The sequence below is a fragment of the Mauremys reevesii genome, linkage group 2 (genome assembly GCF_016161935.1).
Source record: "Mauremys reevesii isolate NIE-2019 linkage group 2, ASM1616193v1, whole genome shotgun sequence".
NCBI classification, from domain to species: Eukaryota; Metazoa; Chordata; order Testudines; family Geoemydidae; genus Mauremys; species Mauremys reevesii.
Genome location: NC_052624.1, coordinates 123,356,748 through 123,599,184, shown reverse-complemented (window position 1 = coordinate 123,599,184; position 242,437 = coordinate 123,356,748). Strand labels below are relative to the sequence as shown.

The following is a 242,437-nucleotide window of genomic DNA, read 5'->3' as shown; positions in this document are numbered from 1 at the left end:
TGAATTCAATCCTTTAGGGGACCATTTAGGGATCTGGGGCAAAAATCTGTCTGGTCAATCCCACACCAGTGTAGACCAGGCCTAGATCTCTCATGCCACTATTTTTGGCATGCTAATTTGATCAGAGTTAACACAATTTCCTCAAATTGGAAATTACACCTCCAGGTCAAACTATAGACATACCCAAAATCTTTGATTCATCAGGCAAGATTCCCCGTAAGGTCAGTCTCTCTTCCAACTATGTTATTTCTGTTTGAAATTGACATTTGACCTTATTGAGTTCAAGGCCTGGTCTACACTGGGGGTGGGGGTGAGATCAACCTAAGATACGCAACTTCAGCTATGAGAATAGCGTAGCTGAAGTTGACGTATCTTAGTTCGACTTACCTCACGTCCTCATGGCACGAGGTCGATTGCCACAGCTCCCCTGTCGACTTTGCTTCTGCCGCTCGCCAAGCTCGAGTTCAGCAGTTGACACAAGAGCGATCAGGGATCGACGGGAGAGTGCTCGGGGATCGATTTATCGCAGCTAGATATGATCCGGCTGGTAGTGAAGATCCGGTCAGTACCCTTAGTTCTGCTGTTTCTCTTTGAAGTCTGTTTCTGAAGTATTTTTGTTCAAGTATGGCTATTTTTAAATCTGTTATAGAATGTCCAGGGAGATTGAAGTGTTCTCCTACTGGCTTTTGTGTGTTACCATTCCTGATGTCCTATTTGTGTCCTTTTATTCTTTTACGTAGGGACTGTCCGGTTTGGCCAATGTACATGGCAGAGGGGCATTGTTGGCACAAGATGGCATATGTAACTTTAGTAGACGTGCCGGTGAATGAGCCCTTGATGGTGTGGCTGATGTGGTTGGGTCCTCTGATGGTGTCGCTAAAGTAGGAGACAGAGTAGGCAACAAGGTTTGCAACAGGGATTGGTTCCTGGGTTAGTGTTTCTGTGGTGTGGTGTGTAGTTGCTCGTGAGTATTTGCTTCAGGTTGGGGGGCTGTCTGTAAGCGAGGACTGGCCTGCCTCCCAAGGCCTGTGAGAGTGAGGGATCGTTTTCCAGGATAGGTTGTAGATCATTGATAATGCGCTGGAGAGGTTTTAGCTGGGGGCTGTACGTGATGGCCAATGGTGTTCTGTTACTTTCCTTGTTGGGCCTGTCCTGTAGTAGGTGATTTCTGGGTACCTGTCTCGCTCTGTCAATCTGTTTCCTCACTTCCCCAGGTGGGTATTGTAGTTTTAAGAATGCTTGATAAAGATCTTCTAGGTGTTTGTCTCTGTCTGAGGGATTGGAGAAAGCATTCTTAAAACTACACAGACTTGTACTAGTGGGGCTTGTGCTGGCATTCTAAAAATATCTGTGTAACTATTGTGACTAAGGCTGAAGCTCAGACTCTGAAGCTGGAGCAGGGCTTAAGAGCCTGAGCTGCACTATAAAAGCAATGTCTACACTGCTATTTTTAGAGCACTAGCACAAATCTGTGGACCCAAGCTATGAGGCTCACTCCCAGATGCAGTATAGAAATGCCAGTAGGCAGGGTTCCAGGGGCCACACACACTAAAATGCTTTAGCCGTACATTACTATTTCATGGGGTCACTACACTGCATACACATGGACAAATTGAACAGGATGAGAGTGGGAAAACTACTTATGTGCCTAATTTGCATGTAAATGAACATGAGCTAAAAAAACTTGTTTTCACATCATCTACAGTGCAAATAGGAACAAGATTTGTACTGCATTCCCTATCACATTGCCCCATGCTAGTCTGCACAAGGGTGAATTTCACTGAGCGAGTACAAGAAAAGGAATACTCTGTTTCCTATCAGATCTAACCAACAACTCCAATTTGTGGAGTGGGGGTTTACATATAAAACTACCTTATTTTTTGCTCTATATATCTGATTATTTCAGCAGGTGCTCAGCACCACGGAAAAAATCAGGCCACCTCTTTATTATTTGTATCACCATCATGGCTAGGAGCCCCGTCATCAGCCAGGACCCCACTGTACTAAGCAATGCACAAACAGAACAAAAAGATGGTCTCTGGCCCAAAGAGCTTAAGTACCAAAACATGGTCATGGTCTCAATTTTGAAACTTCTGGCCTACATTTATAGTACTCTCCTAGGTATGAGACTGATATTTCTTTACGGGACATCATACCAATCAAATACACTTGCTCTGTGTACCTGGACATAGAATGTTCATTTTAGGACAAGATACCATAAGGTACATGTCCATCCATAAGATCACAGCAGTAGCAACATAACGTTGCAGATTATTGTAGAATTAAATACCAGAAAAAACAAACAAACATTTTGTAATTACCCACCAGTTTAATTATTACTACTGCAATATGAAATACAAAGAGATAGAGAAGAGTTTTATAGAAAGGATGGACTTAGAGGAGAAAGCTGTGGCCATATAAGTAAAGCTTATAAATAAATGTAATCTTCATCATGAAGATGGGAATCCCTATGGTCAGAAAGTCTTTGATTGGATACAGCTATTAGAAGTGGGCAGGAAATATGTAACAGAAATAGAAAAGAAATCTAATATATTCTTCTGCCTGTCTTGTTAAACCACTGCCAGCTGAGAAACAGCTAGGGGAAATTTCGGACATAAAAGTTGTTGTGGGCAGATCATTTGCAAAATATCAAAATAAAAACTGGTCAGTAATTCTTAACACGCAGCAATTATCATCAAACCTATAAAGGTTATAAAATAACTTGATTAGGTCAATTAATCCATGATGGCTTTGAAGTCTTTACAAAGAGCTGGCTCTGTCACTGTCTTCAGCAGCTGCATAGTAGCCTTTGGGATTTTCTTGAATAGCTGCAATTGACCTACAAAGACATTGCAAAAATAAATCATTGTTCAGAGAAATTAACAATCAAAGTATTTGCCAAAATGCTAATATGGTAGAATAAAGTTAACAGTTGATTTTCAGGAAACAAACGTTTCTGTTATTACATTGAAAAGTTATCAGCAAACCTCCACGATACTGGCAAGAAATGCTGTTCTCATTCATTTTACTTTGGGAAAACATTATTGAATAAATATATTAGAAGTTCTCTTTCCATACACTTGTGAAAACCACCTACACTGTGTCTCAGAATGTCAGCCTGTGAGGCCATGTATTGAATAACTTAGGTACACCAGGGAAAGTGAAAGAGACACTGACAACTTGAAAAACTTTATTTTAAATAACGTTTAGAATCTTTCCCTTTACTAATTTATTTGCTTATGCTTTTTATTTTGTCCCTAATGCTGGTTTTTGGCAGGCAAATTTTCCCAGGCTGGAGTTTGAGACCCACACAAATGCCATCCTAGTAGTATGTATGAGCAGCTTGCCCCATGAAATTGTGCCTAAAGAATGCTGTGGCCTAGACAGCTGTTTCTGCTGCTGTGCTTCCTTGGCAGAAGAGATGCTGCTACCTGGAAAGTCACACCTGGTGTTGAAACCCACTGGAAGTAAGTTAGGTTCTTATCTCCCTTAGGAAAGGAGGAAAACTATATAATGCAATAAGCAGTTTGGAAATGAAGATAATTGATAAGGGAAGGGAAAGTATCAATGAACAGTTTACTGTCAATAGGGGTAAGGACAATATGAAGAAAGATTTAAAATATAGCAGGAATAAATTAAATCCTAGCAATAGTCAATGTCTATTACTAGACAGAGATGGTAACGCTGTCAATAGTGATTCAGGAAGGTAGAAGTGTTCCACAAATATTTGTTTTGTATTTGGAAAGAAGATGGATGATATATTTATATCTTACAGAGACAAGAAGTATTTTTTCCAATGGTAAGTGTAGGCAGGATGTTAAACAGCAACTACTAAGGTTAGATATTTTTAACTCTGCAGGTTAACTGGATAACTCGCACCCAAAAGGTGTTTTTCTCCCTTTCTTCTTTAAATTGTCTGAAAATCTCTCAGTGCCATTGATGTTGACATTTAAAAAATTTTGGAATATTGGGAAAGTTCCAGATGACTGGGAAAAAAACTGGTTTTGGGCTAATATTTAAAAATAGCAAATGGGCAACTAAAGGCCAGTTGGCTTGATACTGAGCCCAGGGGAAATCATGGAAAGGATGATAACATAATTAATGTCTGTCAACATGACTTTATTGAAAGAAGCATTTATCAAACTAAAGTATCTGTGTTTATATATATACACTTAGACTTCTGTCAGGCCTTTGATATAGTACTACACGACATTTTGAATAAAATATTGGCACTACATAAAATCAATGTAGTAAATTTAAATGGATTAAAACTTGGTAACTGATCTCAAAAAAGTAATTGTATATGTGAAATCATCATTAAATAGGGTATTTAAAGTGGGGTTCTGCAAGGATCAGTTGTTGATCCAGTGCTATTGAAATATCTTTATCAACTATCTGGACAAAAAATATGATGGTAAAGTTTACAGATGATATATACATTAGATTAATAAATTCCAAGGCCAGAAGGGACCACTGTGATAATCTACTCTGACCTCCTGTATAACATGCCATAGAACTTCCCCAAAATAATTCCTTTTGTACTAGGCATACATAAAAAATGTCCAATCTTGATTTAAAAATTTCCCGTGATGTAGCATCCACCATGACCCTTGGTAAATTGGTCTAATGGTTAATTACCCTCACTGTATTCAATTTCAGTCAATGTGTCTAGACACATTTAATTTCAAGCCACTGGATCTTGTTATACCCTTGCCCGCTAGGCTGAAGGGCCCATTATCAAATATTTCTTCCCGTGTAGGTACTTATTGATTGTGATCAAGTAACTCCTTGGTCTTCTTTTCGTTAAGCTAAAAGGATTGAATTCCTTGAGTCTATCACTGTAAGGAGTTTCTAATCCTTTAATTATTCTCGTGGCTGTTCTCTGAACTCTCTCCAATTTATCAACATCTTTCCTGAATTGTGAATACCAGAAATGGACACATTATTCCAGCAGCAGTCATACTAGTGCCAGATACAGAGGTAAAATAATGTCTTTATTTGTATTTGAGACTCCCCTGTTTATGCTCCCAAGGATTTCATTAGCTCTTTCAGCCATAGCGTCACACTGGGAACTCATGTTCAGCTGATTATCCACTATGACCCCCAAATCTTTTGAAGAAGCACTGCTTCCCAGGCTAGAACTCTCATCTTTTAATTATGTCCTACTGTTCTTTGTTCCTAGATTTATACACTTACATTTAGCCATATTAAAGCCTATATTGCTTCTTGTGCCCAGCCTTCCAAGCGATCCAGATTGCTCTGAATCAGTGACCTGTCCTCTTCATTGTTTACCAATCCCCCAGTCTTTGTATAGTTTGGAAACTTTATCAGTGATGATTTTATGTTCTCTTCCAGATTACCAATGAAAGTGTTACATAGTGTAGGGCCAACAAGGACTGATCTCTGCAGGACCCCACTAGCAACACATACACTTAGTGATGATTCCCTATTTATGATTACATTTTGAGACCTATCAGGTAGCCAGCTTTTAATCCATTTAATGTGTGCCACATTAATTTTACATCGTTCTAGTTTTTTAATCAAAATGTCATGTGGTACAAAGTTAAATACTTTACAGAAGTCTAAGTATATTGCTTCAACACTATCATCATTATCAAACTTGTAATCTCATGAAAAAATATATATCAAGTTAGTTTGACAGGCTGTTTCCCATTAACCCACTTGAACTGGAGTTAACTATATTACCCTCCTTTAATTCTTTACTAATAGAGTCCCTTATCAGCTGCTCCACTATCTGTCTCAGAATTGATGTCAGACCGCCAGGCCCACTCCCTGGTTATCCCATTTTCCATTTTTAAAGTAATGGAGTAGTAAATAATGGCAGGTCAGTTCTACAGCCCTATCTGAATCACTTAGCATGGCGGGTCATTTGAAATAACATACATTTTAATAAACCCAAATGTATTCATCTTCGAACAAATAATGTAGGCCCCACAAGATGAGGGACTGTAGCTTGGAAAGCAGCAAGTCTGAAAAAGACTTACTGATAGTGAGTGATGACAAACTGAATATGAGCTCCCAGTGAGATTAAGTGTCTAAGGACTTGTGTACATGAGAAAGTCACAAGTTTAACTCAGGCTGTGATTTTAAGCTCATTTAATTAAACCAGTACAAACTCTTGTGTGGATATTCTTGTTTCAGTTCCAACCAGGATTATTTCTGTTTAGTTTAAGACTATAAGAAATCTGTTCAAATTAAACTGAAATAAGTCACACAGATTGAAAAAAGAGCATTCACTCAGGCGTTTGTACCAGTTTAACCAAACTAGTTTAAAAACTGATCAGTGAAATCAGCATACTTTTCTCATGCAGACAAGGCTTGAGATGGTAAATGCAATCCTTGGGAACAGGATCCAGAGGAATAAGAAATATAAGTTGTGAGGTGGCATTATCATTGATTACAACATTAGTGAGACTATTTCTAAAATACTATGCCCAGCTTCAGTGTCCAAAATGGATGTTGATACATGGAAAAAGGTTCTAGAAGAGCTACAAAAGTGATTTGAGGTCTGGAAAATCTGCCTTACAGTGAGAGATTTAGGAAGGTCCAGCTATCTAGTTTAACCAACAGAAATTTTATAAGTGACTTGATCGCAGTCTAAGGGTATGTCTACACTACGAAATTAGGTGATTTTTTAGAAGTCGACTTTTACAAATCGATTTTATATCGTCGATTGCATATGGCCACACTAAGCGCATTAAGTCGGCAGAGTGCGTCCTCACTACTGTGACTAGCATTAACTTACGGAGCGGTGCACTGTGGGTAGCTATCCCACAGTTCCTGCAGTCTCTGATGCCCATTGAAATTCTGGGTTAAGCTCCCAATGCCTGATGGGGCAAAAACATTGTTGCGGGTGGTTTTGGGTACATGTCGTCAGTCTCCCCTCCCTCCGTGAAAGCAACAGCAGACAATCATTTTGCACCTTTTTTCTGCGCAGACACCATACCACGGCAAACGTGCAGCATGCTCAGCTCACCGACACTGCCGCTGTTGTGTCCTGGGTGCTGCAGGCAGCAGATGATGCAGTAGGTCTGCAAACCACTGTCATACACCGCTTCTGCTGCAACTCTGCTCTGCTATTATTGCCTTGATAACGAATTTCTCCATGTTGTCTGTCATGGGCTCCCGGATACGTGTGTTCTTCCTTGGGAAATGTGCACGGTGCTAACCGCTGTCCTCCACCGCTTCTGCTGCAACTCTGCTCTCCTGCAGATGCCATTCCACGGCAAGTATGGAGACCGCTCAGCTCACCGCTGCTGCTGTGAGTATTGTAAACATCTCGCGCATTACTCTGCAGTATGTGCAGAACCTGCAAAAGCAGGTGACGAGAGCGCGATCACGATCGTGATGAAGACATGGACACAAACTTCTCGCAAAGCACAGGCCCTGGCAATTTGGATATCATGGTGGTAATGGGGCAGGTTCATGTCACGGAACGCCGATTCTGGGCCTGGGAAACAAGCACAGACTGGTGGGACCGTATAGTGTTGCAGGTCTGGGATGATTCCCAGTGGCTGCGAAACTTTCATGGAACTTTGTGACTTGCTTTCCCCTGCCCAGAAGCACAAGAATACCAAGATGAGAGCAGCCCTTACAGTTGAGAAGTGAGTGGTGATAGCCCTCTGGAAGCTTGCAATGCCAGACAGCTACTGGTCAGTCAGGAATCAATTTGGAGTGGGTAAATCTACCATGGGGGCTGCTGTGATCCAAATAGCCAATGCAATCAGTTTGCTGCTGCTATCAAGGGTAGTGACTCTTGGAAATGTGCACCTGCACATAGTGGATGGCTTTGCTGTAATGGGGTTCCCTAACTATGGTGGGGCAATAGATGGAACCCATATCCCTATCTTGGGACCGGTGCTGCAAGCACTGGTGGATCATGAAGGACGTTTCACCGACATCAATGTGAGATGACCAGGAAAGGTACATGACGCTCACATCTTCAGGAACTCTGGTCTGTTTGAACAGCTGCAGGAAGGAACTTACTTCCTAGACCAGAAAATTACCATTGGGGATGTTGAAATGCCTGTAGTTATCCTTGGGCACTCAGCCTACCCCTTAATGCCATGGCTCATGAAGCCATACATAGGCAGCCTGGACAATAGCAAGGAGCAGTTCAAGTATAGACTGAGCAAGTGCAGAATGGTGGTAGAATGTGCATTTGGACATTTAAAAGCTCAATGGTGCAGTTTACTGACTCTCTTAGGTCTCAGCAAAACCAATATTCCAATTGTTATTGTTGCTTGCTGTGTGCTCCACAATATCTGTGAGAGTAAGAGGAAGACATTTATGGTGGGGTGGGAGGTTGAGGTAAATCGCCTGGCGGCCGATTACACACAGCCAGACACCAGGGTGGTTAGAAGAGCACAGCTGGGCGTCCTGCGCATCAGAGAAGCTTTGAAAACCAGTTTCATGACTGGCAGGCAACGGTGTGACAGTTCTCTTTGTTTCTCCTTGAAGAAAACCCGCCCCTTTGGTTGACTCTACTTCCCTGTAAGCCAACTGACCTCCCCTCTTCAATCACCGCTTTCAGAGGCAATAAAGTCATTATTGTTTCAAAATCATGCATTCTTTATTAATTCGACACACAAATAAGGGGGCAAATAGCAAGGTAGTCCAGGAGGGGTGGGTGAGGAGGGAAGCACTGGGTGGGGTGCTGGATGAGGGGAGGAGGGAAGGACAAGGCCACACTGCAGTTCAAAACTTACTGAATGCCAGCCTTCTGTTGCTTGGGCAGTACTCTGGGGTGGAATGGCTGGGTGCCCATAGCCTCCCCCCACCGCGTTCTTGGGCATCTGGGTGAGGAGGATGTGGAACTTGAGGAGAAGGGAAGGCGGCTACACAGGGGCTGCAGTGGTGGTCTGTGCTCCTGCCACCTTTCCTGCAGCTCCAACAGATACAGTTTGCTCCCCCATTAGCCTCAGCATTGCATCCTGCCTCCTCTCAGCGTGCTCTTCCCTCCTCTCATCATGTTCATTTAATGCTTTCCTGGAATCTGCCATTGTTTTCCTCCATGCATTCTGCTAAGCTCTTTTGGTGTGGGAGGACTGCATGAGCTCTGAGAACATCTTGTCGCGAGTGCGTTTTTTTCACCTTCTAATCTGCACTAGCCTCTGGGACGGAGATGATAGGGGGAGCGTAGAAACATTTGCAGCTGTGGGAGGGAAAAAAGGGAGAGTAGTATTTAAAAAGATACATTTTAGAGAACAAAGGGAAGACTATTTCACACTGAATCAAATGATTCACATTACATAGCACAAGTGCTTTTGGTACAAGGTCAGATTTTGCCTCTTATATTGAGTGCCTGCCTGTTTGGTGTGAGACATCACACATGCTCGGCTGGGCAACAGAATTCGGCTTGCAGGCAGCCATGGTAAGGCAAAGGGTTTTGGCTTCTTCAACCTTCATAACATGTGGGAATGGTTTCAAACAGCAGCGCTCTCCTTTCCCATACCAAGAAAAGCCCGTTGGGTTGGCCATTTAAAAGGAGGGACTGTGGTTTTAGGGTGAATGTGCAGTACAATCCAAATCTCTCCACTCAATTCTCTGGGATGACTGCCTCACCCCCCCACACACACACCATGTGGCTAGTATCAGGGAAGATCCGTGTCAGCCACGAATGGGCCTCCCCGCACCGCATGCAAGGTTTTGTTCTGCAATGATTCCAGACTACTTCCTACTGCCTTGGCATGGTAAATTAATTATTAAACATGCTTGCTTTAAAACCCTGTATTATATTTACAAAGATACACTCACCAGAGGTTCCTTCTCCGGCTTCATGGTCCAGGAGCCCGCCTTGGGAGGGTTGGGACGGTATTGGCTCTAGGGTGATGAACAGTTCCTGGCAGCTGGGGAGAAGAGATTCTCCGCTCACCTGCTGTGCACTATCCACAACCTCCTCCTCATCTTCCAACTCCTCATCCGTGTTGCATGAGACTCCATCCTTTCAGGTGTCCACAGACAGTGGTGGGATAGTGGTAGGGGCCACCCCCAGAATGCATGCAACTCATCATAAAACCGGCATGTATGTGGCTCTGACCTGGAGAGACTGTTTGCATCCTTTGTTTTTTGGTTGGCTTGCCTCAGCTCCTTAACTTTCATGCAGCACTGCAGTGTGTCCCTGTTGTAGCCTCTGTCCATCATGCCATTGGAGATTTTGGCAAATATACTGGCATTTCGTCTTTTGGAACAGAGAGTTCTGGCTGCACAGATTCTTCTCCCCATACAGCGATCAGATCCAGTACCTCCTGTTTGGTTCATGCTGGAGCTCTTTTGAGATTCTGGGATTCCATGGTCACCTGTGCTGATCAGCTCGCCACGCTGGCCACACAGGAAATGAAATTCAAAAGTTCCCAGGGCTTTTCCTGTCTACCTAGCCAGTGCATCTGAGTTGAGAGTGCTGTCCAGAGCGGTCTCAATGGAGCACTCTGGGATAGCTCCTGGAGGCCAATACCATTGAATTGCATCCACACTACCCTAAATTCAACCCAGCAAGATAGATTTTAGCGCTAACCCCGTTGCCAGGGAAGAGTACAGAAATCGATTTTAAGAGCCCTTTAAGTTGACAAAACAGGCTTGGTCGTGCAGGGTTAATTTGACCTAACACTGCTAAATTCGACCTAAACTCATAGTGTAGACCAGGGCTAAGATGGGGAGACGATTTCTAGTAGCACAGGGCTCTTATCTATCAGATAAAAGGTGTAAGTAAAAATGGCTGGAAGTTGAAGATAGACAAATTCTGACTGGAAATAAGGCACACATTTTTAATAGTGATGGTAATTAACCATTGAAACACCTTACCTTCAGATGTGGTGGATTCTGTATGTCTTGAAGACTTTAAAATCAAATCTGGATGTCTTGTTAAAAGATATGCTCTAGTTAAAACAGATATTATGGACTTGATGCAGGAATTACTGAGTGAAATTCTATGGCCTGTGTTATAAGGAAGGTCAGACTAGATCATAATGGTTCCTTCCGGCCTCGAAATTTACAATTCAATGAAAAATAAGTGTCTGGAGTATGAAGTGTGTTTCTTTTCCCTTCCCTCTAAGGCTATGTGGAGGTATGGAGCCAGATATGGTGTCAAGATACCCCTGACCCATTGGGTGCAGGAGAGCAGATCCACCTATCTGAGCATGGGTTGAAACACTGCTGTGTACAGTGATGTGTTTATGTGGGAGATATGGTAATTATGTAGGGAGAGGGGGAATACAGTGATGTGTGTTGCGTGTCTGGGGGAACAAAACAGGTGGGGGGGAGTGATGTGGTTGTGGGGGCAAGATTGTGTAAGGATGAAGCAAGATTGAGTTGTGTATATGTTAATTGTCGTTGTGTGTGGGGAAAGTCACAAAATTGGGATATATATAGGAACATTTTTGGAGGTTGGTTTCAAATGGGGTTGAGGGGGAAAAAAATCAGTCTGTTAGGAAGTACCCAGGACATACAAAAGGATGGGACAAAGGATGAAAACTGACTGGTACCTTGTTTTATTGGAAGAACTATAGCCTGTAGACAGAGGTCACAGTGTTGTGCAAATAAAACCAGAGAACACACATACCTGTAAAAACATGTTTATGTTAACCTGCTCATGTTATTGTGGAATAGTATTTACTCAGACACATGCTGTTCCTTTAATGTGAATGAGGAAAATGCATGAGAAAGTTGTCAGTAACCTCAAGCACATGAACAGGAAGTAGGAAGACATGTGAACAAACCCTCTCCACCTTCACAGGAACGTGTGAAAACGACCAGCAAAACTGGGAATTAAAATTCTGACAGGAAAACAAATCTCACTTTGAGGTTTCTAGTGTGTTAAAGAGAGAATGTATTCCTAAATTTATGTATTACTCTCTCCCCCCAGGTTGACAGTGCCCCTTTCAAGACAGAGTAACAAGCCTAATTTTACAAAAAGAACATGCATCCGAAGAAGTGGGCTGTAGCCCACAAAAGCTTATGCTCAAATAAATGTGTTAGTCTCTAAGGTGCCACAAGTACTCCTGTTCTTTTTGCAGATACAGACTAACACGGCTGCTACTCTGAAGCCTAATTTTAAATTTCTCTGCTTTTGTGAGGTCTGAAATACAGTAGTAGTCAGATAAATGACTATATTAATATGTCTCCTTCTTGCTGGGAAATGTGCTTCCTATAGATAACCGACTTCACAATTGCTTATTTAAAAGTAGTAACAATTTTTTATTTTATTTTAGTCCTATTATCATTGCCAAGTCCATAGCAGCAAGGGAGAGTAATATGGATTTTTTTTTTCTGTCTTGTGCATTATCCACAGAATTAGTAGGGTTACCTACGTTGTGCTGCAGTGCAGACTACACAAGTACGAATTACAGAATGCCCCTAAGCATTGTGCTGTAACTGTCTTGTGTGGACACTTCTGGCATGAACTAAAAGGTACTTAGTTCACATTAATGTAGTCCTGTTTGAAAGACTATGGTAACGTTAACTACGTACCTTTTAGTGCACACCAGCAGTGTCCATGTGGACAGTTACAGAGCAGCACTTCGGTGCACTCTGAAATTCACACCTGTTGTCTGCACTGAGGCACAATGTAGACATAGCCTAAATTCTTATTGCATAAAACTTACCTAGATGCATTCAGGTTTACACACCCTAATTGCACCTTAACTACACACACAAATTCCTTTGGGGAATAACACTTTCTGGTGATGACGCAGTAACCAGAAAACACAGCTTGACATTCAGACCCCATTTGCTACATTTGCAAGATAGACAACTCTTTAGAAAACATCAAAACCAGAGAACATACATACTTGTAAAGACAGGTTTTACTGCTCATGTTATTGTAGAATAGAATTAACTCAGACACATGAACTGAGCAAACTTGATATAGAATTCATTGAGGGACAATGAATATGGAACACTATAATGCCTTCTTTTTTTTAAAACAGTCACATTTCAGAATAGAACTTTAAATTAATCATTTATTTGGGTTTTCGGGAAATTTACTTTTAGTTTCACCTTTAAATTACGATTAAAAACAAAAATAGAGAAGGAAATATTGCCAACTCCAGAAGTTCACAAATTGTGAGTCAGCCCTCCCCAAAGTCATAAGATTTTTTTTATAAAAAGATTTAATTACATTTTTTGTTTGTCACCTGGCTTTTGAATTCTTCTTGCCCACTCCCAGTGTGTGTGATGCAATTATGTTGTCAGCTCTCACAAATGTTTAGTGAGTAAGGTGATTCTGGCCCCTCTGTAGAAGTTCTTTCTGGAGGACCCTATTAAGATCAGCTCAGCAGTCCCTACTGTGCTAGGAATTGTTCAAACACATAGTTAGGCCTGGTTCACACACAGAGATTTTGTACCAGTTTAACTATTGTGAAAAAGCTCCAAGCCATACATGGTGGGTCCCACGCTTTCGGGCGGATTCAGTGGCCTCAGGAGGTCGCTAAGGCCCTCAATGTGACCTCGCTTTCTCATAGTAATGGCAAGGGTCGCAGCCTACCGAGCTACCTTCATCATAGGCTATTATGGGAGGGGGAATATCCCACAGTCTCTATTGCTCCTTTGAGCTTAATAGGCGCAGTTTGGCCTCCTGCCTGGACCAAGGCCTGCCTCCCCTCTCAAGGGGGTCTCTATAGAATGCGGGGAGGGAGGGACCTGGGCCCACCCTCTATTCTGGGTTCCAGCCCAGGGACCCTAATAGTAGCAGTTGTTTGCGGCTTCCCCTTCACCCCTGGAGCTGCTTTGATTCCCTGTGCCACTTCCCTGTGATCCCCTTTTTCTGGCTTCACCCTTACCTCAGCTCTTTTCACCTAGGGGCCTTTTTGAGGGAACCGGAAGGAGAGCTTTTAAGCAGTATGAGTGGGACCTTGATTGTTTCCAGCTGTCTCCATTAGCCTGACAGCCTTACCTGGTTAATTGGCATCAGGTGTCTTAATTGGTCTGGGGAAACAGAGACATGCTCACCCTGAGGCTGGTATACCTGCCATCCACCACTCTCTTATATCTTTCTGGTCTGAGTCTGTCACACTATGTTACTCAGGGATTTGATTTTTTTGCCCATAGAGCTATACTAGTACAAAGCCCACAGTAGACTTATTTATACCAGTAAAAAGGTGCCTTGTACCAATATATCTTAATCTCCTTTCACACACAGGAATAGCTATACAGGTATAAGCACACTTAAACCAGTATAACTGCATCCACACTAGGATGTGTTGCTTTAACTGTACCAGTATAGTCAAAATGGCACAGCTTTTGTGTTTAGATAAGACCCAAGATATGGCCCTTGAACAGAAGCACTTACTACCATTCTTTGCAGTAGGTTGTGAGTTTGATGTCAGACTCCCTAAACTCATCTCATATAGGAGCTGCCAAACATTCATTAGATGGGAACAACTTTTAATCCCTGTTGAGCTGGGCAGGATTCAAAACCAGTGACCTATAATTGAGAGGCCCATTAGCAATGCCCTAATATTAATGCTACATCTGTGAGAATGAGGCTTGCTTTCTGGAAATATATAATAAATGTATGTTTACACAAGCAAGTTCTTCCACTCTCTGGATTCACAGGCAACCCCCCCCCACACTTTCCTCTCAGTATCAAACATACTCTATTTGCCACATTCTGTTCTTAAAGAGGGAGTTCTCATTAATCAAAATGCAACAGTTAAACATTAACATTCAAATTAACTTCTACACAGACTGTTTTGCAACATAAAGTCATTTCAACAAATAGTCTAAGGTCTTTACACTAACTTTATAAAAATATACTTTTGTCACCCTGTAACACACTGTACCTCAAAGCAACACCCTGGCACTCCCATATTCACCATGGTGATATAATTTTGATATGTTTTGTACAAAGTAGGCCCTTGTAAGGGATCATTTAAAAAGTCTTGATCTGTTGAATATTAATATCCTGTTGGGTTGTATGTGCTATCGTTTTATTGGAAGTTATGAAGTTTTGCTGCGTGTGTGTTACTGAAATATGTTGTGAGGTTGGAAACACCCACAACCAGCCTTTCAGGTACAACAATGGAGATGCAAGACAGCGTTTGCCCTCCATTAAGGGGAATACCCATTACAAAGGACTACCCCAGGAACTGTATACAATGGAAACCTCTCAGAGATAGCATGTAGACAATGGAGACTGTTTGACTCACGTCATAGCAAAGGATCTTTCCAGCAAGCGGGAAGAAAATATAAAAGGAAGAAGTGACCGTCACTTGGCCTCATTCTCCCCACAACTCAACACCTGGAAACACATTTGGAGGAACAAAACTTTGATCTGGGGAGGTGGTCCCAGGCTGGAAAGGAGAATCTCAGCCTGTGTATTAAGGAACTCCCATCTATCAAGGTGAGACACTGCCTGATTTAAATCCTATCTAATTTATATTACTTAGATTGCAATTTTACTTTTATTTCCTAGGTAACCAACTTTGATCTATACATTTATTACATACAATCAATTAAAATCTATCTTTCTGTCATTAATACATCTGTTTCATAGTTGACCTATAACAGTGGATTTTGCTTGAGGTGCATGGGAAATCTGCTCAGGGACAAGAGCTGGTACATGTCCTCTCCACATTGAGGGAAAGATGAACTGGGTAATAAACACACTGATCAGATTTCTGACAGGGCAAGATGGTACAGGTCTGGGGTCCTAGGCTGGGGAGCTCTGGGGAACTGGCTGGAGCCTCTCTAGTGTTGGTTTATGAGTGGCTAGGAAAGCTTGTGTGTAACGCAGCTGGGTGTGTCCCTGCCTGTGAATGTCCGTGTAAGTGCAGTACCTGGAGAGGTTTGCAGCTTGTCACAGTATCACAGTGTGAGAGGGGGGCCCAGGTTGGTAAGACAGAGTTCAGAGGTACCCCAGTTTCGGTTGCACCCTGGGGAATCCGTCACACACACCCTCAACTAGGCAATCAGAAACTTTCAGAATCAGTGAAACATCTTCCACTTCTGTTATAGGAATGAGGGGGAAAGCATGATATCTATCCTCTGTGTGGACCAACCCACAAAGGGAGAAAAAACATATACATTATGACGGAGTTGCCCAAATGTCTCAAAAATACTTGTGTGTCAGGATTCCTTTTCTATTCCTAGCTTTTGGATGAGATTGCGCTTCAGTGATTACAAACAGCACACAAAAATAACATGACTGTTGTACAGGTGGTAAATGGGGACTGAACCCAGGATCTTTGGATGTAAAAGCATGACATGCTGCCACTTGAGATAAAGAAACATCTGTCTTAGCACAGAAACAGCAGCAGAGTCATATACCTCTATATATGGTGCAGTAACTAAGGCCCCAAAGTTATGAGTTATTACTATTTGAGAACTGCCTGGGCATCAAGGCAACTAAGAAAAGACAGGACAGAGAGATGAAGGGAAAATACTCAAGATCTAAGAGCAAGGTTTCTTCAGACTGTCTGAGGAAACAATGTTTTTGCTGCCTTTCACAAGAATGCACTGTTGGTACAGCTGAAGAAATTTCCTTTTTTCCCTGTCTGTGAATAAATGAATTTAAAAAATTGATATCAAACATTAAGATATTATATGATGTGTCGGATAATAGGGAACTTAATGGAACCTGATACTGTGATTAAATGAAGTTATATGTATAAAATGGAAGTCAACTATATATATAGCTTTGGGCAAAATACTGTATACTTTATTGTCAGAGTTTACCTTATCGGCAATCCTGTTAGGTTGGAAAAGGGGTTGCATTCATATTGATTTAGTTTAGTTTAGTGACCAAGTGAAGAAGTAAGGCTAATATTTGTAGTTATGTATGCTTATGCTATCACCTGTGCCGAAAGAGAAAGCAAATAATAGGAACTGAAATCAAATAGTGTGTTTATAAGGACACTTGAGCACGGAATGAAATAATCAGAAATGTAACTATTTGATTCATAATGCCTGGGGTTAGGGCAGGAGTATTGTAAAATGGGACCTTATCCCACTATACATTATCTCAGTGGGATGAGAAGCAGCCCATCTTTCACTGTCCTGAGCGTTACCCAGAGGGACAGGCTGGGTGTGATTCCCCACCTGTGGGAAGGGGTGGGACACTAGTACCTCCTACAGGACTTCTTTCCCTGATATACCTAGCGAGGCTACACTAGAAAGGCCTTGCCTACTGGGTCCTAAGAACACTCTGGGATTGGGTTTAAGGCTGCAACCCATATACTCTCCCTCTTGAGGGACATCACAGCTGCTTGTGAGACCCAGGGACTGAGCCTGAACACTTGAGGCTATGGTGAAGGAGCTTCCAAATTGCCTCGCTCTCTTGTCATGGTACCTCCTCTCCAATTGCTCCTCTGACCCACATCAGATCCATCTGTGAGGTGGAGTGCTCCCACCTAGTTACTAGATAGATTCCAATAATTAACATACCCCTACGTGAGGTAGTAACTTTATGTCTAACTAGAATGTTAAGAAGGGCACACAGACAAAACACCAAATCAAACAAAACAGATTTATCTTTCTCAGAAAAAGCCTAAAAATAGGAGAAAACTTGTTAGCCAGTTTAAAAAAATACATAGCATAGTCCCATCATTGTTGTTAAAACAACAGAAATGAAAAAATTATATAGTTATTCTGGCCTGCTGGAGGAAGTCTTGAAGTAACTTTGCATTGTATAAAGGAATGTTAAAACAAGTTTAAAGAGCATCAAAAAATATGGAGAGACTTCATATAAATTGTATGAATTTATACAAATGTTGATAGAGGAACTGCCACTTGAGCAAGCATAACTACAAAGTTGGCCAAGGGATAAACTGCAGAAGGGCCCACGCAAAGTGACTTATGGAGTTAAGTTGCTTACTGGAGCAAACCAAGGTATGTCCAAGGTATGTCCGAAGATGATTGTACCAACACCTATGGCTTAATTTGTCTTATACAAGCTGGTTTGACAAGATTTTGTAAACAAAGGATGGTAGCCTGTTGAGTTTAAGTCTCTAGAAAGCCTGTTATACTTTTGTTTCATTTGTAACCATTTCTGTTTCCATTATTCCTACTCAACAAACTTGGATCTATGAATCTCCGTTCTTTGTTAATAAACTTATATTTGTTTTCATCATACAGTGCTATGTTGTTATAAAGGACCTGATCCTAGTTGTAATCTTCCAGTGGTGTGAACACTGTCTCTTTGAGGGCAGCTGACCTGATAATTACTGAGAGTGTCTGGTGACAGGGGCTGCACACTACAGGGGAACACTTCTGGAGAGTTTGGGGACTGAGAAACATCCAGTATTAATCTGCAAGGCAAAGTAAGGGCTGGCAAAGTTCCGAGGAGTTTGTTTGGGCAGCTAACTGACCATGAGTCTCAGAGAACTGACACACAGTTAAGCACCAGCAAGTCTCTCTCTAGCTGAGGCGAGGGGGTGGGGGGGGGTAAGATGGTGACCTATGATTCTGCACACCCAAAGAAAGTGTCACAGTAATACACAAACTCTCTCTTGGGTGACGAACCAAATCAATCAATTGACCACTTCCTGAAACTGGGTACCCAGTAAGTAAAAAAGTGTACATACTTGTGTATACACTTTAAAGATTGTCACAGAGTTGCAGCGTGTGTCCTTGTTTTGTAACAGGCTCCAATCAAGATTGTTGTAAAGTAGCTTTGAAACTGAACAAGTTACTGTTGTTAACTAAGAATGCATGACACTGTACATGTATCTACCATAGTGAATGGTTTCATATAGCCTTTCAAGTACTAGGTGTATACAGACATAAAACAGACCAAGTGTACAAGCCTCTTGAACTGTACTTAAGCTATACAGTTTGTCATAAATGTACGAGTTTCTGTTTGATAGGAGTAATAGACAGACCTTGGGGCTGCTGTAATTTGTGGGGAAGTAGGTCAAAAAGGTACACTATTATAGATCCATTAGGAGGGAGACATTGAATTGGCCTGTAAGTAATTGACCATGTCTTATACTTTAGTTTATGATTGTTTCCCCCCTCTATTGTGTTAGCAACCTCATAATAGATAACCAATTGGCACAAGTGAAGATCTATTCTGAAAGACTCAATCAAAAATCTAAACAATGTCACCCTCTCAAGATAGTGATTGACTATAAGTGTTATTCTCTGTTCTGGTTGTGTTATTTGATTCTAAAACCTGAATGGTTATATCAACTAATTTTCTAGTTAATACCAAATCATATTCCAGTGCTATTTTTGTCTTCTTATAGCTGTGGCAAATGGCCGACACTGTTAGGGTGGGTCCCTCACTATCCCTAGGAATGCTCTGACTTGCTTTTTGTGGACCGGTCGGGGCCAATCCTGTATTGCCTCTACTTTGTTCCATTGGGGTTTCACCAAGCCCTTTTCTACTACATACCTCAGCTAGCCCTCTCGTGCAATTGGGAGGGTTGGCGCTGAGGCTGGCCTGTCTAAGGGCATCTAGTACCACTTCTACTTTTCTTAGGTGCATCTCTCAGTCAGGAGTGGGGTCGTAATAATTTGTCCATTAGTTGTTGGAATGTTGCAGGGGCCCTAAATGTGAGGACAGTATATTGGAAGAGGCTGTCGGGTGTAGAGAAGGTGGTCTTCTCCTTGGTGTCCTCAACCAGGGGGATTTGTCAATAGCCTTTGGTGAAGTCCAGGGTGGTCAAATATCAGGCCTTGCCTAACTGATCAACTAGCTTATCGATGCATGGTATTGGGTAGGCATCGAACTGGGATATTTTCGTTCAATTTCCGGAAGTCGTTACAAAACCTCCTCACTTCCATCCTAATTTCTTCCCTTTTGGCCTCCGGAACTTGGTATGGTTTTATTGTTACCCTTGCTCCGGAGCATGTGACGATATGGTGTTGGACAGTTGTCATACGGCCTGGCTGCACCGAAAACACATCTTGGTTCTGCTGGATCATATCAATGATCTCTGGTCATTGTTCCAGGGTTATTTTGGGGGATATCCTCATCTGCCCTTGTGGGCCATATGCCTGGGGTGGAGCTCCCTGGGTGACCAGGCATGTCTCCCGATCATGCCAGGGTTTCAATAAGTTAGCATGGTAGACCTGCTCGGGCCTTCGGCAGTCTTGGTTGCTTTACCTTATAGTCCACCCCAATGCTCCCCAATGACTTCCACTATCTCATATGGCCATACCAGCACCAGCACCTGTTCTCCTGGCTGAAATCTTCATGCTTTCACCCGGTACCTGTAATAGGTCCGCTGGGCCTCTTGTGCTTTCTCTAAATGCGCTCCTACTATGGGGGTCACTTGGGCTACTCGCTCTCTCATCTGTGCCACATGCTCAATGACATTCTTCCCTGGGTTGGGCTGTTCTTCCCAATTCTCCTTGGTGATATCTAATATGCTGCGTGGGTGGCCTCTGTATAGTAGCTTGAAGGTGGAGAATCCAATAGATGCCTGGGAGACCTCCCATATCACAAACATCAGGTACAGTAGAAGAGTATCCCAGTCATTTCCATCCCGAGCCACCACCTTCCGGATCATGCTTTTGAGGGTACGATTAAATCGCTTGACCAGGCCATCTGTTTGAGGATGATAGACTGAGGTATGTAAGGCCTGAATGCAGAGTAAGGTACATAAGTCCCTCATTAATTTTGACATGAAGGGACTCCCTTGGTAGGTCAGGATCTCCTTAGGGATGCCCACTCTAGCGAAAGCCTGGAGCAGTTCTTTTGCTATTGCCTTGGCCTTGGGGCTTCTTAGGGGAATGGCTTCTGGGCACCATGTGGCATAGTCAAGGATGAAGAGTTTGCTTCAGTGGCCCCAGGCCAATCTTTCTATCAGGCCCACTAGGTCCATGGCTATCCTTTTGAGAGGGACTTCAAAAACAGGCAAGGGCACGAACGAGGCCTGAAAATGAGGTTGAGAGCTGTGCAACTGGCATTCTGGGCAGGAGGCACAATAGCACTGGACTTCCACCTGTAAAACCTCCTTAGGACTTCATCCAGGGTCTTATCTACTCTTAGGGTATCCCCCAAATAAATGGCTCTGAGATAGCTCTAACACTGCCCTTGTGTGCTTCCGTGGTACTAAGAGCTGATCTATCTTTCCCCTCCGTATCTGGACTACAACAGTGCAACAGATTGCATTTGACCACATAGTATGGCTCTGGGCCTTTGGATTTCCTCTCTATGGGCATGCTGTTTACCTCCACTATCTGCTCCCTCATGTTTGCATATAGCGGATCATAGGCTTGGTCATTCCCGAAATTCTCATGTGCGGGACCAATCTGGCCTAATTTTATGGGATGGGTTTCAACTCTGCCCCGTAAGTTGCTCTTACTGGTGCTGGGGACTGCCTCCGGATCCTCACTGGTCCAAGTTGTCTCCTGGCCTCCTGGACGACTTTGCCTACTAACCAGGCTGGCTTTCTGGTTCCCTGCCAAAATCCTGGTTCCTAACCTTTTATTTGCCCTCCTTTCCTGCCTAGATTTCCAGGGCTTCTGGATGGTGAAAATAATTCTGGGGCAAGTCTGGCAAAAATTAGGGCATGGTTATCCATGGGTGCCTTGATCTCAGCCCAGGGATTGCTACCCTCCCCTAGCTCTATGGGAGCGGGTGGGTGGGGGGGGGGTTTGAGGTTCTCAAACCCTGGAAGTCCCTCTCGATTAAGACCAGGTAGAGGAGTCTGGGGACCACCCCTGCGGTCACCTTGGTAGTATTCTCCTGGATCTCAATCCGCACTGGAATCGTGATGTAGAAATTTACAGTGCCATGGACACATGTTACTCCTGTGTTTTTGGCCCAGGTCAGTTGGTCTTGCCCCACTAACTTCTCTGAGACCAGAATGACAGCACTCCCAGAATCCACCAAATCTGTGGTCTCAATGCCATTCATTTTTACCAATCACAGGTGTACCCATGTGGGGTCACTGCAACCCCCACCAGGCCCATCAGGCTACATTGCTCCCTGTGATCCCCCAGATTGCACTGCATGGGCTCGTCCCTGCGGGGGTACTGGGCTGCTATGTGCCCCAATTCTCCCACACTGATAACACCGATACCTTACCCTGGTTGTCATCCTCTGCCTTGGGCTATTCAGCCCACTCCCCCTCCCCCGCAAGTCCTCAGGTCCCTTCATGGTTTCAGGCCATTCCTCGGCGCCCCTCCTTCCAGTTACAGTTCTCCTGGAGTTCTCAATAGTCTGGGGCCTCAGGGTTGGGACTGGCTTCCTGGTCCATTGTGCCTCATCTCCTGACCACTGATCTCAGGGCCAGCCCTCCCACAGGGCTGCCCTCCGAAGGCCAAGAGGTATGCCTCCACATCTTCCTCCCGCATCATTTTCTGCAGGCAATTGTTGGCCCATACAGTCCATGTCCCATCGCACTCATGGCTCAGCTCCATAAGGGCCTTCACCTGGTTCACCACTTCATGCAGCACAGTGCTGTCCTGGCTCATCAGCAGGCGATTGGTCTCCTGCTGCAGCCATACCATGTCCTGTTGGGCAGCTGCTTGGACCAGGGTAGCCTCCTGTTGGGCCGCTGTGGCTTGCACTAGTGCCTTGACCACGCTGACCATCTTGGGGAAGGGATGGTTTTAGCTGACCCAGGATTAAATTCACAGTACGGAATCCCACTCCTCACACCACATGTCGCAAATGGCTGGCACTATTATGGTGGGTCCTGTGCTTTCCTTTCGTGTGATGGGTCAGGGCGCCACCTCTTGCCCCTATTCTTGGGCATCGAAGGCTCCACTAGTGCCCTGGTGGGAGAGAGAAGGAGAGCGGGAAGGGACTCGGGCCTATCCCCTACTCAGGGTCCCAGCCCCTTCAGCTTTGCGGGCTTCCTTCCCTCTCCCTCCTTGGGTAGGGTTTCCCTCAGTCCTCTGTGCCTGGGGAGTCCCTCTGCTCTGCCTTTTCTGGTACTGTGATCCTCTGGTTAACAACAGTACTCCTTCAAACTACAGTCAGCTATCCTTCCCCCCTCCTTGTCTGATGGAATCAGAGGTTTTTATTAGGTCTCTGGCAGGGCCTTAATTGGCTCCGGGTGCTCTAATTAACTTGTAGTAACCTCTCCTCAGTCCACAAGAAATAAGGCTCTGATCATCCTGGGGTTTATGTCTTTCCCATCTATCACTCTCCTGGTGCCCTCTGGCCCTGCTGTATCACATATCCTATACTATTAGTTGCTTTCATTAAGGATATTTAATAAAATTCTACAAAACTATATTTAACTCTGTAGTCCTTTTCTTTAGTTAAGCAATCAAAATTCAAAGAACCCTAAGAAAGGTGGTAGGTGTAATCAGTTAAGCAGTTGTTTAAATTAAGATTTGCTTTAGATCCTATCTTTCTTGCAGTGGTCTAGCTGCTACAGTGTGACAGAGCCACAACGTGGTAGTGTAGGTTACAGAAGCATTTAATTTGCCATGTTTCTTCTGAAAGATTGTGGGAAATGGATGTGCCTTGATCCTGTTATATTAGAGTCCTGGGTTTTATACCTGAACAAATCTTGTGCACCTCTGTATATGCTTGTGTTTAGAACATTACAAAGTTTAAAACAAAAGCAAAAAAAAAAGAAAAATAAGTAAAATAAAACTGAATGGAAGAGCTCTAGAACCTTGACAATAGCAATCATGCTGAGTATATACAATATAAATGGCACAATGATGATTTTCTGTTAAAACTAGTGGTTCCCAATGTCAATCTTTTGCCAAGAGTTTATGTTCTTGGAGGATATTTTAAGCATCAGTTATGTATTTTTGGGGTAATAATTAGAGCATTTAAATCACAACTCATTTAATAGGCAGAGAATTTCTATACCCATATTTGGCTAATACAAGTTAAACAATTAGTTTACATAAACCTTTAATAAGTGTCACATAATAGAAATGACACTTCTTTAACTAGAGCAGGGCTGCAGGCAATGGTGAAAAATTATACCATTTTTGTCTGCATGTGCATAAGCAGATTTGAATACATTATCTATATTTAAAAAGTTTCACTTTCAATGTGACTCTGTACTTACATATTTTTAGGAACCTAAGAAGGCACTTGTAGATAACTTTGTGGTTTGTCAGTTTGATAATGAAAGCACGATAGCAAAGCCATTCTGCTGCTTCAGAAGGAAATAGCCCAGAAGCACCTTTGGTACCTAAAGCAATCCCTGAAGTGAAACAAACACAGTTTTACCTAAAGCTGATTAGCATTCAAGGATGAGCAGCAAATCCCTCTCTGTCCAATCACATGAACATATAAGCACTTCAAACCTGAATGGATTTTTTCTTATAAAACCCATGAGGGTAAGGAAGTTGTGCCCTCATTTAACAGATGAGGAACTGAGGCACAGAGACATTCAGTGATTTGTCCCAAGTCACATAGGACATGTACAGCAAAACTAGGAACTAGTTAATCACAAGATCATTTCCCTCTCCATAACTCATGAATAAAAGCCCTGACTGGTGGGGATGGGAGAGGTTAAAACACAAACGAAAATGTGCATCTTTAGTAAGTGAAAGTTAAAAAAATTATCACATTGTGTGTGATTCTCATCCCTACTCCACATCTTTTATGCCAGGTAAAAGGACCAAAATGGAATCACTTTCGAACTATCTGAGGCCTGGTCTACACTGGGGGGGGTGTCGATGTAAGATACGCAACTTCAGCTAGGGAAATACCGTAGCTGAAGTCGAAGTATCTTATTCCGACTTACCTCCCGTCCTCACGGCGCAGGATCGAAGTCCGCGGCTCCCCTGTCGACTCCACTACTGCCGCTCGCTCCGTTGGCGTTCCGGAGTCGATGGGGAGCGCATTCGGGGATTGATATATCGGCGGGTAGTCTGGACGTACCCTCAGAGATAATTCCTGTGGTACAGATTCTGCAGAAGACAGCTGTAAGGCTGTCTTCCAAGGACCTTCTCACAAGTTCTGGCATGGGGGCGGGAGGGCTGTGGTAGGGCAGAACCACAGCACACACTGTTATCAGAGACAGGACAGTCCAGGGAGGCTTCTATAACTTACATACACTATCTAAGCAGGCTAGCGACCCAGAATCAAGAAGGTGCAAAGACGTCTTAAAGTCATTTTATCCCCCTCGGCCCTGGACTGCAAATTCTATGCTCCACCTCTTAGAAGCACAACACGGAATCTCTCACCCATTGTGTGTGATTATGTTGTGATGTTACATGAGGACAATTAATAGAAAATAATACTTGGTTAAAATGAACATGTAAAGAAATAATTTATGAAAAATGAAAGTGTCAACTCTTTTACTAAATAGGAAAAAACCTGTAGGTGACTATTATGGAATTGACTAGAAAAAATGTCATGCAGGTTTCAAGAATCACTCTGTCTTCTATAGGCCACAGAAACATAGTAAATTAGAGTAAAAGATATATTTGAAAAATGTTCATTCATTTGAAAAATCCAGATTAAGAACTACTACAAGACAAAGGAGGAATGTATGAAAGAGTCAGTAATAGGTTATAGAATCTCTCTATAATTAGTTTCTGGACTTAATTTTCTCTTGTATTTTTCTTCTTTGCACAATTCCTTGTGTATATTATTTCTATAGTGCTACAGATGTGTATTGCCCTTATTTTACACAAGGTTTAAAAAAAAGTCAAGACCTATACCAAACACAAAATGAGGTACTGGAGGATGAGGAACAACAAAGGGCCTGATCAGGAGATATGCTACTTGTTATATATGCAGTCTGTTACTTCCTATATATACACCTTTTAAAATATGCAGATTTAATATATTTAAGTTTGGGCAAAGTAGAATGATGGCCAGAGTAGCAGTCAGCAACAGAAAGCTAATGAGGGAAGGATCTGAAGAGAGAAGCATGAGGATGTTCCAGGCATAGGGGGCTGCATAAGAAAAGGTGCATAGCTGTTTATGGAAAGGAGAAGACAAAAACAGCATTAAAGAGAGCTGAATGGCAGAATATTTGTGTAAGTAACAAGAAGGTAACAACAAAATATAAAATTTCAGTAGAAGCAGTACTGTGCAGCCCGGAATAAGAAGTCTGAATTTAATATTAAGGATGGGAAACCAGTGAAGGGACTAAAGGAGGGAAAATGAAATAGTTGCAGAGGAGGGTAAAAAGTGCTTTTGACTGCATCCTGTCAAAAGGATTTGAGGAGACACATGGTGAGATTTTGGGATGCTAGAAAGGAGAAGTACAGTAGCCAAGGCAAGAGATAATCAAAGCATGGACCAAAGTTTTGAGAATGGGGCTGGAGGTGAAGGGACAGATTTTCACAATATGAGAAAAGAATTAGTAACAGCAGGATTTAGTAACAGCCTAAATGGAAAAGGAAGTGAGAAGAGTTGAATATAACAAAGGTTGTGAGCCTGGATGACCAGAAAGATGGTGGGAAGGATAATAATAATAAAGGAAAGGAAAGGAGAAAGTTTTTTACGGGAGGAGTAGGACAAGAAATTTCATTTTTAATATGTTGGGTTTGAGTTAGTGGCTGAATACCCAGTAACAGAAATGGGAGCAAATGGAAGCTTCTGCCTGAGGCTCCAAGAGGAGCAGCAGAAGACAGGGCCGGCTCCAGGCACTAGCCGACCAAGCACGTGCTTGGGGCAGCACCTTGTAAGGGGTGGCCAATCTTGGGGTGATGGGGCAGCACTGTGGTGGTTATTTTGTTTGTTTGTTTTTGTTTCGGCAGAGCAGTGCTCTTTTTTTTTCCCCCGGGGCGGGGCAGCGCTTGGGGTTTTTTTTGTTTGTTTCGGTGGGGCGCTGCTCGGTGGGGGGTTCTTTCGGCGGGGCGGCGCTTGGGGTTTTATTTTATTTTTTTGGTTTGGCGGAGCGGGGTGGTGCTTGGGGGAGTTGTTTTTGTTTCGGCGGGGCAGCACTCAGGGGGGGTTTGTTACGGCGGGGCGGCACCTTTTTTTTTTTTTTGCTTGGGGTGGCAAAAAAAAGTTAGAGCCAGCCCTGGCAGAGGAGGGTGTCATCAATAAGAAGTTATGAGAGTGTATGAGCTCAACCGCAGAGGGGAGAGCAGTGACCAAGGAATGTGCTCGAAGGGACATCACCAGAGAGTAAATGAGGGGAGGAGAAGCAACAAAATAAGAAAATGAAGGAGTGACAGAAGAAGCGGGAGGAAGACATGTTAAGCAAAGAACAAATAATCAATCTTACCTGGTATCTAATATAAACCAACCCTTCCCCTGCTGCATTCTCTCCTCAAATCCTACTGCCTCTCTCAGATACCTCCTCTTTCCCATCCCATAGTGTCCCAAGATGCCACTGTGCAACTTCACTTCCCACATTTGCAGTCTGCAGTTTCCTCACTCTTCATTCTCTACCTCAAGCAGAAGCTACAGCAGAGACCAGAGTGAGCAATTGATTGGGACTCTATTACTGTGCCTGATCTGAGAGTAGATCAAGTAGAATAAGCTAAGTCACTCAGCCTAGAGCACAAGCTCAGTGTCATCTGCCCTCCCCATGCGGCAGGAAAATAACCCTCTGCCAATAGTCCTTTCCTATGTGAAGAAAGGATAGAAAGACAAATGTACACACAAGGAGGAATGCCTCCAGTGAAAGAGAGTGCTGGGGGGAAAGCGTGTGCATGCTAGCAATGGGAGTATATACCCAAGATTCCTGGCATACAGCCCAGGAATGTACAGCCCAGGCTGAAACCTGTGCCACCTAATCTTCACTGTTATTTTTAGCCTTGCTAGGTAGCTTAATGCTAGTGCAGATATGCCAACCCGTGCTGGAATCACTCCTTTGACTGCAGCAGAGACATACCCTCAAGTCTCAGCCCAGAAAAGGTTGTTGTCAACCACAGGCATGAAAGGGTCTACATAATATGACATACTTTTTAAAAAGTGTATTAGAGGCAGTGACCCCAGTGACTATGGAAATGGGAGTCAGGAAACCCAGATTTGTTCAGCACTCTGACAATAATTTCTGTTGTGATATTAGGCAAGTTCATTAGCATCTCTGTGCTTCAGTTTCCTCATCATTAACTTGAGATAATATTTGTGAACACACTCAAAAACTTGCATTTACTTATTGTAGCCATTTAAGCAGATACCACAATATTTGTAATAATCCTTCATTCTAAGTACATGGACTATTATAAATATAAATAAAGTTAAAGGTGCTAAACACCACATTTGAGTTCACCCACTGTACCCACCCACCTTCACAAAGCAACGAGTTCCTCTGCGGAAATGTACTGTAAGTACCTTTAATTAATATACAGGAGTTCATCATGACTTCATAATAAAGGATGAGAGGACTCAACTGTGACATTCTGTACCTTGGGAGAGCACCCTGTAACCCCCATATTCCTCATTTATATATAATTGTGATCTTGCATACAGAGCAGGCCGTGTGAGATATCTGGGGAAAGGTTATGATCTGATAAAAGTAATTTTTCTATCCATATATATCTATCATTAATGCATATGGAGTTATGAGAATTATATTATATGGTTGTCACTAAAACATGTTGTAAGTTGGGGCATTCGGCCAGATATTAGCTCAGAGACAACAGCAAGGAAAGTAACCAACACCCGGGTGGGGTGTCCAACAACCCATCAACAATCATTGTCCAGTAAGGGAGCTACAATTCAATTACTTGCCTGCATGAGATCACACCAGGGGAATTGCTCAACCTTGCCTGGAGACTCAGCAATGCCCAACAGACATGCCTGGACTTGTGTTCTCCAAGCACATGGGACTGAGAGTATAAAATAGAACACAGGAGCCCCATGCTGAGCCTTTCTCCTGCCCCCACCTATGCTGCAAGCAACAAGGACACTGAGAAGACTTAAGACTCCAACAAAGGAGACTGGTCCAAGTTTCCAGGGTGAAATCTGTGTACTGCAATACCCAATGGGGTGAGAAATACTTCTTAATCTAGATGTTGCCTAGTCTAATAGGGTTGAGAGTTTAGACTGTATGCTTATATTTTATTTCCTTTTGGTAACTAACTCTGACTTTTTGCCTATCACTTATAATCACTTAAAATCTATCTTTTGTAGTCAATAAATTTAACTGTTTATATCTTTACCAGAGAGTTTGCCTGACGTGTTTGGTAATCTGTTCAGGTTTCCAAAGGCTGGTGTATATCCACTTTCCATTGATGAAGTGGTGAACCAATTAATAAATCTGCACTGCTCATCTTGAGCAGTGCAAAACAGTATATTCCTGAGGTACAGTGTTGGGGTGGGATCTGGCTGGTTCCTTTCCCTGTGTGATTCATGAATCACTCTGGGAGCATTCATGCAATCTAGCTAGGTGGGGGCCTCCATATGCTGTTGCGCTGAGTTATAACAGTGCTTGGAGGGGTTTGCTGCTTGTCACTAACAAAGCATTGTGAGAAGCAGCCCAGGCTGGAGAAAGATAAGGGGGCACAATGGTCTCACAGTGCCAGGCTGCACCCCAGGGATTGCATCACACCAACACTTCTTGAATTTATTTTCTGAGAATTTAAAAGTAAAATCTGTTAATTAGTTCCATCCCCAGTGGTTTTATTGGCTGAAGGAAAGAGACTCAATTGTCTATCAATTGTCACTGATCAGTCCCAAAGCTGCAGTTGCCAATGCTTCCAGGGTTTATTAAAATGTGCACTGTGATATCTCCATTATTTTATCCACAAGGGAATACCTCCTCTCTCCATACTATAGGTAAACATTTTGTTCCTGCTAGAACATGCTGCTTGATCGTTCATACTAGTTACCCTGGTATGGGAGAATGATTCACTGCCAGTGAAACAGATAAGCATACCAGTGACTGCATCTATTTTGCCACTGAGGTGCTGTCACGTTCTGGGGTGCAATCCAGACCAGAGAAGAGTTGTGTCACCTCTTACCCCGAGACCGTGAGTGCCTCACAATGCCTTGCTACTGTGGCTCTCTGCCTGGGACAACCATAGTGAGCAACAAGCATGCACTCTCTTTCTGTGGTATTGCAGGCAGGCTACCCAAACCCCATCACAGTGCCACAGTTATGCAGGATTTACACACAGCTTACTAATATTACTGAGGTTTACACTTTAAGCACTAGTGAATTAGTTTTAAGTGATTCTCAAGTGAAAAGGCTGGGAGCAGTCAAAGAAAGGTCTAAACATGAATAAGCACCAGAAAAGGCCAGATGGGCAAAGAGACAGATGCTGAGCTCACCAAGAAACAGTGAGGTCTCGCAGCAGCTGATCAGATTCAGAAGCAAATGGAGCGAGTAGGCGTGCTGCACTCATAAACCATGAGACAGAATGGGATATTTGCTGCAAACCAGGAGCCAGATGAAGGCCCCTTTTTCTCCTACAGGACATGCAGGAGACCAAGCAAATGGTTCCCCAGATGATCCAACAGAAGGAGTATCAATAGCGAGACATACAGAGCTGTGAAGATTGGAGTGGAAAAGGCTGCTAGTGGACGAGAGATGGATAGATCTGGAAATCAGTTCTCTGAGTCAGGAAGCAGAGCTGGAGCAACAGAAGCTTGCTGACAAGGACAAACAGGCAGCTCAGACAGAAGAGGAGGGACAAGTCATGCTCATGGGACCCAGGAGGAAAGACATAATGGTGTACCCGATAGGAGGCTAACAGAGAACCAGATGTGGGTATGATGGACCCTATCACTCTGCCTGTAGCCTTCGACATTATGGGCTCTAAAAGTTATTCCAGGATTCTGACTGTGGGAAGTGTTTTTTCTTGATGTGTTGTTTGTAATGCTGTATTGTGCTGTATTGAGGTAAACGGGTTGAGCCTGAGGGCTCAGATACAAACCCACAATAGCCAGACTCAGTGGTTGAAGCAGTAAACCCTCACCAGGGAAACAGAGTCAGTGCTGAACATGTCTGTGGTACAGCTGAAAAGGTGCTGTGGCCCAAGATCTGCTGATGTGCTAAAGACTCTGACACAGCTAGGAATGCTGTGGGCCAGAACGCCACTGAAATCAGAGAAACTGAGGCAAGGCTAGACAGTGCAGTGGCCCAGAAACTGCTGAGTGCAGAGAGGAGATGGTGGATCAGAATGCAGCTGGGAGCAGGGCAGACTCTGAGGGGGACAAGACCTGGTTTCATGCCCTAAGGGTGACAACTTTTTACTGTTTTGGGTGAGGGAAACGGAGGCACAGCAAGATGGTGTTGTGGCCCATGATCTGCTAGGAGCAGTGGAACTCTGGCACAACTAGGTAAGAGAGCTGAGTAAACACCTTCAGGGATGACAGAACTCTGGACTGGGTGACCCAGGGGGTGTGAAGCAACCACTGGGGGAAATATGGATGCTAAGGAGGGGGAAAGGTGCCCCTTAATCTATAGATTTAGGATGGTCATTTCAGATGTAATTAAACATATTGAGGTGTTGGAGAACAGTGGGTTCTAACCTGCTGCCAATGGGTCAACCAGTGGCTAACCCTCCTGCAGCTTTGTAAGGGGGTTGAGGTGACACTAAGCATCTTGTATTCACATTGTACACACTACTGTAATAATCTTTGTGCAAAATATGCTTTGTGAGGTACTGCTTGAAAATCAACAACTCACTGATCATTAGTAATCTTGTGTGATGTATGTCTGTGGTGGGTATTAAGAGTTATGGACATATTTTTGAAGGATAACTAAAATGAGCTCATGCCAGGCAAATCGGAGAGTTGATAAACAAGCCTGTTAATAAACATTAGACAAAGGAATGTATATTTCCTTCTCTGACCAGCCCAGTCAGGAAAAGACAATGGTCCATTTTTACATATTAGGTAAATAAACTATGAGTGAGTTTGGCTTATCTTGCTGGTTTCAACCAAGGCTGGTAGAACCCAGAGTAGTGCTGTAGACAGGCTACTGAGGTCAGAACAGCTGAACAAGGGTTGTCTAGCATACAGACGCTCAGGGTGTGATCTACATGCTGGTAGGCTGATTGTGAGCTACAACAGCAAAGCATTGTGAGGCACCCAGGATTGTGGGCAAGTGGCAACCCCTCACTGGTCTGGACTGCACTTCTGAACCCCGTCACACGTGTATTTTTAAAACTTTAAAATTCCTCTTTATTTTATGGTATTCATAACCACTTAATATGCCATACCTGTGTTTTTGGTTTTCAAAATAGAATAGCAGCAAGATGCAGTATCAGAAATGATCCTCAGGAAGAAGCCAGGGTTTTTTCTAACTTGCTGGTTAAAGGGAAGCTGGAGAACACATGCATGGAACCTAATAATAGAAGAGTCTATTAAACTTTTAAAATCTCGAGTGACAATCTTAAAAAATTAAAAACATTGATCAGAGACCCTGGGCACTACACAATATTTAGAAGTATAATAATAGCTTCTTTACCAATATCAACATTATTAGACTATTGCAGCTAAACTAGACACTCCCCGTTACTCCAGGCTCTGTTTAAGGCCCTTCTCTTAGGTGTTTGCTGAAGGTCAGACTGATGTACCAAAGGTTGTAGCGTGTGACAGTGAAAAGGGGAAGTGAATTCTCAAGACACCCTACTCAGTATCACAGTCTTGTGAAAATGACTCTTCTCCTGGCTCAAACATGTTCCAGCCTTGAGACTGTCAGAACAAGCAACCCAGTTGACTCAAACTGCCATGAGGGCACAGAGAGAAAGATACTGTTCCTCCAGTACCCAGGACCCCAAGCCAGGCAGTACCAGATCTAGAGTGGCAGTTGGAAGAGCGTGGTCTGGCTCTCCTGTATACCTTTCTCGGAAAGGCAGTGGGAATCTTGAGCCCCATTTAGTTCCTTGGGTGAAGGGAAGAATGAACAGCTGGCACCAGATGCTGGGTCTGAGGGTCACAGTGGGGGGAAGAGAGGAGAAAACAGACATACATTTACAGGGTAGGGGGAAAAAGAAGAAGAGGTTGCCCAGTTCCTGCTCCACATGGTGCTCCTTAAAGGATGGTGGTGAGGAACTCAGGCCAAATCTCTTCTCCATTCCCAGCAACAGCTGTTCTGGCAGCTTTCAGGTGGTCCCAGTGTAGCATCTGCTACAGCAGGATAGAATCCCTCATCCTGAAAGTTTGGCCTACATTCTTTGTTCCTAGAGGTATAAATTTATATTCAGTTGTATTAAAATGCACAATTGTTTGCTTATACTTAGGCAGTCCACGTTGCTCTGTATCAGTGACCTGTCCTCTTTATTATTTAGAGCTATACAATATTCCTACTCAATATTTCCCCATTTCTACATCCAAGGAGCACATTAACCTTTTTGGCCACAGTGTCGCATTGAGAACTCATGTTCAGCTGATTATCCATCATGACCCACAAGTCTTTTTCAGTTACCACTCCCCAATTTTTTTTATGTTTTTTTTCCAGGTCATTAGTAAAAATGTTAAAAGCATAGTTAAACTAGGCTGCAGGATCACAGTAGAAATATTTCCACTTGATGATTCCCCGTTTACAATTACATTTTGAGATCTGCCAGTTTGAATTCATTTAATGTGTGCCATGTTCATTCTGATTCGTTCAATTTTTTTTTTATGAGATTACAAGTTGGGTTGATAAAGGCAATAGTATTGATGCAATACACTTGTAGTGAGGCATTTGGCTTGGTACCGCATGACATGGACAAAAGAGTTGGACAAGATCTGTTTTCCATAAACCCATGGTGATTGGCATTAACTGTATTCCCCTTCTTTAATTCTTTGTTAATTGAGTCCCATATATCAGCTGTACCATTATTTTGCCTGGGATCAAAGTCAAGCTGACAGACAGTGGCGGTGCATGGCTTGTTAAGGGTATGGCCTCCCCAAATTATCCCTTAGCACCCCTCCGTCATAGCTAGTCCTCCCAGTGCAAAGACCAAACTTTATGCAGAAGTTAGGGTGGCCTGGTATGCATTGCCACCCTTACTTCTCCACTGCTGCTGCCTTCAGAGCTGGATGGCTGGAGAGTGGCGGCTGCTGGCTAGGTGCCCAGCTCTGAAGGCAGCAGCACCACCACCAACAGGGCAGAGGAAGACTGACCAGTGGCTAGGGGAAGCCCAAAAGCAGTCCCCAGCCTGTGTCCCTGCCCACCGGGGCATGCTGCCCAGGGAAGATGGAGGGTCTGGGGTTCCCCATAATGGCCTGGACTGACCCGCTCTGGCCCAGGCTCCTGTGCCCGGCCCCCCGCGGTCGCTGCTCCCCAAGGAAACCCCCCCGCCCAGGTGGTTCTTACTGGCTGCAAGTAACCAAAGAGCGGCGGGGAGCTGAAGAGCAGCTGTAGCCCCATAGCCCTGGGCACCAGCAGCAGGAGAAGACGGGGGAGCACCTTGGCTGCCTGCACCATGGCACCAGCCAGAGCAGCAGCCACCCTGCACTGCCCAGCTCCGGCTTCTGGCCTCCAACCTGGCCAGGGGACAGGGCCTCAGGGGTGGGGCGAGGAGGAGGTGGGACCAGTACTTACCTGAGGAGCAGGAGAGTAATAAAGGTAATAAAAGGTAATAATTGGAGATATACCAATCTCCTAGAACTGGAAGGGACCTCAAAAGGTCATCGAGTCCAGCCCCCTGCCTTCACTAGCAGGACCAATTTTTGCCCCAGATCCTTAAGTGGCCTCCTCAAGGATTGAACTCACAACCCTGGGTTTAGCAGGCCAATGCTCAACCCACTGAGAAGCAGAGCCTTGTGGCAAGGGGGGGCCAGCATCTATCTGAGGAGCAGGGAGAGGGGCAGGGCAATGGGAAGGAGGCAGAGCCTCTTGGCAAAGGGTGGGACCAGAATTTACTAGAGAGGGAAGCGGCACAGCCCACCCCTAGTTTTCTGTCTAGCCCACCTCAGCCCCTCCACTAGGAAGAGGCTGGTATTACCCCTGCTGGCAGAACTATAATTACCAGGGTCACCCCATTTAGCCTTTTTAAATATTGGCATAACATTAGCTTTCTTCCACTCTTCTGAAACTTCCCCAGTGTTTCAAGAGTTATTGAAAATCACATTAATGGTTCAGTGAGCTCTTCAGCCAGTTCTTTTAAATTTTTTGGATTCAAGTTATCCATCCAGACCTGCTGATTTTAAAACGTCTAATTCTAGTAGCCACTGTTACTCAATATCCTCTTGAGTTACTCTTGGAATGGAGAGTATATATATATATATATCAGTATATATCATAATCATCATATGATATAACTACAGAACAGAAATATTTATTGAACACTTACAACTTAGGCCATTCAAGTAGGCAGACTGGATTTTCCTCTTACCCATTCTCCCTTGTTATGAAATATAGCTTAGGGAGGGACCCCAGACCCTGTGTCACAGTATGAGTTTCACACCTTTGATGTTAATGGATCCATTGTAAGTAATCTTCTAGCTCAAACCACAGCCACAGAGATAGGCCACATAAAACATATAGGAAGTTGAAATGGTGTTGGAAAGATGGCTTACTTAAGGGAGAACCTGTGCAAGTTCTTTTGAAAGGTGGGCTGTGCCCTTTGAGCTCTGCCCAAACCAGCTGCTTCCCAAAGTGAAACAATAGTTAGAATGGAATAGAATGAGGTATTAGAATTATTGAAACAGAATGGTGTCTTCCTATGGAGTTGTATGAAAAACGTAGGTATGGTGATATCTGTAGACTTAAACAAGTTTAATGAGTCAATACTGGGGGAAAGGTATACTGCTTTTGTCATGGAAAATAAAAGGCCACATCCCTCATGTAGCACAGAAGTAGTAGTATTCAATAGAGCTAGAAAAATTTACACCAGCAGAAGATAGTTGGTTAGTTGGTGCAGTAGTCCCCCTTACTAGATGTAGCTAGTAAATACTGGTATCACCACTGCCCCATATAACTTTTAGCACAGTGGTTACAGAATTGGTTTTTAAGGTCAGGCTTGACAAAGCCCTGGCTGGGATGATTTAGTTGGGTTTGGTCCTGCTTTGAGCAGGGGGTTGGACTAGATGACCTCCTGAGGTCCCTTCCAACCCTGATATTCTATGATTGACCTGGGGATATGGGAGCCCCAGATTCAATTCCCCCTTTTGCCTGATGTGGGGAAGGGATTTGAATGTGGGTTTCCTACCTATCAGGTAAATGCCCTAGCTACTGCACTGTGGGTTATTAAATAATCTTTGGGCCAACAAAAGAGAGAATAACTCTACAGCCCAGGTGTTAGAGCACTCACCTGGAATATGAGACCCATGTTCTAGTCCCACTGCTCCAATGCATAGTTACCATTTATAAAAAGTGGAACAACTTCAACAGGAAAGATTGAGAGAAACTCGCCCTGGAATAGCCCATAGCCCAGTGGTTAGGGCATTCTCCTGGGAGAAGGAAGACCCTAAGTTCAAATTCCTTTTCAACATGAGGGGGAGGAGGGGAATGAACCTGGGTCTCCCATATCATGCGGGAGTGCTCGAGACACTGGACAAAAGATTATAACAGGAGCACCTCCTGTTTTGAGTGGGGTTATGCATGCTCTGAGCATGCCCAGTGGACACAGGCAAGACAAGTTGGGGAACACCTAGTTTGAGGATCCCATTGTGGCTTAGCATGGGGTAGGCATCCAAACACCTAGTCTGAGATGGCTGTGCACATGCTCACTGGGAGAAACTTAGGTACCTACAGAGTTGGTGACAGCTGAGTGAGGGTTATGAGGATTGCAGTGGTGCATATATGTAGGACTTTGACATCTAAAGTGGCAATTATCATTATTAATAATTATTTGTAGTCAAGTGTCTAAGTCTTTTGTGGGTTTAGCCCACAGACCTTATAGGATGACATATTGGAATTGTTATGTGAGGGACATCTGGGCCTCAATAAATGGTGGAAGCAAGCATAAATGTCAGTGTAGTGGGCCAACAAACTCACCTAAAATGCAGAGTAAATCATGCAAGTCTGGTGTCAGAAAGATAAAACTAGAAGAACTGTTCAGCCACAGCATTACATGGTAGTTAGGGCCCTACCAAATTCAGAGTCCATTTTGGTCAATTTCACAGTCATAGGATTTTAAAAATAGTCAGTATAATGGTTTTAGATATTTACATCTGAAATTGGATTGCCACTCTTGCTTCTGTGCTGCTGCTGGCAGGGGCACTAAAGTCAGTGCTGCCACCAGTAGCAGTGAGGGTCACACGATATGAGGGGTCATCTCTTTGGGGGGAGGGCAGGGCCAACCTTACAGGTGAGCCCTGAAGGCAGTGCAGCTGCACAGCTTCCTGCAGCTGGGGGAGGTTCCTGGAGGTGGGTCTGACCTGGCCCTGGGAGCGGCCTATGCAGGGGAAGAGGAAGTCCCATCCCTCCCGAGCTCAGCTGGGACTAGCCACTGGAGCCAGCACACGGCAAGAGCCTCTGGCTGAGGCGCATCAAGCCCTGCCCCTCCCCTACAGTAGCCAGATATCATAGGGTAGATCAGATTTCACGGTCTGTGATGCATTTTTCACAGCTGTGAATTTGGTAGGGCCCTAATGATAGCCCTTGGAAAAGAAAAGCACTAGATCAGTGTAAATAGGGGAGACCTATCTATATGATCGCCACTGAATATTTTTCTAAATTTGTAGAAAATCTACTCAATAGATTTAGATCCACAAGTCAAAAAGTCAAAGAAAAGTTTAAAAAGACATTTTTTTGGCATTCAAGAAGAAACAGTCATTGACAACAGGCCATGGTTTATCAGCTCTGAATTGCAAGCTTGGGGAATACAGTACAATTGCAAGCATATTACTTCCAGCTCCCCTCTTAAACAAGGAATGGTCCAGTGGCGAGAACAATACAGACTGACAAGAGAATTTTACAAACAGGACACATTAGCTCATCTGAATTATAGGGCAACATCATCATGGCCCATCATGGATGCTTTGCATGGAGAGGCTCCTACAATCTTATGGGTAGCAAGCTACTTAGTTTTTACCCTGTCCCCCATTCCTATGGTTTTGCATATTTCCATCCCTTTGTGTTCTACTTTGCTCTCCCCCACATGCAATTGCAGATGAGCAGCAAGTGAAGCACAAAGATTAAAATCTCTCTTTTTTGGCTGGTTGTTAATACCGATCATTTTCATTTGTCCTTGACCAAAATATAAACTTTATCTGAAGATCAGCAAACGTTCACTGAGAACAGCTACACTTGTTCAGCTATAAAGTCATTAAAAATTATCAGCAGTTAAGAAACTGCAGTTAACTTGGGAAAATTATACCTTAATCAGGACCAGAAGAATACAGGTCAAAGTCCTGACAGTTTTGCACCAGACACGCAGTTCTCAGTATAATCTGGTTAATGAATGATGTTTTCTGGTCATCCTAATGGAGCAGAACAGTATTTCATCCCAGACTTCTTCTTCCTTATGTCACTTGTGCATGCTTAAAATTTTTTAAAAACAAAACTGCTTCCTGATCAACTTAGTAAAATGCAGCGTAGCCTAAACACACACTTCATATACCGGCACATCCTGAATCTTTCAACATTACATGGGCTGATATATTTTAATACCTGTAGAAAGAATGCTACAACTTGATACAAAAACTATTGGGCAAACTGTTATGGTATTACTTTTCTCTAATCCACAGCTCCTTCACATGGCATGTAACAGTACTGAAATTTTCTGAGTTATTGAAGAAGACATTGACATACCTGTAGGCCTGCAGCAAAAATATCTTATAAATGTTAATGAAAACTGTTCTAAGACTGTTAACCTAGAATAAAAGACACAAAAAAGAAGATAAATCTACACAAATGTATATTAGAGTGCTTCTAAAAATGTATGTTTTGTTCAAATCCAACAGCCTGGGATTGGACCACAGGGAAATAAGATATTATACCACCCTTGAAAAATTCCTATAATCACATATTCACACAATTCTGCAAGGGTCTGATTCTGCAAAGTGCTGAGCATCCTCAATTTTCAGTAACTTCAGCACCTCCAGGATATGCTCAGCATTTTGTACAATCAGACTAAGTGTCAGAACTAAGGACATTTAAAATTACTTTGGAAACACTAAATTAAAAAAAAAAGTAAAATATTTAGTTTTCAATTTTCACCTGTAAATTGAGAAATAAACTATGACATTTCAGCTTCAGGACTGTGAGAAGTTTGTATTTCATGTTTTTCCCTGCTGTGTTGCTTGAATTGAAGGCGAGACTTGACCTGATAGAAGTACAGGCATAACTACAAAGACAAGAGGAAAAACAATACAGTTTTAACATGATTATTTCTGTAAACTTTATAAACGGTAGAAAAAGATTAAAATAGATGTACAATCATCTTATTGCTACTCGAATTTTTTCCTTTGATATACTTATAACTGCCCTTCCTATTTCCGCTTTCCTCTTTCAGCCTAATTAGAAATCTATCCAGGTAGAGCTTGAGCTGCAAAGAGGCTACATCCCTTTGGGATTTGCTATGACGACTCATTTTGCCTTTTTGCTCCCCATATTTTCTTCCTTAAATTATCCTGAATATTTGTGTTCACAATCCTCTCTTGCCCCCATTTCCATTTCCAATATAGGTTCTTTTATCCTCAGGACTTTCAGCAGCCCCTCCTGAAGCCATTTCTTACACTCTGACTAGCTCTTCCCTTTTTATTCTATACAGATTGTATTATTTACTATTATTAAAGGAGTGGTCAGAGGTGCCAAAAAGTAAATGGGAAATGATCATCCAATGGAGATGTTTGCAATGGGTCCTGCAAGGATCTGTTTTGGGGAAGTAATATTCACTATTGTCATAAGCAATGAATTTACTTTTTTTTCTAGTTAATTGTTTGCTGACAACACAAGAATTAGTGGTAAATAAAAAGGACAACAGGTCACTTATACAGACTATGCATTTTAATATGACCTAAGATATATATCTAGGAACAAAGAACGTAGGCCATACTTACAATATGCACTCCCATGGATGTATAAGGAAGGGAATATCAAGTAGAAAAAGGGAGGTTATTTTAATCTCTGTGTAAGGCATTAGTGCAGTGAAACTATTACTGGAATTCTGTGACCAGTTCAGGTGTCCATACTTAAAAAGGTATTGAAAAATTGGAGAGGGTTTAGACAATAACTTGAATGATCTTGAATTCAAGATCTGGAAAGCTGCCTGTCAGCGGGAGACTTTAAAAGCTCCATCTACATAGCTTATCAAAAAAAAAGTTAAGAGGTTACTTGATCACTGTCTACAGTACCAAAGGCGGCTCTAGGGATTTTGCCGCCCCAAGCACGGCAGGCAGGCTGCCTCCGGCGGTTTGCCTGCGGAGGGTCCTCCGAAGCCACGGGACCAGCGGACCCTCCGCAGGCACGCCTGCAAGAGGTCCACCGAAGCCGCGGGACCAGCGGACCCTCCGCAGGCAAGCCGCCGAAGGCAGCCTGCCTGCCACCCTTGCGGTGCCGGCAGAGCGCCCCCTGCGGCTTGCCGCCCCAAGCACACGCTTGGCATGCTGGGGCCTGGAGCCGCCCCTGTACAGTACCTACATGAGGATAAGATTTCTGGTAGGAGAGGGCTCTTTAATCTAGCAGACAAAGGCACAACAGGTCCAATGGTGAAAGATGAAACAAATTCATACTAGAAATAAGGTTCAGGTTTTTGGGTTTTTTTTAAAACAGTGAGTGAGGGTAATTAATCATTGGAATGGGATAATTCTCCATTCATTGAAATCTTTTAGAAAGACATCTGTTTTTGATTTAAAGATGTACTTTATCTCAACCAACTTTGAATTTGCTGCAGTAATTACTGGGTGAAATTCCATGCCTAAATTAGGTAGGATTCAGACTAGATGATTATAGTGGTCCCTGATGGCCCTTAAAAATAAAAGATTAGCAACCTAAGTGAAGCCCATCTGACTCAAAGACGTTCTCAGCAGGTATTCCAAAGTTCTATAAGTTCCTCTACCCCATCCCTTCTCCCCACCACCAATACTCCCACAGCACGTGGGTCCATAGTGTCAAGAGTTTCTTTGTTTGCATTGTGTTAAGAGCACCATGTAAAGAGTTGCACAGAAGAAGCCATTTGCTGAGCCTATCAACAAGCTTTGCTTATCCTACAAAATCCAGGAATAATTTTTCATCTTCTTGAGTGCCATCTACTGGCACCTTATTTATTTACATACAGATATAGAGCACTCTTATAACAGACATAGCAAGGAAGGGACCTCCAAGAAAATGCCCTGCATCAGTCCTATTTTAAAGTTCTCTTCCCAAGCCACTTAAGCAATTCTCTCTCTATCACAGATGACAATTCCACTATCCTACCAGTCACTCTAGTTAGCAACCTTGATGTTATCTTTGATTACCCTCCATTTTTCTCTCCTTGAAACTAGGCTTTCACCAAACCTTTCACTTCGCCATCTATAAATATTTCTGAAGTCCACCATTCTTCCTCCACGCCTAATGTTAAAATACTGGTTCACATCTTGTGACTGCCTCCTTTTTCACAAGATACAGTTTCCATGGGCGTATATTCTCTTCTTAAAGAAAAAAAAATTTAGAGTGCCAACCATGAACAAAAAAATATATACACGCAGTGTGTGTGTACATAATACATCCACAAAAATGGTAGAGTAGAAACAGAACCATAATCTTTTTCATATGATTTTTGGTGATGAAAAGTGCCTGACTGACAAGCTTAGAAACCAAAGTTTATCCAGACATCAGGTACACACATGGGAGCTACCACTATAATTTTCCATGATACAGTTCAATCAATTTGACTTAGCCCCACTAAGGGAATATCACTGGAGTGTAGCACGTTTAGTCCCCAATAATCCACAGGAAATTAATCAAGTTCCATAGCCCATTCAATCCTTAGTTCTTCCATTCAGAATGTCAGCAAGATGTCCAGTAATACCACCTGAGGCTATGAGGTTGTGTTGTTATAGACATCTGTTCACTTGAAACTGAACTACAGACCATCAGATGCATTTCTTAGAAACCACTACGGGTTGGATGTGAAATGTTAAGCTAGAGTGGAGTGATGATGAAGGCCTCTTACTGCACGACAGAATGTTCTCATTCATTGTATGGGAGGCAGAGCTGATCAGACTCATTTTGTAGTGGACTCACCTATATCATTAGCAAAAACAATATTCTTGTGCATCTCAGTACATATTAATTTATACTAGGAAGTTTAACCAGTGTCCATATTTACCTGGAGTAGTCACAGTAAACCTCAAGTGTCTGTATATCTAGTAACAACCCACACCACGGGATCACAGCGCAATATGGTAACTGTTTAAATTTGGAACATCCTGGGATATCCTCATCAACAGGAAAATTCATCATGGTCTTCTTGGGGTTTATTAAAAAGCCATACTCAGGAATGCCTGTTGCCAGAGTCCTAAATTAAATATAAATGGTTAGCAAAAATATAATGTGTGATGCGTAATATAAGTGACATTAACCTATTAGCCTGCCACTTATCGAAAGCAAGTCCAAAATTGTTATGGCTATCTTCCAGGAAAAAGAATCCTAATTACTGTCCATTATATTAAACTACTGCAAATGTTGAGAAATAATTTGAACACAAGTGAAGAAATCTCTGAAAATAAATATAGAAGAGGTGTTACAAAAGCAAAGGGTCACCAACTCTTTAGCTGCTCCCAGAGATCCAAAAATTGAAGGCACTTAAGGCAAAATAAACCAATAAAAGGGTTAAGGAAATGATTAATGAAATGAAGAGTTTAATTCTTAGAGCAGAAAATGAGGTAAAAACATTACAGATTATAAAAAAAAAAATCACAAATAAGATTACATAAATGATAAAAAATCTTAACTCTATCCCTGTTCACACCATAGATTTCATTGTAGCAGAAATATCAAGCTAATATATCTATTGCTAACAGTTTAGAGGCAGATATTGGGTAGGGTATGGTGGGGTAAACATATACTGTCAAATTTAAATTCACTTCCGCCGTTCCCCAGAATGGAAAGAGAAAGAGTAAATGTAACCCCTTGACAGTATCAACGGACATAAATGGCTTCCTACTCTCCTGCTGTCAAAATCTACAACTTCTCCCCAACAGCTACAATGCAGTTATACATGCAATACTAACATCTGACGGACACTGCAAGTTTTGAGTCAGAGTAAAATAAATTGAATTTAATATCAGATTAAACCCCATAAGGGACATTACATTGATTGAAGTATACTAGGCTTGAAAGAGTAATGAAGAGGAGAAGTCTTGGGATGTGCCAATGTGCCACACAATTACAAGGTCCAGATACATAATTTCGGCCTAATGTGCCATAGGAGGTAGGTCTTGAATGTGTTATTGTGTATGTATACACAGACAAGGGATATTGAGTGGTTCTTTTCCTCTTTGGTTCCCACTGTACACTCAGCTCTCACCTGTGGCTCCAAGTAGCTGTAAGTATGTGGCAGGCAGGCTAAACCTGGTGAGCGTAACTGGAAGTGTGAAAACTGACGGTGATTTAAGGATTGCCCTCCCAAGCATACAAAGACTGTTCTGGTAGCCAAGGCAAAAGAGACCATATATTGGTCCAACAGCTTGAAAAGCAATGCAACAACACATTGTGGAAGGCGAAAGGCACGACGGGGCACTATAGAAGTCATGACTATCCACTGCAGCTAAAGAACTCTCCAGTTGTAACCGCCTTTGTGCCCCTGTGCCAAGCTTCAGCAGCTAAGAGAATGGGATTGTCCCAGTGCAATGATTCCCATTTTAATCAACCTCCCGCACACGTCATTCGTGCACATCTCTCTTCAAAAGTCCTGTAGCAATGGGGGAGTGGCAAAGCAACAGGTGAAGATGATTACTGCACACAGGTGGCCTGGGACACTGGCCGCCCATTACTGACTCAAGGGCAGTAAGGAAACTCGGCAACACCCCAGGCGACAGGGCAGCCCTTTTTAGGATTGCACTGTGTTGTACCATGGGTACTGTGCTATATAATTGATTGTGTTTTGACTATATACATTGTATGCATTATAGTAAGAATTAAGGTATTAGAATAAATAAATAGGATAGTGAATACTAGTATTAGCCATTTTCTTTTTGTTCATGTCTTGTAAATCACAGACAGGATCTTGTCTGTGTCTATATTAATTAGATTAGAGGAATTTCGGAAGCCCAGGCCCCAGTGTGGGAAAAGACAGTTACAAGATTTAGTAAGGTCTATTACAATGCCTTTCTTGTTCAACATAAAACACTGCTTTTGTTACCTTTGGAAAGTCTCTGCAAAGAACTGTTTGTGTGAATGAGGAATGTATGCATCAGGAAAAGATAAGGTGCGAAGGCCATTGCTGAAGACAGATGGTCAAGGGAGGAGAGACTTAACAAGACTTATCAACACCAGAGAACCATCAATGCGCATCCATGATTGAGAAAGGGCAGATTGACGGCCCTGAGGTGGAGGCTAACACAAGATAATGAATTAAATTGAAACCAGGATAGGATGACCCTCCTGGAGGTGTTTTGGAATGAAAGAAGCCATGAAAACATAACACCAATTACGGAGTAACTGATCATAAAATGACACAGCAAAATCCATAGACTTCAATGAAAAGAAAGAACTATAAGAACAGGGTGCTTTGCCATGGAAATTCGGGTTCGTCTTGCCAACAACTCCAGGAGCATCGGATCGCGACCGACAGAGCCCGGCTCCCCTCTGGGACCAATCTGGCTGGCCATTAGATTGATCCAGACTCTGGACTGGTAACTATAATATCAACTGGCAGGACTGTGTGCATGGTGTGTGTGTGTGACTGAAAAGCATATGCTAACTGCTGTATTCTCAATAAATGTGGCGCATTGCCTTCTCCCCTATAAAAGATTTCAAGTGCTTTGTATAAGCATAACATTTTTGGTGGAGAATGCAAAGGGGAAGAATATGCACTGTAATTGTTGAAAATACTGCTAAAAAGGTATACCATACACTTAAAAGTGATCGATCATTCAGGTGTGCACATCCCATCATAGAGATACCGGGCAGTAAAGAGGGAACCATTTGTGGTTAATATTGTCTTCACTGTTGATATTCTATGAATTGAAATTTTTGATGGTTAAAAGATATCGTAGCAGGGCTGAGAAATAGGAGAAAGGTTTAGCATTCTTCTCTCCACCCCAGGTTGCAGGGGGAAAACAATTGGAGGTGGGTATGCCCCTGATCGTAGTAGGGTCAGGCAGTAGGAGGAGGACTTAGAGATCCTCACTCTAACCCAAAATATCCTTGGTGCATACACCCTCAGCCATAGCAAGACTGAGCACAAGAGGAGAACTTAGTGTTTCTCGCTCCGATTCTGGGAGGGATTTTTATGCTTGGTGTATGAACCCTCAGTGTTAGTAGGCTGAGTGATACAGAGGGAGGCTTAGCGTCTCTCCCTCTGGCCTGGAACGGGTTAAATTTGCAAGCCCTGGCACTGGCACGGGCAACAGAGGTGAAAAAAAGAGAAGGGTTGTTGTAAGCCCCGAACCAAGCACAGGCACACGGAATCTTAGAACGATTAGAAATATAAACCAACCAAAGACCTTAAATACAAAATGTTCAGATGAAAGGAGTCCCCTAAGGACGATGCTTAGGCGGAGCTGAAAAAGCTGTTGTGGGTACAAGAGATTACCTGTGTTACAAATTTTGCAGAAATTTGGCCATAGCCCATGGATGGAACAAGCAATAGCTGATGTCCACACCATAGCCAATTTGGAAGACAAATTGGCAAAATATTTGTTGATTTATAAACCTTCAACCCCAATAAAAAAGGATTTGGCTGCACTCTGGCTATTGTGGAAAGCCTGTAATCAGGCGTTCCTCTGGCTGGCAAATTGCCAAGCAGAAAATACTACACTGCATGAAAAGTTCAGCGTGAGTGAACAAGAAGCAGATAAATGGAAAGTATTAACTACAGGGGTCCACGGACAATTGGACAGGCTTAAAGATACTGTATGGGAACTAAAAAGCAAGGGAGAAGAATTACTGGAACAGGTAGAGGGAAAAAATAAAATATTAAAAGAAAACCAAGACCTACAGGGCCTGGTGTAGAAATTAACGTTAGAACAAGGCAGAGCTCCTGCAAACCATAACCACTGTGAATCCATTATTAAGCAGCTTAATCAGAAGCTAGGCTTTGAAACTTGCCAAATTGCAGCAGTCACAGCAGGAGAATGGGATCAAAACTTGCCCAAAGAAAGCCTGGCCTGGGAGGAAAAAATATGGGACCCCAGGGAAACTCGGGAGGAAGATATATGGGATAGTCTGCAAGAATGTAGATATGATGGGCACGCTCCCATAGCCCTGGTAGCAGCGATTCAACACACCATGGTAACAACTCCCAGAGCGGGTGGGTGTAGCACAACCATTACCACAGTTCCAGTATCGGCCACTGATTTAAAGGCAATTGCTGAACATTTGGGGACCCTGAAGCGAGACACCTTGCAGCAAGAGAGAGGCTAACTACCTTGGAAGTCCACCGACTCATGGGGGTATGTGTGGCCTTGGAAATTAGAGGTCAGTGTCCTGGGTCTAATGGCAACATTTGGGGAACAGATAGGCAGGCATAACTTTATAGCACAAGTTGTGGCCTCCGTCCAGGAGCCTAATGAGGACCCCAAGAATTATTTAACCCGATGGGCTCTGATGCAAGTAATGGCTGGTCTGGTAGCAGTTGACGGTGCCACCCCAATAGATGAGCTAGCATTCAGTGTCCAGTCCTTAAGGGATGGCGCTGCCTCTTTGGCCCCCTATTACTCTGGTAAACTTGCAATTTGGCAGGATAACCACCCAGCTAACCTAGGGGAGCTAAGGGGATTGGTCCAACAAATAACTACTCACTCTGGACCACACCCACCATAAAAAAAGAAAGAAAGGGTCTCTTATGTGGCGGCAAGAGAACCAGCAGTTACATATACGAACGAAAGTGATGCAAAAGGGATTACTGGGTCCCGGGGAGGATATGCTAGGGGTCATTCCGAGGACAAGGGAATAGGGGTCGGCAGGGGGGTTGGGTATACCCAGATCTTCGGCAATATCAGGCTGACACCTCTAGGCAGAAGGATGAGGGGGAAGAGAGAGTGCTAACTGATTTTGCCAACTAGCCTGGTGAACCCTGATGCAGTACAGAGCCAACCGAGCACAGTGGGATGGGGCACCCACACCTGACTTGGTTAGGAAGCTACAAGATTACAAAATACCCACAAGGAAATAGCCTCCATAACCGCCAGTGCACCCCCACCATCAACACCACTATAGCTTCTCCTCGATGCATACCCCTGTCCCACAGACAAATAGAAGGGCCTGCTGAACAACAAACTTCCACTATCTGCAGGGGCACAAAAGTGGAAGTTCATAGAAAAGGTCCACTGGGACCCTGGAGGAAGGCCACACGTGTATGTTCAGCAGGGTAAGCATACCCCTACATTGTAACGTAAGGGATGTCAGGATCACCAGAGCCATGCGAGGAGCAGAAAGCTGGACAGATGATAGAATGATTAGGTCAATACTGAATTTACATATTGTACCCACATGTCTGAAATGCCCCAAAACCATCAAGATGTCCCCTGATATTGCTAGATTAAACCATGCATCCTACAGAGACAAACCACGACTGGTTTGATGAAAATGATAAGGAAATCATAGTACTCTTGAATGAAAAAGTGAGGCTTTCGAAAACTGGCAAAATGATACTCAGTCCACCTGAAAGACAGATTCAAACATCTGCAAAGCAAGACACTAAGACAACTACGCTCAACACAAAATAAATGGTGGGAGAAGTTAGCAGAAGACATTCAAATGTATGCGGAAACAAATGAAACAAAGAAGTTCTTTGATTCCTTGAAGCTAGCCTATGGACCTTCAAAGATGGGCACAGGTTCGCTCATGAAGGCTGATGGCAGGAGAATCATCAAAGACAAACATGGCATGGAACAGAGATGGGTTGAACACTTCAGACAACTACTGAACAGGCCATCCTCAATTGAAACAAGTGTTATTACCCAGATACCTGAAGATGCCTGAAGATCGACTGAGAAAAATTTTCTATGGAGAATTGGCACAAAGACACTGGAATCAAGACTGCCCCAGAAAGCGCTACAAGGACAGCATCAAGAACAGCATACACTTTGGTGCAATAAAACCGGATGATCTTGAGAAAGGTGTGTCAAATAGATCAGCATGGCAACATACAACACTCAGAGCTTTCCAAGCCTTTGAAGAGGACAGAAGTAATCGACTGTTAGCTGCAAGGGAATACTCTGCTGTTGTATCCAGCAAGCCAAACACCTCAAGCATGGTCCTTGCAGAGACCTATTGTGTCTGACAAAACCTCTCTGCCAAATCCAGGAGGTCTGAAACCAGCCAATACTAAGAGAGCACCATGTATTACAATTATCTCTGGGAAAACAAGTTAGAACTTTATGTTACCCAAACTCCAGAACCATGATGATGACAAAGACAGACACTGACATACTTTCCAAATTGCTGCACTTTATCATCAAGATCATTAATCACACTGAGGGTATGTCTACACTATGAAATTAGGTTGATTTTATAGAAGTCGATTTTTAGAAATTGATTTTATACAGTCGATTGTGTATGTCCCCACTAAGCACATTAAGTTGGTGGAGTGCATCATCACTACCGTGGCTAGCATCGACTTATGGAGCGGTACACTGTGGCTAGCTATCCCACAGTTCCCGCAGTCTCTGACGCCCATTGGAATTCTGGGTTAAGCTCCCAATGCCTGATGAGGCAAAAACATTATTGCGGGTGGTTATTGACATGTCGTCAGTCGCCCCTCCCTCTGTGAAAGCAACGGCAGACAATCGTTTCATGCCTTTTTTCTGTGCAGACGCCATACCACAGCAAGCATGGAGCCCGCTCAGCTCAGCTCACTGTCAATACTGCTGTTGTGTCCTGGGTGCTGCTGTCAGCAGATGGTGCAGTAGGACTGCTAACCGTTATCACCCACCGCTTTCCTGGTGCCATGAATCCACCTCACAGGTCCTCTCGTCGTTCTGTATCAATATCTATTCTCGTGGCATCCGTTGTCAGCCTCCGCTTCTGCTGCAACTCTGCTCTCCTGGTGCCATGAATCCACCTCACAGGTCCTCTCGTCATTCTGTATAAATATCTATTCTCATGGCATCCATCATCATCCACTGCTTCTGCTGCAACTCTACTCTCCTGCTGCAACTCTACTCTCACGGCAAGCATGGAGCCCGCTCACCTCACCGCTGCTGCTGCGAGCATTGAAAACAGCTCATGCATTATCCTGCAGTATGTGCAGAACCTGCAAAAGCAGGCAAGGAGGCGACGCCAGCACGATCACGATAGTGATGAGGACATGGACACAGACTTCTCTCAAAGCACAGGCCCTGGCAATTTGGACATCATGGTAGTAATGGGGCAGATTCATGCTGTGGAATGCTGAATACGGGCCTGGGAAACAAGCACAGATTGGTGGGACTGTACAGTGTTGCAGGTCTGGGATGATTCCCGTGGCTGTGAAACTTTCACATGCATAATGGCACTTTCATGGAACTTTGTGACTTGCTTTCCCCTGCTCTGAAGTGCAAGATGAGAGAGGCCCTCACAGTTGAGAAGCGAGTGGCGATAGCCCTCTGCAAGCTTGCAGTGCCAGGCAGCTACTGGTCAGTCAGGAATCAATTTGGAGTGGGTAAATCTACCGTGGGGGCTGCTGTGATCCAAGTAGCCAATGCAATCACTGAGCTGCTGCTATCAAAGGTACTGACTCTGGGAAACGTGCAGGTCATAGCAGATGGTTTTGCTGCAATGGGATTCCCTAACTGTGGTGGGGCGATTGACGAAACCCATATCCCTGTCTTTGTACCGGACCATCTTGGCAGCCAGTACGTAAAACACAAGGGGTACTTTTCCATGGTGCTGCAAGCACTGGTGGATCATGAAGGACGTTTCACCGACAACGTGGGATGACCAGGAAAGGTACATGACGCTCACATCTTCAGGAACTCTGGTCTGTTTGAACAGCTGCAGGAAGGAACTTACTTCCTAGACCAGAAAATTACCATTGGGGATGTTGAAATGCCTGTAGTTATCCTTGGGCACTCAGCCTACCCCTTAATGCCATGGCTCATGAAGCCATACATAGGCAGCCTGGACAATAGCAAGGAGCAGTTCAAGTATAGACTGAGCAAGTGCAGAATGGTGGTAGAATGTGCATTTGGACATTTAAAAGCTCAATGGTGCAGTTTACTGATTCTCTTAGGTCTCAGCAAAACCAATATTCCCATTGTTATTGCTGCTTGTTGTGTACTCCACAATATCTGTGAGAGTAAGGGGGAGGAGTTTATGGTGGGGTGGGAGGTTGAGGCAAATCGCCTGGCGGCCGATTACAGACAGCCAGACACGAGGGCGATTAGAAGCGCACAGCTGGGCGCCCTGCGCATCAGAGAAGCTTTGAAAACCAGTTTCATGACTGGCCAGGCTACGGTGTGACAGTTCTCTTTGTTTCTTCTTGATGAAAACCCACCCCCTTGGTTGACTCTACTTCCCTGTAAGCCAACTGACCTCCCCCCTTCGATCACCGCTTTCAGAGGCAATAAAGTCATTATTGTTTCAAAATCATGCATTCATTATTAATTCGACACACAAATAGGGGGAAAACTAGCAAGGTAGTCCGGGGGGTGGGGAGGGAAGCACTGGGTGGAGTGGTGGATTAGGGGAGGAGGGAAGGACAAGGCCACACTGCAGTTCAAAACTTACTGAATGCCAGCCTTCTGTTGCTTGGGCAATCCTCTGGGATGGAATGGCTGGGTGCCCATAGCCTCCCCCCACCTCCCCCCACGTTCTTGGGCATCTGGGTGAGGAGGATATGGAACTTGGGGAGGAGGGTAGGCGGTTATACAGAGGCTGCAGTGGTGGCCTGTGCTCCTGCTGCCTTTCCTGCAGCTCCACCAGACGTCTGAGCATGTCAGTTTGCTCCCCCATTAGTCTCAGCATTGCGTCCTGCCACCTCTCATCATGCTCCTCCCTCCTTTCATCACGTTCATTTAAGGCTTTCCAAGACTCTACCATTATTTTCCTCCACGCATTCTGCTGAGCTCTTTCAGTGCAGAAGGACTGCATGAGCTCTGAGAACATGTTGTTGCGAGTGCGTTTTTTTCACCCTCTAATCTGCGCTAGCCTCTGGGACGGAGATGATAGGGGGAGCGCAGAAACGTTTGCAGCTGCGGGAGGAAAAAAAGGGAGAATAGTATTTAAAAAGATCCCTTTGTTCTCTAAAATGTAAGATTATTTCACACTGAATCAAGTGATTCACATTACACAGCACATGTGCTTTTGGTACAAGGTCGGATTTTGCCTCTTATATTGAGTGCCTGCTGGATTGATGTGAGACATCACACATGCTCAGCTGGGCAACAAAATTTGGCTTGCAAGCAGCTATGGTAAGGCAAAAGGTTTTGGCTTCTTCAACCTTCATAACATGTGGGAATGGTTTCAAACAGCAGTGCTCTCCTTTCCCATACCAAGCAAAGCCTGTTGAGTTGGCCATTTAAAAGGAGGGGCTTCGGTTTTAGGGTGAATGTGCAGCACATCCCAACTCCTCTCTCCCCCCCGCCCACCACCCAATTCTCTGGGATGATCGCTTCACACATACTCGCACCGTGTGGCTAGTATCAGGGAAGATCCCTGTCAGCCAAACGCGAACAGCTCAGCATGAATGGGCCTCCCTGCACCACATGGCTAATAGCGGGGATAATTTTTTTTCAGCCAAAGGCAAACAGCCCAGCAGAAACGGGCACCCCTGAATGTCCCTGTCCTAGGTTTTCTCCCCCACTTGGAGCTGTTGGGTTCCAAGATGGGGACCTGCATGGACTCCTCTAAACTAAAATCCTAGTTTAGATTTGGTTTTTGCTGCCACCAGTTACGTTTAAAGTGGATAACACACTGCCTGTCCCTCAAGCTTTCCCTGGGGAACCCAGATTCAAACCCCTTGAATCTCACCAGAGAGAGAGAGAGAAACAGCCAGTTCCCCTCCCCTCCCTTCCCTCTCTCCAGCCTGCTCCGGAGAGATTACACACCGAGTCGAATCCTTGACTCAACACAAAGAGGGACTCACCTCCCCCTCCCCTTCCCTAGTCCTGGAGAGAGATACCTTGATTCAAACTCCTTGAATCAAACAAAGAGGGATTCACTTTTCCCCCTCCCCTTCCCTTAAAATCCAAACAAGGGAAGAAATCAATCAAGTTCTAAAAAGAAAATATTTTATTAAAGAAAGAAAAAAAGTACACTCTCTCTGTATTACCAGGATGCAAAAATACAGGGTCTAACTTATAAAAACTGGAGAGACTTCCCCTCCCTCCTCCTCAGCATAATCAAAGTAACAGCAAACAGGAATAAAGAATTTCTCCAGCAAACACACAATTGCAAATATAGAAATCAAATTATAAGACTAATCCGCCTTTCTAATTAATACTCACTATTGGATAGTAGGAACTACTCCAGGAGAACTTGGAGACATGTCTGGTCTCTCTTAGATCCAAAGAGAGAACACAGAGCAAACAAGGAACACAGACAAAGCCTTCCCTCCACAGAGATTTGAAATTATCCTGTCCCTTGATTGGTCCTTTGGTCAGGTGTTTCTCAGGTTACTGAGCTTGTTAACCCTTTCCAGGTAAAAGAGACCTTAACCCTGATCTGTTTATTTATGACAGTCCCCTTAAACAAATTTCCCATATTTGAACCAGGTGACCATGAATGATATCACTCTCCTGAAGCTAACACAGAGAGATGAAGAACAGATGTTGCTTGAATGCCACCAAATCATTCGTTCATGCCCGTCACCCCAACCGGGGTATGGGCCGCCAACAACAGATCTCCATAGTCTTCTATCCTGGGCCATTCGCTCTAGCTGGTTCCAGGTATAGCCCATTTTTTTGCTATCAACCTGAAGGTCGCGTCGCCAGGTATTTCTTGGGCGGCCTCTTTTCCGCTTGCCTTGGGGGTTCCACTGCAGTGCCTGTCTGGTGATGTTGGTTGGCTGCTTGCGTAGTGTATGTCCTATCCAGCCCCACCTTCTCCTTCTAATTTCTTCCTCTGCTGGGAGTTGATGGGTCCTCTCCAAGAGGTGGATGTTACTGATGGTGTCTGGCCAGCGGATCTGGAGAATCCTTCTGAGGCAGCTATTAATGAAGGTCTGGATCTTCCTGGTGGTTGTTTTGGTTGTCCTCCAGGTTTCAGCTCCATACAGTAAGACTGATTTCACGTTGGAGTTGAACAGTCGAATCTTTATTGCCAAAGACAGCTCTCTGGAGTTCCAGATGTTCTTGAGCTGTAAGAAGGCTGCTCTTGCCTTACCAATCCTTACTTTGATGTCTGCGTCTGTGCCACCCTGCTGGTCGATGATGCTACCTAGGTAGGTGAAGGACTGCACTTCTTCCAGGGGGCTTCCATTCAGTGTGACTGGGTCGTTGCTGATGGAATTGATCCTAAGGATCTTGGTCTTGTCCTTGTGGATGTTGAGGCCAACCTGTGATGACATGGCTGCCACTACGTTGGTCTTCTCTTGCATCTGCTGTTTACTGTGCGAAAGGAGTGCAAGGTCATCGGCAAAGTCCAGGTCATCAAGCTGGGTCCACAATGACCATTGGATTCCATTCCTACGCTTGTAAGTGGATGTCTTCATAATCCAATCGATGACGAGAAGAAAGAGAAGTGGTGACAACAAGCATCCTTGTCTGACTCCGGTTCGCACCTGGAAGCTGTTTGTGAGCTGCCCTCCATGGATCACTCTACAGTGTATGCCGTCGTATGAATTCTTGATCAGGTTGACCACCTTTGCTGGGATGCCATAGTGCCGAAGGAGCTTCCAGAGGGTCTCTCGATCCATGCTATCGAATGCTTTCTCATAGTCAACAAAGTTGATGTACAACGAGGAGTTCCACTCCATAGACTGCTCGACTATGATGCGGAGCGTTGCTATCTGGTCCGTGCATGATCTGTTCTGCCGGAAACCTGCCTGTTCATCTCGTAGCTGTGGATCGACGGCATCCTTCATTCTCTCTAAGAGGACTCGGTTGAAGACCTTCCCTGGCACCGACAGGAGTGTGATTCCTCTATAGTTGGCACAGTTGCTGAGGTCTCCTTTCTTGGGGATTTTGATGAGATATCCCTCTTTCCAGTCAGCCGGAATCACTTCTTCTTCCCATATTTTCTCAAAGAGGGGGTACAGCATTTCCACTGAGGCATCCAGGTCTGCTTTCAGGGCCTCTGCTGGGATATCGTCAGGTCCAGCCGCCTTCCTGTTCTTCATCATGGTGATGGCTTTTCTGATCTCGTCTCTGGTTGGTTTATCGCAATTGATTGGGAGGTCCTCGTTGGCTGGGTCGATGTCTGGTGGATTTGGTGGTGCTGGTCTGTTCAGGAGTTCCTCAAAGTGCTCCGCCCATCTGTTCATCTGTAGTTCTATTCCTGTTATAGACTTTCCCTGCTTGTCTTTAACGGACGTTCTGGCTTGCTGAACTTTCCAGACAGTCGCTTGGTAGTATCGTACAGCTGTTTCATGTTACCGCTGTATGCTGCCTGCTCTGCTTCTGCTGCCAGTCCATCCACATAATCTCTCTTGTCCTTCCTAATATTCCTCTTCACTGCTCTGTGGGCTTCAGCATACTCTTTTTGAGCTTTGGCCTTTGCTGCTCTAGTCCTGCTGTTGTTGACTGCTGCCTTCTTCTTTCTGTCTTCTATCTTTGTCAAGGACTCTGCTGTGATCCACTCTTTCTGCTGGTGTTTCTTAATTCCAAGCACTTCCTGGCATGCTGACCTAAGTGTGTCTCTCACTTTCTGCCATCTGTTGAGTACACTGTCTTCCTCTTCCTCAGACCGATCCTGTAGTACTGAAAACTTATTCTTCAGCGTCAATCCAAAATCTTCCTTGGTCTTATGGTCCTTCAGAAGGTTGACGTTGTACTTCGCTCTTCTGTCTGACGCGTCTATCCAGTTCTTCTTCAGCTTCAGCTTCAATCTGGCCACCACTAAGTGATGGTCGGACGCCACGTCTGCTCCTCTTCTAACTCTAACGTCCTGCAAGGATCTTCTGAACTTCTTGCTAATGCAGACATGGTCGATCTGGTTTTCTGTCATGCCTGCTGGCGATACCCAGGTACTCTTGTGGATCCGCTTGTGAGGAAAGATGCTGCCTCCTATGACCAGATTGTTAAGTGCACACAGATCCACAAATCTCTCTCCATTCTCACTCATCTCTCCCAGAGCATGGGTCCCCATGACTTGTTCGTATCCTGTGTTATCAGGTCCAATTTTGGCATTAAAGTCTCCCATAAGGATAGTAATGTCTTTGTCTGGGAGAGTCTCTAATATTTTCTGGAGTCTGTTGTAAAAGTAGTCTTTGTCCTCCTCTTCACTGTCATTGGTTGGAGCATAGCACTGAACAACATTCATCTTAATCCTCTTCATTTTAGTTCTGAAGGATGCTGTGATGATCCTGGGACCATGTGCCTCCCAACCAATCAGTGCTCTCTGTGCCTGCTTGGACAACATGAAGCCTACTCCCTGTGTGTGGTGTGCGTCGCTCTCTTCATGTCCTGAATACAGCAACAGCTCTCCTGTCAACAGTCGTCTCTGTCCAGCTTGCGTCCATCTTGTCTCGCTAATGCCTAGTAGGGTCAGGTTGTTGCTCCTCATCTCTGCTGCAACCTGCGCCGTCTTTCCTGACTCGTACATGGTCCTCACATTCCATGTGCCGATGGTAATCCTCCTGGCTGCAAGAAGGGTGATCGGCTTAGTGGCTTCCTCGCGGCTTTCACCACCCAGCGTCATGCATCTTCGAGTTGAAGACCCTTCTTTTTCCAGGCTAAAAGTCTCTGTTAACTCTATTGCTGGCGTTTCTGTAGCAAGCTGATTTTTACAGGGTGGAGTTGCTAGCCCCACGCCCAACCCTCCTCCTTTACCCTGACTTGGGACAGGCAGATGGCCCCAAAGGACCTCTCTGGTGGAGTTAATGCCACCAAAGCCTGGGCCCATTTGCTGCAATGCTTTGTTCTGCAATGATTCCAGACTACTTGCTACTGGCTTGTGTCCTACCATGGAGGACAGAATAAGGCTGCCCTCCCCAGAAACCTTCTGTAAAGGCTTTTAGAATACCTCCAGGAGAGCTTCATGGAGATGTCCCTGGAGGATTTTGGCTCCATCCCCAGACACGTTAACAGACTTTTATAGTAGCTATACTGGCTGCAAATGCATCCCAATCTTCAGGGCAAATTAATCATTAAACATGCTTGCTTTTAAACCCTGTATTATATTTACAAATGTACACTCACCAGAGGTGCCTTCTCTGGCTTCATGGTCCGGAAGCCCGCCTTGGGAGGGTATTGGCTCCAGGGTGATGAACAGTTCCTGGCTGCTGGGAAGAAGGGATTCTCCGCTTGCCTGCTGTGCGCTATCCTCAACCTCCTCCTCCCTTTTATCTTCCTCATCTACAAAATCCTCATCCCTGTTGCATGAGACTCCCCCCTTGCAGGTGTCCGTGTACAGTGATGGGGGAGTGGTAGGGGTCCCCCCCTAGAATTGCATGCAGCTCATCATAGAAGTGGCATGTGTGGGGCTCTGACCTGGAGTGACCGTTTGCCTCCTTTGTTTTTTTAAACGCTTGCTTGAGCTCCTTAACTTTTCACTGCTGTGTGTCCTTGTTGTAGCCTCTGTCCATCATGCCCTTGGAGATTTTGGCAAATATACTGGCATTTCGTCTTTTGGAATGGAGTTCCATTTCAAATTCCATTCACAATTCTTCTCCCCAAACAGTGATCAGATCCAGTACTTCCCGTTCGGTCCATGCTGGAGCTCTTTTGCGATTCTGGGACTGCATGGTCACCTGTGCTGATCAGCTCACCACGTTGGCCAAACAGGAAATGAAATTCAAAAGTTCCCAGGGCTTTTCCTGTCTACCTGGCCAGTGCATCTGAGTTGAGAGTGCTGTCCAAAGCAGTCACAATGGAGCACTCTGGGATAGCTCCCAGAGGCAAATACCGTCAAATTGCGTCCACACTACCCCATATTCGACCCAGTGAGGTCGATTTTAGCCTAAACCCCTCACCGAGGAGGAGTACAGAAATTAATTTTAAGAGCCCTTTAAGTTGACAAAACAGGCTTGGTCGTGTGGACAAGTGCAGGGTTAAATCAACCTAATGCTGCTAAATTCGACCTAAACTCCTAGCGTAGACCAGGGCTAAGAGAGACTCTGTCCCACTCGCTATTACAGTGTGCCCAGCATGGAGGTGAAGGGTTTTGGGGGTGTTTGGAGGTAGGCACGAGGCAGGCTCTGTTCCCTCACACAGAGCATAATATAGAAGCCTGCCTGCTTAGTTGTTCCCACTGGTGTTAGTGAATTGTTCCCATTCTTAACAGAATTCCCACAGAAGCATAAAGCAGGTGTAAAAGTTTTAAAACTCATTTACATTGTCAGAGTGGTGTAAAGGAGCCTTATTGCAAATAACAGTATGGGCTTCTAAATGCTTATGGTGCTTTAATGTTTAGAACTTCTCTGAATTTTTGGTCTGAAATGTGCTCCATGAACTGTTTGCTACTGACCTTTCTGGAGATGGTCAGTAGCCAGTATAAATTGTAAGCTTGGTTCCCCAGCCCTCACTTTATCTTCATTGCCCATAATGTAACACTGAGCACATGGCTGCATATATTTTTTTTACTAATAACTAGAAATAAAGGATCAAAGCTACATTATTATTAGACAAAGGGTGTTTGGGGATTTCCTCCAATGCTCCCCACTCCCATTCTCCATCCACAGTATTGTAGTTTAAATAAACAACCAAAATAATCACAACTAGTGTGATTATATTGCATTATTTTGACATATAAAATATGCAGAATTTTGCAGAATTTTAAAGTACTGTATGCAATTTTTTAAATTTTTTGGTGCAGAATTCCCCCTTCCACATCCCACCCCACTTCCATCCCCCTGCGGAGTAAAACAAAGGGTGTTCACAGCACATTAGTGGTATGACTTATTTCACTAGTGCCTCAACCTGCACTTAGAGAGGCTCGAGTTATCTCTTCTAATTGATACTGGACACCACCAGGTTTCAAACCCCTCAAAATGTCTAACTGGCCACAAAGACCAAGATACAGCTGATTGCATTAAGAACATTAAAATACACCTTCAAGACTTTTCCCATTGATGCCAAATGCCTTTTTGCAAGTCCAATGTAAGCCCTTCTCCCCCTCAGCCATTTATGCTGCTTTCATCTCCATGGTATCTGGGAGCCTCTCTTGGCACCCAACAGAAGAATACAACTTTGAAGAATTTTAAAGAATTGTTCTTTGAGTCCTTTCAAGGAAGTTTCATATTGGACATCCTTGTTGCCACCAGGGAGACCAGGAGTATCTTCAGATACTCACCCAAGATCATTCAGATCAGAGATTGTTTAGTGCTGATAGACCATCTAAGGGTACGTCCATACTACCCGCCCGGATCGGCGGGTAGCAATCGACTTCTCGGAGTTTGATATATCGCGTCTCATCTAGACGTGATATATCGAACTCTGAACGCGCTCCCGTCGACTCCGGAACTCCACCACCGCGAACGGCGGTGGTGGAGTCGACGGGGGAGCCGCGGACGTTGATCCCGTGCCGTGAGGACAGTTAAGTAGTTCGAACTAAGGTAGTTCGACTTCAGCTACGCGAATAGCGTAGCTGAAATTGCGTACCTTAGTTCGACCCCCCTCCCCCCCGCAGTGTAGACCAGGCCTAAGAGTCAAAGCCTTTTCCCAAGAATTGAAGATAGCAGTCATGACTGCTTAGTATGGACTTTTTATTAATGTATCCAGAACAGCTTTTAAAGACTGAGAGAAAATCATCAAATAGACAATGGTCAGCTGCTCCAGCCCAGTTCACCTGAACAACTGCAGCACGAAGCCCCATCAACGTCAGCAGGTAGAAAGGGGCTTTAAACTAGGGACAGTAGGGGTCACCAGAGATCTTAGCAGGGGCAGACATATACTATTTTGATACTGGCTGGTGTCCAAGTACTTAACTATAGGATTGTTGCCAGTCAAATGTAACAGAGTATAGACTCCGAAACAGTGGTCTACCATGACACTCACCTTTCCAGAACAGGAAGTTTAAACATTTTCTTGAAAAAAAAACAAACAAACAAACTTCAAATTTATTTTATTTTATCAGTATCTAAATATTAATCAGTGAACAAAATATATATGCTTCTATACAGGAGGTAATGCAAACAAAATGTACTAATGCTTATTATTTTAAACTTGGGTCTTTGAAAGCATACCTCAGAAAAGTTTTCGCTAGTGTTAAGTGAGGTGTAAGTAGCAAAAAGTCATCAATTAACCGTATCAGCACTCTGGAATTAAAAAAAAAAAGTTAAACAAATTTATATTTAATTTGGAAATATTCTTTTCTTCTATGTTGTTCCTAAAGTGGATGGCTATGGACTAGTGTACTTATTCTGTTTTTATTCACAAAATGAAAGAGAGCAATAAGATCTCCAAATTGCCTATATAAAATTTCAGTGACAATTTCCCCCATTGTTACATTGTTCCCCCAAGTGTTTGTCTACGCTTCAGACACTACAGAGGGACAGATACAGCTCTGCAGTTGTAGTACCACAATGTTGACACTTGCTACAGCAATGGATGTGTTTTTCCATCACTGTAGTAAACCCACTCCCTCAAGAGGCAGTAGCCAAGTCAACGGAAGCATTTCTTTTATCAGTCTAGTGGTGTCTATAATGGGGCTTAGGTCAGCTTAGCTATATCTCTCCGGGATGTGAATTTTTCACTCCCTAGTGCAACATAGCTAGGTTGACCTAAGTTTTAGTTGCAACTAGGCCTAAGTGTACACACACACACACACACACACACTTTTAATTAGCTAATTTTTCCTATAGTGAACTTTAATTAGTGAACTTGGGAACTAAAGCATATCTGTATTGTAGTCTGCCATAATGCAGGGTCACATACAGATAGCTGGAACAAAATTTCATATATGACCATAGCAACTTACTTCTCATGGCCACATAAAAGCACAAATTAAGACTGACTGACCAGTTTAGGCATGTTTGTCTTCTTGCTGCCTGTTCTGTAATTTCCTGCAGACAGAGGATTTCAGATTTCCAAGGCTGTCAATCCAGTAGTAAATTGCATCATCACAAATGCTGAGATTTTCAAATTCAGTGGAAAACTGACACCTAACACTTTCAGATTACTTTGAAAATCTCAGCCAAAGGGCCAGATTTTTAAAGGTATTTATATGCCTAGAGATGCAGATTAGTGCACAGTGGGATCTTGAAAAGCACCTAGGCTCTTAACTCCCAGTTCTCACTCAATCAATACATAAATCTTTAACTACTTATTGGCATTTTCTTAAGAAGGCTTGTGCAGTGGGGTATTGGTGGGTTACTAACACTTGTGGAGAACGGGTATGGGTAGAAGTCTACTACCCTCCTCACTTCTGTGCCACTGAAGTGGGCATCCTAATATTTAACAATGGGCTGGTGCTGTTACCCAGGTGGACTGATACTCCTGCACGTCTCTTAAGGTTCACAGGTTAAAAGAATCCACAGGGAGATTATGGAGGCTAGATGGCAGGGGCAAGCCTAAGGGAGCTGAGATATACCCCAGTGATGACCCATGTCCCTAATTTGGCTCATTAGGGATTCAATGATCCTGTTATGGGTCAGCTGGGCTGAGTAGGTTATTAAGGCTGGGAGTGAAGGGCCCTTAAACAAATAAGACTCCTGAAGTGAGGGATTTCCACCAAAGAGCCTCTCCTAAGGATCACAGGGTAAAATGTGTGTTAGGAGGCCACCCAAAGGGCCTCCTAAGATTCAGGAGAGGGTGGACCATGACCCTGCTATCATGTAGGAACTCACAAGCCTCCTAAGATTCACAGCAAGTTTGTGGCCCTGATAAGCATTTTAAGACTAGCAGGTGTTGGTGTATGTGCATGGGTGTAGGAGGGCAGTAAATCTCTTTATATTCATGGGGGCTAGGATTTCAGGAAGCCCTCAAAGAGCCTCCGAAATCTCACCTGAGGGCGATGGGATGCAAGCCTCCCAGGACTGATCATGCCAGGTACCCATAACGCTTGTGGGAAGAGACTGGGGGACATCTTACAATCCTCCCAAACCTGTAGTGTTGGTGAGTATCTGGCAAATCTCCTAAGGCTCAGAGAGTTGATATACTTACCAAGGCAGAGCCTCCTAAGATCCACAGGAGCTGGGCTCCCTTCATAAGGACCTTGAAGGACGTAATATTGAAGCTCCCTTCCTGCAGACCTCAAGAAGGGAATGGGGGTGTGGAACAACCTTCTCTCCAGCTCCTTTTGCTCTTCATTCCCACGTTACCAGTTAAAGACACTAAGGGAAATTCCTGTACAAACCTTCATTATGGTGGCATTAAGGCTGCAGGCATATTGCAGTGGTTTGAATGGGTACCAATTTCCAAGAATGAGAACACTGATATTAAAAACAACAGTGTTAGAAACCCAGGGAAATTCAGAAATAAGATTAAATTTAGAGAAACCCCAAACTTTGGAAAGTATGGAAATTCAGTTGAGGCAGTCAAACTATCTTCACTCTGTCCCTACAGTGAGGCCCTCAGAAAATCAAACTCATATGATTTTACCTATCCACAATAAACAGTTTCATTTTATCAGTGACCACAAGAACTAAAATGCCTTAGTACTAATGGTATAGTAGTTGGGCCATTTTATGGATTTGGTTCTCCTTATAAATAGTAAACAAAAGAATTTTACAAATTCCTGATTAGACAAATAACATATTTAAGGAAATTAATTTGTAAGGACTTGGTCCTGTGAGAAACCAAGAATACTTAACATGCAGCAAGGTCAGGGTCTAAGATTCCTTGGGGAGGCCAATTATTTAAGTGTCAGAGAAATACCTAGTATATCCCCTATATACTAGTCTCATATCCATAGATAAAGAAATTAGAGCGGTTACAGGAAAACAGCAAAAATTAGCTTGCTCCCAAATCATCTTAATTAGTATCTCAACCATGCATGAAAAATTATGAAACCAAATGTCTGGTGCTCATCTAGAATATTGTATATGCAAATAATGGAAAATGGCAGGGTGGAATCTCAATGGACAGCACAGTGAAAGTAGTTTAGCTAGCTCTAAAGTAAACTGCCAGGCTTTCAAAAGACAGTTTCCTAGAAGTTTAGCTTTTATGGAACTTCCTACATTTCTGCAATTTTATATATTTAAACTCTAATGTTTTTGTAAGGTAAATTCCCAACCCCTTTGTACCATATCATGAAGGTGTGATCAACCTTACTAGTGAAGAACCTGCTATAAACTGGCATGGTATTCGAGTACTCCAATAAAGATTTTAATTACTCTGAATTGGTGTGTTTGAACATCCTTACTGTGTTTTATTCGAAACTATAATTTTATGCAGCTTTTAGGGGAGACAGGTTAGAATTCCGTTTGTGAAACACGCAAGACATTTTGGATAGAGTAACTATATTAAAGATGTGACACACTTTGGGATCTACTGATGAAAACTGCCATATAACAGCTAGGTATTTTTATTATTATTGGCCATTAGATTTCACAATTTCTTGAGAATTGATGATTTTCTCCCAAAACAATGGATCTTTGTTGCTTTGAAATGGGGCTAACACTTAAAGCAGCATCGTAGGTAAAGCACTGGGAGAAGTTCAGAAAAATGAAATTTTTTGTATAGTTAAAAAAAAAGTTTAATTGGCATATCTTATTTTATAATGTACAGTATTTGTTATGCCACTACCGCAAAGATTTCTCAAATCTAACAGAAAGTCTGAAAAGAAATATGCAGTCATAGCACCATAGAAGTAATAAACCAAAGTATAAAAAAGAAAAATTACCCTACCCATCTCGCTGTATTCCACAGAATAATTTGTTTTCCATGTCTCCATAGCATAAACTGCAAAGCAGAGTTGATAAAATGGAGCCCTGCGGAATTCCACAACACTGTAAGTAGTACCTAGTAAATAAACAGTAAATAAACAGAATGTAATTTAGAAGTGGCAACAGGAAACTTCAGTTAGCCATGAGAGGTTTATTTACAATTTTTATAATCATACAAAAAGGTAAGCAATATATCCAAGAAACACATATGCTTAATATTAGATACCTGGAAGACTTATACACTTATCTATTCCTTTAATGTTTAGTTGTGTTTCTTCTAAGAACACAGGCATATGAAGTTCCAGGAATGACATCAGGAATTAGTTATTCTATAACCTTTTTCCTTTGCCTAATTATTACACATTTTGAATCACTGTTTATAACTGACCTCAAAGCACAATTGTCTTCTATTTTAATGTATTTTCAGATCCACACTTCACCTAGTGAAGCCACCTTCTATAGCCACAAAATTTATTTTTTCAGACGAATAAAATGTGACAATATAAATATGTAGAAGATATAGAGGATGATAGAAACCTTTATAACAACTACTGAGTAACTTCTGAACACTATCTAGACTCCTTGGAGCAACTGTTAACTAAAAAGTGAAAGGATTTGAAATCCACACTAACAAGTTACTGGTTATTTTAGGAAATGTAGGGATGTGTGGAGAAGTAATTAACTTTCTTAAAACGTTTTTCATTGCTTAAATATATTTTATAATTATTATTCTCAATGCTTCTCTGAACAAATGCTGCATGTTCAATACTATATTTTTAAAAAGACAGTGATATCTTGGTTAATTAAAACAAATTTTAGAAAAGAAATTTTCATTCCAGTTTAGAAAGAAAACTCAATTCCAAACAAACTCTGTAAGTATTATAAAATTAAAATACATAAAATGTTAAGCTCTTGCTAAAAAGTCTGAAAATTGTAATAGTACCTTTTTAAAAAAAGAAAATATATAACCAAACGTTGCAAATTTCAATTCCCACCACTAAAATCATGATGTATGTCCATACCAATGATAAATTAAACTCATTTAAAATTATATAACTTCAATTATTTATTGAAAAAATTCATGGCCATTCTGTATGAAAACATAAGACAACATTAAATTCACTGACTTCAATCAACTTCTGTCTCACAGTATCACCCTGCATAGTTTCCTTAGGTCTTGTCTACACTACTGGGAAAAAAGTCGATCTAATTTGAGTTACATGAATAGCATAACTCAAGTTGAGGTAGCTTAGCTCTACTTACCAAGGGGTCCACACTACGCGATGTCGACGGAAGATGCTCTCCTGTCAACTCCTCTTACTCTTCTCAATCCGGAGGAGTACAGGAGTCGACAGGAGAGCGATGTCTGTCGATTTAGTGGGTCTTCACTAAACCTACTAAATCGACCGCCGATGCATCAACCGCAGTGCATCAATCCCCCGGTAAGTGTAGATAAGCCCTTGGAAACTCCTTAAGACTCCACAAGTGAGAGGGTCAACATTTGTATCTGTGGAAACCATTTGAGAGAAATGTGTCAAATGGTGATTTTCTAGATTCCCCTCAGTGTAGCATTATCTTGCCAGGTCACATTTTCACCTTTGGACCATTGAAAGCCTTTCTATTATTTTGCCCAGAATAAATATCAATACCTACCCAGCCTAAAGATCCCATGATATCCCATTTATTCTTTGTAAAAACAGTCACAACATTAGCTTCTTTCTAGTCCTCTGGATCTTCCCATGTACTCCAAAATGTGTTAAATATCAGCATCACTGGCGAATGGCAGCTACTCTTTAATCCCAACATAAACCCCCATTTTAACTCTGATCTTTAAACCAAAGACAAAGTAGTAGGTGGCTTGCAAGCACTTCCTTTGTGAACATGGTACACACTTGCTACCTAGTGACTACAAGTAAATTCTGAGAAATTCTGATAACATAATGCAAAATCTACAGTATTACAGCATCTTTATACCTTTGCTATCTAGTTTTATAGTTACCAGTATTTTTAATAATTATTATATTTTCATTTTTCCCCGATCTCACCCTTCTAAACAAGCCCAACTGAAAAAGAAGGAAAGTAATTTTTGCACATCAGAGAACTGAAATAAAATTAGTAAAACTGTATTGATGTTGCCTTCTTCCTAGTAGCCACTGTGAATCTCCAAAACCTTATAAAGCTTTTCTGATCTTTTTCCTTTGCAATTTATTCACTTATTTTTAACTGTAAGTGGTTTCTGACTTACAGGAAACAGCAAGATGTTTTAAAAATGTGTATATTTTCAATTGAAAGAAACAGAATTTATTATGTGAATAAAAAGATTCCACTGCAAGACAATTCATGCTTTTATAGATTCTAACCTAAATTAAATGACAACTGCATTTCAAAGTAAGGTCAAGTACCATATCCCATCTAATGAAAGTTAGTTAAGAAGGTTATATCCTTAGTGCCAATTGAAAGATTTTCGGTTGACAGAGCAGAATGGCAGAGATTGATGTTATTTTTCATAAACTCATTTACCTGCCCTCAATCTCCAAGATGTTGTTATGGATCATTTGCAGAAAAAAAGCAAACAGGCTGGAGCTTGTTTCGTTTAAAGAAAGGCTCTAAAAAATTTAAAAAAGGAAAAAAGATATTATCCTAATTAATAAGGAAGAACAAGTTGAAAAGATGCATTTTTGACTTTAAGCATATTATCAGTCTCGATTTAAAGTATCAAAAACTCAATAAACCAAAAATTTAGATTCTATATTTAAAAATGCACTACACACAAACACATTTGGAAACAGATCAGAATTCACAATTTGTGCAACACTTGCATTTTTAGCAAATAGGCAATTTTCTTAAAATGGTGAGAGGTGGCAAGAAAGCCAGGTAAAAACATCTAATTGATTTTAAAATGCATACAGTGACTTATTACAATAAAATGTGATATATAACATCCTCGTAACTTCACTTTTTTACACATGATCATTTATAATATTCTATAGCATACTACCAGAATCTGTCATGTTCTGCATCTGGGTCTGTCTGCATGTGGCTTTTTTTGTCTTCCAGGAATGCAGCAAAGGGGTGAGCCTGATACTTATGGGCAGTCCTTTTCTTTTAATATAAACAAAACCTTTGTATAGTGATAGCAACAAGTCACACCACACCAACCCAAAACTTCAAAATTATGCAAATTGAAAGTTAAGGGAAAAGCATCCTGAATACACTGACAGTTTCACATAGTCCAGAACACCCCAACACCACATGAGGCTTTCACTTCTATCTATCAAATACAAAAAAGGAATACTGAGAGCATTCCTTAACAGGGGGACCTCAGCAGCATTAAGATAAAATAACTTCCTAAATGCATGGATTGTGTAACAATCAGATGCACTGATCTTTTGATACAAAAGTATACAAGATCACAGTTAACTTTTTGCACGATGATACAGGTCTAATGAAGTTGGGAATACATATGGCTTCTTGGTATGTATAAGATACTCCACTCCTTAAGAAGTTCTGCACCACTGCACAATGTGCAAAATTAACATTGTGCACACAGAATTTCCTTTCCCCCACAGAAATGGGCTACAGTGCTGCTGGCCACCACTAGGGGCCACTGGACCCAGCAGAGCCCAGCTCGCACATAGAAGACACTGATGGGGGAGGGAACTAGTGGGTTCCTGACAGCTGCAGTTCCCAGCATGCCCTGAGGGAAGGAGAGGGTGGTGCACAGGAAACACCATGCAAGCCTGGGATCAAGCATCAGTCTGTTTCTCCCTCTGGATCCCTGGGCTCGGGGCGGTGTCTGGGCTGGAAGGGCCACAACTGGGGTCTGGGAGGGAGGAGGTGCAGGTATTTGGGTAAGGGGGGCCCTGTGGCTGGGCTGGGGATGTGGGTATCTGACCAAGGGAGGGCCCCGCAGCTGGGCTCAGGGGCAGGGGGGGAAGGAGGGGTGCAAGTATCTGGGCCAGGAGGTCCCACAGCTGGGCTCTAGAGGGAGGAAGGGGGCAGAGAAACAGGAACTGGGTTGTCATAGGGGTTTCTTTAACTCTCTACTTCTGGGGGAATTTGTGTGTGTGTCAGTATTTTTACAGACTTAATTGTTGACAGGTATTTTTAAATAAATTACCAAAATAACTGAAACTGGCGTGATTATGTGGTGTTATTTTATTTTAAAATATTGTGTGCAGAATTTTTAGGCGCAGAATGCCTCCAGGAATAATAAGAGATGGAAGCAAAAGCCTGATGAGGTGTGTTGTTAGCAAAGTACAAATGACAAAGAATGCCAGTGACTTTTTCCTTAACTTCTGATTTTCATGCTTTTAAGGTTTTTGGTTGGCAGGGTAGAACTTGATGCAACATTAAATGTCACAAATGAAATTTTTATTTGTATTAATTTACTAATTATTTTTACACAGTATTGGTGTACCTTGGTAGATAGCTCCCCAAGGTTAGGGAGGAGACGGGGGAGTTTGAAAGCAGAAGAGGAGTCCCTGGGAACAAGGAGGGCTGGGAGTGGAGTGTGGAGGATTGGGACTAAAAGGAAGCTGGGGAGAATAGAGGTGGGAAGAACGGAGAAGGATGCATGGGGCTAAAGAGCTGAGGGCAGGAGAGGGAAAGGATTGGGCATCTGGTACAACTGCGGATTGGGAAGCTGGAAAGAGGAAGAGAACTATGGTGTCAAGGAGTGGAGGGGAAAGAGTTTCTCTCTGTTTGTCTCTATTGTGTGTGCCAGAAGTTGTAAATATTGCAGCTGCTGAATTCTACACAGACAATAGTTCATCATGTAAACCCCTACACATAGCACTATGTTGACATGGGTTGCTTCCTAAGCAAAATGAAATCATCATACCTTTAATGCCACACTTTCAAAGAACATTATTCTTAAAAATTACAACAGAGAAGAACATAAAATTGGTATTTTTGTAAACTATAGATATATAGTAATCTACATCAGAGGTTTACTGTAGAATTTCCATGTATATAAAAGCGATACATTAGGGATCCAACATCAAAAAACAACCATGTTTAATTCCAAAATATTTTAAATACATCACATCCCTAAAAATTCCAATTGCACAGAAAATTAAGTCCCTGAACACTCTATTTTGTATGTTTTTTCTGGCATAAAATATTTAGCATATTTCCAATCTTTTCCCGTTATTCTCTGGTATACAACCTGAACTATGGCTTTGCTATCACTCTACCATAATTCTGTGGTTTAATTTATGCGACAGGTAACCAGAGCAGAGGATGACCACCTATACATTTATAAGTCTGAAGGGGGAAAAAATACTTCCCTCCACCACAAAAAATCGCTTTATGTTATCCTTGTGCATGGCAGCCAATTATGAGTTCCATGTTCTATTTGATAGTGATACAATTTTGATAAACAAAGATCAATGGAAGGAGTTGCACAAGACTACATAAAAGAAGAATATGACTCTCTATTTACCTTATAATTTCAAATTATGCTGGAAAGGAACTTTTCAGCTAGTTTCAACCTGTCCTCTAAACTTGCAGGCATAAATCTAAATCAGGTAATTCAGTAACTAGTGGTCTGTAATGTAAGTTTAGAGGCTGCAGCACAAAGTTTGGTTTAGAACAGTCAAGTGTATAGTGTAATTGGTTAAAAACAGTTTTGAATTCATTTAAGGGTGAAAAATATTTAAACTTCGAACAAACTAATATCATAGTTTGGAAAAAACAAAATCAATGAAAAAGTAAAATTAGTTTTTCATTTCTCATAACAAACACATCTCAGGTCTGGCCATCTAAGGATAGGCTATCACACTTGTTTCCACTGATCAAGAGGTAGGTTCCAAGAATTCCTCTTGAAGATGTTTATTCTGTGTTCTGTCAGTTCCCTCTACTGGAACATGGATGGTACAGGCAGAGCAAGCCCTGAAAAAGTTTTGTTCATCAGGGATCTAAACCATTTGCCGAGAGGGCAGGAAGTGTCACGCTGTGTGGAGTGGCTCACGACTGAGAGTGCCAACCTCAGGGCAGACTGTCAAAAAGCAGGGCAGAAACTCTAAATTGGCTGTATATTCTGTAATTAGATTTCACCAACCCAGTAACAAGTGTGAACTCCTAAAGCACTATAACAGTCTTACCGTGGAGTCACAGACAGTCCCCTTGTGTATTAAAGTCTATCTTGACACCCAGGCAAGCTGGCCTATGTGATAGATGGTCACTTTACACCAAAAATCACAACAATATCCAGATTACTCCCAGTGTCAAAGGACCAGTCACTTACCGCAGGTCAATTGTACACAGCTCTCAAACCAAAGACAACACCTGTAGCCAATCCTGTAATAAACTACTTAAAGATTTATTAACTAAGAAAAGAAATGAGAGTTATTTACAAGGTTAAAACAGGAAACACACACACACACAAATGAGTTACAGTCTAAGACTGTGGTCGCCAGCCGAAGGACCACTGCGGCGGTGGAGCACCCGCCGAAATGCCAACGAATTTTGGCGGCATTTCAGCGGCGACGCCTCTCCATAAAGGGTCAGAGTCTGCAATCTTCCCTTCTGAGGTTAGATCTTCACCAGCTATTTCTTTTCCCTCAGGGACCAAATCCAAGATGGGCAATGTAGCTTCCCACAGGCCATATTGGTAATGTGCTAGCTTTCCTTGATAATATGAAGACCCAGAGAAACATGCCATAATGCTGACATGGTTCAGTCTGCATCTTCTCTCAGTCACAGAAGAGGAGTGAGATTTCTCAACAGCTGCTGCAACCATCAGGAACTTAGCATTGGAGTGGTAAGGAAAGAAGGAAAAGTCCTGAGTAGGAACCAGATACAGCCTATTGTATCTACTGAAGGCTGCTGATGATGACGATGAGAGTGTAAAGCCAGACATTTCCAGCTGATTCAAATAGACACAGTAAGCAGGTAGGAAATTTTAACCTTCAGTTTTTGGCCGAAAGATGTGAAATAAAGGACCAAGTTTTCAGCAGAGTGCCTGGTACCAAAAAGGATTGAGCTGCTGATATAGCCATGTCCCCTTCAGTCCAGCGAACTCAGAGCACCTGTGCACATTTTGACATTGGTGACAACTCTCAGTGCCAAGGACAATTCCCAAACTTAAGAAGGTGCTGTTTGAAGATACAGTGTCCAAGCCCTTTCTAGATGTTGGTGCCAAAGACAGTAACAACTTGGAATTCAGCAGGTGAGGTTTTGCCCACTTAGTGGAGGAGGGCTTGGTGCTGACATGGGTCTGTGAGGGCCCACATTATCAGCCTGGTTAACTGTTGCAAAGGCTGTAGGTTTTAGCACGTCCCCAGTCAGGTGCTCTTTCAATTTAATTTGCTGTTACCAGTGTGTTCTAGACAGGCCTTACAGACTGAGTTCTGTAATAGGCTGCAGTCCTCACTCAAAAATACTAAACAGTGCACATGAATGTCCAATTTCAGGTCTGTAGAACAGCAGGTGGTCCAGAAGGGAGCCCTCTTTTTTCTCAGAGGGAAAGGGCGGACACTGACTAAACTAAACTAACCACTAGCGAGGTTCATAACACTCTTTACTACAGAAGAAGAAACTGAAACAGGTGGGGGCCACTATCCTTTATATACACTTAGGTGTTGATCTTAATCATCATTAGAGAGCTTATGCAATCCTAACTAAAATGGTTTTCGTAGAGGCTCTCTGACTCAACACAAGGGGGTGCCATATCCTACAAATGGGAATGCACAAAGGCCCTCCAAGGCCTACCAATTTTACTTTTGGACTCAATTCAGTACTTCTTAAATAAAATGGATTCACTGAGTAGAACTGAAAGCAAAATTAACTACTCCAACACCTAAATGCTGTGTCAGATGATACCAGTTTATCTATCTTGTAAAGAAGCAAATCAAAGATCAAGTTGCAACTCAGTATATTTCATCAGAAGAGGCCCTATACTTCCCCCCAACCTCTGGATGTTGTAGTAGCCTTGGTAGAGCAAGTGACTCAGATCAGCTAAATCACAAGCTCCCTAACAGCCTGGAATATGGCAAGTTTTATTCATCTGAAAGTAAGCATCTTGGCTGCCTTGAAACCCTGTATGCCTCTCCCCCCCACCCTCTCTCTCTCACACACACACACACACACACACCCCTTCCCCACTATTTTGCTCTGTGAGAACAGAATTATAGATAGTTGCTCTCATCAGAGCCAACATATGCAATTTCCTTTTTAGACCATATCTGGACTTAGACCTAAATAAAAGCAATGTAGTTGACTGGTTCCAGTGAAAGTCTATTGCCTTTAGGTATGAAGTGTAGAACTGGCCTGAGGACTATCTTTTCAAGAAAAAGCTGTATGAGTGGTACTTTAATGAAAGAGCTTCCAGCTAATTGACTCCCTCGGTAATTTAATTACCAGAAGAGAGACTGAAGGTTACAAAATAGAGATACTTCTGACAAGGATTAAAATCAAACTTTCATGAGCGCTTCCTACAGAACGTCAAAGTCACCACTGTTTCAATGGCTGTGTGATGACACATGGCTGCTCCAGAACACTGGCTTGAAGGAAGGCTTAATAATGGTTTTAAGGAAATGAGAGATATGAGCATTTAATAAAATAGAATGAGGTTTGTTACAAGATCAAAAAACTTGAACTTTTAAGAAACTAATTTTCTAACCTTTTTAATACCTCCCAAGATATATTCCAAAGTGTCCATTAAGTGGAGATCAACTCTATCAAAAGCATGACATAAAATCTTTCCTAGGTGTTAGCAGAAATACCACAATTTCCCAGGAATAAGGCATGCTTTAGGAGATTCAACTGTTCTGGTTCTAGGTGCACAGCTTCAACCAATGGAAATCATGGACCTTAGAGGAAGAGGTCCTTGAAATTGAAGACAATCCATAGTTAGTCCATTGGCACATGTATTAGCCTGCATAATCAGGGTTACTAATGCTAGTGATGGATACATGATCCTTGCACACTTTTCTGTTTCTCAGCGGGAATAAGGAAAAAAGCATGCAGGGGAATGAGAGTCAAACTATCTTCCATATATGCACACGTGGATATCATGATGGGAAGAGGAGCTTACTTACCTGTAACTGGAGGTTCTTTGAGATGTGTGGTCTCTATCTGTATTCCACTGTGGATTATGCATGCACACTATGCATCCGGATTCTGAGAATTTTAGAGTAATGTCCGATGGTCCACACATGCGCCCTGGCTCACCTTGTGCCTCTCTCTGAGGGGATAAAGGGCAGAGCAGACTAACCACCACTCCAGTTTCTTTTCTGGCATGAATTAGATATGATCCAAAGCCGAGGGGAAGGAGGATGGGTAATGGATACAGATAGAGGCCACACATCTCGAAAATTCTACAGTTACAGGTAAGTAACCTCCTCCCCTTGAGTGACGGTCCCTATTGTATTCCACTGTGGGTGACTGACAAGCAGTACCTAAGTAGGAGGAGGATGCAAGGAAGTAGACAGTAGGGCTGAGTGGAGTACCACTGTCCCAAAGGAGACAATCAGCAGAAGAGTCCTGCACCAGGGCATAATGTCTTGTAAATGTGTGAACAGAGCTCCACGTGACTGCTTTATGGATGTCCAATAGAGGTGCCTCCTGAAGAGATGCCATAATTGTTGCTCGTGCTGTGGTGGAATGAGCTCTTACCCCATGGGCAGAGGGGAAGGTTTGATAGTGAACGGAGTAGAACACAGGGAGAGAGCCAATCGGAGAGTCTTTGGGTGAAGATCATGTGCTCTCTGACTCTTTCTGCTACAGCAACAAACAGTCTCAGGGATTTCCTGTTTGCTTTTGTTCCGTGCAGGTAAAAGATGAAGACCCATCAAACACTAAAGGAGTGGAGTCTTTGTTCATCTGCAGAAGCATGCAGTTTTGGGAAGAACAGAGGTAAATGAACTGATTGGTTACAGTGAAATTCTGAAACTACTTGGGGGTGAATTTGGGGTGCAGACGCAAAGAAACCTTATCCTTACGGAATACAGTGTATGGAGAATCTGCCACCATCACTCCAACTTTGCCAGCCCTTCTAGCTGAGGTGACTGCTACAATGAAAGTGACCTTCATGAAAAGGAGAAATATGGAGCAAGAAGCAAAAGGTGGGGCGGGGGGAGAGCTTCTGAGTACTGAAAGAACAAGGTTTATGTTCTACTGGGGAGTAGGCTTCAGAATAGATGGGAAGGTTTTTATTAGGCCTTTCCAGAATCTATTGGTCAATGGATGTGTGAAGACCGAGTAGCTCTGAGGTGGATGGTATGCAGTGATCACTGCCAAGTGGACTCCCAATGAGTTGATGTACAAACCTGATGTATTCAAAGATAGATATAGTCCAAGATGAGAGGAATATCTGTAGTTTCTGGGAGAAGGCCTCTTTGATGTGCCAAGAAAAAAAGTGCTTCCCTTTAGCTAGGTAACATCTTCTAGAGTCCTTTCTACTATTAAAGAGGATGCCTTTTATGGCTGTGGAGCATGAATGTTCTAAGGATGATATTTGTTGGGAATCATTAGGAAAGGGATAGATAATAAGATAGAAAATATCATATTGCCTCTATATAAATTCATGGTACGCCCATGTCATGAATACTCCATGCAGATCTGGTCACCCCATCTAGAAAAAAATATATACTGGAATTGGAAAAGGTACACAGAGAAAGACAACAAAAATTATTAGGGGCATGGAACAGTGTCGATATGAGGGGAGATTAATAAGACTGGGACTTTTCAGCTTGGAAAAGAGACAGCTAAGTGGGGGATATGATAAAGGTCTATAAAATCATGACTGGTGTGGAGAAAGTAAATAAAGTATTATTTACTCCTTCTCATAACACAAGAACTAGGGGTCACCAAATGAAATTAATAGGCAGCAGGTTTAAAACAAACAAAAGGAAGAATTTCTTCATACAACGCAGTCAACCTGTGGAACTCTTTGCCAGAGGATGTTATGAAGGCCAAGGGTTCAAAAAAAGAACTAGATACGTTCATGGAGAATAGATCTCTCAATGGCCACTAGCCAGGATGGGCAGGGGATGGTGTCCCTAGCCACTGTTTGCCAGAAGCTGGGAATGGGCAACAGGAGATGGGTCACTTGATGATTGACTGTTCTGTTCATTCCCTCTGAAGCACCTGGCATTGGCCACTGTCTGAAGACAGGATAATGGGTTAAATGGACCTTTGGTCTGACCCCATATGGCCATTCTTATGTACCATGCCCTGAGGTGGAGTGAATGTGGATCTTGCTGTTCCACTGGATCAGGAGCTTTCCAAATGGAGAAATGTTGGGAGAATGATTGGTGGTTGGGATGCCATCCACAGGAGGTTTGGAGACCAGAACTGTCTAGGCCAATATGACCCATTCTCTGTCTTGCTGTATTTTGCATAGAACTCATGGCAGGAGTAGTAGTGGAGAGAAGGTATAACTTAGGTGATCCAACCAAATAAAAAGCAGTGTTGCCCTGGGAGTGGCAACCTAGGTCTTCTCTGAAGAACTATGTGGTACATTTCCTGTTAGCTTGAGAGGTAAACAGATCCTTGGTTGGAGTTCCCCATAGTGCAAAAATATTTCACAGCACTGAGTCATGGAGCTCCCACTCATGATCAACTGCAAAACGTCTACTGAGGGAGTCTGCAAGCACATTTTGCTTCTCTGGAAGGTAGTTCTAGAGGCTGCGGATACACCAGTTGCAGAGGCTGGCTGCTTCTGCACAAAGGGAGGCCAATCTAATTTCTGTCTGCTTACTGATGTAGAAAACAGTCTGACATAAGAACATGGTGAGCATGGATGAATGGAAGAAAGCACTTGCAGGCCTTCCAGACTGCTCGCAACTCCAGGATATTTATGTGCATCCTGGACTCTTCAGCCACATGGCACAAGGTACCTGGATGTCTCTTCATGTGGGCTCTCCAACCTAATAGGAATGCATTTGTAATAATGGTCCTGTTCAGAGAGGAAGGGAGAAAGGGGATGCCCATGCATACCTGATGAGGATTTGTCCACCATAGCAGAGAAGACCAAGACATTCATGGAATGGTGGTTTGGAGAGTATATTGACTGCAGCCATGTTTGAAGGCAATGAAGGCAGAGTGACATAGGTGCATGAGGCCATCTGACCTAGGAGAAATGGATATGACTTAACCAGCACTCAAGGACTGTTTATGATGTAAGGTATGATATTATTCAATAACTGGAATCTGTCCTGGGGCAGGTACACTCTTGCAGCGATAGAATTCAAGGTTGCCCTGATGAAGTACAGAGATTGTAGGGGTGAAAACAGATTTATCAGTGTTTATGGTGGCACCTAGTGAAGAAAGGAGATGTAGCATCATGAAAGTTAACACATAGGCTTCCTAGCAGGACTTGGTGACAAGGAGCTAATCGTTGAGGTAGGGGAAGACAATGAGATGATCACATCTGACATGGGCTGCTGCTACAGAGAATATCTTGGAAAAGATTCTAGGGGCAGTCACTATTCTAAAGGGGAGTTTTCTGTACTGAAAATGATTAGAGCCCACCATGAATCTAAGGAAGTCTCTCTGGGTAGGATGAAAGTGTATGTGAAAGTAGGAATCATTCACATCAAGAGCCGTGAACCACATGCTCTTTTCTAAAAGTAGGATTATAGCTGCCAACATGACCATGCAAAATGTGAGTCTGCGAACGAAGCAGTTAAGATGACAGAGGTCAATGACTGGTCTTCAACTGCCCTTTTTGGGTACCAGGAAGTACGGTGAGTAAAACCCACTTTGTTGGTATTGAGAAGAGACGTGTTCTATTGCTCCTTGCTGCAATAAGGGAGTTCACCTATTGTTTGAAAATACTCTTGTGAGAATGGTCCTGAAGGGGCGAGGGGATGGTGAGGGGGATTTTGGAGGAGGCAGGGATGCAAACACTATTGTGTGGCCAGAGTGGATGACATTCAGCACCCACTTGTCTGTTGCTATCGGACTCCAAGTGTTGAAAAAGAGTGCTAGATGACCCTCAAATGGAGTATGAGGGTCAGGAATTTTTGGGCTCAAATGTTTTGTGGCTCTCGAGCTCCCATCGAAAATAATGTCAAGTGGGTGACTGAAATTGAGATGTAGATCCTGTTGCAGATGGTGCAGTGAAGCGGGATTTTTGAACCATCGGTCTCTTCCATGGTAGTTCATAGGGACTCTGATGGAAAAACTGCTAAGTCATATGTCTGAACAATGGGTGGTGAAACTTCCTCTTAGGGCAGCAGTGTATATCCCCAGTGAGCAGAGGGTAGTTCTGGAGTCCTTCAGAGTATGGAGGGACTCGTCCATCTTCTGGTTGAAGAGCTGCAATTCATCAAAGAGGAGGTATTTGATGGCATTCTGGCCTCTTTTAGGGAATCCTGACACATGGAGCCATGATTCCCTGTGCATGACAATGGCAGTAGCCATAGAAGAGCTATCAGCAGCATCGACTGCAGATTGGAGTGCAGTTTTGGCTATCAGTTTGCCTACATCTATCAGAGCTCTGTCCTGCTGCAGAAAACTGTCAGTAAAGTCCAGAAGGAGAGATAGCTCAGTGGTTTGATCATTAGCCTGCTAAACCCAGGGTTGTGAGGTCAATTCTTGAGGGGGCCATTTAGGGATCTGGGGCAAAAATCTGTCTGGGGATTGGTCCTGCTTTGAGCAGAGGGTTGGACTAGATGACCTCCTGAGATCCCTTCCAACCCTGATATTTTATGATTCTATGAAATTTGGTCTAATTCAGGAAATTGTATTTAGCAATAGCTGATAATTAGCTATCCTGAACTGGAGGCTGGATGATGAGATGATCTTTCTCATTAGCAGATCCAGACATTTGCCTTCTGTCAGCAGGAGTAAACTGGGGATGTTGCTATCTGGCCCTTTTAGAAGCGGCACGGACTACCCCTGAGTTGGGAACAGGGTGAGAAAGCAAACATTCCCCTCCTTTGGCTGGCACATAACATTTCTCCGCTCTTCTGGGGGTAGGAGTGCAGGGGGAAAGTGTGTGTCAAACTGTCCTCGCTGCCCCCAGTATGGCTTCGTTAATGTGGAGAGCTATTCTGTTGGGTCCGGATGAGTGGAGAATGTCTAAGAGTTTGTGCTCGGAGTCCTGGAACTCCTCAAGAGGAATCTGAAGCTCTCCAGCAACTCTGGGGAGAAGGTTCTGGAACTACCTGAAGTCTTTTTGGAGGGGAGAGGAGATGAAGGCGCCACCTCTTCATCCAAGGATGAAGATGGCAATCTTTCTGGTTTCCAGCTGAACTTTCTGATCCAGAGTGTAATGTTCCTCCTCCTCCTCCACTGGATCTGGGGGCAGATCTGAGCATCCCACTAGAGGAAAAGCAAGGTGTAACTCCCTGGCAGATTTGATCAAAACTGCAAGGGAATACTGGTCCCAAGGCCCCCAGCACAACCAGTAGGAGAGGGTCAATACATGGTCACAGGGGCCCCCATGGCATGGGTACCAGTGGCTAAGTTAGATGAGGCAGAGGTTGGTCGCAAACTGGTGCAGGTCTTTTGGGCAGTGGAAGACATGTAGGATAGGGGAAGAAAGGTTCATTGCATGGTTCAGAATCTCCCAATGAAGAGAAGGCTGATTCCAGTTCCAGTACCATCAGTGCCATTGGAGGGGAAATGTATTCCACATATGGGACCAGTGATACCTCCGAGGGAATCAACCACTGGAAGGAGTTTGATATCTCCCTGGAGACTGAGGCACCCAATGGAGGAGGGAATTCTGGATTCAGGAGAGCAAAAATGTCCTGTGAGGTGCGGCGGAGAGAAGGAAGTGGAGCGGTGATCCATCTGCTCACCCTTTATCCCTCAGATGCAGACATGAGGTAAGCCAGGACACATGCACGGACCAACAGACAGTGCTTTCAAATTCTCTGGCTCCAGACACATGGTACACATGCGTAACTCAGTGAAATACAACAGGGACCATCACTCGAAGAAGAACAGAGACTAAGGTCTTTTGGAATAGGATACAAACAGACCCTTCACCCCATTCCCTGGGGCAGATACCATCTGTACTTGCTCAAATATTTTCTGATTGAATTTCCATTCTTCTCTTTCCAGTAACCCAGTAAACTTGCATTGCCTTCTACATAAGCAGGCCTGATCAAACGGCCCTGACCAGTACATGACCCAGAATCCATCTGGTTTTGAAACTTAAAATTAACAGGTTAGAACAAAACAAAAGAAGTCTAAGCAGCCATGGCTAATATGGCACATTAGATTTAGTGCATGTTGCAAAGACCTTGGAATTATGTGACACTGCTCACCATGAGTGCTATCCCTCCTCAGAGTCCCCACCAGGCCACTACAATCAGAGCAGCAACCCTCAATTTATTTAAACATGAAATTTAACTTACTCTGGCCTAAAATTTTCAACTTTGGAGTGGAAATGAAGATATTTGAAGATGAAGGAGCTCTTTGAAATGTACTAGGAAGGACCTTCTGGTGGTTGATGTTGAAACCTTGTTGTTCAAGAACCTGACGGTCTGTTGTATATGAAGCACTAAGACGTTGAATGATGAAACTTGCTAAAAGGTCATCCAGTTACATTGTATACTTGCATGCCTGCCTCAGTCTTGCTCCTAGTGCAGAAGAACAAACTAGGGTCATTACTTGGAATAGTGCTGGATAGAAGCATAGGATGTATGGCTATATAAGCATGGTGATAAATGAAGCAGAGAAAGGCTATGTCTACACTACATCAGAGTTTGGACTACGGGGGTGTGAAACGCAGCATGCACAAAAGTGGTGCGCTGTAACTGCCCCATATGGATGCTGCTGCTGCTGCTGCCGCCAACTAAAAGGTGCCTGGTTTGCGTTAACATAGTCCTAAAAGGACTACATTATTGTGAACTAAGCACTTTTTAGTTCACGCCACAGCCTCCACATGGGGCAGTTACAGCGAACCACTTTGGTGTGTACTGCAATTCACAACCCAGCAGAGTAAGAAATGCAGGGTCACGCAGACAAGCCCAAAAGTCAGAGTACTACACTCCTGGAGCAGGACAGCTGACACTTCAATCAAAACTAAAGAGTGTGCCTTACTGACAAATTTAAAGTAGAGATCCAGAAATAGGTGGAAACCTCTGATATACTTGGCAAGCACAAGGAATCTGGAAATAAGAGCCTCTGTCTGTGGTGGTGACGATAATATATACTTTCTAAATAGAAGTTTCTGCAGGAACAGATTACAGATTTTAAAGGAGTTTATAAAAGGGGCATTCTGAAACTCCATGAGCCATCCCTCTTCTTTTTTAGAGCCCATTTGTTGGTTAGATAACTGTCACCGAAAGATAAAAAGGGTTTAACCCTTGGTGAATGGACTCCTGGATTGGCAAGATATCATTATCTAGTGGAAAAGCCTGAATGAGGTTCTGGGTCCCCACTGGAACAAAATTAGGTAAAGAACTGAAGAGTTTACCAAGCCTGAAAATTCCAAGTTGTGGTGCTGTAGCCTTAAGCTTCCCAGTAATTCCCAGAATGTGTGAGGATATTGCCTTATTGAGAGCTGATAATTTCTTTATAATCATAGAATCACAGAATATCAGGCTTGGAAGGAACCTCAGGAAGTCATCTAGTCCAACCCCCTGCTCAAAGCAGGACCAATCCCCAACTAAATCATCCCAGCCAGGGCTTTCTCAAGCCTGACCATAAAAACCTCTAAGGAAGGAGATTCCACCACCTCCCTAGATAACCCATTCCAGTACTTCATCACCCTCCTAGTGAAAAAGTTTTTTCCTAATATCCAACCTAAACCTCCCCCACTGCAACTTGAGACCATTACTCCTTGTTCTGTCATCTGCTACCACTAAGAACAGTCTAGATCCATCCTCTTTGGAACCCCCTTTCAGGTAGTTGAAAGCAGCTATCAAATCCCCCCCCTCATTCTTCTCTTCTGCAGACTAAACAATCCCAGTTCCCTCAGCCTCTCCTCATAAGTCATGTGCTCCAGCCCCCTAATCATTTTTGTTGCCCTCCAGTGGACTCTTTCCAATTTTTCCACATCCTTCTCGTAGTGTGGGGCCCAAAAAAGACAGTTACTCACCTTTGTAACTGTTGTTCTTCAAGATGTGTTGCTCATATCCATTCCAGTTAGCTGTGTGCGCGCCGCGTGCACGTCTGTGGGAAGATTTTTACCCTAGCAACACTCGGTGGGTCAGCTGGGCGCCCCCTGGAGTGGCGCCACTATGACACTGGATATATACCCCAGCCAACCCAACCACCCCTCAGTTCCTTCTTGCCGGCTACTCCGACAGTGGGGAAGGAGGGTGGAATGGATATGAGCAACACATCTCGAAGAACAACAATTACAAAGGTGAGTAACCGTCTTTTCTTCTTCGAGTGATTGCTCATATCCATTCCAGTTAGGTGATTCCCAAGCCTTACCTAGGCGGTGGGGTCGGAGTGAGACATGGCGGAGTGCAGAACCGCCGAGCCAAAGGCTGCATCATCTCTAGATTGTTGGACCAGAGCATAGTGCAAAGCAAAGGTGTGGACCAATGACCAGGTAGCTGCGCGACATATTTCCTGGATTGGTACATGGGCCAGGAAGGCGGCTGATGAAGCCTGAGCTCTGGTAGAATGGGCGGTGAGATGGCCCGAGGGAACATGAACCAAGGCATAGCACGTGCGTATGCACGCCGTTAACCAAGAGGAGATCCTCTGTGAGGAGACGGGCAGGCCTTTCATCTGGTCAGTGACTGCAACGAAGAGTTGGGGGGATTTACGGAAGGGCTTTGTCCGATCAATATAAAAAGCAAGCGCCCTACAGACATCTAAGGAGTGTAGCTGCTGCTCCCGTGGCGATGAATGAGGCTTCGGGAAGAAGACCGGGAGGAAGATGTCCTGATTGGTATGGAAGGCCGACACCACCTTAGGGAGGAATGCCGGATGTGGTCGCAACTGTACCTTGTCCTTGTGAAAGACAGTATAGGGTGGTTCCACCATAAGCGCTCGCAGTTCGGAGACCTGCCTGGCCGATGTAATGGCTACTAGGAAAACTGTCTTCCAGGACAGGTATAGGAGTGAGCAAGTCGCCAAAGGCTCGAACAGCGGAGCCATAAGCCTGTTTAGGACTAGGTTGAGGTCCCAGGTAGGGGCAGGGTGGCGCACTTGGGGGTAGAGGCGCTCCAGGCCCTTACGAAATCGAGTAACTAAGGGGTGGGAAAACACGGAGTGGCCACTCTCTCCTGGATGGAATGTGGAGATGGCCGCCAAGTGCACCCGAAAAGAAGATAGCGCCAGGCCCTGCTGCTTGAGGGACCAGAGGTAGTCCAAGATAGTAGGGATGGAGACCTCCGAGAGCGTAGCATTCTGTGTCTCACACCAGCAGGAGAAACGCTTCCACTTGGCCAGATATGTGGATCGAGTGGAAGGTTTCCTGATACTCAGGAGGATGTGCTGTACCGGAGCAGAGCAGCGTAACTCTGATTCGTCTAGACACGCAGGAGCCACACCGTGAGGTGGAGGGCCCGCAGGTCCAGGTGGCAGAGATTGCCGTGATCCTGGGTTATAAGGTCTGGGTGGAGTGGCAGGGTAATTGGGCTGGCTATGGAGAGGTTGAGCAGTGTGGTGTACCAGTGCTGTCTGGGCCACGCTGGCGCGATCATGATTAGATGTGCTCTGTCCTGGCGGAGTTTTAACAGGACCCTGTGAACCAGCGGGAACGGTGGGAAGGCATAAAGTAGTCGGTGCTTCCATGACATGAGGAATGCGTCCGAGATCGACCCCGGTGAAAGACCCTGGAAGGAGCAGAACACTTGGCATTTCCTGTTCTCGCGAGACACGAATAGGTCTACTTGGGGAAAACCCCACCTCCGGAAGATCGAATGGATAATGTCTGGTCTTATCGACCATTCGTGACACAGGAAGGATCTGCTCAACCGATCCGCCAGAGTGTTCCGAACTCCTGGAAGAAAGGACGCCACCAGATCTATCGAGTGGGCTATGCAGAATTCCCAGAGTCGGATGGTCTCCTGACAGAGGGGGGAAGATCGGGTCCTTACCTGCTTGTTTATGTAATACATGGCCGTCGTGTTGTCTGTAAACACTGCGACACAACGACCATGGAGATGCATCTGGAATGCCTGGCACGCCAGGCGGACCGCTCTCAGCTCTCGGACATTTACGTGAAGCGCCAGTTCCTCCGATGACCAAAGGCCCTGGGTGCAAAGGTGTCCAAGGTAAGCTCCCCATCCGAGAGATGACGCGTCTGTCGTCAGGGACAGGGAGGCTTGTGGCGGATGGAACAGTAACCCTGCACACACCAGGGAGGGGGTTAGCCACCAGTCGAGGGAGTGCAGAGTGCTCAGTGGAATGGAGACTTTTGTGTCTATTGGGTCCCTGCCTGGAAGATACACCGAATTGAGCCACGTTTGGAGGGGTCGAAGGCGGAGCCTGGCATATTTGGTCACATAAGTGCATGCAGCCATGTGACCTAGGAGACCGAGACAGGTGCGAGCCGAGGTTGTAGGAAAGTGCTGCAGACCTCGGATGATTGTTGCCATCGCCTGGAATCGCGGCTGAGGCAGGAAGGCCTTGGCTAAAGTGAAGTCCAGGGTAGCTCCTATAAAGTCTAGCCGTTGAATGGGGACCAGCGTGGATTTCTCCGTATTGAGCATCAGGCCTAAACGTGTAAATAGGTCCCTGACGATGCCTACGTGCTGCATGACTTGTGCCTCGGAGGTCCCTCTGATGAGCCAGTCGTCCAGGTACGGGAACACGTGAATCCCCTGACGGCGGAGGTGCGCGGCAACTATGGCCATACACTTTGTGAACACCCTTGGGGCTGTGGAGAGGCCGAAGGGAAGGACCGCAAATTGGAAATGCCGATGGTCGGCTACAAAACGAAGATACTTCCTGTGCGGAGGAAAAATGGTGATGTGAAAGTACGCGTCCTTCATATCGAGGGCAGCATACCAGTCTCCAGGATCCAAGGACGGGATAATGGTCCCCAAGGAGACCATACAAAACTTCAACTTTATCATGGATTTGTTGAGGCCTCGCAGGTCTAGGATAGGCCTGAGGCCCCCTTTTGACTTGGGGATCAGAAAATAACATGAGTAAAAACCTTTGCCCCTTTCCTCTTTTGGTACCTCCTCTATTGCTCCGATGGCAAGGAGCGTCTGCACCTCTTGTAAGAGGAATTGCTCGTGAGAGGGGTCCCTGAGGAGGGACTGGGAGGGAGGGTGGAAAGGCGGGGACGAAACATATTGGAGGTGAAATCCTAGTTTCACAGTGCATAGGACCCAGATGTCTGAGGTCAGTTGGGACCACGCTGGGAGGAAGTAGGAGAGGCGGTTGGAGAAGGGAGGAAAAGGATCCTGACCAGAAACGGGTACGCCGCCCTCGGGCGAACCTTCAAAAGGCAGACTTTGGTCCCGCCGGTGGTTTGGAAGGACCGCGGTTTTTGGCCCGCTTGGGGTCCTGATTGACGTCTACGTCCACCTTGCCCGCGCCGCCTGCTAAAGTCTTGCCTTTGCCTGGGCACAAAGTACAGGCGGTAAGGTTGGGGACGGAAAGGTCAGCGTTGGGTCACCAGTGTATGCATGCCCAAGGAACGCATGATGACCCTACTGTCTTTTAAGCTTTGAAGCCTGGGGTCAGTCTTCTCGGAGAACAGCCCCTTACCATCAAAGGGTAAGTCTTGGATGGTGTATTGTAACTCCGGAGGGAGGTTGGAGACCTGCAGTCATGAGATGCGTCTCATGGTGATACCGGAGGCCAGGGTTCTGGCTGCCGAGTCTGCCGCATCTAGAGAGGCCTGGAGGGAGGTTCTGGCCACCTTCCTCCAGGAACACAGCGAATTCCTGATGGGAGTCCTGGGAAAGTAGTTCTTGGAACCTGCTCATCTCCACCCAGGTGTTATAGTTATAACAGCTCAGTAGAGCCTGCTGGTTTGCTACCCAGAGCTGCAAGGTGCCCGCCGAGTACACCTTGCGACCAAGTAGGTCCATTTGCCTGGCCTCCTTGGACTTTGAGGCTGGGGCCTGTTGGCCATGGCGCTCCCTCTCATTGACAGATTGGACAACCAAGGAGGAGGGAGGAGGGTGGACATACAGGTATTCGTACCCGCGAGAGGATACCATGTATTTACGCTCGACCACCTTTGCTGTGGGAGGAATGGAGGCCGGGGACTGCCATAAGGTGTTGGCATTGGCTTGGCTTGTCCTGATGAAGAGTAAAGCCACCCTAGTGGGTGTATCTGCTGACAGGATGCTGACCACTGGGTCTTTGACCTCCGGGACCTCCTCTACCTGGAGATTCATATTGAGAGCAACTCTCCTGAGGAGGTCCTGAGGGGCCCTTAGGGCTATTGGTGGTGGCCCCGAGGATGAGGTCCCTGCCACTGCCTCATCTGGCGAGGAAGAGGACGAAATGCCGGGGACGAGCGGGTCCTGTACGACCTCCTGGTCTTGCGCCGGTTCTTGCTCCAGCGGTGCCGGGGAACCCTGTGGATGGACCAGCAGGTCATCTGTCTCAGTTGGAGGGGGACGGCTAACTGCGGCCTCTGGTGCTCGGTGTTCTGACGAAGCAGAGCGTGCCGGAGCTAACGGAGCACCTTGGGCCTGGTGGTACGCCCAAGGTGTCCAAAAGGGCCAATGTTGAGGACCTTGGTCTTGAGGCCGAGCTTCTTGGAAAACTCCAGCGGGCACATCTGAATCGCGGTCTTGGGTATAGTAGCTGTCCGCGTGGGATGACACTGATGGATGTCTGGATGGCCATGGAGGAGCAGAGAAGCCTTGGGCAGATGTCCCGACAGACCTGGTTCCCCTACGCACCGGGGACCGGTGTCGTGAAGCATCCCGGTACCGAGAGCGAGATCGGGACCTGCGACCGGGCCAGTGCCGGGAGGTCGACCGAGATCTCGTGTTTCGGCGTCGTGAGTGGCTACGGGAGATACGGTGCCGGGACCTGGAGCGGTGCCGAGAGTAGCGAGCCGGAGACCTGGATATCGACCGGTGCCGCGAGTCTGACCGGTACCGTGTAGCGGAATGGTGCCGGGATTGCGAGCGGCGTCGAGAGTGGGAGCGCCATCTGGACCTGGAGCGTCTAAGGGACCGCGATCGTGAGCGGTGCCGGTCCGCTGCGCTGACAGAAGGTGGTCTAATCAAGGCTGGCTTGCCAATCGATTGAATTACCCGCACCGGCGGTGCCGGGGGTGGAGGCAATGCCGAGTCTGTCAAGGCGATCAGGTCTCTCGCCGCTGAGAACGCCTCCGGCGTGGACGGCATGGTGAGCTCTACCGCAGCAGGCGCCAGAGAGGTCACAGGTGCCAGACTCGACGGCCCTTGCGGGACCGGAATCGACGGTGCTGGCTTAGTCGGTGCCGCGTCGGGAGTCGGCGCCGGGCGATCCAAGATAGGCGCGCTCTCTGGCCGCAGTGCTGGAGGTGCCGAGGCGGCAGGAGTCTTGGCCTTCCTTACCCTCGGAGAGAGCAAGCGCCGCGGGGCCGACTTCGGTGCCGGCGGCGACCGGTGCAGAGAGGCCTTGGGCATACCGGTATGGTCCGGTGCCGAGGAGGTGCTTCTGCTGTCTGGCTGAGCAGTGCTTGGTGCCAAAGACGGAGGGGTGAGAGCTGCCTCCATGAGGAGATGTTTAAGCCATATGTCCCACTCCTTTTTAGCTCATGGCTTGAAAGCCTTGCAAATGGGGCACTTAGATGTTAAGTGCAATTCCCCTAAGCACTTCAAACAGGAGTCGTGCAGATCTCCTGTCAGCATTGGCCTGTGGCAGGCCGAGCATAGCTTGAAACCCGGTGAGCCGGGCATATGCTCCAGGACCGGGCGTGGGGAAGGGGCTAATCCCCGAACCCTGATAACTATTACTACACTATCTAAATATATATATATTGTGACAAAGTTCCTCTTCTACCTTGGTGGGTCCTGCACTTTTTGGCGGATTTGCTCACCTCAGTGATCTTCCCCTCTGGTGGAACCACCAGTCTGGGTCAACTCCTCCTGTGTCTGATCAGGAGTAGTGAGGTTTGGGGGGAACCCGGGCCCACCCTCTACTCCAGGTTCCAGCCCAGGGCCCTGTGGATTGCAGCTGTCTATAGTGCCTCTTGTAACAGCTGCATGACAGCTACAACTCCCTGGGCTACTTCCCCATGGCCTCCTCCAAACACCTTCTTTATCCTCACCACTGGACCTTCCTGCTGGTGTCTGATAATGCTTGATTGTATGATAATTCTTCAATCCTCCAGTAGCACACCCTCTCAGTCTCAGCTCCTTGTGCCTCTTGCTCCCAGCTCCTCACACACACTTCTTTCCTCTGGCTCCTCCTCCCCTGACTGGAGTGAGCTCCCTTTTTAAACCAGGTGCCCTGATTAGCCTGCCTTGATTGGCTGTAGGTGTTCTAATCAGTGTAGCTATCTCCACTGCCTTCTAGAAAGATCTTAATTGGCCCCAGGTGCCTTGATTAACCTGGAACAACTGCCATTTGGTTACCACAGTGCTAGGGATTTGTTTAGCCTGGGGCTAACATACCTGTTCCTCAGTACTTTACTGTAGCCATCTGGCCTTGCCCCATCACATATTCCCCCCCCCCCCCAGCTCAACACCATAGGGTTGGGCAACTTGGGACGCCAGGCAGTGTGCTCGTGAAAGACCATCAGCATTGCCGTGGTGGCATCCAGCCCTATCCCGTATGCGGAACTGGAAAGGTTGGAGGGATAAGAACCACCTGGTGACCCTTGCATTCTTTTCCTTATTTCTCTGCATCCACTGGAGGGGCGCATGGTCCGTCACAAGAGTAAATCGCCGGCCCAAGAGGTAATAAATAACGCAGTGTCTCCATGGCCCATTTGACAGCAAGGCATTCTCTCTCGACAACTGCATACTTCTGTTCTCATGGGAGCAGCTTTCTGCTTAGGTAGAGAATCGGGTGTTCTTCATCTCCAATCATTTGTGACAGAACTGCCCCCAACTCCACCTCAGAAGCATCTGTCTGTAAAATAAATTCCTTGGTAAAGTCCGGGGCTATGAGTATGGGGTCATTACAGAGGGCTGTCCGAAAGTCTACAAATGCCCCCTCTGCAGCGTCGGTCCACTTCACCATGTCTGGACCTCGAGCCTTCACTAGGTCCGTTAGAGGACTCGCCCTACTGGCGAAGTGAGGAATAAAACGTCGGTAGTAGCCTACCACGCCTAGGAATGCACGGACTGCTTCTTTCGGGTCAGCCGGGGCCAGTTTTGAATCGCCTCTAGCTTATTAGTTTGGGGCTTCACTATACCCCTTCTTACAATATATCCCAGGTACCTAGCCTCTGCTAGTCCTATGGCACATTTAGCAGGATTAGCGGTGAGGCCAGCCCGCCTTAAGGTGCGTAGTACTGCCTCAACTTTTTCCAAGTGGGTTCCCCAGTCTGGCGTATGGATGATGACATCATCTAGGTATGCAGCTGCATAGCTAATATGGGGGCGCAGCAGCTTATCCATGAGTCGCTGGAATGTGGCTGGGGCCCCATGTAATCCAAAAGGGAGAACAGTGTACTGGAATAGCCCATCTGGGGTGGAGAACGCTGTCTTTTCTTTAGCTTCTTTGGTCGGGGGAATCTGCCAATACCCTTTTGTCAGATCCAGTGTAGTCAAGAATCGGGCACTACCCAGTCGGTCAACCAGTTCGTCAATGCGTGGTATGGGGTATGCATCAAATTGGGATACTTCATTCAGTCGGCAAAAGTAATTACAGAATCTCGTGGTACCATCAGGTTTGGGCACTAGAACGATTGGACTGCACCACTGACTGTAGGATTCTTCAATAAAGCCTAATTCTAACATTTTCTTTACTTCGGCCTTGATTTCTTCTCTTTTGGCTGCTGGGATTTGGTAGGGTCTCAGTGTTACCTTGGCTCCAGGGATCGTGCGGATATGGTGATAGGTCTCAGTCGTCCACCCCGGTTTTGTAGAGAACACATCTCGGTTACGATTAATCATGTCGGCTGCCTCGATCTTTTGGATTGGCGTCAAGTCAGGTGATATCTTCACTTGCTCATGTAAGTTATCCTCCTGGGGAAGGGTCTCCCAGGTGACTAAGCATGCCTCTTGATCATGCCAAGGTTTTAGAAGATTGATGTGGTAAATTTGCTCCGGTTTCCTGCGGCCTGGCTGCCGCACCTTATAGTTTACCTCTCCCACGGCTTCAATCACTTCATAGGGTCCCTGCCACTGGGCCAACAGCTTGCTTTCTGCTGTGGGCACCAGGACCATTACTCGATCCCCTGGTTGGAACCGTCAAAGCTTTGCTTGGTGGTTATAATGGGTCCGTTGGGTCTCCTGTGCTTTTTCCAAGTGTTCTCGTACAATGGGTATAACTTGGGCTATCCGATACCTCATCTGTAGTACATGCTCGACTATGTTCCTTCCGGGATTTGGCTCCTCTTCCCAGACTTCTCTGGCTATATCCAATATGTCTCGGGGGTGGCGCCCATATAGTAGTTCGAACGGAGAGAAACCTGTGGAGACTTGTGGAACTTCCCGGATGGCAAACATGAGGTAAGGCAATAGGGTATCCCAGTCTTTCCCATCCCGGCTCACCACTTTCCTGATCATGGCCTTGAGGGTCCTATTGAATCTTTCCACAAGGCCGTCTGTTTGGGGGCGGTATACAGAGGTCCGTAGGGCTTGTACATGGAGCAATGAACAGAGCTCTTTCATCAACTTAGACACGAAAGGTGTCCCTTGATCAGTCAGTATCTCCTTGGGTAGCCCAACCCGGGAAAAGATCTGTACTAGCTCCTTAGCTATTGTCTTGGAAGCTGTGTTGCGTAGGGGGACGGCTTCCGGGTATCGGGTTGCATAGTCTAGTATAACCAGCACATGTTGGTGGCTCCGAGCTGTCTTCTCTAGGGGCCCAATCAGATCCATGGCTATGTGTTCAAATGGTACCTCTATTATTGGAAGAGGTATCAAAGGGGCTCGTAAGTGTGGGCGAGGGCTATGTAGCTGACACTCTGGACAAGAGGTGCAGTATCGCCTGACATCTTCATGTATTCCTGGCCAGAAGAACCTCCACAGGATCCTGGCCTGGGTTTTCTCTACCCCTAAGTGTCCTCCAAACAGGTGACTGTGGGCAAGGCTCAATATGGCTTTTTGATGTTTTCGTGGCACCAGAAGTTGATGCATCTCCTGCTCCTGCATTTGCACCACACGGTACAGGAGATCTTTCTTCACTATAAAGTAGGGTCCTGGACCTCAGACCTTCCCCTCCACTGGTATCCCATCTATCTCAGCCACCTCTTTCCTGACGTTATCATATCTAGGGTCCTCTGCCTGGTCCCGTCTGAAAATCTCTCTCCCAGGACTAACCTGCCTGAGCTCCCAGGGGCCGGCTTCTGCTTCTTCCAATGGCTCATCGCCATCACGGCTGGGGCCAGCCTCCGGCTCACCTTCCGTGTTGGTAGTTTCTCTGTTGGCTGCTCGTGTCCATCTACCTACTTGCGCGGTCTTCTGGCCCTGGGTCAGGATCCGGGTTCCCAAAGCCTTCGCGGCCTTCCTTTCTTTTTTTGTCTTCCGGGCCTTTTGGGGGGCTGAGAATAGATCCTGAGAAAACTCAGAAAACATTGGGGGTTGACATTCCCCCAATGATGAGTCGCTGCCAACAGGGTCTCCATCTCCCTCCAGCCTCTCTGGGGGGAGTAAATTATCAAACCCTGGATAGTCCCTCCCAATAACTACAGGATATGGGAGTTTAGGAACAACGCCCACTGTCACCTCAATGGGGTTCCCCTGAACCTCTATCTCCACTGGGATGGTGGGGTAATGGCTCATGGCCCCATGCACACACGTCACTGCTACACGTTTGGCTTGCAGCAGCTGGCTACTTTTTACCAGCTTACCCGATATAAGGGTGATAGCACTCCCCGAGTCCACAAGTGCTGTAGTCTCTGCTCCATTTATCTTCACTGGTCTGGTGTAGTTATGTGGGGCTAATGCGACGCCCGCAAGGTGGATAAGGGAGCATGGGACCTCCCAATCCCCCAAGTTGCACTGCATAGGCTCCTTGGTGCTGGGACACTGTGCTGCTATGTGTCCCCACTTCCCACATGCATAACATCTATAACTGTTTCTAATCAGTCTCCTATCATGTGGGCTAGGGGGTTTAGTCCCAGGGTTCCCCCCACTCAGGCCAATCCCTTCCTTCTGGAGTCTCTGCTGGTTTTCAGCCCCCCTCTTCCTCCACCTAGGACTCCCCAGGGGTTTGGCTGTCCCACCTTCCAGGGTTGGGGTTGGGTGTTTGCTACGGAAGGGGCTTTCCTTGGGTAGTTGGGTCAATTCCCTGGCTGTCATGCATCTTTCTACCAGCATGATCATCTTGTCATAGGTGTACGGACCGTTCTGGCCTACCCATTTGCGGAGATCTGGTGGCAGTGACCTCATGTACCGGTCAATGACCAGAACCTCTAGTATCTCTTACGGACTCCGGGATTCTGTTTGCAACCACTTTCGTGCGAGATGGATGAGGTCATACAATTAGGACCGTGGGGTTTTGTCTTCCTGGTACCTCCACTCATGATACCGCTGGGCCCACACTGCGGTCGTTACCCCAGATCTGGCCAGGATCTCTGCCTTCAACTGGGAGTAGTCTGCTGCAGCCTCTTCAGGCAGATCATGGTAGGCCTTCTGGGCCTCCCCACACAGGAATGGGGCAAGGATGCCAGACCACTGATCTCGAGGCCAGGCCTCCCGTAGGACTGTCCTCTCAAAGGCCAGAAGGTATGCCTCTACATCATCCTCCCGCGTCATTTTCTGCAGCCAATGGTTAGCCCGTATGAGCCGCGTCCCATCATGGCCACGGTTCAGCTCTGTAAGGGTCTTTACCTGGTTTACCAGTTCCCGCAACATAGCTCGGTCTTGGGAAGCCTGGTCCATCAGCAGGCGATTAGTCTCTTGCTGCAGCCGCACTGCCTCCTGTTGGGCAGCTGCCTGGACACGGGTAGCCTCCTGCTGGGCCGCCGTAGCTTGTATCAATGCCCGTATTAAGTCATCCATTGTGGTGACAAAAAAAAATTAACCCTCTCTCTTTTTTTTTTTTTTAAATCACCCTCCTTCTTCCGCCGCGCTGCGCACACCAAAAGAATCCCACTGCTAACACCAGTTGTGACAAAGTTCCTCTTCTACCTTGGTGGGTCCTGCGCTTCTTGGTGGATTTGCTCACCTCAGTGATCTTCCCCTCTGGTGGAACCCCCAGTCTGGGTCAACTCCTCCTGTGTCCGATCAGGAGTAGAGAGGTTTGGGGGGAACCCAGGCCCACCCTCTACTCCAGGTTCCAGCCCAGGGCCCTGTGGATTGCAGCTGTCTATAGTGCCTCTTGTAACAGCTGCATGACAGCTACAACTCCTGGGCTACTTCCCCATGGCCTCCTCCAAACACCTTCTTTATCCTCACCACTGGACCTTCCTGCTGGTGTCTGATAATGCTTGATTGTATGATAATTCCTCAATCCTCCAGCAGCACACCCTCTCAGTCTCAGCTCCTTGTGCCTCTTGCTCCCAGCTCCTCACACGAACTTCTCTCCTCTGGCTCCTCCTCCTGTGACTGGAGTGAGCTCCCTTTTTAAACCATGTGCCCTGATTAGCCTGCCTTGATTGGCAGCAGGTGTTCTAATCAGTGTAGCTATCTCCACTGCCTTCTAGAAAGATCTTAATTGGCCCCAGGTGCCTTGATTAACCTGGAGCAACTGCCATTTGGTTACCACGGTGCTAGGGATTTGTTTAGCCTGGGGCTAACATACCTGTTCCTCAGTACTTTACTGTAGCCATCCGGCCATGCCCCATCACAATATGTATACAAGGAATTATAACTATGTACACGATACAACGAGAAAACTATGAGTAAGCTAGGGAAGTGGAGGTCAGCTAAGCCGCGCTCCACTGTTCCAACGACCGACATGGGCAGTAAGAAGGAACTGAGGGGTGGTTGGGTCGGCTGGGGTATATAGCCGGTGCCATAGTGGCGCCACTCCAGGGGGCGCCCAGCCAACCCACCGAGTGTTGCTAGGGTAAAAACCTTCTGACGAACGTGCACGCGGCGTGCGCACACCTAACTGGAATGGATATGAGCAATCAGTCGAAGAAGAACTGGACACAGTACTCAAGATGAGGCCACACCAATGTTGAATAGAGGGGAATGATCACATCCCTCGATCTGCTGGCAATGCCCCTACTTATACAGCCCAAAAGGCTGTTAGCCTTCTTGGCAACAAGGGCACACTGTCAACTCATATCCAGCTTCTTGTCCACTGTAACCCCTAGGTCCTTTTCTGCAGAACTGCTGCCTAGCCATTCGGTCCCTAGTCTGTAACAGAGAATGGGATTCTTCCGTCCTAAGTGCAGGACTCTGCACTTGTCCTTGTTGAACCTCATCAGGTTTCTTTTGGCCCAATCCTCTAATTTGTCTAGGTCCCTCTGTATCCTATCCCTACCCTCCAGCATATCTAGCACTCCTCCAAGTTTAGTGTCATCTGCAAACTTGCTAAGAGTGCAGTCCACGCCATCCTCCAGATCATTAATGAAGATATTGAACAAAACCAGCCCCAGGACCAACCCTTGGGGCACTCCGCTTGAAACCGTCTGCCAACTAGACATGGAACCATTGATCACTACCCGTTGAGCCCGACGATCTAGCCAGCTTTCTATCCACCTTATAGTCCATTCATCCAGCCCATACTTCTTTAACTTGCCGGCAAGAATACTGTGGGAGACCATATCAAAAGCTTTGCTAAAGTAAAGGAATAACACATCCACTGCTTTCCCCTCATCCACAGACCCAGTTATCTCCTCATAGAAGGCAATTAGGTTAGTTAGGCATGACTTGCCCTTGGTGAATCCATGCTGACTGTTCCTGATCGCTTTCCTCTCCTCTAAGTGCTTCAGAATTGATTCCTTGAGGACCTGCTCCATGATTTTTCCAGGGACTGAGCTGAGGCTGACTGGCCTGTAGTTCCCCAGATCTTCGTTCTTCCCTTTTTTAAAGATAGGCACTATATTAGCCTTTTTCCAGTCATCCGGGACCTCCCCGGATTGCCATGAGTTTTCAAAGATAATGGCGATAATGGCTAATGGCTCTGCAATCATACCGACCAACTCCTTTAGCACCCTCGGATGCAGCGCATTCAGCCCCATGGACTTGTGCTCGTCCAGCTTTTCTAAATAGTCCCAAAGCACTTCTTACTCCACAGAGGGCTGGTCATCTCCTCCCCATACTGTGCTGCCCAGTGCAGCAGTCTGGGAGCTGACCTTGTTTGTGAAGACAGAGACAAAAAAAAGCATTGAGTACATGAGCTTTTTCCACATCCTCTGTCACTAGGTTGCCTCCCTCATTCAGTAAGGGGCCCACAGTTTCCTTGACTTTTTTCTTGTTGCTAACATACCTGAAGAAACCCTTCTTGTTACTCTTAACATCTCTTGCTAGTTGCAACTCCAACTGTGATTTGGCCTTCCTGATTTCACTCCTGCATCCCTGAGCAATATTTTTATACTCTTCCCTGGTCATTTGTCCAATCTTCCACTTTTTGTAAGCTTCTTTTTTCGTTTAAGATCAGCAAGGATTTCACTGTTAAGCCAAGCTGGTCACCTGCCATATTTACTATTCTTTCTATACATCTACACATTCCAGCCCTCTACACATAACAGATGACCTAATGGTCCCTTCTAGCCTTAAAATATATGGAAGTACAAGGCAGCAGCAGACTCAGAAATCTCTGTGTGTTGTGTAGTCACTCCAGAGAGGCAAAGAGCCAAATAGGGTTAAAATATATATTAACTCCTCACTTAAAGTCGTCCCAGTTAACGTTGTTTCATTGTTACGTTGCTGATCAATTAGAGAACATGCTCATTTAAAGTTGTGCAATGCTCCCTTATAACATCGTTTGGCAGCCACCTGCTTTGTCCACTGCTTGCAGGAGGAGCAGCCCATTGCAGCTAACTGGTGGGGGCTTGGAACCAGGGTGGACCGGCAGCCCCCCATCAGCTCCCCATTCCCTTAAGTTCCCTGTGTGGCAGCCTCCCAGCAGGCTATCAATTGCTGGCAATTTAGCTGTCCCTCCCCCCACTGCCATGGGTTGCTCCTGCCCTCTGCCTTGAAGCTGCTCCCTGGAGCCTCCTTCTTGCTGTGGGGGTATGGAGGAGAGGGGGGCTAATGTCAGTGTGTCCCCCTCCCCCCTGCTCCTTCACTCCGCTTACCCCATCTTCCATAAAGCAGGGGGACACATGACAGGGCTCAGGACGGAGGGAGCTTCCTGGCAGCAGCTGCCATCTCAGCTTGCTGATCTACTTAAAAAGACAGTGTACTTAGAGTGGCATCAACGTACTTAAAGGAGTAATGCACATCTCTCTCTCTCCCCCACATACAAGGTGTGTGTCTCTGTCTGCCATGCGGTCTCCCCTCCCTCCATTCCTGCTGCCTTGTAGAGTGTGAGGCTACATTAACAACGAGTTAACCCTTGAGGGCTCAGCCAATTGCTAGTTCATCATTTAGCAGTAAGGCATTTCCTGGGAAATATCGCACCCTCTGACTTCACCACCTCAACCAAGCTTCAAAATCATCATAGCTGTTTACCAGTATTAAATTGTTTGTTTAAAACTAATACTGTGTGTGTGTGTGTGTATATATATATATATATATATATATATATAGTCTTTTGTCTGGTGAAAAAAATGTCCCTGGAACTTAACCCCCCCCCCCTCCCCATTTACATTAATTCTTATGGGGAAATTGGATTCACTTAACATTGTTTTGCTTAAAGTCGCTTTTTTCAGGAACATAACTACAACATTAAATGAGGAGTTACTGTATTATAGTTACATCTTCTGAAGCCTTCCGTTATTGTGGTAACATGTACCTCTAATACACTGTCAACTTAAGCGTTCTGCCTTTGGATTGATGACTCCAGCAGAAAGAGATTTTATTATAACTTGTGTTATTAGAACTCTTTTGGTTGTGACATTATTAACATGTCTTATCAGTGTCCAAAATGTTAATTTTTAAAACCATAAAAGGGGATCATAAAACATGTTACAACTTCTAACAAACTTTTCTCTAAACTATATATACACATTAAAGAATTACATACATAAGTTTCATGTCTCATATGGTTTTATTATAATTTACAAGGGGTCCAAAGACAATGTTGCCATGTAATGTTTTTTGGAATAAAACTATAACTAAGCTCAAATAGAATTTTCTACAATATTTTGAAGGAAAAGAAAAATCAGATAAGTTCACAAACGACAATTATTAATTCTCTCACTCCAAAACACACACAGGTTTTAGGTAACTGTATCAGCCCCACTAAAATGAAGAAACTGGCACGACCTCTACTGTGGTGTCACTGCTACTTCACTATATTGCACTGGAAATTTTACTAAAATGGCTGACTAAAACAATATTGTATACATTACATACAACAACAAAACTATGTTAGAAGAACATTATTTAAGCGGCAAAGCTGAAGTATTCAAAAATTAAGAAATTCCAACTGAAGGTTACACAAGAAACCTTAAGTTGGCCCCACCACATGTCCATCCTATGTACTGAATGAGGCAGGGGTCCTATGCAAAAAAATAGTATATAATCACATAATTAAAGATTGTATCATAGTGCATGTGCCTTACAGGGTGGGGCAGGGTGTCAAAACAAAAAATTAAGGTTAACTGTAGGCAACTGTAAACCTGGAATTTCCAAGTTATGGAGTGCTTCATTCTGCAATCTAAAATGTTATTTTAATTTCCTATGTTTGGTTTTGCTTTAGAGGAAAAAGCTACAAACAAATTCTACTATGTATAAGTACAAGCTGAGCCCTCCCCACCCCTCCCCCGCAAATCATGCATCATAAGTAGGGTTAATATTCTGTCACGCCCAAGTGGATATTCTCCCACGAAAGCTCATACTCCAAAACGTCTGTTAGTCTATAAGGTGCCACAAGACTCTCTGCTGCTATTTTGTCACGCTTATTTTTAGTAAAAGTCATGGACAGGTCACGGGCAATGAACAAAAATTCATGGAAGACTGTGACCTGTCCAAGACTTTCACTAAAAAGAACCGAGGGTAAGGGCTGACTGCGGAAGGGAGACTGATAGCCTGAGCCCCACCACACAGCGGATTGACAGCTCCTGCCTCTGCCGGAGTGGGGGGGGGAAACAGCTTCAACTCCAGCTCCAGTCGCTGGGGGTGGGAGGACAGCTCCAGCCTCAGCTGCTCACAGATCTGGCCCTGGCCGCAGGAAAGGGACAGCACCAGTCTCTGGTGTGGACAGCTCAGCCATAGCCACTGGGGAGATGGGGACAGTTCCAACCCTTGCAGCTGACAGTTCTAGCTCCAGTCCCGCCCCAGCTGCTGACAGATCCGGCCCCAGCCACTGACAGCTCCTCACCCCCATCAGCAGGACAGTGTGCATTACTGCTGTTGCTCTAGCAGTAGCATCAGCTTGACTTAAAATGCTTATATATTTAGGTTTTTTAAACTATTTATTTATTTATTTGCATACTGCCAAAATTACCCTGAGAAACAAAAACAAACGAACAGAATTTCCAGGGAGAGAGAACAGGCACTCAGTAGGCCCCTTCCCAAATATCAAAGGCCTGCTGCAAGCAATGATCAAAGAAAAGGTCATAAGAATCTCTTGTATCAGAAAGTGTTAGGCAAACTAAATAAAGGGGGCACTATCAGCTCCCGCTCTAACATATGAATTAAGAATTAACTTATTTGATTTTCTTCTTCATTTGAAGAGAAATGTCTCATAACACTTACCTGTTCAACTACTATGGCATTTTGTAGCGATGTACTCTCTTGCAGATGGGATACAAATAATCTCATATGAGACATAAAATCCTTGAAAGTAGAAACCTGTATACCGAGAGTAAAGAAATGATAAAATTCAGCAAAAGATGTTTTAGTTAACAACAATAATCAATTAGTCCTTGCAAGGTGGGGAAAATACCAAAGAAACCCACCACAGTAGCATTTAACTTCAAGAAGGGGAAACTACAAAAAGATAAGGAAGCTAGTTAAACGGAAATTAAATGGAACAGGCACAAGAGTGAAATGCCTGAAAACTGCATGGATATATTTTAAAAACACCGTTATAGTGGCTCAAACTAAATGTATACCTCAAATTAAAAAAAAAATGGTGAAGGACCAAAAGAAAAAAAAGCCATCATAGCTAAACAGATTAAAAGAGGAGATTAGAAACAAAAAAGGCATCCTTTGAAAATTGGAAATCAAATCCAATTGAAGAAAACAGAAAGGTGCATAAATTCTGGCAAGTCAAGTGTAAAAGTACAATTAGGCAGGCTAAAAAAACCTGTGAAGAGCAACTAGCAAAAGAACAGCAATTTTTTTTTTTTTTTTAAATACAAGAGAAGCAGGAAACCTGCCAGTCAGTGGGGCCATGAGACAACTGAGGTTCTAAAGTAGGACTCAAGGAAGACAAGGCCGTTGCAGAAAAGCTAAAGAAATTATTCGCATTGGTCTTCACTGTGAAAGATGTGAGGGAGATTCCCAAACCTGACCCATTTTTTTTAGGTGACAAATTTGAGGAATATTAAAAGACTAAGGTGTTAACAGAGAAGATTTGGAACAAACTGATAAATTAAACAGTAATAAGTCACCAGGACCTGATGGTATTCGTGCAAGAGTTCTGAAGGAACTCAAATATGAAATTGCAGAACTACTAATTCTGTTATGTAACCAGAGAAGAGCTAATGTGATGCCAATTTTTAAAAATGGCTCTAGAGGCAATCCTGGCAATTATAGGCTGGTAAGCCTGACATCAGTACCGGGCAAATTGGTTGAAACTATAGTAAAGAACAGAATTATCAGATACATAGATGAACATGATTTGTTGGGGAAAAGTCAACATGGTTTTTGTAAAGGGAAATGCCTCACCAATCTATTAGAATTCTTTGAGGGGGTCAACAAACCTGTGGACAAGGGTGATCCAGCCGATATATTGTATTTGAAATTTCAGAAAACCTTTGACAAGGTCCCTCACCAAAGGCTCTTAAGCAAAGTAAGCAGTCATGGGATAAGAGGGAAGGTTCTCTTGTGGATCAGTAACTGGTTAAAAGATTAGAAGCAAAAGGGTAGAAATAAATGGTCAGTTTTCACAGTGGAAAGAAGTAAATAGCGGGGTCCCCACAAGGGTCCATACTGGGACCAGTGCTGTTCACCCTATTCATAAACAATCTGGCAAAAAGGGGTAAACAGTGAGGTGGCCAAGTCTGCAGATGATACAAAATTACTCTAGTTAGTCCAAAGCTGACTGCAAAAGGATCTCACAAATCTGAGTCACTGAGCAATAAAATGGCAGATAAAATTCAATACTGATAAATACAAAGTGATGTACATTGGAAAACATAATCCCAACTATACATATAAAATGATGGGGTCTAAATTAGTTGTTAGCAGTCAAGAAAGAGATCTTTAAGTCTTCTTGGATAGTTCTCTGAAAACATCTGCTCAATGTGCAGGAGAAGTAAAAAAAAAAATGCGAGGAACCATTAGAAAATGGACAGATAAGACAGAAAATATCATAATACCACTATATAAATCCATGGTATATTCACACCTTGAATACTACAACTCAAAAAAAAGATGTATTAGAATTGGAAAAGGTATAAAGAACAGCAACAAAAATGATTAGGGGTATGGAACAGCTTCCATCTGAGGAGAGATCAATAAGACTGGGACTGTTCAGCTTGGAAAAGAAATGACTAACAGGAGGGATATGATTGAGGTCTGTACAAGCATGAATGGGATGGAAAAAACGATTAAGGAAGTATTATTTACCCCTTCAAATAACACAAATATACACAAATAACAAAAACACAAAAAAATGGTCACCCAAATTAGTAGGCAACAGGTTTAAAGCAAAGAAAAGGAAGTACTTCACACAATGCACAGTCAACCCCGTGGAACTTGTTGCCAGGGGATGTTGTGAAGGCCAAAAGTATTACTGGGTTCAAAAAAGAATTAAGTACATTCATGGAGGACAGCTCCATCAGTGCTCTGAGTGTCCCTAACACTCTCACAGCCAGAAGCTGGGACTAGATGACAAGTGATGGATCACTTGGTAATTGCCCTGTTCTGTTCATTCCCTCTGCAGCATACAGCATCAGCCACTGTTGGAAGAAAGAATATTGAGCTAGGTGGACCATTGGTATGACCCAGCATGGCCATTCTTATATTCAGTGGGCCTAATTCTGTTGTGCTACATTCCAACCCATTAACTTAACAGTCATTAAAACAATGGAAACTCCCAGTTTTCAAATCACAAAGTGGAGAGTTGTTTAAAACACAGCATAAGTCCTTTGTTACCACAATCTTACATCGTACTGTGACAGGCTGCAGGGGCAACAACAGCTACCTAGTAAAGAGGTAACTCAGACTTTCCTTTACTATTCGCCTTCCACAGGTGGTCAGGGGAAGGAGACAGAAAAATAGCTGTTGGGAAGCTTGCGGGAACGGGCCTTGTCTCCTCCAGCAAGTTTCCCCTATAAAGTGTGGTTGTATGTTTTATTTTTTGTTTTTTCAAGAATGTCCATGTATATGGTGACTAGATAATTCAGCTAAGGCTTGTTAATTAAAAAAGGATTAAACAGCTATGTCCCAATACAGAAAAATGTTAATAGCAAGAATAAGAAATTAACTAGTCATACGTGTCTTCTATAGTATTTTCTGATTTGTCCACTCATGGTAATCTTGATCACTGCATAGCGCCGTATGCAGTAAACTGTTCTTTTCTCGGGATCTAAGATTTGAGAGACCACTTCCACAAGTTTATCATGAGGAATAGCATCATAAGCCCCAGTGACATCAGCCTGAAATAGAAAAAAAAAATCAATCCCATATTATGCTACTGTAAGTACTCTCGTACACATAAGAACAAAGCTAAGGTAAAAGGACAAAATTTCACAGAATGTATTAGGCTGGAGGAGGCCTGCTGGGCCAGTTTAGCCTTTCATTTTTGTCACTGAATTGGACTCTCTGTGTTCTCTCTGTGGAATAATCCATTCCCTTATTCAGACAAGTGCGGACGCCCAAACTATCAGCTTTAACTGAATTTAAGCTGTTATTATAAGGGGAGTGATAGCAGGAGACAAACACACACATTGGGTTACATTTGTAGCAGCCAAGAGACTATGGGGTGAGCTTGGGTGTTGCAGTTCCAGAAGGAAAAGGAGGGTAGGCAGAAGGGGAAGGCTCCAAATTTATCCAAAAGATTTACTAGTTAGAGGCAGACCAAAAAAAAAAAAAAAAAAAAGCAGCCTTTGAAGTAGGGTCAGGTATAGAAGCTGAGGCTAAGCGGGCTGGGCTTCCCACTAGAATGGTGCTCCTGAACTTCGCCCATCTGAAACCTTCACACATCCAGGTCATCTTTCACATCAGCATTTTGTACTCTGCACAGAATTCATATGGCTTGTATTTTTCTGTGCCCCCCGAGCAGAAAAACACACAAAAAAATCTGCCGTGGGGGACACACTGTGACGTTACACTCCATATTCCTCATAGAAACATTATTATGATATGAATATGGCATAACTAAGATATGTTTATGCAAGATGGGTCATGTGAGATATCACTGAAAAGGTTATGATTTGCTGAATGTGGTTATCCAATTTGTATGCATGTATCATTTCTGTATACGGAGTGAGGGATATTAACTATGTAACAATTACAACTGTGTTTTCACCTGGGAAATGCCCACCATAGAGCAAAGAGCCTGGATGAGCCATTAAGGAGAACAATAGAACTTTGAAAATGCTTATCTCACTCCTTCCTGAGAAGTTTCCTGGGATGCTGCATTGGCACTGCAGGGTCAGGTGACCCTGGACAATATCTTAACTTGCTGGTACTTTTCCACCGTACAGGGATAGGGATCAAACAAAGGATTCCTGCCTTAGGTAAATCCTTTTTAAGGCTGGGGAGGGGGTTAATCTTGACTCTCCTCCATTGCCTGCCCAGGAAGGAAGACTGCTAAAAACACCTGGAGGGAAAGGCAGGGTTGAGTCCAGGCTGAGACAGGTGTCCAGTCTAAAGAGAAATAACTGTAACTCTAAGCTACAGAAACTCTGCAACCTGCCTAAAACAACATTTAGGGTGAGAAATTACATTTTGTTTCTTGAGTGTATTAAACTTAGTTTGCGTGTTTTGTTTTATTTGCTCAGTAATTTGCTTTGTTCTGTTTGTTATCCCTTATAATCACTTAAAATTTACTTTTTGTAGTTAATAAACTTATTTCTTGTTCATTTCAAAACCTGGTTTGTGAAATTCATATCCAGGGTGAGAGAGAGGAGGTAAAAAGCTGTGCATCTCTCTCGCCACCTTGAGGGAGGGGGCAATTTTTATGAGCTTGCATTGTGCAGATCTTTCCATATAGCGCAAGACAATATTATTTTAGGTTTACACCCCAAAGGAGTCGTGCACGTGAGTGCTGGATAAATCCTTGAGCTGAATCTTTCCACACAGAACTGATTTCAGTCTGTGTCGCAGCTGGGTGTGGCCTTACCTACCTGTGTGTGTGCTAGAGAAGGCCTGAAGGCCTGGCACAGCAAGGACAGGGTGAGGAAGCCCAGGATGGTGGCACATGCGGATGAAGTGGGACCCCCGTACATCAGGTGGCATCCCCGTACATCAGGCACCAATTCCCCGGCAGCCCATGCAGCACATCTGTTCCAGCGTGCCTGGAGCAGCCTCAGAGACGGGGAGGGAGGCTGGGGATGCGTGCCTGCATGGTTGATCACCATTTGGGAGGCAGGGCTGGGGGGGTATGTGCATGACAACAAGAGAGACTCTGTCCGTCTCATTTGCTACTGCAGCTTGCTGGCGTGGAAGGGTAGGGCTTTTTATTATGCACGAGGCAGGCTAGAGGCAGAAATGCAGCAGCCTGCCTGTTAGTTAAATCATCTCATTCTCTGAGACATAACTGTAGCAGCCTGACTGTGTAATAACGTTGTTAAAGTTGCTGTTGATGGTTAATTGTTCTCATTCTCTGAGGCAGAAATATAGCAGCCTGTCTAAGTAGTAACATTGTTAATGTTCCTATTGTTAGTTAATTATTCCCATTCTCTGTCAATTCCCCCAGGAGCATAAAACCTGTGAAAGTTTTAAGGCCCCTACATTGCCAGAGGGATGTAAAAGTGCCTTATTATAAATGACAGTAAGGGAATAGTTACTTATATTCTTATGTTCTTCTTATGGAATCCTCAGCTAGGAAGATTTATGTTCTTTTTCACTTTTTTCCTGTGCCGAAGTGGCACAATGGGGTTAGATTTCAACTCAGGATTTATTCTATTTGCTCATTAAAAAAAAAAAAAAAAAAAAGACTCTGAAGGCAAATAGAACATTTACCAAGCAGTCAATAAAATGTCAGGACAATCAGAATCAAGCACTTCCCAAAGTACCCCACCAGGTCCAGGACAATGATTAGCAAAACTGTATGACTTTCATGTGTGAAAGTCTGAGCAATTTAAAATGACATTCTACTTTTTTTCCCCCCTTGTTTGGTGTTCTGTAACGTAATTTAAATGAAAATCCAGGATTATAACTGGAATGCAGGGTATTAGTTACCAAGTATTTGTAACTTAACTTTCATGTTTTTAGGAAATGCTGAATAGTTAGTGACATTTTTCTGTATTGTAGTTTAAATAAATTACCAAAACAATTGAAACTGGTGTGATTATACTGCATTATTTTGACAAAGAATTTTGCAAAATGTTGAATTTTTTGGCACAGAATCCCCCCCAGGAGTAATTTTGCTTACAGAGATACTGTTCTGACTCAAAATCCATCTGGCAAGTCTTCCCAAGCCCTGAACTTACATTTTAAAGAAAATAAAATCCCAACCAACACACCCACACCTACTCATATAAACTTATACAAAAAGTGCTAAAAAGCTATTAAACAAGTACATAAATGATCCATAATAGTTTGACTACTACCTGATTCAAATATTCTAGAAAAGAAAAGAAACACTCCACTCACTGGGACAGAATCTGCATTATGGAAACAGAAAAATCCAGTGAAAGCAGCTCCCTGTGCTGCATTAAGAACATCAGATGTTGCTGAAAAACAATTGTACACTCAGCTCATGGCTAGTAGAAAAGCTTACCTTTAAAGAGACAGCTCAAAGAAAAAAGTGGTCCTAAATAATATTTAAAAAATAATAAAAGCCTTCATTATTTCAACAAGATCAGTTTGAACAATGGAGAAAAAAAATAACAGAAACATACCTTCACATAGTAGAAACGAGGTATTTTATCCTTTGATTCAAGAACTTCAGAAACAAACTTCCTCCATATTTTATATATATCATCTTTCCCAAACACTGAGGAGCCTAGGAGACTGGTGTTTTCGGTTCGTTCATAATTCAGAACACTAAATAGATTTTTAAGTTGAGTGTTGAAATAATGAACCTGTGGGTAACCAAAAGCCAAACTTAAAATGTTATATTTCACGTTCAGTATATAGATTTTACTGACAAAAAAATGAGCACCTGGGGCTCTCTAATAATTACTGAAATCACAGAGTGTGTTAAAAAAAGGCAAACAGACAAAATTGACTCATATCTTTACTATATTTTCTCTAGTAAGCTGCAATGATGCTTTAATGGTCATAGTCACAGAAAGCGCCTTAAAGCTTTTATTCCTGTTGCAAACAATTTTACATTACATAACTATCCTGCAGCCAATCAGAGCTGTACACAACTCTCTCTGAAACCAACAAATGAATCCAAGAGTTGTCAGAGCTGGCTGCTCAAGATGCTGAAGACCACAAAATTGCCCCCTCAGGATTCCCATCTCTTGCTTGTCTCAGAGTTTGGGGATTAGGAATCCTCCCAAATTTGTATACATACTGCAGAGTTCTCACCCTCTCAAAGTTATATGTTAATCATGAGAAAGGTGTACAGAAATTTGGAATTTCCGAATTTTTTTGGTGTTTCGGAGCATGTTTTTTTACACTGAAAAATCAATTATAGATTTCAATAAAAAGCTCTGAAAATCAAGCAGATTAGATTTTATTTCTTTAGTATAACAATTCTACTGTACCTGATTTTACTTTAACAGTTTACATAATAAGATTAGTAATTATTTTTAACAAAATTACTGGCTAATTTACTTCTCCAATTTTTTTTTTAAAAAAGTGTCCTTGGTTAATGGTGAAAGTCACACTCTGTCACTAATCACATCCAGACAATGACCACAAAAGCCCCACATTTAAAAAAACAGTTTGCACCTGCAAAATCTGCTCCTTAAGTTGTACTGCTGGTGTAAAACTAGGTACCTGCATCTGAAGTTACCCCATTATAGGTAGAGAAAAGGTACAAATTATACACAGAAAAGGGATACTGGGTCACATACTTCTTGTACAGAATAGGCTGCATGGCTGCTACTAGCAGATCAGGCACCTGTATCAGATACGGACAGACTACAGAGATTACGTCTCAGAGACACTTATCAGATGTGTTCACTATAAGATTCTTTAATGCTCTGCCCAGTATGCTAAGGTTAGTTTAAGTAAGGCATTTTTATGTGGTTGACCACTATAATACAGTTTAGCATTCCATTACCTCCCACTCTTTAAAGTTCTACATTCCTACCATTTACAAATATACACTATCACACTATCTTTGAACTTCAGTAAGTATCAGTCTGTTAAATGTCTCTGAATCATACTGGTTTTCTAATGACATGGCCTGAATGCATAATGGCTTAGTCATCTGACTGTCCATTAGTTGCAACAACTGCCTATGGTCAGTTTGAAATCCTTGAGTCTTCTTATTCTGCATCCACCATCTATAGAGTCTGCTCTGTTGATTATTCCTCCTGAGGAACAAACTGAAGTTGTCAATAGTTTCTCTTGAACTCTCCACTGTCAGTCTTGATCACATATGATCTGGGCCCTGAATTATTTTTCTTTACGAAGCTGGAGTTGTCCAACGTCATTGACCATCCAATTTGTATGGTTCAGCATTATCTGCTAAGCTAATTTTTACAGGATCTCCTTTCAAATGTCCAATAACATCAACTCTGTTGAATTCTTCCACCTTTCTTACTAGGCCCATCATGGCTGCCATGCTGTGGCTGAGAAGGTTGTTAGTCTTTGATCACATGTATTCTGAATGCAAAGCTTTTGTCTTTGTAAGTTGTTTTTGTGGTGAACTGGCCTAGTTCAGAATACCTCCAGGGCTAGTCAGAGCTGCTGCAGGTGACTCTAGCTCTTGAAGGCATTTAAGGCAATTGTAAGACCCTTCTGAGATGACTTCAAGAAATCGATAGTCTTGTCATAAATATTCAATTTCACTCTCCAAGCACGTTTTGTGTAGTCACAAGTGATAGACCCCAGAGTTTTATAATGACTTTTAGCCATCCTGCTGTTTAGAGCTTCTAAGCTAGTTTCAGGTTTTTCAAGTTGCTCCTGCCTTTTCTTCTGCTGTTTGAATAGTTCAACCTCTTTGCTTTCTGTATAGCTGTGGATAGGGTTAAGTATGCCTTCAATAGTAGCTGCTGTGAAAAAAATTTATCTGTTAACCCAGGCCTGCACAGCATGCGGCCCGCGTGTGCTCACTGTGCGGCCCGGAAGTGTGGGGGGTGAGTAGGCAAGAGGCAAGTGAGGGAGGGGGCCTGAGGCGGCGAGCGGGCAGGCACTGGCAGGGAGGCAGATGAGCCGGTGGCAGGGGAGGGGGCCTGAGGAAGCGAGCTGGGGGGCAGGTGAGCCGACAGCTCACAGCCGCTCCGCCTCCTCCCCTTGAACTCTCCACCCCGCTTCTCCCCCTCCCCTCCGCACTTCCCGCAAATCAGCTGTTCGCACAGGAAGCCTGGGAGGGAAGAGAAGTGGTGTGGCAACTTTGCGCTCAGGCCCAGCGAGGCGGGACAGAGCCAAGGTGAGCTGGGGTGGGGCCGCCCACACCGCAGCAGGTAACCGGGGGGGGGGGGGCACAGGGGAACTGCTCCCTGCCCCAGCTCACCTCTGCTCTGCCTCCGCCTCCCTGGACCTGAGCGTGAAGCCGCCGCTTGCTTCTCAGCCCTCCCAGGCTTCCCGCACAAACATCTGATTTGCGGGAAGCAAGGTGGCTGCAAGCTCGGCCTGACCCAGTGCTCCAGGTGCTGCGCTGCGCGGCAGCAGCGTGGCCCAGCTCCAGCCAAGCAGCGCTGCTGTAGCACTGCCAGCCACCTCCAGGCAGCGGTAAGGGGGCAGGGAGCGGGGGTTGGATGGGGGCAGGGAGTTCAGGGGTGGTTGGGGTGGGGAGATGGATAGGGGTCGGGGCAGTCAGAGGGCAGGGAACAGGGGGGTTGAATGGGGGCAAGGGTCCCAAGGGGGCCATCAGGAAGGAGTGGGAGGGTGGATGGGGTGGCAGGGGGCAGTCAGGGGCAGCGGGGGACGGGGGGCTGAGGAGACGAGCTACGAGTCGGTGGCTGACCTGTTCTACTGATCTGGTCTGGCTCCCATCCCCTCTCCAAGGGTTGCAGCTGTCTGGAGGTGCCTGTCTTCCATGCCTTCCTCAGTCACACCTCATTCATTCAACAGGGCAATTGATTACAAAGTGGGGAGAAGATCTTATTCTACTTCTAGCAAAAAGACATTTTTTTAACCTTAATTATACTACCTTAGGGGCCCGCTATAACATATTACCAAGGTTCAATACCGCTGTTTCGGTGGGGTGGGGCTAGGGAAGGAGGGTTTGTTTGTTTCCGGGGAGGGGGGGGGTTGGCCCTCGGCTGTTTTCTTTGGAGTAATATGGCCCTCGTCACTTTACAAGTTGTGCAGGCCTGTGTTAACCCAATAACCAGCCTCTGTCTGATATTTTCATGTTTTCAAGTTCCAAAAATCTCAGTTTTCAGCCATTCAACATTTTCCCCTGGTTCTTGAATTCTCTGTTGAAAACATCGTCTTTCATAAACTACATTTCTCAGAGGTATAATGCATGCACCAAACATAGCCAGAACCATTTCAGAGTCTCTTTTCTGAAAGTATTCAGTAAAGTCAAAGGATTTAAAGAAATGCTCTGCTTCTTGTCCATAGCATAAATTAAAGATGATGACTGTTACCTTGTTTGCAATGCGAAATCTTGCAAAATACTGCTTCCAGTCTACCCCTTGTGAAAGTCTGTCACAGCTGAAGTTCTCTGGGTCACTGAAGAGTGGCATGTTGATGAGATTCTGCAACCTTTGTTGCTTTGTTCCTTCTGTATCTGTTCTCTTCTGGCACTAGTTGACTAGGTTGCAGGTCTGCTAGTAGCAGTTCACGCTTCAGTATCAGATACAGACTGACTACAGAGCTTACTTCTCAGAGAGATTTACACCAGATGTGTTCACTGTAAGATCCTTTAATGCTCTGCTAGGTATGGCTAAGGTTAGCTTAAATAACAATCTTACACATAGCACCACCTAGTGGCTGACCAGCACAATGCAATTTAACATTCCGTTACATACTGTCCTCAATCGGGGGGGGGGGAGGGAGGGGGAGATATCTGCACGCACACACACACACTTACTTCAAAGTTTTTAAATAGGTCTGTTAAAAAAAATTAAGCTGCTTGAAAATTTTCAAAATATTTTTGATCAACTTGAGAGAGCCAAAGGTTTTTGACAATTCAAAATGTTCTCCTGCAATTTGGTCTGTTGCTGCACAAGCCAAGTTCTGTACTGGAGAACCATCAGAAAACAGGGTGGATGACAGATCTAATCCACTTTGGTGAACATACCTGAAAATCTTAAAAGACTCAGATGGGATCTTTGAAAAGACTATCAACTTTCCCAAAGGACTCAGATCTACTAAGAGAGACCTTCACAGAACTTTAAAAATCTGTTTCTTTTCTTACATTGCAATTAGAGTATGCAATTGGGGGGAATGATTCAAATGAAAAGATCACCTTGACCTTTCAAAAGGAGTTAGTATAGTTCCACATGATAAAATTCCTATTTCATTTGTGCCTTTTTAAAAAGAAATTAGGGAAAACGTGGCATAAAAAGCTACGTCAAAAGAAAGCTAAGGTTGCAAAGTTGAGCACTCAAGAGCTAGGAACTGCCTGGCCAATGTTAATTCAACCTGCTTGAACATATGTAATGAGTATTTAATTACATGATCACATACTATTTTTTTCATGGGTCCCCTGACTCTTTCACTGCATAGGATGGACCTGCTGGGGGGATGGATCAGGGCTGCGTAGTGAATAGGGCTGGTATCTGTAGGGCTCTGGCCCCATTTGTTTCTGAAGTTGGAAAGTGTGCAGTAAATAAGACAGGAAATTTGCAAGAAAAGAAATGATGGTCTTGTGGTATAGGAAGTTGAATTCTAACCCTGCTTCTGCCCAAAGAATTCTTGTATGTTGCTGGGCAAGTCACTTAAATCAAATTTTTCATAAATGGCCATTAATTGTATCCCTCATTTCATGGGTGCCCAATCTGAGACACAAAATGCCAGATTTGCAGAAATGCTGAGTATTCACAACAGCAACTGAAGTCAATTGGAGCTGTATTTGGAACATATAAAGTATGATAAAAATGTTAAATATTCTGAAGATTAGGCCCTAGGCACATCAATTTGGGAATCTCAAATTACTTCAACAATTTTGGTCTTGGTATTCTTCTGTGCCTTAGTTCTCCCATCTGTAAACTGGGAGTAGTACCCTCTCATTTTACCCAGGTACTGTGAATATTTGTGACGCACTCTGATTCTATGGTGAGAGCATCTCAGAAAAACCCATAAGGAAATTATTAATTCAGAGTTTTTCACTGCAGGGTTTGGACTGTTTGTCCACTATATGGTCCCATCCTCTATTTACTGCAATATTAAAATAAATGTTGAATAACTGTTCATTTAGTTAACACTAGTAAAACTACACACTGAATGAATCCAGAGTGAGGGAAAGGGGAGGGTGCGTGGGGGGATTTGTATGTGATCTTGTAATTAAAAAGACGGTCATAATGCATATGCATGGGGGGCCTAAAATAGAGTTGCATGGCCAACCTTAGTTTTGGCATTTCCTGACTTTTGAGTGCCTGAGTTTGCAATCTTATTTTTAATTTTATTTTATTTATACATAACAAACAACTATCCACAACCCCCTTGGATATTAGTTACAATGTGACCAAAAAGAACATAGGCAAATTCAGAATACAGTGACCTTCTTGTCTCTGCTTTTCCTGTTCAGTGTTTTTGCTCCAAAAACAGTGTTCACTTTTACTATAGGTCGCAACCCGTTTGGTTTAGGGATGAACCGAAGTTTTGATGCCATAGGAACACATTTCTTCTGCTGTACTTTTTCAATTTCCTCCGCAGATAATGCACGAAGATGCACTTTGGCAAAATGGTTTCTAAAATAAAAATGGACATTAAGTTTAAAGGGACTTAAATGCAATAAATTGCATATATTTTATCTTCCAAGTGAAGTACTCAGTTTCAGGAAATAATCACATATATTCAGTTATCTGTGTGGAAACTATCTTACCAAAGGATAATCCAAGAAAACAGATTATGCTAAAAGCATTATTCAGAATAGAATTAAGGTTCCTGTCCACACAGACTTTGTCTCCTGAACATCAGCTGGAGATGAGTCTTGTGCAAGAGAAACAGTTATAAGTGGAGAGGGCTGATGCCCAAAATCATCTCTCCCTTGCTCTCAACCAACAGCGTCAACAACACTTGAAGAAATGAAATAACATTGGACTGGGAGATCCTGACTGAAGGATTCAACCAGTAAGGCTGTTGGAACTTGTGGTGAGACAGACCTTTGCTGTGAATTCACGAAGCTTGTTAAGTCAGGGCTGGTCTACACTGGGGGGGGGGGGGGAAGAGGGGGGAATCGATCTAAGATACGCAGCTTCGAAGTATCTTAGTTCGACTTACCTGGCCGTCCTCACGGCGGCAAGTCGACTGCCGCGGCTCTCCCGTCGACGCTGCTTACTCCTCCGGGCGTCGATATGCGGCTCGATTTATCGCGTCTAGACGAGACACGATAAATCGATCCCCAATAGATCGATTACTACCCGCCGATCCAGCGGGTAGTATAGACATGCAACTAACACCTAAGGGTGTTTTATCTTTTAGATCTTGGTAACCAGTTCTGACTTTTATGCCTCATGACTTGTAATCACTTGAAATCTCTCCTTCTGTAGTTAATAGATTTGTTTTATTATTTTATCTAAACCAGTATGTTTGGATTGAAGTGTTTGGGAAACTTCATTTGGAATAACAGGATTTGTGCACATCATTTTTTATTAATAAAATGACTGACTTCATATGAGCTTATATTGTCCAGGAGGGTGCTGGGCGGTACAAGATGCACATTTCTGGAGGGAAGTCTGGGAATGGGAATTTGCTCATGTTGGCAGGCTATAGCACTCTTACAATATAGCTGGGAGTGATTTACATGCTGGAGGCTGTGTGTAATCAGACCAGGAGTGGTTGTTCTCACAGCAAAGCAGTGTAAAAGGCACTCCAGCTTGGAGAATTGAGGGGGGACAGTTGTCCATGAGTCCAGATTGGGTAATGTCACACATAGGCATAAGGACCCATCTGCATGGATCAGATTTTAGGATGGGGCCACAAGGTGCAGAGTCCCATTCAAGTAAATGGGTCGGTATACAGGGGTACACTTCCATGGATCACACTGCAGTGTTGCTAGTGTTTTATTTTTATTTTTTTTTTCCGTAAATAAAACTTCCTGGTCTTAACTTTCTGTACAGATTTTCTTTTTTAAACACAAAGATGAAAACATTGTTAGTATTTATTAAGTTCAATATTTCATGTTAGTTACCTTAGATGCTATTAATTAAATATAAAATACATTAATCTTTTGCAATATATTAAGTGTAAAAGCCTATGTGTTTGTGCACATTAAGGTTGCTAGTTTGAACCCAAGATATGATATGCCAAACAATGCTCATTATTATTATATAATATTTATAATGTGTTTTGCCCAGAAGATGCAACAACTGTGGACCTATTGTGATAATTGGGCCTATAAATTTGGCCTAACTGTGAACTCAAGTTGTGAGAAAAGACGGTTACTCACCTGTAATAACTGTTGTTCTTCGAGATGTGTTGCTCCAATCCATTCCAGTTAGGTGTGCGCGCTGCGCGTGCACGGCATCTTGGAACTTTTTTACCCTAGCAACACCGGCGGGCCGGCTGGCGCCCCCTGGAGTGGCGCCGCTATGGCGCTAAATATATACCGCAGCCGGCCCGTCCGCTCCTCAGTTCCTTCTTGCCGGCTACTCCGACAGTGGGGAAGGAGGGCGGGTCTGGAATGGATTGGAGCAACACATCTCGAAGAACAACAGTTACTACAGGTGAGTAACCGTCTTTTCTTCTTCGAGTGATTGCTCCAATGCATTCCAGTTAGGTGATTCCCAAGCCTTACCTAGGCGGTGGGGTCGGAGGTAGATGTCGCAGAATGCAAACTGCGAAGCCAAAGGCTGCATCAGCTCTGGACTGCTGGACCAAAGAAGCACTGGTCCGGATAGAGGACCAGGTAGTAGCATGACACATCCCCTGGAAGGGTATGTGAGCCAGGAAGGCCGCAGAGAAGCCTGAGCCCTGGCGGAATGTGCAGTCAGGTGGCGCTATGGAACATGGGCCAAAACACTGGAGGTGCGTATGCACAACATCATTGAAGATGAAATCCTCTAGGAGGAGACAGGTATGCCCTTCGTCCGGTATGGCGGTACGATGAAGGTTTTGGGGGCGTTACAAGCGGGCTCTGCCTGCTAGATATAGATTGCAGACGCCCTACGGATGTCAAAGGAGGGCAATTGTTGCTCTCCACCGGAAGGAAGATATCCCGGTAGATATAAAAGGCAGACACCTCCGCAAGGAGGCAGGTCGGACGTGGTAATAACTGCCCTTGTCCTTGAGGAACACAGTATTTCAAGGAGCATGTTGACATTGGCTCGAATAGGGCAGTTGTAAAACTGGGCAGAACCAGAATAAAGAGTCAGTTTTATGGCGGGGCCCCACTGGGGAGTTGTATAAACGCTCCAAGCCCTGAGGAACCAGATGGAATGGAGCGGGATCTTGGCAGGAGAAACATCGCGCGTTTCGGAGCAGTATGAGAAATGCTTCCACTTGGCTAGATACTTGAACCGAATGGACGATTGTCTACCACCCCGGAGAATGTCGCAGAACCGAGGCCGAACAACGTAACTCGGATCGGTTTAGCCACGCAGGAGTCCTGCTGTGAGGTGCCGGAATCATACGACCGGGTGGTGAAGGTTGTCGCGATTTCGCGTCATGGGGTCTGTGCCAAGAGGGTTGCTACCAACAGGTGTAGCAACAGGGTGTGTCAGCGCCGCCCAGGTTACACTGGAGCGATCCCGATCAGGGGCGCTCTGTCCCTGCAGAGTTGAAGCAGGACCTCGTGAACCAGCGGGGAGAGTGGACAGCGGACGGCAGATGGCCGACCCACAGCCTCAGGAAATCCTCCAAGACCGAGCCTGGGGAGAGGCCTTGGAACGAGGAGAGTTCCTCTCTCTCTTTCCGTTCTCGCGAGAGCGAGGAAGGCTATGCGGGGGAAGACCCACTTCTGGAAAACGGAAGAGATAAAGACGGGAGGAAACCACCACTTGTGAGACAGGAAGGATCTGCTGAGACGATCCGCCAGCTGAATTGCATGGTACACAAGGCAGACTGCTCTCAGCTCTCGGACATTGATGTGGAAGGCCAGGCCTTGCGCTGACCGAAGGCTGTGAGTGCGAAACTACACCAGGTGCGCACCCAGCCGAGAGATGGGCCGTCTGTCATGAGGGACCCCGAGGAGTGAATGAAACAGCAACCCCGGATACACCGGGGAGGACGCCGACTCCCGGTGGAGGGAGCCTAGGCTGCTCGGGGCAGAGGCGACCACGAGTATGCCACCTCTGCCCAGGTGGCACACCCAGGTGAGCCACGATCGAAGTGAACAGAGGCGAAGCCTGGTATGTTTGGCTGCAAACATGTAGACAGCCATGTGACTCAGGAAACCGAGGCAAGGGCGAGCCCAAGCTGTCGGGAAGGTCCGTCGACCTTGTACAATCGTTACCCCCGCCTGAAACCAAGGGTGATGGAAGCAGGCTCTGGCGAGTCCGGAGTCCGGGGCGGTCCCAACGAATCCCTTTCCCCGTATGGGAATCAGAGTGGATTTTACTAGTGATCATCCGGCCTAGACACAGGAATAGGTTCGTGTCGATGCCCATATGACTGGTACTTTGGGCCTGGGGGTTCTTCGAATGGGCCACTCGTCTAGACACTGAGAACGTGTATCAGACGGTGGTGAAGAAAGGTGGCGACTACAGCCATGCACCTTGAATACCCCTGGGCTGTATAGAGGCCAACCGGGAGGGCCGTATAATGGGAATGACGATGGTAGGCCCCAAACCGAGGGTACCTTCCGAGTGGAAGAGACAGACAACGTGAAAAACACGTGCCCTTCATATCGAGGGCGGCGTACCAGCCTCCGGGATCCCAGGATGGGATGACGGTCGCCCTGGGTACCATGTGGAACTCAACTGCATCGTGACTTGTTGAGTTCCTGCAGGCCTAGGATGGGTCTGAGACCTCCCTTCGCTTAGGGGAATAGGATTCGCCCTTAGGTACCTCCTGTATAGCTCCGATGAGGAGGAGCGTCCGCACCTCTTGCCAGAGGAATCGCTCGTGAGAGGGGTCCTTAGGAGGGGCGAGAATGGGCAGGCTTTTGCCCCATTGGTGGTCAGAAGGACCCTAATTCCGGCTCCTTTGGGGTGCGGAATGGTGGCCATGACCGTGTAAGCCACGGCCGCTGGTCATGTCCCGACTTTGCCCAGGCGTAGGGTAAGAGCGGAGGTTGGGGACGGAAACGTCGGCGCTGAATCACCGGCGTGTGCATGCCGAGAGAGAGCAAAGTGACCCTGCTGCCCTTTAGGTTCAGCAGCCTAGGGCCAGCGTTGTCAGAGAACAGGCCTGTGCCATTGAAGGGCCAGATCTGTATAGCGTGCTGCAGCCGCGAGAGAAGGCTCGATAACTGGAGCCCTGAAACACGCCGCGTGGCAACACCCGAAGTCAGAGTCATGGCAGCGGAGTCAGCTGCGTCCAACGAGGCCTGGAGGGAAGCTCTCTCCAGCTCCGTCTTTTGCTGCAGGAGAGCATCGAACTCGTGACGGGAGTTCCAAAGAACCGACTCTGAAAATTTGCCCACCGCCATCCACAGTAGCGGATAAGCAGGGCTTGCTGGTGCGCTACACGAAGGTGCAGGGCCCCCTCCGGGTACATCGTATGGCCCGGTAAGACCACACGCCCAGGCTCTTGGATTCAGCGGCTGGTTGCGTTTTGATTAGAGGAGGGCCGGAGGGGTATATTCCTGCCCCCGCCTCATGTGGGGAGGAGGAAGAAGAAAGGCCCCGGGACAAGCGGGTCCTGTGTGGGCTCGAACTCCTGGACAACCTCCTGATTCGGCGGGATCTGGGAGCCTGGTGCCGAACCGGGGGTTGCTTTGAACCGGTCGGACGGGGACAACTAATTGTCACCTCTGGCCCCCAGAGCTCGGAGGGAATGGAGCGAGATGGGATCACCGGTACGCCTCTGGCACGGTAGTACACCAACGGCGTCCAGAATGACCACTCATAGGCCTCCTGGAAGACCTTGGAGGGCACATCGGAAAACAGAGTGCCGCGCATATGAAGAGACTGCATGGGACGACACTAATGCGCGGCTGGATGGCCCTGGAGGAGCAGCAAGCTCTTGGGAGAGTCACCGTCTGTAACTGACGTCGCTCGATGCGGCACCGGGGATCGGTACCGGTAGACCGACTGGTACCGAGAACGGGACCTGCCACCGAAGCTGTGCCGGGCGGTCGACCGAGGGAGTGAGGCTCGATAATCAGGAGTGGCCACGAGTGCCCCGGTGCCCGGGGCTCGATCGGTGCTGAGTGTCCCAGACCGGCGAACGGGACGCTGACCGGTGCCGCGAGCACTACTGGTACCAACATGGAGAACGGTGCCGAGACCTAGATCGGTGACGGGACCGAGAACATCTGCGGGACCGCGACCCTGAACGGTGCCGCTGTGTGGTGCCGAGGTAGGGTGGCCTGATGAAGGCAGGCTTGCCCATCGACTATGCAACCCCGGTGCGGGGTGCGGCTGGCGTAGATGCTGCCGTTGCAATCAGCCCCCTCGCCATGGACACTGTCTCCGGCGTGGAGGGAACAGTGAGCTCGACCATAGCTGGCACCCCGGATGCAGCTTCATAGCGAGCTCGACCACGGTCCGTACCGGGGAGTGTTCCAGCACCAGACTCGACGGCCTTCGCCTGGCCGGAGTTAACGGTGCGGGCATTGTCGGTGCCGTGGCAGACATCGGTGCCGGGCGTCCCGATGGAGCATAGCGCTCGGCTACGGAGCAGGCGGCTCAGACGCCGCTTCAGGGCGAGCTCGACCACGGCCCGTACTGGGGAGCTTTCCGGCACCGGACTCGACGGCCCTTGCCTGGCCGGAGTTAATGGTGCAGACATTGATGGTGCCGTGGCAGACATCGGTGCCGGGCAATCCGACGGAGCATCGCGCTCAGCTATGGAGCAGGCGGCTTGGACGCATCGTCAGAGCGAGCTCGACCACGGTCCGTACCGGGGAGCTTTCCAGCACCGGACTTCACGGCCCTTGCCTGGCCGGAGCGAACGGTGTGGATACTGCCGGTGCTGCGGCAGACACCGGTGCCGGGCGATCCGACTGAACATCGTGCTCGACTGCGGAGCAGGCAGCCCGGACGCAGCTTCCAGGCGAGCTTGACCACGGTCTGTACCGGGGAGCTTTCCAGCACCGGACTCAACGGCACTTGCCTGGCCGGAGTGAAAGGTGCGAATATCGTCGGTGCCGCGGCAGACATTGGTGCCGGGCGATCCGACGGAGCATAGCGCTCGGCTGCGGAGCAGGCGGCTCGGTCGCAGCGTCAGAGCGAGCTCGACCACGGTCCGTACCGGGGAGCTTTCCAGCACCGGACTCGACGGCTCTTGCCTGGCTGGAGTGAAAGGTGCGGATATTGTCGCTGCCGCGGCAGACATCGGTGCCGGACGCTCCGACTGAGCGTAGCGCTCGGCTGCGGAGCAAGCGGCTCGGACGCAGCTTCCGGGCGAGCTCGACCACGGTGCATACCGGGGAGCTTTCCAGCACCGGACTCAACAGCTCTTGCCTGGCCGGAGTAACTCTTCATCCTCCAGGAGGGAGGTCCATGCCAAGGGTACGTCGGAGTCAGCGACGGTGGTGCCAGGAGGCCTTGTCGGCACCAGCGGTCCGGTGCCGAGGGAGCGCGCCGTGAAAGTGAACTAGCGGTCGGCGCCGAGAGCGGAGGAGCAGGAGCTGCCTCCCTCAGGAGCTGTTCAAAACGAAAGCCCCGCTTCCCTTTGTTCACGGATTAAGGGCCTCACAAACGCGGCACTTATCTGTGAGGTAAGATCCCTCGAGGCACTTAAGAGAAGATCTCTTGTCGGCAGCGGCTTGTGGCCGGCCGAGCAGTAGAAAAACCCTGTGGACCGGCCCCGGGAGAGGGGAAGGGGATAAACCCCAACCCCTGTAAAATAAATACACTATACTATACTACAACAAACAGATTTAACTACCACTATAAACAGAACGAGAAAAAACTACGAGTAGCTAGGGAAGTGGAGGTCAGCTAAGCTGTGCTCCACAGTTCCAACTGGCCGTCACGGGCGGGAAGAAGGAACTGAGGAGCGGACGGGCCGGCTGCGGTATATATTTAGCGCCATAGCGGTGCCACTCCAGGGGGCGCCAGCCAGCCCGCCGCTGTTGCTAGGGTAAAAAAGTTCCGAGATGCTGTGCACGCGCGGCGCGCACACCTAACTGGAATGCATTGGAGCAATCACTCGAAGAAGAAGTGAAAGTTAATGGAATGTTGCAATAATCTATAACAAGTGTTGATAGGAAAAGGTGTAAAAAAGAAAGACTGAATTAGTCCAAACAAAAAGGCCTACTGCTATATCTCAAGGGCTCTTACAATCATGCCTGGTCAACAAGAAAAGTGTGAAACTGGACCCAAATTGGTGTGTCAAAAACTAAGCCTAACTGGTGGACAAAATTATGATTTAGTTGGGGATTGGTCCTGCTTTGAGCAGGGGGTTGGACTAGATGACCTCCTGAGGTCTCTTCCAACCCTAATATTCTATGATTCTATGAAAATAATACGCAGATGGACTATTATGCCCATCACTTCCTTTTGAGGCTGTTTAAAAAACAAGAAAAAAGACTTTGGGAGGAAAATACAGATGAATGGACAGAGGCTACTGGCAATGCTGGCAGGGAAGGAGAGAACTTCACCATCATGGTTGCCATCTCATCTCTTGGGAACCTGGGCCTCATTATCCTGATCCTGAGAGATATTCTATTAGACCAAGCCAGAGAGAGGGACCCAGCATCACCACCTTTAACTTCTCTAACTGAAGCCCAACCACCACCTGCACCATGAGAGACTCTCGCTTTTTCCTTCCAACATCCTGCCGCCCCCATATCCTTTTCCTTCCCTACCTTATTTAACTGCTTTCCTATCCTCCTTTTTTTCTTCTTCTTTCTAATAAGAATCTGTCTTAGCCAGCCAAGACTGCATATTTTGCAACACTGCAATAAGCCTGTGACTAGAAATAGACCAACTAAAACAATGTCCTAAACAGCAATGCTGGTACAAGTTTGACAGGTCTTAGGGGAGCTGATAAGCCCATGTGCTTTGCCTGTGTTTTTCTAACAGTAAGGCTGCAAGTAAAAAGTCAACATCAGAGACAAACACTGCATTTTCTGTCTTTGCTGTTCTTTTGTCTCGCCTTGTTTGTGTGTTTGTCTTGTTTTGTCTTCTTAGGAAACGGGATCAGACTTTAACAACAACAGCAACAGTGACAGCTCCAGCCCATCTGAACTAACTTCTTTTTTCCCCAAAAAAGAGTTACAACTTTGGATAGGCCATCAAACAAGGGGGTTTCCTTCTAACAACTCTCTTCAGCTAAAGGGAAAGAGAATGGGAACAAGGGATATTGTTAAAATGAAAGCCTTAATATTTTGTATTTCAGATACTACATTGTTTTTTCATTTTTGTATCTTTAATAAAAGGTGTGTGTTTACCATGGTATTAAGCAGACTGAGCTCTCTGTATACCAAACCCCAAACTTTGTTTAAAATTGTTTAATGTTGGACAGTGACTGGATTATGTTAACATATACTCCATATAATCATTGGGTCAGGTATTGTACCAACACATATGAAGATACAGTAGTTGCCACAAAGACCTTATCAGTGTTAATTTGGCCAAATTGTACATACAGTACACTAATCTATTTAGTTAATAGTCTATAAGAACTAAACTGAAGTTACCATATGTATACAATGTATTTGAATGAACACTGTCATTAGATCTTAAACTTTTGCACTTCCTCACCTTAGGGTTCAAAATTGCAAATTTAAATATTGCATTATCAAAGAACTTGAATGTGTGAAACTACTTTTTAAAAGATAAAAACAATATACATTGTTTAAAAGCAAAAGCTATAGCACAGGGATCGGCAACCTTTCAGAAGTGGTTTGCCGAATCTTCATTTAGTCACTTTAATTTAAGGTTTTGCGTGCCAGCAATACATTTTAACATTTTTAGAAGGTCTTTCTATAAGTCTATAATATATAACTAAACTATTGTTGTATATAAAGTAAATAAGGCTTTTAAAGTGTTTAAGAAGCTTCATTTAAAATTAAATTAAAATGCAGAGCCCCCCGGACCAGTGGTCAGGACCCGGGCAGTGTGAGTGCCACTGAAAGTCAGCTCGCGTGCCGGCTTCGGCACCCGTGCCATAGGTTGCCTACCCCTGCTATAGCATTTCCTATTGCATGACATTATCAAAGGTGAAAAACCTAGCTGTGATACTATGTAATGCCACAATCCAGTACTATAGAATTATTATTTTTTTAAACTGAACATTCATTAAAGTGAATTTAGTAGCTTTTAACTTTGTCTTCCCAAATCTTACTATGAGACTTTGCCACTACCCATGTGTAACTTTTTATTTTTTAGTTCTGAAGTTCATTTGTTTGAGTTACCCATGAGAAAGAGACATTTGTTTTAATATAAACAGATTAAATACTTCTCTCATCCCCACATCCCACTTGGAGAACTCAAAAATGGTTGAAGGGATTTTAATCAGTATCCCCACACAACAGTCAATTTTGAGCTGACAAAGCATGAACATTTTAACCTCAAAATGAATTTTAAGAAATTGAGTGAATGAAAATGGGATGGAGGGGCAAAGTTTTAACCTTAACTACTGCAAAATGTAAGGTTTCCATATTTCGTAAATGGTAGACTTTTATGAGAAATACCTCATTCCAATGTTCTGTAGCTTGCTCCAAATTAGTTTTCGGTAGAAGAAAAGCATGTTCTTCTGGAACATGGTCTCGGTGATGTAGAAAAATGATCTGAGCAGCTGTACAATATAGGTATCCATCAGCCAGTATAGGAACTTGGCCAAAATTTCTTCACGGTAACGGTGTTCCAAAGCAGGAACAAAATGATCACCTACAATAAGCAGAATTCAATTATATTCAGAATCTGTCATTCACATTTCTAAAAGCCAACACACACACGATATTTTTTAGGCTGAGGTTAGAAAAGGGAGATAGAGCAACTGCCAAACGATTTTATAATAACTGGTCCCCCAAGTAGCCTAAACCCCCTTTTTTTTTTTTTATTAGGCAGACTTTAAGCATGGCACATGTTAAGTATAAAGATAAAAAAAATAGTTTGTAGATGCAAAATGCTACATGGGAAACCAATATTAAATGTTGAAATGAACCATTCAGATAAACTTAGTGGCCCAGAGGAGAAATTATATCTAACTAACTTTCCCCACTCTCTACCCCTCGGCATGCAGAGAAAACTCTTGCCTGCACAGTGGCAAGATATTGTGAGGGAAAAGATGAAACTGGCCCTAAATTATTACAAAGAAGAGAGATGCAAGCTATTAGTTCATGGACTGTTTTATAAGCAAATGATGAAAATTTTGAACCAGATTCTGAAATTAATGGGGGGGGGCCAGTGGGGCTAACTGAGGAAAAGCGCAATACTTGTGCTTCCTAATAAACTTCTACACAGATTATAATAATAAAATAATAAAATAATAATAATAATTGGAGATATACCAATCTCCTAGAACTGGAAGGGACCTTGAAAGGTCATCGAGTCCAGCCCCCTGCCTTCACTAGCAGGACCAATTTTTGCCCCAGATCCCTAAGTGGCCCCCTCAAGGATTGAACTCACAACCCTGGGTTTAGCAGGCCAATGCTCAAATCACTGATTGATTGCAGAGGTGGATTTTGTTCAAGATGGACATCATAAATAAATTTAAAAAAAAACGTAATGGCTGCAGTCTGGATTTCAGTTGCAGTTATCTTTTTGTTTTGTCAAACATTGTACTAAAATATTCTGATGGCCCAATAAAGTGAGATCACCTCAGATCACTGTCATATTCAAACTGGATGGTATCTTTTTTGGTACTCATGCAATGGAAGCAATAAAAATATTGCCCTACAATGCAGGATTTATGGTGCTCTGCCAGAAATATTTTCAAATTAAATGCAAAATCAATATTAAACACAACATGCTAACAGGACAACAAAAATAAGTCAAGAAGTGAAAAGGATAAGATTCCTATAGAAATGTTAACTCAGCCATATCTCACATGGGTGGTAATTTTGATTCCTGTTAAACATATTTCCAAACAAGACAATTCATAAGAGAGTTACAGCTGAAACTCATTTACGTCATCTGTAAAATGGAGATACAAGTATTTCCTTGTCCCCAACCCTTTATATATCTCGCCTGAAAGGTCTTTAGGGCAGGGACTCTATATAGCACCTAGCACACAAAAGGGCCTCAATCTTGGTGGAAATCTGCCATAATTTAAATAAATAAAATATAGTGTGTTTCAATGGCTGTCAGGTAACATCACCGAAAAAACACATTAAACATTTGAAAAACTCTGAAAAAGAAGTTCTAGCATCCAGGCAATAAAATATACATATGAAAGTAACACATTTGGAAGTTATCTTTGTAACAGATGGTTCATTTTCTACAAATGGGACAACAGATGTAAATCTCTCACCATTATGGAATCAGTCTTTAGAGAAGGGATGGAGGACAGGAAAAAAGATGCTGGTACTCATGGAGAAAAGAGGTTCCGATCCACCAAACTGCAAAGTATGCTTAAATATTAAGCATATACTTAAGAGTTTTGCTGGATCAGGGCCAAAAACCAAGATCCTACTGGAGTTTCTAGGGAGCATATTCTCTGAAATACAGTGAGTCAAAAAGATATTAGCTGAAATTTAAGAATTTGGGACACTAAAAATTTGTATCCAGATATTTTGGAAATGAATTTTCTGATGCACCCAGAATTGCTAACCAAAATACTTGTCTTATGGTTGGACGCAGCACGACAAAGGTAATAATTGGAGATATACCAATCTCCTAGAACTGGAAGGGACCTTGAAAGGTCATTGAGTCCAGCCCCCTGCCTTCACTAGCAGGACCAATTTTTGCCCCAGATCCCTAAGTGGCCCCCTCAAGGATTGAACTCACAACCCTGGGTTTAGCAGGCCAATGCTCAAACCACTGAGCTATCCCTCCCCCCTATCAAGAAGTTTGGTTTTCACCAAGTTGAAAGGGACTGAAAATAAGCTTTACAGTTGGAGGTTTTTTCTTCTCATTTCATACCTGATGACAAATAGAAAAAGCTACTTGGCTTTTAATATTGAATTATAATTGACAAGAAATACCATGTGACCTAAGAATAAGCAATAGATCCTACAAAAGAACTGATTAAATTTTCTATAATCAATGTCAAAAGGCCCAATTCCCCCCTCCCTTAGGTTCTTCCATAGTATGGGGTGTTAAAGGGGCTGAAATCTCAGGCTACATCTACACTATATACCACTGGCAGCAGCATTTACTGTACATATGTGAAAAGCACACAACTACCACTTCACACTGCAGCGTGAAAGCCTCCAGCAGGAGGCAGAAGGACACTACTTGCCCAAGTCATGCTTCCCTGTCTATGCCGCCGTTTTTAGCAGCAGAGAGCCATGTCGGGTATATATATTCGAGTACATACACACACTCTTCAAGCATCTCTTTACTCACCTAAGCTGTGCCTCACAGTCTACACTGCTATTTATACCTATGCTAGGGGTCTACACGTGTATGTACATTACATGCTGCTGAAAGAAGCATGCAGTGTGGATGCACTTTTAATCTTTAATACATTAACCCTCACCTGTGAGGGAGGGAAAGTGCTATTATCCCCATTTTCCAGATGGGGAACAGAGACACAGAAAAACTAAGTAACTTGCTCAAAGTCACACAGGAAATCTGTGGCAGAACAGGGACTTTAACTCCGGTCTCATAAGCTAGTACCCTAACCACTGGACCATGCCATTGCATGCACACAGAACAGACTGTGGAATCCTAGGGAATCACACAGATCCTGGAGTGATCAGCAGATGGTCTTATGCCAGCTCCCAGTGGCTTCCAAGCTTATGACAACTCCCAGACCTAGTGACTGCCCCAGAGGCTCTTCTCCTTAAAGAGGAATGACACCTACAGCAGGGGGATCCATAGTAACATAAAAGAATTTGGGCACCTTCACTCACTGCCCTCTTTGCCTGCCTTCTGCATAGGTCCCAGCATTCACAAAGCACCCACCTTTGTGTTGCGGTGAGGACCATGTTGCTCTGGTGAATGCCAACCCATTCCCCATAAGAGAGACAGACCCATGCGTAGAAGATCCCCTCTGCATGCAAGGAGTACAATCTGGTCCAAAGCTACATATGAGAATTACACATGCCTCTTAAAGTCTTTTATTAATGTCTCACTTTACCTAGTATAATTTCTGAATTCTTAAATTATTCAACACAAAAAGCTTCTGATATGTTTGTCACATGATATAAGACACTTAACTGCATTTAAAACATTGCCTGAGATTTTTGGAGATTTGCTTAAAGCCCCTGCTTCTGATTCATATTATTTCATCAGAATCTCAGCTTTCATTGAAGTAAAGTTCTAGCTCTCGTGGTCATGGAGAAAAGCTTGAAAACATGAAGCAAGTGCACCCTAAAACCACAGAAATCAGAAGGCAAATAACAAACCCAGTCTGTTTTTTTTTTTTTAATTCCTGTAATTTTTAATCCAATATTGTGATTTTTGTGTAGCCTGACTCTTGATTTTTGAATGCTTGGGGTTGATAATACCGCATTTATAAATGTGAGATTTTAAATAAATGTGCATCAATTAAACACATCAGTCCCATTAGTACTTCCGCATTCACATGGAAATGAATAGTTTCTTTAAGATCAAGTACTACAGTAATGTGAGACATAAGGTCCTGATTCAGGAAAATACATAAGCACATGAATAACTTTGAACAAGTACGTAATCTCATTAACTTCAATGCTCAATATACCCATTAACTTCAATACACTCAAAGTTATGAAGGTGCTTAATCAGATAGGCGAGAAAAAGACTGATTTTTCTGTTTTTCCTGTCTTAATCTACCCTATAAATGAAGTTCAAGGTTGTTGTTTTTTTAAATGTGCATTTGTTAGATAATGAATGTCAAAAAATATTAAGTGTTGAAACAGCAATGGACTAGTTTCATCTCATATCTGTAAGACTGCCTTCTTGATTTTCAATAAACGTATCAAAATATGTCCATGAAAGAGATTCTATGAAATTTCAAGCAAAAAATTAGTTTGGGGGTATTTAGAGAAGTGGGGAGGGTGGAAAAAAAAAAGTCAATCTTACAACAGATGGGTAGCTGGAGCTCTAACCTTTGAAGGAACTAGCACTCCTCCCTAATAATTTTACTATTTCAATTTTACAATATTGCCATGATGTGTATTGGGGCTTCATTAACATTTCTGTAGGACCCTTAACTTTTTCATTTCCTTTCTCAAACATGTAAACTTCATAGTGGTGTTAACACAGGTCTTCCATTTAAATTTCCTTTCTTAAATAAAAAGGAAAGGAAAAGGAATTTCCCATACTTAATAATATTAGCCTTTAGTTCCTAGTTGGGCAATGTCTATACTAGGAAGTCTATGCCAGCGCTGCCCCTAGTGTAGACACATTAAGTGATTTTTCAGTTCATAATAAATTTTAGAGCAAACCATTTCTCCCCAGACTTAACAGGGGGTGATCCTTAATGAGGATCTGTATACCATCTTTGAAATTTAAAAGTTCACTCATTCGCTAGTTATCTGTCCTGAAAAAAGCACGACCTGGCAGCAAGAGAGGCCTGTGTCAGTTTGCGTCACATATACACCTCTACCCCGATATAACGCTGACCTCGAGAGCCAAAAAAATCTTACTGCATTATAGGTGAAACCGCGTTATATTGAACTTGCTTTGATCCGCTGGAGCGCGCAGCCTCCCCTCCCCCGCCCTGAGCATTGCTTTACCGTGTTATATCCGAATTTGTGTTATATCGGGTCACGTTATATCGGGGTAGAGGTGTATATGTTTCTAAATTGCGTGCTGCCATACAAGACAGGATATCAAACTAGATAGTCCAATCTCTAATATTGGCTGGTACCTGATGCTTCAGAGAAAGGGACAAAAAAAAAGTCACGAAACAGCATTCACTCCACAAAGGAAGTTTCCCCCAAACCAATGCTCACCCCCAGAACAGCTTAGTATAAGACTTATATCCTGCAGGATAAAGGTCTCTCTCTGAAGTTTTTTTGATAGTCCCAATATCAATAAGCTCAATACTTTTTAAAAGTCCTGCTGAACTCTTGGGAGTCATTTATATCTTTTGCCAGCAAATTCCAGTTTAACTCTGCATTTTGTAGAAGGGTATTTTCTTTTTCCAGTTTTAAATTTGTTACCTTTTAGCTTAATTGGATGCCCTCTCATAATTCATGAGTAAGCATTCCCAGCTGCCCTTCTCTATATCATATGTTATTTTCTATAACTCTATCACGTCCCCTCTCTAAATTAAACAGTGATTTCCCCCCCCCCCCCTCTGGACACCTTCTACATATTTTGAGTTAAAGTGACCAAAACTGAACAAAGTATTCACTGCGAGAGTCATGCCATCCAATAAGCATTATTTCAGATCTAATATATTAAAACACAGTGAAGAAATTTAAGAAACCACCTTCAGGCAGAGACATGGAAAATATGAATTTAAATAGTGAAAGTTTCAAGCATATAGAAACAGAGAGTTGTAAAGGAACCTGCCTAGCTATTAGCTACAGAAAGCACTATCTGGAGCCAGTTGGTATAATTTTTAGTCACGGGTATTTTTGGTAAAAGTCATGGACACGTCACAGGCAATAAACAAAAATTCACAGCCCGTGACCTATCCATGACTTAGACTAAAAATACCTCAGATTAAATCGGAGGGGGGGGAGGGAAAGGGGGAGGAGGCGTTTTGTTGGAGAGGTGTTGGGGGCCGCTGCTGGGGGGGAGGGGGCATGCCTGGGGCCAGCAGACCACCGGCGGGCCACTCGCCCAAGGACTGCGGCCCAGGGCCAGCGGACTGCGGCTGCTCCGGGACCGCTGCTGGGGGCTGCCGGAGCAGTGGTTGGTGTGGCTGTCCTGGGGGGCCACCTAAGCAGCTGGCCCCAGGGTCAGCCACACTGGCCTCTACAGAAGTCACGGAGGTCGCGGAAGTCACAGATTCTGTGACTTTTCGTGACCTCCGTGACAGACACGGAGCCCTAATAATAAGCAACCACACTAGCCTTTCAACACTGAACATTCAGTTCAAGTCCTCACTTGGGTTAAATCTGAACATTGGTCAGCTGCCTCTACTGAATAGTGCCTTATTTTAATATTACAATTAGTACCTTTGATCACACGAAGCCACGTACAGTCATTCACTCTCATCTTCCACATCAATTCCTGCAAAGAAAACCTGGCAAATTTTCCCAAGGAGATGAATGTTTTCACATTTTTTAAAAAACGGCATTTGTTATGGCTAGAACCCCACAGTTCTGCTGGTACCACCAGGTCTAAACATTCCCGCACAAAAACATACACCTGCCAGTGGCTGCTGTGCTGTCTGAGAAGCTCCTTCAAGCCAGGATCACAGAAGTCTTTAGCATTTTGTCTTTCATTTTCTGTTCGCCCCAACACAAATTTATCAGGGCTGCTTAAGATACTTAAATCAATTGAAGTTCTTTTTGAAAGCGAACACGAACGATTTGGAACAGCAGTGTAACTACCTTCTCTGCCACTGCTAGTCAAACATATAGGAGGCTCTTCCCCAAGTTGACCTTCTGCTTCCCTATCAATCTGTACTCCATCACATGAAACTGACTGACACATTCTGTCAGTTTTGCTTGAATTTGTCTCAGAAATCCAGACAGGACAATTCTTTTTTAAAAGTACTAAATAGGGACACTTTGCATGATTCTTTAACAATTTTTGAAATACATCTCTCATCTGCCAGTAGCGTTTGGGCAATCTCTTCTTTCTCCAGTTGTAACTTGGTGCGTTTTCACTGCATTTTTGCACCAGTATTTTGCTGTTTAAGAATATCATTTCTACAAGCCGTTGTCCCCCTGCCTGGCAGCCCTTTAAGCGATTCAATAAAAATGATTTAGGAAAACATTCTCGGAAGCTCCTGGAAGAATATAAGAGACTTTTCCTCCCAATGTACACTCTGGAATGTGAGATTTTATTGGATAGCTTCTTAGATATATTAGTTGGGGGGCACTTAAGCCCTCTGTATTTTAAAAATGTATCTTCTGCTTTTTTCATTTGTACAGAACCAACCTGAAATTTACAGATATCTAGCTCAACTCCCTCTCTGCTGGAATTAGTTTTAGTCTCAGTGGTAGATTTATAAAGTTTATTACACTGAACACGCAGCCTTAACGAATTCTCATCATCTGTCACAGACTTTCCCTTACTATCTTGAGCTTCCTGCACTAAAGAAGGTGCATCAGGAGTCTCTGCTCTACCCTCATTTTCTTGAGAAAGGGACTTTATTTTAATAAAGTTATTTACAGAAAATGATTCTACACATGAAAAAGACTGTGTATCATAAATGATGTCCAGAGTGAACTTATTTTTATTTACATTAGAACCAAGGTTCCAAGCATCTTCTTCTTCTTTTAGATTTATCTTCATCCTTTTAGCTGTAACTTCAAACTGATCCCTATCAAGCTTCCTTTTCGAAGGTGTGGTTGTAGCAACTGGATATAGGTTAGGTCCTCTGTGATTTTCCAGGTGTCCAGTGGCCATTCTGACCTGTTCATTTGTTTTAGAATTTTGCCCAGCAGCTCCCTTAGCTGTGGCAGAATGCTCATTATCAGGCACAGAGCCTTGTGTTCTATTATTCCTTTGACTTTTAGTGTTCAAGATATTAATTTCTGATCTTGGTTTCCATTTCCACCTGTTTGTCTTTGATAACTGAAATTTTTTTTGCATGTAGTCAAACAAAATATTATGTCTACTTTTTGAATACCTTTGTTTAACAAACACTGCGGAAGGTGCTGCATTACTTGAAATAAGCTCATACACAGGCTGCCCACATATTTGATAAGAGCAACTAGGTGGCACTAGCATAAAGATAGCACAGTGTTCCAATAAATACATCATAACATCATCCCCTATCCTGCTCAATAACGTTTCCCATAGGACACTCATCCGAAGAGTTTCTGTTGCAGTATTAGGTAGATAGCTGCATATATTTGAAGTAGACATCACCTGTGAATAGGAACTGTTTTCATCCAATAACGTATACCCAAATGCAAGGACATTCTTCTTCTTTTTTTCACAAAGTCTTTGAATGACTCTTATGACTACTTCACTCTCACTAGATAACTGAAGAGAGAGAGAGAAAAAAAAGAGTTAATTTTACATGTCAGACCTCCTTATAAACAACAGATAAACCTTTTAATAAAAAGGTGTGTGCAAGAGTATGCAAAGCCCCACACTCTGGTTCTAGATTAAGACTTTTAAAAACAAGACTAAGGATTATGCCACATTATGTCACATTTGAAAACTCCTACTCCAGGCTTTGACATATTGAAAGCTACAACTCTGAATTTAGGCAAGTCAATAACCTCTCAGTTCCCCTTATGTAAAATTGGCAAAATTCTTTCTCCTCCCACTCACTATCTATCCTATTTAGATTGTAAATTCCAGAGGCTGTCTCTTACTGCTTGTCTGCACAGCACCTAACACAACAGGGTCCCAGTCTTGGTTGGGGCCTTCAAGTGCTACCGTAAAATTAACAACAATGAAATATCAGCTCATGGTTTTACAAACTGGTCAATAAGCTTATAGCTGGAGTTCCATTTCAATAATTTTATACAGTAGCTTTGAGAGAGAAATTCAGTGTTATTCTTCTACAAGAGGGAAAAAATATTTTGATGTTTACGTAATAGAACAATTGTTTCCCTTCATATTTTCTTAAAATTTGAAAATATTATTCAGCTCTGATTACACAAACCACTGTTTTTAATTTTTAGATGTTAGTGTACAAGGAAAATACAAAGGCAAGGAACCTTACATATGTAATCTTTTATTTAACCCTGATTTGACTCTGATCTAAACGCAGCCTAGGGACCAGGAAACTTGCTCTCATCTATCACCACCAAGGAAACAGGAAAAACCATCCCACTGCAGGGCTTGTGACAGGAGAACCTAAGAGACAGTCCCTGCCCCCAAATCACAGAGATTACCTAGCTCCAAGAATAAAAGTAATCATCTGAGTGGCTGTTGTCTTAAAGAAAAATTGCATGATCTAACTCACACATAAGCCAAGAGTAGAGAAGAAAAGAAGAACAGAGGAGGAAACAGGAGCACCATTGCATGTGGAGGGCAACGAGCAGGGTCCACAGCAGATCCACAAGCCAATTAAAGACCACAGAAAAACAACAAAAAGCTCTATGATCTCCCCCCCCCCCCTTTTGTGAGGGCAGCTGAGCGATCTGGGGCTGGAGGGAGAAACAGAAGTCAGTATTTGCAGCAACCATTAATTGGATGCAAACACTTTTACAGATTCTCGCAGTGCAATGTCCCCAGAAATGCCCACCGCCATGCTGACTGCCGCCCAGGCAGCACTATCACCCCCACGCTGTGCATTTCAGAATCGCTGTTTCGGTGAGAAGAGAAGAAAAGCCAGGCAAGGAAAGCAGAGAGCCTCTTCCTTTCAGACGGGTTACTGTGGTGCTTGCTACAATACAAGGAGCCGAAGATCTGACTAGCCCAGAAGTACAGCCTCTGCTGTTCAAATGCGGATTAATTCCAATGTTTTTCAGTGGAAAAGGCAAGACGTCAGGAACCATTAATTTCGCTCCAGCAAGAGGCGTGCGGTGTAGGCGACAGCCGCCCACCACAGAGTGGGGCACGCCAGCCTCCCGCTGCCCGGCGACCCCCGGCCCGGGTAGTACCTGTTGGAAGGAGAGGGGCTGGGGGATGGCTCGGGCTCCCCGGGGGACGCACACCACGCACTGGGACACAAACGTCTGGTAGAGCTCGGAGTCTCCGCGCTGCAGCAGTTCAGCTTCGCCAGGCCCGCAGGCAGCCGCCTCCCGGAGCCTCTGCACAAACCGTTCAAGCCCCAGCACCTCGGCATAGCAGCCTTCCAGCATGGCCAGCACGGCGCCAAAGGGCCCAGAGCCTGCCATGCTGCTGGAGGCGAGCGGAGCCGCCTCCCTGCTGGGACCGACCCACCTTGCCCGGAAGCACGAACGTCTCCCTCCCAGACCCACAAATCCCGCCTGTGCCGCTGCACCTATTGACTTCCCGGAGCAACAGCACCACAGCAGCCACAGCTCGCTCACCCCCAACCCAGTCCCACTGGCTCCTGCACATGCTCACACTCCTGCCTGCGCAGACCTAGTGCGTGAGCCTGTTTGCAGCCCGGCCGCGGGGGAGCCGCCCTCTCCCTGAGCGGCCTTCACTGGCGCCGCACGCGGCCCGGAGCGCAAAGCAGCAGGCTGGGCACAGGGGAGCGGAGCTTAGCAGGGAGCTGGGCGGCAGGCGGGAGTTGCGGGGGCTGGGCTGGAGGACGCCTGCTGTTTCTGCCGGGAGTGAAATGCGTCCACACCATATTTGTCAGTTCGGATTGCGCAGCGGCCGCTCACGTTCTCTGTGGAGAGAGAATGCACGTAAACAAGGAAGTTCTAAAAGAGATTCATTTAGCTCTTTTTATTTAATTATAGGGCACAATGCTTAATTAGAAAACTTAGGGAGGCTGATCTGTGGGTAGGATGGGGATGCAATCATCCAAGTTCTGTATCTGGTGTTCTCCATGCCATGTGCACACTGCAAAGTTTGCTCGACCCAAAGTTAAGTAAGTGCAGCCACCTACTTCCAGGGGTGAAAGTAATTTACAGGACTTGGAGTCCTGAGGGGGTGTGGCCTCATCCAGAAAGGGTGGGGGCTCTCAAGATTTAAAGGCCCTGGGGCTCCCAGCTGCAGAGGTGGTTGGGAGCCCCTGGCCAATTAAAGGGCCTGGGGCTCTGGCTGCTGCAGAGCTTGGGTAGGATTTGAAGGGCCCAGAGCGCCCCAAGCCCTTTAAATCTGGCCCCAGCTGGGCTGCTGAAGCTGTGGTGAGATTTATAGGGCCAGACTCTGGGGTCCCTGCAGCTGCGGGACCTCTGAGCCCTTTAAATTGGGCCCTAGCCCAGCCGCGGGCAGGATTTAAAGCGCTCTGGGCTGCCCGCAGCCATGGGAGCTCTGAGCCCTTTAAATCCCGGCCCCAGCCCAGCCACCGGAGCTGCGGGCGGGATTCAAAGGGCTCTGGGCTGTCTGCTGCGGTGGGGAGCCCAGAGCCCTTTAAATCCCTGCCGCGGAAGCCGGTGTGGTCCGGCACGGCGTACTGGCTCTTGCCGGTACGCTGTAACGGACTGTACCAGCTTACTTTCACCTCTGCCTACTTCTGTATATTGATTGGGTGTGTGCATACTTGGGTGCTTGTGATGGTTCTCTTTAAGGTGCCACCAGACTTCTGGTTGTATTTGTGATGGGCCTGTGTGTACTCACCATGAGTGATGGCAACAGTGTAAACATGATATACCACAGGTAAGTATGTCAATGTGCCCGATGTTGCTGTCCAGCTCAATGCCTTGTGGTGTGTTTTCACAATGCTTTGTGATATACAAGTGATTTGCCAAGGGATTTCTAAGAGCTGTAGGTCAATTTCCCACAATGCCACTTTCTCCACCCCATAATTTTCATGCCATTTTTTAAAACTCCCACAGTCCTGTGCACCACTTTTTAGTCTCCAACATTGCTCTGGCAGAAGCATGTATCCTGCATAGCTCAATGCAATTCTCATGAGTGTTGCTAATACAGGATGCACTATTCTCCTGTATTTGCAGAACCTGAACAAGTACTATTACAACCTAGAGTTACCATATGTCCAGGTTTTCCCAGATCTGGACATTGTCTCTTTTTTGACGCTCTGCCCTCTTCCTGGGTGCATTTTTTCAATTAAGAGGCAATGTGTGGGATTTTTGCAGCTCAGAAAGCAGAGGCTTCAACTTCCTAATTTTTCCGGGGCTGCTCAATCTCTACTCTTCCCCAGGCCCTGCCCCCACTCCACCCCTTCACCGAAGGCCTCACCCCACCTCTTCCCACCCTGTTCCTTCCCCAAGCGCCCCCCGCCTTCCCCCCAGCGCCTCCTGCAAAACCACTGAACAGTTGATCACCAGCAGGCAGGAGGCGCTGGGGGGAAGGGGAAGGAGCTGATTGGCAGGGCTGCCAAGGGGTGCTGAGCACCCACTATTTTTTTTCTGTGGTTGCTCCAGCCCCGGAGCACCCACAGAGTCAGTGCCCATGTCAGAAAGAGTCCTCTCTGTGCCCTGATTGGTCCCTCTCCTGCACCCGCAGCTGACTGGTCTGTTTCCCTGCAGCCACAGTTTCCAGATCCCACCCATCCAGGCCCCAGCTCCCAGCCCTGGGGTGGAGGGCCTGGATGGATGTGCTGACTGGCAGCTTGCGCTGGGTCCTGACTCCTGGCCTTGCACCAGCCGTTCTGACACTGTGACAGGGAACAACACTGCAGGTACCTTCTCTAGCACCCCCCCAGGTACTCCCTCCAGTGCACACACACACACCAGCTACCCCCTCCCAGTACACACACGTTCTTCCAGTTCCTCCAAATACTCCCTCCAAGTATACACAACCCCATTCAGCATTCCCAAATACCTCCTTCCTGTACACAGCCCTCCAGCACCTCCCAAATACCCATCCCAGTATACACACACACACCTCCAGCACTTTCCAGGATTCTTTGCTGCTTTTACAGATCCAGACTAACACAGCTACCCCTCTGATATTATCAGAATATGGGAACCCTATTGCTGTAAATCCAGCCACGATTTCCTGTGCATTACCAAAGAGTCCTGTGTAGCTGGAGATGGATGCTTAAGTGCATGGATGATAACAGTTCCCACTGTGGATGGTCCAACCCCAGACTGATTGCCTACTGACTGATAGCACTTCAGCACTGCAAGCTTCCAGAGCGTGATCACCACTGAGTTCTCCAGTGTCAATCCAGCTCTCATTCTGCTGGAGTGAGCTCAGCACACTGTGGCATTCTCCTGGTGTTATCTGGACCAGTGATCTGCTAGGTCATTCCAATCCTTGACTCTGTGAGCCAGCCTTACCCCTCTCTGCTGTGAGAACCCCCACTCCTGGGCTGTTCACGCACAGCCTCTGGCATGTAAACTGCTCCTTGGATTGTGCAACCAAATGACATGGTTATGCAAGCATTAGTGGATCACTGGGAACACTTCGCCACTATCAGTGTGGGCTGGTGAGGGAAGATGCCTGATGTGCTTCTCTTTAAGAACTCAGGACTTCTGAAAACGCTGCATGCAGGAACATTCTTCCCTGACCAGTGCATTACCATTGGCAATGTTGAAATGCCAGTAGTGATTCTGGAAACCCAGCCTTCTGTGGAACCTTTGCTGACCATGTGACAGCACCAAAGAAAGAAACTGCAAGATGATTATTGAATGTGCATTTGGTAGATGGAAGGGACACTGGCATTTGTTTACTCACTAGACTGGATCTCAGCAAGGCATCCATCCCCTTTATGATTGCTGCATGTTGTGTACTGCAATAATATCTGTTGAGGCAAAAGGAGAAAAGCTGCCGCTAGGGTGGAAGGTCGAGCTGGTCCATCTATCTGCTGACTTTGAACAGCCAGACACAAGAGCTATTAGAAGAGCCAATCATTGAACTATATAACTGAGGAAGGCCTTAAAAGACTATTTTAATAGACAGCCACAGTAGTGTTGTCCAATGCTTTCATGAAATAGTGTCTCATGTATGGAAAATAAATATGAATGGATTATTGCCTCCTACTGTGAATTCTCTGATGTTTGTTGTAAACTAATAAAGATACTGTATTCTTAGTTTTCAAAATTAGAATTTTATTGTATGCAAAGAATCAGGCAACAAAATTAAAGTGAAAACAAACACACAGGGTAAAACCTTTTATCAAAACTGTAGTAGGGTGACCCATATTTTAAAACCCTAAGTACTGAAACCTGGTGGGATGATTAACACTATTGGAATGTTAAAGTCAATGGTTATAACCTTTTTAGGAAGGATTGAGTGTACAAAAGGGGCGGGGGAGTGGCTCTCTATGTCAAAAATGGCATTTCTGTTTCTGAGTTACTGATACCTCAGAAGAAAATGATGTCTAATGTTTACAGATCAATGTCCTAACAGACAGAGGACAAGATGAGTTGGTGCCTACTACAAACCACCATATCAAACTAGGAAATAGGATGACTGCCTCCTTACACATCTATCTACAATGCGTAGGGAAAAAAGCCATGTGATCATAATGTGAGTGACAGATGCTGGAAGTCTCATGCTGCCAATATCAAAACATCACTGGAATTTCTAAACATTATAAATGACAATTTCCTAACTCAAGAAGTGTTGCAGCCAGTACAGGGGAATTGTCTACTAGACCTATCTTAACATATCACGACAGGTTTCAGAGTAGCAGCTGTGTTAGTCTGTATCCGCAAAAAGAACAGGAGTCCTTGTGGCACCTTAGAGACCAACACATTTTTTTGAGCATAAGCTTTCATGGGCTTCCAGTGAAGTGGGCTGTAGCCCACAAAAGCTTATGCTCAAATAAATTTGTTAGGCTCTGAGGTGCCACAAGTACTCCTGTTCTTTTAACAAAGCATAGAATCATAGAATATCAGGGTTGGAAGGTACCTCAGGAGGTCATCTAGTCCAACCCCCTGCTCAAAGCAGGACCAACACCAACTAAATCATCCCAGCCAGGGCTTTGTCAAGCCTGACCTTAAAAACTTCTAAGGAAGGAGATTCCACCACCTCCCTAGGTAACCCATTCCAGTGCTTCACCACCCTCCTAGTGAAAAAGTTTTTCCTAATAGCCAACCTAAACCTCCCCCACTGCAACTTGAGACCATTACTCCTTGTTCTGTCATCTGCTACCACTGAGAACAGTCTAGATCCATCCTCTTTGGAACCCCCTTTCAGGTAGTTGAAAGCAGCTATCAAATCCCCCCTCATTCTTCTCTTCTGCAGACTAAGGGCTTGGCTACACTTACAAATTTGCAGCGCTGCAGCAGGGTGTGAAAACACACCCTCTGCAGCGCTGCAAATTGCGGCGCTACAAAGCGCCAGTGTAGTCAAAGCCCCAGCGCTGGTAGCCGCGCTCCCAGCGCTGTCCGTTATTCCCCACAGGGAGGTGGAGTACGGACAGCGCTGGGAGAGTTTTCTCCCAGCGCTGGCGCTTTGACTACACTTAGCGCTTCAAAGCGCTGCCGCGGCAGCGCTTTGAAATGCAAGTGTAGCCAAAGCCTAAGTAATCCCAGTCAGATGCTCTAGCCCCCTAATCATTTTTGTTGCTGTCTGCTGGACTCTCTCCAATTTTTACGCATACTTCTTGTAGTGTTGGGCCCAAAACTGGACACAGTACTCAAGATGAGGCCTCAACAATGCCAAATAGAGGGGAATGATCACATCCCTCGATCTGCTGGCAGTGCCCCTACTTATACAGCCCAAAAGGCTGTTAGCCTTCTTGGCAACAAGGGCACACTGTTGACTCATATCCAGCTTCTCGTCACTGTAACCCCTAGGTCCTTTTCTGCAGAACTGCCGCCTAGCCATTCAGTCCCTAGTCTGTAGCAGTGAATGGGATTCTTCCGTCCGAAGTGCAGGACTCTGCACTTGTCCTTGTTGAACCTCATCAGATTTCTTTTGGCCCAATCCTCTAATTTGTCTAGGTACCTCTGTATCTTATCCCTACCCTCCAGCGTATCTACCACTTCTTCCAGTTTAGTGTCATCTGCAAACTTGCTGAGGGTGCAGTCCATGCCATCCTCCAGGACCTGCTCCATGATTTTTCCAGGGACTGAGGTGAGGCTAACTGCACTTGGGGGTGCAGGTGTGGGGGGGAGATCCCAGAACTGGGGCGGCACAGGGGGTGTGTGTGTGGGAGAGAGCCAGGGCTGGGGTGGCATTGGGTGTGTGTGAGGGGGGAGAGTCCAGGGGTGGGAGGGCAGGAGGGTGTGGTTGGGGGTGGGGGGAGGCCCAGAGCTGGGGCGGCAGGGGGTGCAGGAGGGAGCCCAGAGCTGGGGTGGGGGCAGCCAAATTTTTTTTTGCTTGGGGCAGCAAAAAACCTAGAGCCGACTCTGGATATGGAGACAGATTGGCTGGGCAAATAGACTGGGACTGGAGGTGGAAAGGGCGGGGGGCAGACACTGGAACTGGCTGGGCAAAGATACCAGGAGTAGGATCTGTGGAAAGAAATGGAGAGGTACTGGGGCCTCATAGGTGGAGGGAGACTGAGATCAGATAAAAGAACAGGAGTACTTGTGGCACCTTGGAGACTAACACATTTATTTGGGCATAAGCTTTCGTGGGCTAAAATGAGTTGGTGGGGGGACTGGGTCAAAGAGCCAAGAGGCGGGACAGGAGCACTGAGATTGGATGAAGAGCCCAGGGAAGGAAATTGTGACTGGGGACAGGAAATGAGGCAGTGGGGATGGCAAAGTTTGACAGAAACTCAGATTTGATGAGGGTCTGGGGAGTGGGGAACTGGGAGTGGCTAGACAAAGATACTGGAGACGGGGAGCTGAGGGGGAAGGGGAAGATTTGGGAATGGCCGGGCATAGAGACTGGAATGAGAAACCTGAGGAGTTGAGACTGGGACTGGTTCTGTGAGGAGAACAAAACTGGGATGTAGCCAGGGGTAAGAAAAAGGCAAGGACAAGGCATGAGTCCATCCTTTCTCTTCCTATCCCTTGCTTCATTCGCTACACACCTTCAAACTTCTGCAACAACTAAAGAATGGATCCTACAGACAACAGTCTCCTCTACACAACCCCGATTCGTTCCGTGAGCACTGTCCATTCTGTGCACTGAACGATGCAGGGTCCTGTGGAAAAAATTGTACGTGATCATGTCTTAATGCCTACACACGGGGACTGAATTAAGATTGCACAGGCAAAGTTCTTAACTTTTGAATACTTCAGTTTGTTACTTTAACATTCTTTTAATGTAGGAAGTTATACTTAACACTCCCTCTCACACCCGCCAAAGTTTCTGAAAAAGCAAACAGAATTTTCATTTTGTGGCAGCATATTGACATGGATCAACAGAACCAGACTTTTTAGATCCGCAGCATAGACCTCTACCACTTGAGCTATCAGAATAACTGGTAGCAGCAGTAGGTTATCACAGCTTTGTGGATGAGACATACTTTGCTAGTGGATTTCAGATATATTTGCTGACAGCAGCAGGTTCTGGAGGTATATTCTAGTAGTTATAGACCCTTTGTCCCTTTTTTCCCCCTCTGCTCACATCCGCTGCTCTTTCTTTTCCTTCATGCTGGGTGAGCACAAGCAGACAGAGCACTGAGAACAGAGGAAAGAATCTCCCTGTTCTCTCTTCTAGTGCCTTGTACCACAGTGACTTCCAGTTTTTTCTCAGGAGGAGAAAAAACAGGGAAAATCTGGTTCAGCCTCAACAGGCCTAGGATGGACCATGTTCAGTCACTCTATGGGAATGGTGTTTGCGCAATCCAATCAGTACATAGGAGCTGTGAGGGGACGGAGCATGCTCAATGCATACAGGCCTTTAACTTGGCAAAATTTGCACAGTTTTTGACCGATGACAAAAGGTCCATCCCTCAGACTGGGATGATCCTGTTGCCAAATTTCCTATTCCAAAATATAGACTCAGACTTTTAAGTGCAGAAGGGACCTCATGATCATCTAGTCTAACCTCCTGCACGTTGCAGGCTACAGAACCTGACCCACTCACTCCTGCAATAGACCCCTAACCTCTGGCTGAGTTACTGAAGTCCTCAAAGCTTGATTTAAAGACTTCAAGTTACAGACACTCCACCATTTACACTAGTTCAAAATAGCAAATGCCCCATGCGGCGGAGAAAATTGAAAATCCCCCAGGGTCTCTGCCAATCTAACCTGGGGGAAAATTCCTTCCTGACCCCAAATATGGCAATCAGTTAGACCTGAGCATTTGGGCAAGACCCACCAGCCAGACATCTGGGTAAGTATTCTCTGTAGTAACTCAGAGCCCTCCCCATCTAGTGTCCTATTTCTAACCGTTGGAGATATTTTCCAATAGCAGTTGTGGATGAGCCATATACCACTGTAGGCAATCTCATCATACCATCCCCTCCATAAATTTATCAAGCTCACTCTTAAAACAAGTTAGGTTTTTTGCCCGTACTAGTCCCCTTGGAAAGCTGTTCCAGAACTTCACTCCTCTGATGGTTAGAAATCTTTGTCTAAGGTCAAGTATAAACTTATTGATGGCCAGTTTATATCCATTTGTTCTTCTGCCAATATTGGCCCTTAACTTAATTTTTTAACTCCTCTCTCTCCCTGGTATTTATCCCTTTGATGTATTGAGGGAGAGCAATCATATCTCCTCCCAGCCTTCATTTTGTTAGGTTAAACAAGCCAGGCTCCTTAAGTCTCCTCTCTTAAGGTAGGTTCTCTGTTCCTCTGATCATCCTAGTAGCCCATCTCTGCACCTGTTCCAGTTTGAATTCATCTTTCTTAAACATGGGAGACCAGATTGGTCCTGCTTTGAGGTTGGACTAGATGACCTCCTGAGGTCTCTTCCAACCCTAATCTTCTATGATTTGCACACAGTATTCCAGATGAGGGCTCACTAGTGCCTTGTTTAATATTAATAACACTTCCCTATCTCCGCTGGATATACCTTGACTGAAGCATCCTAAGATTGCATTACCTTTTTTCATGGCCACATCACAATTGATTGTAGCTTCCAAGTGATATGTCCCCATCTTCTAGCAAAAATTCATGACCTTGCACTTCGTACTATTAAATTTCATCTCATTTCTATTACTCCTGTTTTCAAGTTCTTCCAGATCTTCGTGTGTCATATTCCAATCCTCCTCTGTATTAGCAACTTTATCTCCCAACTTTGTGCCAGCCACAAATTTTACTAGCACACTCCCACATTGTGTGCCAAAGTCATTCATTAAAATGTTAAATATGACCGGTCCCAATCTTGGAGGAACTCCACTAGTATCCTCCCTCCAGCTTCATGCATGGAGTTAGAAGAGGTTTTCAATGAAACATACATAAGAATGGTCATACTGGGTCAGACCAAAGGTCTATCTAGCCCAGTATCCTGTCTTCCAACAGTGGCCATGTGAGGTGCTTCAGAGGGAATGAACTGAACAGGTATTCATCAAATGATGCATCCCCTGTCACCCATTCCCAGCTTCTGGCAAACAGAGGGTAGAGACCTTATCCCTGCCTATCCCGGCTAATAGCAATTGATCGACCTGTTCTCCATAAATTTATCTAGGTTTTTTTTTTTTGAGCCTTGTTATAGTCTTGGCCTTCACAACATCCTCTAGCAGAGTTCCATATGTTGACTGTGTTGTGTGAAGAAATACTTTCTTTTGTTTTAAACCTGCTGCCTATTAATGTCATTTGGTGACTCCTAATTCTTGTGTTATGAGGAGTAAACAACACTTCCTTATTTACTTTCTCCACACCAGTCATGATTGTATAGACCTCAATCATATCACCCCCTTACTTGTCTCTTTTCTGAACTGAAAAGTCCCAGTCTTATTAATCTCTCCTTATATGGGGAAGCTGTTCCATACTCCTAATCATTTTTGTTGCCCTTCTGTGTACCTTTTCCAATTCCAATATATCTTTTTGAGATGGGGCAACCACATCTCTACACAGTATTCAAGATGTGGGCATACCATGGATTTATACAGAGGCAATATAATATTTTCTGCTTTATCTATCCCTTTTCTAATGATTCCCAATATTCTGTTAGCTTTTTTGACTGTCACTGCACAATGAGTGGGTGTTTGCAGAGTTTTAGGTGTGGGAAGGTAAGATAACATAACATCAATGCAGCAGGAAAAAGAAATCAGGAATAACTCCTTGCAGGTCCACCTTGAACATGCTGGCTGATATTTTCCAATGTTTTAAGCAGGTTTTAAAATCCCACTGTCTATTCCTAATTCTGTGACATTATATAGTTTAATTTCTTGCCACAGTACAAATGACAGAGCATTACTAAGGGAGATTTAAAGATGTGGTGAGCTTGTCTCAAGTTGCACAAGATAGCCTACCTAACTCAAATGTTTTATTTGTGCATTTTTTAAAATAATGCTTGGGATTTAATTATGGAAGTTCTAAATGTAGCCCTTAAAATCTAACAGAGACCATAGGATTTGTCATATACAATCTATACTAAAATGGTGGTTACTTAGCTCATCTTGTGTGTCAGTGTGACAGAAGAACACATGTATTATCATGAATACAATGTACATCTATAATCCTGCATTTAAAAATAAAATATTTTGCATTTAAATAGTATTCTCCTCTGAAAGGCATTGAAGCTCTGTCCAATTATGTTTGAAAAATTCAGGAGGAAAAGATTGACACATTTTAAATCTATTTCAAACCAAGCAGACTATAGCTCAAATCATGCAGTATTTAATGGAACACCACTTCATCATTTTGTAAGACTATTTTATTGCACTGAAAAAAAGCTTTTAAAAAAGAAATGTCAGTTCTTGTTTCATCCATCATTAAGTTATGGAACACGTGCAGTAACTAAGTCTTTCTAATAATAGATCAAAACTCAAACTGTTCATCCCACACATGTTTTATTTGTAAATGGAATACAGGAAACAAATCACTGATTCAAAGCCTGAAAAAGTCTGGTTGCTTTACAACATCAAATGTTCTAACCTTACATTCAGCATGACCATTGTTGTATGGGAAATTATTAATCTTTTATATCACCAGAAGACATGGAAAGTTATGAAGGGTAATAAACTAACAGTACACAAAGATGTAAGAGTGATTTTCAAACAATTACCCACAAAAAAGAAATGTTGAATATAAACGTAAATTACCTGAATGCAGTAATTAGACTTTCAGAGGCCACTTCAGAAAAATTAATGACTCAAATTGATTTTAAAATGGCACAAAAAGGACCAATGTATTGTTACTAAATATCAGGACAAGTTATTTTCAACATACAAAACTAGATGTTTACTACTATGAAATAGGAGTCCTAGAGCAGTGTGCATAAAAATGCAGAGCTGCAGCTGGCAACATGAGAAAAATATTGGTTGTGTCAACTTCAATCCCAATCCTACAAGATCTATGCACATGTGTAACTTTACATTGCTATAGCAGTGTAAAAGGATTTTAGTATAAAATGAGAATCAGGCCCTTGGAACTACTGAATTGTAAAGTGGCCTTAAAGTGGGCATTAAACTAATATCCACTTGATGACAGCTTTACACTACCAGAATGATGTAAAGGGGCCTCAGTGTAAGTGAAGATCCAATGACTTCAGTAGGACTACTCACAGTGTCTCAAATTAGGCACATGCCTTGTCTTTACAGGATGACAGCCTTTGTGCTTTCAAACCATTGCAACACTGGGATTTGACAAAGCCTACTGTATAAAACAAACCATTATTGTTTTCTATTTATGACAAAATTAGAGCAACATTTTCTTCACTTGAACTATTTACATTTTGAGTTAGTGGTGTATTGAAGCAAAAAAACCCAAACAAAAAAAACTGTTCTGACAGCCCAGCAAAAATATGCAGTAAATTAAAAGAAAGACGTAGCTTTGGTCAGCAGTGTTGGTTTTTTCCACATAAAATCTCTAGAAGTTAATCAATTTAACTTTAAAACAAAGCATTTAATTAAAACTAGGCTTTAGCTGCTAATGCTGGTTCTGAGAATCAAATGTTTTGTTTATTAATGTGAGGAAAGCAACATGTATTTTCAGTGTTACTCAATGCAGGTTATTTAACTATAGTGCTCACTAAATGCAAGTTATTTCATAAAACTGCATAATGGGGGTTCTAAATGCATACTGTTCTACCATTTGAATATACTTTATTTTAGCATATTCTAACAATTTGCAAGAAGTGCTGAATTTCAGTGATAAATACAATAAAAACTGATAACATGATAGGAAGTTAGAGTGACACTTCACCCTTTAAACATTGTTGTTACTGGAAATAAAATTAACTTACGGGCACATTTGGAAAGTTGTTTTACTTATGGTTTTTCTATAAATATTCTGAGCAACAATCAGTTCAAGCAATCCCCTTCTAATTAGCTGAATGCTGTATGTTTTCTTTACCTAATTTAAAATACAAATCAAGAGGCCTAGGAAACTTTTGCCTGTGAAAGCATATGAGAGTTGGCACAATAGTTCACAATGGTGTCTATGATGCAAACATGTAAGGCTGCAAGACTGTTTAAGAGAGTTATTTTCCTAGTACATTAAAATGCTTTGTGTCAATCATATAAATACCCATTTGATGGGGAATCAAGGGACCCTTGGCTAGCAATGCAGGAAAGGTTTTATGCAACTTTATATATGTACTAAAAATAGTCACTGACAGTTGCTGCACATGCTCACTAGCTTTTTACAATAAAATCTCTGCCATTTAAAAATAAATTAAGATTTAAAGTCATATCATGGTCTAAAAGTGTGACAATATTTTAAGAAGTTTAACTGTTTGGGTTACTTTCCCCTTCCTTCCAGGAAGGCTATTTTAAGCCACAGGACTCTTATTTCGAAGTTCCATACAGCTTAGGTCAGCCATGAGATTTTAACCCCCCATCAATTTGAGCCCTTCCATGTCCAGTGTCAACCTAGAATGGTGTTGTGTGATGCAGTTTAAAGTGTATATTCCAGAAGTTATACCTTTAAATTCTAACAACCCCTGGTTCAGCAGTGATGCCCTATTCTGCTATAACAATCACAGCCTACTTGTACTCTTCATGGCTTAGTAGCCCTTTACCAATAAAGGTACCACATGACCAGTTAATTGAGCTATCTCAAAACACACACTAAAACAATCATAACAATAAAGACAAATTAATATTTGTTTAAATTTTCATGTAAGAGAAGTTTAAATATGTTTAACTATTGTTTAAGTGACATCTGGCAGAAAGATTGGCAGACTTCTTCATAAAAACATAAAAGGGATCTTGAAACATCAAAGAACCATCAAAAATAGATTTTGGCAACGCAGAAGATGTATTGTCCATGGAGTTCTGTCATAAGCTTTAAAAAATACTCTTATTAAATAATCCAATCTTTTTTTCTTCATAAAGATCAAGCAATACACATAGCCAGCAGCAGTCCAGAAATAGTCTTCTACTGTTAACTAATCTCTGTGGGGTTTTCTTTTCAGCTTTTCTTCATAAGATTCTCCATATTCATTCACTCTGCTCCTATCCACAGGATATAGCCTTACAGATAAAATAACACACATTAGTTACATGATGCAATGATTCCTGGTAAAAGACAGTGTACACCACTGTTTAATCTGCCAAAAATTGATTCCTTGTTCATCAGAAGAATAAAGCTAAAAAATTAAAAGAACCACCATATAATATTTGCTTAAAACATTAGAGTTTAATTTTCTATTTTAAATTTAACTTTGTTTACATAATACAGGACTTGAAAAACATACCAGACCACCTACTAGTTGGAGGACCAAAACCCACTAGTTATTCAAAGCTAGAAAGAAAAGATAGTCATGAAGGGAGAACTTCTACCAACTAGCACTTGAAAGTGCCTTGCTGAGAAGGCCAACAACGGTCACCAGCTGCTTTGTGCTGTCTCTAGACTCTACCTGAAGACTTCATGGTTGAGATAATACTTAGTCAGGGAACTGGACTAGACCTCTCGAGGTCCCTTCCAGCCCTATGATTCATCTTTCAGATCAGTCTTCGCCTTGCAAATCTGAAGCTCTACTCACCTTTAGCTCTTGGAAGGAAGGAGCCTTGAGTCTCCTCTCCCCTGTTGTGAGAGAAAGAGGATCTCCAGTACTCTATCACTCTCCCTGCATACTACAAAAGGCTGTCAACAGAATAGGACATCTCTGTTGCTAGTCTAAATGTCTTTCCCTCTGTCTCCTTTTCTATCCTATTTCCCAGTGAATAACTCCAAAATCTGCTTCTGTTCTTAATATTCCCATCCAACAACAAGAAACTGACATTAATTCTTGACAGCTACCCTGCTGCCACAGAGTTCTGCAAAGCAGCAGCAGTGAAAATTAGGAGTCTTATTAATACCACTCTGCTGCGTGGCAAAACTAAGTAGCAGAAGTGTTGGAGCTGTCTGCAGACTCGGGAAGATTATGCTATTAGTTCACTTTTGGAATGTTAGTTTTAAGAACGCAAGCTTAGATTTTGTTAGAATTGGTGCTGTAGGTTCCTCTCTCACCAAGACTAGCTTCCTCTTGGCCAAGTTGAGGAATTTTTCAAGCCCACACTAAAAGGTAAGAATACATTATGTAAATAAGGGTGAGTAATGAGACTCGTGAGCTACTTATGTTTAATTCTCAAAGCACGAGTAAATAACTCCTAAGAGGCGCTATATGATTGATAAGAGTATAGCTTGGGACTATCAGATTCCAAAACACATTACACTGTACATTAACATACTAAGATAGCGAAATCTTAGGTCAGCCCTAAACTATTTTTGTCTCTTGTATCTGACTAATTACTGTTGACACAGCTGCATGGATCTGTAGTTGACAAACAACAGTGAAAATGGATAAAAAGAGGAGTAAGGATGGAGGGAAAACATACCATCTTTGGTAAAGGTAGACGAGGAATACCACATCATCCCTAAAACATGCCAGCCTATGCGATGTTGGCATAGTGATGATAAAAGCAAAGATATCATCAATGAAGGTGTTGAATGCCTATAAATATAAGAAATATTTTCAGCAACGGTATCAAGTACAGTTCAGTTGGTAGCACATTAACTCTATGGTCAGTTTCAAATATCACACCAGGACTTAGGCTACTACCCAGGTCTGAGAACACAGTGCACTATTTAAGAACTAATAGGCAAACTTCAAAAAACAGCCAGAACTTTGAACAGGAAAAGTTACAGCCAGCTTAAAGACAAAAAATGGATCTGCCTGCACCAGTATCTGCATTTGGCAGTGAGGTGCTAACTTAAGGTCTGCCTGTATTGGCAATGTCACCAGTAAAACAATAGCAAGCTCAGGAATAGTTTTGATTTTTGAGTATTTTAATTAACAACGTTCATTATTAGAATGTATGGATACAATTTCTTGACAGTATATTGTGATACTGGATCACTGTTGAGTGAGGAAGAGAAGAAAGGAAGCAAGATAATAAAATATTCACAGACTATTATGGAATGCACTCCTGTATTCATATCCTACATACTACTGCAAGGGCGCTGGAGCCCTCCCAAAAGTGGGAGGCCCTCAGCCCCCGCACCACTGCACTACTGTAATAATCTTTGTAAAAAATATTCCTTGTTTTCCATTTGAAAACTCAACTTGCCGGTCAATAATGTCATGGTGAAATGTATGTAGCCACATTATATGTAAAGTTACAAACATAAGCTGAAATCATGACTGAAGTGTGTTTACCAGACAAGTCTGGGAAGTGGGTAAACCTGTTTCTCAAAGACAAAGGACAAGCTGACACGCCTAGCCAGATTTCAGCAAAGCTGATGGGCCATCACCTATCAAATGGCCATTCTTTGGCATGGAAGGAGGGAAAGGCAAGAAACAAGGCACATCTGAATTTCTGCATACACAGGTGAAAAGAAACAGCATGGAACTTCCTCCACCAGACTCCATGTCTCCTTGCTCTCAGCCGGAAAAAACTTTATCTAGGGATCACTCTCAGGAAAATGAACAGGAGTACTCCTGTTCTTTTTGCGGATACAGACTAACACGGCTGCTACTCTGAAACTTCTCAGGAAAATGTATTTCACAGGGAGACAATGGGGCAAAAACACTCCCTGTTCTCTCTCCCTCTTTCACCTGAGGACAAAAAACAAACAAAACCCAACAAGACAAAACAAAAAACCCCAACAGCTGTTGGACGTTGGGAGCAGATCCTGGCCTGAGAATTTGCTCAATAATGTTACTGGAATATGTGGTAGGGGACTTCAACTTGAATCAAGTCTAGTTTGTTAGGTTTAGGAAGCATTTTATCTTTGTTTTTCTTGTAACCATTTTTGAATTTGATGCCTCATTACTTGTACTCACTTAAAACCTCTCTCTTTGTAACTAAACTTATTTTATTCTTTAATCAAAACTAATTCAGTGTTGTGAAGTGTGTGTAACTCCATTTGAGGTGGCAAACTGTTGTATCTTGATCCCTTTAGAGGAGCAACAGACCTAATATATCTGTACTGTCCAAGAGAGGGCTGGACGGTGCAGAACACACATTTATTAGGAAAAATCCAGGATTGGGAGTGTGTTGGGGTTACTTTGCATGTAGTAATCAAAGCTGCTGGAAGCCAGAGTATGACAAGCTACTGGAGTTAAAGGTGCTGGACCAGGGCTGTGGCTATCCACCAACACTCAGGATGTAACCTGCATGCTGTTTGTGAGGAGCCCAAGTTGGAAGTTACAGTACAGAGCATTGTGAGGCACCTCAGGTTGCAGGGCAGGTGGTGACACAGCCATTCAGTGGTCTGGACTGCATGCCAGAATGTCATACAGATCTAAAAGGAAACTGTGTAGGGAAACTAAAATTGGGAACACAGAACGTTTTATACTCAGTACACTCAGACTGCGTCAACGTTTCTGCCAATATTCAAGCCTTAAGTTGCAGATCTAATGCAACCTCTAAGATGTAACATGGCTCTTTCTTAATTCACAATGCACTGTCCACTCCAGAATATACAATTATATTAGTAAAAGCAGCCAAGAGTCCTGTGGCACCTTATAGACTAACAGAAGTTTTGGAGCATGAGCTTTCGTGGGTGAATACCCACTTCGTCTACATGCATCCAACGAAGTGGGTATTCACCCACGAAAGCTCATGCTCCAATATGTCTGTTAGTCTATAAGGTGCCACAGGACTCTGCTGCTTTTACAGATCCAGACTAACACGGCTACCCCTCTGATAATTATATTAGTAAGTGTTTTAGCTTGAACCATACTTAGACAGGGCCTTAGATATACAAAAGATGAGGGGGAAAGGGAGGGACAGACGGACGGACAGTATGTCAGGGAAGCAAGTGCAGCATTACCAGTAAGGGAACAGCTGCTACTTTTCTTTGTCCTTCATCGTCAAGGCCGGCTCTAGACACCAGCGCAGCAAGCAGGTGCTTGGGGTGGCCAACGGAAAGGGGTGGCACGTCCGGCTCTTTGGCAGCAATTCAGTGGTGGGTCCTCCAGTCCCTCCCAGAGGGAAGGGCCTGCTGCTGAAGTGCAGCTGATCGTGACTCCCCCTCTCCCCGCCCCGCCGCTTGGGGCGTCAAAAACGGTGGAGCTGGCCCCGTTTGTCATCTAAATATTTTATTTTTTATCATAACTTAAAAAAACACAGGTTTACAATGATGCCACATTCCCGATTCGGTTGAAAATGTGAGGATTCATGAATACCCCATTGATCACTTTCACTTTGTGGCGAACCAGTTACCCATTAATCCTTAAATTACGTATGAACAACATGTAATTTTAAAATCTTTATTAAACTCTCAAACCAAAATGTATTTTCCTTGGTCTGCCAAAAAAAAGTTTGTCCAGCAAAACTATCATCTCTCTGCCAAATGTAAACTGTCTACTTCCTCCCATTTAGGTATTAGCTGCTCAAAAAAAAAAAAAAAAAAAGATTTTTTTAAATGGTTAATGGCAAAAAATTCTCTTTGGTGATTGCTTTTTGCTGCTTTTGTTTAAGAGCCAAAATGTTTTTGCTGATTCATTCCAAATAAAATTCCCCCCTCAAGGAGAAACCAAGCCTGAAAATTTTTAAGCCCATAAGTGAATGTTTGAGAGAGTTGTAAGCAACTGGAAAAGACATTTACTGTGGAAGCAGGAAACCTCTGCTATAGAGGAGTGACATGTCTGACATATGAAAATAGTTTTGTAGTTTTTTCATATTGGTTTTAAAAACTATACTATTGTCACAGACAACCTTCATAGTACATGCATATGTGCACTTTCAGAGCTCCAGTCATAAGGCTCTAACATCGATAACATGACCAGTTACGACAAGTAGCCGGAATATATAAAGTTTATTCTCTGTTTTTGGAAACAAACCCCATTTTTTTCATACCTTAGCAGTTATAATACAAAAGAACTGGTCAGGCAAAATCATCTACTATGTACTGCTCTAGTGGGTATAAGAAACTCAAAGTACACACCCTAAAGAAACCAAAGTGAGTGAAATTCTGCTGGTTTCCTTGTTTGTCTCAAAGAACTAGCAAAAATACATTACTACTATGCAAAACGACAAACCAATCTGTGGGTCAAAATATCCGAAGATCTTCTGCATTTAAACTCTAATATCTACCTCTATGTTCTATACATGTCACCAACCAACTCCCCCTTATGACTAAGACTAGGACCAGATGTTTGGGAAATTACTTAAGCACGAGGAAGAATTATCTGTGAGGACATAATGTGCTCACAGACAGAATGAGTCTTCATCCTCACTGAGGAAACAAGCACACATTCAGACTGCACACACCTACCACAGCATCCCAAAGCGCACGCATTTCACCATGAATAGAAAGAAAAAATAAAGTGGGTGGTAAAGGCTTGGCCTTTACCAGAGGTGGGCAAACTACGGCCTGCGGATCACGTCCAGCCCATCAGAACTTTTAATCTGGCCCTCAAGCTTCCGCAGGGAAGAGGGGTTAGGGGCTTGTCCCGCTCTGGCGCTGCTCCCACCCCAAGTGCCGCCCCCTGCAGCTCCCATTGGCAGTGTCTTCTATGTGCAAGCTGGGCTCTGCCTGGTCCAGCAGCCCCTAGTGGCAGCCACAAGCTCTGCAGCCCATTTCTGTGGGAGAAAGAAAATTCTCTGCACACAACATTAATTTCTGCAAAACTCTGCATTGTGAAGTGGTGCAGAATTCCCCCAGGAGTAAGCCTAAAATGGTAGCCTTTCTGCTGGTTTACAAAAACAAAATAGCTTACTTTACACTGTTTAATAATGTGAACACAGATTTTGGAACACAGTATTGCTGCAATGTGGGGAATTCCTTTGTATTGGAGAGTACATGGTGGGGTCTTGACTTTTCCCCAGAACTGTCTTTCAGTTTGCAACATATTTAGCAATCAATGGAATATTCTATTACTATTTTATTGAATATATGCATTTTAAGTATTTACTAATACGAAAGATTGCTGACAGTCAAAACCAGTCAGCTCCATCAAAACTAGGAAACTAAAATAATTTACATTATAGGAAAGCCACAATGAAAAAAGTGAAGGAGTTATAACTTTCGTAGCTAATAGAAAAAATTACAAAAAAGTAAATATATTTGTGCTGGGTTAAACTGGTAGTTTAATTCTAAAAATTCACATTTAAGCTACACATTATTGCCCCGCTTCTCAAGTAAAAAACAATTGCTGTCTTGGTAGCACAAGTTTTTTAAATTACAGCTTACTTACTTTATATGTGAATGCCTTCCATGGTAAATGTGCAACTGATTTCATCTACAAGAAATGTAAACATAATTTGTAACAAAACTGAGGATAAATTATAGATACTGAAAGCCAAAAATATCCCATTATAAACATTTAGACATACCTTATAATTCACAAACAGCTGTGGCAACATAAATAGGAATCCAAAAGCATATACCCCTGAAGATACAATATGAACATATTTTAAGATAAATACCACAAAGAGCAAGTACTCCATTAAAATGTATACCCTTTCTTTCTGTTTGATAGACATCTGTTTTCCCTTTTCATGTACACAAGTCTCCTTAGCATTAACACTGAAGCATTTACACTGAAGCTGGGAGTGTGCTTCCTAGCTTGGGTAGACAGACATATTAGCTCTGTTCAAGCCAACGTGCTAAAAATAGTACTAGCTCAAGCACAGCTAGTGTGCATCTGTCTACCCTAGCCTGGAAGCACACTTCCAGCTGCAGTGTGAACATATCCTAAAGGGAGGTACACAAGTGCAAGATACAAGTGTAATCATCCTCACTACTCTGTGATTTACTCTAATGCAGCGGTCCTCAAACTGTGGATTGTGACCCCAAGTGGCTCATGAGTTTTTTAATGGGGTCACCAGGGCTGGTGTTAAAACTCCCTGCTGCCAAGGGTGGGGCTGAAGCCAACACATGAGCATCTTAGCTTCGCTTGGCCCCCCGGGGAATGGGGCCATAGGTAATTGCCCTGCTTCCCGCTCCTTAACGCTGACCCTGATTCTAGACTCTAGAGTAATACAGGACACTGGGGTCATGTAGTAATTTTTGTAGTCAGAAGTGGGTCGCAGTGCAATCAAGTTTGAGAACTCCTGTTCTAATGGACTATGTTCTATTATACCACTATTTTAAGGTCTTTTTTTCTCCCCTTTTGCTCCTCTATTTGACTGCTATTGTTTTGGGGGACACAGCCAAATCTTGACAACCCCATATCACACAGTTACAAAATCTGAGATGTCCAAGTTTTATTTTGAAATGTCACCTGTAAAATTAAAAAAAGAAAAGAAATCTAGACCAACATTTAAAAAAAAAAAGGAACAAACTCAGGCTACTAAATCTACACTTAGGCACCTAAATAAGTGATCTTTTTGGTTTTTTTTAAATGTTAAGCACTCAAACACGACCTACTGAAGTCAGACCAACTTTAGGCTACTTTTGACATTCCTGGCCTTAATATAAAAATAAATAGATATACGTATATTATGAGAGGAAAATACATAGATACTTACCATTGACAAAGCTGTTAATCAACCAAGAATACCAGCTAAAAATAAGAGACAGTGTAATTATTTTTTCTTTTCCTCTCCCCAACTAAAATGCAACACTAAACTGACAACTCTCAGAGATCATCATCTTCTAGACAATGTTTAACATGGAAGAGAATGAAGTTAAAAACCTTTAAAAACAAAAATGACACTTCCTTCACATCTCATTAGCCTCTTTAATTTGATAAGATTTCAGAGGGGGTGTTTTGCTGTATTTTGAAGTGTTTTACTGTGACATGAAGTGCCTCAAGTGTCCCAGCACAAGTAGGGAGCTATATCAATGAGTGAATAACTTTTCAAGATTTGAAAAACTCATTGATTCAAATTGGCTTTGAAAGGAATGCTATTGTACAATGAAAACTCAGTAAAGGACCATAAACAATGGGTGAAGGTGTATTCATGGGGAAGAACCAGGAGACACTATAGGGATTGTTATAAATTTGCAGATTATACAAAATTGCAAACATTAATGAAGACAGAAGGAATATAGGATCTTACAGTAGAGATACTGGAAACATGAGAAGTGAATAAAATGAGATTCAACTGGGAAAAATGTAAGCTAACAAACAGGATGTCCAATGGAGTGAGTACATAAAGCTAGAAATAAGTAATGCTACAGGTGATGGAAAGCAAATCAAGACTTGAATTTGCAGTGTAATAGAGCAGTAAAAAGGCCAACGTGAATTTTGAGCTTAATGTAAGAGAACAAAAGTTGCTCTATCACACAGCGTCATTGTACAGATTACATTATGTTCCACTTTGTTAGCAGAAATATATTTACAGTGAAGTTTTGGCCTTAGTGAAATTTGTTCAATTATTCTGTAGCCACAAAATGATTAACAGAATTTGCAATAGCCTACAAATTAAGTTACACCATTATTAAACTATGGTTAATTGTTCTGTGGCACTTCCTTGCTGATGTAGTTTTGATGAGTTATGTCTTTTGTAATTTATTGTTCTAGGAAATGGCAAACATTGTCATTTTTCAACATTTAATAATGATTTAAATAATCTTCTGGTAATTAAGGAGATCCAAAAATTGTTCTTAGAAAACTGTATATTTCTTCTTTATTTTCCCAACTGAGATAGGGGCTTCCCTGTGCTAGGTGTTGTACAAACACATATTAACAGAAAGTCCCAAACACTAAGAAGCTTACAATCTAAATAGAAGAGACAAAGGACATATTATTCCCAACTTTACAGGTGGGGAACTGAGACAGAGATTACGTGACTTGCTCAAGGTGATATAAACAGATTACGACAGAAAACTGAGCTCAGGTCTTCCGAATCCCAGTCCGGTGCCTTAAAATCACAAAACTATCTTTCCTCTTAGGCGCATTCTACATTGTAGATGCATCAGTGCAGATGTCTCTAATCTGCATATTTACTACATGGGGTTTACACTGGTGCAACTTAATGTGATAAAATTACTCTATTGTATTAGAGTAAGACTCACTTGACGTTGGTGCAATATGTCTTTATGTTGTAATCTTAATGGAGCAAATTCTATATGTTGTAACTGCAGTGCAAATTTCTCATGTAGACAGGGCTTAATATTCAAATCAGGAAATGAAATTGCTTTTTCTAAAATAAGTCTTATTTTTAACATCCAGTCAAATATAAGCGGCTAATTCACAAGTTTTTCTAATTAACCAGTTACTAATATTTCTAAAAACTGTAGTGGGTTGAGGCTGGCAGCATAGGCTGGAGCACTCAGAACAAGTTTGGGCATGAGGAAGATCTTTTGGAGTATTTTTAAATGGCTCCTGGATGATTTAATTGGAAAGCAATATGAGTGCACTGACTTGCATTCTCCATTTTTGCATTCTTACATACCCACCTCAATATTTTCCTTTTTAAAAACATGGATTTAATTGTGAAAAATACCCTATTGAAAGCAGTAGAGACATAAGTTCTTTATCTACAGAAAAGGAACTGCTCAGACCGTTATGACAAGCTTCCCTAGACAACCAAGGTAAAACTTCAATCTTCAACATTTAATCCAACATGATTTAGGGAATAGCCAGCCTCTGGAGATAAAGGTAGTTCATTCTCCATGTCCACTCAATCCTTGACCTGTCCATTGAGGTGACTATGGGTGCCTGTGAGCTAGTGGGCAAACTCAGCAGAAATAAAACTGCAGTAATAAGCAGCGGGAAAAAATGAGAATGAGTTAACAAAAGCAAACATAGCAAAAAGTTTCTCTAAACTGGGGTTCATCCAGAACTCAGCATATAAGTGTGGACCCCTGACTTCCCACTGACACTCTCCTGGTCTCTCCAGCAGCTCTTCTTATGGCTCTTCCTATCAGTAAGGAATGAAGTGGAAGTTAACTTCTTGTGTACTGAGAATGAGATAGTACACTTGCACCCAGTATCACAGACCCAATAACAGAGAAGATGGCTGTAATGTGAATATCCCTAAGAATAAAACTAAGACTTCAAACAGGTTGTCAGCCAGCAATTTCCAATCACTACCTACCTGACTGATCAAATATCGCTTAGGACAAAAGACTTCTGCAACCCCATTATCTCACATCAATTAATTAAAAAAAATGGTAATTACAATTTTTAAAAGGGTGATTTAACCTTTTAATTACATATTTTATAAGACTTTGTAGCACCCTACCTTTTATATTTCACATTCAGAAGTGAATAAGCTGCACCTCCAATACACAGTGGATACAGTAAATAGGACAAATATTTCATAGCCTGTTGATAACAAGAGGACAGCTTTTTTCAGTTAGCGTCAGTATTGAGTTTTTCAGTTTATGTTTGAGAGAGATTTTTCATGGGAATTCGTTGAATCCACAATATCTGTAGGTTCTTTATTTGCACACAAAGTAAGTTACATACCTGTATTTCCTGAATTCTAAAGATCTACATCTCAGTTGATTCCCTCACTTGAGTGTGTTCCCAATGCAAGCCAAGGTGTGAACTCCTTTAGTTCTTAGTTTCAGACCATTAGGCACATGGGGGTGGGTGGAAGGCAGCAGGAGGAGGTGAGGAAGACAGACGAGCGAGTCCCAGGCCAGCCATTTACAGCGTGCCTAAGGTGCCATCTCAATGTACCATGGTCAGCCCTTGTCATGCCAGCAAGTGAAGAGCCCCCAAACACATTCCAATTAACAGAACAGTTAAAAATCAGAAATTTTACTGTCCTCAAAGTCTGTGAGGATGAGAGTAAGGAGTAATTCACTGAGATGTATATCTTCAGAAGGTTACTTACTTCTTGAAAAGTGGACTTGGAAGTTAACAGTTTCACCAGATTCCTACTTTTACATTGTGCTCCCATTACAAGACAGATAGGAATTCTCCTAATTCTAAAGGTTTTTGGCCCTTTGCTATATACCAGTGGGTGTATTTCACGTATAGATCAATTGCCAATGCCTTAGTACTCTCTAGAACTAAAGCCCCTTAATTAGCAGGAAGCAAAGTTTCACAACAATATATTTTTTGCCATATATGAAGACTTCAGTCAAGCTTTTAGTCTTAAGACTATAATTTGATTGGGCACTTATTTATTTCCCTGCTGGAAAGTTAAAATTGGTAATTACATATTTTTACCTACCACATTTGAAGAGAAAAGTAGCTGGTGAAAAGGAATCTACTATTTCCAAAGAAGCAGAAATAAAGATAAATACTTTTACTTTCTGTAAAGAAATACCATCTCAATTGGATTCCTAATCTTAGACTAAAATGCTTGAATGAAGTCTCAATTTTTTCAAATTAGAAAGGAACAAAAGTTCTCTAAAACAGTTTCAGATCCAAGAGAATTGCTGGTGACTTCGCAAAATATGTCACTAAAAAAGGAGGCAAACAGCCAGTTTATATGTTTCTCAAGAAGAGGACAATGCAGTTTGCATGACAAGCAAGACAAATGAAAGAATATGGTCCTTTGAATTATCATTAAGTTGAGATGTCAGACCACACATGCACAAGATGCTTCAGAATACATTCATACAGTTCCAGTAATCAAATATAAAGCACCAGCTTAAGAAAGCAAAACCACCTGCCCATCTGTTTTGGGAGAAGACTACCTTCAGATTAAGGCGGTGACCTCCATCCAGAAATCAATGGTATGTCTACTCTGAATCTGGGAGTGAGTCTCTCAGCCTGGGTTGAGAGACTTGTGTTTACAACGCTTATGCTAGTGCGCTGAAAACAGCTGTATAGATCAGGGGTCTCAAACTCAATTTACCTTAGGGCTAGTGCCAGTCCTCAAATCCTCCCAGTGGACCAATGTTACTGAAGATGGTGTTCAGAAAACATTTATATTGTATTTATTTAAAATTTCTTAGAAAGAATAAAACTGTCATACAGCTTTATACAATTCTTTGCCTGCCACAGAGTTTTTAGTGTTTGCCAGACACCTGGCAATGCTTCAGTTCTGTCAGTTTGCTGATGTTTGGCCTCAGTGACTGACCAATTGAAACCTTCAGGATTGCAGCAAGGTGTGCATCAGATAGCTGTGTTCGGTATTTTGATCTGTTTATATTCATTGTGGAAAAAAGTGATGCTGCCTTTATGGCTGACTCTGCCCGGCGACTAGTGATGGTATCTCTGTCCCTCTCCCACAGCCAATGGGAGCTGTGGGGGGTGGAGCCTGCAGCAGACAGAGCCAGCAGCATGGCTACATGCGTCTCTCCTCCACGTCCCGCAGTGGGGAGGTTCTCGGACCGCAGATGGCCCGTGGGCCGGGACTTTGAGACCCCTGGTATAGATGGTGCTTTGTTCTTGGGGCTCGGTTGCAACTCAGGATCTCAAACCTGGGGCAGTGGGGTGGGTTGAGAGACCACACTGATCTTAACACAGCAAGGTTTAACACAGCTATTTTTAGAGCATTAGCATGAGCCCCACCAGGATAAGTCTGTAGACATGAGCTGGGTGGCTTGCTCCCAGATGCAATGTAGACACAGAGACCCAGCCAAGGATTGTCAAATGAACATTGGTTCCAAGGATAAAACAACCCTGGTTACATACTGGGAAAAGAGTTTGGAGGAAAAGAGTCTATTTCCCATACATATTAAGAAACAAAATTTGCACAGGAGTGCCAACATCTGTCTGTATTACTATATGAATGACATAGCAGTGCTGAACAGATTTAGCAAGTTTTCCTGCATGTACCAGTGAGTGTTTTCTCTTTGGAAATAAGATGGATGCTAAAAAACCTCAGAATCAAGGTCTTAGCTTATCTAAAATTCTGACAGCAAGCAAGTCCCAAAGACTTGTTCAGGAAGGGTATGTGACTCAAACTGATTCACAGATTAGATTCATACACAACAGCAGAAGGGACCATTGTGATCCTCTAGTCGGACCTCCAGGATAACACAAGCCATAGGACTTCCCTGAATTAATACCCGTTTGAACTAAACCATATGGTTTTAGAGAACCATCCATTCTCAATTTAAAAACTGCCAGTAACAGAGAATCCGCTACCACCATTGGTAAATTGTTCCAGTGGTTAATTTCCCTCACTGTTAAAAATGCGTGTCTTATTTCCAGTCTGAATTAGGACTGACCAAGACTACAATAAACATCTGTTACACTCTGGTAGCCATTCCTTTCTACATGCAGTTGAGAAAGGTAACATACTGAATGACTGCGATTATCTGAGACTCTCTAGAATTACAACAGACAACTTGGTAGAACTGGTTCTAGAGACCCAGTCACAGTTAATCTATCTCATGAATCCATACATCCATTATGATGCCCCATCTAACAAGACTATTGAAATGTAGTCTAAATGTTGAGAAGGCGGAAAATGTGTTTTATTCAGTAATCAGAAAAGAAGCTGGTACAATATCAGAGTAACTACTGTAGGCCTTGCTGGAGCCCTAGGCCTGGGTAAAAGTATGAATCAAAGGAGACTGAACCAAAGCAGACCTTGGTAGAATAACAGAACTAGGTATCATCTAATCGAGTAAGCACATTCCTGAGAAGATGATACAGGAACACACACACCCAACATAGGAAAAGGAGGGAATAACAGGATAAGGGATGAGGATGTTTTATTTGAACTATCAGGTACAAGGCATAAGAATGGTAACTAATAACATCCACGCAATATATAACTTGTTTTGATCAACGTAAAAAAGAGGAGTAATAGGAGGGGTATATTTGTATTGGCCTAGGGAAAACATTCATTGAGTTGATACCTTGTCACTGGCATATACGTGTTAATGTACCTGTAACCAGCGAGCCGGGGCACTGATATCCTGCTCTGTTGACAATAAACCTGGCCGAGCCTTCAACACTGAATTGAGCTATGGTCTTTCCTTATGATTTACATCAAGATTTGCTGAGTCAACATCCTATAATCTACGCTGATACAGAAACATGGGAGGCTCAGGAACAGCAGCACTAGCAACAACTGCACCTATATTTTCCACTCTGTTGTCCCACTTAAGGTTTTAGGTTCACAGTTGTCACTTCTTGAGCTGAGACCGGCATCTCTCCTCCTCCTGATTTGGGTTTTTAAATCTCAGCAATCCCATCATATACTGTGAAATCCCCAGCAAGCCAGTCTACCTAACGGCCAGCCCCTGTGCATTGTTCTCTCCAAAGACCATGACACTGTTTTTACCAATGATCACACAACTCCTTCTCAGCAGAGTACATTTATTTTAAGGACATAAAAAGTACACAGAGAACACATTTTTAAAAGTCCTGATATGCTCACTCCGTATACCAGGACTCACTAATCAATCTCTTTGGGCCTTAGTTAGACAGTCTTCCAAACTTCCAGGAAGGATTGGGGTCCCCCTACAACCTAAAATCCTGTCTATTGAATCAAAAGGAAGACTAACACGGCTACCCCTCTGATACCTGACACCATGCAAGGCACTGCATTTAGTCATATGGAGTGGAAATCCATCCCCTGGAAATTTCCACTACTTGCATCTGACGAAGTGGGTATTAACCCACGAAAGCTCATGCTACAAAACGTGTTAGTCTATAAGATGCCACAGGATTCTTTGCTGCTTTTACAGATCCAGACTAACACGGCTACCCCTCTGATAAAAGGAAGACAGCATCCCCAAATTCAGCCTTAATATACCAAAAGCCCTTTTCCTAGTATCTGGAAAACCCAGTCTGAACCAGTATATGTAAACCACCATGTAGTTTCGTACTTCTCTGGAGCTGATGACAATTCTCAGGGACTGTAGTAATCACTCCCTATTGTTTTTAGTTCTTGGAGGAGCTGTGGTAACCGTTCCCACATGAAGCCGCATACAATGATAAAATAAAACATTCATAAACTTAATACAATATGGTTCCCAAAGACACTGTGTGGTTGCAGTATCTGTAACAGGAGCCTCAAATGCCAAAGACGAGCCTTGAAAAAGGGTTAGTTCACCAAATACCCTCATCAGAGTACCTGTGAAGAATAAACATGAAGAGGACATTAAGTACCACCAATTAAAGTCACCTAGGTGACTTTTTGTAGGTTTTTTTTTTTAAACCAAAAGTGTCATTGACACCAAAGAAACGCCTTCTCTTAGGCCTTGTCTACACTATGCATGTATACCGAATTTAGCAGAGTTAAACCGATTTAACCCTGCACCCGTCCACACAATGAAGCCCTTTATATCGATATAAAGGGCTCTTAAAACCGATTTCTGTAATCCTCCCCGATGAGGAGAGTAGCGCTCAAATTGGTATTGCCATGTCGGATTAGGGTTAGTGTGGCCGCAATTTGACGGTATTGGCCTCCGGGCGGTATCCCACAGTGCACCATTGTGACCACTCTGGAAAGCCATCTGAACTCTGATGCACTGGCCAGGTAGACAGGAAAAGCCCCGCGAACTTTTGAATTTCATTTCCTGTTTGGCCAGCATGGAGAGCTCACCAGCACAGGTGACCATGCAGAGTTCATCAGCATAGGTAACAATGCAGTCTTCTGAGAATCGAAAAAGAGCTCCAGCATGGACCGCATAGGAGGTACTGGATCTGATCACTGTATGGGGAGAGGATTCCGTGCTAACAGAACTCCATTCCAAAAGACAAAATGAAAAAACATTAGAAAAATTTTCCAAGGCCATGATGCAGAGAGGCCACACCAGAGACTCAGTACAGTGCTGTGTGAAAGTTAAGGAGCTCAGACAAGCCTACCAGAAAACCAAAGAAGCAAACGGAAGGTCCGGGGCAGGGCCAAAAACATGCTACTTCTACGCTGAGCTGCATGCAATTCTCGGGGGGTCCGCCACCACTACCCCACCCCTGTCCGTGGATTCCAAGGTGGGGGTGGTAATCTCAGCCATGGCTGAGGATTCTGTGGACGGGGAAGATGAGGAGGAAGAGGAAGACGAGCTTGCAGCGAGCACACAGCACTCCGTTCTCCCCAACAACCAGGAGCATTTTCTCACCCTGACGGAATTACCCTTCCAGCCCGCCCAAGCCACTATCCCAGACAATGAAGCCATGGAAGGGACCTCTGGTGAGTGTACCTTTGTAAATATAAAACACGGTTTAAAAGCAAGTGTTTTTTAATGATTAATTTGCCCTGAGGACATGGGATGCATTCGCGGCCAGTACAGTTACTGGAAAAGTCTGTTAACATGTCTGGGGATGGAGCGGAAATCCTCCAGGGACATCTCCATGAAACTCTCCTTGAGGTACTCCAAAAGCCTTTGCAGAAGGTTTCTGGGCAGGGCAGCCTTATTCCATCCTCCATGGTAGGACACTTGACCACGCCATGCATGTAGCAAGTAATCTGGTATCATTGCATGACAAAGCCTAGCTGCGTATGGTCCCGGTGTTTGCTGGCATTGAAGCAACATCCGTTCTTTATCTCACGGTGTTATCCTAAGGAGTACGATATCGTTCATGGTAACCTGGTTGAAATTCCAGAATTTAATTAAAGGGACAGAGATGGCCATTCCTACTGGGCTGTTTGCCTGTTGCTTAAAAGAAATCCTTCCTTGCAGGTAGTCAAGCAGGGGGAAGGGGGGCGGGTGACTGGCGCTGAGCTTTTTCGCGTTTGGCTAGCAGGGATCTTCCCTGCTACCAGCCACGCGGTGGGGGAGTGAGGGGGGTGTTTAGCAGTGATCTTCCATGATACCAGCCACGCGGTGGGAGGAGGGGTAAAGCGATCATCCCAGAGAATTGGATGAGGGGGTGGTTTCTGCTGCTGCATGTTAACAGGAAAGAAGCAGCACTGAATGGGCTTTGCTTGCTATTTGGTAAAGGAGGGCGCTGGATATATGAAGGCTGCAGAAGACAATGGCTTACCATGGCCGCATGCAAGCCGAATTCTGCTGCCCGGACCTGCGTCTGTGAGATCTCTAACACCAGAGCCGCAGGCACTCAATATTAAGATGCAAAATGCGACCTTGTAGTCAAATCATATGTGCTATGTAAGGTGAATAGTGTTGTTCACCGTGAAAGAGTATAAGCATTGTTCTGTAAAATGCATCTTCTTAAATACTTCTCTCCCTTTTTTCCCTCCCTCATGCAGCTGCATATTTTTCAAGCCTCCCTACTCCATCCCGAAGGCTATCTCAGATAAGGCGGCGGAAAAAAAAAAGGACGCGAGATGAAATGTTCTCGGAAATCATGGAAGTGACCCGCAATGAAAGAGTGGAAGGACGTGGTATCAAATTACAGGAAAGATGCCAGTGAACGTGAGGACAGGAGTGACGCTTGAGATAAGAGGTGGAGGCAGGAAGATCAGAGGTGTAGGCAGGAAGATCAGCAGTGGCAGGATGCAACTCTGGGGCTGCTGCGTGATCAAACTGACATGCCGCTGCAGCCCCTGTATAACCATCCTCACCCCTCACCATGTTCCACATCCTCCTCACCCAGACATGTAAGAACGCATGGGGGGAGGCTCTGTGCACCCACCCACTCCACCCCCATGGACAGCCCAACCAAAAGGCTATCATTACTTTGAAATTTTTTTAGTGGCCTCTTCCTTCCCTCCTATCCTCCTCCCAAACCACACCCGGGCTACCTTGTCAGTTCTCTCCCTCTTTTTATAATGAATTAATAAATAATACATGATTTTTAAACGATAGTGACTTTATTTCCTTAAGCAAGCTCTAATCGAAGGGAAAGGGTGGGTTGTTTACAGGGAATGAGTCAATCAAGGGAGGGGGGTTCATCAAGGGGAAACACAGCAGTCACACCGTACCCTGGCCCGTGATGAAACTCATTTTCAAAGCTTCTCTGATGTGCACTGCTTCCTGTTGTGCTCTTCTAATCGCCCTGGTGTCTGGCTGCACGTAATCAGCGGCCAGGTGATTTGCCTCAGCCTCCCACCCTGCCATAAAGGTCTTCCCCTTACTCTCACAGAGATTGTGGAGCACACAGCAAGCAGCAATAACAAAGGGGACATTGGTTTGGCTGAAGTCTGATCAAGTCAGTAATGTGCGCCAGCGCGCCTTTAAACGGCCAAATGCACATTCTACCACCATTCTGCACTTGCTCAGCCTGTAGTTGAACAACTCCTGACTACTGTCCAGGCTGCCTGTGTACGGCTTCATGAGCCATGGCATCAAGGGGTAGGCTGGGTCCCCCAGGATAACTACAGGCATTTCAACATCCCCAACTGTTATTTTCTGGTCTGGGAAGTAATTCCCTTGCTGCAGCTGTTTAAACAGAGTAGTGTTCCTGAAGACGCAAGTATCATTAATCCTTCCTGGCCATCCCACGTGGATGTTGGTGAAACGTCCCTTGTGATCCACCAGTGCTTGCAGCACCATTGAAAAGTACCCCTTGCGGTTTACGTACTGGGTGCCCTGGTGCTCCGGTGCCAAGATAGGGATATAGGTTCCATCTATCGCCCCACCACAGTTAGGGAATCCCATTGCAGCAAAGCCATCCACTATGACCTGCACATTTCCCAGAGTCCCAACCTTTCACAGCAGCAGCTTAATGATTGCTTTGGCTACTTGCATCACAGCAGTCCCCACAGTAGATTTTACCACTCCAAATTGATGCCCGAATGACCGGTAGCTGTCTGGCGTTGCAAGCTTCCAGAGGGCTATTGCCACTTGCTTCTCAACTATGAGGGCTGCTCTCATCTTGGTATTCTGGTGTTTCAGGGCAGGGGAAAGCAAGTCACAAAGTTCCATGAAAGTGCCCTTACGCATGTGAAAGTTTTGCAGCCACTGGGAATCGTCCCAAACCTGCAAAACTATGCGGTCCCACCAGTCTGTGCTTGTTTCCCAGGCCCAAAATTGGCATTCAATGGCTAGAACCTGCCCCATTAACAGCAGGATCTCCAAAGCGCAGGGGCCCGAGATTTGAGAGAATTCTGTGTCCATGTCCTCATCACTCTAGTCGCCACGCTGCCGTAGCCGCCTCCTCCTCGCCTGGTTTTGCAGGTCCTGGTTCAGCATAGACTGCACGATAACGCGCAAGGTGTTTACAATGTCCATGATTGCTGTCTTGAGCTCAGCAGGGTCCATGCTTGCTGTGCTATGGTGTTTGCACAGTTCACCCAGGGAAAAAGGCGCAAAATAGTTGTCTGCTGCTTTCACGGAGGGAGGGGTGAGGCTGTACCCAGAACCACTCGCGACAATGTTTTTTGCCCCATCAGGCACTGGGATCTCAACCCAGAATTCCAAGGGCGGGGGAGACTGCGGGAACTATGGGATAGCTATGGGATAGCTACCCACAGTGCAACGCTCCGGAAATCGACACCAGTCTCGGTACATGGACGCACACCGCAGAATTAATGTGCTTAGTGTGGCTGCGTGCACTTGACTTTATACAATTTGTTTTAAAAAAACGGTTTTTGTAAAATCGGTATAATCCCATAGTGTAGACATACCCTTAGAGAAAGAACTATAACACCAACAAGTGCATCAATTCATCTCCTGCACAGATGTTAGGGAATAAATCAAAAATCTCTAGAACTTGCCCAGGATGCAAGAAGTGTGCATATCTGAGCTAGAAGCAAGATAGCGGATCTCAACTCTATGCTACATAGTTGTCCAGATCGCTTCTTTCCAGTATCTTCAATGGAGGACTTGATACAGAAACAATATGCCAACTAGAAAAAAAAATCTCTGGGACAAACCTTGGGCAAGGTAAATTAGAGAATGAGGTAATCTCATAGAATGCAGGTATATGGCATCTGAAAGACAGCCTAAGAAATACTGTTTCAAGAGTCTGAGCAACCTTAGGTGTACTGAAAGTCAAGTCATAAGCTTAACTATAAATTATCAAACTTATAAGCAGGAAGAAAATCTCACTTCCCTTAGGTGTCAAAAGAACAGAGGAATGACATCAAGCTGAAACACCTGCCGTAAGCAAACACAAGCATTAACTGAGTTCAGCCAGGCAAGTCATCAGACAACTGAAGAAAATATTAGTTTCCAATATAATATAATGTTTTAGAAAACCCCAGTTTCACCACCTGTGTGCAAGGTCTAAAGGAATTTGTGCAATTCACTACACTCAGGAGTCCATTTTGTCTGAAGTGCATTGCCGAGGCACAGAACACTCTGAATTGGGAAGTTACTTACCTATATAGTAACTGGAGTTTGGGCGAGGATGAAGTAAACTAGAGGGTGTAGCCCTGGGAGATGGTGTTGAGGACCCATCGGTCCGAGGTCAGCCGCGAACACTTATGAGAACTGGCAGGGCGCAGCCGGGCATCCCGTCAAAACCGCCTCTTCCCTGCTTGCCCCTGGAGGACCCAGGCTGGGGGTAGGCTGAGACTGTCTCTGTGGGAGCCTCTTATAGTCCCACGACTTCTTATAAGTAGTCTCGTATTCTGAATTGGTGGCCTGAGCGGGAGTCTGCTGCGGCTTGACCTTAGGTTTAGCCGGAGCTGGAGCACAGAAACCCAGAGTTTACAGGGTCATGCGGGAGTCTTTCAGGCCATGCAGCTTTGTATCCATTTGTTCCACAAACAGAGCTTTGCCATCACACAGGAGGTCCGCGTCTAGCTGGACAGCTCAGAGAGCAGGAGCCACGATGACCTTCTCATGGACCCCTGAGGCCATGGACTGCGTGGCCGTGTCCGCTGCATCCGAAGCTGCCTGTAGGGTTGCCCTGGCAGCTGCTGTACCCTCCTCCACCAGCGCTTTGAACTCCTTCCTGTCGCACTCCTGGAGGGAGTCCTTGAACTTGGGCAGGCAGCCCCACAGATTGAACTCATACCGGCCCAAGAGAGCCTGGTGGTTCACCACCCATAACTGGAAGCTTGAGGACGAATAACTTTTTCTTCCAAATGAGTCCAGGCTCCTTGAATCTTTATTTTTTGGGGTAGGGGCCGGTTGGCCCTGCCGTTCCCTGTGGCTGACCGAGTCGACCATCAGGTAGTTAGAAGCAGGGTGGTTATATAAGTATTTATGCCCCATGGCGAGTACAAAATACTTGCGTTCACCACCCCCTCATGGAAAGGCAAGGCCATCCTGCCCGGTGCCGAGGAGGACAGAACATTAAACAGGGAGTCCGAGGGCTCCTCCATCTCCTCTGCTTGGAGATGGAGGCTTGATGCCACCCTTTTAAAGAGTTCTCAATAGCCCTAAAGTCCTCCTGTGGGCTGGAAGGAGGAGGGGCCTTAATCGCCTCATCCAGGGAGGGTGAGGAGGCCAGCACAGTACTTTGTGTTTCCACTGGCACCAGAGGGTCCACCACCTGGGTCAGTCTCTGGGCATGGTGCCGAGGATGTACGTTCCACCGACTCCTTCCTTGGGGGTCTGGAGAGGGAGGCCGATGGCTCTTCTGAGGCTCCAGCCACCAAGCAAGCCCCCACCGGGAGCTGCGTTGGAGGCCATGGTGCCCACTGGTACCACTGGGCCAGCCAAGGGGCCCGGCACTACTGCACCTGCTGTGGCACCGGCGGAGCCAGCTGTTCGGCCTGGATCATCAATGGACGACTACGAAGGGAGGCCGGGCTGACATACGACCTGGACCAGGAGGAGCGGTGGCGGTGGGAGCAATGCCGACCACAGGACCTGTGGGGATCAAGGACTGCCCAACATTGGTCTAGCCTCTGTCCCGGGTTTACTCTAGTACCGCGGCAAAGAAGTTTTCTTCCTAGCCTTCTTGGCATGCCCCATGGACAGGGAGAGGTGCTGAGTAGTTGATGGCGCCGAAGGGTTGCTGTGCACTGACACCACGGTGCCCAGTGCTGACTTGGAGTGGCGTGCCGGAGCCGCGGTCAGCACTGACTTCATCAGAATAGCCTGGAGCCTAATGTCCCTTTCTCTCTTGGTCCGAGGCTTAAACGACTTGCAAATCTTGCAGCGATTGCTGAGATGGTTTCCCCCAAACAGCGTAAACAGTCTGCATGCAGATCACTCACTAGCATAGATCGCCTACATGACTTAAAAGCCGGGGCATGCGCTCTAGCTAACCTAAACTAACTAAACAATTAACTAACTACAGGTACCATACACTGAACGAACAAGCAGTCCTGGGGACGAGCTAGAGCAGAGCCGTTCCGAAGCACCTTCACTGGCGGCAAGAAGGAACTGGGGGAGGGGGGGTGCGCAGCACCCATTATACCATGCCATGGAGGCGCCATTCCAGGGGTTGCTAGGGCGCTCCCCTACAGGTACTGCTAGGGGAAAAACTTCCGGCACCAGTGCATGTGACGAGCATGCACACCTATTGTGGAATACGCATGAGGAATCACTCAAACAAGAAAGACAGTTCCCCAAAAGAGGGGTAGACTTCAGAATTAGGGGAATGTATACACTTCTGACCAGGCTGTCAAAACTGGTGCTTTTGTGACCAGTGCGTACGTGTATGTGTGTAAGATGGTTGTGTCAACAGAGTGCTACCTTCTCCTGTGAAAGTGTCGGTTTTTTCCTTGGAGATTTGCTAGATCTTTGGTGGAAGACATGGGATAATGAGCTCAGACTTCTATGGTGCATCTCTGCTTTCAGTAATGCTTTCTTTTAGGGGCCAGAGTGTATACCCCCAGCAATTCCACCCTTGAGGCCTCATCTGCTGTGGCACTAAGGAGTTCAGCCCCTTTGAATAGAAGATCCTCCACGGTGGATTCAACTTATCTGGGAAATCCAGACCCTTGCAGCCACAATGACCTATACATAACTGTGGCTGCAGCAATAAGAACGGTGCCAGATGCTTCAGAGGAAATTAACAGAATAAAGCAATTATTGAGTCATACATCCCTTGTTGTCCATTCTCAGTTTCTGGCTGTCAGATTTAGGGACACCCAGTGCATGGGGTGGCATCCCTGACCATCTTGGCTGACAGCATACCATGGATTTATATAGTGTCATTATGATATTTCATGTATTATAATCTATCCCCTTCCTAATGGTTCCTAACATTAAATTTTTTTTAATGCCACTGCACATTGAGCACAGTTTCATAAAACGATACATGATGATACCCAGATCTCTTTATTGAGTATAACAGCTAATTTAGACCCCATCATTTTGTATGTACAGTTGGGATTATGTTTTCCAATGTGTATAACTTTGCATTTAATCAACACTGAATTTCATCTGCCATTTTATTGCCCGGTCACCCAGTTTTGTGAGATCCCTTTGAAACTCTTCACATAGAGCGGGAAGTGATATCAGCTGTATCCAGAGCTGCCTGGAGATTGGTTTTACCACTAACTGCCCTGCTGTGATCAGAGAAGCAAGCTCTTTCTAGAAATCAGTCAGACTGTTATTTGTGAAAAACAGTGAATTTCTCAAAGATACAAAAAATCTTATCTCAACATTAGGGCTTGATAATTAGCAAGCCAGAATTGCATGCTTGCTGATTAGATTTTCTGCCAAATGAACCTAACCTTTTTGACTCTCCCTCCTTTGCTGTTGCCCTGTTTTATCTTGCCTTCTCATTAGCCAATATCACTACCAGAGATGACAAAACAGGATGGGTATAAAAATATTCAGCACCCTTGGGTGGAACTTGTTATTTTCTGTCTCCCTTTTGAGAGGCGTGGGTACTGCTGCAGGGGTATACCACAGCACCTGGATGAGTCCATTATATACTCTGTGGATAAAGCCACTCTCCCAGAAGACGTAGACTGCAGGATATCAACTAACACATGTTGAGTCCTGGCATTTAAAGTGCCTCCCCTATTCTCTTTAAAAGGCCTTGGAACACCTTCAAAACATCAGGTTGGGGACCCAATGAGGAGACAACTTGTTTGGGGAGGAAGATAACAGAGCCATCACCAGCTGGAACCCTATTTGTGGAGGAGTGTCTTCTCCCTGTTTATACTCTGGAACTAGGGAGGGCTGCAGTGGTAAAAGAGAAGGTGCAGCTAGGGGGACTGTATCTGTGGATGGGATGTCCTGGGGACATAAAAGTCTGTCTGCCTAGTTGCACGCTTCTCAGGATGGTCCAGGAGCCCCACCATGACCATATGTTGATCTGGTAAGTTCTACATAGCCATGGTGTCAGAAACCAGGAGGGCTGGGGTCAGTTTGAGTCCCAATGTCTCTCTCTGGAGGAGCCCCATGTACTCCTGCAGGACACATACAACAGTGGAGTGGAGGCTGGAGGAGAGGTGGTGTGTGGCTGATCCATCTTCTCTGACCCTACAGAAGTAGATCCAGAGGTGGCGGTGCAGACATAGATAGTGCCATGGCTACAATCCTGCTAACAGGAGCGAGGTGGAGACTCTAGCTCCTACAGAAGTTCTAGACCTCTCAGTGCAATGAACCCTGTCAGTACTAGTTGCAGTTGTGGAGTGCCTGGACCACCTGGTGACAGAAACTGTCAGTCTAGAGAGTGCCAATGTAAAAGTGGTAGGTTGTGGTGCTCATGGTTTGCAGTGCTGCTGCTAAGTCCAAAGCAGTCAGTGATGTAATTGGTGCTAGATCTCTCATGACAGCTAGTCTTTGAGTCAGTGTCTTAAACTGAGTGACCTTCTGTGAAAACCTCATTGAATTGAGACGTCTTGACAGTTTGATGTGGAGGAAGGGGATCTTCTCAAGCAACCGCTGGTGGGTGATCTGCTCTTGGAGATCCCTGTACTCTGGGATTTATCAGAATGCTCCTTCTCTCCCATGGAATGCCCATATGCATATGAAAACGAACCAGTGTTTGTGCTCTTTGGTGCTGGATCTCACAGAGAGAGGTCTAGACAGCCTGATCCAAGTCGAGTCTCAGATTCATTCAGAAGGAATACCTGAAGTCTTGCTTCTCTGACCTCACATGTCCTTGAAATAAAAGATTTGCAAGTGGAACACTTCCTTGGGATGTATGACTCTCCAACACAACAGAGGCATTTCTAGTACTCGTTGATGGGCATAGTTCCTTCGCATGAAGGGCAGTTCTTACAGCCATTCTAGGGTTTTTTTGGTCAACAGGCAGAAAATCATCCATGCTAACTAAGAAGCTAACTAGGAACAACTAACAATTACAAGCTGGACTGTGTGGGGAAGGGCAGGATCTGTATTACCGACCACAAATGCTCCGTCTCATCAATGTCAGGAGGCAGCTGAGAGGAACTGATGGCAGTTGACAAACATTGCCCTTACTAGAGAACCAGAGAAGCATCAGGGTGCAGGCATGCCGTACAGATAATGCTGGCCAAAAGTCTCAAGTGCTTGCAGTGGATGAATATCAGAAGTGGAATGTGCATATGGACAATCACTGGAAGGGATCTTACAGTATGATGTCATTCAAAACAGACAGACTAGGTCTTCATAACTGATGAAGGCCCAGATATAATTTACAATCAGTCATGATCTAACATGCGCGTCTGCATAAAAAACGGTGTATTCTCTGTTCAAATTAATGACAGCTTCGATTAGTTCAAAAAGAGTTGGCTAGCTTTAGTGTAAGAATTAAGGACATCTAAACATTTTACATGCATATCTTAAATAAAGTTGAAGATGAGATATTCATATATTCAGACAAATTTATTTGCAATTCTATAATGACTTGGAACCCAGGTCTCCTGACTCCCAGTCCTCCTATTCAAAGAACAAGGCCATGCTACCACCACAAAAACATACAATATGGCTTTGGTCAGAGGTGGTATCACACTTCTAGGTAATAAAGGCTAATACTGTTTCACTGTGTTTCCTCTTCACCTTTCATTTCAGGGGAGGGAAAAGATGGAGTAGTCTAAATTGGAGACAAGTGTGGGTAACTCGCACTAGCAGGTCCAAACCTCCTGGCAGTATGGTAGGTAAAGGCAGCACTAAGACTTTGGCACTGAAATGAGATTTGTAGGTCTCAACATTAGCACACAGAATGCCTCAGCACTGGAGACCAAAGTCTTTTTTGACTTCATAGTCAATGAACTCTTTGGCAGAGACTGGGAACCAAAGGAAGTAATTCAAGTCCAAGGCACCTTTGTAGTTTTCAGCACCAGACCACTCCCAAAATATCACGAGTTACCAAGGATTTGTTTTTGCTACCATACTAGAGTCTTTTCAAAAAAGTTCAGAGGGAGAGTGCCAAAGTCAGCTTTTGAAGCCCTGAAGAGGAATCTTTGGGGACTGAAAAAGGCCAATGGGGACCATGCGCAGTTCCCAAGTCAGCAGCTGAGGGCTTATGGACTGCATTAACAAAAAGGTCTGATGCATGAGTTACCAGCCCTGGGGAGGTAAACCATGGCAGACTTCATCTGTCCAGAGGGTATGTTTCCCCAAAACAAAAAGACAACTGGCGTCCATCAGACTGGAAAAATCCCTAGCCTTAGAGCATACCACTTAAATAATTTCTTCAGGTTTGCCACAATAAAGTGCAGTGGCATGCTGAAGCAACTTAAAATTCAAGATTTACCTCAAAATTATAGTGAACTCTCAAGACCACCTACACCAATGCTATTTTAAAACTGCATACCAAAACACAGTTTTTTGTAGAACGAAGGGACATTTAAAGGTTATCAGTGATCAGTTTGTTTTTTTTTAAATCAAGAAATACACTAGTTCAGCCACAAGTTATTGGGATAGATGCAGGAACTACTGGGTGGAAGTCTATGGTCTGCATTGTGCAAGAGGTCAGATTAGGCTGTTATGGTCCTTGCTAGCCTAAAAAAAAAAATACATGAATTCCATGGACACTGAACACAATAATTGTATTTGTTTTTGTCTGCTTTTGTAAGGAAGACTCAAACTAATATTTGATCTAATTCTCCACACTATCTTTTTGCTATCCAGCAGAAGACTGAAAGGTGCAATCTGCTTGTTGGAGAACAAGTCCCACTACATATTTGATTAAATAACCAACATGTCAACAATATTACAGGATTGTGTCTTACCTGGGTATCATATGCCTCAGTTCTCTTTTCAGATTCATTGTATGCACCAAACTGTATTAGATTTAACAGAGAGAAGTAATCATAATTGGTTTAGACAAATAAAACAGAAGAAGGGGAAAAATACAGTAATTTGTTAGGAAAAAAAGTCAGGATCAGCATAAAAGTCAGGATCAGCATAAAAGTCAAAGGAAACTCCAGTGATATTAGGTCTAACTGCAATCTAAAACAAGGAAGATGACAACTAGCAAATGGATTTTTGAAGTTGGGGGGGGGGGGAAGTGCAATATAAGCACTATCCCAAGGCGAGGAGTTTGCGCTGGAATTTCTTTGCTAAATACTACATGAGCCATCACAAGACAACTCATTGTTCAATACCATTCTTGACAGAAGAAAGCTACAAAGAGATCTGTCGAGCCCACGGGTATATTGCAGTTGGCTCAAGTTTCACTGATTAAAGCTAAGCTTGTAAAGATGAAAAACTTGCTACTAATTTTCATTATACAATATAAAACTTAATACAAATCTACAAATGCTTCAAGAGCATACAGCACTCAGAGCTACAACCCTCACTCTCTTCAACATGATGCAGACAGAAAATTGAGCCCTTCAGCCACTGACTGTACAATAGCCTATACAGAAACTGATTAAATCAAAGTAAAACTACACTTAAAGACCTAAATAATAGGTAAAGGTCCTTAAAGCAGCATCACACCCCTGGTCTTATTTTAATGCCCAATAATCATTTGGGACAAAAGAATTATCAATTACAAGTTAAACATCTCCACTCCCACCTACCTTCAGTTAATGGAGACCCATGAATAATGTCCCCCAGAAATGCAAAGGAAGCCCAGACAGAGTTAATATTCCTTATACTGTTAATGTAGAACATTAACAAGAAAAAAGGGTTTGATAAAACACACTTTTCAAGTCTTTATACTTCATAAAGAAGAGCAAGACCACGCGCATTCACCCACGAAAGCTCATGCTCCAAAATGTCTGTTAGTCTATAAGGTGCCACAGGATTCTTTACTGCTTTTACAGATCCAGACTAACCAACGGCTAACCCTCTAATACTTGACAACCAACATTGTTTGTGAAACCAAAAAAAGTTTTTTCCCCCCAGCCAATGGCATTATCCAGCAGGACATATCCACTGCTAGCTCCAAAGCAAGCAAGTCTTGCTTGCTAAGTGAAAGAATTGTGAAAAACGTTGGTTTTTAAAATACAATCCCACATCTGGTGAGTTTTCCAGGTTTCTTCCTTTCCTCCCATCCTTTTATTGATTTCGTCATACTCAAATATTTATGTTAATGGAAAATTTGAAAGTTTTTGGATACTAGAAATATCAGTCTCATTTTAATCTGTGAATGAAAACTAACTATTCTAAAAATTTAAGTGATGAGACAAAATGGTTACTTACCCTGTACAGTAGATTATATTCTTTGAGATGTGGGTGCAGATGTGTATTTTACTCAGGTATGCATGAGCCCAATGCATCAAAGCCAGAGAACTTCACTTAGCATTACCCCTCTTGGGGCCGCTCTTGCTTCCTCTGGCCCTTATGCCCCCTCCTATGGCTAGTAAAGGCAGCGCTGTCACAACCACCTCAGTTCTCTGACACAAGAATCTAAGACTGGATACTCCAAAGCAGAGGGAACAGGAGGCAGGGTGTGGAATATAGGTCTGCACCCACATCTCGAAGCACGGTTAGAGTACAGGTAAATAACCTTTTTTCTTCTTCGAGTGGTTGCAGACAGATGTTCCCCAATAGATGACTCACAAGCAGTAACCAATGGAGGTGGGACTCGGAGTCTATTTAAATAATGAGTGAAGAACTTCCTGGACAAAGTTTCCAGCTGATCTAGATGTCATTGTAATAGCATAATGCTTGCGAAAAGCATGTATGGAATACCAAGTAACATCCCTAGAAACGTGCAATATAGAAACGTCACTGAGAAACACGACAAAAGCCATTTGAGCCCTCACAGAATAAGACACCAGTCTCTGTAGAGGTGTGGCCTGTGCTACCCCATATGCTGTAGTAATGCAGAAGTAATCCACCTGGAGATTGTCTGTGTGGAAATACCCTGACTCTTCATCCGATCTACATAAGATAAAAAAAGTCAAAGCGATGCCCAAGAGAGTTTAGTCCTTTCCAGATAGAATAACTTTGATCATCTCACATTCAAGGAATGAAGAAGCTGCTCATCAGCATTTGAGTATGGCTTAGGAAAAAATACAGGTAAGTATATTGTTTGGTTAAGATAAATTGTGACATCACTGTAGACAAAAACTTAAGGGTATGACGTCAAGGTCACCTTGCCTTTGAAAAACTGAGTATATGAAGGATCTGCCATTAAGATCTGCCGCTCACCAATTCTCCTGGATGAAATTATGGCAACAAGAAAAGCTGTCTTTTGGGAAAGAAGAGAGCGCGCAACTGGCTAGGGACTCAAATGGAAAACCCATGAGGGCAATCAGTATGGTACTGAGGTCCCACAAAGGAATCAATTCTTTAACAGACAGAAAGAGGAAGACAGCACCTTTTAGAAATCTAACCACCATGGAGTTAGAAAATAACGTCTCCCCTTAGATTGGACGGTGAAATGCTGAAATCGTTAAGTGAGCCCTCAGTGAGTTAAGTGATAGACCTGAGGACTTAAGAAGTCACAGGTAACCCAAAATATCTTGAATACATGCTAACATTGGCTGAACTCCCCTTGCCAACAACCAAACTGAAAAACCTAGTAGAAGGTTTTCTGCTAGTAAGTGGAACCTGTTGCACTGCTTGTGAGCATTGCTCTTCCAGGTCATCTAACCATATAGCATCCACTCAGTTAGGTGCATACTGCTCACAGCTGCATGTCATATCTGATCATGGTGTTGTGTCAGCAGGCAGGAACGAGAGGTAGGTCGGAGAAGCAACACTGTTTTGGCCAAGCTGGTACAATGAGTATTAAGTTAGTATGATCCAACTTCAGTCTGAGAATCACCTGAGGGATGAGTGGAATCGAGGGGAAGGCATACATAAGAACTGATCCCCAATTCAAATGGAAAGCTTCAGTTAATGAGCCTTAGACGGAGACCCACTTGAGAGCAAAACTGACTGCATTTCTTGCTGTCTTTCACTGAAAGTAACTCCACTGTCAGAATGCCTCTTCCTTGAAAATGGACCTCAGCACATCACTCTTCAGAGATCGCTCATGATTCTGAGAGAAGTTCCTGCTGAGGTGACTGGTCAAGTGATTCTGAGCACCTGAGAAGTAAGCAGTTGTGTAAATGAGGTTTTCCATGATGCACAATTGCCAAAACTTTATTGCTTTCTGACAAAGCTAGGGAGCGTACTCCTCTTGGCTTGTTCACATAACCCACTGAGGTTGCATTGTTAGTGGGGCCCTACTCTTGTGCTTATGAAAACAGTGCTTACTCTCATGGTAGAAGCCCAGTGAAGGGTCCCTGACTTTACTGCTTCCCCCTTCTGTGTCAGATCTTGTGCTAGGAGGTGCACTCTTCTATAACTCTCGCAGATGTGCAGGGGCAGAGTCCAACTGGGGCCTCATTGCTTTCTTCCTGAGCTGCTTCTTAAGGCAGAGTTCTTGTGCCTGCAGTGTCCAGGTGGGAAAGGACTGACAGATACTGCACATAGTGGAAGCATCACTGACTGAGAAGGATCAGGGACATGACAATTCTCGAAACCTGGTATCCTAGGGATAATCTAAATCCTATACTGGGGAAGCTAAACGGTTCACTGAGGTGGGGATTATACCTGTTAGTAATTTTAAAGTATACTTAGTAACACTAAGTACACTACAATAAAAATAACTATAAAACTTTGAAATATTTACAGATTTGAAGACAAAGAAGACAGAAAGAAGGGCTCCAGATACTGGACACTGCAAACTAAGCCATGCAGTGGTAAAAAGGAACTGGATAGGCGGTTAGTCCAAAGCACCCCATATACCTATGGTGTGTGAGGAGAGCAAGGGTGCAGACACAGACCAACTGACACTGCAAGAATTCTCTGGTCTCAGGCATGTGAAGTGCATTCACATCCCAAAGTATTAAGTTAGTATGAAGAACCAGAAGAAGAAGAACTATCTGTTTTGCAGAAGATGTCTTAATCTTCTCAATTCAGTAGCAAATAACATTTCTATCCTCCAGCAGTAATAATGGAAGACTGATTTGTGGTTTTCTGTAGCTACTTCTGCAACTTTTTTAATTGAATCATATTATACAAATGGGTGAACACAGCAGCATTTGTATACTTCTAGACATTATACATCTTCATATTTTGTTTATTTGAATTTGATTTTAAAGTAAGCTGTTCACTAACCTCTGAGGTAGCAGAGAGCTCAATAACGCTAGTCATTATGAAAGAGCAAAGGTACTGTACCTGGATTGTTGACCTCATGCCTCTCCATATAACTGTCATTTTCAGTGCTTTCTTCACTTTCCAGAGCTGTGATTTAAGTTACAAAAATACAATGCTTATATATCAAGAACAACTTATTAATCACAACTAAAGATATCAAAATCTAGTTCTTAGACCTGAAGAGCAGGTTACTTACCTGTAAGCGGAGGTTCTTCGAGATGTGTGGTCCCTATCTGTATTCCACTGTGGGGGTGCAGGATGCCAGTAGCAGTATTCATCGACCCACACGTATGTAGCCACGTGGTCCAGGTGAGGTTACATGAGGCTGTGTGGGATGATGCCCTCTCGGTCACCCTCTTACTGTTAAGCAGCGTGGCACGCAGCAGATGGGACGGAGGGCAGGTATTGGAATACAAATAGGGACAACACATTTTGAAGAACCTTCTGTTACAGGTAAGTAACCGCCTCTTCTTCTTCAAGTGATGGTCCCTATACGTATTCCAAACGTGGGTGAGGTCAAGCAGGGATCAGCGCAGAGGTGGGTGCGAGGATGCAAGAGGCACTGCAGTCTGGAGGACAGCATAGCCCACAGCTGGTTCTGCTGCCGCCTGGTTGATTGTGAAGGTATGCACAGAATGCCACGTTGCCACTCAGCAGATGTCATGCCAGGAGATGTCTGCCAGGGAGACAGCTGTTTCTACCTGTGCCCATGTTGAGTGCACTGTAATTGTGCTGGTGGCAGGGTATTGGATAGCATATACCTATGCGGATGCATGCAGAGACCCACTTTGCGATGCATTGGGAGGGCAGGACTTGGCCCATGGATCTGTCTACAGTGGCCACGAAGAGATGTGAGGAGGCAAGAATGGTGCGGGTTCTGTCAAGGGACAACGCCTGCACACAGTGGACATCTAGGAAATGCAGGGTCCTGTCTGCAGGAGTGGCGTATGGCTGAAGACAGAAGACTGGAAGGTGAATCGACACGTTGAGGTGAAACGCTGAGACTACCTTCCGTAGGAATCTGAGGTGGAGGCGTAAGGAAACCTTGTCTTTATGGAAAACTGTATTGGGGGAGGAAGCGGGAGAGAGGAGGTCAACCATCATGGCCACCTGTTGGCTGACCCACCGAGCAGAAGTGATAGCCACAAGGAAGATGACTTTCATGGAGTGGTGGAAGAGGGAGGATGTGGCCACAGGCTGGAACGGAGTCTGGTGAGGGTGGAGAGGACAAGATTGAGGTCCCAGGGAGGCATGGGCTTTCACAGTGGCAGGAAGCTGTTAAACAGGCCCTTGAAGAAGCGGGCAGTGGTGGAGTGGGTAAATACCGAGCGGCCATCCACAGGGGTGAGGAAGGCTCTTAGCGCTGTCAGGTGCACCCGGACAGAGCTGAAGTTAACGACTGAGGTCTTAAGTTCCAGGAGGTTTCCAGGATGGTAGGGATGGAGACGGCCCCAAGGGGGAGGTGCTGGTGCCGAGCCCAAGAGGTGAAAGATTTCCATTTTGCCACATAGCAAGCTCTTGTGGCGGTCTGCCTACTGCATTTAAGGATGTGCTGCGCCAGCGGCAAACAAGCACTATCCATGAGCCCAGATCTAATGCATCCAAGGGTGCTGAGGGATTTGGCTGATGTGATTGCAGAGCCATTAGCCATTATTTTTGAAAATTCATGGCGATCGGGGAGGTCCCAGACGACTGGAAAAAGGCAAATATAGTGCCCACATTTAAAAAAGGGAAGAACCTGGGGAACTACAGACTGGTCAGCCTCACTTCAATCCCTGGCAAAATCATGGAGCAGGTCCTCAAGGAATCCATTTTGAAGCACTTGGAGGAGAGGAAGGTGATCAGGAACAGTCAATATGCATTCACCAAGGGCAAGTCATGCCTGACCAACCTGATTGCCTTCTATGATGAGATAACTGGCTCTGTGGATATGGGGAAAGTGGTGGATATGATACATCTTGAGTTCAGCAAAGCTTTTGATACAGTCTCCCACAGTATTCTTGCCAGCAAGTTATAGTATGGATTGGATGAATGGACTATAAGGTGGATAGAAAGCTAGCTAGATTGTCAGACTCAATGGGTAGTGATCAATGGCTCGATGTCTAGTTGGTAGCCGGGATCAAGTGGAGTGCCCCAGAGGTCGGTCATGGGGCTGATTTTGTTCAACATCTTTATTAATGATCTGGATGATGGGATGAATTGCACCCTCAGCAGGTTTGCAGATGACATTAAGCTGTGTGGGAGAGGTAGATATGCTGGAGGGTAGGCATAGGGTCCAGAGTGACCTAGACAAATTAGAGGATTGGGCCAAAAGAAATCTGATGAGATTCAACAAGGACAAGTTCAGAGTCCTGCACTTAGGAAGGAAGAATCCCATGCACCACTACAGGCTGAGGACCAACTGGCTAAGCAGCAGTTCTACAGAAAGGACCTGGGTATTACAGTGGATGAGAAGCTGGATATAAGTCAGCAGTGTGCCCTTGTTGCCAAGAAGGCCAATGGCATATTGGTCTGTATTAGTAGGAGCACTGCCAGCAGATCAAGGAAAGTGATTATTCCCCTCTATTCGGCAATGGTGAGGCCACACCTGGAGTATTGAATCCAGTTTTGGTCCCCCCACTATAGAAGGTATGTGGACAATTTGGAGAGAGTCCAGTGGAGGGCAACAAAAATTATCAGGGGGCTGAGGGAACTGGGGTTATTTAGTCTGCAGAAGAGAAGAGTGAGGGGAGATTTGATAGCAGCCTTCAACTACCTGAAGGGGGGTTCCAAAGAGGATGGAGTTAGGCTGTTCTCAGTGGTGGCAGATGACAGAACAAGAAGCAATAGTCTCAAGTTGCAGTGGGGAAGGTCTATGTTGGATATTAGGAAACACAATTTTTGAAACCTGATATCCTAGGGATAATCTAAATCCTATACTGGGGAAGCACTGGAATGGGTTCCCTAGGGAGGTTTGGAATCTCCATCCTTAGAGGTTTTTAAGGCCTGGCTTGACAAATCCCTGGCTGGGATGATTTAGTTGGGGTTGGTCCTGCTTTGAGCAGGGGATTGGACTAGATGACCTCTTGAGATCTCTTCCAACCCTAATATTCTATGATTCTATGATCATAGCCTGGCCCTGGCAGATCGTACGGAGGACCTGGGGAAGGAAAGGAATGGGGGAAAGGCGTAACTAAGTTCTCCCTGCCAGGTCACGAGAGCATCGCCTTGAGAGTTGAGCCCCTGGGCTCCCTGGGAGCAGTAAAGAGGGAACTTATGATTTTTTTGTGTAATGAAAAGGTCCCAGTGAGAGGTGTCCCAGGTCTGGCAGATGGAACAGAGAGTGGGGCAGCCCTGGATGGTGTTCTAGACCTCTGAAAAAGGAGGACTGCAGCCACAAGTCTCAGCAAATAATGACCCCGGTTGCTAAAGAGTGAGAGGATGTATCTGCAGCATCCATGGCCACTTGGAGACTCACCTTAATTGTCGGCAGCCTTCTTCCAGAAGGGCACAGAAGTGTTGTTGCTTGTCTTGTGGCAGGTTGTCCAGGAACTCTGCGAGCTTGGCGTAATTGTGGAACTCATACTTCGCAAGCAGAGCCTGGTAGCTGGCAATATGAAATTGCAATGCTGCCAAGTAGACCTTCCTGCCCAAAAGGTCCAGGTGCTTGCCCACCTGCTCTGGAGGAGTGGATTTATGGGTGTGCTGACAGACGCATTCAGTCACCACATGCACCACAATAGAATTGAGGGGGTGGGGATAGGAAAAGAGGAAATCTACCCGCTTAAATGGGACAAAGTACCAGTGTCCTGTCCATTTCAGTGTGGGGACACAGGAAGCAGGCGTGTGCCAGACCACTCTCACAGGTTGCACGATAGCACTGTGAACAGGCAGTGCCAGCCAGATGTCCCTTGGGGTTGCAGGGTGTCCACCAATTGATGGTGCTGATCCTGCAACCTCCTCCAGGGGTACAACCAGGTCCAGGGCCACCTACTGTAGTAGATACTGATACTGCTTCTGGTTGTCAGGAGGCAAAAGCATGAATGGTATAAGCCTTTGGGAGTGGTGAGGCCGTCGGTACTAGTGGGCCGGAATGCACAGGCTTGAAGCACCCCTCCTGTAGCAGTACCGATGCCTCTGCTGGAGCGGGAGGTTCGTGTGCAGTAAGCAGCAGAGAACGAGGGTAGGGCAGTTAGAGATGTGCTGACTGGAGAAGGGGCTCACATTGTCCCAAGGTCTGGGAAATGTCCCTGTGAGAAGTCAAAGAGCAAGGTGGTGTGTGCAGTGAACAGACCGACGGATGCTGAAATGCAGGCAGGACAGGTGGTGCGCACCCTGGGGAGAGTTCCAGGCAGGTAATTGGCATGGCGGGTGGTGGGGCCATTGGGTCTTCCTTCTTCACCTTACCCTCAGAGAGAGGAAACTTAGCTGGTGGTGCGGCGGGGTCTGCGCTCGATGTCTCAACCGACCTGGGGCAGTTCAGGGAGGGAGTGCTGTGCTTGGAGGCAGCCTGCAAAGGGGACCTGCTCCAATACCCATGCAAGTGCTTCTGGCTCTCAAGCTTGGGTTTATCCCAGACCGCTGGTGCTGCCAGACCTGGGGCATGGGACGTGCTAGGAGGAGCACTCACCACTAGTGAAGGGCGCTGCACCGATGGTTCCGCCCCTCTGGGGTTGGACTATGCATGCAGCCGGAGCGCATCCTCCATAAGAAATTTGTGGAGGCGAAGTTGGCACGCTTTCAAATGAATGAAAGGGCTTTGTTAGCCATAACTACCATCGCAGAGGAAGAGGGATTCTGACTTCAACCATGTGATGATACAAGGAAACTGAGGGCATCACTCCGCACAGCCTCATATAACTTTGCCTGACCATGCGGCTACAGACATTGCTCATGCGGGTCAACGGACACTGCTACATAAATTTTCTGGCTCCAACACATAGCATACATGCACACTCACGTTTGGAATACATATAGCAGGGGTGCCAAACTTACTGACCACCCGAGACGCATACGAAAATCTTCATAAGTTTGAGAGTCAGGGCGCACCTGCCAGGACTCAGATCTTCAGCCCTGCTCCTGCTGAAGCACCAAGCCCTGGCAGGTGCACCCTGCAGGCCTGAAGCCCTGAGCCCTGGCAGGCATGCCCCAGGACACCCCTCCCTGCTGGGCAGAATGTCCGGAGGTGACACATGGAGGGGGCAGATGGGGTCACCCTCTCCCCCACTCCATTTTTCCCAGGGTTTGTTGGCCTTGCTCAGCCATATGGTGCCATCAGGCCCCGTCCCTGCATGGCAGCTGCTGGAGCTGACAAGCTTGGAGCTGCGGCCGTGGGGAGAGACAACGACAAAGAGCAGGGAGCTGCAGGGAGAGCCACTTCTTTTGCTGCTGCTTCTCCCCACGGAACTAAAGCAGCAGCCCCTCCCTGCAGCTCCCAGCTCTTTGCTGTTGCCTCTCCATAAGGAGCTAACACCTGGGAGCTGGAGGAAGGGGCTGTTGAGGGTAACAGAGGATGTGTGCTTGGAGGGGCATGATTCAAGCTGTTGGGGGAGTGAACCTGTAAACTGTGCCCTCCACTCTCAGCAGGCACCAATCGTTTCTGGCAGAAGCCCCTAGCCCCACCATCCTGCCACAGGCTGGGAGGTGGAGAAGCCAACCTCCCTTCTCTCCCACAGGCTGGTAGATGGAGAATGCGAGCAGCACTTTAACTGTGAAAGAGCCACAGTTTGGCCACCTCTGACATATAGGGACCATCACTTGAACAATATCTTACTCCTTCAGTAGTCCCACTAAAGCCAATGAGTTAACTGAATTCATTGGATCAATGAATAAATGTGAATAAAGGTATCAGCATTTAAGTGAACAGTACAAATAGGTAATAATTGGAGATATACCAATCTCCTAGAACTGGAAGGAACCTTGAAAGGTCATCGAGTCCAGCCCCCTGCCGTCACTAGCAGGACCAATTTTTGCCCCAGATCCCTAAGTGGCCCCCTCAAGGACTGAACTCACAACCCTAAGTTTAGCAGGCCAATGCTCAAACCACTGAGCTATCCCTCCCCCATTGCCTTTTTACTGTAGCTTTCAAGGTAATAAAAACATCAGCTAAGGACTGTAAATACGTATTGTGAAAGTCATTCCCCAGTTTGGATTGCATGGTACAATAGGCTTAAAAACGGGTCATATATTATGGTCTTTATAAGTAGTGCCGTAACATTATGAAACTTCACACAGTCAAACTTTTTATGCCTTCTGAATTTTCTTTGTAGTTTTTGTTTAGTTTTTCTTCATACATTTTTAAACAGGAAATCTGAAAGTCAGTTCTGGCAGTCCTACTTTTCATTACTGACCTTTTTTTTTTTAAATTGAATATTTACACAAATATTAGTAGAAAATTGGATCCTGAGACAGAACTAGAGCTAGCCAAGACACAGTTTCTATCCTGTGAACATATTTGAGTTTTTACAATTTTGTTCGTTCTGAATAGGGTAAAAAGTCAAATTCAAAATTTTTGCTGGACTGAAATTTTGAAATATGGTCCCTAGAATTCCTGTCTCCCTGCATGGCAGGCTCTCTTGAAGTTCATCTCTATTTGCCACCCAGGCAGGCTGGCACACCCACAGTGTGCCTTGTTTGTTGAATGTTTTAACAAAATCAACGCAGACAGAAAGCTGTTCAGTCAGAAAATTTTGACTAGCTCTAGTGAGAACAAATGACAGTCAGGACCCAATGCGCTAAATTTCTTAAAGGACCCATTTTAAAACTAATTACTGGGTTTACTTGACATTCTCAGAAAGTTAGTTCATAATTTCAAGAGTAAATGCGGTAATTTTGGAGAACATAGGCACGTCCATAAAATGAAGTTAAACCTTTAACAATTAAATGCTTGTACCGTGAGCTCCCTAGTTAATGTTTGTTAGAACCTTAATCTGTGGTTTTTTTGCAATGTTAAGGGACTCCAAATCAAAAGTCACATTTGAATCTTGTACTTCTAATTAGAAATAATACTCCAAGATTATAGGAACTGCAAAGTTGGTAAAAATATTTTGTTTCCAATTTGTTTACTTTGTGTACTTCACAGCACTTTATATCTGGACAGTTTTACTTGAAGAGAACACGTTAAACAGAAGTTATTCAGGATAAGTTATTTAAAGTGTATTCTATCTAAACTGGAATTGTTCTAAATTAGTTCACTTAAAATTTAAACTGACAGTGACTATTTAGATAGATAGATACACATGCACACACACAGACACTATTTTTTATATATATATATATATATAAAAAATAGTGTCTGGTGAACAGTTTAACATCATCCCCATAAGACTGGGGATATAAATAGCAGCAATGTCAGCAATAAACCTATATTCAGACATAAGCAGACTTCAGAGCTTTATGAACTCACCTCAATCACTGCACCAACACCTGCTGGAATTAGCACCAATAAACTTGTTTGCTCATCCAAAAGGAAAAGAAATATTACCACGGTACTGAAGCATCGCCAAAGCACTGAATAAGTAAATAGAAATGCATGTTAGTATAATTTAGATATTAAAGGAATAAGTGATACCTGATGAAAGAATGTTACAGTGAAAGAAGAATGACAACAGGCTATGTGAGCTGCTTCCCCAGATAAAGCTTCTTGTGAGACTGTAGATGATTATAGGAAGTGATGTCACAATAGAATTATGATTTTAAATAGCAAGAATTTGCTGAGAACTAACAACCTGATCAGTGGGATTCAGAGTAAGCAAAAGTAAAAAAAATGCATAAGGAGTGAAATATTCTTGAATCAACAAAGAACTTGCAATAAGAAAATTATTTCTATAATGGAATATTGGTAGCAATACAACAATGTATCAGCAGTACTTTAAGATATTACTAAATATATGTTAGTGATTCTTGTTGAGAAAACTTCAGACAATAAAACTTTCTAGCTATGAAAATTTCAAAGTTTAGCCTGTGAAAACTGCCATGAAATCCTTGAACAAAATGAATTTGATGGTATTTGATAAAATAAGACACTTCGCATGTATGCAATTTCTCAGGTTCTGTTAAACTTTGCAAATTATATATAGCACCATTTCCTGCCCAATGATTTTTATATTAGAGAAGAGGGGAAAGGCATAAGGAAGAGCAAGAACTGGACACTAAAAAATGCTAAGCAAACAGACATGAGTGTTTTTCAAAAACATCTGAGTGCCAAATAATATGTGCAGTCCCATTTAAATGCTAAACACAGCACAGACATTCCTTCTTTCCTCTTGGGAAAAGAGATTTTTCCAAGAGAATTCTCATGTCCTCCAATTCTAATTTCCTTCAAATAGTGTAACTGTAAGTAATATTTAAAATGTACATCTTTAAACGCCCAACCATTCTGCCCAACTATAGAGATGCTGGAACTGAGAAGACACTTTGAAAACAGCATTACTTTAGTACCAAGAAACCAAAACTATCCAGTGACACTCAGAATCCTTCTACTTTGGTTTTACGCACTTATGCGGGTAGCAGCTAGCAAATATTCTCACGTTAACCTAGAACTCTAATCCTTGAAACTCACTGGACCATCATTGTAAATGTGTAATATCACTGAAAATCGAGTGCAGTAAACCATGTGCACATGGCAGAGGACACTTCCAGTTGTAACCAAGAATAAAAGATTTTTGCACAAGAACAAAATGACAACTTACATTTCTCAAATACAACAATTTAAATTCCTTTCTCATAACAATCAACCACATTACCCATACGCTATCATTTGTAAACATTATATAAAAAATAGGGAGGTTTTCCCAATTAAGCTTTTGAAGTAATCTCTTAGTTTTCTTGTGGTCACACATTTTCCTCTTTAGAAGAAAGTCATAATCAGAGATGTGGAATGATGTACCCAATAAAAATTGATCTCACAAGCAGAGTAAGCACTGTGCCTAATGCATCAAGATTAGAACCTGCCTGTCTAAAGTTTTCTGCTAAATAACTGAATACTGATTAAATCACAGCACACTTTCCCATGACGATCGTACAAAAACTGTGTTCATTTTGCCACATCTCCTAAAGCATGCCAGATATTCTTGTTTTTACTCTTGCATATTAGCACACATGATCAATACACACCATCTTTACCTCATATATGCCATACCTGCTTTTGTAGACATTCCAGTCATGCTTTTCTTTTTCTTCCAGAAGCTGATGTCATTTTTGAATGCAAGGAAATCAAAAAGAAGCTGCAAATATGAAGATACGCACCATTAATTTGATTGAAACCTGCATTAAATTCCAGCACATCAACTGAGTTAATAAAAACATGTATTTAGAACTACATACTTAAGTAAGTTGATGATTTCATTAAATAAAAAAGATAGTCTAGATGCAGAAAGGAAAAGCTAAGAGATGTGAACCCTGTTGTTAAGACCCAAGTTCCATAAAACATTGCAAGGAAAAACTAACTAGGGAATCCATGGACTGACAGGACAACAAAGCTTCATCTTACAGGAAGACTCAGACTTTAAGGTCAGAAGGGACCATTATGATCAAGACAAAGGGAGCTAGGGACTCCATGCATCTTGTGAATTCTGCCAGACAGTAGTTCATGTGAGGAGCTAAGAAACTTGCAGAGCTCATGAATTCTTCAGTACTGCAAGAACTAAAGAGAGCTGAGAACCTTGCAGCGTTCCAAAGCCTCACATTACAAACACAGGAATTGCCATAGTGGATCAGCCCTGAAGTCCAGTATCTCATCTCTGACAGTATCTAATACCAGCTGCTTGAGAGGAAAATGTAAAAAAATTGTAAAGGGTAAATGTGGCATAACGTGCTCTCCTATATCATCTCATTCTGATCTCTACTAGTTAGAGATTGTCTTATCTCTAGGGCTGTCAAGCGATTAAAAAAATTAATAATTAATCACACTCTTAAACAATAATAGAATACCATTTAAATATTTTTGTATGTTTTCTACATTTTCAAATATATTGGTTTCAATTACAAAACAGAATAAAAAGTGTACAGTACTCATTTTACATTTAATTTTGATTACAAGTATTTGCACTGTAAAAAACTAAAGAAATATTTTTCATTTCACCTAATATAAGTATTGTAAGTTCAACTTTCATGATAAAGAGATTGCACTACAAATGTAGAATTATGTAAAAAAAATGCATTAAAAAATAAAACAAAGTCTACTCAGTCCTACTTCTTGTTCAACCAATCGCTCATACAAGTTTGTTTACATTTGCAGGAGATAATGCTGATAATGCTTCTTGTTTACGTCACCTAAAAGTGAGAACAGTCATTCTCATGGTACTGTTGTAGCTGGCATCACAAGATATTTTCGTGCCAGATGTGCTAAAGATTCATATGTCCCATCGTGCTTCAACCACCATTCCAGGAGACATGAGTCCATGCTGATGATGGGTTCTGCTCAATAACAATCCAAAGCAGTGCGGATTGACACATGTTCATTTTCATTATCTGAGTCAGATGCCACCAGCAGAAGGTTGATTTTCTTTTTTGGTGGTTCAGGTTCTGTAGTTTCTGCATTGGAATGTTGCTTTTTTAACATTTTTGAAAGCATGCTCCACATCTCATCCCCCTCAGATTTTGGAAGGCACTTCAGATTCTTAAACCTTGGGTCGAGTGCCACAGCTTACTTTAGAAATCTCACATTGGTACCTTCTTTGCATTTTGTAAAATCTACAGTGAAAGTGTTCTTAAAATGAACATGATCATGTGCTGGGTCACCATTCAAGACTGCTAAACGTGAACTATATAACAGAATGCGGGTAAAAGAGGAGGGAACATACAATTCTCCCCCAAGGAGTTCAGTCACAAATTTAATTAACACATTTTTTTAATGAGTGTCATCAGCATGGAAGCATGTCCTCTGGAATGATGGCCAAAGCATGAAGGGGCATAAAAATGTTTAGCATATCTGGTACCTAAATACCTTGCAATGCCAGCTACAAAAGTACCATGCAAATGCCTGTTCTCACTTTCTGGTGACATTGTAAATAAGAAGCTGACAGCATTATCTCCTGTAAATGTAAACTTATTTGTCTTAGTGATTGGCTGAACAAGAAGTAGAACTGAGTGGACTTGCAGGCTCTGAAGTTTTACATTGTTTTGTTTTTGAGTGCAGTTATGTAACAAGGGACGGTTAGCTCAGTGGTTTGTGCATTGGCCTGGTAAACCCAGAGTTGAGAGTTCAATCCTTGAGGGGGCCATTTAGGGATCAGGGCAAAAATCTGTCTAGGGATTAGTCCTGCTTTGAGCAGGGGGGTTGAACTGAATGACCTCCCAACCCTGATGTTCTATGATTCTATAGTATACGAACAAAAAAAAAATCTACATTTGTGAGTTGCACTTTCACAACAGATTGCACTACAGTACTTCTATGAGGTGAATTGAAAAATACTACTTCTTTTATCATTTTTACAGTGCAAATATTTATAATAAAAATATACACTGATTTCATTTAACAGAATATATGAAAACAGAAAATCAAAAATATTTAATAAATTTCAATTGTTTAACAGTGCAATTGCAATTTTTTTCATCTCAATAATCTGAGTTAATTGCATGAGTTAACTGCGATTGACAGCCCTACTTATCTCCTGAAGCATGAGATTTAATATACCTTTCAAAATTTGTTAAGCATTATCTAGTACGAGGGTAGGCAACCTATGGCACATGTGCCAAAGGTGGCATGCGAGCTGATTTTCAGTGGCACTCACACTGCCCGGGTCCTGGCCACCGGTCTGGGGGGTTCTGCATTTTAATTTAATTTTAAATGAATCTTTTTAAACATTTTAAAAACATTATTTACGTACAACAATAGTTTAGTTATATACTACAGACTTCTAGAAAGAGTCTAAAAACGTTAAAATGTATTACTGGCACGCGAAACCTTAAATTAGAGTGACTAAATGAAGACTCGGCACACCACTTCTGAAAGGTTGCCGACCCCTGATCTAGTATAACTGGATAGTCTTGTTAGCCATGTGTGTCCAAATCCCTTTATGAATCTTGGTAATTTTTCAGCCTCAACAACTTTCTGTGGGTTCTACTGTAGATTCAGCTCACAGAAGAAGTTTTTTCTATTGGTATTACACCTTCTCCTCCTTGAATGATGTTATCTATATCAACAGAAGCACTCATTCATTGACATAGCTGAATCAACACTGGGGGTTTGGCCAGCATGGCTATGTTGGTCAGTACAGTATATTCACACTCCAGCTATGCTGAAATAACTTTTAAGTTTAGATGAAGCCTAACATTTTACCATGTGTTGGCTAACTCAGATATAAAAATACTTTCCTCATGAAGACAAGGCTAAAACTTCAAGGGCTTAGTATTTAAAAAAATAGGACAGGTATTACCACTTGAGTGAGTTTTTTATAGCACCAACTAGTAGTTGAAAACCCATGTTGTCGTAATGGCTTTTCACTAAAATAAAAAATGGCTGAGAGCTAAGAAAACTGCATGATATTTGACTACAAATCCCAATGATTGAACCTGGTGTTATTCTAAACAAAAAGCACTAAACCATGCTTGTGGCTGTTTCCATCACTTCACACTTCCTCAGATGTTCTCAGCTTCCGAGTGATGTTTGTGGTTATTATATGCACTGATTGTGTTGTGCTGGGAAAGTTGTGTGGACCTGTGCAGGGGGAGATTAGGAGTGTGTGCTGCAGTGAGGGGAAATGCGTATTTGGGACTATTGTGTGCTGCAGCATGGGTGTGGCAGTCAGGCCAAGTAATCCACCATCTGTGCAGTTTCCTTCATACAACCAATGGTAAAATGCTTTATGTACCAAAAGAGAATTTAATGACTTTGCTAAACTGATCACTAATAGAAGCAGCAATTTAAGTACAGAATATTTACATTAACTAGAAATTATTTAGCAGCTTGAGCAACTCCTCATACAAACTCAGAACAAGAAGAATCACCTCTTCAAAGAAGCTGTCCTTTCTCAATTTTGAAAAAACTATTCCTGTATGAAGACTCTCTAAGACTTATTTAATTTTAAAAGCCTACTTCAAGAACTAAGACATTTTATACAGAAAATAAAAGTATGTATTTTTTTAAATCAGAATTTCAATTCCTGTTGAACCCCGATGAAATTAAGAACTCTCCCAGAAAATGGAAGAGACTTTAAACTCTTCACATATTCTCAGAGACTTTCCCACCATAAAAAACCAAAGGCAATTAGAAGTGTTGCATATTTATTAAGTAGACCACATATTCACAAGACAAAGATGTCAAGATACCTAATCCCCAACAGCACTGAACCAATGAAGGAATAACAGCATCCAATTTTAAATCTAGACAAGATTGAAAGAGGTGTGTTTTCCTATGAATTCATGAAAGTAGGAAGGAAAAGAGTACAAAAACTCTGGTGTGATCCTGCAGCAGCACATTCTTGTCTACTACCTTCTCAACTTCAACAGCACTCAACACAATTGATTGTTTATCTTTGAGAGCAAATTGCCACAGACAGCTAAAAAGGAAAACAGCAGCCACCCAGCAGTAGCAAAAAGCAACCTTCTAGCCAAGCTGACATCATTAAGACTTCAATACAATATGAAAATAGCTAGAGAACTGCCAAGGGATTAAAAAACCTTGTGAAATGATTTTATTGGAATATTGAAATTTTATTGTGACATATTAGCAGCTTCTGCTATTAATCATCACTTCATTAGACCATATATTCTTGGAAAGGAAACGGGCTGAATATTGGTAAACAAAAATATAATGGGATTTAATTTGGATTTAAGATTCTTAATAATCACTAATTGGCCTGTATTAAGACAACTCCTTAAATGGCTTCTTTTAAAAAAAATAATTTAAATACTTCCTTTGATTTCAGAGGATTTAGTTAAGACTACTTACATTGACCATTCATAAACCATTATCCTTAATAAACCAAACTGGACTTATCTGCCTCTAAAATTATTTTGCTCATGTATGATATACTAAGACTGGATTCAATTTTGGAAAGTAACACTTTGGTCTTAACTTACAAAAAGAGAAAATTTCCCATTAAATGCAGGCCCACTCACAAAGATAGTTTTTTGTTTAAAACTTTGTTAAAAACTTTCTGCAGAGGCGCACTCAGAAGAGACAGTAACAGAACTAGTCATTTATCATTTGTATTCTGTTTTGTGTTGTCTTGTTTAACGTTTTCTTTTCCTTTAATAATGCAAGAGATTTGATGGTGGATGATTTTCCTTGGATTTAGTGGCGATGTCTCTGAAGTATATAAAAGAACCCTTGTGACTAGAAGACTGGGAGTCACATCCCTGAATTGGCAGAAAGAGAAATAATTAGGAAGAGATACCCTACCACTTCTTGTTTCTCTAGATATTTTTAGTAATTTTGGAGATAATTTGGAGCTCTCGGCAATTTGAAATACCTCTTTCCACCCCAAATGTCCCAAATACTTAGAACCTCAGAGAGGCAATGGCTGAAACTTCAAAGAAGACATATTATTTATCACCTCAGTATAAAGTATTTTCAGCCCTCTGTTGAACAAAACAGATAGAAACATTATAGGTTGACTTCCCATTGAAGGATAAATTGATGAAGAGTCTAGGTACATTCTTAACATAACTTGTTTATTTTTCCACTGCATACACCAGTCTGAACAGAGGTTGTCAGTCAAAATAAGCAGGCAATCCTCTTTCAGGAATTTCAGCCAAAATACTTAATATACCTATAGGAGCAATTTGGCCTCAAGAACAGGCTGAATCTGAAAAATTTTCCTTGACAAAACTGACAATTTATTCCCGACAAATATTCTTGAAGCTAGAATTTATGAAACTGTCCACAATCCAGAATAAATATGATCAAGACTTTGTGGATGCTATGGAAGCAAAAACCCTTTTCTTGACCTCCCCACGTAACTACGGAATGAGAATCTGAGAAGTCTTTATGCTGCAATCCACCAGTTTTGTTCCAATACTTCTGCCACCAATGTTCTAGCATTTTTCCTCTTACTTCAGTTGTCATAGGTCATCTGTTGTCACCACAATTAAGATGATCTGAATGATCGAAGCCAAGGTCACTGTGGATATATCTACACAGCAATGTATGCCTAGGCTCAGACTCAGGCTTGAGGACAAACTCCACTTCCATCTACACACAAATCTCTGACTTGGGCTCGGACCCATGATTCTAGGACACTAGGTGGAGGGTTCAAACCCTATTGCTTTGCAGTGCAGACGCAGGCCTTCTCCCTCCCCTAGACTCAAGTCCTTGGAATCCACGAGTATCCCACAGTCATATGGGCCAACTTCCTTTGTCTCCTCTATCCCATAAATCACCAATTGACTCCAGGGAAACAGAAAGACTCCTGCCCTCGTGCACTTTGGAAATGCATTCTCTAACAGCCAGCAATTACTCCAGGAATATCTTTTATACTTGTCCCCTCAGGGTAAAACCACACACACCTGAATGCCTCAGAAGCCTACATCCCCACTGTACCTACAGTCTACTTTCCAACCCCAGACTGGTTGGCAATGGACCTACAGCAGTCTGGGGTAGCCAGCTTCCAGAAGGTTATAGGAACCTGTCTCGACTGGCATGGCCACCCTCATGCACATGTCTTTAGGGAGGGTCGGGAGAGGCTGTATCTTTCTTCATGTGAAATTTCTGGACCTACTACTGGTCATCCCAGATCTGCAAAATGATTTGGTCTCACCAATTTGAGCTTGTGGCCCTGCTCTAAAAGTGCCAGTAGGGGGTATCCGTGGCTATCCTGAGAGTCATGAGCAGCAGCATCCAGTTCAAGCCTGCCATGTCTGTGTCCTGCTCCTCCTGCTCCATCAGAAGTTCTCTCAGGCACCTCTGACTGGTCAGAAAATGCTGCTGAAATGTCCACCATCTCACAGAATTTCTGCCCATTTCTTGAAACAGCAAGAGAAATTCTTCAAGTAGCACCTCCTTGATATTGCTGGTTCCGGCTGCTGAAAGCACACAGACAAAACAATGGCTTGGCAAGATGTTTGCAGGATAGTCAAACTTCCTCTAATGTGCAGGGTGGAACCCAGACTGCACCACAGTCAAAGAGCTACAGAGGCCATGTTTTGCAAAGGTGCTACGAAGTCTGGGATGTGGTTAGTTGGAATCTGGTCTGTGTGATACAGTGTGGACGCCAGAGCCCTGGGTTCAAGCCCAGGTTAGAAAATTCTTTACTTAGGGTTGATAATCAATGTAGATGCTTAAACCCTGTGTTCTCTAACATAGGGTTCACTGACTTGAGTCCCACTAACTCTGGGCTTACATTGCAGTGCAGACAAACCCTGATAGGCCACGTTCTTCAGCACCTGCTGAGTAGCAAAGGGGAGGAATAGCAGCAATGTGGTAGCCTGAAGTGCCATGCAGGAAGTTTGACCATCTAAATACCAGGTTATATAGAGTTGACATTCTATCAGAGTGCTGCTGAAGACCTGCTTGTTGTCGAAGCCATTGACCCAAGACTGGAAATAGAACAAAAGCCTGAGTTGACTCCAGTCAGTCCCACGAGGACAGGCAATATGAGGAGCACACTCACTGCACATTTCTGCTGCTGAAGGAATATGGGCAAATGAATAATAAGGGTACTTTCTTCAATGTTTTGCTCCATTAAGAGTTTAAGTCGTCTGCTTGGAGATGAGCATCTTGCTGGAAGCAACAAGGTGCAGGTGCTTCATGGGTAGGGTAATGATCTCAGATGACTGGTCACTACATCAAAATAGAATAGTAGACTAGTTGGCCCATACTGTTAAATGGGTAGGTGCAGAAAGAATTTTACTATTGGAGAACGAGTTCAGACAGTTACATGAGAGATGGAACAGTGTTTCAGAGGAAGAAAGAAAGCATGACCACCTGCTGAAGGCCTGATGACAGTTTTATGAATTTGTAAGGTTTGTTGCTGAGCCACGAAACACTAAACAGACTAATAGAGAATTCTGAGTGTGCGCCACACATTTCTCTAACAAGAATATAAACCACTCGGAGAACACAAATCTCCCACTGCTTGAAGGCCAAGACAATATTAACACAAAACAGTCCAGATTCTCTGGTTCATTCCTCTCCCTTTTCTCTGATTAGGCAAAAAATGGCCACAACTCCCCAGCTGAGGTCTTTCCTGGTATATAGGAACTAAGTCAGTATAACCAGCCCCTAAATGCCCTTGTAACAATGACATAAGATGTGTCAATGGCATGAAGAATGACATCCAGAGACGGTGTGCTCTGGCAATTTCCAACTGGCAGACAGCGCCCTTGACAGGGGTACCATCTAGCAAGTTTAGAGCAGACCCATGACTATTCAGACTCCACTAGGGACATGGTCTGTACAGAATCAGTGAGAGAATCAGAACTGTAACCTGTTCCCTGACTGTTACGTTCCCTCCTCTCTGCTAGAAAATCTCAGAGCAGAAAATCTGAGCCAGCATTCATATGCAATGATTTTTAGGTTTTAGTTTAACTCAGGCTAAATAAAGAAATTGACACAACATTATTTCACTTAAGAGTTAAATATTTTTACATGTCAATTAAGAATGTTACATTTTATATAAAAGTTGATAATTTATAAACTAATAATTCTTTCCAGGAGATAAATTTATTTCTAACAATCAGACAAGTATCAATTGTATCTTTAACCCTTCACTGATTTCTAATTACAGTCTACATTAATTTTTAAACCAATATGTATATTCAACAGCAGATGAACTTGCTGTTTTGTTATGACGATGGGTGATCAATTTTCAGTGCTGGCTGCTAGCCAGCTTGCAAATAAGAATTCAACTGTCCATTGAAGCCATTAACCTTTCCATTATCCACTGGTGAAGTGTGATCCACGAACAGCCCAGGTAAGAGGATAGCCAGACACACAAGGAAATGTAGTAATTCTCTTTCTGGGAAGGACTGGACAGGGTGGGTTTAACCCCTTGTCATAAACAGATAGTTAAGGGTTAATGTCTCTTTTACCTGTAAAGGGTTAACAAGCTCAGTGAACCTGGATGACACCTGACCAGAGGACCAATGAAGGGACAAGATACTTTCAAATCTCGGTGGAGGGAAGTCTTTGTTTGGGTTCTTTGTTTTGGGGGTTGTTCTCTCTTGGATCTAAGAGGAGCCAGACGTACATCCAGGCTCTCCAAGCTTCCTAAAATAGTCTCTTCTATTCACTATAGTGAGTATTAATTAAAAAGGTGGATTAGTGTTTTGTTTGATTTCTGTATTTGCAAATGTGTATTTTGCTGGAAGGATATTTTATCTCTGGTTGCTGTACTTGTACTTATGCTAGGGGGGAGGGAGTCCCTCTAGTTTTATAAGCTGTATACCCTGTAAGCATTTCCATCCTGATTTTACAGAGATAGTTTGTACTTTTTCTTTCTTTAATTAAAAGCTTTTCTTTTTAAGAACCTGATTGATTTTTTTCCCTTGTTTGAGACCCCAGGGGATTAGTCTAACTCACCAGGGATAGGTGGGGGGGAAAAGAGGAGGTGGAAGGTGAATCTAAAACAAAGAGGGATTCAAGGAGTTTGAATCAGTGTAGTCTCTCCAGACGACCAAGGGAGGGAAAGTCTGGGAGGGGGAAAGGTGGGGGAATGGTTTATTTCCCTTTGTGTTAAGACCCAAGGGGTTTGGGTCTTGGATTCCCCAGGGAAGGTTTGGGGGGAATGGAAAGTGTACCAAAACACTATATTTTTGGTTGGTGGCAGCGCTACAGATCTAAGCTAGAATTTAAGCTTAGACGGCTACATGCCAGTCCCCACCTTTTGGACGCTAAAGTTCAAAGTGGGGAACAAACCTATGACACCCCTAATTTTGAAATTGGATTTGGGAGTAGAAATCAGGTTTTCTGGCTCAAATTTAAAAACATATTGCATAGATGTTCCCTTGCAGAACATGACATTTTGCTATTGAATTTTCTATTTGTATTTATGAAGGAAAAATTGGTATAGCATAGTATATATATTGACATTAACATTTCAAAAAACAATTATTGGTATTTAAAGAAAATGTGAGTGTCAGTGCTCAAAGTACCTTTACTTTTTTTATTTACTTAAACTTAAGCGCATACTGCTTAAAAACAGCAAGTGATCCACTTACATGGAATGCCGCTACAAAGAATGTCAAAGCCAAAAAGTATAGGTTAGTATCCACAAAAATTCCTTTTACTTCATCGGCATCCTTTTCTGAAAAGCCTGGAAGAAAGAGTAGGTAAAATGTGAAAGTACCAAAAAATTAGCATTCTAGACATTAGTATAGTAGATTCAAGTATAAAGGAAGCCCTTTTTAAGTGACACAAGATTTAATAATAATAAAAATAATAAAAAACTGATAAACAATAAAAAAACAGATGCTAGCTTTGTTGACCAAAAAAAATCAATTTTTGTATGTTTTACCTAAAAACATTTAGAGCTAGTAATTTATAAGGTACTGATCTTGACCAGTCACTAAATTTGGTTCTACAAGAGTTTGTCTAGTCTTTAAAATCAGCTCCAAAATGAATAAGGAAAGGGGAAGTTTGGAAACTAACGTCTTATACACCTATATGCCACAAAGCTTTTGCTGACTGTAATAAGGTGTCATTAATCAGGAAGGCAACCCTTCCCGAATTGTTGCCTGAAGAATATCCAGAGATTCCAAAGCAGAAGGGACCATTGTGCTCATCTAGTCTAAACTCTTGTATAACACAGGCCACAAAACTTCCCCAAAATAATTCCTAGAACACAGCTTTTAGAAAAACAGCCAATCTTGATTTTAAGATTGTCACTGATGGAGAATCCTAGTGTAGACCTGCCCAAAGTAAGTCCTGGTAAGATTTAAAATCCTCTGAGAGGGGAGACAAAGAATCTGGGATTACAGAGTTGTCAAGGAAAGGAGAGGATAGGACTGCTGGCATCACTTGGGGTAGAGGTTGCTCCTTTGGCAAAGGGTGCCCCAAAAAGAGGTGTCTCAAGAGGACAGACCTCCTCTTGCATCTGTAACAGAGGCCACTCTTGGGGCTTGTCCATCTCAGGATCAAGGGAATCGCCCTCTGGACTGGAGTAGAAATCTATACCTCTTCAAGCAGGGAGTACCCCACAGGTCCCAAGGTGATCACTGAGAGAGAGTATGGGATAGGGGGTCAATACATTGAGGATCCCAAGAATCTGCCCTTACTGTTAGAACAGCTGTGCTCTTAGTGCAGACACTTTCCCTTTGCTGCCCATTGCAAGATCTTTGGGACTTTTCGCCAAGGCAAAGACCAACTGGATGACTCCATATTAGAGTAGGAAGAACCCTCTCAGAAGTCCTTGGGCACTCTTGGTGGCCACTCCGGCAGGACCACAGAATAGCCCAATTTATCCACAGTCCAATGAGAGAAGGGCAAAGTTGGTATCAGGGATGGGACTGTTGTCAGTACCAGAAAATCTTCCATGACAGTACCAAAGAGCACAACAGAGTTGTTGTGGGTTTCAAAGGGCACCTGTGTTAACTGAAATTAATGGTGACTAAACAGAGGACAGAGATGGCACCAAGGACATATTGGCGCTGTCCCACAGGCATCTACATCAAGGAAGGTGCCTGTGGTTTCACTGGTACCGAGGGCATCAATCCTGAGTCCAGAATTTGAGGGGCCTGAAACAGCTGGCAGTGCTGATAGTACACCCGCCTCTGGAGTAAGCAGGCAGAATAAGTCAGTTACCACCATATAGGCTTGTGGGATCGTGGATACTAAAAAGCAGTGGCACCATAGGTACCAGACTCGATGGTTGTCCACCAGGTGGGCCCCGAGTCAGTGGTACAGTATTGGGAATCTCCAGCCTTGATGTGAATAGACAGCTTGGCTGTACCCTGGATCTTGTGGATGTTGAGGAGCTATCTTCGATAAAGAGGACAACTCTCTCCTCAATTTCGAAAATCCCTGATCTGTTTTGTAGGTCTCTTCTGGGGTACCTCAGGGAACACATACCAACCCCTTCCTCTTCATGGGGAAGAGTCAGAGTCCAGGGGTCTGTCTACCAGTGCTGATGCAGAAGGTGGCTGGCTGAGGACTGTCAGTCCTGCTAGCGGAAGAGGGTCTTGGTACTAGTGCAGGCCTCATAGCCTGTTCCAACAAAAGCTGCTTCAGGTGAAGGTCTCTTGCAATCTCTGTGTTCTCCCAACAAATGATACATTCTCCTTAATGTGACTTTTTCATACATGCAGCAAGTGTAGGAGTCAACTGTTGGGAATAGAAAGTCCACCTAACAAGCAACGTTTGAAGGCCTGGACAACGCTGCATGCCCTATAGTGCTGAGCACCAGAAATTACTATAAAGACAAACTAAATTAGCTACAAACTATAATACACTACAGATACTATTAAAATTTCTTTACAAGAGATGTCCCAGTGACACAAGTGTGATGCAGAGAAAAAAAAAGCCATGAGAAGACTTGCACAGGGGGAGCTCCAACTAAGGCTACTGGCAGTATGATGGGACTGAGGGGGATTAGGGTAGCATCACCCTTATATTGTTTCAGAAGGGGCCACAAGGCAACACAGGGTGTGCGCGCTGTTCCAATAGGTACCACGGTGGGGAAAGTCTCCAACTCTGTGCCCTCAGCACAAATGCACCTGAGTGAAATGCCCATCTGCAACCACTCAAAGAATAAGCAATGCAGATTATACCTACAAGATAGTGGACTATAACCCTCAAAAGTGACTCTGAAAAGGACTTAAGAAATGATGGTGGATAACCAACTGAACATATACTCCCAGCTCTAGTTACAAGGGCTAACAATCAGACAAACAGGAATACTGAGGAGGGACACGATATCATCCCAGCATATGGCTCTTGTGAGAGTACTGCATCTATCAGCATTTTAAATGGGATGATGAAAAAAACTGGAAAGAGTTCAAAGAAAAGCCACAAGAATGATCCAGAATCTGAGAAACAGGGCTTACAGTGAGAGATTTTAAGAAGGTCAATTGATCTAGCTTATTCAAAAGGTCAAGAGATGACAGTATATAAATACCAACACAGGGACAAGTAAAAAGCAACGAAGAGTCCATGTGTCTGACGAAGTGGGTATTCACCCACAAAAGCTTATGCTCCAATACTTCTGTTAGTCTATAAGGTGCCACAGGACTCTGTCGCTTTTTACAGATCCAGACTAACACAGCTACCCCTCCGATACTCTATGCTCTATGTTATACAGATTAGACTAGATCATAATGTTCCTTTCTGACCTTAATCCATGCCTTTCCTTTATCCTATATTTTCAGGAAAGGGGTTTTCTTATTGAACAGAATTTAAAGTATCCAGTACTAGAGAGCCCTTTCTTTATGAGCAAATTTTCTTTTTAAATAAGGTAACTCAAAATGTTGTGCGATGATTGTACAGGGAAATTCCTGTGTCTTCTTTACCCATTAAAGTTAGTTATTAAATGGGAAAGAGCCATCACATCCTCTCAAGATAGATGGGATTTTAAAATGTTTCATACATATTTGTCCTGTTTCAGCAAATCTATTGGAGTTGAAATATAAGATCATAATAGTAGTACTGGGCATCAGTGAAAACAAACTCTAAATTTTGTTATCTTGAGGTCTCTGAACTATGAAGAATGCATCAGATACTGATTCAGCTTTTGGTTTTGGATACTTTTTCTATTATTTTTACGAGAGAGAACAAACCTTGGGAAGAATTCACTCCTTCACTGTTGGCCCTTTTATGCTGCTATTGTAGCGCAGAAGAGTCTTTACAGCCGAGATCTGGCTTGGGAAAGTCCCGCCTGCTGCAGGATTTGCACAGGGCAATTTATGCTGCCTATTATGCCTCTGCCACAAGCCCCAGGATAGGAGGCATAAAAAGAAACTTCCACCCAGTTGCAGCTGGGGACAGGCTACCTAAGATACTCTGGGGACCACAATTGCAGCCCAGAATCAGGAATGTGAGAAGGTGGCTTAAATGTACTTTAGTTCTTCCTCTCCCAGAGATGTAAGTTTTGTGCAGCGCCTTTAAAAGATAGTGTAATATCTAACTCCCTGATTCTCCCTTTCACAAAAGCATAGATTTAGCATGCCTGGAATCTTGTGACTCTGTACAAATTTGCACAGCTACTCTTTGAGAAAGCACACAAGTTTAGATGCTTTTTTCACAAATTATTTTAATAAAACAATTGTCTCAACTGGAATGTTCACGTAAGAGATAACCTGGGGAAGCTGGTTAATTTACTCAGCTGCCCTTTACTCTCTATTTCTTTTTCCAGAATGGCTCTCCCTTTCTTTTTTACCTGCCTAAATTGTTACTTTAAAGAGATTTACAGTACTGACTTTTGTATCTGACCATCTGAAGATACAACACACAGTAAGTTTCTTATCAGTGTTATTCATTAAAACAAAAACCTCGTGTATTCTTTTTAATGAAAATATTTTATTGAATCTATGTTATAACAAAGACACAATTTTGAAAACTCTGCAAAAGAAATCCTGAGTAGAATGGCAGGCACTGTACAGTTCCTGAAGCTGGTTGGCTGCACTGCTGTACTGAGGCAGAAAAATTACTGGTGAGCAAAATATACCAGAGACAGGGCAGAGTCAAGACAATGGAGAAGACATGATTGGCCTGCCAATGACCAGTCTATCTGGAGGTTACATGTTTGATTTCTAAAATTTCCACTCATTCTGGATATCCATCCATAGCGACTTAAATTCAGGTCCTAGGTACGCAACTCCAAATGAAGTCATTTGGAGAACGGAGGTATTTCTTAAGATTAGGATCTGTGTATCAAGTTAACTACTTGAGAACTGAGGCAATCTGAATTAAAGTAGGCCATAAAAGCATAAACTACCTCCCATAGTTTATCAGTCTGTTAGCAATACAGCATTTCTTTTATGTAAACTTAATTTTTTCTAAGTGAATATAATGAAGTGCCATTTTTATTTTAAGATTTTATTTTTCAGGGGTTCAAGATAAATTTTTTTTTGAAGTATACTCCAAATAGTGACTTTTTTTTAAAGCAGCACTTATGGACTTTCACATGCAAAAGCCCCTAACAACTAGTGGAAGGATCACTGCTCCCTCGCAATATTAGTCTCAGTTGCTGATTTTATTGTTTAATTTTAACCACAACATACTATATGTACAAACTCAAGATGATGTGTATTGCAGAAACCCACAGATTTTTATGATAGTGTGTCAAACAAGACAAAAGAACGACACCATTTTATAGTACTGTAAAGGCAGCCAATATGTAGTTTATGCATTAGAAGTTAAGAACCTGACCTTCTGCTGTGAAAAAGTAAACATACCAAACTGCTGCAGGGAGAACACCGCATCTTGCATGTGGATCCAAAATCGGAGCTTTCCAAGAGATATTTTATCATATGACACTGTAAGAGGTAGCTCTGTCGTTGAACGGTTTATTATCTGCATTTGGACAGAAAATAGTCTTAACAACAAAGTTAATATACATACAAATGGGAATGCAAATGGAAATAACAGCTAATACTTAGGGGTTGTTTAATTTTCATAAAAAAAATCAATAAAGCAGTATTTAAAACACCATGTGTTAATATACTAAATGCGTAGTCTGTTCTATTCAGATTCTTATACAACCCTCATCTCTGATGCATCTAAGCAGCTCTGATAAGTGCGTTAAGCAACATAACTAACATTTCCCACATGATTCACTCTCTCTTATCACCTCAAGGGGGGTGACTGGGTATGCAATGTTGTGTTTGTTTTGGAAGGGTCTCTATCCTACTTCCTTATGCATATGTGGGTCTGTCTTGTTGCCTGGGAGCTGGCAGATCTCTGACCTTAAGGGCTTGTCTACACTGCCTGCCAGATTGGCGGGCAGCGATCGATCCAGAAGTGGTCCATTTATTGCGTCTAGTATAGACGCGATAAATTGACTGCCGAGTGCTCTCCTGTCGACTCCGGTAAGAACAAGAAGATCAAGTGGAGTTGACGGGAGAGCGTGAGCTGTCGACTTACCGCAGTGAAGACACCACGGTAAGCAGATCTAAGTACATCGACTTCAGCTACACTATTCACCTAGCTGAAGTTGTGTACCTTAGATCGACCCCACGCGGTAGTGTAGACAAGCCCTGAGACTATTGCCTTAGTGAGGTAATAATCTAAGACAGTGACTGGGTTATAATAACTCAGTGTCAACTATGGGGTTAGGAATGGGCAATTTGAAGCTAACAAGGCCCCCTCCCCCACATGCTCCCCTACCATTTGAAGTTGCTGCCCATTTCCCACTTCTCTGGTCCTGGCCAGATAGAGGGACGTGACTCCCACACACAACCCCCTCTCTCTGGGCTATGGTTGAGAAGGAATGTGTCTCACAAAGTGGGAAGAGAGGGGAATGGGGCAGTAGCAATCCTACCCACCGGAAAGACAAGGATTTCCATAGGTAACTCCCCTAATTCCCCATGTGAACCATCATCCAGAGGGTCCTGAGCCTCTTCCCCCACCCCATCTGCTAGCTGTGATATTAAGCATCCGCGATGGGGGAGACGAGATCCACTGAGATGAATGAAGCAATTCACACCTCTCAGAACTATCATTTCAGGCTGTATTCATCTCCATGGGGTGTTCTCATTCATTTAAGAACATCTGGGCCACTTCATACCTCTTGAGTGTGCTATACTGCAGATGGATGTATAGAGCCTCTTCCCCAAACATTAGACACAGAGGTTCTTCCCAAATCTCTATCTCCACTCTCCTGCCCCTCCTTGCCTCCTGCTGATGAACGCATTCCTTACAGTTCCACCAGTGCCACCTTCCTACCTCCTCAGGGCCCTTCCAAGCTTACCAGGGGCATGGAGTGGCAAGGAAGAAGGCAGAGCTGGTGTGTGGTGGTGGCAGCTCAGAGCAGCAGGGGTAATGCAGGGGGTCAGAGCCATGGACATGATAGAAAGCATGGATGAGATGTTGAGGCAGTGGTGGGGCTCTGAGCAATTGGAGGAAATTTGGGCTGTAGGAGCAGTGAGGGGCTGAGAGTGTATTAGAACAGTGCAGGGAATAGCAGGGTGGGAAGGAAGAGATCAGAGTTGAAAAGCTGGGTTTCGGGAGGGAGGAGGGGGGACAGAGGCAAAGCCTCCCCAACATCATCCACATCCATGATGTCAGTCCCCTCTTCTAAAAGCTCTCCCACTGACTCCATTTTAGTTCCTGCATTTGCTCCTCAGCTCTTCAACCTTTGGGATCCCTGCCAACGTTGGGAGGAGGAAGAATCAGGGGCGCAGAACAGGCACAGAAAGGGGAGGACAAAGAGATGATGTATGGGCAACGCATTCTGTGTACAAGGTAATCACTGCAAGGAGTCAGAGAAAGCGAACAGAAGGGCTGGGCTGTGGTACATGAAAGTGACGAAAAGTTATTAAAAAAAAGAAATTAAATGCCCAAGAATTTGTTAGTGCAGAGTTAAACTTGCCCAGAGCTGCCTCATGCCTTTCCAGAAATGTGAAAGTGGACAAACAAAGTTACAGCATTTGTGGAATTGTTATGTAATCTAAGAATGATTATCTATGATTTATGAATACCATACATGATCAGGTTAATGAGAGGAAGTAACTGTGTTAAGACTTTCCTGTATATAACTGCACTGATATAACTTAATAGGGAGCTGTGTAAAGAACAGGAAAATGATAATAGCCCCTGATAAGAACACCCTTATGGACACTTGAAAGAATGTGAAAAGCCAGCAGATTTAAAGTCTCCAAGGAAGATGCAAGCTTGTTTTGCCAGGCTGGGAACTTGGAGATCAAAAAGACTGAACAGCTTTTCAAAGGGGACTCTCCCTGAAGCAAGGAGAGAAACAGTTTGCGAGTTAAGGGAATGGACTACTCCAGTCAGAGCCTAGAGGTCTCTGAAGTCTATAGACCTGACTGGATCTTCACCTGGAATATTAGATACCTGGCAAAATAGACAGATGTCTAGTCTATGTTGTTTTCAGATCTGTTTTTCTCTGAAATGCTTTTGTTCTAAATAAATCTTCTGTAAGGAGACTGTTTGGTCATTGATTACCACTGTCACTGCTTCTGGAGAAAACAGAATGACAGGGTCTGAGCCTAAGTTAGACCTACTAAGGCAACCATGGTTAGTACCAGGTGACTGCAACCAAGGGCCTGGCCTGAGAATGGAAGGGTCATGTAATTCCACCCTAAATCAGAGGCACCAGCTACAGGCTTCGGACCTACTGAGGGTGCTCAAAGAGACCAGGAATCATAGAAGATTAGGGCTGGAAGAGACCTCGGGAGGTCATCTAATCCAACCCCCTGCTCAAAACAGGAGATGCAGCCAGCCTGGCAACCAGTGTGTATCTTAACTTTGAGTTTTTCTGGTTTAGCCAATTTCCACATTCTGAAAGAACACCCTTAATTCTGCATTAACAATTTTTTTGGGCATTTAATCAACATCTAATTTGAAGATTAGATTAGCAACATATTAGCTGTGTCCACTGTGAATTTCTGAGAGGTGGGCTGCTGTAATGGAAACAAGGACAAAACCTTAATTATAGCAGTACTAGAGATTTCCGTAACACTGTAATTCAAAATTTAGTGAAAAGGCATTTTGTTACTCACCATCAAATCTTTCACTCTGTTGCTTAGCTGATCAATAAATAATATTGGAAGGTAATGCACATTCTTCCCCAACTGAACCCTATGATGTTCAAACATGGATTTTATGATTACGTTACTCCAGAAAGAAAACTTTCTAATCATATTAGTGCACAAAAAATAAATTTCTGGAATCAATTATACATAGTTTCACATAGTTTCACACTTTAATGTGTGCCATGAAAATTTCCATACTGTACCTCTTTACCCTATCAGAGTAGTATATTTGGTGCAAATGAGAATTCACTCTTTTCAGTTCACTTTTTGCAGTTTCAACTTCAAGGTTAGCAATACAGAAAGACAGGATAAGTGAAGAGTTCCAGATACATATGCAATATAAAGGATAGAGAACGAAAGAAACAAAAGATGGATAAAACTATCATTTGAAGTTGGTAGCGAGGTATCTACAGCATGTGGAAGTGACAGCAGACATTACAATGTCTGGAGAAGACAAGAAACTGCACCCCAGTAATGAGAGACTGGGGATTACCCATATTTGAAATGTACTCGATTGTAAAAATAAGTTAGTCTATGAAACCAGTGCAACTTAAAAGAGTTTTTCACAGCACTCAACACAGAATTTGAATACGTCAAACATTAGAGAGAAAAGGTGGATGAGGTAATAGCTTTTACTGGACCAACTTCTATTGGTGAAAGAGACAAAGTTTTGAGCTACACAGAGCTCTTCTTCAGATCAAAATAAGAGCTCTGTGTAGCTCAAAACCATGTCTCTTTCATCAACAGAAGTGGGTCCAATAAAAGATATTGCCTACCTTGTTTCTCTAATATCCTGGGACCAACACGGCTACAACTCCACTATAAATCACAAATATTAGTGAAATCCCTGTGCCTTGTAAACACTAGGAAAAACTGCATGTATAATTAGTCTCTGGGGCAGCTCCGCTGGCATAAGTAATGGTGGGAGAAAAGCCATACACAAGGCACAGGCCTATTTACTACCAGGTCATCTAAACAGAGGTGGTCTAGATGACATGGTGGTAAAAAAACCAGTGCCATATCAAGACTACAGCTTCCACTATTGCCGGTAGAACTGTAGTAGTGCACCCATGCGTGTCCAAACTTTGCCAGAGTAAATACAGCTACACTGAACACTGTGGGAGTACTTGCAGAATAGAGCACTATTCGAAGTATAGGCGACAGAACCAGGCCCAAGTGATGTACCCCAAGTCACACAGGAAGCTAAAGGCAGAGTTGGGAATAGAATCTAAAACTTTGGAGTCCCCATCTATTGACCTACCCCAAGACCATCTTGACTCTCTAGTACATTGAACTGGTGCTGCTGATCCCCTATGAAGAACTATCCTGCACTTGCAATTTATCTAGATTTAAGCATCTGTAAGATCAAGGTCATGGTTGCCTTCTTCTAGAAGAGACAGTTGATCCCAGATCATTGTTTCCCTCCCACCAGATAGAAACTGAATTATCCATAATAAAACATCTTCCACCTTTCACTCGGTGGCACAGCCTCAATGGCACCTCTCCCAATAGGAAACAATTTTCTGCAGCACTTCAGATTATTCTCACATTGACGGTAGGGACAATTTTAAAGATATTCTGGTGCGAAACCTCTGCTGAGTGCACAACGGCAGTCAAAAAGACCAGAGGGTATTTGTTTCTTAATACAACCTTACTGAAAATAACTGAAATTATAATGCATCATTGTGACTCAAGCACTCCTGCATTCACACCAACACATTATTGCAATAATATTTGTACAAAATGTGCTTTCTGAAGTACCATATGAAGGCTGGGTATTAATATTGTAAAATGCATGTGTTACAGCAAAAAAACTTCAGGACCAGACTTCAAAGAGAAACTGCTGAGCTCCAGTTCATCTGCAAATTTAACACCATCAGCTTAGGACTAAACAAAGACTGTGAATGGCTTGCCAATTACAGAACCAGTTTCTCCTCCCTTGGTTTTCACACCTCAGCTGCTGGAACAGGGCCCCATCCTCCCTGATTGATCTAACCTCGTTATCTCTAGCTTGCTTCTTGCTTGCTTATATATACTCACCTGCCCCTGGAAATTTCCACTGCTTGCATCCGAAGAAGTGGGTATTCACCCACGAAAGCTCATGCTGCAAAACGTCTGTTAGTCTATAAGGTGCCACAGGATTCTTTGCTGCTTCTACAGAACCAGACTAACACGGCTACCCCTCTGATACTTGTGTTAACATTGTATGTGAAGTTATGAATTCTCTCTGTACAATGTTTACTTTATTAGATAAGAAAGGTAACTATTAACGAACATTGACCCAGGTTCACTACTTATGATTTTGTTTTATATTGTACCCATTTGTTTCCATCACCTTCTAATTTCGAGTAGAAATTCTATTTTTTTTATAATCAAACAACAGAAGATTTATTTAATTGTTCACAAGTCCTGCGAGACTTTACAAGAGCAGTGGTTTAAGGGAAAACTGGGATACACTGCACCGTTGGGAGCAGAGGATTTGGGAAATCTGTGAGTAGCCAGTGTTGAGGCTGGAGCTCTTCAAAGGGACTGAGGGATTGGAGTGTATGTACTGTTAGCTTGCAAGGCAGATAGGGCTGGCATAGCTCACAGGAGCGTGCTTGAGTGATTGAAAGGCTGGTGGTGGTAGGGCAATGACACCCCACCACCATACGCAAGACTCTTTCTTGCTGGAGGTTGGGGGTAACAAAGTGACTCACAGTCCTGGGTACCCCTGGAAACCATCACAATTGTCTAATCTATGCACTGAATGAGACAGGTGTCTATGGAAACCGGATGTGATCATGCAGTTAAAGAATACATCATCATACATAAGCACAAGGGGGCCACAATTAAGATGTGAGGCAATCTTGGGTCATAGTGTAAGGGCTACTACTATTCAAATATTGTTCATTATGATTGCTGAAGTTTAAGTGTGATGTTAAAATACCCTTTTCCCAACAATGAGTTCTGTGATTTAAGAGATAATTTAAAGGAGAAATTAGCCCTATAGACTGAATAGCTCTAAGTCTAACAAAATCAAATCTCTGTAAACTTACATCTTCATGTATCGGTGAACATCAGCAGGGAGAGAGGATCCATCAAAAACAAAATCTTCCACCATAACATTTAGAGTCAACCTTGACCTCCAGTGTGAGACAGGTTCATCTAAGGCATTGGTCTGTTTCTTTTCTGCTTCAATTTGCTTTTAAATAAAAAGGAAACAAGCATAATGCTGTACACATTAAATACAAATTTTAAAAAAAAACCAATGAAAGTCACTTAAACCCTGGATTACAATTAGCTACATCAGAAACATGAACATGTGGAAAGGTGGCACTATTACAGCTTGGACTAGACCAGGGGTCTCAAACTCAAATGACCCCGAGGGCCGCATGAGGACTAGTGCATTGGCCCGAGGGCCGCATCACTGACACGCCCCCTTGCTGCCCCTGGCCGCACCCCCAATCCACCCCTTCCATGAGGCCCCGCCCCTGCCCTGTCTCTTCTCCACCTCCTCCCCTAAGCGCGCGGCTCCCCGCTCCTCCCCCCTCCCTCCTGGAAAGTGCTAAGCGCCACCAACAGCTGTTTGGCGGCGGGAAGCGCCTGGAGGTAGGCAGAAAAAAAATGAAGAGTAATATAGTAGTATAGTATTAAAATATAGTATGCTATTAAAAGTCAATTTATTAACTTTTTTTATTAACTTCTTTAACTGTAATGTGAAACATCAGTGCTAATTTTGACAGTCATTTCATTTTTGGCCACTTAGCTGGCAGCGTTTTGCATCAACCAGAGCATCAATATTAGGTTTGATATCCTGAGACGAAACCAATCTCAGTGTTGCTTGCAAATGTTCATCAGTGAGCCTTGACCTTAACACAGATTTGTTAATCTTCATGGAAGAGAAAAACTGTTCACGTATATATGTACTTCCAAACATTGCCATTATCCTTGCAGAAGCAGAGAATAACATGGGAAATCTTTCTTGTGAAAGAAACCTGTAGAATTCTGGAATTCCAACATCTGTATACTTCTGCTTCAAAATCGTGTCACACTGAAGCTCCACTAACTCCATCTGCATTTCCTCTGCAACATTGTCAATTTCAACAGCAAATGGTGTGGAAAAAAGTTGAAAATGTGGTTCAAGTGCCTTGAAATCTTTAAACCGCACATCAAACTGTTTGTGTAAGTTAGAAATGTTCTCTGCATATTCTTTCAAGGATTTGGGTTCAACTTTTCCTAAGGAATTCAGAGTTGAGAAATGGACCAAATTGCCAGCAGTCAGCTGTTTCCCCCATAAAGTAAGCTTGACTTTGAATGACTTAATACTGTCATACATCTGTGTTATCACCTGTTTTCTACCCTGAAGTTTCAAGTTCAGTGCATTCAGGTGATCAGTTACATCTGTTAGAAAAGCAAGGTTGCAGATAAAAGTGGAATCAGCAAGCTGTGGAACCTCCTTGTTTTTAATTTTCATGAAGGAATCAATCTCCTCTTTAAGTGCAAAAAAACGCTTCAAAACATTTCCACGACTCAGCCATCTAACTTGAGTGTGATACAGAAGTTCCCCATATTCACTGTCCATACTTGCTAGAAAAGAAGTGAACTGTCTGTGATTCAGCCCTCGTGCGTATAAAATTAACAGTTTTAACAACTACATCCATAACTTCTTTCATTTGTAGACTTTTACTACACAGGGCTTCTTGGTGCAAAATACAATGTATACTGGTGAAGCTAATTCCTGGTATATTGAGGCTGTTCAGTTTGGTCTTCAATAATCCAACCACACCAATGTTTTCAGAGCACATTGATGGCGCACCGTCCGTAGCCAAAGATACGAGTTTGTTCCATGGCAGCGCAGCTTTTTCAATGCACTCTTCCAATCCTTGAAATATGTCACGTCCCGTTGTGGTACCCTTCAGTGGCATTAAGTCTAGCAATTCTTCAGTTATATTCAAATTGCAGTCCACACCTCTAATGAACACTGCACACTGTGCGGTATCTGATACATCTGTACTCTCATCAAGAGCAATTGAAAATACTTCAAGTCTTTTGCCATTTGAATCAATTGTTTTTGCACATTATCAGCTAAATCCGTTATCCTGCAGGCAACTGTATTTGCAGACAAGCTTATGCCTTCAAAAACTTTCTTCCTATCAGGACATAAAATTTCAATGGCCTTCATAAGACATTCTTTTATGAATAAGCCTTCTGTAAAAGGTCGCGATGATTTAGCTATCATTTCGTTTATCACAAAACTTGCTCTTACTGAATCTTCGCTAGACTTGTTAATCCCTGAAAATAAATTTCTTTGCTTGGCAAATGCTGCTTTAAGTTGCTGAACTTTTTCCTCTTGGATTTTTCCGGTGAATGCATCATATTTTTCACGGTGCATCGTGTCATAGTGCCGACGCACGTTATACTCCTTGGGAACAGCAATCGTTTGCTGACAAATAAGGCATTGAATTTTATCTTTTACCTCTGTGAAAAAATATAAATTCTCCCATTTGTCTTGGAAAACTCTCTTTTCTTCCATGAGTGTTCTTTTTTTTGACGAAGTCATTTCCAAGCAGTTTTAATAAATATATACACTCAGTAATGCACCTCACTCAAAGGACAAAACTCGCACTGAGATTTAATGCCGAAGGCTCTGGGTGGGTGTTGGGGTGGGGGTGGGGGTCTGGAGTACCGGCCCTGGGCTGGTGTTGGGGTGGGGGAGGGGGTCTGGAGTGCAGGCTCTGTGCTCGGTGCAGGCTCCAGGCTGCGGCAGGGGGTGGGGGTGCAGGCTTTGGGACGGAGTTTGAGGATAGGAGGCGGTGCAGGGGTGAGGGCTGTGGGGCTGAGGGTGGGGGTTTGAGGCATTGGAGAGGCTCGGGGCATTGGAGAGTCTCAGGACTAGGGCAGAAGGGCAGGGGAAGGGCAGCCTGCCCTGGCCCTAGTGTAGGGGGGCGCTAGGACCCTGCGGCAGCAGGTGATGCCGGAAGCCGGCATAGCGGAGGAGTGGAGTCAGCGTGAGCTCCCGGGCAGGCTCCCGGGCGGTGAGGGGGCAGCAAGTGGGGGCCGGGAGACACTGGGGGGAGGCGCGTGGGGGCGGCAGGTGGGGCCAGGGGAGAGACCCGGCTCCAAACATTGGAGAGCAGCGCACGGGGAGCTTAGGCACAGAAAATAACTCGGGGAGGAGGGCGGGGGTGAGGGGAGTTTGGCGGCGACAGAAAGTAACTGGGGGAGCTCCGTGGGCTGCAGGGAAGAGCTCCGAGGGCCGCATGTTTGAGACCCCTGGACTAGACATTATATCAATATTTTTCTAACTGTGCTGGAATGAATCCTATGCCATTGCTATTTGAAACTAAAACTGAAAAACATATATGCTTAGAAAAGAGGAAATAATATACTCCTCTGGTTCAAGACTTAAACTTTTTTAAATTTGAAGCCAGTTCAGAAAAAAGTTAATTAAAAACCCACTGATTTTCTGATTACTCTCCATGCCTTATTTGAAACAGCCAGAACACTGACATCTGGCTTGCTCTGTATAAGGATTTGAGAGCATGGGGATAACACTACTTGCACTGAGTTTGTGCCGTCTCAACACCACTTTCATGTGACACTTGTAAAAAGACCTCAGCTTCCATTAGGAAAGAAAAAAAATCTGATCACTTGTTAACAAGCAACTAAGCTTACGGTGGGCGTGCGTGTGAGTCGGATTCGAGTTCGTTCGCTCGCGCGTCTGATCGCTCGCGCGATAGGCGACTCGAAGCAACTTCGACTTACTCCTCACTCCACCTCAGCTGGTGCAGAGTCGACCTTGGAGCTTGGAGGAGGAGTTCGGTTCGCGCGCGCTCGGCATGTATTCGAACTACGAGGTAATTCAAAATTCGCGCGTATTATTCGTAGCTGAGCTTTTTGCGTACCCTAGTTCGACCCCCATTCTTAGTGTAGACCAGGCCTAGGACTTCAGAACTGGGTGTAAAAAAAAATGACAACCAATATTCCAGCTGTTTTTTCATTCTCTCAAGTAAATTAAAGAAATACAGTTGCCATTCTGTTTGTTTTGCTTTGGATCATTACGCAAGACTTTCAGTCTTTCCTTCATTAATGCTTTCTTTATTTGTTGTTGAATACTTGCTACGATTTGTTTTTTTCTTGGTCTGCTTTCAAGCAGGTAAACAGCAGACTAACGGAGCTGGAAAGAGTCTACACTTTGGCCAGTCACTAACATCTGAATCAAGTTCTGGATTTTGCTTTGCTACACGTGTGGAATTGCTTAGATGAAGTTCATTGTGCAAAATCCACATGGCTGCTATTGCAGTGCTACAGGACAAAACAAATTTCCACCAAAATCAACACATCCTCAAAAGATATATTGCTTTCTGGCCTGACCCAGAAGTTCATACATACCATCACCAAGAGTAAATTTTTTACCACAAAGGCCAGGATTGTCTTTCATGCTGTAAGTTTCAGTACAGTATATTTTAGCTTTTGCAAAGAATCTCTCTTCAAAACGGACTTCAATCACAAGTGCATTTTAAGTCCATCATGAAACACACTGTGCCCACAAAATCTGCCTGTCCTTTTTCCTTAAGAACAAAGATAACTCAGGCTGTCGAACATGGGTGGAAGGTATAATAGACCAGGAGAGATTAAGCCTCCCCAAACAGGATATTGCACTCCTCCCTTTGGAGGCGCGTTGGCCTGCCACCCTGCCGCTGAAAGGGTGCTTGGGCCTTGGCCCCACCCACACTGCTCCTCTTCCCACCCCCACTCCACCTCTTCCCCCAAGGCACTGCCTTCACTCTGCCTCTTCCCTGAAGTCCCTCCCCACCTGTCGCTCACGCCTCTCCAGTGTGAACGACAGGGGGCCACCCTTGGGTGAAGGGGCAAAGAGACGCTAGCGGAGGGCAGGGGAGGGCCTTGGTGGAGGGGGCATAGAGCTCTGCGCAGAGATAAATCGGTATCCACGGAGCTGCAGAGCTCTACTGGATCACGGCAGCGAAAGCAGCATCATCATTGGTCGCTGCTCCCAGGAACAAGCGCCCCATGCCGGCAGCTCCTTGGGCATGGCTATACTGCCCACAGCTCCGCCCTCTAGGGTGGGCACCAGGCTCGACGGCAGCTGTCCCTGCTTGCACTCTCGGAGTGCTGTATGGAAGGGACTCCCGTCCAAGAGTGTGCGAGCTGCTTGCATACATTAGCTCGAACACGGACAGCTGCTGGTGAGCCTGGTACCCACCCCAGTGGGTGGGGTTGGGGGAAGTACAGCCACGCCCGAGAAACTGCCCACGGAGGCACTGGCTAGGGTTGCCAGGCATCCAGTTTTTGACTGGAATGCCCGGTCAAAAAGGGACCCTGGCGGCTCCAGTCAGCACTGCCGACCGGGCCATTAAAAGTCCAGTCGAAAGCGCAGCTGGGGCCCGGGGCTAAGGCAGGCTCCCTCTCATATGGTGCATATATCCAAATTGCTTGAAGGTATCAGTAAGAACTTGTTTTGTGGATTTAACCCGTAAAATTTGAAAATATTTTTCAAAATTACAGTGATGTTCTCCTTGGTTGTACCTGGCAAGGTTCACAACAACAACATGGGGAGTATCTTGCCTAAAGTAAGCCTGTACACATATTCACTGCTAAACCATCTACAATCAGGCCAGCCAGTTCTAACTTGATGAATTCAGCCTTAATCCCCACAACTTCTGAAGGTATTTTTATTTCTTGTGTGATGTAACCCACTGTAGACACCTCACAAATCTGATTTACACCAACTCATTCATGGGTCTGCCAGCAAGCACAGTAATAAACCTAGCTTTCTGAGATTCTTCCTTACAGATTTTGTAAGTGCCTCTATAACATTTCAGTTCAGTTTAAGATTAAAAGGCTCTTTCCAGCCTGCAAACTATTCAAAACTTTAAAATTCAAATCATGTTTACTGATCATATAATCAGGATTAAGCTAAGTGTCAAACTTTTGAATCTACTACAAAGTATAGTGTGGCTTTGCCAGCAAATTAAACTCACTTGCCTATGCAAATTTCAGTATCCCCCCCTCAAAATAAGATGCGATATACAGAAACAGCTGTTATTAAATTTACAATAAATATTTTAAATGTTGCTATACAGCTTACTTTGGCTTAGTTTGAAAATTCAACTGTTACTTGCTTTCTGGCAAAAATAACTGCCTTTGAACTACTTGACTGTAGCTGAAACACCTAGACCCAATCTCTCCCCTCCCCACACATTTCTAATCAGAGAACTGACATTCAAAAAGACGATCAGCAATGTTCTGCTCCTCAGTTCCAGTTCCTTCTGCTAAAGCAGTGGTTCTTAACCTTATCCATACCGTGACCTCATGTTACAGTAAACAGTTTCAGGACTCCTTTGTCCCCATTCACAGAGAAAGGAAAGGTGACTACAATCACCATCCATCTATTGGGGGGAGGGATAGCTCAGTGGTTTGAGCACTGGCCGGCTAAACCCAGTGTTGAGAGTTCAATCCTTGAGGGGGCCACTTAGGGATCTGGGGCAAAAATCAGTACTTGGCCCTGCTAGTGAAGGCAGGGGGCTAGACTCAATGACCTTTCGAGGTCCCTTCCAGTTCTAGGAGATAGGTATATCTCTTATTATTATTTGCAAACACCAAGTTGAGAACTCTCATCCTACGGCAGTGTTTCTCAAACTTTTCACATTGGCAACCCCTTATTCAGAGTCATATTGCACAATCACCCCTTACATTTACTATAAAATTTAAAAAAATCCAATTATAAGAATAAGTCTATACAATTTGAACACTGTCAATCTTTCAAAAAATACTTGATCTTGAAAAGTAAGGGTGTGTGTGTGTGAGCGAGCAAGATTTTCTTTGCTTTTAGACTGTAATACAATTTTCAAGGCTTACAATCCCTAATTGCTTTTTCTGACACCCCATGCCACAGAGGTCAAGCTGATTACCAATATCCAAAGGTGTTGGCTGTATTGCTGACATCCATTCTCCTCCCTTTTGAGTCCCTTCTGCTCTGCTCTGATTAGCCCTCCTTCTGCTCACTCCTCTCTGACAGACCTAAATAATATTTTCTAGTTCCTACATGTTACCTCACACCTGCCCTTACTATTTTAAAAAGTCATTTGATTTTTTTTTTTAGTTTTTTTTCTGTTTAAGAAACTACTTTATGTCTATCTTGACATGATAAGAAAGATGTTTTCAGATGCTCTTTTTATGCATTTTTACCACCAAGTTAAAAAGCCTACCTGGGTGGTGGATTCTCCAGTGATAAGATTAACTTCTTCTGGTTTAGGGACCATGTATGTGGTCAGAGGACTTACTATATGCACCTGTTTGCCATCGTGCCAAGGTAAAATGCCAGCATGGTGAAGAAATATGTATGCATACAGTGTGCCATTATTTCGAGTTTTCTTTGGTACAGAGACATTGACTGTTCTAAAATACAAAATACATTATGAAATAGTACAGTGATGTCAATTATAAATACAGAATTCTTGCTACTTTTAAATGCTATATTAGAACTTGCTTTAAAAAAACATTTAGAAAGGGTGAACCAAAAAAAATGAATTTCATCATGTAACAAACAAATCTCCAGCAAAATGTATTCAGTATAAATCACTAACTTATCTGTTGTCAAGTACTTAGTGACAATGAAATTCCTCTTCAGCCAGGTAAATTACAAACACAGAACTCTGGAAAGAGTGTAGCAAGAAACAGCATGTTTTCATTTTGTACTAGCTGTGAATGCTTAATTTTTCTTTGCTTTGACAAGCTTTGATGTAAAATTACTCCCAATTACTACTGAAGTTGCATGGATTAGAGTTCCACACAATGTAATCATTATAAAACATGACAGCAAATTACAAACTAATTTGAAGTTCTAAACAATTCTGTGTATTGTCAATCTATTCTATGTCACTTCTTCAGATTCCCCAGGAACGAATTTTAAATATTTCTCTAACTTTGTCAGTGTCAGACAATGAAACTTTCAACTCAGAGTAATAGTAATATCAGTGTGTTTAAATGCGGAAAAGCTATTTTTGCTTCATCTTGGATTACACAGCCCCAACTGTATTTCTGTTAATTCTACCAGAGACTAGCTCAGCACTGCACTGAACACTTCACTGCACTGAACTGCATCTGCACTGAACACTTCCATGGACCACAGAACCAAGTTACATCACAGTAAAAGAAACATACTTACTACCTATCTGAGCTGAAGCATAATATGACCAGAGGTTAGGCTTTCCAATTAGTGGAGTTACAAGAGGGAAAACAAAACAACCAGCAGAATCTGATATAGACAACCCAAAAGCAAAATGGCAGGGTGTTTTTTTTTGCTTTGTTTTTTGTTTTAATTAAAAAGTGAAATAGTTTATCTTTAAACTGATGATTTGAAGTGGAATATTGACACAGTTCTAGAAAAATTAAATATAAAAAATTCGTAACATTTTAAGTCATAAAAGTGTGATTCTGCTCTGACATAAAAAGGACATCTTCCTAGTCCAGTAACATTCCTTCATAAGTATACAGAGTCTTAACTGTTTACTTCAGCAACAAAGAATTAGTTTATATTATTCTGTTAGAAATGCAGAACTAGCACAGACATGGAAAAGTGAGTTGGTGATGTGCAAGCTAAAAACATAGCTTGAATTTCAGATTCTAGGCAAAGTTTGAAACACTAGCTGTTGCAAAAAGTCACCTGACATGTAAACTGAGCAGATATGATACAAAAGTTATTGAAGGACAGACCTGGGATTTCCATGTCAATTTTAGTGACTATTCAGCACAGAGCTATACTTTAAGGCATCTTGAGTAGCATTTGTAAAATATTTACTTAAGTTGCTGAAAACAGTTGTTTTAAATACTTGCAGCACAATCCAAACTATCCAAGTACCATAAACATTTGGCACATTAAATACCATTGAATCTGCACAGTAAAGGGACATTAAAGTTGGTAAAACTTGAGGTCCAGAGCAGAGGACTAAACTTCAAGGTTCCTAGGCTGTAATAAAGGCAAAAATACATGAAGCCCATCAGTGGGGCCAGAGTGGATAATATTTCTTCTTAACTACATTTTCCTTTCTTTGTTTCCCGTTATTTTTAAATGAATTGGAGATGTCAAGAGATTATAAAAATATTAAAGTACCAGAAAATGAAAAACTAGTATACAGTCAAAAACAAGATGAGTTTCAAACTGCCATTGATACAACATTGTTTGAAGTACATGTATTTCCAGTACAGCAATTAAAAGTAAAGAAGCACTTCATTCTCAACTTTAGACTAAATTTGCAATAAGGCCTGACATTTTGACAGATTTAAAATTAAAACTTTTATTCACTATTATTTTCTTTTAAATAAAGCCTGCATTTCTATATGCTGCATACTGCATTAACTTTGATGATGGAAAATCCACCAGAGTTGACAACAACAAATCACTATTTCAACATGAAAACACTGTGGTAAATGGCAGATCTACCTTAATTCACTAGCACTAACATGCATCACATAACTATTATCTATTAGATACAATAATTTTATAGGAACACTAAAGAACTTTATAATAATAATACTTTACCTTTCAAATCTGGACTCAATATCAAAATCCTCCACATTCAAAATCAGATCTATATTATTCTCAGCACCAATGTTTGACCGTGTGGTAGTGTATACACTTAACTAAAATAAAAAAGAATAAAACAATCAGTGCATGGACAAAGAACTATTTGTTCCATGCTAGCAAGGGCACGTTCCATCTCTCTAACAAAGCTGTTCTAAGTTCGCCCATATCAGGTGGCATAATCATCATCACAGGAAAATAAAGAAGAGAAGACATATGATCCACAGAGAAAAATAAATTATAAAACATTTCCAAATAAAAATACATATGACTTAACCCCACCACTGATCATCACAGGAATAACACAAGAATACCAACAGAATATTTGTGGGAAAGAGAGGCTAGAAACTGAATACAGACCCTACAATAAAATATTAACAACTCAGGGTTTGGGGTGGGTCAGGGCCGGGGCAGGGGATTGGGGCGCCCCTCGGACAACTCCTGGTCAGTGGTGGTGCTAAGGCAGGCTTCCTGCCTGTCCTGGCACCATGTCCATGCTGCGCCCTGAAAACGGCCAGCACCAGGTCCAGCTCCTAGGTGGAGGCTCTCGCCCATAAGTACTGCCCCCCTACCAGCCTAGGAGCCAGACCTGCTGCTGACGCTTCCAGGAGCGCAGTGTTGGAAAAGGTGGGGACTAGCCTGTCTTAGACGGGCAGCACCGCTGATGGGACTTTTAAAGGCCCAGTCAACGGTGGTGACCAGAGCTGCCACAATCCAGTGCATTACATTCCACTACCCAGTACTGGGTTGCGACCAGCAGTTTGAAAACCAATGGCCTAGGAGCAGTCTTCTGGGAGGATCAGAAAGATGACTTCTCCCCCAAATTGAAAGACATTTCACATTAAATCAGGCGAATTATCAGGCTGTGCACCACTCTCTGCTGCTATAGGTGAAATATAGAGCCTACTACAGCTAACAGTTACTCCATTAGTAAAGTGTTAGAAGGTCTGTGCTGTAGATCTAAAGGTTCCACCCCTTCTGGGCTCCATGGTTCCATCTGATTTATTTTTCTAGATTGCTTTTTAAAAAAATTGGGAAACAACAAAACACATTTAAAGAAAACAAAGGTTGCAAAATAAAACACCCTAAATTTAAGAAATGCCAGAATTAATGTTGCCTGTGCATCTTTAATTCAGTCCCCCTGTGCTTATGTATGCATTATGATACAATCTTAAATCACATGATCACATGCTACTTTTTCTATAGAAGAATAAGAATAATACCTAGCTCTAATATATTACTTTTGAGATATCTCTCAAAGCACTTTACAAAGGATGCCAGTAACATTATCCACATTTTACTGATGGGGAAACTGAGCCACAGAGAGGTGAAGTGACTTGTCCAAGGTCACCCAACAAGCCAAGTGCCGAGAGAGGAAGAGAACACTGGTTCCCTGAGTACAAGTCTAGTGCTCTAGCCACAAGGCCACAATGACTCTCCAGAACCCTTTTCTCATTTTGTACAGAGGTTGAACTACACTCAAGGAATGAATGAGGGCTTTGTAGTGAATGAAGTTATCATCTGTAGAGCCTCTGTTTCACTGAAAGCTAGACAAATTCAGACTAGAAATAAGGTGTACATTTTTAACTGAGAGAGCAACTAACCATTGGAACAATTTACCAAAGATCATCAGAGAGTCTATCTGTGATAATTTTAAAATCAAAATTGGATGTTTTTCTAAAAGCTATGCTCTGGGAATTATTTTAGGAAAGTACTAGGGCATGTGCTATACACGTCAGAATAGATCATCACAATGGTCCCTTCTGGCCTTGGCATCTCTGAATCTATTTGTTGAAGAACCTGAAAGATGAACAGACAAAGGATGGTCTCATGATTGAGGCAACTAGATTCTAGATGTTCATCTGCTATACAAGTCCTATGCAATACAGGGCAAGTTATTTAACCAAATTTAGCTAACTGTGTGCCCCTCATTTCTGAGTGCCCAACTTGAATCATACAGATTTGCAGAAGTGCTGAGCACTCAACTGCAAAACAAGTCAACTGGAATGGTGCTTTGAACATATAAAGTACAAATGTTAATTACTCTGAAAAATCAAGACCTTGGTGTCTCAGAGGAGGAACTCCAAATTAGTTGACACAGTGGAACCCCAATTATCCAATCTAATTGGGCCAGATTAGATAACCAAAAATCCAGCTAAACCGGAGAATGGGCGGCAGGGCTCCAGCTGTCAGCCCCTGGCAACAGGGCTCTCGCTGGAGACCAAGCTGCTATCAGCCGCAGATAGCTGGTGGTTCAGTTAATATGGAGAGCTGGAAATGGAGGCTCAGTTAAACAAGGTTCTACTGTACTTCTAACAATTTTGGCCCTAATGTCTCTGTGCATCAGCAAAATGGAGAGAGTACATTCCGCTTAAGAGCAACTCAGACATTAATTACTTTCCACTGACAGAAGTGTTTTCCTGTGAACCATTGACTTTAAGGCTAACGGGATTTGGATTCTGGCACCAGTCATGCTACTTATTAAGAATGCAGTTTGGAAGAAAGACTCCAGATGCAGGCAGGTTTGCATGGCTGCAACCGGGAAAAGAAGCACTAAGATGTGCCGCCAGGGGTCAGCACTCAGCATGTCCCAGTGCTTCCTTCTAAGGCTGCAGCTCCACAAACCTGCCTACACAAGCTAAGGGGCTGCAGGCCAGGCGGCTATGGGCAGGGCATTAGTGGGAAGGGTGGTGGGGCGGGGGGTTTGCAGCCCAGATTCTGGAGCTGCACATTATCCTCATCCGATCTGTGATCTGCAGAAATTATCTGCAGATTTGCAGGGCTCTGGACTAAAGCTCCAAGCTCGGTCAGGGAGAGAGACAGCTGTGGGGAGTCATGACAGACCCTCCACCTACCCTGGGTGGGGGTCCCAAACAGCCCCCCCACCCAGGTCAGGTGGAGGGACCTAGGCTCCCCACAGCTGCCAAGTGTGGCTCTCCCCAACCAGGGAGGGGAGCGTCTCAGAACCGCAGCCCGGCCACGGTAAGAGCTGGGTGGGCAGCTGTGGGGAGCCACAGTGGATCCTCCACCTGCCCTGGGTGTGGGTCCCAAGCAGCTCCCAGCCCCTGTCCCCCAGGCCCTCCGCCCAGGGCAGGTGGAGGATCCATGACAGCCTGCTCTTACCGTACGAGCCCTACGCGGATACAAAATTTGTATCTGCATCCGTACTGGTATCTGCAGAAATGGTCCTACTGTATTTTCCACTGCATGTATCCAATGAAGTAGGTTTTAACCCATGAAACCTGACGCCCAAATAAATTTGTTAGTCTCTAAGGTGCCACAAGTACTCCTCGTTCTTTCTGCAGATATAAAGTGGATGGATACCCATGGATTTGCAGGGCTCTATCCACTTGTGTTTTGCTGGGGTGCTGCAGTGAGGGAAGGAAGTGCTGGGATGTGCTCAGCCAGGACTCCTGGAGAGAGGTCGAGGTATGTCTGTGGGCCCCAATGCCTAGTAAAAAAGCCCCACCATCTGGGCTGCAACCTCCTACTCTGTTGCTACCCTGCCCATCGGCACATTTGGAGGCATGGAGACAGGGATGGCACATTGCAGTGCTTTCTTCAGTGGCTGCCAAACTGCCTTCCACTTATTGGCAACCACAGAATAATGGCAATTTTTTGCTGGCAATCGAAGGGATTGCTAATAAGAGAAATCTACTATGCCACCACCTCATTAAAATATTCTGAAGCTAAATTCATTAATGTTTGTGAAGCACTCATTATGCTCAGATCATTACAGAAAAGCCCATGAGTACATTAATAATTCTGTATTCAGTTCAAGGTTTAACCTGTGTGTAATAACAAAGGCCTAAGACCACATTAAATAGGGGAATATTGAACACTGCATATGAATAGATAAGCCACTGACTACCGACCATACAGTCTAGTGTATGACACAGAGGTCCTAAAGAAAACGAAGTGTATGATCATGTAATTAATATATTCTGAGGGCTTGACTTCACAACCATTATTATTACAACTATTATTCAAGTGTAAATGCTTTTTGGTACATAATTCTGTGTAAGTAAGAGTATTCGTTCTCTTTCTCCTAGCCTTGGCAATACTAGAAGATGTTTGGGAAATACAAAATATAGGAATCAGGGCCGGCTCTGGTCATTTTGCCGCCCCAAGCACAGCAGGCAGGCTGCCTTCGGCAGCTTGCCTGCGGGAGGTCTACCGAATCCGCGGGACCAGCGGACCCCCCGCAGGCACGCCGCCGAAGGCAGTCTGCCTGCCGCCCTCGCAGCGCCAGCAGAGTGCCCCCCGCGGCTTGCTGCCACAAGCATGCGCTTGGCGTGCTGGGGCCTGGAGCTGCCTCTGATAGGAACAAAGTTCTTCTAGTTTAATGAAATTGTGCCTATCTGGGACACCTGCTCTATTTCTTTATTCATTCTTCTCTCCTTATTCTCACTCATTCTCTTCAACTACATATTACTTTATTCCTCAATTGCTCTTTCATAATCCCATTTTCCTTCAATACACAAGATCCCCTTATTCTTAGATTCTTACATATTAGCCTTATTTTATTACTAAGCCCCTCTCTTTTCCATGGTATATTTTGTCTTCCACTTGCTCCTTATTCTTTTCTACACCACGTTGGTGTCTCATTTCTCTCCTCCTTCCCCCTCCTCCGAATTTCATTCCTCTCCCCGCGCCCAACAACGTTGGAAGCACAGATTATAAACTGCAAACAGGAAAGGCTCTCGCCTGATGAGCGCAGGGCCCGCCCCCGTTAACTGCTGCAGAGCTGGTGCCCGTCACGTCCCGCCGGCAGAGCCCGTACGCTGCTCACAGCCCCGGCGCTCACCCCTGCCGGGGCCCGCAGAGCGCAGCCACCTGCGGCCAGCGGAGCAGCGACCCCGGGGGCAGGCGAGGGAGAGCCCAGCCCGCGTCTCACCTGCAGCTTGGGCCGGCGGGCCAGGTAGGGCCAGATGCAGCCCGCCGCGCCTCCCGCCCGCTCCTCCTTGGCCGGGCCCGGGGCGGGGCAGGGCCGTGTGCAGACGATCCCGTACATCACCCAGCACGTGTGCGCCACGTACACCGCGAACACCCCCACCACCAGGCTGGTGAACGAGCTGCGGCTCAGCATGGCCCCGCCGCCACCGCCACCGTCCGCGCAACCGCCGCGGGGGTCACCCGAGCCGCCCCTGGCCACAGAGCGCCGGCATCCTCGGCGCCTAGCGCGCGCCCGCCCGCCCGCGAGACAGCGGAAACACGTGACCTGCCTCTCTCCGCAAGAGGCCTCCGGGAAAGGCGACTGATTCCTGCTGGGAGGGCAGCCCCGCCCCCAGCTGCTGCTGACGCGCCTCGTTCCACCCGCCCCGTCGCCCAGCGAGCTCGCGGAGCAGCGGAGGGATCTCGCATCGCACCGCGCCGCGCCGGGTCTCGCTGCAGCCGCTCTGGCGACAGCGCGACCAGACCAAAGTCTGTGGGGCGGGAGAGACTCTTCCGGGGCCCTCCCCGCGAGCCCAGCCCAGCTCCCGCTGGCCGCCACGTGCCTGGGTCCTGGCGCCCGCTCAGTCACCCCCTGTGCAGCTGGGCGTGCCAGGTGCCTGCTTTTTGTCTACAAAGTCTGGTCAAAATGGGACTTGTGTAGTGGCCAGCCCGCTGTACTGACCTGACACCAAAAGTCTAGTTACCACCAGTCGGGGGAGGCCCCAGGTCACTAATCCATGACAGCCCCTGCTCAGCTGGGCGGCCTCCTACGCCGCTTTCTCACCATGCTCCTGTACCCACCCACCTGTAGTGGGGGGCAGGGATTTCCCTGTACCCCACCTAGAGGGAGTGTACATTAATACACACTTTAAAAGCATATACAGTATGTGAGAAAATACTCATACCTGAGAAAGCAGAATGGGTTTGAAAAGTATGAACAAAGACTAGTTTCCTCACTCTGCTGTTATTTATGACAATGTCCGCACATTTATTTTGGCAACATTGGCCTACCTAATAATTTTGTTGCTGGCACAGAATGCCCGAGGACAGCAACAGCGGTGTTCGTTGCCCGGTGTGCGTCGCACTAATTAACACACCAGGGTGGAGAAGCAAACCAAGTTTATTTGAGCTCAAAAAAAAGGTGCAAGGGAGAAATTACAATCTCAAATCCTGCACACCCGCACGCAGGCAGGGTCCCAGCATTTATACCCCCTTGTGAGGGTTTATCTGTACTTTTCCCACCGTGGGGGCTACTTTCTCATGCATATAACTTTAATTACAGTATCTGCTTTCCGCCTATCTTATCTAGTATTGGCTGCATCTAGTGCCAAGCGGCCTTGCAGCTGCCAGTAGTCAGCACATAATACAAGAGGTTACAAAAGTTTAGTAAGGCTAACAAAAGCACTTCACATAGAGGTACTTTGGTTCACAAAGGCCCAGAGCCATCCTCCCGAGTTACCTAGATTTATGCCTAGTGACACCAACAACTTCAAATTATTATTGATAAGCAAGGTCTGAATGAGCTCTCCCCTGACAATTAGTGATGAGCCAAGAGTGGGGGGACCAGACTGTATTTACATGAACACACCTACTCTGCCTAGGTATCCAGCACACAGAGCTGTGCTGCCCAAGTGATCAATTTTAGCTGGTGCTGGGTTACAAATCACTTAAGTAGTAAATGTGGGTCATGAAATGTTGTTATCCTTATTGTGTGAGTAAAGGGCAGCAGAACTGTACTTACCCTGTCTGAATGAGGGGGTCTCCCTCAGTGCTTATTTTGTGCTAGGGCTTTCCAGGGCTGAGCCCCGGCACCTCTAGGCTCGGCCTTTCATAGCCCTTGGGACCTCTGGGCTTGTCACATCAGTTATGAAAGTAACAAACTTGCTTGAGCCCCAGCACCTCTTTCATTACAAATTAAACACTGGTCACCCACAACTGAACTGCACTCGCTAAGCAGGAGGTTTGGATGTCAGATCCTGGTGAAGAGAGAGAGGGTGGGGCACAGGTGTTTTGCTTGGTGGTGTGGGCTTTGCCTAAGAGTCATAGGCACTATTTGACCTGCCCCTCTCTCCTGTTTAGAGAGATACAGCTGATTAGGCTCCATAGAGAGTCTTTTGGTTTGTTAAGTGACCACTAGAGCTGAAAGCACTGATAATCAGCTCTAAGTGCTTAGACCTGCTATGGGACAGTGTTTCTGTGGAAGAGACCGCCCAGCCTGCACTAGCAGTGAGGTTCCCCCACTGAGAGCTGAAATCACTGAGAGCTGGTGGAAGCTCAAGAGACCGACTCACAGAGGTCACAGTGGCAGGTGGCAGCAGAAGGTGACAGTGCGGGGCCATTGGGGATGGAGCGGTAGAGTGAACAGTGGCATGACAAACAACAGTGGCCAGAGCATGGGACTATGTTTTAGTGACTTCGCTCCAGAATGCTAGATTTGTGACTGGCAAACTTATAAATATAGGTTTCCCAGTAGGCCAAGATTTTTAAAATGCATTATTTGCCAAGGTCGTTATCTCACAACATCACTATCTCAAGAGGTCATTATCTTGGGGAGTTTCTGTACTAAGCTTTTTTATTATTATAATTATTTTTATGTAAGAACGGACATATTGAGTCAGATCAATGGTCCATCTATCCCAGTATCCTGTCTTCCGACAGTGACTATTCCAGGTGCTTCAGAGGAAATGAACAGAACAGGGAATCATGGAGTGATCCATCCCATTGTCCACTTCCAGCTTCTGGCGAACAGAGGCTAGGGACACTCAGAGCATGGTGTTGCATCTCTGCCCATCCTGGCTAATATCTATTGATGGACCTAACCTCCATAAACTTATCTAGCTCTTTTTTGAACCCTGTTATAATTTTGGCCTTCACAACATCCCTGCCAAATAGTTCCATGGGTGACTGTGCATTGTGTGAAGAAATACTTCCTTTTTGTTTGTCTTAAACCTGCTGCCTATTAATTTCATTGGGTGACTCCTGGTTCTTGTGTTAAGTGAAGGGGTAAATAACACTTCCTTATTCATTTTCTCCACCCTGGTCAAGATTTTATAAACCTCTATGATATCGTCTCTTAATCGTCTCTTTTCCAAGTTGAAAAGTCCAAGTCTTTTTAATGTCTCCTCATATGGAATCTGTTCCATACCCCTAATCATTTTTGTTGCCCTTCTCTGTATCTTTTCCAATGCCAATATATCTTTTTTGAGATGGGGTGACTAGAACTGCATGCAGTATTCAAGATGTGGGCATATCATGGATTTATATAGTAAAAGTGGAGAAGCTTGGTTTGCCAGACTGATCAGCTAAGCCAATACTGGCAACCTATATGAAAAGGCTGCAGAACACCATGCCTCTGGACTGCATCAACATGCAGAAAGCCGTATAAGCCAGACACTGTCAAAGCCCATTTTAGAAGAACTTAATGAGGCTGTTAAGAATGCTGGAGACACAACTCAGTTTATGTGAACCAACATGGCTGTTGCATCATACCACACACTTAACATTAGCCTCCAGTTTATAGTGCACTGGCACTCGTTAATCCTGAAGTTGGACACTGGTTTCAAACAAGACTGGCAAACGCTCGCTGTCTTTCTGAAAAAACTCAGCTGACACTCTGGAAGCATGTGGTGCAACCATGAAAGACTCAGCAGTTGAAAAAATGAAGAACTCTCTCACCATATTCAAAATGTGTGCATACATGGCTGATAAATGCACCAGTGCAAATAGGCATCAAGTATTAAGTCATGGTGTATGTTATCTTGATGTCGGTGGTAGGCTAGCCCAGTAGATGCATTCTAGATGTTCAGGTTATAGAAGACACGTCAGCTGCATCTGTGACATCTTAGAGGAGTTAAATACGTGTAAATTGAACCCCAAACAGATGGCTGCTTGTGCATTTGATGGAGCGACAGACTTCTCTGAAAGACATAGTGGAGTACAAGCTTTGCTCAGAGAAAAGTGTAACCATAATCTCGTCTATACCACACTGCAGAGGCCATCTGCTCCAGCTAGCGCTAGTACAAGCTGCAGAATCTTCAAAAGACATTAAAATCCATAAATTTAATGGCTTTTTATACTCTTTTTTTTTTCCCCAGCAAGAGTCCATTCCCCATTCAGATGTCTTGGTAACAAATAGAAGATACACTGGAATTGAAGTTCAGATTAGTCCAACCTGGGAAAACCTGCTGGCTCTCTCATGAGCGATCCTTGGCTGTTGTCTTAAAATTACTGCAACCATTATTAATGGCTTTAGAAAGTATCCACCAAGATAGGACAGATCTAAGTAGTGAGGCTGGTGGACTACTTTTGCTACTACATTCAGAGAAGACTATTGCCATTCTCTCTCTTTTAAGTCTACTGTTGAAACCACTTGGGTTATTATACTATGCCATCCAGGCAGGCATCTGCTACAACAGTAGTAGATCTTTGTCCAGCAATAGAAGCTACCCTTGGATCAATCAGAGATATCCATTGAAAGTGTATTGGAAGAAGCAAAGATGTCAGTTCAGAAGCTGACTAATGAAGGTACTTATAGTGACTCCTTAAGTGAAGAGGACAAGAAGTGTTTGTTAAGCCAGCTGAAAAAGTACACAAACTTGATTCTTACAAATCTACAATGGCAATGTCTGGATTCTATCATCCTCCACCTGGTTTTTACTGATGCCTGTCTTATAAAACACCAACAGTTGAGTAGAGTGAGGCACTACCAGCAATGGGGCTGCCATGTGATCAGGACAGAATAGAGAATTTGAACACAGAGTGGAATATCATACAACGAACAAATGAAGATTTAACTTCAACTTCTTTATCATCGCTAGTGGTTTGACCCCATTTTTGTGCTATGTTTCCTGGGATGAAAGAAGTAGGAATGCATCTCTTGCTACTCCCAGTCACAGGATGGCTTGGAAGGAAACACACAAACCTTGATACTGGAATTTGTGTGGGATTTTGTGGGAAAGAAACCAAACACTCATGAAAGATTATGTTCCAATTATAGTGACAGGATACCAGAGGAGGTTGGGCCTGCTGAATCAGGGTGGGGCTTACCACTTAAAGCACGAACGGAGGTAACCCCAAAGGCATGGCATACATTTGTTAAACGTATCAGAGGGGTAGCCGTGTTAGTCTGGATCTGTAAAAGCAGCAGAGAGTCCTGTGGCACCTTATAGACTAACAGACGTTTTGGAGCATGAGCTTTCATGATGCATCCGACGAAGTGGGTATTCACCCACGAAAGCTCATGCTCCAAAACGTCTGTTAGTCTATAAGGTGCCACAGTACTCTTTGCTGCATTTGTTAAACGATGGCCCAAATTAGAATGTCCACGACTGGTAACAATTAACCAGGTTATCAGAGACAGAGTGGAACTACCCAACTGTGTGCCATGCCCTGAACAAATCCTGTTCCAGAACCAGGATTGATAATGATAGGACCAGCACTACCGGTCCTCACCTCGGTGGTATTCCACACGTAGGGTTGAGGTGCATATTTCTTTAGAGGAAGTGAACAGACAATGTGCAAAGGTCAGGCCTCAAATGAGTAGAAATATTACTAGCCTAACAAACCAAATTGGTGAGCATTTAACTAGATAGAAGAAGCAATTACTAGATACCCTTGCAGGATGGTTTGGTGCAGGTAATTCTGTTGGCAACACCTATACCATAGCACGCCAAGCTGAGAGGAGGGACCGACTGGAATCAAGGCTGGCAGATGCTGTAATCTCTAATGTCTGGGGCGGACTGGATACTACTAAGGTCAGTCGATTGATCCTAGACAGCTTAAAAGATCTGTCAAACTCTGTATCCACCTCATTAGTTATAACAAAATACCTGGGTCAAGAAGTCACCAGCCTGCTAATATGTGTCTAGTATGATGATCACCTAATTAGTCCCAAAGAGTTTGTCCACTTGGCTGGCAAGTCAACCCTGAAGGACTGGAAGCTAGCAATCTGGATGAATGGGATCATGCTCAGGTTAGTCTTTTTGCTTGCTTGTATATGTGCATGGATGGCCATGGTTTCTTCTTTCTGGGAGAATCCAGGAGGATGTTCCATGTGCTCTGATACAGCTGTTAAGCGACTGAGTGGATATGTGTGCGACTGAATACACTGAAAAATTGTCTCAATAACTGTCTATCCATCCAGTGATCAGTTTTATGTAAGTGTTTTCCTTGTTGCAGGTAGGCAGAGGTGGTTAAGAAATGAGGGACTATCATTACCTGTCATAGTCCCAGGACAACAATGTGATATGCAGCTGCCTCTAGGTGGTGCATGGCAGTTGTGTAACAGCCACACAGCAATAGCGCACAACAGTTTTAGAACAGGAAGTAAAGAGAATACACTATCCAGCTGGAAATGCAGGGGAAATTTGGAAAGGCAATTGTTAATTTCCTTATCTGTTATATTCCTTATCTTCATCTCAGGACCAATGTGGACACAAGAACAAATGGATATAAACTGGCTATCAGGAAGTTTAGACTTGAAATTAGACAAAGGTTTCTACCCATCAGAGGAGTGAAGTTCTGGAACAGCCTTCCAAGGGGGCAAAAGACATATCTGGCTTCAAGACTAAGCTTGATAAGTTTATGGAAGGGATGGTATAATGGAATAGCCTAATTTTGGCAATTAATTCGTCTTTGACTACTAGCGGTAAATATGCCCAATGGCTTGTGATGGGATGTTAGATGGGGTAGGAGCTGAGTTACTACAGAGAATTCTTTCCTGGGTGTCTGGCTGGTGAGTCTTGCCCACATGCTCAGGGTTTAGCTGATCGCCATATTTGGGGTCGGGAAGGAATTTTCCTCCAGGGCAGATTGGCAGAAGCCCTGGGGGGGTTTCGCCTTCCTCTGCAGCATGGGGCACAGGTCACTTGCTGGAAGGTTCACTGCACCTTGAAGTCTTTAAACCATGATTTGAGGACTTCAATGGCTCAGACACAGGTTTGATAGAGGAATGGGTGGATGAGATTCTGTGGCCTGCATTGTGCAGAAGGTCAGACTAGATGATCATAATGGTCCCTTCTGACCTTAAAGTCTATGATTCTATAAATGGGACTAAAATACAGGCACTGGAGGAGAGTTGTTGGAGAGCAGGACAAACTTTGGCTATCACTACACAAGGAATTGTAACCAATCTCTTTGATGGCCGGGTCCACCCAGCCCTTATGAAAGTGGTGGGACTCTATCTCCCTTGTACCCCTCCGTGGGCATGGAGAGACAGGGAATCACTGAGAGTCCAAAGACCAGTTTGGACAGGTAACAGTATACTCTTTAGCCTTCTGGTACCTTTAGGCATCCCTCATTTACAGCGAGCCAGGATGGTGACCTCCTTGCCAGTATGGAGGAAGGGTCATGTTATTAAAATAGAAGGTGTTGCATACGCCAAGGTCACTGGGAGAGCATTGTATCCTAGTGAATGTTGTACCCGTTCTGACAAATAAATTCTGTGTACATGCCCATATAGTGTTCTAACGAATCTGTCTAGGTGGCCATTACAGAGAAACTGGCGCACACGGAGCTGGTCCAGATGAACGGTACCTACTGGTGTGTGACTGCCCAGAACCACTCCATTGAGCTAAATGGAAAGCCCTGCCCCTTGAGACATCCATCCGTGTGCATGACGGTCCCCCGAAGGTCAACCCTGACTGTTGACAGGACGCGGCTCCACCGTACGCTGCCAATAATGGGTAACCTAACATGGGATCCGGAATGGTACTATGGCAGTAAGTATCTAGAGGAGGGTCTACAGGCCCTGCAGGCAAAGATCGAGGAGTTGGTGGCCAAGGCCCAGAGGCATATTGGGGAAGGCCGTCTGAGGTACACACAGATAGGGGAAACCGTGGACCAAGCCGATGTGAAGCACTCAAAGGCAAGGAACCAGGCAGTGGAGGTTAAACCGATGATTGTGGGCGATGCCATCTCAGGTGATAAGGTCCCCCGGGGATGGATCTGGGTGCGTGTGACGGGGCGGGACAGCCCCGCACTGGTACAGCGGGGGTTAACCCTGCTTTGATAGCAGAGGAAGCCACGCCCAGGAAGCTCTGCTGGGCGTGCTCCAACTGGCAGACCAGTATAAAAGCCTGCAGGTCTGCTCAGTTGGGGCTGACCACCGGGGGAGAAGGACGCAGACCGTCAGCTCCTGCAGAAGGAGAGCCAGTGTGCCTGGACCGGGGCGTCAGCCGAGCAGAGGCCGTACCGGAGACCCCGGGGGGGGGGCGCCTGCCAGGATGCCCTGGCTAGATGGTCGGGCTCAACGGGTAGTGATCAATGGTTCCATGTCTAGTTGGCAGCCGGTATCAAGTGGAGTGCCCCAAGGGTTGGTGCTGGAGCCGGTTTTGTTCAATATCTTCATTAACGATCTGGAGGATGGTGTGGACTGCACCCTTAGCAAGTTTGCAGATGACACTAAACTGGGAGGAGTGGTTGATACGCTGGAGGGTAGGGATAGGATACAGAGGGACCTAGACAAATTAGAGGACTGGGCCAAAAGAAATATGATGAGGTTCAACAAGGACAAGTGCAGAGTCCTGCACTTAGGACGGAAGAATCCCATGCACTGCTCAGACTAGGGACCGAATGGCTGGGTAGCAGTTCTGCAGAAAAGGACCTAGGGGTTACGGTGGACGAAAAGCTGAATATGAGTCAACAGTGTGCCCTTGTTGCCAAGAAGGCTAAGGGCATTTTGGGTTGTATAAGTAGGGGCATTTCCAACAGATCAAGGGATGTGATCATTCCCCTCTACTCAGCACTGGTGAGGCCTCATTTGGAGTACTGTGTCCAGTTTTGGGCCCCACACTACAAGAAGGATGTGGATAAATTGGAGAGAGTCCAGCGGAGGGCAACAAAAATGATTAGGGGGCTGGAGCACATGACTTATGAGGAGAGGCTGAGGGAACTGGGATTGTTTAGTCTGCAGAAGAGAAGAATGAGGGGGGATTTGATAGCTGCTTTCAACTACCTGAAAGGGGGTTCCAAAGAGGATGGATCTGTTCTCAGTGGTAGAAGATGACAGAACAAGGAGTAATGGTCTCAAGTTGCAGAGGGGGAGGTTTAGGTTGGATATTAGGAAAAACTTTTTCACTAGTAGGGTGGTGAAGAACTGGAATGGGTTACCTAGGGAGGTAGTGGAATCTCCTTCCTTAGAGGTTTTTAAGGTCAGGCTTGACAAAGCCCTGGCTGGGATGATTTAGTTGAGTTTGGTCCTGCTTTGAGCAGGGGGTTGGACTAGATGACCTCCTGAGGTCCCTTCCAACCCTGAGATTCTATGATAGGAGGGACCCTCGGAGGAACCGCTCCCGCAACGCCGACGTCCGGCTAGACAGGGTAGGAAGTGACCCAGGGGACTGTCGAGACTGACAGCCTTAAAGCTGCAGTACTGCTCGGCGTGTTGCGGGCGGATCCCCGCCGAGTGGGGGAAGGGGTGTCTATGGACTCTGACCGCTAGGCCGTGCTACCCCGCTCCGAAGAGGGGGTTGTGGGAGTCCAGCCGCTAGGCCGTGCTACCCCGCTCCGAAGGGGTGTTTATGGACGCTGACCGCTAGGCCGTGCTACCCCGCCCCGAAGAGGGGGTTGTTGGACTCCGGCCACTAGGCCGTGCTACCCCGCTCCGAAGAGGGGGTTGTTGGACTCCGGCCGCTAGGCTGTGCTTCCCCGCCCCGAAGAGGGGAGTTGTTGGACTCCGGCCGCTAGGCCGTGCTACCCCACTCCAAAGAAGGGGTTGTTGGACTCCGTCCGCTAGGCCATGCCACCCCGCTCCGAAGAGGGGAGTTGTTGGACTCTGGCCGCTAGGCCGTGCTGCCCCGCTCTGAAGAGGGGGTTGTTGGACTCCGGCCGCTAGGCCGTGTTACCCTGCCCCGAGAGGGGGTGTTTATGTGAACTCTGGCCCGTAGGCCGTAATACGTCGGTTACCAGGGGCAGGCCGAGGAACAAGGGAGTGGCGGGCGCTAGGCTCCAGCTCGCCCCCGCCACCAGGGGGTGCTGGGGTACCAGACCCGTCAAAACTGGCACCTGACCAGGGACGTTTCCGGGCCTGAGATAAGGTCCCAGATGCCCAAAATGGATCCCGAGAAACTTTTGAAGTGGCTGCTGGAGAATCAACAGCAGCAGCTGGCGCAACAGCAGCAGCAGCAAACTCAGCTGCTCCAGCAGCTGGCGGCCCAGCAGCAGACACAAGACGCACAGCGACAGGAACAGCAGCAGCAGCTGATCCGGGAGCTGACAACCCAGCAGCAGGCGAACCAGGAGCGGCTGGTTCAACAGATGGCGACACTAATCGGACCGGCACCAAGTACGCCTCTAGGGGCCGTCAGGGGCAACCCCGGCGAGGGTCTCGGAGGATTGCCCGTACGCCTAACTAAGATGGGGCCGGGGGACGACCCCGAGGCCTTCCTCGTGACCTTTGAACGAGTCGCGACCACCGTACAGTGGCCCCTCACCCATTGGGCCACGATACTGGCACCCTACCTGACGGGCCCAGCTCAATCGGCGTACCGTAACCTGGACCCCCAAGACGCACTGGACTACACGAAGGTCAAGGCTGCCATCTTGGACGAAGTCGGCGTCAGCCCGGAGACTTACCACCAGCGACTCCGCCTGGAACGATATACGCAAGGGGCCAGGCCACGAGCCGTGGCCCAGCCAATCCGCGACCTCTGTTGGAGGTGGTTGGAGCCGGAAGGGCGGACGGGCATTCAAGTAGCGGAGATGGTAGCCTTAGAGCAGTTCCTGCAAGCCCTGCCACCGGGAGGGAAGGAATGGGTGCAGCGACACCGCCCCAGGACCCTCGCGGACGCGACTTCCCTAATGGAGGACTACCAGGCCGCAGAGGGGGGATTGAAGACCAACCCCAAGGGGGGAGAGCCCAGTGAACAGAGCCCAGGGCAGGCCCGGGGGGCACGTAAGGGGGACGGGGGCGATCCTCGCCGGCATGCCCAGCCCCCCGGAATACCAGTAACCCGGGGCCCTAGGGCGACACCCCGAGGAGATATCCCGAGATGACAGGAAGAGGCACCAGCGAGGCAGGGCAGCCCCCGCCACAACCCTATTGAAGAAGGGAGACGTGACCGCTGTTACGAGTGCGGTCAGATAGGGCACTTCAGAAGGGAGTCCCCGTACATGGATTGCAATTATGGGCAGGTGTGGATGGCGGGTCACCGGGCCCTGGCTTGGGAGCTGGGGAAAATAGTTCTGCCGGTGAAGGTGGATGGAACGTCTGCCTGGGCCTTAGTTGACTCCGGGTGTAGCCAGACGGTTATTCGGGAGGGGTTGATTAAGCCCACTGGCCCCACCGGGGCCCCCATCCGGCTACAGTGCATCCACGGGGATGTGAAGCCGTACCCCACTGTCTGGGTACAGCTAGAGGCGGCCCAGCACCGGGCGTGGTGTCTAGTGGGGGTGGCCCCTAAGTTGGCTTACCCCGTGGTCTTAGGGCGTGACTGGCCAGGCTTCACGAACCTCTTAAGGGAAGGGGCTACGCCGCCCGGGAGGAGAACTGGGAAACGGGCTAGACGACCGGGACTATTAGGCCAGCCAACGGCTGAGGACCCCCTAGAGGCGCCCTCGGGGAGCCCCGGGAGAGGGGTAAGGAGCCAAGTCCCGACCGAAGTGCCGGCAAGTGAGGGCCAGGGCTGGCTAGAGGTGGACACCAACTTCCTCGAGGAGCAACGAGGGGATACCACCCTCAGCCGGGCATGGGAACAGGCGACTAGCCCACCAGGGGGAAAAGACCCACCCCACCGCCAGCCACAAGGGCCCCGATTTGAGATCCATCGGGACTTACCCTATCGGGTGGTACCAGAACCACAGACGAAGGAAGAACTACGCCAGCTGTTGGTCCCGCGGCGGTTCCGACGGGACTTGCTTCGCCTGGCACATTCGGTGCCATGGGCCGGACACCTAGGGAGGGAGAAGACATTACAAAGGGTGGCCCAGAGGTTTTTTTGGCCGGGCATCCATGCGGAGGTACGAGATTATTGCGCCTCCTGCCCCGAATGTCAGAGAACCGGTCCAAAAGGTGTACCAAGGGCCCCCCTCGTACCCTTGCCGGTGGTGGGGACGCCTTTTGACCGGATAGGCCTGGACCTCGTGGGACCCCTAGAGAAGAGCGGCACAGGCCATAAGTACATTATGGTGGTGGTCGATTATGCCACGCGCTATCCCGAAGCGGTGCCACTGAGGTCCACCACAGCACCGGTCATCGCTAGCGAACTATTGCAGATCTTCGCTCGGGTGGGTATCCTGAGGGAGATACTAACTGACCAAGGAACGAATGTGACCTCTAGATTGATGGCGGAGCTGTGCAGGCTGCTGAATATCCGGGCACTAAAGACCTCGGTCTACCACCCCCAGACGGATGGCTTGGTCGAGCGGTTCAATGGCACTTTGAAGGCCAGGCTGAGGAAGTTTGTGGAGGACGACCCACGACACTGGGATAAACTATTCCCCGCACGCCTCTTCGCGGTGCGAGAGGTACCCCAGGCGTCCACAGGGTTCTCCCCGTTTGAGCTCCTTTACGGGAGGAAGCCTAGGGGTATCCTCGATCTCCTAAGGGAAACCTGGGAAGAGCAGGAGACCCGCGTTCGAGGGTCAGTGCAGTATATCATCCACCTGCGGGAACGCCTCCGGGAGCTGGGGACCTTGGCCCGAGAAAATCTGATTAGAGCCCAGCGGACTCAGGAGGCTTATTATAACAAGGGGGCCAAGGTGCGAACTTTCGAGCCGGGGGATCGGGTCCTCTTGCTGCTCCCTTCCTCAGAGTCCAAGCTGCTGGCCAAGTGGCAGGGCCTCTTTGAAGTGGTCAGGCGGATTGGGCCGGTCGACTATGAGGTACGGTTGTCCGGACGAAGGAGGGATACCCAGGTCTACCACGTAAACCTCCTTAAGGCCTGGAGGGACCGAGAGGGCCTGATGATAGCCCCATACTCGCCAGAACCGGAGTTGGGGCCGCTGGCGGGAGAGCCGGAGGCAGCCGGGACAGCGGACATAGGCCACAAGCTTACCCCCGCCCAGCGAGACCAGATAGAACGACTGGTGGCGGCGTTCCCCGTGGTTTTGTCGGCACGACCCGGGCGAACCACGCTAGCAAACCACCACATCACTACCCTTCCAGGGCACAAAGTGCGGGACACACGCCGCCCGCTCCCCAGGAAGTTGTGGGAGACAGTGAGGGAGGAGCTCGGGCTGATGCTAGCCTTAGGGGTGGTGGAAGAGTCGCGGAGTGAATGGCGGAGCCCCATAGTGTTGGTCCCCAAGCCAGACGGGACAGTCAGGTTTTGCATCGACTTCCGCAAGGTGAACGCAATTTCACGTTTTGACGCCTATCCCATGCCCCGGGTGGACGAGCTGCTGGAGCGGCTGGGAAAAGCCGAGTTCATCTCCACCCTGGACTTGACGAAGGGATATTGGCAGATCCCGTTGACACCGGCCTCACGAGAAAAGACAGCGTTTCCAACGCCGTTCGGACTCTACCAATTTACTATGATGCCGTTCGGATTGCACGGGACTGCGGCTACTTTCCAGCGACTCATGAACCAGGTGCTGAGCGCCCACAACGAATACGCCGTGGCGTACATCGATGACATTGTCATCTACAGTATCTACGGGCATTGGGCGAAGCCGGCCTCACTGTGAACCCGGCGAAATGTCACCTGGGCCAGAAGGAGGTGACTTACCTGGGCTACACGGTTGGCCGGGGGAAGATCCGCCCCCTCGTAGACAAGGTGGAAGCTCTAAGGACGTACCCTACGCCCACGACCAAGAGGCAAGTCTGGCAGTTCTGACGGAGTTGACACGCAGTTCGCAACCCCAGAAGGTACGTTGGACGGAAGGCTGTGAAAAGGCCTTTCGCGCCCTGAGCGAACAATTAACCCGAGAACAGGTGCTAGTACAACCGGATTTTTCAAAAACCTTTATCCTGCAGACGGATGCCTCCGAGGTGGGACTGGGGTCCGTACTGTCACAAGAGGTAGGGGAAGAAGAACACCCGGTCTTGTACCTTAGCCGCAAGCTGTTCCCCCGCGAAACCCGGTACTCCACCATAGAATGCGAGGCCTTGGCAGTGAAGTGGGCAGTCGAAACACTAAGGTACTATCTATTAGGGAACCCCTTCTCCTTAGTGACTGACCACGCGCCCCTCCGATGGATCAATAGTATGAAGGAGACGAATAACCGGATCATGCGGTGGTACCTATCCCTCCAACCCTACGCCTTCCGCGTGTCACATCGACCAGGCAAGGCTCATGGGAACGCGGACTTCTTCTCCCGAATCGGGGGGGAGGAGGGGGTCGAGGGTCAGCCGGCCCTGATGGCTGTCTTAAGGGGGAGGGTGTGTGACGGGGCGGGAAAGCCCCGCACTGGTACAGCGGGGGTTAACCCTGCTTTGATAGCAGAGGAAGCCATGCCCAGGAAGCTCTGCTGGGCGTGCTCCAACTGGCAGACCAGTATAAAAGCCTGCAGGTCTGCTCAGTTGGGGCTGACCACCGGGGGAGAAGGACGCAGACCGTCAGCTCCTGCAGAAGGAGAGCCAGTGCGCCTGGACCGGGGCGTCAGCCGAGCAGAGGCCGTACCAGGGTGGTGCCTGCCAGGAGGGACCCTCGGGGGAACCGCTCCCGCAACGCCGACGTCCGGCTAGACAGGGTAGGAAGTGACCCAGGGGACTGTCGAGACTGACAGCCTTAAAGCTGCAGTACCGCTAGGCGTGTTGCGGGCGAATCCCTGCCGAGCGGGGGAAGGGGTGTCTATGGACTCTGACCGCTAGGCCGTGCTACCCCGCTCCGAAGAGGGGGTTGTGGGACTCCGGCCGCTAGGCCGTGCTACCCCGCTCCGAAGGGGGGGTTGTTGGACTCCGGCCGCTAGGCCGTGCCACCCTGCTCCGAAGGGGGGTCTATGGACTCCGGCCGCTAGGCCGTGCTACCCTGCTCCGAAGAGGGGGTTGTTGGACTCCAGCCGCTAGGCCATGCTTCCCCGCCCCGAAGAGGGGAGTTGTTGGACTCCGGCTGCTAGGCTGTGCTACCCCGCTCCGGAGAGGGGGTTGTTGGACTCCGGCCACTAGGCCGTGCCACCCCGCTCCGAAGGGGTGTCTATGGACTTCGGCCGCTAGGCTGTGCTACCCCGCTCCGAAGGGGTGTCTATGGACTCCGGCCGTGCTACCCCGCTCCGAGGAGGGGGGTTGTTGGACTCCGGCCGCTAGTCCGTGCTACCCCGCTCCGAGGAGGTGTCTAGGGACTTTGGCCGCTAGGCCGTGCTACCCCGCTCTGAAGAGGGGGTTGTTGGACTCCCGCCGCTAGGCCATGTTACCCCGCCCCGAGAGGGGGTGTTTATGTGAACTCTGGCCCGTAGGCCGTAATACGTTGGTTACCAGGGGCAGGCCGAGGAACAAGGGAGTGGCAGGCGCTAGGCTCCAGCTCGCCCTCGCCACCAGGGGGTGCTGGGGTACCAGACCCGTCACAGTGCTATTTTGTCAAGTTATGTGGGGAGTGTCTATCCTAACATTCCTGATGGTACTGGTGCTTTACTGGCGACTCTACAGTAGACTGGGTACATTAAAATTGGTATATTTGACCTGGCGGGTTAGGAAACCCTAGGATCAAGAGGAGGGATGGAAGCAGGGGTGAAAGTAACTTACAGGACTTACCTGTACTGCTGGAGTCCTGAGGGGTGCGTGGCCTCATCCAGCAGAGGCGTGGCTTCAACCGGAAGAGGTGGGGCCTCCGAGCCCTTTAAATCCCGGCTCCAGTGCAGCTGCCGGAGCTGCGGGGCGGGGGGGGGGGCGGATTTAAAGGGCGCTGGGCTCCCCGCAGCTGCGGGAGCTCCACGCCCTTTAAATCCCAGCCCCAGCGTGGCTGCTGGAGCTGCGGGGGGGATTTAAAGGGCTCTGGGCTCCCTGCAGCTGCGGGAGCTCTGAGCCCTTTAAATCCTGGCCCCAGCGCGGCTGCCCGAGCTGCGGGGGGGAATTTAAAGGGCTCTGGGCTCCCCGCAACTGCGGGAGCTCTGAGCCCTTTAAATCCCGGCCCCAGCGTGGCTGCCGGAGCTGCGGAGGGGAATTTAAAGGGCTCTGGGCTCCAGACCAGAGCCCTTTAAATCCCCGCCGCGGAAGCCGGTGCGGTCCGGCACGGCGTACTGGCTCTTGCCGGTACACTGTACTGGACCGGCTTACTTTCACCTCTGGACTGAAGGGTTAAAATCCATGTGCATTTTATATAACAACCTGGTATATGGATTGTGCCAGCTCTGTTCCAGACTCAATGTCCAGAGTATGGTCAAGAGACCAGAGGCCTAGCAAATAGCGATCAGCTAAGAGAAAGCTGGGGTAAACAGAAAGCCTTGCTTGCTAAGATATGCTTGGTCAGTAGAAATGCCAGATGTTGAAGCAATAACTGAATAATTATGTTTCATCCAATGTTTCAAATTGAACAAAGAATCCCTGTTCCTATTGTGTTAGTCTCTTCTGTAGGGAGACATTCTTCCCACAGACCCAACCTTGAGTTTATGGAAAGTTGGCACATGTCAGTATAAGATATGGCATCCTTCCACCTCCCTTCCAAGGGACCAATGCCTGCCTTAAGACAGACAGAAGACAATCTTTATTGCCATATACTTTCACTGTTTCTTTGCTTTAACCCCTAGAAATGTACCTGTTGGACAATCAAAGGAGTTGCTCCATTCCTATGGACCTCATATCAGAATTCAACATATATCTTTTATACTAATAACATTTTATCAAAGTATTAATTAAATGTTAACTTGCTAACTTGAGACCATGGGCAGAGACATTATGTAACCTGTTAACCATTGGCTAATGTGCTATCTTGTCTTGCTACAAAACCTATCCTGGGGTGTGGAACTGCCTACCCCGTCACTTTCCCCCACCCATGGAAAATCTATATATTCTATTGTAATCAATTGATTGACAGTGTCTCTGAGCTTAATAAGCAAGGTGACACTCCACCAGCGCTGGTGGAGTAATAAACTCCTATTCTTGAGCTCTACACGGTGTGGATTTACGTCCTTCACTTGTCATTGAAGATGTAACAGTTTGTTACATTCTGGGATGCAATTCAGACCAGTGAGAGGTTGTGTCACCACTTGTGTTTTAACCTCAGTGCCCTAAAAGCTTCTGCTGTTTGTGGTTCCTTAGTTGGTGCATATATAGGCAGCAATGAGCACACACTTTGTATGCTGTACGGCTCTGATTCAACCACTTTGAATCCAACAGTCTGCCAGCAGTTAATAGACTTGGCTAGTGTTAGCAGGTGACCCCAACACACTCATAGTCCCTAACTTCTCCGGACCCATGTGCTCTGATATGTCCAGCGCTCTACTGCAACATTCAGAGGAATAATAAAATGTGTTTACTCATTTAAGGAGACAAAACATACCAGTTTGCCACATTAACTGGACTTGACATTCGCTTTAGTACTGTAGGTTTAGGTTAATAGTAAAACAATCTATTAACAAAAGAAGATAGGATTTTAAGTGAGTTCAAATGTAAGAGATAAAGTTAGAAATCTAACAAGCAAATAAGTGAAAATATGCCTCTAAAAGTCTAAAATTTAATCTAGCAAATTTTAGTTCAAGGCTTTGTACAAAATAGCCTTTCTCACCCACAGTCTTCCAGCAAGATGATGACTGACCTTGTCCTCAATCAGGATCTCTTCCAGATGCCCAAAGGTGCTGGTGCCTTTGTCGTCTTAGGTGAAAGGTTCTCTGCCGCTTTCTTTATAGTCCATTGACTCTTTGAAGTGGATTCTTTTGCCGGATACCCTGTGACACCGGTAAACCATGTGCTAGCACTTGCCAACGCTGTATACATCAGCTGAGCACTGACAAATTCATAGCCGGAAATCAGACCAGCTTACCTGTATGTTATTATTCCAAGATAGGTATTAGACTTGTAAAAAATGTATTTAGACTCTATAAAATGCTTGTAAGTTGCTGCTTGCATTAATCTTTCTTGTAATGTCTGTGTTCCGTGCTATAAGGTAATATGTAAGTTTTGCTTTATAACTGTAAAAATGCCTGCTCTGAACTTGTGTACCCAGGCAGGAAGAGTGGTTCCCCTACCCATCAAGAAGGACTGTCAAAACTACAGTGGTGCACCCATAGGGACACACATCTCAAAGAACCATCGTTACTGCACAAAGTGAGTCACTTCTTCTTGTCTAGTAAAGTTGCACCCAGAACGGGAGGAATTTTGAGTCAGAGGCTGTGCAAACGGTATGGTATAGTCGAAAGCTGAAAAACACTATCATCTGCAAGACAATCTTCAGTCCAAGAAATTTAATCGGACAATGCATGACATGCTAAGGACACTCCTGCCTGAAAAGAAGTGAGCCTGGCAGGAACATCTCCATGAGTTGGTGCTGGCATACAACAGCCATGTCCATTCATCAGTGAGTTATGCCACTTTTTATCTCATGTTTGGGAGAGATCCCAGATTGTCATTAGATATCCTGGAGAGAGAGGGCCACTAGGAGGATAAGGTGACCAATTTGGACAACTGGGTCAAAGGTTACCATGAAAACTAAAGACAGCCTGTGAAGTTGCTCTACAGCTCTAGACACAGCCCAAAGTAGGAAGAAGACTTATGATCGCAAGTTCACTAGGGCTCTCATCAGACCTGGTGACTGTGTACTAGTTCATAACCATAGACACCAGGGATGTAATAAAATACAGAACAAGTGGGAGTCAAATCCGCACATTGTAGTTGCTCAGTACAATCCCTAGCTTCCAATTTATACTATTTGGCCTGGACAAGGAGTTCCTGAGAGAGAAGTATATAGGGACCAGCTAAAACATTGTACTTTTACTCCAGTCAGGGACCATAGGATGCACAGAAGCGCATGCCTGGGAGAGACTGAAACCAATGGGGTATGATTCTAATCCCACAAACTTGAGTAGTGAGGATTTGGCAAACCCAAACCCTGATGAAAATGGTCAGATCCCGCAAATTGACCTGGTGTTACCCCACAACAGGGGATTAGAACCACCAGCATTAAGAAGGTACAAGAGAACTGATCAGTGTGTACCACCTGTTAATTTTAGAGATGATTATGTTATTGGTTCTAAGTATTGTTTAAATTAATCTTACAATGTATAGTATAAAGAAGTGAAAATAGAATATTAAATAGATGTTCTTTTGTTAATTGTTAATGCTTTTCATATATAATATGATCCTTGTAAGTGTTATTGTTAATATAGGACCTGGAAGTGCTGGTATGAACATTCTAGTGGGGGAAGAATTTTAGCAAGACGGAAGGTCAGTGGGCTATTGGACTCTTACCGAAACTTGGTGGGGGTTTTTGGTTGGTGCTCTCCTTATACCAGGAGAAAGAGGAAGGGCTGAAGAGGAGTTAGGATCTTGAGACTGACACATCCCCATGGCCAATTGGGAGAGGCCAGCACTTCAAGTCAGCCAGATTCACTGGGGAGGCAGGCCACTGAGGGAGTTGTCAGGGTTCCATCCCCACTCTGAACTCTGGGGTACACATGTGGGGACCCACATGAAAGACCCCCCTAAACTTATTTCTACCAGCTTAGGTTAAAACTTCCCCAACGCACAAATCCTTTCCTTGTCCTTGGACGGTATTGCCTCCACCACTAAGTGATTTAAAATTCAGAAAAAAGAGCCACTTGGAGTCCCTGTTTCCCCAAAATATTCCCCAAGCCCCTTCGCCCCCTTTCCTGAGGAAGCTTGAGAATAATATACAATGTGAGCACAGACCAAACCCCTTTGTTTTTAGGACACTGAAAATCAATCAGGTTCTTAAAAGAAGAATTTTATTTAAAAAAAACGTAAAAGAATCACACCTGCAAAATCAGGACAGAAGGTAACTTTACAGAGTAAATAAAAAGATTTAAAACACAGAAGATTCCCCTCTGACCTGCTTTCTAGTTACAAAACAGGAATAAAATTACCTCTTAGCATAAGGAAAATTCACAAGCTAAAACAAAAGATAATCTAACGTGTTTCCTTGCCTTATTTACAATTCTTGTAATCTTAGATGCTCATTTCAGGTATGTTTCAAGGAGATGTTTTTCCTGCCTGGACCCTCTCTCCATCCAGAGAAGGAACAAACAAAGAGAGCACAAACAAAACCTCCCTCTACCCCTCCCAGATTTGAAAGTATCTGCTTTCCCCCATTGGTTCTTCTGGTCAGGTACTGTAGTGAGGCGGCCTGGCTCCCGGCGGCCCCTGAGAGAGAGGAACCGGAACAACCCCCTCAGTGGGCGGAGCCACTGCCACCTGTTCCCGCCCCCCGGAAGTCAAGGGGCGGGACAGGAAGTATAAAAGCCCTGTCTCAGCACTCAGTTGGAGCCCAGCGGCCGGAGAGGACGGACGCTCCTGGTCGGGCTCCCGCTGGACCGAGCCTGCCCCGAGCCCGGTACCCGGACGTGGACGGACCGAGCCTGCCCCGAGCCAGGTATCCCGACGTGGACGGACCGAGCCTGCCCCGAGCCCGGTACCCTGAAGTACACGGGCCAAGCCTGCCCCGAGCCAGGTATCCCGAGGTGGACTGGCCAAGCCTGCCCCGAGCCCGATACCCCGAAGAGCAGCCCGAGCGTCGCCCTGACCCGCGTCCGGAGGAGCAGCCCGACCTAGACCGTCTTCAGCCCGCCAAGGAGCCCATGGTATGGGACCCCGCTGCCGAGCCCAGCGGGGAGCAGGTACCCGAGGAGGGGGAGATGGAGTGTAGCCCGGGGGTAGCCGACCCCTGTCCGGCTGAGGGCACCGACGTGCCCATGTCAGTGTGTTGCGGCCAGGATCCCCACTGACTGCAGCGGATCCACGCCGCTGCTAGGGCCCCGGGCTGGGGCACAGTGGAGTGGGTGGGCCTGTGTCCCCCCCCTGCCACCCCACTCACGGGTGGCAGACTCCCCCTCCTACCAGCATTCCGGCCGAGAAGCCTGCACTTACCTGGGCTTCCGGAACGGTGGTTGTAGCTCAGGTCCTGCTACAAGGATCTGAGCCCTGGGACTGTTATTACTGCTCAGCTCCTGCTATAAGGACCTGAGCCCTGAACTGGTATTACTGCTCAGCTCCTGCTAAAAGGATCTGAGCCTTGAACTATTATTTCTTGCCCGCCCTGATTGAGGGCCTAGGCTTCCTGAGACTGATGCTACTGCTCAGTTCCTGAGACAAGGACCTGAGCCCTGAACTATTATTACTGCTCAGCTCCGGCTGTAAGGAGCTGAGCCTAGAACTGCTGTGTTGCTGCCCCGCCCTGATTGAGGGCCTGGGCTTAGCTCCTTAACTTTGTGGTGCTCAACCTGCAGGAAGGACCCGAGCCCTTGAACCCTTGTGTGGTGCCCAGCCCTGAGCTGGGGCTCGGGCTTGCTGACTTGGTGACTGCTCAGCTCTGGCTGCGAGGACCGGAGCTGAGAGCCGGTTTGCCGCCCCGCCCTGACTGAGGGCCGGGGTTTATTGACTGTGTTACTGCTCAGCCTGCAGAAAGGATCTGAGCCTGGAACTAGCGTTTGCTGCCCCGCCCTGCCTGAGGGCCGGGCCCATTGCAGTGACCGTGTGCCTTCTGTTTCAGCCCCTGCCTGAGTGGCGGGACCCTGAGACCTTCAGAACCCGAAGACTGATCCAGGCCATGTAGTGAGGCGGCCTGGCTCTCGGCGGCCCCTGAGAGGGCACGGCCCCCATACCGGACTATTACACGTGGTGCCTTCTCTGAGGCCCTTTTTCTTGCCCAGCATGTGGGCACGAACTCTACATACCAGTGAAAAGGGGGTGATGGGAGAGAGACCTCCCGCCAGAGAGATGGACCTATCCCAGCTCCTGACCCTCATGACAGAGAGTCAGGAGCGACAGCAGGCGGCCCAGGCGCGATACCAGCAAGAGCACCAGGCCGCCCACCAGCTACAGCAGCAGCAGCTCGTAGAGCAGCTGGGGGTCCAACAACGGCAGCTGATCGCGGACCTGGTTACCCAACACCAGGACTTACAACAGAAATGTGTCCAGCAGCTTGCCGCGGCCCTAGCCCGACCGGGGGAACCCCTACCCGGCGGCGCCACCGGAGCCCCGCGACCCAGCCCCCCAATTCGGTTGACGAAGATGGGACCCGAAGATGATCCCGAGGCGTTTCTCGTCACCTTTGAGAGGGTGGCTGTCGTCGCAGGCTGGGTCCCGGACCAGTGGGCCACCATCCTGGCACCCTACTTGACGGGGAGGGCCCAGACGATCTACCAAGGCCTATCGGTGGAAGCGGCACAGGACTACAACCTAGTGAAGACCGCTGTTCTGGACGCGCTGGACGTGAGTCCAGAGACCTACCGACAACGGTTCCGGAGCCTGACCTATCCCCCAGGGGCCCGGCCACGGATGGTGGCTCAGGAACTGCGGGAGACCTGTAAAAAATGGCTACAGCCCGAATGCTGGACACCAGAAGAGCTGATGGAACAGATTGTGTTGGAACAATTTGCCCATGTCCTTCCGCCGAGGGGAAGATCCTGGGTCCTCCGCCACAGGCCAACGACGGTGTCCGCGGCCGTCACATTAATGGAGGACTTCCTCACGGCTGAGGCCCCGTCGGGGTCAGCGGGCCGGGCGGTCCCGGTCCGGCCGGAGCGCCCCAACCCAGAGAAGAGGGGGCTGTCCCCCCTGGCAGCCGTAAGTGCTCCCCCCCCGCAATGTAGAGACCCGGGCCCGGACGGCCGCGCCCTCCGGGAGACCGCCACGGACCCTGATGCCCACAGCCAGAGGTCACAGCCGGAACCCCCCCGGTGGTGACCCCGGGGCTCGGTCGCGGACGGAGCGAGCCACCCTGGGGCCCTGTTTCTCCTGTGGGAAGTACGGCCATTTGCAGCGAGCTTGCCCTGAACTGGAGTGTGCATTTGGCCAAGTCTACTCGGGGGAAGGCCGTGCCCGACGCCCGCAAGGGGCCAAGATCACCGTGCCCGTCGTCATTGAGGGACGCCAGGCGGTGGCCCTCCTCGACTTCGGCTGTGGCCAAACGCTGGTCTGCCAGGCCGTAGGCCCGCCGGCGGACGACCACCTGGAAAAGATCCCACTGCAGTGTATCCACGGGGATATACGACCCTACCCCAGCGCCCAGACCCAACTGACTATTGATGGGGTCACCCGACGGATGACGGTGGGGCTTGCACCCCGGCTGGCCTACCCGGTGATCCTGGGGCGGGATTGGCCCGATTTCACCACCGTCTTACGCCGCCACCTCGAGGGTAGCCCGCAGGCCACGCCGGCATGGGGAGGTGAGGCACCAGAGACCGGGGAGGACGAGAGGGAAACCCCCGTCCCTACCAGTCCCACGAGAGGACGGGAAGACCCTCCCCGAGGGGGCCGAGAGGATCCCTCGGCACCCACAGAGTTTTGCCGGGACCAACAAGCTGATCCCACCCTCAAGCGGACCTACGAGCAGCTGGCCTCGGTGGATGGAACTATTCTCGACCCCCAGCGAGCGGCTCAGTGGCCACACTTTGAGCTGCGGCAAGAGCGCCTTTACCGCGTGGAGAAAGACCCCCGCACCGGGGACATCCGGACACAGCTTCTCGTGCCGCGATGTCACCGCCGGGCCGTCATGAAACTGGCCCATGACGTCCCAGCGGCGGGGCACCTCGGGCACGACAAAACGCTGGCCCGGATCCTGGGGCGCTTCTTCTGGCCCGGGGTGTACCAAGAGGTAAAGGACTATTGCAATTCGTGTCCAGGATGCCAGTTGGCCGCGCCCGCCCAGACTCCGAAGGCACCGTTGGTGCCGATGCCTATAATCGAAACCCCCTTTGAACGCGTGGCTGTGGACCTGGTGGGGCCCCTCCCGAAGAGCAGCGCGGGGTTCCAGTATATTTTAGTCATGATGGACTATGCCACTAGGTTCCCCGAAGCCATTCCTCTTCGGAACATCTCAGCCCGCACCATTGCCATGGAACTGGTGAAGGTCTTCGCCCGCATCGGCCTACCCCGGGAGCTCCTCACGG

General features: G+C 44.8%; 2 protein-coding genes across 6 annotated transcripts; both read right to left on the bottom strand.

Moving 5' to 3' along the window:
* Nucleotides 1-2,329: 2,329 nt before the first annotated feature.
* On the bottom strand, nt 2,330-130,006 carry TERT (telomerase reverse transcriptase). 4 transcript variants are annotated; one of them, XM_039522697.1, is made up of 17 exons: nt 129,960-130,006; nt 129,037-129,737; nt 125,479-127,462; nt 118,951-119,146; nt 108,763-108,952; nt 102,869-103,051; nt 99,296-99,457; nt 96,387-96,482; nt 65,197-65,282; nt 62,639-62,752; nt 59,035-59,106; nt 41,935-42,123; nt 38,841-38,967; nt 38,433-38,494; nt 31,966-32,090; nt 23,949-24,086; nt 2,330-2,839 (listed from the first exon to the last, which is right to left on the bottom strand). In XM_039522697.1, exons 2-17 carry the CDS (start codon nt 129,271-129,273, stop codon nt 2,736-2,738), a joined length of 4,065 nt encoding a protein of 1,354 aa, XP_039378631.1. In that variant the 5' UTR covers nt 129,274-129,737; nt 129,960-130,006; the 3' UTR covers nt 2,330-2,735. The 4 variants fall into 4 exon arrangements, 3 of the variants coding, with proteins under 3 accessions (XP_039378631.1, XP_039378633.1, XP_039378632.1); XM_039522699.1 differs by having other exon boundaries at nt 129,485-129,737; XM_039522698.1 differs by lacking the exon at nt 59,035-59,106.
* Nucleotides 130,007-139,768: 9,762 nt separating this feature from the next.
* On the bottom strand, nt 139,769-219,085 carry CLPTM1L (CLPTM1 like). 2 transcript variants are annotated; one of them, XM_039523418.1, is made up of 17 exons: nt 218,797-219,085; nt 213,530-213,630; nt 211,197-211,386; nt 204,024-204,169; nt 200,953-201,031; nt 197,668-197,785; nt 192,499-192,593; nt 182,537-182,621; nt 180,803-180,906; nt 173,440-173,505; nt 169,047-169,097; nt 152,508-152,590; nt 149,844-149,878; nt 148,707-148,762; nt 148,568-148,612; nt 143,760-143,875; nt 139,769-142,412 (listed from the first exon to the last, which is right to left on the bottom strand). In XM_039523418.1, the coding sequence occupies exons 3-17, from the start codon at nt 211,248-211,250 to the stop codon at nt 142,328-142,330; spliced, it is 1,218 nt and encodes a 405-aa protein (XP_039379352.1). In that variant the 5' UTR covers nt 211,251-211,386; nt 213,530-213,630; nt 218,797-219,085; the 3' UTR covers nt 139,769-142,327. The 2 variants fall into 2 exon arrangements, with proteins under 2 accessions (XP_039379352.1, XP_039379351.1); XM_039523417.1 differs by lacking the exon at nt 218,797-219,085 and adding an exon at nt 218,469-218,786.
* Nucleotides 219,086-242,437: the final 23,352 nt, after the last annotated feature.

Bases quoted from the DNA above. Each gene is read 5' to 3' on its own strand.
- CLPTM1L (XM_039523417.1), bottom strand. From the start codon at position 218,660: ATGCTGAGCCGCAGCTCGTTCACCAGCCTGGTGGTGGGGGTGTTCGCG. The intron at 182,622-192,498 runs GTAAGTGGATCA...TCATATTTGCAG, and splicing joins TCTTTGTAGCGGCATTCCAT to CTTCTTTTTGATTTCCTTGC. The intron at 152,591-169,046 runs GTAAGACACAAT...TGTTATCAACAG, and splicing joins CTGAGGCATATGATACCCAG to GCTATGAAATATTTGTCCTA.
- TERT (XM_039522697.1), bottom strand. From the start codon at position 129,273: ATGGCAGGCTCTGGGCCCTTTGGCGCCGTGCTGGCCATGCTGGAAGGC. The intron at 127,463-129,036 runs GTACTACCCGGG...CTCTCTCTTCAG, and splicing joins AGCCCCTCTCCTTCCAACAG to TTATCTAGTGAGAGTGAAGT. The intron at 42,124-59,034 runs GTATGCTTTCAA...TATTTAATTTAG, and splicing joins CTAGCGAAAACTTTTCTGAG to GACTCTGGCAACAGGCATTC.